The sequence below is a fragment of the Suncus etruscus genome, chromosome X, assembly GCF_024139225.1.
Source record: "Suncus etruscus isolate mSunEtr1 chromosome X, mSunEtr1.pri.cur, whole genome shotgun sequence".
Classification (NCBI taxonomy): Eukaryota; Metazoa; Chordata; class Mammalia; order Eulipotyphla; family Soricidae; genus Suncus; species Suncus etruscus.
In genome coordinates, this window is record NC_064868.1 from 91,043,978 (window position 1) to 91,328,940 (window position 284,963).

The 284,963-nt window shown below is 44.8% G+C and overlaps 3 protein-coding genes and 1 pseudogene across 6 annotated transcripts; 3 read left to right on the plus strand and 1 right to left on the minus strand.

Annotated features, from left to right (window-relative positions):
* Positions 1-13,619: 13,619 nt before the first annotated feature.
* MTMR1 (myotubularin related protein 1) lies at positions 13,620-76,213 on the plus strand. 4 transcript variants are annotated; one of them, XM_049767490.1, is made up of 16 exons: positions 13,620-13,774; positions 18,656-18,761; positions 29,625-29,648; positions 36,564-36,639; positions 38,203-38,297; positions 38,953-39,060; positions 42,264-42,365; positions 42,841-42,924; positions 43,703-43,852; positions 44,890-45,078; positions 50,280-50,465; positions 51,229-51,435; positions 58,037-58,129; positions 62,613-62,726; positions 73,404-73,580; positions 74,834-76,213. In XM_049767490.1, the coding sequence occupies exons 1-16, from the start codon at positions 13,620-13,622 to the stop codon at positions 74,990-74,992; spliced, it is 2,025 nt and encodes a 674-aa protein (XP_049623447.1). In that variant the 3' UTR covers positions 74,993-76,213. The 4 variants fall into 4 exon arrangements, with proteins under 4 accessions (XP_049623447.1, XP_049623446.1, XP_049623448.1 ...); XM_049767489.1 differs by lacking the exon at positions 29,625-29,648 and adding an exon at positions 31,828-31,878; XM_049767491.1 differs by lacking the exon at positions 29,625-29,648.
* A 65-nt stretch (positions 76,214-76,278) lies between these two features.
* On the minus strand, positions 76,279-177,339 carry CD99L2 (CD99 molecule like 2). The gene is made up of 9 exons (XM_049767531.1): positions 177,190-177,339; positions 108,665-108,730; positions 98,089-98,157; positions 96,760-96,840; positions 90,030-90,086; positions 79,926-79,964; positions 79,498-79,617; positions 77,367-77,432; positions 76,279-77,055 (listed from the first exon to the last, which is right to left on the minus strand). Exons 1-9 carry the CDS (start codon positions 177,254-177,256, stop codon positions 77,006-77,008), a joined length of 615 nt encoding a protein of 204 aa, XP_049623488.1. The 5' UTR covers positions 177,257-177,339; the 3' UTR covers positions 76,279-77,005.
* Positions 99,950-101,529, plus strand: LOC125999452 (heterogeneous nuclear ribonucleoprotein A3-like; annotated as a pseudogene).
* Positions 177,340-244,076: 66,737 nt separating the features above from the next.
* Positions 244,077-248,687, plus strand: HMGB3 (high mobility group box 3). Its single transcript, XM_049767532.1, has 5 exons — positions 244,077-244,151; positions 245,932-246,086; positions 246,539-246,678; positions 247,287-247,461; positions 247,729-248,687. Exons 2-5 carry the CDS (start codon positions 245,937-245,939, stop codon positions 247,870-247,872), a joined length of 609 nt encoding a protein of 202 aa, XP_049623489.1. The 5' UTR covers positions 244,077-244,151; positions 245,932-245,936; the 3' UTR covers positions 247,873-248,687.
* Positions 248,688-284,963: the final 36,276 nt, after the last annotated feature.

Below are 284,963 nucleotides of genomic sequence, written 5' to 3' on the forward strand. Positions count from 1 at the left end.
TTTAAACCTGACAGGACCCAGGTAATCTGACCCTCGGTGGCACACTCCTGGTCTACCCAGGACGAGAAGGTGGGGAACCTCCCCAAGACTGAGGTCTGACTAGGAGGAGAGGGCATCTTACCCAGGTAGGGGCAGAGCAAAGACTTGACAGGAGTGAAGATCAAGGAGCCATTTCCCACCAGACTTATCTCATCACAGGCATGCACAGGCTGTGTGGAACCTTCTCACATGTCTCTCTGTCTTAGGGAGGAACACGTGGGTCTGAGAGGACATCAGACATCAGGGGAGTTTCCTCTGTTCAGCCTCAGTCCTGTCATCATTGCAGGTAAGCACCCCAAGGAGGATTGAGTGTACCCCACGCCCTAGGCCAAGGAGGGAATTCCACCAAAATGTGACCTGTCACTGCTGTTAGCCTGGAAACCATTAGTCTGGGCCCCTGCTGGCTTCCAGATGACACTCTCAGAAGGAGAGTGTCTTGGTCTGAGTATTGGACCCAGATAAATTTAAGGGAATCTTAGGGGCTGACCAAGCTCGAGGGGAGGAGCCAACAATCACCCAGTCCTGGATCCTGGAGAGCCTGAGCAGGTGAGACCACATGTGGACTCTGAATTACATGCGATGGAGGTGGGACTTGCTCTGAAAATTTTACCTCAGGCCAGCATAGGGGAGAGATAAGTTTCCAGAGCGAAGATAGAGACCCACCACAGAACAGGATGTCAACACATCCTCACTGCACCCCTGTCACATCAGCAACCTCAGGCCGAGAAGCCATCTCACTTCCTACTTTGGGTTCTGGAAGATATCTCCCCAGGCAACTGAGCATGTGGGGCTGGGAGCACCCCTTTCGAGGTCACTTGGGTCAAAGCTACCAAGGGTTCTGCTCTTGGCTGAGGCCTATTACTCCCTCTTTCCCCCAGGTCGTGCCTCTCATCAGCCAGCTGCTTAGGTGACCTGTGTAGTCATGTCTTCCCATGAAGAGAATTGGGCCCACAGGCTGGAAGAACAGCAGGAATCTGAGGAGAACCAGGATCTAGGAAGTGGGCAGCCATCTATAGTGGTGGCAGAGGACAACGATGAGGAGGAGACTGTTTCTTTGTACTTCTCATGCTCTTCCTCTTCTTCCTCTTCTACCTATGTCTCAGCTGTCTCTGTTCAAGATTGGGTGGAAGAGGAAGCTGAAGCCATGGCTCTTTTTGATATCCAGCCTCCCTATCCATGGCCACGGCGCCCACAGGACAATCACTCCAGCAACCAAGGAGCTGGTGGCCAAGATGGGGATGAGCTAGCCCACTGCTGCCACAAGCTTGGTAGCAAGAGCTCTGTTGACCAGGAGCACAGGAGGATGGCAATGTGGCAGGTGCTGGGAGAGAGCTCCTGCAAAACAGGCTCCAGGCTGGAGCAAGTGGAGAGGTCCTACAACCAGGGAGGGGAAGGGGAAGAGCAGGAAGAAGAGGCAGAAGGAGAGGAAGGGGAAGGAGAAGAAAGAGAGCAAGATGAAGGAGAAGAGGAAGAGGAAGGAATAGATGAAGGAGAAGAGTCAGAGGTAGAAGGAGATAGAGAGGAAGAGTAAAGAGAAGAAGAGTAAGAAGGCCAAGGAGAGGGAAAAGAGGGAGATGGGGCAGGGTCAGAGGACTCCAGCCTTCCCTCTAAGAAGCCCCAGGAAAAGATGGTCAACTAGGTGGGGTTTCTCCTCTGGAAGTACCAATTGAAGAAGGCCTTGGAATGATAGATGGAGGCTGTTAGTGGTGAATAAAAGGAACCCCAGTTCTTTCCTCTCTTCTAAGTCAGGGGCAGATGAGCGGGCCTGAATTTTTTTTCTTCCTGTAACTTACCCAGTTTAAGAATAAGAGTTTTGCTCTCTTGTTAAAGAAACTGACCCTTCCACCTGAGTTTGTAACCCCAAATCCCAGAATACAGCTTTAGCATGGACTTTGCTTGGAAATATGAAGCAAATTCATGTAGAACGAATGAAGTTAGAAATAGGGTACCCAAAGTTAAAGAATTCATTCTTGATTTCCCATTACTTCTTATTTAGTTCTAAATAATAAATGATTTTTCTTGCATCTTATTTTTTTCTTGCATCTTATTGTATTATTTCAGAAAGAGGAATTTTATCTCAATGAACAAACTCCCAGTTCACGGGCATATTTCTTAATTACTGAGTCTTTGCTCTCTGAAGGCTTGTTATAAGTGAGCACTTGAGCAGGGCACACATGACCATAGGATAAAGGGGCGACTTTCTTGGAAAGATGGTGAAATATTTCCTAAGAGCCACCAAAATAGTGAAGTAGGAGATAGTCAAGACTGGAGAGATAGAACTGGGGTTATGGAATACGACTGACACCACTTCATTCTCTGGAACCACCTATGGTCCTTGGAAAACTCAAGTGATCCTTAACCACAGAGCTTTGAGTGAAAAAACACTGGGCATGACCAGGGTTAACCACTTTCTCACAAACGTGTTCCTTTCCCACATAAAAGGGGCCTGTGCAGTGGAGCTCCAGACTTCCCAAATCAGGTTGGTTCAGGGCCGTGGAATTTGCAGGATTTTCAGTGGGAGGTCACAGTCACTAATCTCTGTGGCAGTCTGGGGACAGTCATGCTTAGATGTTTCTGAGGGGAAAGGAATATCTGGAATAGGCACTTGTTCTGAGCATTCTGGGATCATGGGGGACACTGAAGAGAAAGTGCCTGGGGAATCTATGAGGGCTCACCCTTGCAGTGTAACACAATGAAACACCACAGAGACTGGTACACATCACTAAGTCCAAGAACAACCAGTGCTTGTGCAGATGAGAGACTCATTCACTGCTGGTGGGAGTGTCAACTGGTCCAGCGTTTTGGGAAAACAATATTTATATTCCTCAAAAAACTAGAAATTGAGCTTCCATGTGATCCAGCAATACCACTAGGGATATGCCTTAGGAACCCAAAATCACTATGCATAAAAACTCTGAATTCCTATGTTCATCACTATCTTATGTTCAGCACTATCTGGAAACAACCTAGGTACCTGACAACAGATGGGTGGCTAAAGAAACTATGGTACATTTACACAATGGAATACTATGCAGCCATCAGTAAAATGAAGTCATGAAATTTGCTTATCCATGATGGACATGGAGAGTATTATGCTGTGTTAAGTGAGTCAGAGATAGACATAGATTAATCTCACTCTTGTGGAACATAAGAAAAATAAAAGACAATATGGTAATAATATTCAGAGACAATAGAAATGTGGGTCAGGAGGACCAGTCCATGGTAGGAAACTTGTCACAAAGAGTAGTGAGTGCAGTTAGAGTAGAGAAAGATCTACTATGACAATAATAGATGGAATTGATCACTCTGGACAAGAACTGGGTGCTGAAAGGGGATAAAGTGGCATGCATGGTACCCTTTCACTAAAAGTGTAAACTACAGTGTCAAAAAGCAGAGGGAATGAGGGAGAGAGAGAGAAAGAGAAAGAAGCAAAATGCCTGCTCCAGAGACAAGTGGAAGGGGGATTGGATCAAAGGGAAACCAGGGACATTGGTGGCGGGAAAAGTCCATTAGTGAAGGGTGGTGTACATTCTATGAAGCTCAAGTATGAATAATTTTGCAACCACAGTGCTTAAAGAAGTTATTTACTTATTAGTGGCATTTGTGGCGCCCCCTGCTGGCACTCATGAGTACTGCATCTTGGCATTTGTGGCGCCCCCTGCTGGCGCCCCCTGCTGGCACTCATGAGTGCTGCATCCTGGCACTTGTGGCGCCCCCTGCTGGCACTCATGAGTACTGCATCCTGGCACTTATGGCGCCCCTGCTGGCACGCATGAGTACTGCATCCCGCCCCCTGCTGGCGCCCCCTGCTGGCACTCATGAGTACTGCATCCTGGCATTTGTGGCGCCCCCTGCTGGCACTCATGAGAACTGCATCTTGGCATTTGTGGCGCCCCCTGCTGGCACTCATGAGAACTGCATCTTGGCATTTGTGGCGCCCCCTGCTGGCACTCATGAGTACTGCATCTTGGCATTTGTGGCGCCCCCTGCTGGCGCCCCCTGCTGGAACTCATGAGAACTGCATCTTGGCACTTGTGGCGCCCCCTGCTGGAACTCATGAGTACTGCATTCTGGCACTTGTGGCGCCCCCTGCTGGCACTCATGAGCACTGCACCTTGGCACTTGAGGCGCCCCCTCTGGCACTCATGAGTACTGCATCTTGGCATTTCTGGCGCCACCTGCTGGAACTCATGAGTACTGCATCTTGGCATTTCTGGCGCCCCCTGCTGGAACTCATGAGTACTGCATCCTGGCACTTGTGGCGCCCCCTGCTGGCACGCATGAGTACTGCATCCCACCCCCCTGCTGGCGCCCCCTGCTGGAACTCATGAGTACTGCACCCTGGCACTTGTGGCGCCCCCTGCTGGCACTCATGAGAACTGCATCTTGGCATTTGTGGCACCCCCTGCTGGCACTCATGAGAACTGCATTTGTGGCCCCCCTGCTGGCGCCCCCTGCTGGAACTCATGAGAACTGCATCTTGGCACTTGTGGCGCCGCCTGCTGGAACTCATGAGTACTGCATCCTGGCACTTGTGGCGCCCCCTGCTGGCACTCATGAGCACTGCACCTTGGCACTTGAGGCGCCCCCTCTGGCACTCATGAGTACTGCATCTTGGCATTTCTGGCGCCACCTGCTGGCACTTGTGGCGCCCCCTGCTGGAAAACAAAACCCATGAGCCATGAGTAGGCTTGTTTTCCCTAATCCAGGAGAGCCAGAAGAACTCCAGAGAGATGACAAATTGGGTGACCTAGACTGTTCCTTAGCCAACTGTAGCCACAGGATCATTTCCCTCGGGTCTAAAATGATGAAATGGTGTCCGGGCGGTGGCGCTAGAGGTAAGGTGCCTGCCTTGCCTGTGCTAGCCTTGGACGGACCGCGGTTTGATCCTCCGGCATCCCATATGGTCCCCCAAGCCAGGAGCAACTTCTGAGCGCATAGCCAGGAGTAACCCCTGAGCGTCACCAGGTGTGGCCCAAAAACCAAAAAATAAATAAATAAATAAATAAAATAAAATAATAAAATAAAATGATGAAATGGTTAACCTGCAAGGGGAGCTGCTAAGAAGAGGATCTGGGCTCTGAACGGAGGAACACTACCATCTCACTGAAAGAGAATATTGAGAGGTTTTTTGTGTGCTGCCCCAACTGTCCCTTCCCTCAGAAACCACAGTAAAGGCCCTTGCTCATAGGCCCCTGTCTCCCTGTCACATGACCCATCTTGGAGCTGCTTCATCCAGTATGCTGTGGCATGGCCCTTGCTTTTGGGATCATCCAACAAACTTTAGTGGCAGTTGTGTTGGCCTTCCCCCTCCCTAAATGCTAATTGCATCTGTGCCAGTCCTGCAAGATGAAGTATCCAGAGGCACCGGTTCATTCCCAAAAGGCACTCGGTTCCTCCAGCATAGTGTGGAGTGCAGTGTCCAGGCCTCCTGAGCACTGTCCCAGGTTCCAGTGTGGTTGCTGTAAACATGGCTGCTCCCTAGAACACATTTCATGCATTCATTGTTTTTATAGTTGAATTTGGAAGAGATTGTATTGAAAGGGAAAAGGGGCAAGACGGCTCCTGCAGTATGGGAAGGGTCCTCTAAGTAGGATTTCCTCTTTTAAATTTATTAGTTACAGAGAGTAGGTTGTGGGTACTTCTAAGTAATGTCAAGGAACCCAGAGACCATTCCAGTGGCATTTGGCTGAGTGGGTGGAGGGAGGGTTTGATGCAAGAGCCCAAAGGTGTGACACTTCTAGAGCTCCATGGTCCCAGGGACCATCATGATGGTGCTTAAATGTAAATTAAAAATTCAAAATGGGACCGGAGAGATAGCACAGCGGTAAGGCGTTTGCCTTGCATGGATGGTGGTTCGAATCTCTGCATCCCATATGGTTCCCCGAGCCTGCCAGGCTCGTGGAGCGTGGAGCCAGGAGTAACTCCTGAGCGCTGCCAGGTGTGACCCAAAAACCAAAAAAAAATTCACAAGTTGTGAGATCACCCCAGGCACCATATTTTTAAACCCCATGCAGCCGGATCTAAAGAAGGAGGGTAGCAGTGAAGAAATCATACCAAGCAGTCAGAAAAGGATGAACATGAAAGGTCTGTGGCCTTTTGTTTCATGTTCTCTTCCTAAGTCAAAAAGACAGAACTGCCCTATATTAAAATCAATTCCCAATTTCCTGGTGTGGGCAGATCAAGAGAGATGCAAAAGTACTATCCTGTGGACTTTAATATATCAAAGGAAGAGGTTTTAGGAAGGAGGAAATTGGGGGAACACCTTTGTTTGGGGTTAATAGGTTGAGATCATCTTACTTAAAGGTCTACAGGGTACTGGGGGGGTGGAGGATCATGTGGTGCCAGTGTTCCAACTAAGGTCTCAGCACATGCTGAACATTAGATGGCTTCAGATACACATTAGCATCTAAATTGAGGTTGAGAATATTAAAATTGTAATTGTTGGCAGCCACAAGTGAGGCCACATGGTCCAGGAGTTCCAAGCACTATTGCTGATACTGTGGCACTTGTGGGGCATGTTCTCAGCTACAAGAGCTTCTGGAAGTATGAGAAGGCAGGAGGACGGAGCCCTCACTCATTCCAAAAGGTCATGGTGGTGTCAGACCAAATACCAGCATACTTGGAGTTTTGGTCCAAGTATGAATTGAATACCTGGTATTGAATACCTGAATTGAATTCCAAATAAGATTGAATACCTGGTATCTTAATTCATAGTGAATGTGGCTATCATTAACACAAAAAATTCCCCAAACTCAAAATATTGTTAAAAGTCCTTCACTAAATGCTCTTCAAGAAATCATCCCATCCCCACACCAAGTTTGTTTGTTCTGGCACCTCATGATATGGGTGACAAAGAAATCACATGGTTTTCTCTCCACCCCATGGCATTTCATGGAATAGTGTTCATAATGAAGATTTTCCCCAAACAATTTTGCAAGCTGACAAGTTGGTGGAAGGCTACAGCATTTGCTCAGGAAGATGGAAGCTGACACACCAGTTAACAAATGAATTGAGCTTGACTCTGTCTCTGTTCTCTAAGTTGTAAATTTGCTTAACTAAATACAAAGCCTCATAGTATCCTTGTGAGTTCTTCTTTGGCTGATTTTTTTCTTGAGGATATGCTACTTCAGATATATTTTATATGGCACCAGTTTCTTACTGCCAAATCTCAGGACAAGATTACAAAGATTTCTTTGCAGTCTTAAAGAGCCCAGCACCATGAACACTTAAAGTTAAGAACACAACTGAGCAAACTTAGATTTATGACCAAAAGAAAATGTAGGAAAATGATGGATGTGCAGGGTTCAATCTGCAAAATTTGCAATAATATTTTGCTTTTCAGGGCCAGAGCAATAGTATAGCAGATAGGACATTTGCCTGGCATTCAGTCAACCTGGGTTTGATCCTCAGCATCCCATATGGTCCTCTGAGCATTACCAGGAGTAATTTCTGAGTGCAGAGCCAGGAGTAACTCCTGAGCATCACTGGCATGGAACAAGAAAACAAACAAAAAAAAACACCAAAAGTATATCGCCATTTCCTCACAGCAGCAACAAAACATTATTAATCCTGTGCCCAATGTGCCCAATGTGATATCAGTACATAGCTATTTATGGTGTGAGAAAAGTTTTTACTTTTTATTTTTGGGTTTTTTTGGTCACACTTGGTGGTTCTCAGGGATTACTCCTGGCTCTATGCCAGGGGTCTTCAAACTTTTTCAAGTGGGGGCCGGATTATGGTCCCTTAGAGAGCTGGAGGGCTGGACTATATGAGCTACTAATTCCTACTCACATTGCACATACCTTATAAATAAACAGATCACGCACCAGTATTTCAATGGGAACTGTGGGCCTGCTTTTGGCTAATGAGATGGTCAATGTCCGGTTCCATATTTGTCACTGCCAGCTGTAACAAGTGATGTAAGTGGGCATCAGTTAATCTTGATCTGGCTGGAGATTTCAGATGTTTCATTCTTGAAAAAGTCTGTTCACAGGCATAAGTGCTACCAAAGATGGTTACCATTTTGAGTGCGTGGTTCCTGATATTTGAATATGTCTCAGAGGGGAGAGATGCATAGAAATTCAAAAGGTTACTTGACTTAAATGCGTCTTTCAGAGAGTCACAATTCTGAAGTTCAGCCAATTCCATTTGGTAAATTGCAAGAACATTTTCAATCTCAACAGAAAATGGGTTACGAAAAAGCTGTATGTCCTGTTCGTGGAGATGAAGCTCTTTGAATCTAAATTGAAACTCCTTTTGCAACAATTCTAGTGAAGCCAGACATGTTTCTTTTGGGAATGCAACCAATGGTTTGTCCGCTGACAGGTTTTGAGTTGTTGGGAGATGACTGAAGTTTTCCTCCTGTACTTGTTTGATGAGAAGGCCTAATTTTACTTCAAATGCTTTCACATGCGATGCCATATCACAGATGAGCTCCCCCTTGCCTTGAAGTTGCAGATTGAAACTGTTGAGTAGCTCTGTTATATCTGTCAGAAAGGCAAGGTGCCATTTCAATTCTGCATCATTGAGCTCTGGTTCTTCTTGGTTTTTTGAAAGTAGAAAAGCTGTAATCTGTGGAAGTAAGTCATAGAAACGTTTCAAAACTCTCCCTTTACTCAGCCAACGGACTTCTGTGTGGTACAGAACATCTTCATGGGCAACATTTACTTCAGATAGAAATTCGTTAAATTGTCTGTGGTTTAGTGCATGATTTCTAATGTAATTAACACAAGATACCACAATTTTCATAACAGATTCCCACTTCAGTGACTTACAACACAGCGCTTGTTGGTGGATGAGGCAGTGTATGGCAATTGGGTGAGGATGGTTATGTTTGTCCATCTCATGTGTAATGTGTGCAATTACTCCTCTCTTAGACCCCACCATGCTAGGAGCACCATCAGTTGTTACACTGACTAGTTTAACCCAGTCCAGCTCCAAACCATTCACAGTTTGGCAAACCTTTTCAAATATATCCACTCCTGTGGTTGTACCTTTGATACTTTGCAGTGCAGCAAGCTCTTCTGTGACTTCAAAATACTCATTTGTCCCACGCATATAAATGAGAAGTTGGGCAGAACCACGAACATCATTGCTTTCGTCGAGTGCCAAGGAAAAATAGCAAAGTTTCTTTGCAGAGTTTTGCAAATGGTGCAGCAAATTTTTTCCCATTGCTTCAATCCTTCGTGTCATTGTAACTCCTGAAAGGCTCACTGTACTAAATAAATCAGACACATCTGGACACATCTCTTTGGCAACAGAAATAAGGCATTCTTTAACAAATTCTCCCTCAACAAATGGTTTGCCATTGTGCGCTATTAGCTTGGCAACTTGAAAACTTGCCCGCAGTGAGGAAGTATTTAACTGCTCTGCTTCACAAAAGTATTTTGCTGAGTTGTCAGTGTATGTTTCAGTTGTAATATTTTATCTTTTCTCACTTCTCCAACCAAACAATCATATTTATCTTTATGTTGAGTTTGATAGTGGTGCCGCAAATTGTATTCTTTGAACACAGCAACTATATTCTGGCATATCAGACACACAGCTTTTTCTTTGTACCGCATAAAAAAGTAATCGTAAGTCCACAGTTCTTTGAATATCCTACACTCGCTGTCAATTTTTCTTTTTCTTGACATCATTGTTTCCTAGGGATTCCAAACTGATATTAGTGAAATACAAATATGTGTGTATATATACACACAGTGTATGAACCCCCATTAGTCCCTGATGTGAACACTTACCCCTTGCAGGCTTTTCTAAGCAGACCAGCTCAGTCCCTGCTAGTTCAGTTATATCTCCCTATATAATGCCCAAATTGATATATTCGGAATCAGCATGTGAACACTGAAAAGGAATTGAAAAATGCAAAATGCAAAATGCTTCAGCATCGAACCCATAATTTTCCACATGGGCAATTCAGCACCAAACCCCTAACCTCCCAACCACCACCCACCCCCTAACTTTGATTTCAGCACTGAACGCCTCACCACCCCCAAAGGGGAATTTTCATATGAGTCACCCACAGCCGAATTGGGCAGAACCTCCCATCTGGCAAAAATTTATTTCTATGGCACTTTTGACTGACCTTTGGCAGTGGAGGGAGTGGAGGAAAACCTCACTGACAGGCAGGCACAGCACACAGACACCACGTTGCCTGGGGTGGAGCAGGTGCCTTTTTACACCATATAGTTACCCACATGTGGTATTCCTCACCATGCGGCATCTGGCACCCTCCAGTGATGTCATCAGCAACGCACGTGCCAAGCGCCAGGTGCAAGGGCGCATCAGTGTCCCTCTCAACACCGCCCTCATGCCCACCCTCCCAGCACACAACATGTCGTGAGCGGAGGTGGTTGACATCATCCCTGAGAAACTGTGACACTGAGTGTATATGCTGGCAGGTATCTTGGCAACCAAACAGCGCTCACTGCTGGCGGGCCAGATCAGACTCCTCTGCGGGCCACATGTGGCCCACGGACCATAGTTTGAAGACCCCTGCTCTATGCTCAGGGGTCTTTCCTATGGGGCTCAGGGAAATCAAATCTAAGTCTGGCACATGAAAAATAAGTGCCTTATCTGATGTACGATTGATGAGGGAAAGAGACCCCTGTCATATTTCAAACATGCTCACTTCTATCAGGCTAAAAACAGAGGGCAAGTGCTGCCAAGGTGCAGTTGAATCTGGGAGCCATAATTGACCCATGGAGTGCATTTGGGGTGTCCTTGAGATATTCAGCCTTGCTTTGTAACTTTGGTAACCTGGAAGGTATTGCCAAATTGTATGGAAGTTGGACTTGGACATCCCTCTTGGGTATTCCCACTGTAAAATAACTGTTGAACTTGGACATCCCAGACACACCCTTTGGACATGCCCCTTGTCATGCGTGTATAAAAGGAAAAAACTTGGACCTTTTGGGGTGATGCTAGGATAGTGATCAGAGCAGGCCTGCTTATCTACAGGCAAGGTGTGGGTGGGGTGGGGGTGGGAGATGGGGAGATAAAGCATCGGAGAGATGCTAGCTGGTTTGAATCTACTCCCTTTTCTTTTTCTTTGAACTCAGGCCGTTCCTGGTCACCTCTGGCTGGTGAATGTCCATCTAAATCTTTCTCCCTCTAGCTGAAACTCCCAGGTAGTTGTGGCAGGCAGGTCTCAAACATCAGGAGAAATGAAAATATACTTAGTTTCTTGTCTTCTTACTCTCTCTCAGGATGAGAGGTCACTACATGTTAATGTTGCTGAGTGGGCATGAAGCCCTACCTGGCAGCTGAGCCCCACAGGGCCCTGTGAGTCTTTTAGCACCAGGCCCTGGCAGCGTTGGGGATCTGCAGTCTGCAGACATGCAGCTCTGGCAGCATTGGGCTGCTGCACCAAATGTTCTCATGTCCTTGAGGTGGTCTAGATCCTGCTTTACAAAATAGTATGCTTTGGAATTTCTGTTTCTGTAGTTTTCTACCAGCTGCCTGCAAGTGCCTCAATCACCATGAGATAAAACATGAGATAAAACAGAGCTCTTGACTTTGTTCTGAACCCATTTGTTTTGGAGAACAACTCTACTGGGTCACCAGCATAATGTATTAGTGTTTGGGACTGAAGCAATATTACAGCAGGTAGGGCATTTGCCTTGCATGCAGCTGACCCAGGTTTGATCCCTGGCATCCCATAAGGTCCTCTAAGCCCACCAGGAGTGATTCCTGAGTACAGAATCAGGAGTAACCTCTGAGCATTGTCGGATATGGCCCCCAAACCAATATATACAGGTTATATATAATATATATTTAAATATATATTATATATTTATATATAAACTAGGTATATTGCTTGATTTTTCATTGGCTTTTTTTCTTTGCTTTTGGGTCACACCTAGCAGAGCTCAGGGGTTATTCCTGGCTCTATGCTCAGAAATAACTTCTGGCAGGCACAGGGGACCATATGGGATGCCGGGATTCGAACCAACCACCTTAGGTCCTGGATTGGGTGCTTGCAAGGCAAAACACCCCTGTACTATCTCTCCGGCCCCCCAGATCATCTCCAGGCTTCATCTATCAATGCCATCAAAAATTACAGTTTCCAAGGGCCGGAGAAATATCATGGAGGTAGGGCATTTGCCTTGCATGCAGAAGGACCAGTCGAATCCCGGCATTCCATATGGTCCCCCGAGCCTACTAGTCTGAGCTAGAGCCAGGTGTTACCCCTGAGCGCTGCCGGGTGTGGCCCAAAAAAACAAAACAAAACAAAACAAAAAACAAAAATGTTACAGCTTCCACATATGCATGCTAGAAGAGAGGATATAAACATTCAGCCTATAATAGCAGGTTAATTTTCGAATTATTTTGCAAAAACAGGAGCTTAAAGAATTCGGGTGCCCAAGTGTTTGAAGCTCTTTTCTACTTCTCACAGCCCTGAACTTCCAGTGACCATTTTAATCCTCAACTCACCCACTCTTAGGAGGGTGTTAAGAGGGCTGCTGGGGCCAAGGCATCCATGTTTGACATTTAGCTAGTTGGGTCTGCAATGGGAACCAAAGACTCCCAGTGCAAAAATCTTCCTGTCATCAATCAGTAAGAGACTGCATTTATCATCTACTGACCAAACTTGGATTCTAGATGTGCTGTCTATACCCTGGGCCATCACAAAGGACCTGAGTAGTGATTCATAGCCCCATCCCAACAAAATCCATGGGGAGTGGAGAAGCGATGTGCTCTTCGCTATTCAAATCCCAGCAGATTGAGTAGGGATATCTGTTAGGCTCAGGAAACAGATCGCCTCAACCCCTCAGTTAGGAGCCTTGATTTTCATAGTGGCGATTTAACAAGCAGAAGTTGAGTGTTCCACCGAGTAATAAACCTCGGGAGGAAGTTCCGAGAATAGCCTTAGATCATTCACTTGCCGTCCCGAAGTCCAGATGGCAGGGAGGTGAGGTTTGCGGGGACGTCGACAGTGGGCGGGGAGAAAAAGGGAAGGAGAGAAATTGCTGAGATATCTGGAATTGCTTCAGCCAGTCAGCGCAGGGAAGTTTCGCGGGACGTGTTGTCAGTCTTACCTCACTTCTCAGCTTTTCTACGGCAAAGTAATCGCAGTAAACCCTCCCGTTTCTGCCCAGGGAAGTTTGATGGCAGGAGAAGGTTCTGTAACGTCAAGGTGTGCACCAAAGCAAAGCCTCCCAGACGGTAGACCACAGGAAGCACCTCCCCCTGGTCCTCCCCAGCTCCCGGCCCCTGCGTGTGTCCTCTGGGGACACCGATGGCTTGCTTTGCTTGATTTGGACTCGCGCCCTGCAGCCACCATCCGCCTGTCAACCGTGGTCAGTTGCCAAGTCGATTTCAGTCCGCGGCTGCAGGGCGGGGTCGGGGGGGGGCAGAGTGAGGAGGCGGGGCGGCGGGACCAGGTGGGTGGTGATAGGCCCCGCCCCGCCCCGCCCCCCGCGCTGCCTTCTGGGTAAGGCCTGGCCGCCAGGTGACAGCGAATGGCGGCGGCCTGAGGCGGCTGGTCGGGCGGCGGGGGCACCGCGGGGCCTTCCGGGGCGCCGCTCGGGCCGCGACTGCGGCTTCCAGCCCTGCGGGCAGCGGGCGAGGGCGCCATGGAGCTGCCGGCGGTGGCGGCAGCGACGGCGGCGGCGGGCAGCGAGGGCGGCGGGGCGTCGGGCTCGGGGCCATCGGGCGGCAGGAGGCCCCCACGGGTGTCGGGGGGCCCGGCCGGCGGCTCGCGGCAGCCCAGCGTGGAGGCCCTGGACAGGTAAGTGGGATCCCTGTCACCCTTCTCGCACGTTGAGATGGTTGACGTGGGGCTGCGCCCACTCCAGGCCCCTCAGCGCCCCTCGGGGCCCCCGCACCCCTTCAGCCACAGCCCCGCACCCACCGCACTTCCGCCCCACCCCCGCGCTTCGCTGCTGTCAAACCATTTCCCCGGCGGCCGCCGCCTGCTGCACCCGGGCACTCTAGCCCGATCTCCCTAAAAGGAGAGAAGCCCCCCTAGGCGCTCCTCTTGGCGCGGAGCTTCTGTTGGAGTGGGGCGAAGTGCGTGATTGGAGGCCTTCTGGGGATGCCCCCCTTGAGGCTTTGGGCTGGTGCAGATGGGAACACAGGAGGAGGGCGCGCAGTGGCCGGCTGGGCTCCTTGGAGAGAATTAGAACACCCTACCATCTCTCCCTGGGCAAGTTTTAGAACTGAGCTAGATCAGAAAGGTGCTGGGTGGGGGTACCTCGAGTTTCCTGGACCCGGAAAATGTATCCGCAGCCCGGATCATCCAGTTTTCCCACATCTGGGCCCTTTTGCTGACTCCACCTCTGCCAGGGTGCAGTTAGGCAAGCGAGGTTGGCTTGGGCGCAGGGACCCAGCAGCTGTTCATTCCTGCCTGCCTTAGTCATAGCACTTCCCTGGACTGTGTGGAGTTTCCAAAGACAGGGAAGCAGGCCCCTCTTTCCTGTCCAACTGGAGGCCACGGTGAGGTTTTGGAGTACATCAGAGGCTTGCAGCTCAGATAGTGCTCCCACTGGCCCCAGCCAATGTATGGACTGCTTTGGCTGAGAACGAGTAGCTCCTGTGCTGGGGTTTTCCTTCTAGTGGGACCAATACACCCACCCTTACAGTTCCAGCCCAATGTGTGGGGTGTGAATGCACTTCTGGGCAGGAATGGGGATCCCCTGAGAACCCTTTGAAGAATTCTAGACTCCCCAGGCCCCAGCCCTAAGTTTCTGGTTTAGGAGGCTCAGAGTGAGGGTGGGAGACCTCCAGGAGTTCCTGATCCCTGTTCTCACAGCTCTGGCCTGTAGCATTCTTTTTTGGGGGGCTACCAGTTGATTTCTATTTCAGTGGATTGGTGGTTGGGGACAAGGGAACCCACAGAGGCCTGTGGGGGAAAGAGTAGTTAGCCAGGGGAAGGTGGGGTGGACCTCTGGTCCCAGGCTGGACTGTGCAGTCAGGCCGGTGACACAGGATGTGAGGGGAAATGACAGGAAATGAGGAGGTATAGGGATGGGCAGGTGACATGCAGAAGGAAGTTGTAGTCCCATTACTTGACTCAAGTGCTTGTTCCCCAGCTCCACCCGCCCCTGGGGTGTACTTGGGTTCTGCATCTCTGCCAAACAGGCTGTCTCAGTGTGCTCTTGTTCAGGAAGGTGCTGGCTTACAGGTTGGACCACTGTAGTAATTAATCCCATTCTCCTTCAACTATCTGTACTGTCTTGGTTTTCATGGAAAAAGCTACAGAGATTCCCCAAAGAATGCCCGTCCAGTGATGCAGGGTTGGATTAACCATAAAAAAACCAGAGGACAGTGCTAGTGGAGCTGCCTTGGTGGAGGGCTTGTTTAGTAGGATTGGCAAGTGCTGCCATTGATCGTGTCCATAAGAAAGCCTGCCCCTCCTGGCACTATGTTGGGCTGGAGGGCATCATAGGGAACAATCTTGGAGCACCTGTGTGGTAGAACAGTGGTTGCAAAGCAAGTCCAGAGAGTTCTGGTAGAGTCTAGTAGGTGGTAAACACATTGGGAAAGTGGTAGAAGTGCCAGGGTGGTCCAGGAAATTGGCTGAGGAAGGTGGCATTTGAGTAACACCCCAAGGGGTGAGGGATCCCGTGAGATGGGTTTCTGGGGAGGTGGCATTTTAGGCTGCGCTTTTACACCCAGGGGTGGAAGTGGGAGCAAAGTGGGAAAGAATTTAGCAATGTCTGTCATTCATGAGAGTAGACTTGCTGAGGGCAGAGGGAGTGGACAGGACATGAGTAACCACAAGATCAGGGGTAGAGATTCATAGGGAGCCACTGGGGTTCTGGAGCTGAAACTCAATAGGGAGCGATGAGATTTCTAGAACTTAAGGGACAACAGGACAGGAGTTGAAAGTGGAGACTGGGGAGGAAGTGCTATGGCTCAGGGCTGAGTGACAAGGTGGCTAGGCAGGGTGGACTGGTAGGTGATTAGGAGAAACCAACCAGAGGACCACCAGGTTCAGGCGAAATGGTGCTGCCAAGGTGGGAAAGCCTCATGGGCAGCTCAGCTCTCAGCTCTGAACTTTGTAGTTCATGAGAGCACACCAGGGACCTAACTGTGGAAGTCCTTGACCTGTAGAGGGGCTCAAGTCACCATCAAAACAGAAAGATGCTGCAAAGTGATGGGAGACTGCAGAAGAATTGTATTTGGCCTAGGGTGGGAAAGACTGTCTAGAAAGGTAGCAGAGGAGAGTGACAGGACCCAGTGGAGTGTTCACAGTGGCAGTGACTGGGTCCCAGGTGAACTTGGCTCTGGAGCTGAGGCACCTGGCTTGGGGATTTTCCAGTGAGCTGTGAGTCTGGGTTAAGGCGCTGGGCTCTGAGTGCAGCACAGTGAAGGCCCAGGCTCTCTAATGACCCACCAGTAAAGCTGCCTGGCAGCATCGGGACCCCAAGCCTCAGCTGCAAATAATCATCAGTATCCGGAATGTGGGGGACATGTGGGGACAGCAGTGGGCAGACAGCCAGGAAATGTGGGCTCCCTTCTCAGGCACTGGGCAGAACTGCGACCACAGGTGGTTCAGGAGCATGCGGCAGACCTGCCATATCCAGGCTGCCCATGGGGACCTTGGCCAGGGCATTGTAGCTCACAGGGGATACAAAGCACCCTATTGCCTAGTCTAGCTTCGGCCTAGCTCTGTGACCTCACTGCTGTGGGAGGCTAGAGGTGTCAGGGGCTCTGGCTGATCTGCTTTGACCTAGTTTTCCTCTGTGGGTGGCCCAGGGTGGGGGTAGGGAGTACCATCAGCAAGGTCCCCCTCTAAGCAGGGCAGGAAGATCAGGGTGTCCTCCACTTCCCAAGAAGATCTTAGGGAGCCTGGAGTCCGGCTCCCCACAGAAGAGTGAGAATGCAGGGCTACTGGGCAGCTGATGGCCCAGTGCCCTCCAAAGGTTAGATGCATGGTGGGTGGCAGGCACTGCTGAGAACAGCAGTGGAGGAGGAGGAAGCCTGAGAGAGCCAAACCTGGAGGAGGCCCTGGCCTCTTAGAATGAAACTGAAACCTCTCTCCCCTCTTCCTCTTAGTTAAAACTGTGGTGGTTCCTGAGGTGATGGACCTTTTACTACCATGCAGAGAGTGTCTGTATTTGCATTTTCAGGCCCCACGTCCCTGCTGTCTGTCATCAGTGAACACAGAGTAGAGTACAAGAAGCAAAGGCATGTCCTATTTTGCTCTTTAGTAAAGTTATTTTATAGACTGCCTAATGTGTCAAGTGTTTCTGCTCTTAGACTACTAGAGTGTGGATGGAATTGATGGGGGGATTTTTAAAGGTCTGGAGCATTGTTTACAGTGAAAGCCAGCTGCCAGGTCAACTTTCACAAGCATCTTCTGTCATCTTGAATCATTCTTCAGCATTTTGACAAGTTGTGAGCTCAGTGGGACCCCGGGGGGGTGGTTGGGGTGCAGTTTGACTTCTTCACTGCCTCCTTTGCTTCTGTGGTCCTAAAGTCCAGCCCAGCCACTCTCCTGGAGTCACATGACTTTGGTCAACCACTGGTGCCTCAGCTTGGGATCTGTGCTGGGTCACCAAGTTTCAGGCAAGGTTGGGTGTGGGATGTGTTGAGACCTTTGCAGCAACTTGTAGCCCTGAGCTGTGGCTCCTGCTGCATAGGTGCTATTTGTCTGGCCTGTGTTGTGTATCTGTGTTCCTCCTCCAGGTGAGTTCCTCTCCAGCACGGTGAGTTGGGCACTGTTGGTCATGCCATGTCCAGGAAGGACGGCGTCAAGGAAGCTGGAGGCAGATCTCTACTTTCTGGGCATATCACCTCTGAGCCCACACTTCTTCATCTCAGAAATTAGCCAGCTAGTCCCTGTTCTTAGCACATCAATGCTTCTGAAAGTTTCAGAGACCAGAAGACCGCTTAGCTGTCAGAGCACCGAGTAGAATGTGGGTAGTGTTGATGAGATACCAGTTTTCGAGTCTCTGCTTTTTCAAACTTGTAGTTCACATTGGTCGGTTAAGGGCACAGGGGTCTCTGTGGAAGAGCACATCCTTTGCAGGTATGAGGCCCTGAGTTTGATTCCCTAGCATGGGATTAACCCCCCCATGGTGCCAGGCCTAACTCTGGTGACCCCCAACCACCAGCAGATGTGGCCCGTAATTTAAACAACCTTTTGTTTATGTGAGCCTGGAGTTTCATTATTAATAAAACTGAATCTTCCCTTAAAAATAAAACCTCTGCTCTACTGAGTTCCTCTCTTTCCCTTGAAATTACTTCCTCAATTTCCAACTATCAACATCAAATTGAATATTTGAAAAGCTTATGCTATAAAAGCGATATTTCACTTTATAGTTAGTCTTCATGCATTAATTTTTAGGAATAGTCATTCTATATAATTGCAGTAAAATGAAATTCCATTTCAGTAAGTGATAGAGAATAAATAACATGCTTAAATGGGTCTGAATCTTAACCTTCAAAATGAATTGTGGAGTCATTTACAATCCCTATGGAACTGAATCCTACTCGCTAGTGGTTAGTCTGTATTTCAATTCTTGTATTAAGTGAAAAGGTAACCAGATCATGAATCATTCATGTTCCATTGAGGGAAATTTACATAGACCCCCAAGCCAGTGCTCAATATCTCCCCTAGAGCCAATCTCTTCCACTTTTTTAATCACACTATTTCTTTTAGTCCTACAGGCTCACATGTTGAATGGTGTAAACAGCTTATAGCTGCTACAATTTCTAGTCAGATTTCAGGTTCAGTGACATCAGAAAATGTTTCCAGAGATTACAAGGTAAGCACTCCCGAGTCCTTAATTCAGTCCTTAATTAATTTGTAATAAACAAAGTAGGCAAGAAGCTTTGTAGTATTAAACAAGTGAATTCGGCCTCCTGTTGGGCAAAGCCATTTGCTTGGGAATAAGGGTGAGAGGCTGTGGTACCTGAGACCTGTAATTTTTGGGGGGGTTTTCAGGCTACACCCAGCAGCGCTCAGGGGTTGCTCCTGGCTCTGTACTCAGAAATCACTGCTGGCAGGCTTGGGGGACTCTATGGCATGATGGGGATCAAACCCAAATCCACCCCGGGTCTGCTGTGTGCAAGGCAAAAACCCTACCACTGTGCTATCACTTCAGTCCCTAGACCTGCAATTTAGAAGAGGGACTCACCAGCCTATATTGTATGTGGCTACAGTTTTGTGTTGCGAGGACAAGCTGAGTTTTGATTATGGTTATTCTTTTAAAAATTCAGTTCCATTTTTCACAACAAATGCATGTGTTTTCTTTCTTAGTTTTCTGAGTTTTAGAAAATCTCCAGTGTTTAGTATTTCCCTACCTCCTAATTTGTTCCTGTACTTAGGTATTGAGATATGTGAGTATTCACCATTAACAGGTAATACTAGAATGCAAAAAACTGACAAATTTCCAAGGAGTACTGTATAGACACTCCCATTTTCAGTCTTTATGGAAGTAGGAGTTTGTGTGTGTGTGTGTGTGTGTGTGTATCTGTGCATGTGGGGCATATGCTTTACATTCTGGGCCTCGTGTTTGTCTTTAAAGTGGGATTCTTGTAATAATATGCTCCTTGTCAGCAGGGACTGGGTTCTTTTATTCCCCACAGGTTCCATAGCAAAGGCCCAGTGCAGACTGGTTGACTCAGGTTGAATGAAATCACTTGCCACCCCATCTCTGTTCTGCTACTAAGGAACTTCATTCTAATAGCAGTAATCTTGTAACACATGCATGAACTGAAATCAGAGTTACGTTGTAGTAGAAGAGTTTACTTGGATTGAGGTCACAGTTTCTTATGGTCATGTTTACCCACTGGGAGCAATAGCTAAATGGTTTTCATAAGTAAGTGCAAGTCATCTTTATTATGCCCAATGCCCCTGTCAACAGTTTCTCCAAATTCCAGTCCCTGCCTGACATTGAATCTTACAGATTTTCCAAGAACTACCATCTGGAGTCTCATTCATTCTTTGTTACCACCCTTGTTTAAGTGCTCTTGCCTCCGTTCTTCTGTAGGGTGGAATTGAACAGGTGCAGAAGCTGGCTCCAATATAGGAATAAGACTTAGCTCTCTCTACTTTCTGCGGCCCACAGGCAGGGTGGTGGATTAGTCTCCACCAGATTAGTCTAGTAAGAAGAGTGACAGTGGAGTTCTTACCCAGTTTCTTTCTCTACTACTTAGTTCTCATGTTTGTCCAATTAAGAGCTTAGGCTCCCATCTCACGAATCCTAGCTTGGAAAGAATTTGCTATACCATCTATACCTGGTGGCTCATTACCAAGCAGCTGCAAACCCTGACATCCCAGGTTGCCTGCTCCTTAGCTGGAATCCACCCTTTGCAGAGCAGAGTTAGTATGGTCCAGGAATCATAGTACCAGAGAACAACTCTTAGATGGCAGAGCAATTTCCCTAGTCCACAGTTAGAAGTTAATGTAATGATTCCTTCATGGTCTGATAGCATCATGTGGGTTCTGTAAAGAACTGAAAGTTAACTATACATGTAGCTTTCTAACCTACCAACTGTTTGATTTTGGGTTATATTTACCTCAAAGAAACAATTTTAGTAAGAAGTTGGAAGAATCATTCAGCAAAGAAGAATATTTACTAAAGAAATGTATTTATTAGACCAAAAAGCCCAATGGGAAGTCTTGATTGAGGGAGCTGAATGGGATATTTGGGGAGTAGACAGTAAGGCAAGTGAAATCGATGAAACTGATGTACTAATCAGTCACAAGTTAGTTGATTAGGATATATTAAAGACTAAGGTAGATTAATCTCTGATTCCTGAAAAGAAAAATGATATGTTTTTTAAAAATCTTCGTTGAGGTACTGTAATTTATAGTACTATTAATGATGGTTTCATGCATACATCATTCCAGCACCACAGCAACCATCAGAATATCCACTTCCTTCCTCCCAGGTCCCTAAGGCTTGTCCTATTCAATACCTCACCCTCCAGCAAACTCAATTCTGTTAATCAACTCTCCAGTTCTACTGACTTGGCCATTTGTTGCTCCACCACTGGGCATCTTTAAAACCCTGTGGAAGAGATCTTTTTTTTTTATTTTTTTATTTTTTTTGGTTTTTGGGCCACACCTGGCGATGCTCATGGGTTACTCCTGGCTGTCTGCTCAGAAATAGCTCCTGGCAGGCACGGGGGACCATATGGGACACCGGGATTCGAACCAACCACCTTTGGTCCTGGATTGGCTGCTTGCAAGGCAAACACCGCTGTGCTATCTCTCCGGGCCCTTTTTTAAATTTTTTTAATAATTCTTTTTTTTTAATTTAAACACCTTGATTACATACATGATTGTGTTTGGGTTTCAGTCATATAAAGAACACCACCCATCACCAGTGCAACATTCCCATCACCAATGTCCCAAGTCTCCCTCCTCCCCACCCGACCCCCGCCTGTACTCTAAACAGGTTCTCAATTTCCCTCATACATTCTCATTATTAGGACAGTTCAAAATGTAGTTATTTATCTAACTAAACTCATCACTCTTTGTGGTGAGCTTCCTGAGGTGAGCTGGAACTTCCAGCTCTTTGGAAGAGATCATTTTGTATCTTTCCTTCCAATTAACTTCAGTCAGCATGATATCCCCTAGTTTCATCCATGTCATGGCACAAATTGCATGACCTTCTTTTATTAGAGCTGTAAAGTATTCCACAGTGTATACCACAACTTCTTGATCCACTTATGCATAGTTAGGTTTTTGGGTTGTTTCCATACCTTAGATATTGTATTAAATGTTGCAGTGAACATAGGTGTACATATATCCTTTCAAATGAATGTCTTTATGTTTCCTTGATATGTTTTTACATATGAAGGAATGGTATTACTAGGTTGTATGGGAGTTCTGTTCCTCTTTTTTAAAGCTATTTCCTTATTGTTTTCCATAGAGATTACACCAGACAGCATTCCCACCAGTAGTGAATGAAGGTTCCTTTCTCACCACAACTCCACTGATACTGGCTGTTTTCAGATTGTTGAATAGGTGACATTACAGGGGCCAGAGAGATAGCATAGTGGTAAGGCATTTGCCTCAGTCACCCAGGATGGACCCAATTTTATTACTGGCATCCCATATGGTTCTCCAAGCTTGCCAGGAGCGATTTCTGAGCACAGAGCCAGGAGTAACCCAAGCATCACTGTGTGTGGCCCGAAAAACAAACAAAAAAAGAAAGGTGTCATTACCACTGGTACAGATGATAGCTGATTGTTGATTTGATAAATGGTAATATTTGATAAATATTTGATAAATGATAAATGACAAATGATCATGAGCACTAGTTCATATGCCCACTGGCCAAAAGTATCTAATTGTGGAAATATCTGTTAATTTCCTCTCCCCATTTTGGATGAAATTTTAGTTTTTTTTGTTTTTTTTTTTTTTTTTAGCTTTGTATATCTTGGACATTTTCTCCCATCTAGTAGAGCATCTTTTTATTTTATTTTTTTATCTTTTTTATTTTAGCTTGAGTTTCTATTGCTATTCAGAAGCTTTTTAATTTGATGTTGCCCATTTATTTATTTTTGTGTTTTAGTTGTCATTGCCTTTGTGGTTGTCTTGTTGAAGAAACCTCTGAGGTCCATTTCCTGAAGAGTTCTGCCAGTATTTTCCTCTATGTATTTTATGAATCCTCTCCTAATCTTGAGGTCTTTAACCCACATTGAATTTACTTTTTGTATGATATGAAATAAAGTTACAATTTAATTTTTTCACATGTGGATACCCAGTTTTCATAGCACCATTTATTGAAGAGAAATTCAAAGGAACAAAATGTAAATAATAAGAGCATATGCTTCTACGTATCAATGATAATTTTGTATACTGGTTATAAAGTCATTCTTAAAATCAAGGTAACCCAATCTTTAGAGATGCTAATATCCATGGAACTACTTGTATGGAACCACTTGTCATGGAACCACTTGTATGGGGTTCTGACACAAGTTCTTGAAGATTTAATTTGTAGTCATTGGTACCTATATTTGAAACTGTCTATAGTGCTAATATTTTATTTGAAGGAACACTCAGTTCTGTAGCTAAATTAGTATTGATTAAACCCAGTGTCAGCAATTACCTGTTGGGAACAGATGTTTGTGTGTTTCATGGAAATACCTTTGCTTCTGTGTTTCTATGGATAGCCTACATCTTGATTGGAAATACTAACAGTCTCTTCAGAATTGGGGGTTGCTGAGAGTGATTCTACATCATCTTCTTCATGCACCCTCAAACATTTCATGTCTGATTTTGTAACACTCTTTTTTTGAGGGCCAGGGCACCCTTGGCTGTGCTTGCTTACTCCTGAATATATAATCAGGGATCACCCCTGGTGGGGCTGGGCTTGGGAGACCATATGCAGTACCAGGGATGGCACTCAAGTCAGCTATGTGCAAGCCCTATCTGCGATGTACTCCAGCCCCTGGTTTTGGATGACTCTTTGATATATCATTCGTTTATAAGCCTTACAAACAAGCTATGAAGTAGCTTTGATTATTTTCATCTCACAGATGAGAAAACCAATGTCCTCTGAGGTTTTGACTTGCTTAGTATCACACAGAGTAGGAACTTGAACCCAAGTCATCCTATTGAACACTTGCGTGAATTTTCAAAATTGATTTGGGGAGGGTGGGTCATACCCAACGTTGCTCAGGTCTTACTCTTGGCTCTGCACTCAGAGATCACTGATAGTGGGACTTGGGGAACATATGGGGTTCCAGGGATTGAACCTGGGTCAGCCACATGCTGTTGTTTTGTTTTTTAGGGAGACCACACCTGGTGGTGCTCAGGAGTTACTCCTAACTCTGTGCTCAGGAATTACTCCTGGTGGGCTCGGGGGATCATATGGGATGCCGGGGATCAAACCCAGTTGGCTGCATGCAAGGCAAACCCCTCCCCACTGAGCTGTCACTCTGACTCCTTGAATGAATGTTTAAATGTATCCTGTTGCAGAGGGGCATGGAAGGGGAGAATTGGGAGCTAGGGTGCGTTCAGGATTATTCTCTACCCCTAATTTATGGCTTGATGACTGTGGATACTGCTTTCTACAAAGGGCTGAAAACTACCCTCATTTACTCAGACCTCTCACATACAATCTAGGAAGCTGCTAAAGCCCTAAACATACACCAGGTCCATCTTTGTGTGCTTACAGCCTATTGTGGTGAGTCTGTGGATGCCAAGCTAGTGGAAGCTCTTTTAGCTCTTGCTAACTCAGGTCAACCTGATGAGGTCTGATGGCAACTAGAAATGAAGGGACCAGGTCTGTCTCTGAAAAATTCACAGAGAAAGGAAACCCCAGTTAGTAGTTGTGTTGTGGCTGTAGTTGTGGGTAAGGACTATGGCAAAGAATCACAGGCCAATGATGTCAAGGAATGCTTCAAATGCATGAAGTGAATAAATGGGGAGTTTGGCTTTTGAAAAATGTTGTATTCCTACCACCACAACTTCAAAATGTGACCCTCTGTGTCTTCCCACATCATTTTTGCTATCGATACCCTAGACTTGTTACCCTAGCCAGTGGCCCAGAAATGCTACTGTGTGTGGACAAGAAATAACTATTCTTTAGCTAGGGAACCCAGAGGAGATAGCTTTAGACAAATCAAACATTTTCGATACTAAGCAGCCAAACACATAGGGAAAATGGTGAGTGCTCACTTGGAGAAAGTTCATCCTGGCCAGTCCTGGTTCCTGCAGTGACCCTACAAGGTGCCTGTCTGAAGACAGGCAGTACTTTACCTTGCTGGATGGTAAGGTGACTGTAATGAAAGTGGAGGTTTTCAGGGGAAGGTACCCCTGAATGGAGGCCACTGAGGTATCAAAAGCTTAGCTGGGGACTGGAATTCCCAACCCCAATCTTCAATGACAAGAGCTCTCCGTTCTAATGCTGAGGGGTAACTTGGACTTCTGCCCTAACCTAGCTGTAATGAAACAGTCACCCTCTTCTCTCAGCATCAGAGAAAGCAATAAAAACACAAAATTGAAATCACAGCCACAGCCTCAAAACAGAGCATTTGAAAGGTCCAGATTTCCATGGAAATCGCTTACCATCCCAAGAAACTGATCTGAAACTGCAAAAGCAAGAATGTGAAAAGAATCAATAGATGCCGAAACCAAGATACAGAGATGTCTTTTTACATGTAGCTTAGAAGTATTCAACAAGACAGAAAATGCAGTTTTGCTTGCTGCTCTTTTTCAAGAGGTACCAGTTCTGGCAATTATTTGGAGGACGCAGTGATGCTAGGGATCTAACGCTAGAGTCACACATTTGGGCCTGCACTCTGCCACTTTAGCCACAGCCCTGGCCCAATTTGTCTAAATTTTGACTTTTAAGAAATGAAACTTAAGGGACCAGAGAGGTAGTATAGCAGTTAGGGCTCTCCACTGAGTCCAAATTTCTACTCCCAGGCGGCAGAGAAATGGGACAGTTGTTAAGACACTTGTTTTTCATTCAACCATCTCTGGTACAAGTCGCCTTTGCCCATAGCTGAGCTGGGTGTGCCCCCCACCAAAACAAACATAAAACCACTTATAAAAGGTCATATTGTAGAGTTCCATTTAGAGCAGGGCCTCTAAGTGACAAAAGTGCAGACAGAACAGAAAGTAGTTGCCAGAGGCTAATAAAGAGGATGAGGAAGGAAGTGGGCATGGTTGTAATAAAAGCACGTTAGGGGTCTTTGTGGTGGGTGACAAAAGACTTCTGCATCTTTACTGGATCAGGGTCAACTTCTTGTTCCGGTACCCTGGGAGCATTTTGTAACATGCCACACAGCTTCTAAGGACTTGCTTGCTGTGACCTCAGGAAAACACCTCTTTATACTGATTATTCTAGCAGAAAGGCTATTCTAACAGGTATAGGAAAAGCCAGGTCAGGATGCACAGTGGATGAGTATTAGGTGGGTGCCCCAACTGATTCACACAGGATTGGGTGTGCTATCTTCTTCGCATGGAGTATGTTCAACTTGTATTTTGGGGATTTATGAATGACCCAACCACATAGTCGAGTTCAAATTTTTTTCTCAGCTACCATCTTTCAGGCCTCAAGTTCAGTTTTTTTCTTTTTGATTTAGTTTTTGTGCCATACCCAGTGGTGCTCAGGAGTTACTCCCAGCTCTGCACTCTGAAATTACTCCTGGCACACTCAGGGGACCATATGGGGTGCCAGGGATCAAATCTGAGTTAGCTGTGTGCAAGGCACACTGTGGCGCTATTGCTCCCCCGCCTCTCACTCAGCTCATTTCTACCCCTCTTCAAAGGATAGGGACTGAGAAAGTTGTAGGCTTCTAATTGGGCTGTGCTGGGAAGCAACCCCATTGAGCTGCCTGCAAACAGTGACTTCTTTTTTTTTTTAAACAGTGACTTCTTATGAACAGATGTTCTGACTATTTGGGACATTCTTTTTTTTGTTTGTTTGTTTTTGGGCCACACCCAGCGTTGCTCAGGGGTTACTCCTGGCTATCTGCTCAGAAATAGCTCCTGGCAGGCATGGGGGACCATATGGGACACCGGGATTCAAACCAACCACCTATGGTCCTGGATCGGCTGCTTGCAAGGCAAACGCCGCTGTGCTATCTCTCCGGGCCCTATTTGGGACATTCTAAGGTAAATTTTAGGGGCGCTATGTCAGGAGTCACCAATTAGGACAGGTTCTCACAGCATTCCAATTTACAAGATGCTTAGGTGCTGTCATTCCCGTTAGGAATAGGCAGTGATTTTGTGAAAGCCATTGAGGTGCAGTTACTTTTGGTCACTGGCTTGCTTCAATGAGTGAAGGTCGGTGTTAATTCATCTTGCACCTTCCAGTAGGCTCTTGGCATGTGTCGAGTCGAGGGTGGCAGGTGCAGAGAGTCGCAGTGCACCCCAGGGAGTCTGAGACCTAGCCACTGTGAAAGGTTACTGGGGTACTGACACCATCTACTCCCATATCTCAAGGTCTCCCCACCCCACTACAATGATGTCTGCTAATATAGCCATCCTGGCAACTATGGACTGAGAGGGCTGTGGACTCCATTACCAGTTCCAGAGGTGCCTCCTCAGTCTCAGGTGGCAAATAGGGGGCGCTCCTGTCTGACTGCAGCACATGCTTTCTGAGGGCAGTGTTTTCAGAAGTCTCCTTGGGTTTCCAACTTGCTCAGGGTCCTGCACTCCCTCCTGCAGCTGAGGTCAGTTACAGACATGACGAGGCCCCACTGGCCCCTGTTCTGGCCCCTTCAGAGTCAGGTTGAAGACGACTGTGAACACTGCTATGTCTGCAATGCTTCATTTCAGCAGAGAGATAGCAGCAGACAATTGGCTACCTCTGTTGACCACCTTGGGCTTCCAGCAAGAGTTTCAAACTGACCATGACAGCAGAGCATTAGCAAAATCCCCAGTTAGTGTCTCCTTGCAGTAGCACAAGCTTGCTTGTGTAGTAGCTGCAAGCAGGCCTATATTAGCCCTTAGTTGCACAGTGGATAGTTGCAGTGGTGACCTAGCATATCCCAATCTAGAGCAGAGATCTGGAGAGGGGATGGCGTGAAATCTCTCAAGGATCCCAGAAGTGCCAGAGACAGCATGCTCTGAAGTGGCAAGTAGGACTTGAATCATTGCCAAAGCAAGTGACAGCATGAAGCAGTATTGCTGGCTGTCTGGGCTCCCAGAACTGTGCCACATTCCTCCATTGGGGCTTGGTTTTCTCATCAAAAAATGGGACCTGAGTGGCTGGAGTGATAGCACAGCAGGTAGAGCATTTGTCTTGCACAATTGGGTTTGATCCACGGCATCCCATATGATCCCCTGAGCCTACAAGGAGTGATTTCTGAGCACAGAACCAGGAGTAAATGCTGAGCACTGTCAGGTGTGGTCCAACCCTCCCCCACCAAATGCTAACACCCCTTCCCCAGGACTTGAGAGACAGCAGGTAAGTACCTTGTCTGGCATGTGGCCTACCCAGATTCCATCTCTGGCATCCCATATCACCCTGATTACTGCCAGAAAGAGATTCCTACCTGCAGAGCCATAAGTAAATAAGCCCTGAGCATTGCTGGGCATGCCTGCCCTCCAAAATGGAACTTGATTGTTGCTATCCTATGAAGAGATTCTGAGAATACAATAACAGTCTATACAAGTGATTAGAAGCATGTCTCTCTTCTCCAAATGATGGTTGCTGAAGGGAGACCAATGGAAAGGTTCTATCTCAACCGATGTGTGGGGGAATAGAGGGTGAGAATGGATTTCCTCATCTTTGACAATGGGGGCCAAAAAGTACTGTTGGAAGTTACTGAAGGGAGAAGAGCTGTACCAGTGTGGAGGGAAGTGAGAGGGAAGTGCCAGTGCAAGGGAAGATGGACCTTCAGTTCATCTGTGGAAGACACATGGCTATCCCTGAGGACTTAAACTGGGGGAGGGGAGGTGTTTTTCCCCAACTTAGTACCGCCTAGGCTCTCATTTGAAATTTTCCACATAAGCGTGAATGGTGTTGATTCTATTTCCTTGAGGTGTAGTTGCTGAATGTTAGACATCACAGAGTAAAACCATACAGTGTGATAGCTTTGGATAGAGGTACAAGATTGATTATCTCCTACCACACCTAAGAAGCTCAACATATCTGTTAACTTTCCCCCGAAAAACAAATGAGTTTTCTGCTTCTTAGTTTTTTCAGAACAGAGGGACTGCAGACTTCTTCCTTTATAGCATCGCTTACTTCACTGTTCTTTTATTTTTAAATGTCAAGAGTTCTTTCATGATGATCCACTGATGTTTTTGAAGCCTGTAGTTTCACTTCCATGTGTTCCTCTGTCCTGAGTCAACCCCATGCAGCTGCTGGGAACCTGGCATGATCTGGGCCTAGGGTGCAGGCTTTCTACATGGAGTGGAGGACACACAAGCACTGCGGAGTGCTTTTCAGCTGCTGTCTTGCCAATGCCCTTTCCCTATCAATGCCAAATGCCTGTGTGCCCACTGCATGGTCAGTCAGGGCTTCCAGTGTCTGGGAGTAGGAATAGGGCCCTTGAATTCTGACATGGGACAACAGTAAGAGCATTCTATGTACAGTACCAACCAGCTATGTCTTCCTGCTGGAGGCAGCCACACCAATGACTTCAAATCTCAAGTGCCAGTTGGAAATGAAGTTGCAAGAGAATTTGCATTAAGATTTGTCTTTTACTAGGTTTTATTGTCCCATGAACACTCTGCTGAGCTATGCTCTGGGTGAAATGTGGAGGCTTTAATGGTTTTGGGGATATACTTTTATTTCTGGGAGCAGGGATGGGAGCAACATTGCCCTTTTCTATTATTGTTTTCATGGGGAAAATACCTCAGTATTCCAAACAGACATGCACTTGCGCTTTTCCAACCTCGCCTGTTCACAGTGCCCAGTAATAGCTCTTGACAGGGAGACTTGTGTTTAAAATAATGTTGTTTGTCTTAGCCTAAAGGTGGTAAGTTTCCGCAAATTGTAGGCCTGACTGCAAATCATAGGATGAATATGTTAGGATTGATTTGACATCAAATCAAACTTAGAGGGCAAATGCATTAGAATTGATCTGGTTGATTTTGCTTAAAGGAAGATGGTATTTCTCAGGGAATGGTCTGGTGAGCTTAACAACGTCTTTCACAGGGTCAATATTCCCTTGCCCATGATGATGATGTTCTGTATTTTAACTAACAGGTTTTCAGAAGGCCTGATATAAGGGTAAGGATATTTGGCTTTTGGCAGATGGGCCTCCTACTTGTGTTTGTCTCTGTGCTTTATTGAACACTTAGTTCTTTTTAGTGTTCTTTACCTTCTCCCTGGTTTTATGAATCACTTGAATCAATTTGCTGTGCTGTGCCATAGCTTTAAGTGTTCACTAGAAATGCTTTATTTGTTAGCATTTTTATGTGCAATAAAAGCCAATGTGTGTGAGGTCAGGATGCTAAGATTGCTACCTGAATTGCCATATATCATTTATTTTGACCATGAAATATCCATGCAGTGCCTAGAGTTTTCTTGTAACCCCTTTAACCATGTCATTCCTGCTAAAGAATTTAGTAATAACAACTCCCAAAGTGGCCAGTTATTTTTCATTCATTTAAGGTTTCAAGTCACTTTTGTGTTTGCATGCTGAAGCCTAAAGGCAGATGTGTTCATTTGAAAGTTCCATTGAGTAGTTCTTAAAAGCCCCCTGTAGCTGTTACAATCAACGGATCACATCATCTATTTTCCTCATGACTTTGCTTCCCTTTATTTCAGAATACGCATAAAGCAAGACAAAGATTGGTAACATGCATGCATTTAATCCTGAGTATTGGGTGCTGACAATTAACTGATTGCCATGAAATAAAAACAATGTGGATTTTGACAGAACAACTTAATGACTTCAATTTTAAGTTTTTATTCTTATTGGAGCCAATGAAGTAGTACCAAAAATAAGTAGGCTTAGTCCAATTCTTGTTCTAGTAGGTTTCATTTTGTTTAATCATCTTTTCACCATATTTTATTTTGCTCCCGGGAATCACTTTTACTGATTCACATTGTTAAATATAGTGTTTTTTCCCTGATGCATGGAATTTGAAATGCTGTGGTTTTTTTTTGTTGTTGTTGTTTACTTGTTCATTCTTCTGTTTCGAAACATTTTGGTTAGAGAAGGATTCCATATTTTTGTATTGAAAATAATGGGAGTTTAAAAATACTGTGTTTTAAAAGTTCCAATATTTAAAGGATAGCAGTACCCTTTAGCATTTGAAATTTAATCTGATGAAGTAAAAACATGTATATACCTACCTACACTACAGAAAGAAAGGTGGAAATATGAACTTCTTTCAGAGCCTTCTTGCTACTTCACTGGTATGTTTTAAAGAAATATTGGAGCCAGAATATTACAAAGGAACAAAGTATATTTTGCCAGGGATATTTGACATAATTTTAAATTTTATTTGACATAGCTTAAAATCTTATCATCATCATTATTTATCTTTATTATTTATCTCTTCATCAGCTTTAGATTAGTAGCTGAACTAAAAGTTCAATTTTCAAGTTTTCCAAAATGAATTGATTTCTTGAAGAAATTAAAATGAATATGCCTTCAAAGGAATTAGAAAAACTTGAAAGCTCTGGGAGCTTGTTGCTCTTTTGAGCCCATTGTTAACTGTAGTTAGGGTTTTTCAATATAGTGTTGGTTTAGCAGTCACAGTATTTACTTAGTAATAATGTAATTCTCTTTTTTTGTATTTGTATTATACATGAGTATTTATTACCAGCATGTGATAGGTGCACGTGCATGTGTGTGGGCATTTTGTTAATGCCATTGGGCTGACAACAGGGCTTTAGAGCAGTGGTTTTCAACCTCCAACCCGTGGGCCAGTGTCAGTCTGCAGGTGTAACAAGGTTGAGAACTTCTGCTTTCTTGTATAGGAGCACTTGCTGTGTTGAAATCCATGTCTGGGAATGGCCTCCAGATTTTGGCTCGACTTTGCCCTTTACCTGGTATACTCTTTCTGTGGTTTAATTTTTTTCTATGGGTGTCTTATGTGGCTACAATTTTTTGGTCTTTTGTTATCTGCTGTAGTGTTGCTTGATTTTGAAGAGACGTTGCTGCCTTCCCAGCAGCTCATGATGTTTGTTTGCTTTTCATTTTTTCGTGCTAACACATGTGCAGCAGACCCTCTAGGTACTGCATTTTAGGCCGAGGAAGCTATAGATGACCAACACGTTATTTCCTTTACTCTAAGGGGGAAAATGTTGTGATTTGCAAAGCCATGAAAGGTGTGTCGACTTTTACATGCTTATTGTCTCTTTTAAAAAAAAACTTCTGTCCTTTCACCTGTCTGTTTGCACGTGTTTCTCTTTCTCCTCTTTGTCTTTTCTGGCTCTCACCCCTGGTGCTGTGCAGGAGATTCAGGAAGAACACAATGGCTACCCTTCTGATGCTGAAGCTGATCAGGTGGCAAGTTGTACATGTTCATCTGTTTGTAGCTCCAGACCGTGTATTTGAAGCCATTCCATCCTCCTTTAGATGAAAAGCAGAGCTTGCCAATGCTTTTCTGACTATCATAGTTCCCTCTTGTCCGACTCTGGGGGATTCATTCAGACATTATTTGCAAGAATTGGTTTATCCAACAGACTGTCAACCTGCAACCTGTTTACCTCAGCTCTTCAGCTTTCCTAGATGGGGTTAACAGTTCTTGAGAGGGTTAACTTGGCTTAGTGTCCAAGGATTCTGAAGTGCTTACAAAGCCCTGCAGAACAGATGGGGATATTTAGGGTACACAGTAGCTTGATCAAATTTTGTGGTCTATGCCCAGTGTGGTGCCTGGCCCTTGGCAGCTCTTTGTGGATGAATCCATGTATTTCTGAAGTATTCCTCAGAAGGAAAAAGAATCCGTGTATTCTTGAGTGTTTACTCCTTGCTCAGCAGTCTGGGCGCTTTGGAGTCTTGGAAAGTAGTAGCACTTTCCCTGAGGCTGAGGTAGAAAGTCCAGGAGTGTAGTACTAGGGAAGCCCTTTTCCCTAGATGACCCTCGTGCTCTGTCGAAGCACCCAATTTGAACGACCCTGGTTGGATGTACGGCTAATGGAAAAATCACCAGCTAGCTGTCTATATTAGGGGCCAGGAGAGGAAATAGAGAGAATAGGGCCAGGGAGGGAGGTACGTGGGGAGAGGGCTAGCAGACAAATTCATAGAGTGGGTGAGCCTTAGCTAGCCTTTCAGGTGTTCTTGCACAGAGTTTAGATGAAATCAATACAGGAAATTCCTCCACTGGGCAACTCTTGGAGCAAGGGCACCTAGAGGAATGAGCATGTTGAAGAGATCAAATTTCATTCCATTCTTGGATTATGCTGGACATGGGTTGGATAAATCAAGGGTCAAATCATGTCCTGTGCAACTTGGTAGTTGCAGTCAAAGCTTATTATAGCACAAGTCTAAGTCCTATCTCCTAGGCCAGCTTCCTAAGGGAAATCTACTGTACTCACGAGACAATGAGCCTTTACAAACTGTTATCTTCAGTTCTTATGATGAAGCAACATGTGTTTCTATACAAAACAAACTTTTTTTGTGGGGAAATATGATGTAGTGGGAATCATCCCTTTTTCTTTTTCATCACTTAAATAGTAAGTTCCAGGTTTAGAGAGTTGTCTCATCCATCTATTCAAGACTTAGTCATCCAAATGCAGAACTACTTCAGGTCAAGTTTAGCACCACTAGAGGCTAGAGCAAAAGTGCAGTGTTTTCCTTGCATATAGCCAACCCGGGTTCAATCCCCAGTACTATATATGGTTCTCCATGCACCACCAGGAATAATCCCTGAGTTCAGAGCCAGGAGTAAGCCCTAAGCACATGCCAGGTGTGATCCCAAACCCAAAATAGACCAATTCAAGATGACTATTAGAAAAGAGAAGCATCTGTTCTTCCACCTCTATCCTGAAAGCCTTGAACATTCTGCAAAATACTCCCATTCCACTCTCCCATCACCATAATGTTTTCTAGTTTAAGGATTTGGAAGTGTTTTTGTTTAGAGTAAAAGAGATTTTTACCTGTTATGAAACAAAAATTTATATCAAATTCATTGAAAATCATATGCCTCCAAAATCTACCTCATGAAACATAACCAAAACTCTTAAATTCTAGAAAGTAAAACAATGTTTGCAGTATTTGGTGTAGCTTGCAAGAAAGCCTCAAGAGAACATTTCTTGGGGCCAGAACAATAGTACAGCAGGTAAGGCTCTTGCCTTGCATGATGTCCACCTGGATTTTACATCCATATGGAGCAATAATTCCTGACTGCAGACCCAGGCGTTACCCAAACAAGCAAACAGAGTGAATCACATTTCTGCCTGCCCTACCACATTCATATGATTTAGTAAATAGATTTTAAAGCTACCAATTCTCATTAATTTTTGTTTATTTTGGGACCACACCCAAAGTGGTGTGGCTACTTCTGGCTTTGTGCTTAGGGACCACGCCTGGTGAGCTCATGGGACTAGTATTTTACTTTGTTTCTGGAGAAAGTATATATATATATATATATATATATATATATATATATATATTATAATACTGAGACATTAAAATTTGCTTTAACATACAATATTGGAAATAATTTTAAACTTGGATAAAAATTAGTCATGGGTTTAGACAATAAGCTATTCATTCAATGATTTTTTGTGGGGGACATACCTTGAGATGCTCAGGGATTACTCCTGGCTGTTTACACAGGAATCACCCTTGTTGATGCTTATGGGTTCATATGGGATGCTGGGGGTTGAATCTGAGTTGACCATATGCAAGGCAAGCATCCTATTTACTCACTGTACTATCTCTCTAGCCATTTATTAATGAATTTTAATGTTTATAAAATTGAATATTTAAAATAAATAGTAGCTTATGGTTTATTGTGTAAATATACATATTTTTACATAGGTGTAAGAATAAAAATAAATCCAGAAATACTTTTTTACATCCAGGATGGATGAGTTTTACACCTACTTTTCATGATGGGGTCCCAAGCTTAATTCAAGGCATGCCATGCTCACCTAGCACCACTGGGAGTGATCCCAGAACATGGTTCCAGAATAGTCCTTGAGGTATACTCCAAAACCCTAAAGAAAAACTGTTCTATCACCTCCATACAATTTTTGGATTAACATATATTTAAAACCAATCTTGAATAAAAATTCTCAGAGTGTCAGTAAACCCTAATCCAGTATTTTTACTGTTTCTGGAGAAAGTGGTTGGAATGTGACATTTTGTGTTCTCCCTATAGAACTACAGACCCGTGGCCCATGTTTAGCATTGAATTCACTCTGTCTTTTGAGCTCTAGTCTGCTATTTTATCCAATTGATTTAAACTACTGAAAATGGTGTTTTTAAATGAACCATTAAGTACTTTAATAATGTGGATGAAATATTTTTATGAGTGACTATAAAAACCATTTTGAATGCTCACAAATGGACACACATGATTAATATTAGCATCACCCAGTCTGTTTTACTAAGACAACTAAGAGAACTCCCCAAATTAAGAAGGCTTTTATTTTGGGGGGGGTTACACCCAGCAGGGCTCAGGGGTTATTCCTGGCTCTACCCTCAGAAATCGTTCCTGGCAGCCCCCAGGGGGGACTATACAGGATGCCGGGATTTGAATCACTGTCCTTTTTTATGCAAGGCAAATGCTTTACCTCCATGCCATTTCTCCAAGAGAGCTTTTATTTTGTTTTATTTGGGGACCACACCCTGTGGTGCTCAAGTTACTCCTGGCTTTGCACTCAGGAATTAGTCCTGGCAGTGCTCAGGAGACCATATTGGATGCAGGGGCTCAAATTCAGGCCAGCCTTGTACAGGGAAAGCATCCCGTTCTCTATATATTGCTCCAGCCCTAAGGAGGGTTTTTATTTTGTTTTATTTAGTTTTGAGAAAGCAGCCAGCCCCCAATGAAATCAGTGTGGGAAATCTCGGGGTACTCTAGCGCCCTCTTGCTGATTCTTATGCCTTAACATGCTAGAAACACTTCACTGAAATTCAACAGTTAATTTCGGTTCTTCCTTTAACCCAGCACTCTACAAACCTTTCCAAACAAAATGACTATTTGCATCTCTTGGGAAGTGTCTATGAAACACAGCTTGGGAACGGCCAGGGTTTTGAATACCTTATTCTTATTCATGGCACATTATAATCAGAGATGCCAAGGAGAAAGGCACCAGTTTCCTTGGTAGCATCTCATAGGGTGGCAGCCCCTTGGAAGTAGGCCCTGAGCTTAGACTGTTCCCCAACTCTATGGTTGGAGCACACCATTTTCTTCGTCAGGGTTGTTGGTCCTGGCTCACCCAGCTCATTGGAGACTGGTTCTTTGGGCTTCATTGCCACCCTGGACATTTAGAAACATGGGCACCCATCTATCTTTCCAGTTTTCCAAGACATCATCTTCGTAGGGTTACTGTAGCCCGGAAAGCTAATAACTCATCCGTGATTGGCCCACTGAGCAAGTTGATTTGCAAGAAGCCTGAACTCGTTGCTCACCACAGTGCTTGAAATGCTGCTGGCTGCCAGAGGAGGGTGCACTCTTGTGGCCTGATCTAAATGCCAGTTTCTAGCTCCTCTGCTTTGTGTGCAGGCGCAGTCAAGCGAGGTAGCTGGGCAATCAGACTGCAGCTTTGGGTTTTCCCTGGCTATGGTGCTGCCCTGACAGCCTCCTTAGGTATTTTAATTAGCCTTCCGGTTTCCTACCCTCTCTCCCAGGGACGGCCATTTCTACAGCTGCCTAAGTACCACCATCTACTGTTGATTTTATTTGTCTTAGTTTCATGCTCAGAAGGTAACTTTTTTCTGCCCTTGCTTTCAAGTTCTGGAGGCACCTTATAATAGTTGTCTGTGTAGTGATTACAGTATCCGTCATGTTAAGCCATTCTATATTAATGCTTTCTAGCTGTGAACTTGACCTATGTGCAACAATTTGCTAGACTGCAGCATGATGTCCTGTGTGCTGAGCTTTGAGATTGTGTCATGAGGGGTGGTGTGGGGTGTTCGTTTTGCATGCTTCAGTTGCCTTGTTGCAAGAGTGCAGAACACCACTATCCTCCTCTGCTATAGGAATACAAATAGAAATTCACTCCTGTTTGGTTTTTTGCCAGGCTCTACGGGATGGAAATAAGCTGGCACAAATGGAAGAAGTACCACTATTTCCAGGAGAATCAATTAAAGCCATTGGTAAGTTCCCTTTTCTTATAGAGATCTGTGAAATGAAATGGCATGGGCTTGCAATCACAGATTATGTATGCACTGGAGATCAGCCTGGCCAAATTAATTAGAAAGCAAAATGATGAGTCTGTTTACTGTTATTTTCCCTAGCTTTATTTAAATATGGTGGTTTGCAGAGTTGTTCATAATATAGTTGTGTGAGGCATTCAGTGTTCCAGCAGCAATTCCACCACCATTGTGACCTTCTGGCCACCATTGTCCCCAGTTTCCCACTAGCCCCCCAAGCCTGCTCCCTTAGCAGGTACAACAAATGTATTCTATAGATTGTTATGATAGTCTAACTAATGGAATTATCAAAAATACTTGAGTAAAAGAAAATTTGTGAAAGTTGTTATATCTATTATAACCATATATATTATTAAAGTCATTGTCTGAGGACTTACTGAGCTATTTGTTGCTAATTGAGCTTTCTGTGTTATTGTTTTTACTTATTAAGCTTAGTGGGCTTCTATGCTACTTTCACATCTAATTTGCTCTACTCTTACTTAGTTATTAGTGTTGTGAAATTTCAAGGTGTCAGGCAGCTACATATGTCCACGATCTCCAGGATCTGTAGAACTGGGACAATTCTCTACCCACCCCCTCCCATTGGAGATCCTAGAGTTCTGTCTGTTTGGTATATCTTCTGGGATTAGTCTTTTTATTCATTCTTATTAATGTCATAGTGATCATAGATATGGAAACCCCAGGAAGATCATGTTAAGTTCTGACTGAGTGCTAGGTGGCATCACCAACACAAGTAGGCATAACTTTTTATATTCCTAATGAATAGAGGCTGATGAGACACTTCCTATAATATCAGCTCACTTTGTTAAAATTATTCACTACAAAGAAAATATATCCATGGAAAGACATTTTAATAATATTTTACAGAATTTGGAAAAGAAATTTAATCAACTTGCAAGCTTCATGTAAGTTTGGTTTTAGTGTAAGAAGAGGATATATGTTGCTACTCTGGATTATATAAGGGTGAGGCTGAGATCCCAGCTCCCTGTGTACTGCTTGCCAGGCTTTCCTGCTTTGGTACACTATGTGTGGGAAACAGGGACAATGGATTGGACAGTGCAATTGGCTAGGGTGATTGTTACTTTCCTCTTTCATGGCTTCTTCTCAAAGGCTTATTTTTGATCTCAGAGCTCCAGGTACAGTTATCTGGTCAAGAATGTGTAGCTGGGTCCAATGACCAAGGCTTATTTTAGAAAATTTCCTTCAGGGGTTTATCAGGGGTCTTGGCTTAGCTTTAATTTGTTTTTAAAATTTTTAGCTACCTGGATTAAAAGACCAACCAAAAGACCCCTACCTGAAAATCTCATTAAGTAGTAAATGAGAGTGTCTGTTTTAAAGTGAAATTTTATTATATCCTTATTTTATACATATACTTGTTTTAAGTAATAACCAATTAAATGTTCATAGAAAACCAGAATTATACATAGAAATCTTTTCAATCTCATGTTAAGGTAGAGTGAAGTGCAAGTTTATAGCAGTAATTGCTACTTGAGACTTTTCTTTCAGTGAAAGATGTCATGTATATCTGCCCATTTATGGGAGCAGTGAGTGGAACCCTGACAGTGACCGACTTCAAGATGTACTTCAAAAATGTCGAGAGGGTGAGTGCCCAAGTCTGCCCTACTTTAAAAAAACATATTTTTTTAAATTTGGGTCTTCCAATCAGTACTCAGGAGGCTCAATAATGCCTCTCAGTAATTCTTTGGAATCATATGGGATGCTGGGTAATGAACCTGGATCAGCCGTGTACAAGGCAAACGCCTTACCTACTACGTTATTGCTCCGGCCCCTAAAAAACTCTTCTGAAGAAAATAAAGAGGTACCTGGCCAACCCCTTGCTCTGAGATCATGAGAGGCTAGATTTTACACATTTGCAGCTCTTGGGGTTGGAGAGATGGTACAGTGGGTAGCACATTTGTATGTGTCCAACCCTTGTTATATACCTGACAGTCTATATGATCCACGAACCCTGTCAGACATGAATCCTGACTACAGAACCAGGAGTAAACCCTGAGCACCGTTAGGTGTAGCCTCAGAACAGAATCAAACCCACACTTGTTCTCTTGTAAAGAAGGCAGGTAAAGTAGCACTGAAACCCAGAGGGGAGTTTTGGTGGTGGTGATCTTGACATATATTCTGTAAACTTTGTTAGTACCCTGGGCCTCGGTTCCTTAGTTAGGACAGATGTGCTAACACCCAGCCATCTCAAAGGGCACAGTGGTCACCATGATTCTTCTTTCCTCATCCACATCCCAGGATCCACATTTCATCCAGGATGTTCCCCTGGGAGTAATAAGCAGAGTTGAGAAGATTGGGGCCCAGAGCCATGGAGACAACTCTTGTGGCATTGAGATTGTGTGCAAGGTAAGGTGCCAGGTCAAGGGCAAGCACCAGGATGTGCCCAAATGTTCCTAACACAGTCAGCCTGGCCTCTGGTGATACAGCATGTATCTCTACTTGGAGCTCTGCTTTTAGGATAGAGCCTTCTTCAAGCTATGTGCCAACTATCCTAGAAGGAGTTCTTCAGTTGAAGTGCTTCTCAGGAATGTGGGCACAGTCACCCCATGCTAAGGTTATTTCTTACACATCCATGAAATCAAAAGGGAAGTTGAAATCAGTATTTTCCCTATTTGTTGCTTTAAGACGCTCATTAGAATAATGCATGGCCAAAAACTTTATCCAGGGATCACCATATTCAAATGCTTCTGTGGTTAAAAATGCTATTAAAGTTCTTAGTCAGATTGGATGTTTTCATATGAGCTGTGGTTTGTTTGTTGTTTCATATGAACTGTGGTTTTGTTTGTTTGTTTTTGCTTGCTTTTATTTTGCCTTTTTTCTGTTTTTGTGTCACACCTGGTGATGCTTAGAAATCACTCCTGGTGGTGTTCATGAGATCATCTTGGGAGCAAATATGGAACTTGGATCAGCCATATGTGTGACAAGCACCTTGTGACCTGTATCTCTCAACTCATGCTATCTTAATTTGGGCTTTGCACTTGTCCTGCTGTGGGTTAGAAGGAAATCAATCTTTGCAGCTGAGAGGCCTTCATCCAGGGACTTGACCTCCAGGACTACAGGTTAACCTCAGCTCCACCTATGGTTCTACCAAAGTTCTGCCTGCAGAACCATCAGGGACCCTTCCAATCCGACCCTTACATGTCCCCTCAGCTCTTGGCTTGGACTGGTCTCTGAGGATAGCTCCTCACCCCTTGGTGTGGCCCTACATGGCAGGGGAACCTATTTTCTGGACCCATTTCCTTGTGCAGATCAGGAAGTACTTCCTTGGTAAACTGAGGGTCCTGGGGGCAAGCCCTATCTCCAGCTAGCAGGTGAAGCCATTTCCAATCTAAAAGCAGAGGGGTGGCCCTGCTGAGTTCTAGATGCCAATCCTGGGGGTCACAGGCTGAGCTGGTACCTTCCTCCCGGAAGCTTCTTTCCCAGGACTGCTCTGGAGTTACGCTGTCTTCATGTGTCCCATGTGTCTTCGTGATTTCAGGCGGTCAGTTCCACCAGCCACCAAAGGGGACACTGTGTAGTCCGTGTTGCATGAAGGCAGACACAGGTGAGGACATGCCACTCATCTCACTGTTAAGTGGCTGTTTTCTCAAGAGCTTTTGCCAATAGGCTCTTGCAAACATTTTCTACCCCATAATGAACAGGCTGGGTTTCAGGCAACATCCTCAGAGTTGGTAAGGTGTGGGGTGGGCTTTCCAAGGTGGGTAACCCTACCCCATCTTCAGAGGTAATAAGGGAGTATGTGTGGAAAAGAAAGTTGGCCCAGCCTAGTTCCCTGCTCAGTTGCCCCAGAATCCCTGTACATACATGCACGGATATAAAACTTTGCAAACATAGGGAATGTTTACACTGCCTGGCCTTCTCCTTCCAATATCGCCCCTCTGGGGACCCTCCACCACACATCTGCCCATACCGAATTGCTGTGTCTTTGTAGCTGTTGAGTTCTGTAAGTGCAAGGCTGTGTATTTAGCCACCCCTGTCAACAGCTGTTTCCTTCATAATCTCCTTTCTATCTCTGTAATAGATCCTCACAATCATTTCCTGATGTCCAGGTTGCTCTTGTTTTAATTTGTTTGTGCTTCTTTGTATTGGATTGCTGGGGAAGGGCACATCTTTTTTTTTTTTGGTTTTTGGGGCCACACCCGTTTGATGCTCAGGGGTTACTCCTGGCTAAGCGCTCAAAAATTGCCCCTGTTAATGTGGCTTGGGGGGGACCATATGGGACGCGGGGGGATCGAACCGCGGTCCTTCCTTGGCTAGCGCTTGCAAGGCAGACACCTTACCTCTAGTGCCACCTCACTGGCCCCAGGAAGGGCACATCTTTTATTGCTTGGAGGCCTCACATTGCCAGGGACAGAGCCCAGGGCATCACACACAGGCCAGGCATTTGCTCTCTGCTACCTGACCACATCTCTGGGCCCAATAATGAGATTGGGGTGGGGGTGACTTCCAGTCAGTACTTATGGAGTCTGGGGACCCTGTATTTCTCATGGGTCCTCACAGAATTTCTCCTTGAACTGGCCTGGAATTGTCAGGTTTGGGCTGGAGGATGCAAGACTGTGAGGATACTATTGTTCTGGGAATCTTCTGGGCTACCTTAATGGTGTTTGATCCAGGGCTCGACCTGTAATGTTCAACGGCCTCCAGAGCTACACCAATTAATGCTCAGGGCACAATGTGCTATAGGGATCGAACTGGGATTTGCTTTGTGCAAGGTATGAGCCTTAACTCCTGATATGAAGATGATGATGATGATGATGATGATGATGATGATGATGGTGAGATGATGGGATTCACATGTGTGGCTAATGCCATAGATTTAAATAGGACTCCAGTTGTGGGGGCTGCAGCTCAGTGGTGAAGTGCCTGCCTCACAGCGTGAGACCTGTGAATATAAATGACAGAGAGTATGGACGATCACTGAAGTGGCAATGTACAGCTCCCTCACAGGCCTGGAGTTTGAGCCCCTTACTGCATACCTCCTTGTGTGCCCCGATTGTCCCTGAGTACACCCAGTCACAAGCACCACCAATGGTCTGAGCCCCGCTGGAGATGGCCACAGAAAGGTTTGGGGAGACCGATTCAGAAGTGCACCTCAGAGCTGACCTCACCATCATAAGTGCCTTTCACTTGTCCCTGTGGGAAGCAGGGTGGTGGCACGATAAGAAACTGATCCTGAGACACAGCAGTGTGGTTTGCATGGGACATTCCTTAGGGCCATGGTCCTTGCCAGGTCTTCTGTTGTAGGGATACTGCACGTGTTCTCTTGTATTCAGAATGCTCTTGACACTGTCAGTGCCTACGCCTCCATGACCCAACTTTTATGTACTAACCTCGATTTCAGTTAATGTGGCTTTCCCTTGAACAGACCCACTTTGTTCCAATGTATTCAAATGAAATCTGGTTGGAGTTTTTTTTTTAAATTGCCTTTGGTTAGTTGGCAAGATAGCAGGAGAAATGAATCAGAATAGTCTATCTCAGTATAGTATAGTTTCTAGCTTGCAAAGACTCAATACACATTGATCAGATGCATTTTGCTACTTATTTAATAGGATATGAGGAATTTGCGACTTGCATATAAACAGGAAGAGCAGAGTAAATTGGGGATATTTGAAACTCTCAACAAACATGCCTTTCCTCTTTCCACTGGGCAGGTAAGTATCCTACCCCAAATCATCCTTTTTGAATGCCTTGGCGGGAACTAAAAATTTTCATGGTCTTTTTGTTAGTTTCTGGGTCATACCCACTAGTGTTCAAGGGCTACTCCCAATTCATTGTGTGGGGTTGGCTTCTAGCAGTGCTTGGAGGACCACTTAGTTCTGGGGATCTAATCCAGTCCTCTCCCATTACAAAGCATTTGAGCTATCCTTTCCACACTCCTATTTAATTGTTCCTTCTTTAGAGGCATCCTTCTTTTTTTCTCATTCTGTTGTTAACTAATAGTAGAGTGTTTAACCATGTCAATCTGTGTATAATGACTGATTAGGCAAAACTGTCGAATTTGTTGATTCAGAATTTACAGATTGAAATAGAAATCTTAATCCGTTCAGCTTCTCACTGAATAATGTGGTCTAGTATTAGCACATCATATAGGAAATAAATAGTAACAGGAGTATTTTTTTTATTCAGACACTATTTGCATTCAACTATAAAGAAAAATTTCCAACCAATGGATGGAAAGTTTATGATCCTATATCTGAATACAAGAGACAGGTAAAGTATGTTGTTTATCCAGCTGAACTTACTAGATTTGGCATCTTTTTCTTTCTGAAAAGGCGAGAAATGCAGTAAAGAAGAAATTTTTCAAAAGCAGTTTCACAGAGGCCGAAGTTAGCCAACCTGAACATTCTTTATCTACAGAAGGCCCCTGTACTATTCCTCATCATCTTTACAGATGTCAAGTGGAATACAAGGAACAGGGCTAAACAGTAAATCAGCCAGATGGTTCTTATTAAAGGTCTGGTAATGAGTTGATGAGTGAGGATCTAAACCCTAGGCTTACCTGGGATTTTAGCTGGACCGCATGGCCATCCATCTTATGCACTGCGCCTCTGCCTACCAGCTCTTTGATGTGCTGTTACACAATATTTCGATTAAATCGAATTCTCATGATATTTCATCTTTGTCCCTACCCTATGTTTCTGTGGGAGAAGTTAATACTTGTTTAAACATTTGTCAGAGAGTTCTTCCTCCAAAGGACTTCCATGCATGTTTTCATGAAGACCACTATGCTTATTCTTTATTTTATATTTAATTTACATTGTTTACTATCTTTGGGAAGTCTTGTTTGTACCTTGGTTTCATTAAATGGGTAAGAATTGGGTTCTATTAGATAAATAAGTATATATTTCATTTTTAAGTAGCAATGAGCCTTACATGATAAACTGAGTTTATTGGAAAATAAGCAGTGTATGTGTTTCTTGTGTTTGGTAGATACTTTTGAAAGTGTCAAAGCATGCTTCTTCCTCACCCTTTTTTTCCTCATCTGCAGGGCTTGCCAAATGAGAGCTGGAGAATATCCAAAGTGAACAGTAATTATGAGCTGTGTGATACCTACCCAGCCATCATTGTTGTTCCCACCAGTGTAAAAGATGATGACCTTTCCAAAGTAGCAGCCTTTCGAGCAAAAGGCAGAGTCCCTGTAAGCATTAAGCACTGTTTTTAATTAGGCACATACTCTGATCAGCATTTAAAGGGAAAGAAGCAAGACAGAAAACACTCTTGAGAACTAAATGCAGAATAGAAAAGTGAGCCTAAAACCCTGCAAAGCGCTTTGATTCTCAAGAGCTACTGAGTTATGTAAACATTCTGTGTGTCCAGATTCCCCTGTACCACTCACCTTAATCTTTGTACCATCTCGCCAGCCTAGGAGTGAAGCTTTTGACAGCTTTATTTAGGTATAATTGATAGGAAAAAACCTTGTGTATGTTTAATGTACATCGTGTGAGTTTGGGAAATGTATATACCTGTAGTAGTATGACCACAATCACAGAGGAATGAACATTTTTGAGCCATTAATTCAGAGTCTAGTTTAATTATACATTTTTTGGCCAAAATAGAAACATTGAAGATGAGGCTGGAGCAATAGCACAATAGTAGGGTGTTTGCCTTGCATGCAGCTGACCCAGAACGGACCTAGGTTCGGTCCCTGGCATCCCATATGGTCTCCTAAAGCCAGGAGCGATTTCTGAGTGCATAGCCAGGAGTAACTCCTGAGCATCACTGGGTGTGGCCCAAAAACAAAAAATAAAGAAACATTGAAGATATGCAAGCCTAGACTCTGATTCAAGACTGCATGTTCACTTGAGTCTCATAATGCTCTTCTGCCATTTTTGAGACACATAGATATTTTAAATCAGAAGACAATTAAAACTAATCAATCAGATAGGAATGGGATGCAGTATTCATAACAGTCGGATTTTGGTTCTCTATTTCTTGGAATCCTTAGTGTACTATGGAGGTAGAGGGGTTGAAAGCTCATCTAGTTAGTCTTGTGTAGACTAAAAGCGAACATTGCTTCGCCTAGCCATTCTCACACTGTGATTGACTGGACCCTCTTAATTTGGAAGGAAACATGCAGAAAATGAGTGTGTGGGAGAGAACTTGTTTTCACTACCTAGTCATTAGAGTCAACTTATTTGGAGCCCTAAGCTCATGTGTGTTGCTTCTGGACACTAGGTGCTGTCATGGATTCATCCAGAAACTCAGGCAACGATTACACGATGCAGCCAGCCACTTGTGGGTCCCAATGATAAGCGCTGCAAAGAAGATGAAAAATACTTGCAAACAATAATGGATGCCAATGCACAGTCCCACAAACTCATCATCTTTGATGCCCGGCAGAACAGTGTTGCTGACACCAACAAGGTACATTGTCACCTTGCTGCAGCTGCAGCGGTCTGTTCTTCTGTACTGTGTGTAAATTATGTAGTCACATGGCCTGGAAATCCTCCCTCTGGAGTCACCCAACTCTCTCTCCCTGGTGTTTGGTCTGTGGGCTCTTGCAGTCTTTCATGGCATCTGGAGTTCCTTTCCTCTTGTTGCTGCATCATAGCCTATTCTACTGACTTTATCAAGCAAAGGACAGGGACCAGGGACTCATCACCTAAACAATGAAGTATCGAATGGAGTCTTTGGGAGGTCTTGGAAGAGCCTGGAGCCTGGGAATGATGATGGTGACCCGATTAATTCCTGCTTGGCCCAAAATTGTGTTAGCATGGAGCCCCCCTCATGACGTTAGGCCAGTGCACCAAGTTCCAGTCAATCACATGAGAGGCAGTATTAACATTCAGCTCCTGTTTGAGCATAAAAGGAGCACCAGATGAGGGAAGCCTTTGCACCACCATCACTGGAAGGGCTCTGAACTGAGGTGTCTCAGTTCCCTACAAATGCCTTTCTGAGGGGGCATCCCTACCGACAGGCCCTTGTGGGGTGCCACTGCAGTTTGCCTAGTTCATCTCACCACCTTTGAGGGGCTATGGCCTTTATACATGGATGCTTCCCTCCCAGCTTCTGATCACTTGTCTCACTGGTGTCTGTCATTGTCTGTTCCACACAACCAGTTACTCTTCTGTGTCTCCTCCTGGTGGCTGTCTATGCCACACACACTCTGTGCTGCAGTGCTCAATAAACCAGAGGCATGACTGGGCTCGGAAGCTTATCCCCACCTGGTGGATCCCTGAGCCAGTGTCTTCGGCTCCATGTGTCTTGTAAGCTGCAGGTGCCTTATGAGGCAGCAGTACTGTTGTGTTTGGTTTTTTTTTGTTGTTGTTATTGTTTGTTTTTGGGCTACATCCAGCAGCGCTTAGGTTACTCCTGGCTCTGCACTCAGAAATATCTCCTGGCAGGCTTGGGGGACCATATGTAATGCTGGAATCAAACCTGGGTATGTCCTTGGTCGGCTGTGTGTAAGACAAATGCCCTACCACTGTGCTATGACTCCAGCTTCCAGTGCTGGTGTCTTTGGAGGAGCCTCACTTTTTCCCTTGATTAGCTAAGGGAGCTGAGACTCAGGTCAAGGATTCCATTTATATTTGCCTGTACAGTGCCCCTTGGAAGGCTTAAGGGTGAGAAAGCTGAGGGGTGGGTCCCATTACAACCTGGCTACAGATCTGACATCATAAGCCAGCTTTCCTGTCCCCCTAATATCTATACCTTCCTCCTACTTCTACTTCCAGCTCTCTGGGCAGTGTCTTCAGTGAGGGCCTTGGGGAGAAGTTGATATGGAGCTATGCTGTACCATCAGTGTTCAGAAGGGTCCTGTGGGGGGCTGAAGTATGTCCTGGATTTCTGGGAGGTACCAAGTAGAGGCCACCCCACTGCCAAGGGCAGCGTGTGTGGCTTTCCTTGCAGTGTAGGTGAGTGTTGGCCACCCTGCTGGGGGGTGCATACTTAGCAGCCTGGCCTCCCCACAGTTCCCCTCTTGTGTGCTGCCTGCTCTGGCTCTGGTCTCTCTGTTCCCCCCCCCCCAAAACACACACCTGTGACTTGGGCTCTGCAGGCCAGAATCCTCAGCCATACATCGGCACCTCATCTCTTCCTTTCCAGGCTCCATTCCTGTGCCCACCTGATGGGTTGCTGGAGGTTCACAAAGAGCCCCAGTCTCCCCAGGGTCCTGCACAGCTCCTTTTAGATGATGGTTTCCTGCCAACAGGCAGCCTTGATTACTTCTGCAGAAAACATTCCCGCTTGCTACATTGTCCCTGCGTTCTCTGGCTGCGTGGCTTACTTTTGGTCTCCTTCCCCACAAAAGTGGGTATCCCTACCCTCCTGAGTCACATCTGTGTTCTCCCAGCAGATGTTTTGTCAGCCCTATGGGGCTACCTCTGCAATGTGCAGCCCTGTGATCTGGATCCCATTCCTGACTTAGAAATCCAGGACACTCTGCCCTCATCCCCACAGAAGCTGGTAGCGAGCCCCCATTTTACCCAAAAACTTTTTCCAGGCCTGAAAGTCTGGAGAGCAGGCATTGCAAGCTGGAGCCCTCTGTTCAGTTCCCATGAGCTACCAGTTGGCACCCCTCTCCCAGTCAAATATGCTTCCCTTCTTTCCCTAGACTTTGCCTCTCCAATCCATATTTTCCTTTCTTGTTGCAGGGCCAGGCTCTTGCCCTGGCTGCCTGCTTATATGAGCTGTAATGGGCCTGAGGTCAGTGGCTCTGTGATGGTGCTGGGAGTCAAACTTGAAGTCCACGTCTACAGGCAGACACTATCAAGGACACTATCTAAGGAGCACCTGGAGGCCGGATATCCCCATAGTAAAGAATCCTGAACAACCCCCTCAAGCACCACTCAGGGCAAATTCTCTCTACAGGTGCATGTGCTTGAATCCCTCCTGGTCCTTGTGCCCACATCCCCCAGACTGAGGTTCAGTGACATCTTTGGGTCATTTACCCAGGATCATGGGTGCCACTGATACTATCTTCTTGGGCTCTGCTGCATCCACCCCATGTCTGCATCCACCCCATGTCTATCCTTAGCCATGTTGCTCAACTGCCTCGTGCTTCCTTCATCCAGGTTCTGCTTGGCAATGAACTGCTCCTGGAGAAGGTCTCACTCACTGCCTTATGCTCTGTGCATCCAGCCTGGGCTCTGTGTGCAGGATGGTAGGACACCTCTCCACACCTCTGTGTCATGGCCTCAGCCCTCACTATTGCCCCTGTGTGCACTGGCCCTGCTAACCTGCATCTTGACATCCTTGCCAGTCTCAGGATATCTACACACATTGGCCTCTTTCTTCCACAGCAAACCTTTCCTAGGGCCCCTGGACTAGATGTGCACCAATAGCTGATCTCCACTTATTCCTCAGTGTCAGCCCAGGATTTGGCTGTGGGCTGAGCAATAATAACCACTTGAGGTACCAAAAGCTTTCTTGAAGACTTCACAGAAGGTTTCTTTTTAGTGAGGTAATGGTCACACATTAAACTCACCATTTAATTTCCCTAAACTGTTCTGTTAAGTGGCTTCTGGACAGTGGTCACCACTGTGTCACTCCAGAAGGCTTTGTGGTTGTGGCCTCATTGACAGTCTGCTCTTCCCTCTCCCAATACCCTTCTCTCTCTCTCTCTCTCTCTCTCTCTCTCTCTCTCTCTCTCCTTCCCTCCCTCCCTCCCCCTTTTTCTCATTTTGGGCCACACCTGGTGGTGCTCATGGGGTTACTCCTGGCTCTGACCTCAAGATTTACTCCTAGTGGTACTGGGGAACCATATGGGATTCCAGGGTTCGAATGCAGGGCAAATGCTCTACGTGCTGTGCTATCTCTTTGGCCCCTCTCTTTTCTTGGACAGATGTGCCTGCTCAGGACATACTGGGCATACCCTTTAACTGTCATCTGGTTTGTCCAGTCCCTTTCTGCATGTGTTTGTAAGACTCATCATATGGTAGCATGGACCAGTACCTCAGTTTTACAGATGTTTATTTTTCATTTGATTGCGGTGGGGATCCTTCTTGGCCAACTAGGTAGGTGGTTCTGGGCTAGAGGAGACCCCAGTGCTTCACCCAGCAGTGTTCAGGGAATTAAGCCACAGACTGCTACCTCCAAGGCCTGCTCCTTATCCTCTGTGCTGTCTCTGAAGCCAGCAGCCCCTCATTCTTCCTACGGCTGAAGATGACTCCAATGGATGACCACATTTATTATCAACATCTGTCCTGCAGCTGTTTGACACCTTGTGGCCATATGAATAATGACGTGTGCATCCTTTGCTTGCGAGTGTGTGTTTGAATATTCTTTGCAGTTCTGTGGGAGTGGCTTTGAGATTGGTCTGGTAATACTTTGTCTTTGTAAGGGACCACCAACCTTTTCTCCACAAAGACTACACAGTCTAAATTCCTGCCAACAATATGTTAGCTTGACCTCTACAAATGGAAAGCTAATTACTTCCTAGATTGTATTACCCAGGGGTGATTTATATCCTTCAAACATTTGCTTCTTTTTATTTTTTTATTTTTGACTTGATAGCCACGCTCGGTAATTCTTGGGCCTGATTCCTGGCTCTTTGCTCAGGGGTTATGTCTGGCGGGGCTCAGGGACCATTTTCTGGACTGGCCATAAGAGCCGGTGTCATTTGAGTGGCAGGCAAATGTCTTAACCATATGCTACCTCACTATTATCCTTTTTGGATTTTGTTTGCTTATTTTTCTCTTCTTTTGCCTTTAAGGCCACATCTGGTGGTACTCAGGGGCTATTTTCTAGTGAGTGGTTGGGGGGGTCACTCCTGGTTGTATACAGATAATCACAGATGCCATGTAGTAAACCTGGACCTCCTGCATACAAAGCATGTGCAGTAGCCCTTGAGTGAACTTTCTGGTACCTGTCTTTGCTTTTCATTTCCTTAGATTGCTTAAATAAATCTTATTGCCTAGGGCTGACAGTTTCCCTAATGAAGAACTTTTACGTAGATACAGCTTTTTCCATCCAGATAGATGGGATTACCAGAACTTTAGGGCCTTCTTTAACTTGAATAAGATGCAGCTGCTAATGGTGTGAAAACTGACACTGGAAAATTGACATTGGTCCTCATACAGTGCCAGGAGGAAGCCCTGAGCACAGCCAGGTGTGGTCTAAAAACCAGACAGAAAAGAATTTAGCTTCCAGTGGCCAGCTTGGATGGACCCAATTGTGAGTCCATGGAAAAAGATCAAAGTCCTAAATCATCTTGGTATCTGCCAATGTGGTCTTGTATAAAATGGCCTGTTTGCAAACATGGTCAAGTTAGGTCATGTTGAGTAGGGTGAGCTGAGAAGGGACACACAAGCCTCATGACAGCAAGAGCCAGGAGAGTGTGTAGAAGGCAGGAACACCTGGGATCATCAAGCTGGGAGAGACAGAGTAGCCTGCTCCTGAGGAAGCTTCTGAGGAAACGTGGCCCTGCCACCTCTCTCACTTCCTGCTCTGCCTTGGGAACTTTTGAGAAGACAGTCTGATTTGAAGCCTCTGTGTGTGTGAGAGAGAGATAGAGAGAGAGAGATATGAGAGAGAGATATGCTTTGTTCTGTAGCCACAGGAGACCAATAGGGCGGTTTATGTCTGGGGTCATGCCACTGAAGTGATGCCCACCTTGTCTCCCACAGGCCAAGGGTGGGGGCTATGAAAGCGAAAGTGCCTACCCCAATGCTGAGCTGGTGTTCCTAGAGATTCACAACATCCATGTGATGCGGGAGTCACTGCGCAAGCTAAAGGAGCTCGTGTACCCGGCCATCGATGAGACTCGGTGGCTGTCCAGTGTCGATGGTACACACTGGCTGGAGTACATACGGGTAAGGAGGGTGCTCAGGTCTCGGCCTTTCCTAAGCATCTGGACACTAGCCGTGTAACCCATCAACATCCAGATTGGTGGTGGGGGTGTGTGTCTTAAGGGGGGATGTGTCTTAGAGCTAATAAAAATGGGCCAGGCTGCCTCATGTCAGACTTGAAAGTAATGTGTAGCCTTTTACTAAGGGACCCTATTGACGACTGGGCTTTCTCTTTGAAGTGTTTTGTTGGTGCCTTGGAATTTTTTATAACAGTATAAAATTTTATTCTGTAAGATTAAATTTGACAATTATATTTCTTTTTTCACAAATTTTCTCTTATTGATATATTTTTCTTTTTATCTTTACTTAAACACAGTGATTACAAACATTACTGTAGTTGGGTTTTAGTCACATAAAGAACACCCCCCTTTCACCAGTGCAACATTCCCACCATCAGTGCACCCCATATCCCTCCACCCACACCCTCTGCCTGTATTTGAGACAGGCATTCTACTTCTCATTCATTAACATTGTCATGGTACTTGTTAGGGTTCTAACTGCACTCACCCATCCTTGAGGTGAGCTTCATATCTTGAGCCAGTCCTTGCCTTGGAATTTTTTAAGTTCAGTTTTTCTCTCTTTTTTTCCTTCAGAATGCTAATGTTTTTCTTGGTTGATTGTATTTTGGTTTGGTTCATCAATGTGAACTCCCACATCCTCCCCAGACCTTTTTTTCCTGTAGTGGAAATGCATTGTAGCCTGGTCTAATGCGTGCTCTTTTCTGCAGATGCTTCTGGCTGGAGCAGTACGGATTGCAGACAAAATAGAATCTGGGAAAACATCGGTGGTAGTGCACTGCAGTGACGGTTGGGACCGCACGGCCCAGCTGACATCACTGGCTATGTTGATGCTGGACAGTTACTACCGCACCATTAAAGGCTTTGAGACTCTCATAGAAAAGGAGTGGATAAGCTTTGGACACAGCTTTGCACTGGTAAGTGAAGGTTCTGGGGGGTAACCTGATGGTTTGATCACATGCATGCACATGGCACACACACATAGGGCCAAGCCTCTTCCTACTGTCTATCAGCATCAAGTCATCATAATCATATATCACAGGGCCCTGCACTGCCAACCACTGTTTATAGATATGCCTTTATAAATAATGGACTGAGCAATATAGAGCCTGGTGTGACTGCAGGTATGTGCCACGCAGTGTAGAAGTCCATTAGCAATGTTATGAAGTCTTCCTTCATATTTCAATGTTTCACCACCCTGAGCAGAAACCCTCACACTTACTCCCTAGCCCCCTCCTCATCTCCTGACCCACCACACATGTGCTTTCCATCTATCTATCTATCTATCTATCTATCTATCTATCTATCTATCTATCTATCTATCTATCTATCTATCTATCTATCTATCTATCTATCATCTATCTATCTCTATCTATCTACTCTCTATCTATCATCTATCTATCTATCTCTATTACTCTCTCTCTCTACCTACCTACCTACCTACCTACCTACCTACCTACCTACCTACTTACCTACCTACCTACCTACCTACCTACCTACCTACCTACCTACCTACCTACCTACCTACCTACCACTTACCTACCTACCTATCTATCTGCCTGCCTTCCTGCCTGCCTGCGTGTCTGTCTGCCTTCCTGCCTTCCTGCCTGCCTGTTTGGTAAGCTTCAGGCTAGTAGGATGCAGAACATTATCTTCCTTGGACCCTGCACACTTAACTCTCTCACAGTTTGCCCATGCTGGGGCATCACTGACCACTTCAGCACTTTTCATGCCAAATAGAATTCTCTTGAATGTCAGTCTGTGCCAGGTTTTGCCAGCCTTTTGTCAGCAGGCAAACAGGCTGTTTGTGTGTATGTCTTGTGAGCTGCTCTGAACACTCACTGCTGTGTGCATTGTTCTGAGCAAAGTGCCAGCCACTGGTGAGCAGGGCAGTGCTTGGCTGATGGCAGCTTGTCCATGGGCTCCAGAGACCAGACACCTGCCATCAGCAACAGCTTATTATGGTTCACACACACTATCCTCACTGGGTATATCCCAGTGTCCTCTATGCAGTGGAGGCAGGCCCTGATCATATAATCATCCTTTGAGGTACGCTATGTTCAGATACAGCCACATTTGGAGATGCATACTGGGCTTCAACATGGATTTGGGGGGACACAATTCAACCCACTAAAGCTTGCTTTGGCATCCGAGTATATATCTGGGAGTGACATTGCTGGTTATTGGTAAGGCAGTCTTGGGTGCTGTTTGCATCTCACTCTGATTCAGGATGTATCTGGATTGTTGAGCCACCGGACATGCATGGAAACCATACATTGAGATACCCCCAGAGTCCCTGTGGGCAAATTTTGAGAAAGCACAAGTGTGCTTTCAGCAGTTGACACCTGGAGCACTGTGGTGCCCAGCTGTCCCCACACTCTTGGAAGGAGAGGACAAGGCCATTCTCAGCCTCCACCCCACATGCCCCAGGTGGGCAGGCCCCAGATTCCTGGCATCCAGGGAGGGTAAACTTTTGTATATGCTCTTGATCTTGTGTATTACTGCTTTAATCTTGACCAGGTTCTTCCGTGGCTTTCCTCTCCATGAAGAGCAAAGTGGAGCATGTACCCCAAATCATCCAAAGACAGTGTCTCCCACCTTTTCTTCCCCTAGTACCCCGGGGTCTGTGGCACGTACTAACCACTGAGATACCAGAATGGCAGCACATAGGTTGTATTGGGACAGGGCTCCTCTTCTGGCTAACAGTGGTGCTTATCAAGGCAGCCAGCAACTCATGGGTCCCACTGTGAGTACCTCACTACTAAACGTACCACCTCAGTTTACCTGCCAGGAGCCTGGGAGGCAAGTGCAGTCACACACACATGGGAAAACTGAGGTTTCAAAAGTCTAAGCCCAAGGTCATTTACTTAGTTAGGATTCAGTTTTTTTTGTGACGAGTTGGAGGCATCACACAGTGCTCTAAGATCACTCATCATTCTGTGCAGGATTCACTCCTGATGATACTCAAAGACCCATACTGTCACAGCCTGTTTGGTCGAGACACTAAGGGAATTCTCCGGGTCCCTTTTCTGGAAGGTGTGAGCTTGGAGTCTGGGATGGAAAACAGATTCAGACACTCAGAAATGAGGTTCAAATTCTGTTCCATTCCTTTTCAGTTAAAACGGGATATTCTAAATTTCTTGGGAAGTCATCATAATTGCAGACATAACTGTTAGTTCTCACACTGTACCAGACAAAATGTGCAGGGCAAGCTGCATGTTTATTTTTAGAGACCCAGGGCAACCTTCAACTTCTATGCTGCTCTACTAGAAAGGTTTTCAGTTTTCAGAGACTGGCATTTTTTAGTTTTTGGCCTTGTTCCAGTTCATGCACTCTGAGCATGAACTAAAAATATTAACCCTTATATGACTGCACTTAGGTTCATAGCAAAGCTAGGTTTGAGGGTGGTTAATAATTTTGTAAGGCTAATAAAGAATTGCTTGAGCATACACAGCTGTTCGTGAGAGGGTGATATCTTTAAGATATCTTTAAGGTCTTTAAGAGAGACTCAAAGAAAGGTCCTTAGGATGCTAGTGAAAGTATGTCTAAACAATATGTATGTCACATACCTTATCAGTTTCCCCATTTTCCTGAGTCCCTTGTGGGTACAGGCAGCTAAGGCCTCTCAAGCCTGGTGCCCACCTTTAGCCGTGGTCTCAGAGTCAGAGTTCCTTACACAGAGGTGGCCGTGGCACATACACAGTGCTAAGGATCAAATGAGGGTTGGCCACAGGCAAGGCAGGCACATTAACCCTGCATCATTGCTATTCCTATATATTAGGTGCCATTCTACGTAATAGGTGCATATTCCTATTCTTGCCCACTTGCTCCTCCAGCTCCTTCACGGACCCTTTCTTTTTTTCGGTATTTTGAGCTACACCCGTTTGATGCTCAGGGGTTATTCCTGGCTAAGCGCTCAGAAATCGCCCCTGGCTTGGGGGGACCATATGGGATGCCAGGGAATGGAACCACGGTCCTTCCTTGGCTAGCGCTTGCGAGGCAGACACCTTACCTCTAGCGCCACTTCACCATCCCCACGGACCCTTTCTAACTGTACCTGCCTCACTGTTTCCTCTGAGCTCATGCCCCCCTGGTTAGAAACGTGCTGCTGTCTGTCTGACCCTAAAGCCTGTATCTCTCCCCTGTCAGCCCTACATCTCTGCTCCCAGGTACAAGAAAGTGTTCTACTGTCTTTGGAACTCATAGATGCTGTTTCTCTCCTCAGCTGACTCAAACCCATTGGCGCTCTTCCCCAGAAAATGCTGGTTAGTTGCCAGTGATTGCTGGCTTGCTCAGTTCTCTCATTTGGCCTGAGCATTTAAAGCTGTCGAGTGTTCTAGAAACATTTCCTGAACTTGGCTTCTAGGTCTCTTCAGACTTTAGAATTTCCTTCTGCTTTCTTCAGCCCTTCCCTCTGTAGCCAGCCTTTTAGCGTGGGATGCCCAGAGCTCATTACTTGGGTCTTTTTATTTGTTTTGTTTTGGGGGGCCCACAATGCTTGTCCCCAGCAATGCTCAGGGTTTACTACGCTTTGCAGTCAGGGATTACTCCTACTGGGAATCAAATGCCTTGCCTTGCCTTGCCACCCACTCTATCACTCTGACCTGGGCCTAGGATCTTTTATCCAAGAGCAGAGCCTCCCTCACAGTGACCTCAGTCAATCCCCACACACGTCAAATTTGCCATTTCACTATTGCCTCTGGTGGTCCTGCATTCAGGCCCAGTTGTCTCCTTGAAACCTGTTCCAGAAGCCTCCCCACAGCCCCCTCCCACCAGTGTGGGACTGGACAATCTTTCCAGTGAACCCTGGGCTCATGGCACACCCACAGTGCAGTTTTTGAGGCGAGTGAGATGTGGCCCCTCTTTCCCCTACTGATCCCCCGAAGTTTGGCTGTGCCCAGATGCTTATGGCACCCCTAAAATCCCCCACAGTCTCTCTGACCCTGATATATTCCGAAGCAGGCATGTATCTGAGCCCCCAGTTCATGTCAAAGGGGTCTTCTTCCATTACCCTGTCCTGAGAACCCCTGATTCCCTCCTGTGGCCCATCCTAGGTGGCCCACCAGTTCCCTGTGGCCCCATCACAGGTGTCTCAGTTGTGAAAGCCTTAGGAGCACATTATTATCCTCATTATTTGTGTGTTTTTCTTTTTCAACGGGAGCACCAATGACTTATTCCTGGGTGTGAGCACTGTCTCTCATTGTGTTGATATACCAGGGACCTGGTCTCAGTTACAGAACTTAAAGATGCCTGAAATACTGAGATGTAGGTAGGCAGATGTCTTACAGGCCCAGCAGAAGGAGTTTGAGAATAAATCCCGAGTTGCTAATTGTGCACACAGAATAGTTCCCAAGGTGTCTTAAGTACCGAAGAGAAGATTCTCCATATTTTATAAAGGCAGGGGCATGGGCAGAAACAAACCCTCATTGCAGCTGTGGAGGAACATAGTAGGGCAGTGCATCAGAAATTCAAAGTAGAAAAGAATGGATGACTGTGTTCCAGCAGCCCCATGCCTCCTTGTACTCAGATATCTAAGAGCAGACTCAGATGTTCTGATCACCACAGGGTTAGTTGGGCTCCATGGAGGTAGGAGTGAGTCACGTGTCCTACCACAGATGACCAATGTGGCCTGGCCCTAGGAGTGAATAGTATTCAGCTTTGACAAAGAAGGAAATTGACACAGGCTTGAATGGACTTGAAGACATTCTGCTAAGGCAGAGAAATTGGGAATAAAAAGCCACATAGCTCGCCACAAGTCATCATGCAGTGGGATCTTGAAGAGTGTGATTCAGAGCAGAGAGGTGGGTATGGGGTGATGAAGGAGGTGGTGATGAGAATGACGAATTGTTTAATGACAGAGGAGGCTCATAAAAAACGTGAGTATCTAATGCCATTGAATTTCACACTTACCATGGTTTAGAAGGGGTCCTCAAACTTTTTAAACAGGGGGCCAGTTCACTGTCCTTCAGACTGTTGGAGGGCCAGATTATAGTAAAAACAAAAATTATGAACAAATTTCTATGCACACTGTATATATCTTATTTAGAAGTGAAGAAACAAAATGGGAATAAATACAATATGTGGCCCGCGGGCCGTAGTTTGAAGACCCCTGGTAGATGCTCAGTTTGTTATCCATACTTCAGCATACTTAAGACTCTCCAAAGGAAAGGAGTCAACACACTGTGCTCTGAGGTGTGAGGTTGACCTGGTCATCTAATTTCAAGCTCTTCATGCCAAGTGGACCTTAGGTCACGCATCTCTCACTTGTCATGTGCTAATTTTGCTTTGTGCACAGTTGGAGAGTTGACGTCTCTCCTAACGGTCATCTTGAGTTGCTCCTTATGTTGATATTTTCAGTCTTGTCAGTTCTCTGTATACATCTGAGATGACCTTTTTACTGCTTTGTATTATTCGAGTACTATCTGTTGTTTATGAAAATATTTACATAAGATTACTCTTTGCCTGTTGTTCCACCTTGATCTTCCAGGTGGAGGCACTGTTGAGAGCCGAATAAATAGATTGGGAGCGATGTTTTCAGGGTCTTTTACCAGAGTTGGCTGGCTGGCTCAAGGTGTATTTTGGAGCTAGCAGCAGGCTGACAAAGGACTCTCTTCGCCCAATCTTTTACCCCTTAACCCTCCTGTCTGTGTGGATTATTTGCTGTGGATAAATATTACCAAGATCTCCCCCGAAAAGGGGACAAGGGAATGGGAACCAATTTCTCATTCTGGGAGCTCTTTGCAGATACACAAACAATCAACAAAGGAGTAAACGGGACCCAACAAATGGGGCAACACTATCTTCCAAACTATTGGAAGGTACCAAATGCAATCCAAGCTGTTGATTCGAACAGTGAAAGCTAGAATAGATAGGAGAGTGGATCAAGGTTTTCCTTTACCATTACAGGGGCTTTTCCGTGTGTCGCAGAACTGGTTACAGTTTCTTTTTAGTGAAGTAAAATAAATGTATTGAGAGAAAAGGAGAGAGCGCTCATGTATTTAAAAGTGAACACGGGCTTCTTCAGAGGGGAGAGCCCAAGTCACACATCTCAGGTTGAGATATGGGGCTGGCCTTCAAGAAGGAGCATTTCACCAAACATGAAGACTTCTTTGACATTTCTAAACAGGGACCAACTTCGTTCTGTGGTGAAGGTGACCTTCCAAATGTGCTTTGAACCACTAATTAGCAGTCTTGTGTTCCCACTCTGCTTTGCCCAGTGATGGGACCTGACCCCATCATTTGGGTGGAGAACTTGACCTGTTGTTTAGATCATTGTGATCTCAACTGTACCAAAGAGAAATTGTGAAGCAATCAATGCATAGAAACAGCTCACCAAACTTTTCTAAGAGTAATGGGAATAAATTCACTTCAGGGAATATGTTGAGATGCCCGTCATGTACCAGAACTTCTGCTAGGCCTTAGCACACAGATGAGACATGGCTCTTGCCACCAAGCACTCGAAAGTGACTGCCCAGGAGACTGATAAATACCCATCATTTAACCTCTTCTTTGTTTCAGCGTGTGGGCCACGGCAATGACAACCATGCAGATGCTGACCGCTCGCCGATATTTCTACAGTTTATTGACTGTGTTTGGCAAATGACAAGACAGGTGAGAAATTTGCAATGTATTTTGGACTCTTAAGAATTAGAGAAACTGAATCCTTGTTCCTGGATGGATTTTGTGGTGCCAGGGATCAAATACAGGTCTTGTGCAAGCAATGTGTGTAATTTACATGAATGCCTGGAGAAAATGCAGGTTCTGGCAGACAGTTCTGTATTTCTAACTAGCATTCAGGTGGGATTTCTAGGCACAGCTGGCATCTGAAGTGGCACAGACTTATCTTCAGAGAGAGGAGAAAGAGGGTGTTGTGAGCAGCCAAAAGGAAGTCTCCCCAGTCATGTTCCCTGACTTCCTGCCGGGATGCACTGCCTGAGCAACCTCCACAAGTGTTTTGGACCTTTCCATTTTCCTAGTGCCAGGCCATCGTCACTGGGGTGATCTTAGGGGCAGGCACCTGCTGGTAAGAGTCATAGGTAACAGCACAGGCACTCAACACAGAGGCAGGCCAGAAAACATGTGCTGCTATGGTGCCATGTGCTTCAGTGTGTTCAGATACTCAGTAGTAGTGGAATTGATGACAAATTGCATTCAGGTTATGGATCATATTTTAGAATATTTAGGAAAATTAAAAGATTGAGGATGAACAGTGATTCTGGGCCAGGATTGTGGCTCAGTGGTAGAGCTTGTACTTTGCCTATGTGAGACCCTGGGTTTGGGTTTACACACAAATAATAATTCAGATGTTTTGGAATGGCTCAGCCTGCTCATTTTGGTAGATGGGCAGAGTTTATTTGTCTCCAATGCCTTGCACATGTATTTTAATGTTTCAAATGGACTTTCATTATACCTCTGAAGGCTTATTTTTATGCCAATTCTATATTGAGTTTTTGTGCTATTTATTTGATTTTAAGAAAGAGAATAAGGGTTCAGAACTAGAGTATAGCAAAACATTAGAACCAGAGACATGAATGATTAGCTGATGAATTAATTCACAAATGACTGAGATGTAGCTTATTAGAGAAGATTCATTAATGCAACAAAATGAACTTAATTGGCGGTGCCTAAGAAATCTGTGTCAGGGTCTCCAAAATCTCAGAACCAGATGAACTAGTGTGCGCATACAAATTGCTCTGAAATGAAAGAAGAGGAAAGCAATTGAGGGTCTATTAGAGGAGTGTCTAGAAGACATCCTATGGTAATCAAGGTGGAACAGCTCCTTCCTGCTTTGGGGAGCATTATTAGTGGTCTATACTTTTGTTCCTTCAGAGGTACAAAATTTGGTGATGGATTTTTGTGGGGTGTCGGATTCCACTACTTTTTAAGGTAAATAGCCAAAACACACTTTGAATTTCAGAAAAATTAAAGGCTCAAACACACTTTGAGTCACAGAGCCAGACCTATTTGTGCCAGTGCAGCTGTTATTACTTCCCTTGTGAAATATTTCCAGGAGTTCAGTACTGCACCTTCCTTGGGATTGGGACAACAGTCCTAATGCACCTGACTGGGTGCTGCTTTCATGGACATTGAGAAGCTTGGGCCAAGACACACTTAACCCTTACCTCCCTTGCATGGTGCCTGCTGGCCAGAATAAGGTTCTAGAACACACTCGACCAAGCTCCCACCGCCAGAGTACGGCCTTAGGATTACAACCTAGACCTAGACCTTTTCAACTTCAAAAATCTCTTGAGTAGAAGCTTTGTTATCCTGTTAGTAAGGGTATATTTGAAAATGCTTGAACATAAGCAACAGAGCTTCCATTTATGTTCTTGATGTAATAGGGCTTTAGTATATATAAATATCAGTTATACATTGCCTTAAAATTCATAAGATCTATGGTGCCAGTAATTTAAAAAACCCAATAAAGCTGTATGGGAAGATATGAGGGTACTGTCTGGGTTGCAAAGCTGCAGATCATAGGCTCTGAGGAGGATTCACCTGCAGCTTCCTTGAGCACTTTAGCCAGGTCACATTGGTTTAAAAATCTAGGGTGCTGGCAAGAACAGCCACAGTGAGCTTCCAGAGCTTTCTGAAGAAATGCTATTCACACAGGCTTCCTTAGAAGTGAGCAGTATGTGAGAGCAGTCCCAGAAAGCTGGAGAGGGGGCACATTTTTTAAACTTTTAATTATAGTGGCTTACATATCGTTCACAGTAATATTCCAGGTACATATTTACATTGAATCAGGAGCGTTCCCACCACCGAATTGTCCTCCCACAACTGCTCTCATCCTGCCTCCCATATCCTCCACTCTCCCCCCCCAGGGGTTGCTAGAATGTGTGGTCCCTTCTGTGTCTAGTTTATTACTTAGTGGTCTTATAACTGTTTGGTCTTGGTGCCTCCATTACTACCCCCTCTAATTGGTAGGCGGGACTAGAAAGTTCAAGTTATGTGGTTTTGTTTAAGGAAGAGAAAGGTAATATAATGGGGTACAAATCGACTACGCCAACTATGAGCAGTCATTCTAGAGGTTCTCATCCTTGGTTTGAGGGACGAAGGGGAAAAGAAGAAGGTGAAACACCACAACAATTCAAAAAGAGGAATCAAATAAGATATCCAGTGGCACTGCAGCAATAAAAATATGCATCACATAGTTGCCATGGTCTTGAGATAGGAAATATGACAAGGCGCAAAGAGGAAGAAGAGAAAAGAAGAAAGAAAAAGTAAATATATAATTTAAAAAATGGACAACTACTTCAATATCTACCAAGGGGGCACATTTTAATCCAAGGTAGTGTAGCAGAATTCTTGAGGTGGGCAAATAATAACCTAGTGAGGAAAACAATTTCAGATCGAGTTTCGATTATCTTGGATTGAAAATTGCTTCTGCTTGAGCAGCTTGTCTTTGATTGAGGCAAATATCAGACTAAACTAACACAAGTTAAGTTGTCTGCCACTGGATCAAATGTGGCTATGGACAAGCATCATCTGGGCACAGGCTTGGAAATGAGTATTAGCTTCGTTTGCTGCAACTTGAATGCATTTTGAGGGTGTCCTGCCAAGTGAAGTGAGTCAGAGAGTAAAATTCAAACAGCAGATGATCTCGTATGTGGAGTATAAAGAAAACAAAGGGGATTAGACTATCCCCGATGGAAACAACCCTGAAATCCTGTCAAGAGAACTGTGATCTAAGGATGCTGGAGGGATGAGAGGAAACGACCAAAGGGACAAAAGTGGAAGGACTCTGGCAACCTGGTATAGCTGCATGACAAACATTGGAAAAAGAGGGATCCAGTACTGGAGGGTCTTGGGCACATGAAAAGGTGTCTGTCACCTTGCCAACTTTGTAGTCCAAATCATACATGTTAGCATGACTGCAGCCATGCACCAAAAGTGCAGTTCAACTCCACAGTAGCTAGAGAACCAGAAAACAATGCAACTGAAATCCAAGGATGCTGAGTAGGCCTGTTGGGGCATGGCTTCATTTTCAAATATTTCTCTGTAAGACCTGTGCATGTGGCAGGCCCTAGTCAGAGGCTCACCATCATCTCCAACTCACCTCCTTGTGGCTGCCGGCTGTCAGCTTCTAGATGGGAACTCTTGGCACTGCCATAGCCTACTCTGACTTCACGTTCCATTATGCAGCTCCTGAAAGAGCAGTTGAGCTTCTTACTCTGTGAAGGTGGTAAATTATGGTGACTGATCTTGGGGGGTTCCAAAGGTATTCCAAGGGTCAGTATTCTGTTCCTGAAATAAGCTCCACTAGATCATATATCATGGTAGCTGTTTCTAGGATTGAGGGGGTTCTTAGTAGTATTTAGGGATCCGTATATTTACAGAGTTGTCTCTGGGACTTTTTTTTAATTCCGTGTTGTTTCTTGAATATGCAGACTTTCTATTTGTATCATGTTTTTGTTTGTGGGGAGGATTCTGACATTATTAAGAGGTTATTCCTGGTTCCAGGAATCACTTCTGTGATTCCAGGGATCACTTCTGGTGGGCTCAGGGGACCAAATGGGGTGCTGTAGATTGAGCCTATGTCTGTTACATGCAAGGCAAACACTGTACCTACTGTACTTGCACTTCAAATTTTGTGTCACTTTTGATAAACGTGGTGAGCCCCAGTTTTTCTCCAGAATGTAAACATGCTTTAAGGTAGAAATTTGGAGCAATTGAAGAGGCAGCCGGAGCGATAGGAGGACACTTTCCTTGCACATGGCCAACTTGAGTACCATCCTTAGCATCTTTTATAGTCCCTGTACACCAGCAGGAGTATTTCCTGCGTGCAGAGCCAGGGGTCAGCCGTTAGCATTGCTGGGTGTGGTCCAAAAACCAAAGCCACAGCAAACAAGAGCCAAAAAAGAGCTGTGTGTTGGATCCTGTCCCCGTTTTTGCCTCTCCCTCCAGAAGCATGAGTTGGACTTCATGGGGCCCCGCTCTGGGCTGCTTCCCAGGCTCCTCTCACTCCTTCTTGGTGACTGTGTGGCCAGGTTCAGAGCCTCTGGCATGGCTGCCTGTCCTCCCCTGAAACAGTATGACATTCTTTCAGAAGGTGAGCTTCAGAAGCTAATGCTGATTTCTATCTTTCTGTAAGTTCCCCTCAGCCTTTGAGTTCAACGAGTTGTTGTTGGTCACCATCCTGGACCACCTCTATAGCTGTCTCTTTGGGACCTTCCTGTGCAACTGTGAAAAGCAGCGGTTCAAAGAGGTAAGTGCTTCCCCACTGAGGGCTGCTGGAGAAGGGGCGGTGTATGGAGAGGAGCTCACTGCCTCTACTCGGCGATCCCATGCTGGAGCAGGGCTTCCCAAACTACTAAATCTACTTCCTAAACAGTATATTTGGCCTACTGTTCCCTTTTCAGAATAAACACATGCATTGTCCCCTGGAAATCTATCTTCTTTCAGCAAACAACGTGCCCTGCTCATGTCACCCAAGCTATGGCCACCTTGGATCATTGCAGTGCTCACTCCCTGTGCTGTTGTTTTCTAATGTAGAAGATGGTAGGTGTACTGCCCATGGGCTGCTGACAGCCAGTTGAGTGCCGTATTCAGGTCCTCCCTGGCTGCATCCATTCCATCAGCAGGTGTTGCTATTTTTGTCCACCAAATGAATTTGGGGCAGCCCTGCCAATGGGTTAATTTTTGTTAGGGATCACACTTGGTGGTGTTCAGGGCATACCTGGTTCTGTGCTCAGGGGTCACTCCTGGTGACGCTCAGGGAACCTTATGGGGTGCCAGAGACTGAGCCCAGGTCGGACACCTTTAAGGCAAGCACTCTACCTGCTGTACCATCATTCTGGCCCCCAGGTAGATTTTTTTTATTATATCCTTATTTAAACACCGTGATTATAAACATGACTGTAGTTGGGTTTCAGTAACAAAAAGAACAACCTCTTCACGAGTGCAACATTCCCACCATCAATGCCCCCCATCTCATTCCTTACCCACCGCCTGCCTGGATTCGAAACAAGCATTCTACTTCTCTCACTAACATTGTCATAGTAGTTGTTAACATATCATTTCTCTAACTGCACTCACCCTTCTTTGAGGTGAGCTTCATATAATGAGGCAGTCCTTCTGGCCCTCATCTCTGGGCATTATTACAATAATGTCTTTTATTTTTTTAAATCCATAGATAAGTGAAACTATTCTCTGTGTGTCTCTCTCCCTCTGACTTATTTCACTCAGCATAATAGTTTCCATGTCCATCCATGTATAGGAAAATTTCATGACTTCTCTCCTGATGGCTGCATGTGTATATGTACCACAGTTTCTTTAGCCATTCATCTGTTGAAAGGCATCTTGGTTGTTTCCAGAGTCTTGCTATACGACCAGCAGAGAATGAGAGTACATTTCTCCCCCCATCCCCACCAGCACTGACTTCTTGTTATTTTGTGATGTGAGACAATCTCTGTGGCATGAAATGGTACCTCATTGTTGTTTTGATTTGCATCACTCTGAAAATTAGTGATGTGGAACATTTTTTCATGTGCCTTTTGGCCATTTGTATTTCATTTCTTCTCTCCATTTTTTGATGGGGTTAGATGTTTTTTTTTAAGTTCTGTCAGTAACTTGTATATCTTAGATATTAGTCCCTTGTCTGATGGGTGAGTAGTTTCTCCCATTCTGTGGGTGGTTTTTATATCCTAGGCACATTTCCTTTGAGGTGCAGAAGCTTCTCAGCTTAATATAGTCCCATCTGTTTATCTCTGTTTCCACTTGTATGGAAAGTGCTGTTTATGCCTTAAAGATAACTTTAGTCTTAATGTCATGGAATGTTTTACCTACGTATTATCCAATACATCTTATGGTTTCAGGCCTGATATCAAGGTCTTTAATCCATTTGGATTTGACCTTTGTGCATGGTGTTAGATGGAGGTCTGAATTCACTTTTTTGCAAGTGACAGACCAATTGCTCCAACACCACTTGTTGAAGTGGCTTTCCTTGCTCCATTTGTTATTTCTTGCCCTTTTATCAAAGATTAATTGATTGTATGTCTGGGGAACATTTTCTGAATACTCAAGTCTATTCCACTGATCTGAGGATCTATCTTTATTCCAATACCATGCTGTTTAATGACTATAGCTTTGTAATACAATTTAAAGTAGGGAAAAGTGAAGCCTCCCATACTCCTTTTACCAAGGGTTGCTCTAGCTATTCGTGGGTGTTTATTGTTTTAAATGAATATCAGGAGTGTTTGATCCACTTCTTTGAAGAATGTTATGGGTATCCTTAGAGGGATTACATTAAATCTGTACAATGCTTGGGGGAGTATTGATTTTAATGATGTTAATCCCCCCAATCCATAAGCAGGGTATTTTTCTCAATTTCCTTGTGTTATCTTTTATTTTTTGAAGCAGTGTTTTGTAGTTTTCTTTCTATAGGTCCTTCATGTCTTTAGCTAAGTTAACTTTAAGATATTTGAATTTATGTGACTCTAATGTGAATGGAGTTGTTTTGTTTTGTTTTGGTTTTGGTTTTTGGGCCACACCCGGCGGTGCTCAGGGGTTACTCCTGGCTGTCTGCTCAGGAATCACCCCTGGCAGGCACAGGGGACCATATGGGACACCGGGATTCGAACCAACCACCTTTGGTCCTGGATTGGCTGCTTGCAAGGCAAACACCGCTGTGCTATCTCTCCGGACCCGAAGTTGATTTTTTAATGTCCATGTCTTCCCAATCATTATTGGTGTATAAGAAGGCCATTGATTTTTGCTTGTTAATTTTGTAGCATGCCATTTTGCTACATGAATCTATTGTTTCTAGGAGCTTTTTGGTAGAGTCTTTAGGGTTTTCTAAATATATTATAATGTCATCTGCAAACAGTGAGATCTTGACTTCTTCCTTTCATATCTGGATGCCTTTGAAATCTTTTTCTTGCCTAATCATGTTGAATTGAAGTGGTGAGAGAGGGCAGCTGTGCCTTGTACCAGATTTTAGAGGAAAGACTTTTAGTTTATCATCATTAAGAATAATAGTTGTGGGACTGGAGAGATAGCATGGAGGTAAGGCGTTTGCCTTTCATTCAGAAGGTTCATGGTTCAAATCCTGGGGTCCCATATGGTCCACCGTGCCTGCCAAGAGCGATTTCTGAGCATAGAGCCAGGAGTAACCCCTGAGCACTGCCGGGGGTGACCCCCCCCCAAAAAAAGAATAATATTTGTCATTGGCTTGTGGTAGATGGGCTTGACTATAATGAGAAAAGTTCCTTCCATTCCCATCTTTTTTTTTTTTTTTTGGCTTTTGGGTCACACCTGGCAGTGCTCAGGGGTTATTCCTGGCTCCAGGCTCAGAAATTGTTCCTGGCAGGCACAGAGGACCATATGGGGCGCCGGGATTCGAACCGATGACCTCCTGCATGAAAGGCAAACGCCTTACCTCCATGCTATCTCTCCGGCCCCTCCATTCCCATCTTGATGAGAGTTTTTATCAAGAATGGGTGTTGGACCTTATTGAATGCTTTCTCTGCATCTATTGATACAACAACCATACCGTTTTTATTTTTCTTTTTGTTGATATAGTGTATTATGTTGATTCATTTACATATGTTAAACCATTCTTGCATTCCTGGAATGAATCCTACTTGGTCGTGGTGTGTGGCCTTGTTGATGACGCATTAGATCCTATTTGTCAGAATTTTGTTGAGGATCTTTGCATCTGTGTTCATCAGGGATATTGGTCTCTAGTTTTCTTTTCTTGCAATATCTCTGGTTTTGGTATAAGGGTGATGTTAGCGTCAGAAAAAACTATTTGGGAGTGTTCCTGATTTCTCAAGTTCATGAAAGAGCCTGAAAACGATTAGTAGTACTTCCTTCTGAAAGATATGAAAGAATTCATTAGTGAATCCATCTGGACCTGGGCTTTTGTTTTGGGGAAGACTTTTGATTACTCTTTTAATTTCCTCAGTAGTGATGGGTCTATTTAGATATATGATAGATCATCCTGGTTTAACCAATGAAGATTGTAGGAGTCCAAGAATTTATCCATTTTTTCCATGTTCTCATGTTTTGTGACATAGAGTTTTTCAAAGTAGTCTCTGATTACCTTTTGAATCACTGAAGTATCTGTTATGATCTCACCCTTTTCATTTCTAAATCGGTTTATTAAGTTTCTCTCTGTGTGTTTCTTTGTGAGTTTTGCTAGTGGTTTATCAATCTTGTTTATTTTTTCAAAGAACCAACTTTTGCCTTTGATGATCTTTTGAGTTTCTTTTTAATTTCCATTTTATTGATTTCTGCTTTAAGCTTTAGTATTTCTTTCTGCCTATTTTGGGTTTCTTTTGTTGATCATTTTCTAATTTTAAAAGCTCTGTCATTAATCTATTTATGTAGGCCTCTTCTTCCTTTCTCATGTGTGCTTGCAAAGCTGTAAATTTTCCTCTTAGTACCACTTTTGCTGTGTCCCATAAATTCTGATAATTTGTGTCTTCATTGTCATTTGTTTCCAGAAATGTTTTGATTTCCTCTTTGATTTCATCTCTGACCCACTGGTTGTTCAGTAGTGTGCTGTTTAATTTCCAGGTGTTAAAGTTTTTCTTCTATGACCCTTTATAGTTCACTTCTAATTTTAGTGCTTTGTAATCTGAGAAGATAGTCTTTACAATTTCTATCCTCTTGATTTTATGGAGATAGGTTTTATGGGCCAGCATGTGGTTTATCCTGGAAAATGACCCATGTGCCTTGGAGAAGAATGTGTATCCAGTTTTGGGGGGATGGAGTGACATATATATATATATATATATACACTTGTCCACTTTCTTCCATTTCTCTTTTCAGAGCTAGTATATTCTTGTTTGGTTTCAGCCCGGTTGACCTATCAAGGAATGATAGGGCAGTGTTGAGGTCTCCCACTATTATTGTGTTGCTATTGATGTATTTTTTTCAGGTTTATCAACAATTTTATTCAATATTTTGCTGATCCCTCATTAGGTGCATATATGTTTAGGAGATTGATTTCTTCCTGCTGTACATATCCTTTGATTAGTACGAAATGGCCATCTTTGTCCCTTATAACTTTTCTGAGTCTAAAGTTTGTGTCATCTGATATTAATATGGCCACTCCAGCTTTAAGTAAGGGATTTGTTTGCTTGGATGATTTTCCTCCAGCCTTATATTTTGAGTCTATGTTTGTTCTGTCTATTTAGTTGTGTTTCTTGTAGGCAACAGAATGTTGGCTTCAGCTTTTTAATCCATTTTACCGCTCTGTGTCTCTTAACTGGTGCATTTAGTCCATTGACTTTGAGAGAGATAACTGTCATGGGATTTAGTGACATCTTTGTGTAGAAGTTTGTTGTGTCTGTTGGTCTGTCTTGTCTTAAAGTAGACCTTTCAGTTTTCTTTTAAGGCTGGTCTTGAGTCAGTAAAGTTTCTGAGCTGCTGTTTATACATGAATCTATGTATACTTCCTTCAAACTTGAAAGTGAGTCTGGCTGGGTGCAGTATTCTAGGCGAAGCATTTATTTTGTTGAGTTTTGTCACTATACCCCACCACTGCCTTCGGGGCTTGAGGGTTTCTTGTGACAAGTCTGCTGTAAATCTTAAGGATGCTCCTTTGAATGCATTTTACCTTTTTGATCTTGCTGTTTTCAGTATTCTGTCTCTATCTATGGGATTTGTCATTGTGACTTGGATGAGTCTTAGGGTGCTTTTATTTGGTTCTCTTTTAGCTGGTACTCTTCAGGCATGCAGGATTTGTTTGCATGCTTTCTTTAGCTCTGGGAGTTTCTCTCTAATGATGCCCTTGACTATTGATTCTTAGTGGGTCTCCGGGACTCCAATGATTCTTATGTTGTTTCTGTTGAACTTGTCAAGGACTTCTATTTTCATCTGTTCACATTCTTTGATAATTTCCATTGTCTGATCATTTGCTTTAAGGTTCTTTTCCGGTCTCTTCTGCTGTATGGAGTTGCTTTGCATCTCATCTTCCAGCTCACTGATTCTGTCCTCAGCTGCTGTTTCTTTGTTGGAGAGGCTTTCCATTGAGTTTTTAATTTCAGCTGCTGAGTTTTTCCATCCTGTTTTTTCAGTTTGGAGTTTTCTGATTTCTGTCTTTGTGTTCCATTTATCTTGATCTATGCTGTCTTTGAGTTCTATGAGCATCCTCCATATTTCTACTCTAAACTCGTTATCTGAGAGGCTAACTGTGTGGTTGGTACTTTCTGGGTCATCAGAGCTGCCATCTTCATTCTCTATACATGCTGTTTTTCTGCATTGTTTCCCCATTGACACACTTGTAGTGTGGCTTTTACTTCGTGTTGTGGTGGGGTTCATGGTCTTGGAGATGCCCAGGGCCCCGAAGCGAAGGCCCTTCTCCCTGCTTGGCCATTTCCGGCTTACCTCCACTTACACAGCTTCGGCAGGGACTTCTGGGTGAGGGTTGGTCTCAGCACCCACAGCGATGTTCAGCTGCAGGCCCTTGGAGTGGTGATCAGTGGTGGCAGGCAGGCCTCTCCCTGCTTGGCCATTTATGACTTACCTCTGCTTACACAGCTTCCTTCACCAAGGGCTTCTGGGTGGGGTTGGTCTCAGCACCCACAGAGTCGGAAGCAGGCAGACCCCTCCCTGATTGGCCATTTCTGCCCTAGGTAGATTTTTTTGTTCTTTTCTTTTTTAATAATCTCTCTCTTTTTTTTGGCCACACCCAGCGGCGCTCAGGGGTTACTCCTGGCTATTTGCTCAGAAATAGCTCCTGGCAGGCATAGGGCACCATATGGGATGCTGGGATTTGAACCAACCGCCTTAGGTCCTGGATCAGCTGTTTGCAAGGCAAACACCACTGTGCTATCTCTCTGGCCCCATAATCTCTTTTTTTTTTATAAAATATTTAAGCAGCATGATTACAAGCATGATTGTAGTTGGGTTTCAGTCATATACAGAATTTGTCCACTTCCCCCTGCTTCAGAGCAACAAGCCAAGTTCACACCCCAATTGTCTGATGATAGGGCTGTGTGTAGCACTCCAGAAACAGACTTGAACACCTTCCTCCACTCTAAACCAGCCCTCCACTCTAAACACAAACCCAGATTTTGTCCCATCACAAACCTCTCTCCTGAAGGCACAGTACTGATCTGACCACCTATAAGTGAAAGAAAAATTCCCAGTACATTACATCAACCAGGACTCAATAAAGCCTTTTCTGTCTTCAGTTGGCAGCAAAACAATGAAGTTTGTCTGTAGAAATTCAGACCCTTACGATTTTTTTATTTAGGTCAAAATGTACTCTGAAAAGTTATCTCTCTACATGTATTTTACTTTGCATCCAGTTCACCTTTGCAAAGTTTATGGTTTGGTGGAGTTTGTATTCAGTGTGTGACAGCCAAGGCATAGACTTTTGTGGACTTATCCTCCCCTACAGCAGCCAGACCTCTCAATAGCCTTCCCCCACCCCACTCCAGTCCCTGGCAAGCATTAATCTGGCTTCTGTCTCTATAGAATTGCCTAGTTTAGAAACTTCATTTGAACCAAATCTTATTATATTTGTCCTCTTAGGTTGATGTTATTAAGCATATTTTTGAAGTCCAGTCAAGTTGTCAGGGATATCAATACTTAATTCCCTTTTCATGACTGAATAATATTCCATGTGACTGCTCCATTAAGTGCTCCTCAATATACTTGAAGCTCTTCTAGCTAAAGCTGCTGCAGCTATTCCATGTACAAGTCTTTGTGTGAGTTTAACTTTAAATTGTCTTGGCTATGTACACAGGAGTGGAATTCTTAACTCATGAAGATTATTCTTACCCTTCTGCGGAATCGCCAGAGAGACTTACATGTAATTGCTGCATGTTGTGTTCCTGGCTGCAGTGTTTTGGGGTCACCTTTCTCCTTGTATCTTAGCAGATATGTTGAGTATCTTTTTTGGTTTGTGCCATCCCAGGTTATGGCCTATCACATCACCATTTCGATGTGTACCCCCAGATTAATGATGTTGACCAAACTGTAATGAGCAGTAGAGAGCACAGTATAGATTCTGATCTTCTATTTTTATTTAATTAATGCATTTGTTTTGGGCTTGCTGGCCATATCCAGTGGTGCTTGGGGACTACTACTGGCCCTATGCCCAGGGAACCTTGTGGTGCTGGACCAAAAACCTGGGCCTCCTGCAAGCAAAGCAGAGCAAAGAAAGCAAAGCTGTCTCTCCTGTGTGTTTTGCCAATTTTTCATCTTTTTATCCTTGAGTTTTAAGAGTTACTTAAGTTTAAGTTTGTTTTGGGTTGGTTTGTTTTGTTTTGGGGCCATCATATCCAGCGATGCTCAGGGGTTGCTTATTCTGGCTCTGCAGTCAGGAATCACTCCGAGTGGTGGGTGCTTGGGTGAAGATGGGTGTCTATGTGCAAGGCAAGAAACTTCACCTTCTGTACTATTGCTCTGGCCCTGCCATAGGTAGTTGTATGCTTTGAAACACATTTTCCCATTATTAGTAGTTGTTTTGTTTTTACTTTTAAGGTGTTATTTTGAATCACATGCATTTATATTTGAGTAAGTTCTGTTTAGCTTTTTCACTTTTGTTGCAAGTGTTTTGACCATTGCTTGGCCTAAGGCTATGGAAATGTAATCCTTTCTTTCCAAGAGTTTTGTATTTTAGCTCTTACATTTTGGACTAGGGTTCCTGAGTTTTGAATTTTATAGCTGTGATGGGCATGGTGTGCTTATAAGGGTTCAGCTTTGTTCTTTCATACACAAATTTTCTGTACTTTTTCTGTAAACCAGTTGACTAAATGTGAGGTTTTATTTCTGTATTTTTCAGTCCTATTGATTTGTCTATCCACCCGTGTCAGTCTAACCTATATCAATGATTGTAACTTGTCTAAGTTTACAATCTGTGATGTGGGAGATCTCCACATTTTTTAAAGACTGTTTTGTTTTTTTTTTTGTTTTGTTTTTAAAGACTGTTTTGTTTTTTTTTAAAGACTGTTTTGCCTTTTTTATTTTTTTAGTAAATAGAAACTCTAAAATATGAAAAGGGTCTTAGTTAAATTTTCTTTCTTTTTCTTTTTTTTCTTTTTTTATTTAAGCACCATGATTACAAACATGATTATAGTTGGGTTACAGTCACAAACAGAACATCCCCCTTCACCAGTGTAATATTCCCCCCTACCAATGTCCCCCTCAACCCTTCCCATCCCCTGCCTGTATTCAAGACAGGCATTCTACTACAGTTATTTGTTTTTAAGTCCAGTAAACTATTTTTTTCATTAAAGGATAAGTGTTAAAAAAAATAGTAAAGGTGTAACACTAGCAACACCGTTGTTTTCATAGGCCCAGAAAAAATGGGGAAAATGGGGAAAAAAATCCTTGGCCTGATTACAAGAAGGCCTCACCCCAGAAGTTTATTAGTTAAATTTTCTGAGTCTAGGTAACTTGTAAGAAATTTTTCTGGGGCCAGAGCGATGGTAGCACAGTGGTAGGACATTTGCCTTGCACACGACGGATCCAGGATGATCCCCATCATCCCATATGGTCCCCTGACCCTGTCAGGAGCAATTTCTGAGCACAGAGCCAGGAGTAACCCCTGAGTGCCACTAGATGTAGTTTAAAAAGCAAAAAAAAAAAAAAAAAGAAGAAGAAGAAGAAGAGAGAGAGAAAGTTTTCTGGCTTGGAACCAAATAACAAAACACTCATGGTATTCCTGTTCTTCGTTTTGGTGCCACACTCAGTGCTGCTCAGGAGTTACTCCTGGCTCTGCACTAAAGAATTAGTTCTGATGGACTCAGGGAACTGTATGGGATGCTGGGAATGAAACCTGGCTTGGCTGTATGCAAGGCAAATGCCCTACCTGCTATATTCTCTCCAGTCTCATGGTGCACCTGCTTTTTTTAATTTTTAATTTTTAATTATGAGAACAATGATGCAAAGAGGGCAAGGTAAAGTTACAAGGACAATCGCCCATAAACAGAGTTCTCAGAAGAAATCCCCTTGATGATGCCTAAATATTGAACTTACCGTCAAAGAACATTAAGAAAAATAAGGCAGAACCCCTGTACAATTACTTTGTCCACAAGTCCCCAGATTGTAGTACATTATAACATTTCTTAGCAGTACACAAAGCAATCTAAAGCCATGAAATTTATGTGACTCCTTAAACATTGAAGGCATAGTATTTTTTTATATTTTCATGCACATGCATATTGGTTTAAGTTAACATCAAAAGTTTAAGAGGTTTTTTTTTTGGAGTGAGAGTCAAAGGAGCACAGTAAAAACGGTGTTAGAGTGGCAAATATTGTTTGCATAGGCCCACCAAAATATGGGGGACATGGAAAGGAAAAGTCTTGGTCTAAATACAAGGAGACCCTACCCCTGAAGTTTCCTGGCATAAGACCAACTCTAGGCTCCAGGCAAACTAGTTTGCTCAGTCCAAGTCATTGTCTGTAGGGTGCACCTGCTTTTAATTATAACTTTGTCTTTCTCTTCCAGGCCATAGTCATTTGGGGATTTTAATTAGGTGAGCAATTCAATCAGCCCTGGCATTTTCACATACAGTGACTGGAACTGAGGAGCTAGAATTTGGCAACATATTTGCCTACATAGGCTTCTTCAGCCTTTCACTGCTTTCACAGGAAAGATTCAGATCTCTCAATTCTTCATGCAGTCTCCCGTATTGAGTGATAAAAGCAAACCAGCATAAAGAATGTGTTTATTATGGATGGGCCCCACCATCCTGGTCTGTAGGAAGTTGCCTTGTTGCTGCCAGCTGCCACATGACTGGCAGTCACCAATGTGTTTTCATGTCATCCCAGCTGGAGGCCAAGTGTGGCCAGGCAAATGGTCCTAGATTTTTCCAGCATCTCAATTCCATCACTTAAGCCCTTTCTTCAACATCCCTGCCACTGTTCGAGACTATGAAGATGAGGTAAATTTCTTTCAGTGTACCCCATTCTCTCTCTTCCAGGATATACATACAAAGACTGTGTCTTTATGGTCTTACATCAATAGCCAGCTAGATGAATTTTCTAACCCCTTCTTTGTGAATTATGAGCACCACGTCTTATATCCGGTTGCTAGTGTGAGTCACTTGGAATTGTGGGTAAACTATTATGTGCGATGGAACCCACGGATGAGGCCTCAGGTACTTTTTTTGCTTTTCTTCCATTTCAAAGATGATTTCTTGTCTCACCAGGAAAGGGGGTGCACAGAAATGTCTGTACTCAGTGCTAAGCTTCTCCTGCACAGACCTGCCCTCCAGTGTAGTGGCCCTTGGGAACCTACAGCATGGTACTGAGCACTAGACCTGAGTAAATGAGGCCAGTTCTGCTTTCAATCTGCTTTTGGCATCCTGGCCTGGCCCCACAGCCAAAACTGTCTGTCTTCCCTATCTGTGCCCTGCATGCCCATACCCCACCTGCCTGGTCTCCATGTCCCAGGCTGCAGTGATTGAGTTCACAACATCTGCCATTGGACCATCTGTCACAGGAGGGGATAGTTCCCACAAAGGAGGCCCCTTAGAAGCCTGTGTCATGACTGGACCCTTGGGCTCCTTCTGACCATCCTTCCTGACCCAAAGCAGTGCCACCCCATAAGCACCCTTAGTATCTGGGCCAGCACTGCCTTCTGCAGCCCGCCTGTCCTAGGCCCCATGCCCGGCTTTCTCAGTACTTCTGAGCTGCTGTGCTAACAAGACAGATGGGGGCTGTGTGAACTGAGACAGAACGGGAGCCACAAGCAAGGGTGGTCTGTGGGTCCCCACTGTTACCCAACATATGCTAGATCCCTCCTCGAGGGTTGTGTGGGCAGGGCCTGGGTCTCTTCTAGGGCTACACAGGTGGGCGTGGGATGGCTGGAGGACTCACTCTATCCAACAGTCTGTAGGGCCAGTTATAAGTTTCTGAATCACATTGCCCAGTAGAAGAGGCACAAGTGGGGCCAGCAGGGGGCAGGCAGAAGCACCCAGGATGGGGACACTGGAAAGGGCTTCATGGCTTCTACCCTCCTGGCATTGCCAGGTGCTGGGGGCCAATACCCATTGGCTTGTGTGTTCAATGTGTTGCTCTCTATGGGTGCTGGGCTCAAGATGCATTTGCAGGACAAGTGTAACTTGGTTCCTGTCCATACAGTGCTCAGGGTAGGTCTAGTCCCATGCTTGCCTGGAGCATATAGCTGGGTACCCAGGCCTCAGTTCAGAGCTGCAAGAGAGGTGGCCTGCACATGCTCTGCCAACAGGCCAGCCCCAGGGTGGGTATCTGCTGGCCGTCATCGAAGCTTGACTTGGTTTGCAGTGCTGACTTTGTGCCTCGCCCTGCTTTCCGCTGCACAAGGTTCTGGGCAGTGGGGGTCTATGGGGCAGTGGGATGGCAGGAGCCTGATGCCCTTGTACCTGGGCAGGTGCCAATCCACCAGAACCTGCGGGAGCTGCTAGCCGTGCGTGCTGAGCTGCAGAAGCGCGTGGAGGAACTGCAGCGGGAGGCAGCTACACGCGCCTCATCCTCACCTGAGCGCTCATCACCTTCACAGCCCGTCACCCCAGTGCACACTTCAGTGTGATACCCTGGGACCCTGCAGGAGCACTGGGCCCTGTGCCCCCTACACCTGGCACTGCCCGCCCAGATGACAGCTCCCCGTGTTGTCACGTGCTTCTTGTGTTGTGAACGCACCTCACCTGGCCTGGTGCTTGGGGACCTGGAATTCCAGGGTGCTGGCGGCAGGGGATCCCCGATATAGGGTGGCAGGAATGATGTCTGCACGTGCTCTTCCGCAACTGTGCCCGGAGAAGTGTCGGGTGCAACCTGCTGGGGTTTCCTAGTCTTCCACACACTAAGGATGGCCTGGACCTTTTCCCCAGCTCCCTCACTTCAGGTGGTACGTTTGCCTCTGGGCCTTGAAGGGGCTACACTGATGCCCCCCAAAACTGGTACAGTGCCCGAGGTGGCCGGGCACTTCATGGCAAGTGCGGGTGAACCCAGAGTCTGACGACATGGGCCAGGCCCATGTGAAGAGGAGGCTCAGGCCTTCCTGTGTTTGTGCATGTTCGGAACAGCACAGCATGCTCGGGCCCTGGTTTCCCCATCCCATCTCTTCCCCCATTGTGTGCTGCTGCAGCTCCCCAAGAGCCAAGCTCTTGGCTGCGTGGCCTGGGGAAGTGGTGCCTCCACCCTAGTTTTCAAATGGATTTTTCAGAGTTTTTTTTAAACAAAGATGTTTTTTCAACTTGGAATCTTCTGGTTCTTATAGCAATTTTTCTGGTCTAAATACTTATTTACTCAAGCTCATTTGATACCCTACAATGCTTCATTTTTATCATCTGAGGGCTTGGTTTCTAAATCCTAGTTTGAGGTCACCTTGGCTTATTTTGAACTTCTCACTGATATGGATTTCCACAGCAATAGTGGTTCTTTCCCGTCCCCCTGCCTCCTCCCCCCAAACTGCGCCCAGTTGCATTAGGAAGATGATCCTGGTGTGGCTGGGACAAGGCTCTTGAGAGGACCAGGAGAAAGTGGCCTTAGGCTGGCCGAGGTAGGTACCCCTGGGGTGCCCTCACACCTCGCAGCATCCTGCTGGTCCCTTTCTGGCCTGCGGACGCACAGGCAGACCTTCAACCCCCAACTCGAGTTCTGGAACCTGAGCACTTCTTGTTTTCCATTTTCCTGAAGTGTACGACAGTATGCACCTGTTCCATTCCGAGTTTTCCGAGCTGCCATGATACTGTATTTGCCTCAGCCGATGCACTGTATCTCCCTGTAATTAAAGGACCGTGTTTTCCCTGTGGGCATGAGTCTATGGCTCTCTTATCGGCGCAGGGATGGGCACTGACAACTCAGATGACCACTTAGTGAACACACGTCATTCCTTTAATGGGACATGCGACTTGTCCAAAGTCGTGTTTGGGTGGGAGAGCTGCAATGGGGCTTCGGAGCCTTATTGGCTCAGACTCCACCTGTCTGTATGGGACTCAGATTCTGCTGCCATAGTGAGCAGGGCCTGTGTCTGAAGGCCACGTTCCAGGATGCTGCTGTGTTCCAGCTGGGCAGGGGAGCGGAGTCTTCAGGACAGGCAAGCAGACCAAGCCAGGTGTGTTTGATCAACTGAGCAGAAACATTCATCGGCTGCAAAAGTGCTCAAACCCAACCACGTCACCTAGGCCTACGAGACAGCTTCCTGTGCCCCCCAAGTTTTGGTGATGACATAGATCATGCCACTAGTGACCAGTGTGCCACCTGGGGCTGAAGGGAAGGAAGAGAAGTCACCTTCCCTGGCCCCATGTGCTGAGCTGAGGCCATATGCTGGGCTCCTTGCATCAACTCCAAGCAAACTCCCTGCCCCACATTCTGTCTTTGTAGTCACTGCTGGGGCCACTTAAGGGGACCCGAGTGGGGGGTGACACAGTAGCCTGGATTCACATTCGTGCTTGCTAAGGGCCAGGTGCAAGTGGTAGAGGGGCTGCAGAGTCAGTGCCCCAGTCTGGCACGGGCTACACAGGCCAATTGCAGACACTTGGGACAGGAGAAGTCGGAGATGTCACAGGAGCAGGATGGTAGCTGGGGGACCATGGGGAGGAATTCAGATCCGGGGCTCAGGAGGTGGTGCACTCTGCACCTCGCTGAATGTCACTGGGGAGAGAACACACGTGAGAAGGGCTTCCGGGAAAGGCCCCCACACCCCTGGCACTCCCAGGGGCCACTGGTGCAACCTCCTCCTAGCACACTAAAAAAGTGTGGTGTCTGTATGGACACCTCAGGCCGAAATAGGGGTGAGTCAAGGCTGAATCCCAGCGCTGCAGGAACGGGCTGTGGGGAGCAGAGCGCTGCTGGGATGACACCTCCCTGCATCCAGAATACAGGCTCTGCAGAGACCCCTTGCAGGTCCTCTCTGCAGCCCTGATACCCTAGGGGTGCACCAGGGACGCTGACCAAGTTCTCACCTTGGGGCTCCTCACACACAACGGCTTGCAGGTTCTCCCCCTTCGCGTAGTTCGCATTGACACCCTCTGCAAAAGGCAAAGGGCAGAATCAGGGTCAGAGGGTCTGGGATGCCCCCAGCACTGCTTAGCGCCTGGGACCCTGAGCAGGGCTGGGCTCTGGGCCGCGTCAGCCAGGTAAGCCCCCCACCCCCATTTCATGTGGTTGCTAGACCCAAGAAGGCTGCAGAAGCAGAGGCAAAGGATGAGCAAGCAGGTGTTCCTCTCTCCTGAGTGCAGTGGGGTTCCCTGTCCCCAAGGACCAGGAGAAGGAAGGTATGGCCAGGACACTGGGAGGGGTGAAGAGAGGCGATGGAGGGTGCAGGGGGAGCGGACAGTGACCCGGCACAGAATGGAGGGCACAGGCAGGCATTTACCTGAACCTTCTGCTGCTTCTGGAGGTAAGACACAGAGCTTAGGACCCTGTTGGTGGAACCTGGTGCTCGCCCCCAACTCCCCACGAGGGACCCCTAGCAGCCATTGGCAGGCAGAGCTGCTCTGGGGGCTCAGTGGGCCCGCAACACCCACCCCGCCCCAGCCCCGCGCTCCAGTCCAGGGGCGCCTGCGCAGGCTCACACGCCCGTGCATACCAAGCCCCACCAAGCCAGCGGGCTGCCCAACGCGCCAGCAGAGGGCGCTGTGGCTGCACGCAGAGGCCAGAGGGACACCTCAAAGGAGTGAGGCCTGGCCTTAAAGAGAACTAGAGGCTGCAGGGAAGTGGCTGGGGCGGGGCGGGGGTGAACTCAGGACCTATAGGTAAGTTCTAGACCAAACCTTCCAGGTCCCAGGAGCCCCTAGCAGTGATGGGGGAAGAAGTGAGGCCTCTGGGAGATGTGGAAAGGGGCAGCAGTCCAGAGACAAGAGCTTAGAGCTTCCAGAACACAGAGGCAAGGCAGTCTGTTCAAATTGGAGGGGGGTCGCCTGTTTGGTCCTCTGGGAACATGGAGAATGAGCAACGATGGGGCTTCATCAGCACATGGAGGCAGGGAGAGGACCATCACAGGAGTGATGGTACCAGGGGGACTAGGGAAAAGACCCTTCTTTCCACACTTAGGGACCCCCAGGCACAGACACCGCTGGAAGAGCAGAGACATCAGCCTTCTTCCATCCCTTCCTGCCACATCCAAGCGTCCTATGACTTGTGGAAAGGGACTTCTTAGTACAGCAGTGCTGTGCAACTGGACTGGGACTGGGTGTAGCACTTCATTCCCAGGCCACTCAATAGGCTATCTACATAATATTAATAATATAGTATATTATATTAATTATTTATATTATATTATAATTATTAATTATAATACTATGATATTATAATATTAAACTGGGTGAATCACTTAACTACCCCCCCAACAAGTTCCACTTGTTTTCCATTTTGGTTTTGGGCTCACACACTGGTGCTCAGGAGTTTTTACTGGTTCTGCATTCAGGATTTACTTCTGGAGGGTACTCAATGGACAGCAGAAAGATGCTAGAAGTCAAACCCAGTCAGGCTTCATGCAAAGCAAACACCATAACATCTGCGGTGACCCCAAAGCACCCATTCTTATCTCTGGAATCCTTGAGACTTTACTGGGAAAAAGGACCTTTGCATATGCAATTAAGGATCCTGGGACCTGCGGGATAGTGCAGGGTGTAAGGTGCTTGCCTTGCAAACAGTGAACTGTAGTTAAGTGCCTGGAACTGCATTTGGTCCTCCAAGCCCTGCCAGAAATGATCCTTGAGTACAGAACCAGTAATAATCTCTGAGTACTGCTGGGTGTGGCCCCAAGATAAACAAAAAACATTTAGGGATCTCAAGATGAAATCATTCTGGATTTGGGGGGGAGGACCCAAATCCAATGACATGTATCCCTTTAAGAAGAGATATGCGACACACAGAAGAAGCCATCTAAAGACAGGCAGGGAGAAGAGTGATGTAGCCACAAGCCCAGAGATACCAGTGCCCATCAGATGCTGGAAAATGCAGCAGGATTCCATCCTGAGGCCTCCAGTGGAAACTGGCCCTGATGATGCTTCTGCCCTCCAGAAGCTGAAGAAAATACATTCCAGTTCTTCCTGGGGGAGGGGAATGCTGTGGAGCAGGGCCCACACTTACGCTGGATGCTGAAGCAAAACTTCTTCTGCTGGTAGGAGATGTAGCTGGAGATGGCACCCACCAGGGCCATAGCTAGGGCACTGGCCACCCCCGCGATGGTGCCTGTCTCAGCTGGCATTCCTGAACAAAACATGGTGCAGGAGAGATGTTGAGGATCGAGCAAGAGGGACCTCAGCTACTTCCAAAAAGCCCTGAGCTGGGGCTCTTCCGGCCATTTCCAAAGGATTTGGGGACCTCTAGGGTCAGCCCTGTGCGTCACACTTCCGGTGAGGATTTGCGTTCCTGAAGCGCAGCTTTTCACATTGCTCCCTGGGACTCTGAATTCCTTCACCACCATCCCCAGTCCTGAGTCCCCATGGGAACCTGCAGACAGGGTGGGGAGGCACCTGGGAACATGCATTATGCTACAAACCCAGCCTCAAACGCACCAGATTCGGGGCTGTCATCACTGCTGGATCGGCCGTCGCCTGGAAAAAAGACAAATGTACTAAGCATAGCCTGTGAGGATGCTGCATGAGAAGGCTGGCCCTTTGCCCTCCAGTGCTCTGACATTTAGAGAGAGGCAGCAGGGGCACAGGGAGGTAGCCAGGGTGTGGACATACTTACTGGAAGCGACACTTGTGATACAATTTGCAGGAGGCACGAACACACACGAGCACTGACATGTCCCCTGCCAACCGCTCAGTGACAGCCAACTGGTGCCATTTCAGGCCACTAATTAGTTCTATGCTGGGCCTTCCTGCCACTCGATGCTCATTAGCACAGCACATACTGTCCTCAGCTGGGCTTCTTTGGGACTACTGCCTTGGGGTGTGAGAACGAAGGAGTGGTGACATTTCCCTCAGCAATCAGAGTGAGGGAAAGGTGGGTTCATAGAGCAGAAGTGGGGGTGTGGCCGCTGGCTTCTGGGGACAGGCAAGGACTCTGAACCCCCAGTTCCATTTTGCTGAGAACCTAAACCTGCATGGAAACTCCAAGTCCTCATGATCCACACATCTGTTGCCATGTCTTAGCCATTGTACTGAGCACAGCAACAAATCATGGTGAGCACCTCTTCTGAAGGTTTCTAAACTCTGGGAGCAGATACCTCAGAGTGAAACTACTGGGGTACATGGCAGCTGAATTTGAAGTTTACTGTGGACCGTCCGTTCTGTTTTCCACTGAGGTTGAACCAGACAGCACAAGCTGAGAGGCCGGTGAGAGGAAGCCTGGGAACATTGGTGGAGGGAAGTTGGCACTGGTGCTAGAACATGGTACACTGAACACTCAACTATTGATAACTTCATAAATCTTAGTTCCTTAATAAAAATGTAAAACATTTTATTCTTTAGAAAATAATACCTCAAACTCCTCATCTTCATTTCTATAAACAAATCTGGGAGGAAGTGGGCAAGGGTACAGAGTATGAGAAACTTGCCTCACGGCTGACCTAGGGCCCATCTCAGTAAGTCTGAAGGGCTCCCTGAGCACTATCAAGAGGGCAATCTGAGCACTGCCAAGTGTTTCCAAAACCATAAAAAATAAAAGAGCCTGGTGTTAGGTTGAGAGCTCACGGTTCACCACATGCTTTCCATGCACCCAAATTCAATCCCAAAACTGCTGGGCCCCCTGAATATAGCCTGAGATGTGTTCCCTAAATAATGAGTCTTAGAAACACATATTGCTGAGAATGACTCCTGGGTCCCCTGAGCTGCTTGGAAGGCACCCCTAAGCAAATTCTCAAAAGAATATTGGGTTTGCTTTGCATGTAGCCAACCCGGGTTCGATTCCTACAGTCATTATGGTCTCTGAACCCCCACCCACTAGGAGAGACCTTTGAGCACAACGCCAGGAGGAAGCCCTAATCACTGCTGGGTGCAACTCCAAACCAGAAAAATAAGAATTATTTTAGAGGGCCAGGGAAACTACAGTACAGGGTTAGGACACAGCCATGCATATACCCAAACAAATTCAATCTTTGGCTCCCATGACCACCCAAACATCTCTGGGCACATCCCTCGATCACTTGCCATAATTGCCAAGGTAGCCCCCATCAGCCATGCACTGAAAAACTAGCCCAATTGGCAGAGCATCCAGGGAGTGATGCCAGGTCTCTGAGTACATTTTAGGAGCCTCCTCTTCAAAAAGTCTGGAGGGGAGAAAGTATGTGCATTTGCTTGCAATTCCAGGTTGGCTGGACATAGCCCAGGAACAAGGGGGAAGTGAGGCAGTTCCCAAATCATCTGTGCACAGGGTAACAGAAAATATGCCTGACATGTTGGCCACACACCTCATCATTGAGGCCGTCACACACCAAACATTCTGCCACTACCAAATCAGAGCTCGGGGATCTCAGTGGGAAAAGGGCCCCCAAATCAACAAGAGCAAATCTCAGCAGCAAAGTGGGGTCAGGCCATGCACAAGCAATTCATGAACCCTTTTTCCTTGCCAAGGAGCTTCACCATTCAGCCTCTAAGAAACCTCAATTTTGGCAGGGCAACCCTGGCACTGATCAGATCTGCAAATGGGTCACAAACTGACCTCCACAGGGAGAGCTTGTGGACGGGCATCTCAGTTCCCTCCAGCAGGGGCCACCAAAGCTGTGGCAGCACAAAGGGACACCCACTGGCAGTTCACACAACAAGGGGACATGGGAAAATAACTCTGAAGGATGCTGAAGACTTGGAGGACTGGCTGTCAAGGGGTGCTGCTATCAGCATTTTGGAGCAGGCTCTGAAGGAAAAAGGTCTGTAGGGATTCCTGAAAACAGTCTTAGAAAAAAGAAACAGCAGAAATATTTGTACATCTGTGCAAAAACTTAGACAAACACCTCGCAGGCAGATACCTTCTGGGGCTTCTTCCTACAGACATTTCTTTCTTTTGGGGGTGGTAGGTTACATCCAGTGGTGTTCAGGGTTTACTCCTGGCTCTGCTTAGGGGTCATTCCTGGTAGTGCTCAGGAAAGCTTTTGTGGTACTGGGGATAGAATCACGAGGCAAGTGTCCTACTTGTGTTACTATCTCTCCCCTATGTGTTTAATCAGTAAAAAAAAAAGTATGTTCCATGTAGTGATCTTCTTGTTGAAACCATGCAAACTTGATACCCCTTAGCTTTCCCCCAATAAGGAAAACAAACCCTAGAGGTGATGTCTGGCACTGGCAGGATCTAGGTGGGAAGAACCCAGAGGTTCCCACCTGTGTGTTGAACTCACAATTAGATGCCAGAGGGACCAATGGTGCCTGATGGTGCTATAAATGCCCTGCACAGCACAGCCATATTGCAGTTTGCTGAGTACAGAAAACAGCACAAAATAGCTAGATATGGGCCACCAGGGACCAGGGTAATCTTGTAGTGACAAGATTTAGAAGCTGTGACTGAAGCTGCACTGAATGTGACAGGTATGAGAACTGACAAAACTATAACAACTGCCAGAGCCAGAACAACTGCTATTGCTATAGAGGTTGCCAGAGTTATGGGGACCCAAAACTAGAGATCCCCAGAGCTATAGGGACCCTAAACTAGAGAAGCCTATTACAGGGATTCTGAAACTAGAGAGGCCCTAACTATAGGAACCCTGAAACTAGAGACCCCCATAGCTACAAGGACCCTGAAACTAGAGCCACCATAGGTATAGGAACCCAAAACTAGAGGTCCTCAGTACTATAGGGACCATGAAACTGGAAAATTCCCTAACTATAGGAACCCAAAACTAGAGAGAGAGCCCATAACTATAGAGACCCCATAGCTATAAGGACCCTGAAATTAGAGAGACCCATAGCTATAGGGATCATTAAACTATAGCAGCAGGCATAGGTCCAGTGAGTGCAAGAGTACTAGTAACCACAGTAGAGAGGCTGCAAGAGCCATGCGGGCTCCTGTAGCTATGGAGACCAAATAGGTGGCATAGACATGCTGTGCCTTGTGCCTTGAGAAAGAAAGGCTATAGACAGCATGCACTGCAATTTGGAGGCCAGCAGCAGAGGAGGCGTGATGGCTATGAGGAAGGCCTGAAGTCACAGGAGTGTCACATGCTCAGCATCTTCCAATGCCATACAGCTCCTCCTTCATATCCCACCCTGTCTCACGGTGGCTGATGTATCACCTTAGGGTACGGAGTCAGGAAACATCAGACTTGGCAGTGCAATGGTTACCGAGCCTGGCACCATCCTGCTCACTGTCCATCCAGCCCAGGAGCTGACAGTGAGGCGGCCTATGGCCACGTGAGACTCCTGGATGTGCATATGCACACACATGTGGAAGCTCTGAGGGATAAGGTAGGGCTCTCCATGCTCCCCAATCATTCTATTTCCTCAGGCTATGGAAGCTGATAAAAGCAGAAATGAGTCCCCCAATGAAGATAGCTCTGGAGACTAGAGCTCTAGAAAGTGCAATTCTGAGAAACCTAGGGTTATTTGGGGCTTACTGGGTATATAGCTGGGGGACCCCGGCCATACCCCAGCCGTGCCTGCTGACTCCCGGGTAACAATTTCAGGAAATGCCTCCACTTCCTCTCATCAGCCATGAGCCTTTTCCCATTGGGCTGGCTCCTGGCCTTGTCACTGAATGCTTGGAAAGGACCGTGAAGACACCTGGAGACTTGGAGACAGCAACAGCCATTAACTGGGGAGCCCAAAGAACAAAACAGCAGTGGTTTCCTCACTACAAGCTACATAGGAGGCAATAAGGCAGGTGCCAGGAGATCTGGGACATTCCTCAGAGCCTCAGACACAGGCAATGCAATACTTTGTCAGCGGCAGCAAACATGGCTTAGGAAAAATTCTGGAAATGGATGGTGGCAATGCCTGCAAAATGCTAACATGAAAAATAAGTGCATGTTAGTTCAATGACGCCTAAGTATACACTGGAACTGGTGATATCACTCCACGTTCTGCCATGTCGACCTTACTACCACACAAAAGCTTCTAAAAGAAGCCACTCTAGAAGTCTGGAAGATTCCAGAAGACTTGAGGCTCCTGGTGAAAAGTGAGAACAGAGACCCAAGTAAGGAACTTGGGCCTATAGAGATATGGTGATACTGGAGGAGCCAAGGCCAAATGCTGAGTACTAGCAGTGGTTAAGTGAATTTGGGGAGCTGGGGATGCTACCCATGATGTGGGTAGGAAGGAAATGAAAGATAAAGGGAACTTCAGGATCTCTCTACACCTAAAAGAAGCTCAGAACTACCTGCTTGGGAACAGCTCGCTCCACTCCATGGCCCATAGGTGACCCAAAGGTGACACTGAGGGACATCTATAGACAGACACTTCTAGAAGAGAATGTGCGAGGACCTAAATTCAATCCCCAGCATGTCATAACCCACATGCACCACCAGGTGGCGTGCCTGAGCCCCTAATGGGGGACTTGGAGGTCTTTATTTTTCATTTTTCATTTTGGGCCACACAGGGCTGTGCTCAGGATTTACTCCTGGCTCTGAGTGCAAGAATCACTCCTGGTGCAGGGGAGCCAAGCAGAGTCTGGGGATAAGTGGGTAACACTGAGAGTGAACATCTGCAGAGACAAAGTAGCAGGAGGGACAGTGGAGCTGGCAGAAGCCTCAACTGACCACCCAGGTGCATATTCAGAGACCAATTGGCTACCCCCAGCGCAGAAAGGTGAAGGACACTAAGGAGCTTTCCTGTGGGCAAAGGGCTTTAACTTGTTCTCTGGGCAACAACTTCAGTTCCCAATGTCCGGTTATGCTAACAATTATTCTCCAAATTTAATTAAGCCATTTTAAACATGTCTCAAATAGTAGCAGTAATGGCTTCAGATTGAACATCTGGATTTTGCATTAACATATTGTCACACTTGCTTTCTCATATGTTCATCTCCCCCTGAAGGCTTTCTTTTGCTCTTGACTTTCCAAGAATGGTGCCAACATCAGAACCCTTGACCCCAGAACACTGCCGAGAATTCCACATTTCTTCAGATTGATACTATCTCATACCAGCAAGAATAGCCTATGCCAAGAAGACTGGAGATGGGGAGGTGGCAATAACAGGAATTGCCAGTGAGAACGTTCTCTGGTTCAGCCTCAATAGAAAATAGTCTGGTGACTTCAAAAAGCTAAGAACAGAGTTTCCCTCAGATACTGTCATTCCACTCCTTGGCATCTACCCATCAAACACAAAACCTTTCCTTCACAAAGACCTGCAGATACCTGTGTGCTCATTTTAACACTTAGTAAAATAGCCAGGAGGGGGGAACAACAGATAAATGGATCAAGAAATTGTTGCATACCCCAACTGTGAGAACAATACTCAAAGACAACAGAAATGATGGCAGGGAGTGCAATTAGAATAGAGAAGGGACCACTATGATAATGATAGTTGGCAGTGATCACTCTGGATAAGAATCACTGGGAATTGAAAGGAAGTTAAGTGATATGCATGAAACTCCTTCAGTAATGATATTGCAAACCACAGTGTCTAAAAGAGGTAAAAAAAAAAAGGAAGAGAGAAAGTGTCTGCCATAGAGGCAGGCTAAGGATGAGGTCAAAGGGGGCAGGGTAATTGGGGAAACTGGTGGTGGGAAAAGAATACTGGTGAAAAGATGGGTGCTGGAACACTGTATACCTGAAACTCAATTATCAACAACTTTTTAGGTCTGTATATTTCATGGTGATTTAATAAAAAAATTAAATAGATTGTTGAATATATTCACAATAGATGTTATGCAGCTACAAAGAATAATGAAATTGTGTAGTCCACTGAAATGTGGATGGAAATGGAAGGAATCAGTGAAATAAGTCAGGACAAGTTATTGCATGATCTCACTCATCTGTGGAAGGAACATGGAGAGACAAGACAAAGGAACAGATTATAGTGAGCAATACAAACCTTTGGCCTTGGATTAGAAAATGGATTAAAGGGGCCGGGCGGTGGCGCTGGAGGTAAGGTGCCTGCCTTGCCTGCGCTAGCCTAGGACGGACCGCGGTTCGATCCCCCGGCGTCCCATATGGTCCCCCAAGAAGCCAGGAGCAACTTCTGAGCGCATAGCCAGGAGTAACCCCTGAGCGTCACCGGGTGTGGCCCAAAAACCAAAAAAAAAAAAAAAGAAAGAAAATGGATTAAAAAAGAGGTAGGTCAGCAGAGGAATAAAGATCAGACCAGAGGTGTCAAAGATACCACTGATGAAAGGTCTTACAAACTTTAGTGGTGGTGGCATGCAGTCACTCTGGACATCTATCCCATAGTCATTTTCATGAACTTTATGTGAATACATGCATGTGCGTATGAACATGTTTCCTGATGCCAGCTTCTGCCTTCAAAACATCTCTAGGCTAGGGTCATTCCACACCCCATCTCAGTTTTGAACACTGCTTCCTCTGGAAAAGGGAATTATACCTTGAATCCCACACCCAAGAAATCAGACTCAGTACCAGCGTAGGGAAAAAAAGCAGTAAGACTAGGGATGGGCTGGACCATATCAGGTAGTATCAGGGCTTACTGCGCTAAGAAATCACTCCTGGCAGTGCTTATGGCAAAAACCTTACCCCCTGTGCTACCTATCTCTTCAGCCTATGGCCTAATATCTAATTGATCATTTCAGAACTCTTTGAAGGCTTCTTGATGTTGAGATGAATGTAAAGGCAGGTGGCCACTTGCAAATGTTGCTTCAGGCTTTGCCCCCACTGGCTGTCCTATGGCTCCTAGATGTCAATGGAAAGCAAAAATATACCTTCATTTTAGCAGTCTCAGGAGGAAATTGCAGTCATTCAGAGCCACAGTGAACTCTGTGGAGTTGAGTGTGAAGAGGGAATCCCAGAAGATATGAATTCTCAGCTTAAATACTGCAGTGCTCCTGATCATGTGACTTCCCTCTCTGAGAGCCTTTCCTTAATTAGAAGGGTTGGATTTAAGGGTTTTGTTTTTTGTTTGCTTGGTTTTTGTTTGTTTGAGGGGCCACAACCAGTGATACTCAGGGATTACTCCTACTCCTGGCTCTGTGCTCAGAAATCCCTCCTGGCTGGTTCAGGGGACTATATGTGATGCCGGGAACCAAACCTAGGTTGGCCAAATGCAAGGCAAATGCCCTACCCACTGTGATGTTACTCCAGTCCAAGGATCTAGGGGATTTCGACCATGTTCTGAAGTTACAAGGCTAGTTACAAGGTCAGCACCTATGTACTGTTCACATCCTGAAAAGGTTTATGGTATGTGGGTTAGGGGGAAAATTGGGCCATACCAAAGTATTCTTAGGACTTATGCCTGGTCACTCCTGGTCATTCCTCATTTCTCCTGATCACTCCTGGTGGAGTTCAGAGGACCATATGTGGTGCCAGAAATTAAACAAGGGTCAGCTACATGCAAGGCAAGTAAGTCTCTTCCCACTTTACTGTCTTTCCAGCCTGCACTGGGTGAGACTGTGGCCAAAGGGAGACTGTGTGGAAGGGTCTGGGAGGCTGAGAAGGAGCAGATGCAAAAAGGAAGCACTAGGGGAGACATGGGAGTGGGAGGAAACAGCTTCTTGTCCTGCGATGTAGCCAATAAGGAGCTAGTTGACACTTACTGGCCTCAAGTGTCAGAGGATGGAGGAGGCATGGCCAGTAGAAAAGTTTTCTGGAGAAGAAATAAGTATATAACACAGGTGTTAGAGTTCCAATGAGTCCCTGTGCCTAAGATCCAGGCTGGAAAATGCTTGGATTTGGATTATTTCTGTGCCAAGGACCATCACGTGTGTGCTGTGTTCCTTTCGTGAGTGACATTAGCATGATGGAAGTGCAGAAGCCTCTGAAGATTCCATTACATGTCCCTCACCAACCAGCTTCTGCCCACACTTGAACTGGTTCTGTTGGACTCGCTTTCTCTTCCTTCACTGGCACCTTTCATGATGGTGGATATAACCCAAGTGAACAATTGATTATTCTTTACAAGAGAAGTTCAAATATGAGCCTAATTAAAGGATTTTCTAACACTTCCTCCTTGCTGAAAACATGTACTTTTAATAAGGACCCTCCCCAGACCCGGACATGTCATTCAGACTTGCATTTGCTTACGGTGCTGACGCTTCTGCCTGGTCGCACCATCTGGAAATACCATTTGTCACCCAGGAGTAATTGGCTCATTTGCTGGGTTTGCCCTTTAAATGTTCCATGTTCTCCTGACACCTGTGAGTTTCATTTAGAGGCTTTTCGAGTTTTTTGCTCAGGATGATACTCTCTGGAAAGGTGCTCTGAAGGACAGATGGGACCGCGGAATCCTTTAATCAGAAGAGAACATTGTTCCTGCTCAGTTCTGGCAAGAAAGGTGCAAATGCCACCGCTGGGACTGCAGCAAATTGTCGGGCTTACAACAGGAAGCACGCAGAACTCGCAGCCTGTCATGTGCCATTGTAATAGATGGCCATGTGGCCATATGACAACCCCCAGCAATGATCATAGACCAGACAGCAAACTACAAGTTCCATCAAGCCTGGCCAATGCTTCCTCCACACAAGCATAACTTCCAGACATTGTCACAAAAGGTTTGTCCCTGGAAGTCTGGGGGAACAATTAATATGCCATGGGGCCAGAGTAATAGCACAGCAGTGAGAGAATTTGCCTTGTACGAGACCAACCTGGGTTTGATCCCCAGCATCCCACATGTTCCCAGAGCCTGCCAGGAGTCATTCCTAGTGTAGAGCCAGTAGTAATCCCTGAGTGCTGCTGCTTGTGGCCCCTCCCTGAAAATTTACCTGGTCTTGGAGGTAATTGGGTGAGTCGATGAAAGGTGACACCAGTCTGGCCCATGTGCCCTGATTAGAGTCATAGTTGCTCAGATCTGCCTGGGCTCAAATTCCAAGATGCAGACAGGCAGACACCATGGTCATGGACACATACATACACAGGATAAAAGAAACTCAGCCAGATGGACTTTGGTGGCTGCATGATGCACGCCGGGTAATGCCCACTCATCCTGGGATACTGGCAACAGGGTACATAGGGATTTTTTTTTTGGTTTTGGGCCACACCCGGTAACGCTCAGGGGTTACTCTTGGCTATGTGCTCAGAAGTTGCTCCTGGCTTGGGGGACCATATGGGACGCCGGGGGATCGAACCGCGGTCCGTCCTAGGCTAGCGCAGGCAAGGCAGGCACCTTACCTCCAGCGCCACCGCCCGGCCCCATACATAGGGATTTTTATGAACAATTTTTACAACTTCTTTGAGGTCAAGTACTGCTAACACTACCCAGGAAATACCAGTTCTAATGGCTCCAAGTCTCTTACAAAGCCTTGCTACTGTAGACTTTACTCTTCTCATCCCTAGGGTGACAGGTTCCCTAGATCCTGAGGAAGGGGGTATTTACCAGTTATGTTCCACATGGCAGTTACTGTTGCAGCTTCTGCTAGGGTGGGCCTGGTATAAACCCCATGAAGGGCGGGGCACATTAGGGAAAATGCACATCTTTCAAAATGGGCTTCTAAATCCTGCCTTGAGTAACACAATTGCCTTCATTACATGAACCCCAACACACTCACACAGGGAGATTTGGGAAGATGCAAGTCTGGTGTTCCAGCAGCAGCTCATGGGACTAAGGGGTTGTCTGCACATGGCAGTGAGCTTCAACCATTACCTTTGTCAGGCTTGTAGTTATCATCTAGAATGTCCTTGAGATCCTGGTCTGAAAATCCTGCAAGAAATAAAATGTGCCTGTCAGTGCCCAAAACATTTATTTTTTAATTTTTGGGTCTTGGGACCCCACCCAGTGATGCTCATGGGCTACTCCTTGCATTTATGACACTCATAAATGCTTAGGAGACCATATAGGATACCGAAGACACCAAGAATTGAACCTAGGTCAGCCGCGTCCAAGGCAAATGCTTTCCCCACTGTGTGGTTATCGTTCTGACCCCAAACCATTTAGAAAAACAGAACCTGCTAGAAATATTTCCCAACTCCAACCCAGAAAAAGCTCCCTGTCAGAATATCCTGGCCTGATGGGAAGGAACCAAACAGACCCTCAACAAGCCCTCCCCTGCCCTGTGCCACAACCATCACTCAGCATGAGGGGCACCATGCCGAGGAGACATTGCAATGGTGTGAAAGGTTAATGCACTGACCTTTGCATTAGCTGAAAAAGCTGGTCTGGTGGGCCTAGTTGGATGAGTTGAGGGGCCTACCCTGTGCTAAGACACTGGAAGTCAAATAGTCCTTTCCACCCTCATTCATGTACCCTGTCCTTGAAGTTCTGCTGATCTTGCAGGGACATGCCTACTCCAATTGGGAGAGAAAACCTGCTGCTCAAGATAAGCACATGACCTGGTGGATACCTTGAATACACTTAACTCAAAGTATCAGACCACACAATTGAAATAAAGGAAAGCAAAGCTTTATTCCATCAACCAATAAGCTACAAACTGACTGAACAGGGCCACCTCCTACAGGAGGTAACCCCACCTGGTAGGGGGTCACAAGCCTGGTTATATAAGTCTAGAAGCAGCAAGTCTTGACCTTTAAGTATATTGGCTGTTGTCTAGGGTGTTTCTAAGGTATTTCGTCATGTTATTTTATGGCTAGATGTCTAGGGTGGTGTGTTGTGGTAGAAACTTAGCCCATAACTGGAAACAGCATTGTTAGCTTTGCATAGGAAGCTATACAAGACTACGTAGGAAGGAAGCTATGAAAGAAGCTATGCAAAGGCAGCTCATTGCGTAGAACTGTTGTTATGAACTGTTGTTAGAACTATTGTTCTGCATCAACTGAAAATACAGGGCAGGAAGTGGAGCAAATGCTCTGTGAGAACTATTACAGCCAAGTCCTCAGTTGGGTGTGCTGATAGGGTCAGAGGCTGGTTGCCTCTCTGAGGCCTAGAGTTGAGTCCCAAAAGCCTGGGTATTATTTCTGCTCTGTGTTAGAAAGACTACCAGCATCAAGAGAAAGGACACTGGCAACAGCTTGAATATTTGGCAGGTGTTTCCTTCAAGATCAAGAAGGCCCTGGAATGAGGCTTCAGTAGTAGAGAAAAGGTCTTCCAAGTGCAAGACCTTAGATTTGAGCCCAAACACACCACATGTCCCCTCTGCAACCCAGGGGCACCCACCACCACTAGGTAACTGTAACACCAAACTGAAAACTGAATGCAACTAGATGACCACTTCATAGTATACCACTGGTTGTCAATTTTAACAATGATAAGCTGTGAAGCTAAATTTAGAATTTTAAAAACATTTGCCTACCACCAGTGCAACCTTCCTGCCACCAGTGCCTCCCATTGGTAAAGGGGGATGTACTTTATGACTGAAAACCAACTACAAACATGTTTGTAACCATGGTGATTAAGTAAAGGTATTAAAATAACCAAAAAATTAGCGTTAAATAAAATTAAAAAAAAAGTTTGCCTAGAACAGTAAAGAAAGACTCCATACTAGGCTCCATCTTTTGATTTGTGCAAATACCAAAATCTCTAGCTACAGAGGCAAGATTTTATCATCCATGATGGAGTGGAAAGTTTCCAGACACCACCAAGGGCAGAGTAAAAGGATATGTATGGAGCCTGTAGTTATTCCCATGACAGTATGCTTCAAGGGCAGAGAAACCCTGTATCTCTTGGGCCAAGGGTATTCCGTTTCTAATTTCCCCAATATTTACTGTGCCTATGCAAGAAAAAAAAAGAGAAACACAAATTAACTTTTTTTAAAATTTTTTTTGGTTTTATTATTGTTGTTGTTTGTTGCTTGTTTTTTCCTATGGTTTTCTTTTTTGTGCTTTGTTTTGTTTTTATTTCAGGACTGTGGTTATTGTGTGGTTGGTGTCTTTATTGCTGTGGTGCTTTTTGAATTTTTTGATTTTTTTAAAAAATGTTTTAGTATTGTTATGTTTTTCTTCCTTTTCACCTTTCTTCTCTTAAATTGATATTTATAGCCTCTAGAAGGACTCCTCCCATTTTTTGCTTATTTGATTTTTGCCCCATTTTATTTTTTTTTCTTTCCTTCAAACAGAACCACATAATTTGAACCATCTTGCTCTGCCTCACAAACTGAAATAATGAAGGGTACCAAGACCATACAGTCATATGAACATTAAAAAGAAATTAAAATATGATCAGACTTAATCACCAAATCCAAAGCCAATGACAACAGAATCAACATCCAATCTACAACATGCTAGACACAGAGGGAACCACTTATACTAGCAACCCAGGGTGGGTAAAGGAGGGAGATATGGGATGCATACTGGGAACAGGGGTGGAGGGAGGACAACATTGGTAATGGGAATGGTCTTGATTCAATGTCACTATATACCTAAAAAATTACTGTGAAAGATTTGTAATCCACTTTGGTCAAAATAAAAATTAAAAAAATGTACTTAAAAAAGTTTGACCACCATTTTGAGCTTGATAGCTTTCCAGTACTGAACTCATTCTCTAATGGAGTGGGGGATAAGGACACCACATTGGAATTCTCCCAAACAGGTTTAAATAGAAAGTGACTCCTTTCTACCAGCATTGTTTTTGGCACCAGAACACCCCAACCAATAACAGGTCTTCATTCTTCAACTAACTCCAATTTGCCAGAAAACCAAAACCATTATGATTTTTATTTCTAGATCTAAAGACCAGAAATTTGACCATAGTTCAGTCATTCCATTCGTATTATTATTGGGTATCACAGTTAGGTACCACAGTTTACAATATTACTAAAGTTTTTTTCTCTTTGTAGAATTACTAAATCAGTCTCTTCACCACTATCCCCTGATACCACCCAATTGTAGCCCCTGAGATCCCTTGTTTTTTCTAAAGCTCACAGCCCCCATAAGGAAAGTCTAACTCATTCACCTGATATGTACTGATCTCAATATCTCCAATCACCTCTCTCCAAATCAATCTTTTCTCCCACATTTGCCTCAGTCCCTAACTTTCTTACAAAGAAACTAATTCCAGACCCAAGTCACAGCACCATGTGAATGCTTTCCCTCTTGTTTTCCATCTACTTTAAAGCTTCTTTCATCTAAATATGGGGCCACATGCAAGGACAGTGGAATAGAGCTCTGATTAGAGTGGCAATTACAAGTGTGCATTAGGGTACTGTGTTATGAAACAGCATTATTTGGAAAAACGACAAAACCTCAGGGATCCACAATTTTCTTGGAGACAAACATGTAATGTTATCAAACCTCAAATGGGTAAGAAGTGACTTCTTAAAGGGCTAGATAATCCAAAGAGGATTCAAAAGAACTGAGTATAGAGAGTTCACTGATAGGGTTTTTTTTTTTTTTTTTTTTTTTTTTAGTGGGTTTTTATTTTTTATTTTTTATCTTTATTTAAACACCGTGATTACAAACATGATTATAGTTGTATGATTACAGTCATGTAAAGAGCACCCCCCCTTCACCGGTGTAACATTCCCACCACCAATTTCCCAGATCTCCCTCCTCCCCACCCCCCTACACCTGTACTCGAGACAGGCTTTCTACTTCCCTCATTCATTCACATTTTATGATAGTTTTCAGTGTAGTCATCTCTGCAACTGCACTCATCACTCTATGTGATGAGCTGCATGTCCTGAGCTGCACCTACCAGCCCTCATCTCTCTTGTCTCTGAGATATTGTTAAAAATGTCCTTCATTTTTCTTAAAGCCCATAGATGAGTGAAACCATTCTGCGTCTTTCTCTCTCCCTCTGACTTACTTCACTCAGCATAATAGATTCCATGTACATCCATGTATTGGAAAATTTCATGACTTCATCTCTCCTGATGGCTGCATAGTATTCCATTGTGTATATGTACCACAGTTTCTTCAGCCACTCATCTGTTGAAGGGCATCTTGGTTGTTTCCAGAGTCTGGCTATTGTAAATAGCGCTGCAATGAATATAGGAGTAAGGAAGGGTTTTTTGTATTGTATTTTTGTGTTTCTTGGGTATATTCCTAGGAGTGGTATAGCTGGATCGTATGGAAGCTCAATTTCCAGTTTGTGAAGGAATCTCCATATCGCTTTCCATAAAGGTTGTACTAGACGGCATTCCCACCAGCAGTGAAAAAGAGTTCCTTTCTCTCCACATCCCCGCCAGCACTGCTTGTTTTCCTTTCTTGTGATGTGTGCCAATCTCAGTGGCGTGAGGTGGTACCTCATAGTAGTTTTGATTTGCATCTCCCTGACGATTAGTGATGTTGAACATCTTTTCATGTGCCTTTTGGCCATTTGCCTTTCTTCTTTTTCAAAGTGTCTGTTCATTTCTTCTCCCCATTTTTTGATGGGGTTAGTTGTTTTTTTCTTGTATAGTTCTGTCAGTACCTTGTAAATTTTGGATATTAGCCCTTTATCTGATGTGTATTGGGTGAATAATTTCTCCCACTCAGTGGGTGGCCTTTGTATTCTGGGCGCTATTTCCTTTGAGATGCAGAAGCTTTTCAGCTTAATATAGTCCCATCTGTTTATCTCTGCTTCCACTTGCTTGGAAAGTGCTGTCTCCTCCTTAAAGATGCCTTTAGTCTCAATGTCCTGGAGTGTTTCACCTACATGTTGTTCTATATACCTTATAGTTTCAGTTCTGATATCAAGGTCTTTAATCCATTTGGATTTTACCTTTGTATATGGTGTTAGCTGGGGGTCTGAGTTCGCTTTTTTGCAAGTGGTTAACCAGTTGTGCCAACACCACTTGTTGAATAGGCTTTCCCTGCTCCATTTAGGATTTTTTGCTCCTTTATCAAAAACAAGGTGGTTATATGTCTGAGGAACCTTCTCTGAGTACTCAAGCCTATTCCACTGATCTGAGGGTCTGTTTTTATTCCAATACCATGCTGTTTTTATAACTGTTGCTTTGTAATACAACTTAAAATTGGGGAAAGTAATGCCTCCCATATTCCTTTTCCCAAGGAGTGCTTTAGCTATTCGAGGTTGTTTGTTGTTCCAGATGAATTTCAGAAGTATTTGATCCACTTCTTTGAAAAATGTCATGGGTATCTTTAGAGGAATCGCGTTAAATCTGTACAATGCTTTTGGAAGTATTGCCATTTTAATGATGTTGATCCTGCCAATCCATGAGCATGGTATGTGTTTCCATTTCCGCGTGTCCTCTCTTATTTCTTGGAGCAGTGTTTTGTAGTTTTCTTTGTATAGATCCTTCACATCTTTAGTCAGGTTGACTCCAAGATATTTGAGTTTGTGTGGAACTAATGTGAATGGGATTTTTTTATTCCCCCTGGCACTTAAGCTGTAAGAAACAGCAGGCAGTCACTGCTTTGGTGGATTATCAAAGGAAGTTCTCAAAAATTAATTCAATATTCCCCCCTCTTCCAACTGCATGTGTGCATAAGGCTAGATTTCTTTCAACTGAGGTCAAGGAAAGAATTTCAGTAAATGTGAGTCAGGCCTTTTTTTTTACACAGAGTAATTTTTTTCTTTTTTTAAATTACTTTATTTAAACTACCATGGCTATAAGATTGTTCAAGATTCAGGCCTTTCAACCCAGGACAGACACTACAGAAATTAGAAAAAAGTGCACTGCAAAAATCTCACATAATATTGATTTCATCTCAACAAATATTTTTTCTCATAAGGCTACTCTATGTTCACATATATTAGTTTATTACTGCCCATTTATTGATTTATTCACTTATTTATATTTTATATATCACCATGAAATTACAAAATTATTCATGATTTGGTTTCAGACATACACTATTTCAACACCAACCCTTTCCCCAGTGTCCACTTCCTTCCACCAATGCCCCCACCTCTACAAAAGGTGCATTTTGTATAAGTTTTTGCACTGTGATTTCCAGTCCTGTTGCTGATGGAGTTTTTTACCTCACACTTTGCCACCTTTCATCACTACCTCCTGCTCCTGGTTGAATGCTTCCCTCTCACACAGACATTTCCCACCCATCTTGTCCTAGCCCTCTAGAAGGGACTTGTTTCTGTCTAAAGACCAGTTCTCATGTTCTTTGTTTCTATTGTCTTTGACTATTCATTATTCTACTATATGGTACTTTATGCCCTGCATATGAGAAACCAAAGCTTTGAGGTACTCAATTTAGCGATATTTTTTTGGTTTGGGGGCTACATCTAGCAGTTTTCTGGGTTTACTCTTGGCTCTGTACTCAGGGGTCATTTTTGGTGATGCTTGGGGGACCATATGGGATATTACGAATAAAACCAGGATGACCTTATGCAAAGCAAATACCCTTCCTGCTGGGCTATCACTCCAGTCCCAAGTTAGGGAGTTTTGAGACCCAAAAGTTTGAGAATCACTGCTACAAGTTTCTCCTGTGTCTTGCCAAGGCAGGCGTGAATCTGTGGATATTGTAATTACCAAGACACAATGATGAGAGAATTCTAATGCTTTCAAGCAGCCAGGACTTACCTCCTCCTCCTGTCCCCAGGTCTGGCTTCTTCGGTTTATCATCAACATCATCCAACGCATCATACAAACTGAAATCTGAAGCTGCAATGAATCCAAAACATAAAGAAAACAATCAACTAGTTCAAAACAGAGTAAAAATTCCCCCAAAGCAAACACTCATGGACTCAGTCAATCTCATCTTTTAAGATAAAGATTTAAAATAAAGATTTAAAGATAAAAATAAATAAAGATTTAAAGATAAAGATTAAGATAAAGATTGGGTCCCAAGTCCTTGACCAGATACTGGTAATGAAACCAGCAAAATTGAGCAACTTGCTGCCTTCTGTCTATATAGTTTATTTACCGATTTTTCACCATGTTTCAATCCCTAGGTCTACTTGGCTTTTGCCAGAAGTCAGAACATTTCAATAGTATGTCGATGAATCCAGATATTACCCCAAGATTTAAACCTAGCTGCACAAGGAACACACAGTACAGGAAGGGGGTGCTACCACTCCAACTCTGGGTATTTCTTTAAATCACTGAAGATGTGTGAATAATGAGTGGTGCATCTGGAGGAAGGGCAAATAAATTTCTGGGAGGGGTTGCAAAGAAGCAACAAGTTCCAAAATTCTTGAAAGTTGCCACTCTGAGAGAAATGCTATTTCCAAACCCCATGTGACCAAAGGAAAGGTTTGCTGAGTTCCACTAAACATAGACATTTACATGTATCTGAATTTAGTATGTGAAAGTATTAAATTGGGGAGGAACTCTAAACACACTATTTTTTTTCTATTTTCCTAAACAGAACTTAAAAAAAAGAGAAGTCATAAGATCTCAGAGTATGACACTCAAGGAGAGTACATGGTTTGGATACACAAGACCTGGCTTCAATAACTGGCACTGCATGGTCCCATAAGCATGTGCCCCCCATCTATAGCCAAAAATCCACATAGAAGACTGGGCTAGGGAGATAGCTAGGACAGGTAATAGGGGCACGAGTCCAACCCAGATTCAAGTGACAGCACTTTATGGTTCCCCCAAAATGGTAGGGTGTATTCCTGGAGGTTTTGAGTGCCAATGGCTGTGGCCCTGGTGGTCCCTATAACTACAGGGACTGAGCCATTGAGTCATCTGGTACAGTTGACAATCCCCAAGTGACTCCTGGAAGCACTGCTTGGAGTTCCCTCAAACCTCAGAAGGCAGAGTGAAATCCATGAAGTCAAGCCAGTGCTTGGGTGAAGGCAGTGGCTGGCAACACATATGCAGAATTTAGAATCCTGGGGGGGATCTCTCAAGGAGACTGTGCCAGAAGGAGTCTGGGAATATCTTCACAAAGCAGCATGTTACCGTCAGGCTTTGATGGGGCTCTGGTGGCGACTGGCCTCCGAGTTGTGGTGCCAAAAAGGTCTCGTCTCTCTGGAAGGGGAAGGCAAAGAGTAAGGGAAACATGTTCAGTCACAAAACATAGCAAGGTTTGAGAGCAGTGCTTGGTCTTAGTCAGGGGGTCCCATTAAGGCTTCCAAAGATCACTTGTAGCTGACAAAAATATTTAGAGAAGGCTTTAATGAAGTGGGTCTTACTCTGTTATCTGTAGAGGACAGTGATAATGAGAAGGATGTAGTTCTGCAGGGACTCAGAGATGTGAAGGAGCACAGCTTGTGCTGAGACCAGCAGAAGATGATCACATGGTGCAGGAAGTTTGACTTACACAAAGTGTGGGTTTCCACTACCATGTACCTTTACCTGAACCAGAAATAGCAGAGTCCAGAGAAAATGAACTGACATGATGCAACTAGTAGTGGCTCGGATGTCTAATAAATTGAAAGTGATTGTAACATAAGTACATGCTATTTTATGGCTTCAATTTTTTTGGGGGGGTCACACCCAGCAGCGCTCAGGGGTTACTCCTGGCTCTATGCTCAGAACTCACTCCTGGCAGGCTCAGGGGACCATATGGGATGCTGGGATTCGAACCACCATCCTTCTGCATGCAAGGAAAATGCCCTACCTCCATGTTATCTCTCAGGCCCCATTATGGCTACAATTTTATATTCAAAGTCTTTTGGTTCAATCAGACGCCTCTAAAAAGATGCATACTTTGGGACCAGAGAGATAGTATAGCAGATAAGGCACTTACCTTGCAGACAGTTGATCTGGATTCAATCCCCAGAATCCAATATGGTCTCCTGAGCACTGCCAGGACCTATCCCTAAGCATAAAGCCTGAAGTAAACCTGGAGCAACTCTGGGTGTGGCACAAAAACAAAACCAAAAAATAAAAATAAAATGATGCTGGAGCAGTGGCACAAGCGGTAGGGCATTTGCCTTGCACATGCTAACCTAGGATGGACTGCAGTTTGATCCCCTGGCTTTCCATATGGTCCCCCAAGCCAGGAGTGATTTCTAGCCAGGAGTAACCCCTGAGCATCGCCAGGTGTGGCCCCAAAAAGCAAAACAAAATTAAATTAAATTAAAAAATAAAAAACAGAAGTATGCATATATTTCATATCCATGCGAATGATGTGCATATACTTTCTAATAGCTCCTTTCCTTTCAAATGCAAAGACTCTTCTATAGCTGTACTACTACAGGTAGTAGAAGGAAAGAAAGTGGACATCATAGAAAGACAGAGAAAAAAACAGATTTAGCTGTAGATGCAGCAACCACTTAATAATTACCAAAAAATCAGAAAACAAATGGCAAAAATATGCATCCAAAATCAAAGAATGGATAATGGTATATTATGCAAAGAGCAACCATAGATAGTTGGAACATTTATCAGATTAAAATAGAAAAAGGCAAAAGTTGGAACAAGCGTGAAAGAGTGGCCAGAGGACATAGTTGTAAACATATATGCTTTAAATAAGAAAGGACCCAAATATATACAAAACCTGACAAAACTAAAGGAAATAACATGTAATTATGCAATGGTTTGCAATTTAATACCATTTTCAGTCCCATATTCGTCATAGACCTCATTCTATGAGAAAGCTGGTATTCTCTAATACCAAAGTTAGACAAATCAACAAGATAACAGACCTTTTACTTCTTATTAATTGACACTAAAAATCCTCAACAAGATCCAGCTGCATGTTAGGATTATAAACCACAAACCAGCAAGATTTAATGTCGGAATGCAAGAGTGTATCAATATAAGAAAAACCGACTGACACTGAACTCGAGTTGGAAGAGGCGAGTCTGGTCTCAAAATGAAGGGTCATGATCCTTAGGAACTAGAGCAGTTGAGAAAACTGTTTATCAAAGGTTTGAGTCTTGAAACTACAGATATAGTTTAAGAGAACATTCTGAGAAATGGGGCACACTTACAGATTGTGTGGTGATGAGAGACCCCCAGACAAAACGTTCCAGAGGCTTTGGTTTTGAGACTTACTCGTGTGTTGAAGAGGTGGATGCAGCAATGTGTGCTGGGCCACATAAGGGTGAGTAGTGGAACCCCCTAGGCTAAATGCTATCTCACCTGGAGAGGGAGACCCTTCCACATCTGGACGGGTCTATGGAAGGTAAGAAAAGGGTTGCCTGAGAGGTGTAAAGGGGATTGAGAGGTTCAGTAGGAGATTCAGCAATAAGCCATGAGAAGAAGCAGCATGGAGGCATAAAAGGCAGGTTTAGATGCAGGCAGCAGCAGAAAGGCTGCTTAAAAGGTTAGCTTAGAAGCCATGTAAGATATACATATGGTGGATAGGGCCTTATTGATAATAAAGCTGATATCTCCTGAAATCTGACTGCTATGGGTTATTTTCTCACCATTATTCTTAACCTGCAGACCTGCCAATTGGAATGGGTTGTAGGTGCTTGGCACCAGGCTGGATAAGAAAGGCCTCTCCACTCCGTCCATCCATCCACCATCATCCAGCACCATCCAGGACTATTATTAATTTAATTATTACTACAGTTTTGAGGCTTACTCATGTGTTGAAGAGGTGGATGCAGCAATGTGTGCTCGACCACAGAAGGTCGATGGGAGAGTAGTGGAACCAAAGACAGCTGTTTCTAGAGAGGATTCTATACAGCCTGGTGCCCATCTAACAGTGAAGAAAATTTTTGTTGGTGGTATTAAAGAAGATACAGAGAAATACAGTTTGACACACTACTTTGAAAAGTATGGCAAAATTAAAACCATAGATGTTATGGAAGACTGGCAGAGTGGAAAAAATAGAGGATTTGCTTTTTAACTTTTGATGATCATGATAGTTGATAAAATTGTTGTTCAGAAATACCACACTATTAATGGGCATAATTGTGAAGTGAAAAGGCCCTTCCTAAACAAGAAATGCAGTCTGCTTGATCGCAATGAGGTCATAGTGGTGGATCTGGCAATTTTATGGGTTGTGGAGGCAATTTTGGAGGTGATGTAAGAAACACTGGCCATAGTGGAAACTTTGGTGGAAGAAGAGGCTATGGTGGTGGAAGTGGTGGCAGCCAAGGTAGTTATGGAGGAAGTGATGGTGGATATAATGGATTTGGTGGTGATGGTGGCAACTACAACAGAGGTCCTGGTTGTGGAGGACCAGGATAAGGAAACCAAGGCAGTGAATACGGTGGAGGTGATGGAGGATATAATGGTTACAATGAAGGAGAAAATTTTGGTGGTGATATCTATGGTGGTGGTATCAAGTATAATGATTTTGGCAATTATAGTGGACAACAGCAATCAAATTATGGACCCATGAAAGGGGGCAGTTTTGGTGGCAGTATCTTGGGCAGTCCATATGGTGGTGGTTATGGATCTGGTGGTAGAAGTGGTGGCTATGGTAGCAGGAGGTTCTAAAACCTCAACAGCAAAGGGCTATAGTTCTTAACAGGAGAGAGAGCAAAGAGTTGTCAGGAAAGCTACAGGTTACTTTGAGACACTCATCCCAAATCCATTAGAGGAACTGTAAAAATCTGCCATAGAAGGAGCCATGATCCATAGTCAGAAAAATTATTGCAGCTTAAACAGAAAACCATTCTTGTTTAGGACTGTCATAGCCACAGGTTGCAAAAGTGCTATTGATTAATGCAATGTAGTGTCAATTAGCTGTACATTCCTGAAGTCTTTTATCTGTTGTAGCTTTTTCTTTTTCTTTTCATTACATTAGGTATATTACCCTGTAAATAAATAAAAATTAATTAAATAAATAAAAATTAAGGAATTTTTAACTTTGAAAAAAGGAAAAACTAAAAAAAAGGAAAAACTGATGACATCCCACTTAAAAGAATAAAGGGAACTAATAGGACGAAGGAAAAATAAACATGATCATCGCAATAGATGTAGACAAAGCATGTGATAAAACCCAACACTATTTCTGATTCAAAAACCATTAAAGACTGGAAAGGTAGAACAGGCTAAGACTCTTACCTGGCATCCCACTGACCCCAGTCTGATACCTGGCACCACACATGATCCTCTGAGCACTGCCACAGTTCCCTCCTTAGCACAGAGGCAGGTTTTGGTTTTGGCCCAAACAAAACCAAAGTAAAGAAACACTCAATAAAGTAGAAAGGAAGGGAATTTCTTTAACCTAATAAAGAGTATCTATGAAGAGTTCACAGGTAATATCATATTTAAAGCTTTACTCGTGCATTTTTACATTTATTTATGCAAAACATACTGAGAGCTTTTCTCCTAAGGTCAGCAACAAGACACGGATGTACATTTTCATCCTATTTATTATTTGAGTCAATCTAGCCAGAGTAGTCTAATAAGAAAAAGAGTATATATAGTTTGGAACAAAGGGAATAAATCTCTATTTATTAAGATGAATGACAGGCCTGGAACATGGATCAGTGGCTGAAAGCACTTGCCTGGCAAGTTCAAACCCTATACTGAGGTGATCCTTACAGCTCTGCTATTAGGGACCCAAAAATGGATCCTAGAAGAGGGATCTTCTAGGGCAAGTGTGAGGCAATCTTGGCCACCCTGTTGTCCAGGGCCCCAGAAAGGAGAATATAATAACATGATCTTATATAGAGAAAAACATAAAAATTCAGACTTTCCATACCAAAAAGCAAGTGATAAAAATCAAAACACATGAGCAGCAAAGATTTAGGATGGCAGATCAACATACAAAAATCAGTTGTATGCCTTACCTACATTTGCCATTCAAAAATAATCCACTGTATTTCTCTATAGTAACAATAATATAATTAAGATAGATGAAATATGAAAATAAGAAATTACTATAATGAATTACTCAAGGAAATGTAAAGATTGTATAATAAAAGCTACAAACCATTGCTAAAAGAAATGAAAAGAGAGCCAAATCACCAAAACAACATCCCAACATTTTTAAAAATTATTTGGGCCCACCCAATAGTATTCATAAATTACTTCTGGCTCTGTGCTCAGGGATCATTCCTGAGAGGACTTGGGGGACTATATGGGGTAACAGGGATTAAACCTGGGTCAGCTATCTGTCTGCAAGGCAAGTGCCTTACCTTCTCTACTATTGCTCAAACCCAGATACAATATTTTTTATGATGGCAACAAACCCCAATTTAAATAGGGGAATCAATACAATACCTACCAAAATTCCAACTTCCTTTTTTATTTCTAGACATAGATAAACCGATGATAATAAAAATCCATGCTTACTCCTGGTTCTAAGCTTTGGAATCACTCCTGGCAGTGCTCAGGGGACATAACTGGTGCCTGGGACCATATGCAAGGCAGGTACCTTAACCCTTGTACTCTCTCAGCCCCTTGAATCACTTTTCAAGATTGAATTGTATGGGGGTGGGAACTATATCTCAAAGGTTACTTTTCCTTTAAAAACATACTAAAATAGTTTTTCTTAACACAAAGTAATAGTGGTCAGCATGCCTTATAAAACCAACATGATTCTGCTCCTGTTATCTTCTGTCTTTTCTCCAAAATTCTCCTCACTCTATCCTCAAAGGTCATCTCCAGTTATCACAGGAAGAAAGCCCAGCTCTTTTCTGGCTCTGAAACCCTGAACCCTTGGTCTCGTGGACTTTTCTGCTACTTCTTTTTTTATTGTGCTCAGGGGTTACCTAGCTTTGTGCATAAGGGTAACTCTCGGTAGCTCTAAGGAAGAATGTGCTGCTAAGGCTGCAACCTGGGCCCCCTGCCTGCAGAACATGCACACAGCACATTGAACTGTCTCCAAGCCCTGCTATGGTTTCTTGGCCTGTTTAGTATTAGCCATACTACCTCCTCAGGTCTCCCTTTCCTAACACTCTGGTAGTTTCTCCAGAGTGTCCAGTGATATCTGATGATTTTACTTATCTGTGTCTATCCAAAGAACTAAACTTCATAAAACAATGAATGAGCTAGTCCACATGGCATACCCATCACATAAAAAAGTGCTGAAAGGTCATTTTCAACTTGTGGGTCCTTATACGAAGTTCAGGAATTCCTTAAACAAGACTTGTATGATGTGTAGTTATTTTCCACAAATATCTAACTGCATCAGGAAAGGTAAGCAGGCCTATTTTATTTGAAATCTCAGGTGTTAAGGGGAAAAATTAGGGTGGCAGAGAGATTGTGGTGTGGAGGGACATAGTTTAAGCAAAGGCATCATAACCAGTGTCCCTATGGACACAAAGTTTGATAGGTGCTCAGGAAGATCAGAAGGGCTGGGACATAATTGAGAATACGTGCAATGTCAGTAAGTCCGCCCAGGAAGTACAAAGTTCATTAATCTAGGGGATCTGTTTGTAATTGTCATGTGTTTTGTTTGGGGTCTTATTTACTTTCTGAGATGTACAATTTTATTAAGACCATCATGACTGATGCATAAAAGATAGCACAGGGGTCAGAGTCACCACCAGTACTAAGTGCTTCCCACTCTGGCACCTGCAAGTTACTTGCAAAGTACAGTCCTGGAGGCACCTGAACAATGTCAGGTACAGTCCTGTTAGTGCTTGGCATGCTCAGCATGAGCAGCATCATATCCTACTACTCATGCTGTGTATTCCAAGTATGAATTGGAATGGCCCTGTGGCCCCTAAGCACTGCTTATGAGTCTCTTCAAAAATCATGACTGAAAAATGTATTAATTTTCCTGAAAATCTACCTGTATAGGAATATGTACATATTAATAAAAATAATCTAAGCTGTCACCTTTCACCTTACATAACACACAAGAATTCTATGAGATTCAAAATTTCAGGATCTAAGTTAATTTGACTTAATTTTTGTATATGCTGTGAGGTAGAGATCCAACTTCTTTCTTTTGCATGTGGATAGCTAGTTGTCTCAGCAACATTTGCAAAATAAACTATTCTTCCCTCTACACTGAATCATCTTTTCATAAGTCAACTAACCATAGATGTTAAGAGTTTTTTTTGTTTGTTTTTTGTTTTTTGGGTCACACCAGTGATGCTCAGGGGTTATTCCTGGCTATACACTCAGAAAACATTCCTGGCTTGTGGGGCTATATGGGACGCCAGGGGATAGAATTGTGGTCCATCCTAGGTTATCACATACAAGGCAAATGCCCTACCACTTGTATCCCTGCAAGTTTATTTCTTAACTCTCAATTCTAGTTTATTGAGTTCTATGTCTATCATTATTCTAATAACATCCTAATAACCCATTTGTAGTTAAGTTCTGAAATTATAAACTATGAATCTTAGCTATTTTGGATATATTGAATCTTTGTACAATTTTTAGGATCACTTTGTTCATTTCTTTAAGAATTCTAGGTAGGGGCCCGGAGAGATAGCACAGCGGTGTTTGCCTTGCAAGCACCTGCAAGATCCAGGACCTAAGGTGGTTGGTTCGAATCCTGGTGTTCCATATGGTCTCCCATGCCTGCCAGGAGCTATCTCTGAGCAGAGAGCCAGAAGTAACCCCTGAGCAACGCCGGGTGTGGCCCAAAAACCAAAATAAAAAGAATTCTACGTAGGATTTTAATAGGAATTACATTACATCTGTTCACCAATTGAAGTAGGTATACATTTCAAGCATGTGGTTGACTGCTATACCAGAAGCCAGCTACAATCAATCCTTTCATTCAAGGCAGTCAAAGAACAAGAAAAATGACTGATATTTTCTGACTCACCTTGAACCAAGTACTGAAGTACAAGGAAGCCAAGCAAGTCTCTCAAGATGACATTTAATAAGTGACATAGGCAGGGTCCAGATGAAGGGAATTTGACTCTAGTGCCCCTGCCTTCCTCAACCCAGAATATATAAATAGATCTTAGGAACCCATAAAAAAAGACAACCGACCCAGCTGAAAACTGGAAAAGATAAAAATGATTTACTGAAGAGCAAAATGCAAATGACCAACAAATACAGATGGTTCCTGACTTATGGTGCACTGACTTATGATTTTGACTTTACGATGGTGTAAAAGCCATTACATATTCAGGAGGAACCACACTTCCAATTTGGAATGGTGAGCTTTTCCCAGGCTAGCGATATGAGAGGAGATACTCTCTTGTAATGCTAGGCAGCCACAGCAAAACACAACTCCCAGACGGCCTTGCGGCGACAAAGGGAAACAATCAATACTCTCCAGGAGTCACTGAATCACACCAGAGACTCACCACTTGCTTACAAATTAGGCTTTGTCTTAAAAGGACTGTGTTGAACTGTGGTCTAATAAGTACTAGAAGTGCATTTAAAGTAGGATACTGAGCACTATGATGTTCCACGTATGACATACATTTGAGGGGGGGTTCATGCAACACGGAGTGGTGCTCAGGACTTACTTTTGTCTTTGCACTCAGGGCTCTCTCCTGGAGGGCTTATGGGTTGCCAGGGATTGAATCTGCATCGACCATGTACCAGGCAAGCATTCTGTCACACTGTACTACTACTATAGCCCTTAAGTATAGTTTTTGCCTTATGATATTATTCATTTATGATGAGCTTATTTAAATGTAATTGCATTATAAGTTAAGAAAGGTCTAGATATAAAATGATAATCAGGTAAATGCATCATAAGCAATGCTATACATTTGTCATCATGTATTTGGTAAAATCTGGTGCTGGTATGAGGCTGGGAAAAATGCATTCTTCTAACAGTCTTGGTAAGCATATAATAATCTAATTATTTTGGGAACAATTTGGCAGAATGTGCTTAAACAAACATAAAGTATACCTTTTGGCCTGGCAGCTCCATTGTGCTATTGCACAAAAGTCACATACAATAATGTTCACCAAGTGTCCAAGACAGAGTGCAGCAGGGTAAGATGATCTCCAGCATGGCCTATGGTTATCTGAGCCCCAAGAGGAATGCAATCCCTGAGCACTGAGCCACGAGTAAGTCTAAAGCAAAGCATGGTGTGGCCACGAACAACACAAAGACTAGGCAGGCAGAGGGCAGGAGGGAAACTGAGGACATTGGTGGCAGGAAATGTGTCCTGGGGAAAGGATGGATGTTGAACATTACATGACTGAAACTTGTATCTGTGGGGAAAAACTAAAGTGGAATAATAACTAACCGTATTATGAAAAACCTTGTAACCATGATGTTTAAATAAAATAATTTCAAAAAAAAAATGAAAGCAGTCTGGTTGAGCTAAGTGAGACATAGAGCCAATCAAAATGCCCTCAACAGTAACAGAAAAGAAACCACACAGACCAGCTGAAGTAAGAAACAGATGTTGCAGGGATGCAACTGTAGGCCCTAGGAATCAACACTCTCCCCGGGAGCCTCCAGGGAAGAGCCTCAGCCTGCTGACACCTTTATCTGGGAAATGGAAGAGAATCAACTGCTTGCTGGGGTTTGAAGCCAACCAGTTGGCAGTGCCTTTGTTCTGGCAGCCTGAGAACTCATTCAGAGCAACTTGTTGCCTCAGGTCACCAAAACAGATTCAATGACAAATTCAAGCCAAGAAAGAATATGTGTAGAATTCAATTCAAATGTCATATATGTTATGGAAAACAGAACATCGCCAACCCATGTGCAGAGATGTGTGGTAGGCAATGGCACTCAATTAGGCCCAGCAAATCCCAAATGACCTGGTTGTGACCTCCTGGCAAAGAAGTGAGTATTAGTAGGATAGGGAGGATCAAGGCAGAGGTTGGTTATATTTTATAAGCATTCATGCATCTACCAAAAATAAATGCTTGCCTTCTATTAATAAAACCTTAGAAGAGGGGTGGTAGTGAAAACAGTGGGTAGGGTGTTTGCTTTACACATGGCTGACTCAGGTTTGATACCCAGCATTACATATAGTACCCCGATTCTGCTAGGAGTAATTTCCGAGCACAGAGCCGGAAGTAATCCCTGAGCACTGCTGGGTGTGGCCCAATAACCAAAAAAAAAATTAGAAGATAAATTGATGCTAAATCTTACTAATGGTGAGATTCCATGCATATACTATTTTAAGTAAAGATAAAGAAACAACAGGGCTGGAGAGGCCAGGAGGTCAGCTGCTTGTACTGCATACAACCAATCCTAGAATTAGGTCTCCAGCAGTACATGGTCCCCTGAGAGCTGCAGAGTGCAGTCCGGAAGACCCTGAATAACCCTTGATCTGCCCTGGTGTCCTGAGTAATCACCACAAAACTTGAGCAGTTCTGTATCCTGGCACCTTTACATCAAACTACTAGTCCAGTGGACTGAAAATCACTAGGAAGGGACCAAAAGCCTCCTACTCACTGTTTGGAAACCTCCCAAACAAAACCCCAAACAAAAAAGACCAGACAATATAGGAAAATCTTTAAAGGAAGAACAGAGCTGAGGGTCAGGGAACAAGCAGTCTTTATAGGCTACTGGAGCTGAAGAAAATGCTGTGTTGATTATTATATTACATTGGGTATTCTCCACAAAGGAAGCAAAGATTATAGATACTCAGATTCCCCTTGAAATAATGCAATTTACAAAAACCATGTTTTGGCTGCCAAGCTCCATGTAGGCCATTTGCCCTGGGTGTGTATTTTGAGTGGGTAGAACATGGTCCCGCTGTCTGCTTTAAATAGCTGTATTTCATTTACTACTCACGCCTCAGTGAGGAAGAGCCTTTCAATTCATTCTTCAGCTTGAAGTCATCACCAAAATCAGCAGATGCTAAAATTCAAAAAGAAAACAGTTATTTAAAGAAGTTATTGATTTGTCTTTGGTTTAAAATATGATCTGAATTTGGGGGGTATGTAACTTCATACCTCGCTATTTGTATAAGTCCCATCACTCTCACCACCAAAGTTTCATCAGCCTTCCTACTATTAGACTTTTAATGAAATCAAGTGATTTCTAAACTTAAGTATCTACAGGAAAGAACTATTCTGTTATTCCTAATTTTTATTATAACATTGTGATTTAAGTTACTTATAATAATTGCTTAAGGCACTAAATTTTCAAACACCAATTCCACCACCAGTGTTTCCTTCCTTCACCAATGTCCCCAATCTCCCACCTACCACCATAGCCTGCCTCCTTGAAGGTACAAACAAATTTACTTCATATTGCTTTTTACAACACAAAGGCAAATGGAATTATCAAAACATAGATAAACAAGGGTCAATTCTAATGATTGTTATCTCTCCCTGATGTTACTAAAATCGGTATTTATTGGGCTGTGGTCGGAGCTAGTTGAGTCATCTGAGTTACTGTTTCAGCTCCCTGAGCTTGGTAGATTTCTATGAAATTATCCCATTTCCTGTGATATAACTGGCTAACACTACTATAAAATGTTCAGATGTTGGGGCCAGAGAGATAGCATGGAGGTAGGGCATTTGCTTTCCATGCAGAAGGATGGTGGTTCGAATCCCGGTATCCCATATGGTCCCCCGAGCCTGCCAGGAACGATTTCTGAGCATAGAGCCAGGAGTAATCCCTGAGTGCTGCCGTGTGTGACCCAACCCCCCTACAAATGTAGAGGTGTTGTGCAGTCACATGTGGCCACATAGTCCAGGATATATAGATATAAAACAAATTTGAAGGCTAGGAACTTTGATAAGGTTAAATTAAGGAGCTGGGCCGTTTTTGTTGGACAGTGTAGGATGTGACATTGCACTGTTGTTCATGCAAGAAAGGAAAATCTGCCTGCTCCCTCAATTTCTGTGTATGCCACAGAGTAATCAGCCTGAACCAGATTACCTGGGACATAGTAGGGGTCATTATTAGGGGTATTCTTACAATGGCCATTTAAGGTCATGAAGAAAATGCCACACAAGTAAAGTCAATCAGTTGAAGTCATCCACATATATATTGAGTCGATATCCTTCCATAAACAACTTAGTCACAACACAAACCAAAATCTAAATAGCCTCCAGTTTAGAAGGTTTAAGGATCAGCCATACAGGGCATAAAGACATTTTCTTTTTTTTTCTTCAGTTTTTGTTCTTTTAATGTGTAACACACAAGGCCCGGGGTGATGGGCTCTAACATGGTTATAAAGGTAATTGGGCTCAGTCATTAAGGGCTCCTGAGTGGACAGCATCTTCGTAAGCTCCGTGCTTATCCTCTTTGCTCTCTGGTTGTAATTTAATCAGATCATCAATTCGAAGAATGGTAATGGCAGCTTCAGTTGCAAACTTCAAACTCTTTATCTTAACTATGGTAGGTGCAAACACACCTGCTTATTTGTTGTCACGAGGCTTACCATTGACCAAATCAAGACCAATCCATTTCAGATTTTTGCACTCTAGGTTGACCTGGGCCTCATTATGGAAAGCTCTCAGCTTTGCAACTAGGTCTGTGGAATCTTGAGCTGCATTGACCACTAAAGTGTTTGGAATAACCAGAAGAGATCTGGCAAATTCTGCAATAGCTAGTTGTTCCCGAGAGCCCATGCTTGTGGCATAGTTCTCCAGGTAGATGGAAAGGGCTGCCTCCACTGCACCCCCACCAGGAACCACAGATTTGGACTCCAGCACTCTCCTCACCACACATAGGGCATCATGTGAAGAACACTCCATCTCATCACACATGAAATCATTTGCCCCACATAAGATAATGGACGCAGATGAGCGAGCTTTAGTGCTGCAGAAAAGGGCAAGTTCTGCAGTCAGTCCCTGCACCAAACTAAACCACCACAGAAACCCCCACTTCTTTTGGACAGGCCGAGATGTGGAGCCCATGCAGAGGGGATGAAAACAGTTACTTCACCCCCATTTACAAAGGCCCTAAATGTCACTGTATCCCACGCGTATTGAAGACATTTTCTTATCCCAAAAATGTCTTCAGTGTGATGTCTACAAGAGGGAACATCAGTGTCTAAAGCATCACCAATTCAAAGATAAGTTCTGTCAGCCATGCAGGCTGCTCTGCATTTTGTTAATCAAGGATATTTTCCTTTGACCTATGCTCCACCCAATACCTGCATGTAAATGAGTTGCTCTGACTAATCGCACATAACTGAAAAGGCTTATGGGAAAGGTTTTCACATAAGAAGCTACTCTCAGAAGGAAACCTATGTGTCCAACTCTGCTTGCCATTGACCTTGACAGTTCCTATCCCTCTAGAAAGCGTGTCATTTCCCAAGGGGATGTACACATTATTAATTCTCAAACAAATCACTAGGTGCATAGATTGAAATTTAATAAATAAGTAAATGGATGGTTGATTACAGAAGTCAAATTTCTAGCTTCTGTGGAAGAGACACTACAAATAAGAAGGGAAGATGGGATGAAGCATATTATTAAATGAGTAGAGTTGAAGATCTCTGTATGAATCATAGATGCATATGGCTATGAAAAATATACTTAGACATAAAGAAACATACTTAGTATATACAGAGTTTACTATACAGATATATATCCACACATGTATATCCACACATGTTCTTTTCCTCTGTTATCTCAGAGGGCCCAGAAGAAATAATACCCCAGAAGTAATGTGCATACCTAATACCTTGTTCATTATAAATATCGTTTTCCAACAAAAGGAAGATACATGGAGGAAAAACTAATTCCACTATGTGCAAGAAATATGTGAAATGAGCTTGTAGCATCTTACAGGGCAACGAAGCACTTTCAAATATACCCCACACATTGATGGGTATCCGTGAAAGGCAGCACAGAGCCAATTGATAAAACCCACAACAGCCAGTGCTGGAACAATTTAAAAATCAATAAGTAGTACTTTATTCTAACTCCAAGTATTAAATATCCACAAGTTCATGTTATTTAAAAATTTAAAAACATGAATGCTAGAGAAAAGACAAATCTCCTGTACAGAATTTCAATTAACTTAGGGAGTTATTTCTTTCTCTAGGAGGTAAAATGTATCTATCTTCCCACTCCGTCTGTGTTGACTATACATACTGACTTCTTTCCAAAGGTAACAGTATGCCATCTGACAAGAGACTACTATCTAAGGTATATGAAGAACTCATAGAACTCAACAACAAAAACTAACCTCACAAAAAAGTGAGCAAGAGAAATTAACCAACGCTTATCCAAAGAAGACAGATGGCACTTGGAAAAAATTGCTCAGTCTGATTATCAGGGAAATGCAAATCAAAATGACAATGAGCTATCACCTCACACCAGTGAGAATAACATTTATCACAAAGGCCAGATGCAACAGTGTTGGCAAGGGTTTGTGGAAAAGAGATTCTTCAGACTTGTTGGTAGAGGTGAAAACTTGTTCAGCTTCTTTGGAAACTATCTTGAGGTTTCTCAAATTACTAACAATCAGAATTACATGTAATTGTCCAGTTATGTATTCTCAAGTTATCCACCCAAACAACATTAAAAACGAATTCAGGGGGCCGGAGAGAGAGCATGGAGGTAAGGCCTTGCATTCAAAAGGACGGTGGTTCGAATCCCGGCATCCCATATGGTCCCCTGAGCCTGCCAGGAGTGATTTCTGAGTGTCAAGCCAGGAGTGATCCCTGAGCACTGCTGGATGTGACCCAAAAACAAAACAAAACAAAAACTAATTCAGGAGAATAGGGGTACTCTTATGTTCACAGTAGCACCATTTACAATAGTGAAGAACTAGAAACAACCCAAGTGTTCAGTAACAGATGAGTATAAAAAGAATATAAGGAATTTATACACAAAGGAATCTCTCTAAATCTTATCAGGTAAGGCTAAGTTGTTTTTGCTTTAAGATAGATGGATCAAGAGGGGGTGGGGGAAGTCAAGACAGGTGAAAAATGTCAGATTCTCACATAACTCAGACTGATGGAGAGGGAAGGATTAGGGGACACAAGAGAGAAGGGTTTCCAGTAAATACTGAGACATATTAGCACCTTGATAGTGAACATCATGTGATATCCTTAAATGTTAAAGTACTTAACACTTTTCATTACTTTTAGCAAGTTTTAATTGAATCACATTGAGACACACACTTATAAATTTTTTCACAATTGAATTTCAGTCCTACAATGTTTCTTCACCAGTACACATTTCCTACCACCAATGTCCCCAGATTTTATTCTGACCTGCCCAGTCTGCCTTTATAGCAGACATTTTTCTTCTCTTTCTCTTTTCCTTTTTTCCATTTAGACACTGTGGTTTTCAATACTATTACTGAAGGAGTATTATGCATATCACTTTACTTCCTTTCAGCATCCAGTTATTCTTGTCCAGTGATCATTTCCAACTCTCATTTTCATAGTGCTCCCTTCTTTGTCCTAACTGTACTCTCTACTTCTTTGTGGCAAGCTTCCTACCATGGATCAGTCCTCCTGGCCCTCATCTCTACTGGCTTGGGATATTATTACCATACTATTTTTTATATTCCACAAATGCGTGTAATCATTCTATATCTATTCCTCTCTCTTACTCACTTCACTCAGCATAATACTCTCCATACCAATCCACATATAAGAAAATTTAATGGGGGCCGGCGAGGTGGCGCTAGAGGTAAGGTTGCCTTGCAAGTGCTAGCCAAGGAAAGATCACGACCGTGGTTCGATCCCCCGGCGTCCCATATGGTCCCCCCAAGCCAAGGGCAATTTTTGAGCGCTTATCCAGGAGTAACCCCTGAGCATCAAACGGGTGTGGCCCAAAAAACAAAAAACAAAAAAGAAAATTTAATGATTTAATTTTTCTTTTTTTCACCACAATTCTATAATTATTTTTGTAACTATAATTTTTATTTTAATCATAGTGGCTTACATATAATAATATTTTACATATAATATTTACATATAATATTTTAGGTACATATTAACATAAAATCAAGGGAATTCCCATCACTGAATTATCCTCCCTCCATCTCCGTTCCCGTCCTACCTCCCATATCCTCCTCCCTCACCCCCGGAGCTGCCAGAATAAGTGGTCCCCTCTGTGCCTAGCTTACTACTTAGTGGTCCTACACTTGTTTGGTCTTTGTAACTGCCTTATTTCCCGCACTGATTGGGAGGGGGGACTAGATAGTTCAAGTTAAGTGATTTTGTTTGAAGAAGAGAAAAGTAAAATAACCGGGGGAAAAAATCAAATATGCCAAAAATAGGCAGTCCTTCTGGAGGCTCTCACCCTAGGTTTGAGAGATGAAGGGGAAAAAGAAGGTGAAACACCACAACAGTAGGCAAAGAGGTGTCAAATAAAATATCCAGTGAGCACTCCAACAATAAAGATAAGCACCACATAAAAGCCATGGTCTTGAGATAAAAAGCATGGCAGAGCACATAAGGGAAGAAAAGAAAAGAAGAAAAATAAATAAATATGAATGGAGACAAAAACTTCAATATCTATACCAAAACAAAGAAATCGACAAAGACTAGATAAATAAATTAAAAAATTGTTTTGTGCTTTTTTGCCTTTTTCCCCCTTTTTTCTTCCCTCCTGCACAGGTACAGTAAATATTGGGGTCATTCGAAAAGGAATTCCCTTGGCCTAAGAGATACAGGGTTTCTCCACCCTTGAAGCATTTTGTCATGGGATTAACTATAGACTCCTTTCAGGTTCATTTACTCTTCTGTTGGTGCTTTTGTGGTGTATGGAAGACTTCTGCTCCGTCCTGGGTGATAAAATCAGACCTCTGTATCTAGAGATCATGGTATCTGCACAGGTCAGGGAGTGGAACTTATGCTGAAGTTTTTCTTTGTGGTTCTAGAAGTTCTGTTCTCTCAGTGTCATTTTAATTTGTCTTCTGTGGTTGGTGGTCTTGGTCTTTGTGCTGATCCTAGGATGGGGCCTGGAATAGCATCTTTTGTTATGTTTCCAGAAGACCCATTCCTTTGCAATTGTCTCAGACAGACCTCTGGAACCAGAGATCATGGTTGTTGTGCAGGTTGTAGCTCAAACCCTAGACTAGTGCTTTTTTTATTGGTCCCAAGAAAAATACAGTCCAGTCATGGTTCTATCAGCCAGTCATCTGTAAATTGCGATCTTGGCATTTGGAGAGACCAAAGGGTGACAAGTCTTCTGATTTTGTCTTATTGTTAGCTGGTGAGGTAGGATAACCTGCTCTTTGGTCAAGTTGTTCCCAGTTTCCTTGTTGTCAGTATATCATATTAGAGATGGCACTTGTTGGCGTCCAGGCAGTATTAAGGATGTCCCAGATGGGATTTGTTTCCTGTGGCTGTTGTGAAGAACTGTGTCATTTCTATGCCTGGGATCCAGGGTTCAAGGCTTGACAAATGATGTCTAATCACCTGGGGTCTAAGTTGGGTCCACATGACATGTTTTTACGAATTTCTTTTAATTCTGTTTGAATGGAGTCTTTCATGTTTTGTAGCAATTCTTGTTTAAGTTGGTTCATTTGCTCATCTATTGATTTCTTGTAATATCTGGCCAGTGTGTCTTTCATTTCTTCTAGCATGGCTTGGAATTCTATTCTCATGGCTGCTTTTAGGTCTTCCTCTCTTGGGTCTGTGCGTTTTGGTGGACTTGGAAACTTGTTCTGATTTCTCTCCATATCCCCTGTTGTTAATGTTTTCCTTTGTTTATCCATCCTTCTTTGCATTTATTGGCTTGGCTTGGAGTGCAGTCCCTTCAGGTTTCAGCCTACTTTTGTCACCTGTGGCATGTGGCTGGGTCCCTTCTTGGGGTATGGCTCTACATGAGTATGTTGGGTGATGTCGCTGAGTTTTGGTCCTTCCCTCATCCTTCAGACAAGCCTAGTCAATTGCCACCCCCTTCCTGCCAGACAGTGTAGGTTCACTCCTGGCCAAAATGGTAGATGGCGCTGTTGAGCATAGATCACTAGCCCTCCCCACCTGGGAGGCAGCCTGTGCTTCCTTCTTGCCCCTCTAGTCACTGGTTCCCCTGACTCTCAGTCTCCCTGGGCTGTGTATGATAGATTGCTGAGTTGGTGATCCCCACACGTGCTCCCACTGGCCTTTCTCCCTGGCCTCGTGGACCTAGGGTCCCCTGGGCTGCCCATACTATCTCGAAGAGTGGGCTCCTTTGGGTAGGCGCTCATCATATGCTCGGGTCGGCGATCTCCTCTCACTCCCTCTGGCCTGTCCCGGGTGCTCGTTGTTCCCGTGAATGGGCACCTTACCCTGGCTCCAGTCGGCGATCTCTCCACACTCCCTCTGGCCTGGATTTAATTTTTCTTAACAATTGTGTACTATTCCATGGTATAGATGCATTATACATAGTTTCTTAGTCCACTCATCTGTTCTTGGACACTTGGGTTATACCAGATTCTGACTATTGTAAATAGTGCTGCAATAAAAATAGAAAAGCAGATGCCTTTTTTGCATTGTGTTACAATTATTGTTATTGATACATTATAGTTTATATAATATTTTTATAGTTGCAGAGCATGGCACCAATTCTGCCACCTGTGATTCTGGGTCCCTTCTCCATTATCCCATGATACCTTTTTCTTCCCTCTTCTTTGAAAAAATACTTTGGAGAGGGAGTGTAAAAGCATACCCTGAAATATATACAATATGTAAACCAACATTATCTCAGAAAAACATGAAAATATGAGAAACAGAGCAAAGAAATAACTTTATTTCATCAGCAAATAATCAAGGTTCATCTGTAGTACAGATTCATGTTGGTAGCATGGATATGATGGATGGGAATAGTATTTTATCTGTGGGCTTCTTCTCAAAATAATCCCAGTAGATTAATGAAAAATGGACAAATCAAAAAACATACTATGAAATTCCAGACCAGTACTCCTCACAACTTTAAAAACCATCAAAAACAAAGGAAGCTTGAAGTTAGCATAACCAAGAAAATCCTTAGAGGATATAATATGGTATACTGGCATGGATGCTGGAACAGACAAAGGAGTTTAGATAAAAACTGATAAACTCTATGCAAGCTCGTTACAGTAGGAACAACATTCTACAAATGCATCAATACTGGTTAATTATAAAATGCTAATAGGGGAAATTCAGATGTGCAGAATATGGACATTAGATTCATTTAATTGGATAACTGATATCTAAGACTCTTAATAAAGTTCTTCACATATATTTCCTATACTAAAATTCAAAGCAACCACGAATATAATCCATATGGCATATATAGACTCCTAATAATTCATGAAGAAAAACATCAACAAGCAAATCTCAATCCAACAAAGATCACCAAATACACAAAGAAACAACTTAAGCAGAAAACATTAATTTTAGCATAGGATCAGGTTTATTATATATGTTAAAAATGACTGGAAGGGTGTCAAAGAGATATATCAATGGGCTGAGTACATGCAATGATGCAGGATGGTGACTGAATTTTCACCACCAGTTGGTCCCCATACACTGACAGGAGCTACCCTTGAGTAGAACGCTCTCCACCACAGAGCCTCTGAGCACAAGAGATTGTGGTCTCAAAACAAAATAAAGAAATGATGATAGAGGATAAAGATGTGGATCAACAGAAGAGTACTTGCATTCATGTATGATGCCGAATTTGATATCTAGCATCACCAACATTTCAGTAAAAATAGGCTTACTATCCTATTAAAAACCATGATAAACAGGCATCTAAACAATGTACTGTACTGTTGACAAAATGTAAAGCTAAGAAAATGGCAAAGGAAAAGGTATACTACAACAGAGAAATATCTACAAGACAAATGCTAACAGAAAAGAAACAACTTAATATAATACAAGATAAGATTTAAGATCCCAAACTCCAAGTAGGAAAAAGTAGAATATTTTGTATTAATAAAACATATAATCCACCAAGAAAATACAAAGTCATATTCCTTGTGGACCAGAGAGATAGTATAGCTGGAAAGGCATTTGCCTTGTACATGTCTGACCTGAGTTTGATCTCTATCACTGCATAGGGTTCCCCAATCCTTGACAAAAGTGATCCCTGAGCATAAAACTGAATACCACCAGGTGTAGCCCCCTAACCCACCCTCATATTTAAAAAACCAAGGTCAGAGCAAGAGTGTGGAAAGGAGGAAATCTGGGGACATTGGTGGCAGGAAATGTGCACTGGTGGAAGGGTATTGTGTGACTTAAACTTAATCATGAACAGCTTTGTAACTTAGGGTGATTTGTATCTTTGTTGTTAGGGTGATTCAATTAAATAATTTATTTTTTAAAGTCATAGCATTTAGTTAAACTAGGTTCTAAAATGCTGAAGCTGACTTTTGCTTCTTGCTATGATTAAATAACAAGTATCAGTCATAAAATGAAGCACTGCTTTCAACATGGAACAAGAAGCAAGGAGAGACTGGCTGCATTTCCTGAAGTCACACATTATGGCAGCTAACGTAACAGGTGAGTGGGACTGACTTCTGAATCTATAAGCACCATAATGGGAACAATCAGGGAATCTGGAGGAGTGGAGTTGTGGACCAGATGTTCAAGCTGGATCACATTGATTCCACTGCGGTCATGGAGAAAGGGGCCCTTGTTTTTAGGACACACATACTGGTCCAAAGCCATATTGCCCGAATGTGCCCAATCCTGCCTGATCTTCCAAATGCATACTGAAAGGTTAAGAGGGAATAAGCATCATGCTTGTAATGAATTATAAAATTTGGGGGGGGGGGAAATTATTTGGAGACATACATACAGCAGAGTCAATGTTGTAAAACAAAGAAATCTAGAGCAAAATAGAGATATTGGCTGTTATAGGGGAAACTAGTAAAACTTGAATGGGATCTAAGGGGTAAGTAGTGGCATTATATCAAAGATAATTTCCTGAATTGCAGGTATGGAAATGGATGTCCTTATGTATAGAGAATTCATATCGTGCAAAGGAGAAAGTGACATTAAGCAAAGCAATGTACTCTCAAGAGCTGGAAAGGGATAAAGTCCTATGCTTCCTAGATTCTGTCAGTATCTACATGTTTTGGCACTGAAAAATTAAAATAATTTAGGGTCCAAGCGATAGTATAGGTGATAGGGGTTAAAGAATTTGCCTTGGATCCTAATAAACCTGATTGGAATCCCAAGCATCACATCTGGTCTACAAGTTTCATCAGGGGCACAGAGTCAGGAAGTGTTTCCTGATTACCACTGGGTGTGGCCCTCAACCCCTCAAAAAAAAAACAAATTTTAAGGGGCCGGAGAGATAGCATGGAGGTAAAACGTTTGCCTTTCATGAAGAAGGTCATCAGTTCGAATCCCGGCGTCCCATATGGTCCCCCGTGCCTGCCAGGAGCAATTTCTGAGCATGGAGCCAGGAGTAACCCCTGAGCACTGCCGGGTGTGACCCAAAAACCACAAAAAAAAAAAAAAATTTTAAAATAAAGTTAAAATAATTAGACACATTTTAAATCCATTTATAGGTACTTGTTACATAAAAATAACATGTTCGTTGGGGAAAAGCAATAGCACAGTGGGTAGGGTGTTTGCCTTATATGCAAACAATCCAGGTTTAGTTCTTGGCATCCCATACAGTCTGCCGAGCAGCACTAGGAATGACCCCTGTGGCCAGAGCCAGCAGTAATCCCTGTGCACTGCCAGCGCGTCCCCCAATAACATGTTTAAAGAGATCTGAATAAGATTTCCACAGTATCATTGCTTACAGAGGCAAAAAATAAATAAAAACCAACTAAGTGTTCATTAAAGATGAATAATTAAATAGAATATAACTCTTAAATACAAGAAAACGTTCTGTAGCTATTTTTAAGGTTGGATAATCTCACAATGTTGATAAAATATATGGGGAAATATCCTCAATTTGATAGACTATCATCTACCAGAAATATGGATAACATCATACTCAGTGTTGAGATATTCAAATTCTCTCTAAAATTAGGAACTCAGCAAAGGTATTCCTTCTCACCAATGCTTTTCAATGTCATAAAGAAATTCCATGCAAAATAAGTAAGGAAAATAGGGAGAAAAGATACTTGATGGGAAGGAAGAAGTAAAATTGTCTTTGTTCAGGACATGACTTCTGTTATAGATAATCCAAAAGAATTCATAAAAACATATTTAAAAACCTTCTGGGAATAAGTGACTATGGTAAGGCTTCAGGTTACAAAACTAATATATAGAAATACACAGTTTCTGTGTTAGCAGCAATGAACAAGAGGAACTAAAATGTAATACACAGAACCATTTACATCAACACCACCAAAAGGATGCATCTGATATAAGGTAACAAAATATGTACAAAATCTACATGGAACGAATAAAATATGTAAGAAATAAAATTGTTAAACAAATAAATTCACACAGAGAGGAAGACTCAAGTACTGTTGCTACTAAGTTCTTCTAGTTTCATCTTCAACCCCAATTAAAATGTTAGCAAGTTATTTGGTGAATATTAACAATCTTACTATAAAGTTTCTGACAAGACTCAAAAGACCCAAAATAACCAACACAATATTGATAAAACCTTGACTTGATAGTATCCAACTTCCAGACTTAGTGTCAAGTAACAGTTATCAAGAAAGCACAGTATGGACAAAAAAGAAACCAAAAGATCCAATGGGATATAATGGAAAGCCTAGAAATAAATAGACCCACATAAATATAATCAATTGCTCTTTGGACTAGAGCAAAGGCAATAGACAAAAGAGCCTTTTCAACAAGGTGGTGCTGAAAAACCTTCATCAACTATTTTTTTGCATCCCTGTGAGGGAAGAAAAGAATCTTGACATAGACCTTAGACCCATTACAATCATTAACCCAGAATGGATGACAGACTTCATTGCAAAACACAGAATGATAAAACTTCTAGAAAGTAACAGGAGAAATGAGAAGTGACACAGGTTTGGTGATGCCTTGCTAGCTATAATACCAACATCAACAGTCCAAGAAAAAAGAACTGCTAAGGGGGACTTGATTAGCATTAAAGTCAGTGGGGGAGCAGTGGTTCAGTGGCTGTGTAGAGTGACTCCAGCAGAGCCATAAGTTGGATTCTTACAACCTCTCTTCATGTATGAGTGTGATCTCAGAGGCTCTACTTGAGATCCCAGGAACCACAAGAAAGAGTGTGACCTCTGGTGCATTGTTCAGGCAAGCACTGCAACCAGGTTCTTGAGCATCACAGCTAAGTCTGTGAATGCCACAATTGAAGAAACAATGCAACAAAGGGAAGAACTTTTTTAATGCAAATGTTCTGCTCTCTCAAAGATATTTTCACAAAAATGAATAGATAAGACATGGACAATGAGACAGAATTTTCAACTGAGAGCTCTGATGATAAAAGACTATTATTCGGCCAGGAGAGAGCACAGCGGCGTTTGCCTTGCAAGCAGCCAATCCAGGACCAAAGGTGGTTGGTTCGAATCCCAGTGTCCCATATGGTCCCCCGTGCCTGCCAGGAGCTATTTCTGAGCAGAGAGCCAGGAGTGACCCCTGAACACTGCCAGGTGTGGCCCAAAAACCAAAAAAAAAACCTATTATTCCCTGAAATAAGAATGAACCCTCAACACTGAACAATAAAGAAGCAACCAGGTTTTAAAAAGTGGGTCATAGGGGGACCAGAACAATAATACAAGGGGTATGGCATTTGCTTTACACATGGACAACACAGGATCAATCCTTGGCATCCTGTATGGAACCCTGACCCCTGACAGGAGTGATCCCTGACTACTACTGAGTGTGCCCTCCAAATATTATTACCAGAAGGTCATGATGCACTAACCCAGTGCTTGATAATTTCTATTGCTCTAAGATCCAGGCCCACCCATATGATGCAAATCCCAAGACCATTCCTGACTTCAGAATCAAGCAAGGCTTGCCCCAGAAAAGTTCTGGGTCCAATTCAGGCATGTGGACCCAGGCACCAGGCCTAAACACTGACCAGATACTAGGCCCTCCAATAGCATGTGACCTATCCAGGTTCTCAGGGCAAGTTGACTAAGGAGGTGCTTTCCCTGCCAAAAACCCTATGCAGGCTTCAGGGCCCTACTTCCTCACATGTTTGTACATTGACAAGGGCCAGTAGAACTAGGAATAATTAAGAAAATGTAATACCAAGAAACAGAAGTAATAAATCTCCAATAACCATCCCGAAGCAGAGAACTGACAAAGAATTCAGAATAATCCTCTTCAAGAAACTGAGACTACAAAAAATTTAGATTGCTAAGTAAAGTTAGGGAAACAATGCATAAATAAAATGAGAAGTTCAAAGAAGAAATAATATTAGCCCCTTATGTATGTGTAAATATAGCCCCTTATATATGTGTATACATATATAAAGTTTACTCTCAGGGCTTACTCCTGGCTCTGTACTCAGGAATCACTCTGGCAGGGCTCAGGACATCACCTTATTTTTGAAAATACACACAGAAAACCTCAAGTTCAGAATTCTACAGAGAGCTTCAGTAATAGACTCATTTGATTGCCAAAGTATCAGTAAACTCTGGCTGAACTAAAGCAAAAAAAAAAAAAAGAGAATAAATTAGAAATACTGATATAGATAAGGGGCTAATATCTAAGATATGTAAGGTATATACAGAACTTCTTAAGAAAAAAACATCTGGGGTCAGAGAGATAGCATGGAGGTAAGGTGTTTGCCTTGCATGCAGAAGGTCAGTGGTTCGAATCCCGGCATACCATATTGTCCCATATGGTCCCCAGTGCCTGCCAGGAGCTATTTCTGAGCAGACAGCCAGGAGTAACCCCTGAGCAACGCCGGGTGTGACCCAAAAAAAAAAAAAAGAAAAAAAAAGAAAAAAAAGAAAAGAAATGCAAATGGTCAAAAGGCACATGAAAAGATGGTCCACATTACTAATCATCAGGGAGATGCAAATCAAAACAACTATGAGGTACCATCTCACGCCACTGAGATTGGCGCACATCACAAAGAATGTGAACAATCAGTGCTGGCAGGGATGTGGAGAGAAAGGAACTCTTATTCACTGCTGGTGGGAATGCCATCTAGTCTGACCTTTATGGAAAGCGATATGGAGATTCCTCCAAAAATGGGAATTTGAGCTCCCATACACTCCAGCTATACCATTCCTAGGGTTATACCCTAGGAATACAAAAATACAATACAAAAATCCCTTCCTTACACCTATATTCATTGCAGTACTATTTACCATAGCAAGACTCTGGAAACAACCAAGATGCCCTTCAACAGATAAATGGCTAAAGAAACTGTGGCACACATACACAATGGAATATTATGCAGCCATCAGGAGAGATGAAGTCATGAAATATTCCTATACATGGATGTACATGGAATCTATTATGCTGAGTGAAATAGACTCCCTCTGAGTCAGAGTGAGAGAGGTAGACACAGAATAGTCTCCCTCGTATATGAGTTTTAAGAAAAATAAAAGACATTTTTGCAGTAATCCTCAGAGACAAAGAGAGAAGGGCTGGAAGGTCCAGCTCACGACATGAAGCTCACCACAAAGAGTGGTGCAGTTAGAGAAATAAATACACTGAGAACTATTACAACAATGTGAATGAATGAGGGAAGTGGAAAGCCTGTCTAGCATACAAGTGGGGGTGGAGTGGAGTGGAGTGGAGGGAGATTTGGTACATTGGTGGTGGGAATGTTGCACTAGTAAAGGGGGTTGTGCTTTACATGACTGAAACCCAACTACAATCAGATTTGTAATCAAGGTGTTTAAATAAAGATTTTATTATAAAAATGTCCAAGATATATAAAACAATGATGAAAATCAAGAAAAAAATCTGCAAACAATATAAAAACAAAGAGAAAAGGGGCCAGAGAGATAGCATAGTGGTATGGTGTTTGCCTTGCAAGTGGTCAACCCAGGATCAACAGTGGTTCGAATCCAGGCATCCATATGGCCCCCCATGCCTGCCAGGAGTGACTTTGGAACAGTGAGCCAAGAGTAACCCCAGAGAGTCACTAGGTTTGGCCCCAAAATAAAAAAAGCAGAAAAAATCTTAGAAGATAAATGAATGGCCAATAGACTCATGAAAAACTGTTCATCATTTATTATCAGGGAAATTCAAATCAATACAATTAATCTCATGCCGATTATTCAATACAGTAATAAAGAATGATACAAATAAAAAAACCAAGTAGACTCTATATACTTGATAGAGTGTATGACCACACTCTATTTCTATTCTCAATCTTTTTTTTTTTTGAGGGGCACACACACTCAGGGGTTAATCCTGACTCTTCACTTGCTAATTGGGTTAGTCCTGGCTCTGCACTTGCTAATTACTCCCAGCAGTGCTTGGGGGACCATATGGGATTCTGGGGATCACATTTAGTCACATGCAAAGCAAACACCATTGTAATAGTGCTCTAGTCTCACTCCTATCATTTTAAAAATATTTTTAATCAACATGAGATACAAAGTTATAAAGTTGAGGTTCAGGCATGCACTATTTTCCATAGTGGTAGCTCCAATATATCTTCTTACCCAAAGTGCATGAAGACTCCTTTTACCCTATATACTCTTGCCAACATCTGTTTCTTGTCTTCTTTTTTTGGGGGGGGGGGTTGGGCCACACCCGGCGGTGCTCAGGGGTTACTCCTGGCTGTCTGCTCAGAAATAGCTCCTGGCAGGCACAGGGGACCATATGGGACACCGGGATTCGAACCAACCACCTTTGGTCCTGGATCGGCTGCTTGCAAGGCAAACGCCACTGTGCTATCTCTCCGGACCCTGTTTCTTGTCTTCTTTACAATAGCTATGTTCCCTTGATTTGAGATAATCTCATTATAGTTCTGATTTGGATTTACCTAATGATGACTGATGATGAACACCTTTTCATATGCATGCCATTTGAAGAAAATGGAAGACACCAAGAAACAGAAAGGTAGCTCATGCTTGTGAATTGGAAGGAATACCATGGGATCCAATGAAATCTCTATCACAATCATAACAGTAGGCTGTTTTTTCTGACACTTAAAAAATTAATTTCATGATTTACAATCTTTCTAACAACAGGGTTTTGTGCATGCAAATCTCCAATACTACATGTTCTACAGAGGTGGCCCCCTTCAACCTCCCACCTCTTGTCCTCCACCCTGGTTAGCACAGTTCTATAGACTAGTTCTCAGATTCTGTTGCCTTTATTTACTATGTTTCTTTATATACAACATATGAGAGACATCCTCTATCTGCCCCCTCTCCTTTTGACTGATGTCATCAGCATGATACTTTCCAGATCCATGTAGCAGCCAAGTCCAGCCATGATTTTTGATTTTTCTTATAGCCTAATAGTATTCCATGGTACATATCTACCAATTTCTTTATCCAAGCACCTTTAAGAATTCATCACAGGAATAAAAGAAAAAAACACAAATGTATATGGAAACAAAAAAGAATCTAAAGAGTCAACACAATTCCAAGGAAAAAGAAAATCAAGGCATCATGTTCCCTGACTTCAAAGGATACTACCAAGCTACAGGATAAAAAAAAAACAGTATTGTGATCAAATCAGACACAAAAGTCAATAGCACAGGGGCTAGAGCAGGGGTCTCAAACTCGCTGTCCGTGGGCCGTTTGCGGCCCTCCGTACAACATTTTGTGGCCCATGGCCAGCCTTCAAATATCGCGATATTCACGATTATTTGCTTACCGAATAATTGCAATAAAAACCACATTAGTAAGAAAAAAATCACATTAAACATTCGAATACCCCGAGCAGTTCCGTTGGGGTATGCAAATGTTTAATGCGATTTTTTGTGATTTTTTTCTTACTAATGCGATTTTTTATTGTGAATATTCAGTAAGTGAATAATCATGAATACTTTGCGCCTAGCACAGACGTCATTTCCACTGCTCCTGCCCGCTGTCCCTTGCATTATCGGAGGCCTAAGGGAGAGAAAGGAAAGAAGTTTATTACAGAATTAGATTTTGTCATACCTTCATTATGACTTCATCAAAGCCTGCAGTGAAGAGAAAGATTGATGATGAGCACAGACAATTTCAGGAAAAGTAGGAGATGAAGTATTTCTTTATTGAGTACAGGGGCATCCCCACATGTCTTATTTGCTCAGAGAAAGTTGCAGTGCACAAGGAATACAACTTGAAACGCCATTATTCAACTAAACATGCTGAGGAATGTCCAAAATATCAAGGAAATGAGAGAGCCAAGCGGGTTGCCAGTCTTAAAGCATGTCTAATAAGGCAACAAGATTTCTTCAAGAAAGCAACCAAAGAGAATGTTGCATCAGTCGAAGTTAGTTACATGTTAGTGAGATGATTGCTAAGGCAGGGAAACAATTCACAGGAGAGTTTGTTTAAAAAAATGCATGTTACAGGCTGTAACAATACAGTATTATCTGTCCGGAAAAGAAAGGTCAGTTTAGCAAAATCAGCCTTTCTGCCAACACTGTGGCAGAGCGCATTTCTGACATGTCAAGTGACATCATCAACTGTGTGAGAAAGCCAAATGTTTTGATGCATACTCAGTTGCTCTTGACAAGGGCACAGATATAACAGATACTGTGCAGCTCACAATTTATGTCCATGGTGTTGATTGCAATTTTGAATTGACAGAGGGGCTGCTCATAATAATTCCAATGCATGGCCAGACCACCGCTAATGAGATATTTCGGCATCTGTGTGATGCCATTGAGAATGCAGGTTTGCCATGGAAGAGATTTTTTGGAATAATAACCGATGGAGCGCCATCGATGACAGGGAGGACAAATGGACTGGTGGCACTTGTTCAAAAAAAACTTGAAGAGGAGGGTGTAGAGAAGGCCATTGCTCTTCACTGCATTATCCATCAGCAGGCCCTTTGCAGTAAATGCCTGCCTTGTGACAATGTGATGTCTGTGTTGTGAAATGCATCAACCAAATCAGATCTAGGGGCTTAAAGCACAGGAGGTTCCGAGCTTTTTTTTAGAGGAAATGGATTCAGAATATGGAGATGTGCTCTATTTCACCGAGGTACATTGGCTCAGCAGGGGAAATGTCCTGAAAAGATTTTTTGAGTTGAGAGAAGAAGTGAAAGCCTTCATGGAGAAGGATGGGAATGCTGTTTCTGAGTTGAGTGATCACAAATGGCTCATGGACTTAGCTTTTCTTGTTGACATCACACATAAGCTGAATGTACTAAACAAGATGTTACAAGGCCCAGGGCAGTTTATCAGTGCTGCCTATGACAATGTGAGAGCATTCTCCACAAAACTTGTGTTATGGAAATCCCAGCTCTCTCAGACAAACCTTTGCCATTTCCCAGCATGCAAGGAACTTGTGGATGCAGGCATACCATTCAGTGGTGAGAAATATGTTGATGCTATTTTTAAACTAGAGAAGGAATTTGATCACAGATTTGCAGACTTCAAAAAGTACAGAGCCACTTTCCAAATTTTTGTGGACCCCTTTTCCTTTGATGTGCAAGATGCCCCTCCTGTGCTTCAAATGGAGCTCATTGACCTGCAATGCAACTCTGATCTCAAAGCCAAGTTCAGGGAGATTAGTGGAAAAGCAGACATGCATGGGCAATTTTTGAGAGAATTGCCCCCCCTCCAGCTTCCTTGAGCTTTCCCGAATGTTCAAGCGCACCATGTGCCTTTTTGGGAGCACATATTTGTGTGAAAAGTTATTCTCCACATTGAACTTCAATAAGTCAAAGTACAGGTCTGTACTTAATGATGATCATCTTCAAGCCATACTGAGGGTCTCAACTGCTTCCTCTCTAAAGCCAAATGTGGTTCAGATTTATGAGAAGAAGCTCTGTCAAGTCTCTGGCACAAAGGAATAGGCAAAAGATGCCATGTTCAGAAGAACTGTTCATGATCTTCACTCAATGGTCTGTTCATGTTCAGAAGAAATAATTAAAACTGTTAATAATGACGTTTGAGGACTTTTTTTGTGAAATCGCTTATGTGGCCCTGACTCACCCCGACTTTGCCTCCTGTGGCCCCAGGTAAATTGAGTTTGAGACCCCAGGGCTAGAGCAATAGTACAGCAGGTAGGGCATTGCCTTGCATGCAGTTGATCTGGGTTTGATCTTCAGCATCCCATATGGTCCCCTGAACCTGCGAGGAGCGCTTCCTGAGTATAGAGCCAGGAGTAACCCCTGAGCCCTACCTGCACATTAAAAACTCACCAGCACAGAGTCACAACTGCTAAAATCAGAAGCCTTCAGTATTTATAAATGCCCTCTTTAGCCTGAGATTCATGCAGTCAACTTAAACCAATGATGAACAAAACTATTCCATGTCAGCTATATTCTGAGCTATTAACACTTTCCAGCCTACAAACAGCCTAACTGCTAAAATAAGATGGGAGCAGAGGGTCCCATGAAAGATACCACATCTCCAATGGTCCCAAAACAAGGTCACATTTGACCACTTGTCTAGGCAATTAATTTCTCCAAAATTCTATCTAGATACTGGCAGACAGGAACCCTCCATGGTAATGACACTGACTCACCGTCTGGCACCAGAAAAACATTCAAAAGCAGAAACCTCACTGCATGTTCAATTCAAGTGCCCCCAAGCACTATCTGGGGACAGGGTCTCCAAATGTTCAAGTATTTGGCAGTGGAGTTGCCTCAATCCACTAAAGAGGGTCACAGAGAAATCCTTTTATGGGAATAAAAGCATGTCAGCTGGTAATAACTACTGAAAATGTCCCTTCCAAAGAGCAGAAGTTAGAAATGCTCCCCATAGGCTTGTGTGTACATTGAACATGATTCCTGTAATAAGAAAAATGTTGCTTCTGCCCAGAGACATCAGAGAACTGTGTTTGTCTGAGGGTACATTCTGTCCCTTTGGGATGAAACACAAACTGGACTTCATATTGCATGACCTAAGTGATTGGAGGACTGGTCTCAGACCAAAGGTATTACAGCAAAGGTATGGTAGATTCTGCTTTGAGGATTTCATCATGGATTGACTGCACCCCAGTATCTGACACAGTCTTGACTGAAATGTCTGATCCTGTTTGATATATGTCTCAATTAGGCCATCAATTTTTTTTTTGGTTTTTGAGCCACACCAGGTGGTGCACAGGGGATACTCCTGGCTATGCACTCAGAAATCACTCCTAGCTTGGGGGACCATATGGGACACCAGGGGATTGAACCGAGGTCCTACGCTAGGGCGCACAAGGCAGATGCCCCATGGCTTGCACCACTGATCTGGCCCCCTAGCCCTTCATTTGAATTTGATTAATTAATCATCTCCTCCCCACTAATTCCCCCTACCCTTTCAACTCAGTTCCTCCCATAGGCGTATTCATAGGTATTTGTCGTCACTTTTACCTTAGACTTGCCATGGTCTATAACAGACAAATATGGGCATTTGACTTAACATCCGGGGAGCAGAAGAGAGAATTTTATGGGTAAGGTACTTGTTTTGCATGTAGCTGACCCCAATTCAATCACAAGGTTGTTAGCTGTATGAGCCCCAACAAGGGTGACTCCTGGGCACAGAATCAGGAATAATCCCAGGGCAACATCCACATCTGGTCCAAAAAGCAAAATAGAAAATATAAACATTCCAGGTGACTGGAGCTATAGCATAATGGGTAGGGTGTTTGTCCCTGAACCTGCAAGGAGTGATTTCAGAGCTCAGAGCAAGGCAGGAGTAACCCCTGAACACTGCCATATGTGGCTCCAACCCCCTCAAAATTATATAAACATTCAGCACAATTTTTGAATCTAGTTTCTTACTCATGTTGCCCACATTCTGAGAGCTCACCTGCCATAAGGGGCTGGTAACAAGTGTGTTGCAGCAAGCAGATTCCCAGTACTATGGGAAGTTGTACTGCACAGGGACAGCCTTGGTCATCTCCATGTCCTTGTCCTGACAGCAAGAAGAAACTTTCTAAAGGTTCATTCACCATACTCAGCAAAATCTAAGTCTCTGTGCCTTTAGAGCAATTCTGCTCAGGTTCCATAAAATTACCCAAAGAAAGTCAGATAGTGCTTAGTGACAAAGCCATTTGGGTTTCATACCAAGAGAAGTACATCTCTGCAGCAATATAAGATAGCTCTTACTGTTGGGGATAAGAACTACAGAATGATAACAGACTCCTTCCATTAGGATTTTAGAGGCAAAGTTATAACTCAAATCCAGGAGCTCTGCACCTGTCCAGGAACCAGCCACATCACACTCACTCCCTAGCCCACCTCTAGGCCTGAACATGTTTAATATAAGTAGCATCTGAGTGTGAGAGGTCATACAAAGCACTGCCTTGGGATCTGTTATCTGTCTCTTTGGGGGATGAGGTGGGTAATGCCCAGTGGCATTCAGTGCTCACTCCTGGCTTTGCATGCATGGATTATTCCTGGCATATTAAGAGGATAATATGGCGTGCTGGGGATCAAACCCAGGTTGACTACTAGGAAGGCAAGTGTCCTACTGCTGTTCTATCGCTCTGGCATCCATCTGTCCTGATGGAGGATCCATAAATACCCACAACACTATACAGTTGCTACTTGAACAATATAGGAGTTGAGGGGGTGAACCTCTGTGCAGTTGAAAATCTCCAATGTTAGCCATCATGGCATTAAAGGAGGAGCTATAGGCCTCAAACCCCTACTCCAAATACCCAAATTCCCCTGTAGCTGAGCTGCATTTAAAAACACGACAGTGACTTACAGACTGACAAATACATTGTCTATGTGGACAGAAGCATTTGAAACTGATGTTGGTCAGGAGCCAAGTGCATTGAGTCCAGAAAGCCAGAGCCCATCTGCCAGATGTTTGGCATCTGGCTAGACCTGCATATCCTTATCCTTCCAAAACAATAGTGCCACAGAGAGACTACCTCCCATTCAGATCAAGAGTTCAATAGTGGTCCAGCAAATCTGACCAGGGCCCAGCCCTTGCCACTTTAGGTTTGGACAATAACACTAAACCAAGGGCCAAGAGATAACACACATTAAGGTCTTACATGCCCCTGAACTGAGTCCTATCACCACAAGATCCTCCAATCACTGCCAGGTGAATGCCTTGAAAGCCCCCACAAATCACCCTCAGTACAGCAGATCCCACACTGTGATACATCCCAGGCCCGAGCACTGAACTACTTACTGACTGGACTGCCTGAGAATTACCAGATGGAGTCCCAAGGCCTCCTGACCACTGCTTGGAAAACTGCATGATTAATTCGGCTCCAAGAGATGAAACCTAGTGCTGAGGGCAGGGGAGGGGGCTGGCTTACTATCACCTGAAATTATTCTGATATGAGACATGAATAAGAAGGCGCCACCTCAGTCCCATCCTATCCCAGCTGCTGCTGCTTCTGAACTTGGGTGAATCCCCAATCCTCTGGCAGGTGTCACTGGGGCTGAAACAGGATAAGATCCACCTCACCACTCCCACCCTGCCTTGGGAACACCTCCAAAAACTGCAATTGGCAACGTGAGCAGTCATCTCAATGGCCTGCCTCATCTGTGTGACACATGGCTGGTGACAAGAGTTTCTTTCACCCTAGCAAATCAGTGTCTTTTCTCTTGTGCTGGGGAGGGTGGAAGCAGCCACACATGCATGCATACGCACGCATGTTTTAGTAGCCCCTGATTTCCTCGAATTTTGGTATCGTTTTCACTCTCTTTGCTCACTCAATCTCAATTCGATCACATTTGTCTTGATAAATTTCTGCTTTTACACCTCCAAGCCTGCTGAGTAATTACTATCTGCTGGGTGAGCTGAGCACTGCAGCACTGCCAGGGAGCATGGAAATGGCTTTTCCTCTTCTTCTGATTACTAAATGGATTTAGCTATTGCCACCTGAGCTCCAACTAGTTCCATGAATAAATTTCAAGCACTCCCAGAGAGGATAGTAATGGCATGAAGGCAGAGATCAGCACCTCAGCCGCCACCACTTACATATGTGTGGGAGTCACAGAGTCCAACACAGGCAGGAGACTCATATCTTCCCAGAGAACCCCTTGACTGGCATATTTAGTAAATAAGGGAGGGCTTTATATGCAGGTGCCCAGGCCCAAATCTTTCTTTTTTTATTAAACACTTTATTTAAACACTATAGTTACAAAGTTGTTCATGGTTGAATTTCAGTCATACAATGTCCAACACCCTTCACCAGCGCACATTTCCCACCATCAGTGTCCCCAGTTTCCCTCCCATCTTCCTCCCACCTGCCTCTGGGGCAGACATTTTGTTTCTCTCTCTTCTCTCTCTCCCTCTCTCTCCCTCTCCCTCTTTTTTCCCTTTAGACATTGTGATTTTCACTGTTGTTAATGAAGGGGTACCGTACATATCACTGTATCTCCTCTCAGCACTCGGTTCTTATCCGGAGTGATCATTTCCAGTTCTTATTGTCCTAGTGGTCCCTTCTCTGCCCTCACTGAACTCCACTGCTCTTTGTGGCAAGACTCCTACATGGAATCTGATAGGAATTCCTGGTCCTCATCCTTGTCTCTGGATATTATTTCCATGCTATCTTATTTTTCCTTATGTCCCACAAATGAGTGAGACAAAAATCTTCCTTATTTACATTCAAGATGCCTCTGAATATCATTTGTAGCTATCAAGGATCTGGATTTGGAAGGTGAGGAGGTTTGTTTAGTTTTGACAAACTGAATATAAGCCTTTTTTGATAGTTGGAAGAACAGTTTGCGAATGGTCCAGGGATGTGGCCCAAGAAGCAGAACACAGGCCTTGCTTTTATGAATCTCTGGGTTTAGTTCCTAGTACCTCATGCTCTCCATCAAGGAAAGTTGCATGCTTGTTGTTCACATGGGGCCATATGTATTTATGATGACTATCTCAGAGGAAATCACAAGAGGCTTCCTTGCCTAAGTTAAAGTTCAGAGTCAGGAAACTCCTTAGCCAATTACCATGTGTTGGGGCCATGGGGTAGTGAGAGGAAACCACTGTGATGGCAATGTGGCTTGTGTGTGTTTGTATTTTGGGGGTCACACCTGGAAGTGTTCAGGGCTTAGTCCTGGTTTTGCACTCAGGAATCACTCCTTGAAAGTTTGAGGGACCATAAGGTATGACAATTGAACTCGTCAGCTGTATGCAAGGCAAGAACCTTACCCACTATACTACCACTTCATCCCCAATTCTGGGTTGTCTTTGGAAGTTATGGAAAGATACTAGAGTGTGATACAAGTGGCTAAATCCAGTGAGTATTCCAAGGCTTTAAAATGGTGATTTTTAGTAGTGTGAATTATATTTCAATAATAAGGTCACAGAAGCTGTGGAGACAGCTAGTACCTGGCATTCAGCTCTGAGGGGGTTCCCCTGGAACTTCAGGATGAGATTCGAATCAGCTGGGAACCTAATGACCTCAGAATGACAAACAGTTCTTAGAGCTAGAGGAGGCTATTTTGTCCTCTCTTTGTTCTATCACTCACTGACTGGGTGTTCCAGAACATTCTCTTGACTTACTGGATTGACCTGTCTTCTACCAAAACATGAAAGACTCATTCCTGCTCCCTCACATATATACACTTCTAGAATGGGATGGATAACATGAAGGGAAAAGGGACAGAGTTCTATATGGCAGGCAGCAGACTTGGGGACTCATGACAGCTGGAGACAAAGGTCACACTGCTATCAGGATCACAGTAACTCAGAAGCAAGTATCCTGCCAAATGGAACATTACTGGTATGTCCTAAAAAACTCTTGCTTGGGTTGAAATATACAGTAGGTAGGGCCAAAGAGCTGAACTGGACCCAATCTCTGGCACTACAAATAGTTACCAAAGCACTGTCAGAAGTAATCCATGAGCACAGGGCCAGGAGTCTCCCATGAGTGCTGAAAGGTTTGGCCCATAAATCCCAAATAAAGAATGGGTCCCAAGGCTTCCCAGTGAAAACCCAAAGCTGTTCCAAAACACTCTGAGAAGTAGCAGCTTTGAAGCCAAAGTCTAGTGCAGGTCCCAGCTCTGCCACTCACCAGCAGAGACACTGTGGACAAGAGATGAGACATAGCTCTATGTCTTAGTTTCCTCACCTGTAATATGGAGATGAACAACAGACTCTCCCATACTGAATTGGTGTGAGGATTTAACTTGTCGCCATGTAAAAACTGTTGAACACTGTCTAACACAAAGGAAACTCTCCTTTTAGCCATTTTTCTTACTATATTCAGTAATACATAAAGTAGAACCTACTAGTATATCTACTAGTTAGTGTAACACCTTTAACATATGCTTAAGCAAATGGCATATGGAAAGTCTTATTAAAATGTCCAGAAGGTGACCAGATACTGAGAATAGTCACACTCCAATCTAAACACACCCAGAGTCCCACCTTAAGACGCTAATGATGTGACATAAACCAGGGAAACCAAGACGCGAGAATGTCACAGGGCCATGCTCCCAACACTTTCCAAACCACAGGCTCTTATTAACAAGACACATGACATTTCCTTCCCATGCAGCCAATATTAGATAGCATTGTCCTTTCCTAAGAGGGCTGGGAGGTCAGTCTCTCTCTCTGTCTCTGTCCCCCTTTCTGTCTCTGCCCCCTCTCTATCTCTGTCTCTCTCTCTGTCTCTGTCTTTCTGTGTCTCTCTGTCTGTCTGTCTCTGTCTCTGTCTCTCTGTCTATGCCTCTGTCTCTGTCTCTCTCTCTCTGCTTTTTAAAGCACACTGGGAAATTTCCAGATCAGACCCAGGCAGAGATGAACCAAGATCAACCAACCCATGCACCACAGAGAGTCCATTAAAAAGCTCCAACTAGTTCCATTAAAAGGTTGAGTTTGGGGGTAGGGAGGTCCGACTCAAGATTGTTTGAAACCAAAGCTGCTCATTAAATTAATTATATAGTTCAGATGTGTCTGGATGAAGCCTAGGTTGCATCATGGGACCATCAACAACTGACTTGGACAAAGACCTAATCTAGGCCAGTCAGCTTCAAAGGAAAAGCAAAGCACTCATGTGACCAGGTCCAGCCAGGGCCCTCCCAACTATGGTCATGTGCAGACTCAGAGATGGGATACAGGAGCCAGAGTGATAGCACAGTAATAGGGTATTTGTATTGCATACTGCTGACCCAGGACAGACCTGGTTTCAATCCCTGGCAACCCATATGGTTCCCCAAGCCTGCCAGGGACGATTTCAGAGTTCTGAGCAGGAGTAAACCCTGAAGACTGCTGAGTGTGGCCCAATAATAAAAAATAAAAAGAGAGAAATGGGATATGATTTTCCACCTTGACAGGCCCATCAAGACTTCCACTTTAGGGCCAGAGAGGACAGTAGGGACAGCAGGGAGGGCACTTGTCTTGCACCCGGCCATGCCAAATTTGATCTTCCGCATCCCTAATGGTCCTCCAAGCTCTCTAGGAGTAATTCCTGAGCATAGAGCCAGGAGTAAGGCCTGAAGCATCACCATATGTGGTCCCAAAACAAACAAGCAACAAGAATTTAGCTTCATCACCTCACCAGGTTGGCACAAAGAGCAAATAGTGTTTCCAAACCAAGGTGATACCACAATGTCCCCCAAACCCACCCAGACCTTTTTCCTAAAATTGAATCCAGTGAGTCCAGGGAAGATTTTCAAAAATCTTCTGAGAAATGTCCCAAGTTGGTTTCTGGTTACCTCCTTGCATGCAGCAGGGTTCAAGCAAATATTTCTGTGTCTCCACTGGAACCTCCAACTAGTATAAGATCTTCATTTCTTAATCTTTCCATTTTCATCAGACTACCCAAATATTTTTCTTTTATAAAATATATTTAATTTAAAAATCATGGTTTAGAAAGTTATTGATAGTTGCATTTTAGGCATATTTCAACAGCAATCCAACCACTAGTGTCAACTCCTATCATCAATACTTCCAGACTTGACCCACCCCACAACCAACTTTCCCCATCTCCTGCCTGTCACCTCAGCAAGCATGTTAAAGTTCTGTGGTTTTTTCCAATGCTGTTGACTTTGTGCTTTGGATATAGAGCTATTCCACTCTCCCTCATCCCCAATATAACAGCTAACCAAATCCAACAACATAGCAAAGAATATCATACTCCAGTTATGTGGGATTCATCCTAGGGATTCAAGGATGGTTAAACATACACAAATCAATCAACATAATATAACATATTAATAAAAGAAACAGACAAGAATTATATGATCATATCAATTGACGCAGAGAAAGCTTTTTTACAAGATCCAACACCCTACTTTATGTCCACCCAATCACCTCCATCTCTGCAGCTACTCCGTTTATCACTCTTCACAGTGATCAGAACAGCACTCAAATAGCCCCCCATTAGTATATTTCTTTCATTGCTAGAAAAAAGTGAAACATGAAAGATCTGGATGGGTTGCTTTTGTTACTCAAAAACTACCAACTTCTGCCCACTGCTGGAGTCAAATCTAAAACTTCTTGAACAACATTAAAACCATTCATCAGGGGGCCAGAGAGATAGCACGGAGGTAGGGCATTTGCCTTGCATGCAGAAGGACGGTGGTTTGAATCCCAGTATCCCACATGGTCCCCAGAATGTGCCAGGAGTGATTTCTGAGCATGGAGACAGGAGTAACCCCTGAGCGCTGCCTGGTGTGACACACATACACACACACACACACACACACACACACACACACACACACACACACACACACACACAAAACATTCATCAGGGCCAGAGCAATAACACAGTGGCAGGGCATTTGCCTTGTAAGCGGCTGACCCTAGACAGACCAGGGTTATATCTTTGTTAGTTTGCCAGTGGTCTATCAATCTTGTTTATTTTTTCAAAGAACCAACTTCTGCTTTCGTTGATCTTTCGTATTGTTTTTTGGGTTTCCACTTTATTGATTTCTGCTCTCAGCTTTGTTATTTCCTTCTGTCTCCCTATTTTTGGTTCCTTTTGTTGAGCAGTTTCTAATTCTATGAGTTGCATCATTAAGCTATTCAGGTATGCCCCTTCTTCTTTCTTGATGTGTGCTTGCAAAGCTATAAATTTTCTTCTCAGTACCACTTTTGCTGTGTTCCATAAGTTCTGATAGTTTGTGTCTCTATTGTCATTTGTTTCCAGGAAGATTTTGATTTCCTCTTTGGTTTTATCTTGGACCCGCTGGTTATTCAGTATTAGGCTGTTTAACTTCCAGGTATTAAAGTTTTTCTTCTGTGTCCCTTTGTAGTTCACATATACTTTCAGGGCCTTGTGGTCAGCGATGGTAGCCTGCAAAATTTCTGTCCTCTTGATATTATGGAGGTATGTTTTATTTGCTAGAATGTAGTCTATCCTGGAGAATGTCCCATGTACATTAGAGAAGAATGTGTATCCAGGTTTCTGGGGGTGGAGTGTCCTATATATATCCACTAGGCCTCTTTCTTCCATTTCTCTTTTCAGGTCTAGTACATTCTTGTTGGGTTTCAGTCTGGTTGACCTATCAAGTGTTGACAATGCCATGTTGAGGTCTCCCTCAATTATTGTGTTGTTATTGATACTATTTTTCAAATTTGTCAACAATTGAATTAAATATTTTGCTGGCCCATCATTTGGTGCATATATGTTTAGGAGATTGATTTCTTCCTGCTGTACAAATCCCTTGATTAATACAAAATGTCCATTTTTGTCCCTTATAACTTTCCTGAGTATAAAGTTTGCATCATCTAATATTAGTATGGCCACTCCAGCTTTTTTATGGGTGTTGTTTGCTTGGATGATTTTCCTCCAGCCTTTTATTTTGAGTCTGTGCTTGTTCTGACTATTCAGGTGCGTTTCTTGTAGGCAGCAGAAGGTTGGGTTGAGATTTTTGATCCATTTAGCCACTCTGTGTCTCTTAATTGGTGCATTTAGTCCATTGACATTGAGAGAAAGCATTGTCCTGGGATTTAATGCCATTTTTCTATCGAAGTTTGGTGTCTCTGTTGGTCAGTCTTATCTTAAAATTACATTCAAGGGAACATCCTTGAGATTTACTGCAGACCTGTCACAAGAAACACTCAAGGCCAGAAGGCAGTGGTGGGACATAGTGACAAAACTCAATGAAATAAATGCTTCGCCTAGAATACTGCACCCAGCAAAACTCACTTTCAGGTTTGAAGGAAGAATACATGGTTTCATAAACAAACAACAGCTCAGAAACTTTACAGACTCAAAACCAGTCTTAAAAGAAAAACTGAAAGACCTACTTTAAGATCACTTGTGTTTTTGATATGATATCTAATAAGGGTCTGCCTGGGCAAAAGTGATAGTAGAGGGGGTAGGGTGCTTACCTGACACACATTCAACCCAGGTTATATTCCCTGTACCCCATATCATGGCCTGAGGCCTACCAAAAGTGAATCTTGAACACAGAACCAGGAGTTATTCCTGGGCACCATTGAATATGGCCCCCAAATATAAATAAATAAATAAGTATCTGCCTAACCAAGGTCAAAAAATCTTATGTCATGAAGCTGAAGAGATCAGACAGCCAGGGGAGGGAGGTAACACATGCCTTGCACATAACCAACCCAGGTTTGATCCCCCATCACCTCATATGTTCTCATGAGCACCACCAGAAATAAATTCTGAGCGCAGAGTAGAAATAAACCCTGAGCATCATTGTGTATAGCACAAAATTAAAAAAAAAGGAAACAAATAGAACTTGTTTGTATATTTTCTTTTTGGTTTGCTTTTGGGCCACACCTGGCTGTACTCAGGTCATACTTCTGGCTCTGGGCTCAGAGATCACTCCTGGCAGACTCAGTTGATCCTCAGTCAGCTACATGCAAGGCTTGTCTGCTGTACTATCTCTCTAGCCCCATACTGCTATATATTTTTTGTGGAGGGGGGCCACACCTGGTGATGCTCAGTGGTTACTCCTGGCTATGTGCTCAGAAATCACTCTTGGTTCAAGGGACCATATGGGATGCCGGGAATCGAACCCAGGTCTGTATTGGGTCAGCTGCATGCAAGGCATATGCCCTGCCTTACCGCTGTGCTATTGCTCCAGCCCTGATTTTCTTTGAAGAATTACGTAGATTTGGTTCTTTTTTTTTGTTTTTTTGGGTCACACCTGGCAGTGCTCAGGGGTTACTCCTGGCTCTATGCTCAGAAATCGCTCCTGCCAGGCTCAGGGGACCATATGGGATGCTGGGATTTGAACCACCAACCTTCTGCATGCAAGGCAAATGCTTTTACCTCCATGCTATCTCTCCGGCCCCCTCCCCCCTTTTTTGGTAGATTTAGTTCTTAAAGTTGGATCTACAATGCATTTTGATTTGTGTGTGTTATGTGAGCTAGAAATTCTACTTCATTTTCCCTTCATGCATGTATAATCCCAGCTGTCCCTGAATTATTTCTTGAAAAAGATTATTATTTTTCCCATTGTATTTTCAAAATTTGTCAAAATATGATTTTTCAGACTTCAATCTATGGAATAACTTGGGGGCTAGAATCTGGCAATGTATATAATGATGTTCACTATCTCCCATTTTAAACCAGAAAGCTCTCTTTTAACTGCATATCTCTAGTAAGTGCCTTTATTCTCCTTGTCACAGCCAAATATCAAATGAGCATTTATCCCCCATGCCTCCACACCTCCCTCTGCCAACATCTTTAGAGTCTTCTATATGTTTCTGCAGGTCCAAAGCAAAATGCCTGTTATTGCTCACCCAACCTAGAGTCTTTTGTAGGTTCCCAATAGGCTTCACAGAATGACACAGCCATCAATCCTACTGTCCAAGCCAGCAATCTAGACATCATGTCGAGTTTCTATCACATGCTCCATAAGTGGCACCACTTAAGATGTCAGTTCCACTTCTACAGCACAACTGAATCTCCACTACACTGTAACTCAAGCATACATGGTCATCATGTCTTACCTGGACAATACAAAGAGTATAAAATCACCCTGCACAACATATCTCCAAGCCCAGATTAATCAGCCTAAATCGGGGTCACACCAGAAATAATCCAGACCAGGCTGAGGGTGAACACGTGTAGTCTGGCAGTCTTCTACCTAGTATGGAGCTCACTGCCTGCTAGAACTACCATTGCTATTGCATACAGAGATCACCCCTGGGTGGGGTAGTAAACCCACCCAGGTTTACAGGTAAGACAATCTTTGTTTTGGGTGAAACCAAGTTGTAAATAAACAGATACAAAGAAACCAAGGATAAACTTTATTTTAGGTAAAATAAAGTATAACCTAACAAAAGAGCCTTTTGCCCAGTTCATCCAACTCTATGGCCCATCCTGACCAATCCCACACACTGCAAACAGGAAGCCCACTTTCTTCTTTTGAAGCGAACACCACAACTCAAGCCTCAAAACTCTCGAAAAATATCAACAGTCTGAAAATAAATTCCACATTCCAAACTATGGGCTACAAAGCCAAGCCTGGTCTCATCCCTGACCACCTTTCTCTTCCTAACTTGGCTTATATTTTATATTATTCTTGTTACCTGTTTTTAGATAATATATGCACTGTGGAAATATTAGACAATGTGGAAAAGAAAAGAAATATTAGCAAGTGACCAGAATATAGATGAATCTTGATGCCATTCTTCTATGTGAAATAATAACAACAGGAGCTAGGAATATAGCTTTATGGCAGAGCAGCAGCCTTGCATGAATAAGGCCCTGGGTTCTATGCTTGGCCCCCCCAAAATCATCAGAGAACAAAGACTATATGACTCAATTTAAACAAGGTCAAGTTACAGAGACAGAAAGAATGTTGGGTGCCAGGGGGAGGCAAAGATGGTGTCTACTGGAAACAGCTTCTATTTTACAAGGTGAAAGTGTACTTATTAACACTGAATATACTTATTAACAGCATCGATGTGTACATTTGGGTGTTTAAAATGGTCAAAGCTTTAGCTTAGGTGGCTTTTAACCACAGTTCAAATTGCAAAAGTAACGAAGGGCTGTTTTCTTAAAAATAAACTGCATTGGGTATGGAGCAATAGTACAGAAAAGAGGGTGTTTGTCTTGCAGGCGGCAGACCTGGGTTTGATCTCTGGCATCCCATGATTCCTGGAGCACTGCCAGGAATACCCCTGAAAACAGTGCCAGAAGTAACCCCAGAGCAATGCCAGGTGTGGCCCAAAAACAAAACAAACAAAAAACCCTGCACAAATGCAACCACTTTAGGGCAGCACAACTTTGGACAGAACTTGGATGGCATCAGCCAAGCCTTACAAACCAGCAGGCTCATGGCCACCAATGCAGAGCCAGAAGTTCAGCCAGGAATCATAGGCTCACCACACCAAGAAACCTCTTCCTCCTTAGTCACTTGGGATAGGGAGCACCTAGGTGCTTCTGGAAGGTTTTGAGAAGCCATTTCAGGATGGACCTCAAAAGTCGCTGATCCTTTGGCACTCCAAGGAATTGGTCAGACTCCTGTTCTCTACCTCAGTCCAACATCCTTAAATCATGGCTGAAGGACTATCTGAGCTGCAGGGTCACCAGCCACCAACTCTAGAAACTCTTCTCTACCTGCCACCCCCTCACTTCTCAGTCTCTTTCTTCCTTTGATGTGTGGTGTTTCTCCAAGATCCTGTTCAGGCCTGTGTTCCAGAAACAGCTCGCTCAATTTCCCTTTATCATGACATGTAATCATCACACTCAAATGCAAAACCTGTGCACATGAAGAGGGAGTACACATCCCTACATGCCCTAAGCACTTAAGTGGCACTAGAGGAATACAAAGCTATTTGGGGAGCAGGTGAAAATCAGAGAAGGCCAGTGTGTGAGCACCCATTTACCATTCCCCTGAGCAGCCACCAAGGCACCATTCTGTCCAGCTTGTCCTACTGCACAAATCCAAAATAAGAATGAGAACTGCTTAGGTAGAAAAGGGAAAAGTGGTGGTAACTTAGGCTAACTAGAAAGTTCATAGAGAATATCCAGACCAACATTTGCTTGATTTGGCCTCATCAGCCAGTTCTTGGGGGGAATATAAATCAAAGGAGCTATTTAATTCTATGCATCATAGCTCTTCAGTTGACCTTTTCCCTTTTGTGCCACTACAATGTTCTTGTGTTTCTGTGCACAAATATGGGGGGGGGCAGGGAGAGGGCGTTTCAGGACAAAAAGGTTTGAAAGAGGCAAACTGTAAATCCTCCAGAAATGACAAGCATCCTACTAATCTCCATCGTTAAGCTTTCTAGTTTAGTTTGGAGAGGAGAGGAGGACCATGAAGAAAGCTTTTTCTGTGTGTCCTGGATCATAGTACAGCCTAGCTTCTTTCTGAGTATCTTTACAACTAAAGCTGTCTCTTAAACAGGCGCCAAACCCTTGCTCAGCAGCAGATGAGCTTACCATAAAGAAAATCTCATTTCATTTCTCCTTCAATGATACCTGAAAACACACCCTGCCGTGAGAAACATTTTAAACCTTCACCTGTTGTCAACAGGAAGACATTGTATGTACAAGCAAATATTGCTGCAAAACCCCACTCTTGAATTGCCTGCCCAGTTAAACTGAGACTCATATCCAGCCCTTACTGACAGCTAACTCCCACTCCTGGCTCTCTCCTCCGCTTAAGAAGGGAGGTCTGGAAGGTCTAAGGTCAGGTTTCTGACTCATCTCCATGGCAACAGAAGGCCACCAGGCATAGTACAGGTGCATTGTATACTGAGCATATTTTTCTTTACTTTTTATTTCATTGGCTATACCCAGAAATGCTCAGGAATTACTCATGGAAGGTTGAAGGGCCCATATAGGGTGCTAGGGATCAAACCCTGGTTGACTGCAATGAGAACATATTTCAAAAGAAGATACCTAGCCCAGTATTTTTAGGGTGTTGTGGACCACACTCAGTGGTACTCAAGGCTCAGGGATTACTCATGGCTCCAGACCCAGGGATCACAATCCTGGCAGAATTCAGGGGATTGTATGCAACGCCAGGGACCAAACTGGAGTCATCTATGTGCAAGGCAATAGTCTTAACTACTAAACTATCCCTCTGGTGCAGTATTTTTGTAACCCTACAACCTTCCAAAAGGATATGTTCCTCATTTCAGGGAGGAAAGAGAATAAACAATGAAATCGTGGGGCAATTATACTGAGTGACAGGAGCCAGACCAAAAAAAATCAAGAGTACATGCTATTTGATTCCATTTCTAGAAAGTGCTAGAAAGCATAAACTAATCATTAGTAATGGAAAGCTGATCAGTGATTTCTTGAGGACAAAGAGGAGGGGGAGAAACATTAGCAGTGACACAAGGAAACTTCAGATGCTGCAGATAATATTCGTCTTGCCTAGTGATGGCTTTGGAGGTATATATCAATGACAAAACTGACCACATGGTACACTTACAACTGTACAGCATCTTCCAAGAGTAGTTTCCCTCAATTAATAATCTTACTATGGAACTGAGGTCACTAAGTGGGGAGAAAAGGGCAGGCCAGAAGTGACATCAGGACAGTGGTGAATGATCTCAGGCATTGGGTAGTGGCAAAGGTGCAGTAACTTTATGCAACAAATATATTAATATGTATCAGGGGTCCTCAAACTTTTTAAACATGGGCCAGTTCACCATCCCTCAGACCATTGGAGTGTCTGACTATAGTAAAAACAAAACTTATGAACGAATTCTTATGCACACTGCATATATCTTATTTTGCAATGAAGAAACAAAACAGATACAAATACAATATGTGGCCCGCGGGCCATAGTTTGAGGACCACTGAATTGTAGACGATGTAATCATGTTATCTCAACTATAATCAAAATCAATAACATGACAATAAATATACCTCTGGGGTAGAGAGGAAGTTGAAGAGGGAAAATTAAGAGTTTAAATCCAGTCACCTCCATAGGCTATGAGATCCCTTCAGACTCTCTCTGGATTCTTTCCTTTCTGGTTTTCATAAAACCCATGATGAAATATACAAATGGCAACTGTCCACAGGCAATATCAACTTTTGGGGACTCTATTTGTATATGAAAAACCCCACCTTTATTGAAATAGAGTGATATATAGCCAGAGGGGAGGGATAGTGCAGAGGTAAAAACACTTGTGTTGCATGTCAAGGGCCCTAGTTCATCTCCCAGCACCAAACATGATCTCCTGAGTACTGGCAGAAGTGAAAGTTGGACACAGACCCTGAGCATGATGGGTATGGTCTCAATACCACCCCCCCAAAAGCAGTGTGATGCTAAATTTATCCTATCACACTCAGTACTCACACCTAATGGAAAAAATCCCTCACAGTAGTCTAAGTCCCAGTTCCCAGAATCTGGATAATGTCACCTCATGTGGCAAAAGATACTTCACTGATGTATTTAGGATCTGAAGGTGTGCAGTGATGCCCTTGAAGCCTCAGTAAAGATATATCCTGAGGTGTTGGTTTTAGCTCTGAGACCCTTTGTGATCTTCCCATTTCCAGAATGTGCTGAGTCACTTTAAATCCGTGTCTCTGGGGGGCGGAGAGATAGCATGGAGGTAAGGTGTTTGCCTTGCATGCAGAAGGTCAATGGTTCTAATCCTGGCACCTCATATGGCCCCCTGAGCCTGCCAGGAGTGATTTCTGAGCATAGAGCCAGGAGTAACCCCTGAGCACTGCTGGGTGTGACCCAAAAACCAATAAATAAATAAATAAATAAATAAATCTCTGTCTCTTTTGCATGCATATTGTTGTTCATTGCAGCACATAGTCAGGATGTGAAGACAACCTATTTCCAACAACAAATGAGTGAATAATGAAGGTAGTATACACACAGTGCAAAACTACGCAGCCACAAGAAAGGATGAAGCCATGTAATCCACTGCAACTTGGATGAAACTAGAGAAGATCGTGTTAAATTAAGTGAGTCAGAAAAACAAATACTAGATGATCACACATACCTGTGGCATGCAGAATAACTGGACTAGAGATTGCAATTATCAAAGATTGACAAACCATTGGGTTAGACTACAGAAATGAAAAGGCCAGGGTAGGAGAGAACTACGAGTAAGAAGAGGCACCTGGGGTTTCCAGGGGCAGGTGTGAGAGGCCTTGGACACACAAATATGAGGTCTATGTTTGTGTATAGTGAAACCACAGAGCCAGTGAATCTGAAGCCGAGTTCCCAAACCACAAGCATCAAACTTCAAAATGTGCCTGTGAAGGAGGCAGGACAGGGGTGACGAAGTAATTGGGGAGCATTGGTAGAGGCAAGTTTGACACTGGTGAAGAGTAGTGTTGAAATATATTTCACCTGAGGGGCCGGGCGGTGGCGCTGGAGGTAAGGTGTCTGCCTTGCCTGCGCTAGCCTAGGACGGACCGCGGTTCGATCCCCCGGCGTCCCATATGGTCCCCCAAGAAGCCAGGAGCAACTTCTGAGTGCATAGCCAGGAGTAACCCCTGAGCGTCACAGGGTGTGGCCCAAAAACCAAAAAAAAAAAAGAAATATATTTCACCTGAAACTCTAGCTTGGGTACAGTGTCAATCATGGCATGGAAAAAGAGTCTGTATCACTTTGAGCCTGGAAGTTGGTGGGTCTTTGTTTCAGTCACCATAAATGAAGCTTCTCTGCCTTTCTCCTCTGCTCTAATTCATCTGTGCAGTCAACAAACTTCTACTGGGTGTTTGTACAGACAATCATCAGGATCTGTATTCCCAGTGTTCTATGCAGTGGCCAAGGCAGCTGGCATGTTTAGGAGTGGCCCAGTGCCCAGCTCTGCCGGGAAAAGGGTTGCAGTTTTCACTTGGTGATCTCTCCAGACCCGATTCTGCTAACCCCAGAATGTCACACTTTCAGCATGCAATTATACTTAAAAAAAATCTGACTTACAATTAGGTATATTCTAATTGGGTAAAATGACTGACAAAGGCCTTAATTATGGTCCATAATGCACGCCTAGTATATTATTAGAGCCTTGCTCTAACTGGCATTTGGGAGCATTACACCACTGTTCTGTCATTGGCGCAGCTTCCAATTATTGTACTTGCAGGGCATTAATGTAGGCCGAGGTGACAAATGCTGGTGGGCCAACCAGACTCTTTTATTTACCCTCCCCCCAAAAAAAACCTTCTTAGTCACTCTCATTCCCACATACATGATGAGGGGCTTCAGTAGGGACCAACCTGAGACCCCAGGAACACAATTGCTAATCTGGCAACTTCTCACTTGTCACCTAAAGTCAGGATGGCTCCACCATTTGTTTTTGTGTTGCAGCCTCAAGTGCAAAAGCATTGCCTTGAGGTTCAAAACCCCCTGTCTATAGGATCAAGAATCTAGATACTACAGGTTGCTCAGTGGGACAAGACGTTCATTCCTTTGGCAGTGTTTTTTGGGGGACACACTTGTGTTTGCTGTGTAAAATCTGCCACTAGTGCTATACTTGGCTCAAGCATGTGCTTCCAAAGTTCATGTTCATTCAGAATCTGTATGTGTAACAAGCTGGGAATGAGGTTCCTGCCACTGCAAACCTAAGAAGCTGTTGTGCTGGGTTAAGCAGGCCCTAAACCATGCCAGGGTTCTCCAAAGAGAGGGTACAGCCCAGGCCTCTAGTGCAGAATACATCAAGAGAGGGTGGTAGAGGTCGGACTGCTGCAGGCTAAGGATGCCAAGGATGATGACCACCATCAACAACTAGAAAGATCCATCTAGGGTCCAAGCAGAATTAAGGTGGCCCAACCAAGTCCACACCTTGTCTAGACTCCAAAACTGATAGAAAACAATCCATGTTTGTCCTCAAAGTTCTCCAATTTGTGGGATGTTGGTAACAGCAGCCCTAAGAAAAGCCATACCAGGATCTAGTACCTATGTGTAGAGTGAAGGAATGGGCAGAGTTAAACTAGTAAGGCTTCTGGAGGCTATCAGCTTAAGAGAAGTTTCTGGAATTCAAAAGACCACCAGTTGAAAAGGGGAGGCCAGGCATGATCAGAAGACATCTAGGTACAGAAACTACAGGGAAGACAATTTACAAAGGTGGACAAAGCCAGGCTTTGGAGGAGTGATCTGACTTAATCTCAAGGGATCCACCCACTTCCTTAGGCAGAAAAATGGGCCAAAGCGAAGCCAAAAATAGTCAAAAAGAGAAAAGTGAAGTGACTGAAGCAAGCTGAGGAAGAAGCCATCACAGAAATCGAAAGATAAATGGCTCTCAAAAGAAATAGCAAACACAAGGGCAGATTGAGGTCCTGAATGGAAACAGGTGACCAAACAGCTTCTGAATGTTGAGATGTGAAGCTGGAAATCCTTGTGAACTTACTCAGATGTGCTCTTTATTTTCCAAAAGTGCCTCAAAGCAAAGGCAGGCTTCAGAAACGCTGTGGCTCTGCTGATGATGGGAGCAAGAAGTGGCCTGGTCAGGGCCTAAAGGACTGGGAAGGAGCACATCCTTGCAAACAGCATTACTGAGTCTCCTTGAATCACAGATAGGACTAAACAGGACTCAGATGCGCCTACACTGACATTGGGGAGTAGCATTTTTTCAAATGCCATTCAGGCAGCTGTCACCCATGCACATGCTAGAGGACCCCAAAGCATGGGAATTTAGAATTCTTGGCTAGAGCCCACAGTATTGGTGGACTATTACTGTTCCCTCTTCTCTTTGTTTGAATAATTCTGGGATCTCAGCTGCGCACTGGGAATTGTGTGAGCGCACTTGGCTGCATTGCTCAAATATCTGTTGGTGGTTCTGGTGGGAAGCCACGTCAGTCACAATGCTCACCAGGGGTTGCACCCTGAAATGGGGGTGCACACACACCTGGCTGTAGTGTGCCTGGACATAACTTGCTGGGGAAATCACAGATGGCAGAGCTTTTGGAATGGTGGTTGGCACACAGCAGCAGCACTAGGAATCAAACTCATGGTCTCACACTTATAGAGTAGGTTCTTTAGCTACTACTGAGTTATCTCCTGACCTCTTGAATTAAGAATGTTTGACCATGAAGATCTGGAATGCTCAGGTGCAAAATGCACAGAAACTACAGAAAGGGAAATAAAGTATAGACTCTGGTTACTAATAATGGGGCAAACACTGAGACATGAACTGTGACAAATGGGCTGTACCAATAGAGTATGTTCTAATGGAGGAAACAGGATGAGACACGTGGGAATGCTCCACAGTTAACTCTGAAATTCTTCACTCAACCTAAAACTGGCCTGAATGTCAAGTATCTTTGAAGGAAAATACACACAGGTCCCTGAACTGAATTCTCTGCCTGGGTGTCAAGTGTAGAGGCTGTTGGAAACAGGTTGCTTCCCATGGAGACTTTCTTCCTTTGCCTGGAGCCTACAGAAGTATAATTCGAAAGGTCTCCTGGCAGAAAAGAATTAAAACTGAGAGACACACAGGAAAATCAATAAACAAGTGAATCTCTAGACTTTCATCTCACTTGCCAAATTGAAGCTCTCCTATCAGCTCTCTGCCATCACCTCAATGAAATAAGATTTTTGTGGGTGATGAGCTGAAGATTGACCAAGTGAGTGGGAAACATCTTGCGATGGTTTCTGTCAAGGTTTCTCAAACTGAGTCTGGTTCTCTCAAGGAAACAAAGTAACAACAATTCTGGGGTACCAGAATCAGGTTCTGTGTTGTGTATGTAAACATTTCAATGGGATTATTATGTTACTGACCCTACCCTGATTGGTGATTGTGCCCTACTCTAGGGTGGTACCTGATTCTGCTCCCACCATTGGGTGATAACTGATCTCACCATTGAGTGATACCTGATCCCACCATTGGGTGGTACCTGATTCTGGAGGATAAAAGCAAGGGTCTGTGGAAGGCGGGGGGCTTTTTGGCTGGGACTGATGCTGAGGCTTTTGGCTTCAGTCTTGTCCACCGAATAAAGCTAATATTTTCACAAGCCTGTCTGCTAGCCTTTTACCCGCTGCTTCACCTCAGAACCGCTGGCTGAACAGGGTGGCAGATGCATGCTCTGAGCTGGAGAGGAAAGACCTCATCCTCCATCCCTCCACCAGTCAACCCTATCAAGGACTGAATTGCAACAGTTCTGTTCACAGCCCAAGAAATGCAAAGAATCCACTTGCAAAGGTCTTTCTCTCATCTCAAGCAGACTTATGTCTCTTGTGGACATTGAGAGTCTGCTCCCACACATAGATTGAGACTTGGGTCCATAGCCTTGATTCCAGCTTTTTAGGGACCATAGCTTTGGTTTCACTCTGAGTTGGATGCCCTGCGCAGCCCAGCCTTCCCTATCTTACCCTCCTGCCCTGCAAGAGAAACAACAAAGAGAAAGTTCTCATCCAGAACAGTTCTCAACACCATCACCTCCAAGGGAGAGAAGGGAAAACAGACAGTATAGGGGTTCAGAGGTGCACTTCCGTGAGCTGACCTCATGACTCCAGAGGTAGCAGGCTAACTTCCTCACCATACCACAAACCTGACCTCTCTAACTAGTCCTTCTCTGCTTCCATATTGTCAGCTCCTTTTTACTTGAAGCTACCTGACCCTAACTCACCTTCCCCGACCCATTGCCTGGGTTGTGTGACCTAGTTCTCCGGACTTGATTTTCAAATCATGTTAAAACCTCCCAACATGTTGTCATCCCAACAGGTTGCCATCCCCTGTCCTGTGAGACAAGACACTCCAGAGACTTAATCTCACTGTGGCCAAAATGGAACTGATAAGTGTCACATTGTCCAGAGTTACTATATTGGTCCTTATCTGACACACAGTACTATTAATCTGACAACCCCAAAGTGCATACATACACACACAGATTTTATATATATATATATATACATATATATATATTATGCTGTGCAACTCTATGATGCTCCTTGAACTCTTCATCTTTCTGTGTCTCCATCTTGCAAGTCAAAAGGGTCACCATGTAAAAAAAAAAAGGGTCACCATGTTATGCAATGCCCTCACAGTACATCGCTTGGTATAAAATTCAGAATATATTGGGGTCAGAGGAATAGTGCAACAGGAAGGGTGTTTGCCTTGCAAACAGCCGACCCAGGTTTGCTCCCCAGCATCCCAGATGGTCCCCAACAAACCGGGAGTGATTCCTGAGTCCAGAGCTAGAAATAACCCCTAAGCATTGCTGGGTATGGCACACAATCAATAAATCCAACTCAGAACACAAGTGGGAGTTCTTAAAGCAAAAACCATGCTGGAAATTTCTGAAATAGAAAGGAGCCCTTTCCCAATGCTTTTCATCAATAATGGCAGCTCCCAATCACTTTGCTCCTAGTCACTTTGCTAATGGGCGGGCAAAACAACCTTTCATTTGGGCTTTCTTACAGTAACAGGAAGGCTCTGGAAGAGACTGACTTTCCACCCTAGTTTTTGCCTTTGCCAGGTACTGTGTGACCTCATTCCTCCAGTCCAAAATGCACTTGTGGCTACCTCTGCTACCTCACCCCAGTCCTTAATGGGGAGTATCTGGGCTAAAAGAGGTATGCTCACAGCAGGCATAAACCTGGTCTTAAAAAGCACATTTGCTGCTTTGCTGAGCCACCAAATTCACTTCCTCAATTTCCCCCCAATCATGGCCTTTTGAGTAGGTAGAACCTGCAGTCACAGCTGGCACTAACTAGAAATGCAGGCATTCCATTTATCTCAACTCTTGCTGTCACAATGCAAATACAATCCACCGGTGAGGCAAAAGCAGTAAACTTAGCAACCTAACCTGAGGCCAGCTTTGGCCTCTGTGCCCACAGACACCATCCTGGTCCTTTGCATCAGCTCTTCATATGTACCAGGCTCCCAACTTCATTTGCTCCTTATCTTCACCTGTGATCTGTTTGGAATTCCAAGGTCTTCATCCTGTGCTTGTGCCAGGCTGCTTCTGGATGTGCCCCCAGGTGTTCTAGTGATCCACCAGAAGGCACCCCTTAGAGCACCCAGCATCTTAGCCAATCAGGAGGTGGCCTGTGCTCTTGTCAGTGTCACTGGGTGAGTGTTCTCTGCTTTCCTCACAAAAGAGCAGTGGAAAGAAAGAATTATGCAATAACCTTTGCACTAAAGGTAGAGGAAAACAGCTTTTCTTCTTTGGAAATTTTTTCGTACAAATGCATTTGCCTATATAGTGGATTTCAGGCAGAAACCCCTTCCAAGAGTGCCTGCATGTGTGGCCTTTGAGGAAGGGAAGGGAGGGCCGGGCTGCTAGACTGAGAAGGTTGTCCTCCTCCCCACCACTGGCAAAGGCGTTTGATTTCATAAGTATTAATCAAAATCACTCTTGATTATAGCAAAAACAACCTTTGCTATAATTTTAATGCAATTAACTGGAATATATGGTAATTCTGAGCAATCTTGCACTTGAGATTAAAGAACAGCCTGCCAGGAAACATACGAATAAAGCTTTAAGATCAAAATTTGCATAATTAGGTTTCTTTCCTACTCTCCCCACCCCCAGCTCAGCTTCTGGGCGCTGAGGAGTCCTGAAAGGAAGGACTGGGCCCTGGGCTCCCCTGCTGGGATGGAAGCTTCTCTCTCTTCCTCCTCTCACAGCTCAGCCCCCCTCCTACCAGGAGAGCACAGTGGCCAAGATGGGTTGTGAAGAAGCTCCTGGACCTTGTGATCTATGCTGCCTGCTCCCAAAACTGACTCCATGCCCAAGATGAGAGCTCAAGGCCACAGCAAAGGCCCAAGGCCAACTCTAAGTCATGAGCCATGTGTGACTGTCTGGTCATAACTGGTGTCCAGACCCCAAAGGGACCACCAGGAAGGTCCTGATGCTAGAGACTCTCAGAAGTTGTGCCAGCCAGGGCACCAACACAACACACTGCACCTCATTCATTGGTCCACCCAACTCCAGAGTCCCAAATCGTGAGGCCCTGAGGAGGCAGTAAACATACCACAGCTCTCCCAACAGGAAGGGATGGCACCCCCACCCCCGTGTACTGGCACACAGCCTGGAAACGCACAGAGCAGGGAGGACTCCCAGCCCTTGTGAAATGGTTCCCTCGCCTGCCACCCCCCACCCTCAGGCTCGAGTTTTTCTATCTGATCCCACCCAAGAAAAGGTCTTTAACATTTAAAATTGTGTAAAATGTCACCAGTCCCATTTCCTCTTAAATAAGTTATTCTTGGACGTGTGGTAGAGTGTGGGCTGAAAGGTTAATTTTCCTTTGTTCGAAGGCTCCAGCGGAAACAGAAATCATCGTTCTTCTTTGCCAGTTTGGGAAAGGATTGTAGAAGGCAGGCAGGAGGGAAGCTCACCCTGTTCTCCAGAGACCCATGTTTGACACAAATCAAGAAAGGCTGGGAGAGACACACAGTGGCCTGCCGGGCCCCAGGGTGGCCCAGACACATTGACGGCTATGCCTTGAGACGTTCCCCAGTGACTGCACCAGGGGAAATTTAGGGGCGGGAGAAGGGCAAGCTAAAGGTTCTGATAACTTCCAGAAGGATGGTAGAGGAGACCAGAAACATTCAATGGAAGTGCAGAGCACCACCTACTCCTGACCTCCTGGGGCACAACTCTGGAAACTGTCCATGGGTGGCAAGAGAAGGGTGGCCACTTTGGGAAGATTTTAGCTATTTTGTTTTTGTTTTTCGGCCACACACGGTGACGCTCAGGGATTACTCCTGGCTATGCACTCAGAAATCGCTCCTGGCTTGGAGGATCATATGGACTGCTGGGGGATTGAACCATGGTCTGTCCTAGGCTGGTGCGTGCAAGAAAGACGCCTTACCTCTTGCGCTACCACTCTGGCCCCTCTAGCTATTCTTAAAAAAACTTTATTTATTGATTGATTGATTGACTGACTGATTTGTTTTTGGGCCACACCAGTGGTGCTCAGGGGCTACTCCTGGCTCTGTACTCAGAAATCACCGCTGGCAGGCTGGGAGACCATATGGGATGACAGGAATCAAATCATGTCCCTCCCAGGTTGGCCACAAGTAAGGCAAACACCCTACTACTGCTCTACCTCTCCAGCCCTGATTCTAGCTATTCTTAAAAAAAAAAACCAATGCACTGTTGTGATTTTGTCAGTTTAAAATGTATTTCTTGAACTTTATTTTCAAGATTAGTAAAGGTAAGATTTAAAAAAAAAGTCGATTTAAGTTTTATTTGTATCGGGTGCTCAAGAGTCATTCCCAGTGCTGCTTGGGGAAACATTTGATGCCGGGTTCAAAGCAGGATTAGCAGCACACAAGGCAAATGCCTTGCCCCTGTCCTAAACAGACCCATAGCCTGTGAGCCAGGCATTTTGCTCACAGGTCTGTATCTGAGAGGAACAGAAGCAAATGTTCACCTACAGTCCAAGGTACAACTATTCTGGGCAGCCTTTTTTGGAGGTCACACCCAGTAGCAGTCAGGGGTTACTCCTGGCTCTGCAGTCCAAAATTACTCCTGACAGGCTCAGGAGACCACATGGGATGCCGGGGATCAAACCTGGATCAGCCACATGCAAGGCAAACACTCTCCCCACTGTACTATCCCTCCAGCCCCACCTAACAGCCTTCTTATAAGACAGCAAACCTGGGGGTCCAGGAACAGAATAGACTAATGAACAAGGGCTTGGCAGTAAGAGCTACTGGGAATTGTCCAATGTGACAGCTTTTGAGGACCTTATGCTTCAGGGGAAAGCCCAGAGTAGACAGACAGCCAAAGGTTTGGGATTGCTCTATGACATTGTCGGCTGGACTGCACGAACCTCAAGACTGGAAAGGAGACTAGCTAGTGTTGGGAAGGTGGGGGGAGGCTGGAAGTGACAGAAGGGAAAATTCCGGATGGCTACAAATGTTCTGTCTTGCTATTCATCAGAACAGATTGAATTTAAGAACCTGAAGCTCTTTGCATTTTACAGTATGTAAATTATACTTCAGTGAACAAATGTTTCAGAATCTCACCAGAAGTGTCGGGAACAGTACTGTAGATTTGGGAAAAGGAGTGCTTTTTTTTACATGCAGGTTGTACGTTAATGAGAACAGACACTTCAGAATTCTACTAGAAGGAGAAAAGTTCCCAGGTACCGCACAACCGAAGAGCAGGAAAGCTTGAGCTGATGAGAAGCCTTTCAGGAGAAGAAACAATATAAAGATAGAGATCACAAGATAAGGGCCGGAAAAAAAAGATAGGGGCCAGAGTGGTGGCGCAAGCATTTAGGCATCTGCCTTGCACGTGCTAGCCGAGGATGGACTGTGATTTCATCCCCTGGTGTCCCATATGGTCCCCCAAGCCAGGAGTGATTTCTGAGTGCATAGCCAAGAGTAACCCCTGAGCATCACCGGGTGTGGCAACAACAACAAAAAAAATCACAAGATAAAGATGGAGATCTTGATATAAGGATATAGATCATGATGTAAAGCTAGCAATCACAATATAAAGCTAGAACTCAAGATATAAATCTAGAGAGCATGATGTGAAAATGGATTTTCTTGGGCCTGTTCATTTCTAAAATTTCTAAATTCATTTCTACCTGTAAAGACAATACCAAGGGAAAAAATAGCACATGCTTGGGGCAGGAGCAAAAGCACTGTGGGGAAGGCATTTGCTCTGCATGCAGCAAACCCAAGTTTGATTCTCAGCATCCCATAAGGGCCCTGGAGACTGCCAGGAGTGATTTCTGAGTGCTGAGCCAATAGTAACTCCTGCGTGCCACTGAGTGTGGCCCCAAAATCAATTCTTTTAAAATAAGATGCTCAGGAGTACATCCTTTGTTTAAAATGAGGTGTGAGGGGCTGGAGCGATAACGCAGTGATAGGGCATTTGCCTGGAACACGGCTGACCCAGGACAGACCCTGGTATCCCATATGGTCCCTCAAGCCAGGAGAGATTTCTGAGCGCACAGCCAGGAGTAACCACTGAGCATCACCAGGTGTGGCCCCCCAAAAAAATGAGGTGTGAATGCTGGTGGGACCTTTCACCCTCTCAAGGAATATGGAAGAAGAGACTATGGATGGACGAAGGGTATGGCTATCCCCCCTCTGTAGAACCTGCAAGATGGCAGCTGGACAGGTTCAGAACCTTGAGGAGAACCTTGCCATCATTCGGCTCACATCCCTGTATCACTCTAGCTTTTGGAAGACCAAATGTATTCCAGTAACCCCATCTCTCCCCCCAGCAATGGCAACTAGGACCAGCTCTGCCATCAGTCCTAAGGAATACCTATTAACAAAAGGGTACCCTGACAGAGCAGACTTCTGTGGGGGGGGGCAGTGGTCAATACATGCACTGGCATGGCACTCAGACTTGGAATCATGGGCTGCTCCACACTGGGACCAGGTAAGCCCTAGGCAAAGTCATGTGCTAAGTGAAGGGAGATGGGTTGGCTTCCTAAGTGGGAAGGGAATGTCCTGGAAGGTGGTGATGTGAACATTTTGACACTATAGACAAGATACTGGCACAATAGTGCAAAAGTGCTACAAGCCAACAAAGTATCTTCTTTCAGGATCCGTGGTTTATGTGCAGCTCCTTGACACCCTGAATTAAAGGGGCAGTGAGTCTTGAGAGAACATATTCTTAGGTAACCTGTATCTGGAAGAAAACAGGCCACACTGGCAAGGGAAGGAGAACAAGCCACAACCACTGCCAGGGGCTGCAGAGTTGGCAGCAGACAGATGTCATATCCCTATAAATACACCTGGCCTCCAACCAGTCTCAGCCTAAAAGCTCAACAGGGAACCAGGCATCCTTTTAGGGGCCACTGTGCTAAGCTACAAAACTCAGGGGTGTCCCAACCCCCTTGTGAGTGATTCCACTTTCCCTAAAGCCCACTTGATTTCCCATGGCCTGAGGAGCATGAGTTGTAGGAGTTGTCTTGGGGACAAATTTTCATGGGAAGGGGGAAGCAGAAAGTGAGCACAGGACTGTTTCTTTACAGACACAGAAGGAAGAGTTCTCTCTCACATGCCAGCTGCCCAGAAAAGAGAGAGAGAAAGAAAAGCAGACAGACAGACAGACAGACAGACAGAGATAGAGAGACAGAGACAGAGATGAGTCTGGAGCCCAGCCTCAGGGCCAAGACATTTAAAGGACTGAGATTCCAGGAGGCATCTCCAGTTCTTAAAGCACAAAGATCACCAAAGACATTCTGAGAACACAGAAGGGTGACAAAGTGAGGCCAGAGAAGAGGAGGGAAGCCAAACTGGAGAAGGGCAAGAGGGCTGGTAGTGGTGTCAGGGCTGAGGGTGACCTTCATATCTCCCTTGGCAGATATAGGCTAGAATCCCGATGCCACCCCCAGAGGGAGCAGGCACCCAGGAAGAAATGAATGCTGAGACCAACATGGTACAGAGCAGCCATAGGACTCAGTGCCCTGATCCCCACTGGATGGAACATGGCTGAGCCCCATTCCTATATGCACTTGAACCTAGGTCTCCATGTCTTCCTCCTCAACCCATTCTCTCTTTGCACTTCTGCCTCTCAGCCCAGCTCTTCAATTCTGGGCTTCCCCTAATAATATATTCCAGGGCACCATGCCTGTCCTGATGATTTCTCTCCCTACCCATTTCCCCCAGCACTGAAAGTACCAGTCTCACCCAGGCTTCCTGCCAGCCACTATTCTCTACCTGGTTGATGAACCACATTCTGTCGAAATGGTTGGACTCAACTGCCAATTCTGGCTTCCCCACTTGAGTCATCACACTCAATCACTCTGGACCATTTTATATTACTAAAAGATCTGTCTAAAGGGGTGATCCCAGAAAGCTTGTGGTTCTTAAAGCACAACCAGGATAGTGACATTGTGACAATCCCATTTCACTCCAATCTCTCCAGTATTATAGTAAGTGAAACAGGACTGCTTCACATGTACACATTCATGTGACCATCACACTAGTTAAGAGTTCTGTTGGCAGAAGAATCCCTTGAGGTACCTATTATAGCCATATCTGCTACCCTCCCACCTTCCCGTTTCCCCCAATTGCTCCTGACCCTACAACACTCTTCAATAAGGTCATGTCAAGAACAATATAGAAGTGGTATCAACTAGAGTTTCCTATTATATAGCTGCACTTGGACAGTGAGAATCCCCTGAAAATCAAAACTTTTCTTATAAACTGGTATTCCAAACTCGCAGTATTGATATATACATTTCAATGTAGCAAATGTGCTATTTCTGCTGGTTTTACTTAGCATTTTCTCTCCAGATGAGAGAGATAGCACAGCGGTAAGGCGTTTGTACATAGCTGACCCAGGACAGACCTGGGTTCGATTCCTGGCATCCCATATGGTCTCCCAACCCCGCCAGGAACAATTTCTAAGTGCAGAGCCAGGAGTAACCCAAGTGCCTCTGGGTATGGCCCCAAAACAAACAAACATAAAGACTACAGCTGGTAATACATAGAAAATCTAAAATATGTGTGGATTAACTTTTTATCAGTAAGGATTTTGGCCAATAGCAGTGTGTTTGCCAAGAGTTCTACTCAGCTCTTCAACTGAATGGGAGTTTGGGGGGCCCTCATCTTTGCGTTGTTCAAGGGTCAACTGGATAATGGGTTCTTTCACACAGTATGAGACATCTGAGACTTATCCAGGTTATTGTATGAACCAAGGGGGTATCCAGGAATCCACTCTTGAGGGGGACCAAGAACAGTTAAACTGCCAGTTCAATACAATTCAATCCAGTTCAATGTCACTCACATGTGCCAAGCACAGTCCCAACAACTCTACTGTTTGGTAGTTGTCCCCACAAGAGTATCTGATCTGTGGTGCACTATTGGGTAATCAGGTTCCACCCTATTCAGGATATGCTTGTTACTCATTGGTCGGAAGCACCTTTGGATGAAGCATCCTTTGTATTGGTGCCTTAGACTACCTTGTTCTCCACCCCAGGGTGGTCTTACACTTCCTAATAAAGACCAGGGGTAACAGGGAGAAACCACTTTTGATTTCGTTTTTTCCACGACTGAGATATCTGCCTCTTAGGAGCAAAACGCTTGAGTGTGGACGTTCCTGAACCTATATTATCCCCTTAACCATGTGTGGATTATTTCTTGAGTCAGCATTTGCTTCCAGACCCATGTTCCTCCAATGTAATCAATCATGTGCAATCCCCACAACCAAGAGTATGACAGTGAGCAAGCACTATTACTGAGTATATGCATTATTCCTCCAGTCATCACAACGGCACAGGGAAGGGGGGAGTGGTCCCCATCCACATTGCCAGGATAGTCTGGTTTCGAAGCAGCTAGGTTTGTTAATACATTTTCCTGGCTAGGGCTTGTGGGTTGATGCCAGTATTCAGTCATTTTAGGCTGAGGGATGAGACTGGGTGGTCAACCGCATGACTTCCAAGCATGAGACTCTGGTTCAAGCATCAACACTGCAAAACAAACATGCAACAACAACAACAAAAAGCTAAATAAGGCTGTCATCAACATTCCTGTAAGGGAACACTTCCGTGCAACACAATGCCTCGGAACTGCCTTTCTAGCAATATGACAAGTTGGATCACACACTTTTCCCCCTGAAAGCTCTGTCGAGGTGTCACCCAGTCCATCTGCCAGCAGCAATTCTTGCCTCTCCTAAAATACAGTGCGTCTTCAACCTCGGTGTTGTGAAAAAAAAATGTATCCCCAAGAGGCCAATCACTCCCTGACCTCAATGAGGAAGCAAAAGAGAAAAGAACTTTGAGGAGTAAGAGAGAATAGGAAGGGGCTCATTGAGGGGCTCCATGCCTCTCCTGTGTGAGGGCCTGGGCTCCATATCTACAACACCCAGTGCAAATGAGACAGGAGGAGTGAAAACTAACATAAAGGAAAATGATGAGGCAAAAATTCAACAACCAGGACTGAAGCAATAGCACAGCAGTAGGGCATTTGCCTTGCACACAACTGACCCAGGAGGAACCTGAGTTCGATTCCTGAGGTCCCATATGATTCCCCCAAGCAAGGAGCTATTTCTGAGCACATAGCTAGGAGTAACCCCTGAGCATCACTGGGTGTTCCCCGCCCCAAAAAAAAAAAAAAAAAAAAAACGAAAAGAAACAAACCGAAAAAAAAAACCCTAAACTACAACTGTTCATGGATTGCTCCCTCAATCCCTCCCTTTCCTCCCTCCTCCCTGGAAAGTTAAGGAACTCAGCAGTGAATCAGGTATGTGAAACATATTCCTTCTTTTATAAATCACTAGCTCAAGTGGATACAGTGCTATATCTGTTATTTTGGGGTAGTTGCTTTGGAAAAGAGGTTTGGGTCATATCTGGCTGTGCAAGGGATCACTCCAGGTGTGGCTTAGGGGCCCTATGTGGTTAAACCCAAGTTGGCCAAGTGCAAGGCAAGCATCTAATTCACTGTGGTTGGGAGACCATGGGATGAAGGGGGTCAATACAGGGTTCCTGCATGCAAATCATATACTCTTTTTGAGCCTCATTAAAGATCCCTAACTATGCTTTTAAAAAAATTTTTCATCCCAGCCTTCTCTCTCCTTCCTCCCAGTCCCCAAGGTTATCCCTGGTCGCCAGCTCAGGGTCCCAGCAAGTGGGTTACGGCAAGGAGGAGTTTAAAGGAGACTCCAGGCTTCCCCGTTCCTGCAGGGGCAAGGAGGAGACTGGTGAACTTCCGGCTTCCAGCAATTAGGAAGCAAACGCCTCTCGGGGAGCCAGAAGCTTCAGCAGGCAACATGGGAATAACATGGCTACATGCGCTCTTCACTTGGCCAAATCACAAACCACAAGGGATGCCAGGAATCAAACTGGGTCTCTCCCAGGTCAGCTGCATGCAAAGCATACGCCCCACTACTGTGCTATCTCTCCGGCTCCATGTTGTTGCCTTTGGCTTGGATATTTAGTTCTGTCCTTTTAAAACACAATCAATGCACCTGAAACCACTTGGCCCCTGGCCTTTTATATTTGTGTTTCTTCTCTTCCACTCAGATTCTTTCCTTCTCCTCACTATACTCTGGGGCCAAGGGTCCTAGATCCTAAGCTTTCTGCAATTAAAACATCAAAGCAATAACTAATTTTATGTTTTAAGTGCAAAACTTAACTTTCTCAGTGACTTCATTGTGTTTACACACAATGATGACTCATGTCCATTCAAAGGACTCTGGGCCCAGTGATTGAATGGCTAGGCATTTTCCACTCCAATTCTAAGTCCTCTGCCTGATCCTAAACTCATTCAGAAGGTTATCTGTATGCATCTTCCCAATCACTCTACTGTAAAGGGGAAAGGGGGAAGAGACACCCCTTCTTCCCACACAATAGAGAGGCAACTGGCATTAACAATGTGGATTACTACTTCAGTAATCGACTTACAAAATGCAGTTACCCTGGTAGCCCAAATGAAACCTTTCAGCACACCAATGGATCAAATGTCAGTTTGGTTGAGAAACAAAAGGGAGATGAAGAGAAAGAATTGGAACAGAGATCTGGAGGAAGAGGAAGAGGAGGAGAATGTCTTAGCTTAAGAGGAAGCAGGCATCAATGGCCCAACCTCACTGATGTACCACTGATCTCAGCAGAGACGACTAACCGATCAAATCCCAAGTATGCCAGTATTTGGGCTGAGAAGTTGAGGGTCTTCTCAAGTGCATGTGGGCAGCCAAACCCTGCCCTTATATACTTCCATATCCCTATGGAATACTTACTTCTATGCCCCTAGCAGCCACAGACACATGCCACAGCTGCCACCATGTCAGCTCATCAGGCAGCTCCATTGACTCATTTTACTCTCAAAAGAGATGTAAACTAATTTGCAAAACATCTTATGTTGCTCTCACAGATGAAAACTGGGGCATTCTGGAGGGGAGGGAAGGGTCAAATTCCCACCCTTCCAAAGCCTCTGGAGCTACACCCACGATCCATAATCGTTGCCATACTGCTAATGGCCCAACTTTACCATTGATCTCTCCAGAGACAAACTAATAGACCAAAATTCCAGGTATGCTGATATTTGGGTTGAGAACTCTAAGGTTTTCTTTGAGTGAATATAGGGAGCCTGCCCCCCAGCCCTTCCATACCTTCTGAAGCCCTAGCAACCACAAAAATCCCATGGCCACTGCCATGTCAGTCACAGAACTTAGAATTTCTGGAGCATGCGGCCACAGACAGGGCTGTGCAATACCTTCAAAATTTTCAATGCTGAACCCCAATAAGAACACATCAACACAACATTTAATGTCTAAGTAGTATAGAAGCCACTAAGTTCAACAAACAAAACAAATAACACAGAATACTCAACTAGCAACAGCTTAGTAAGCCTTCAGACAATAACTTAATAACCAATTGTAAGATATAACAATTCACAAATTATCTTTGAGGAGGTTTAATTTTTCTAATTCCATTACCATTTAATTATTTGTAACAAGCAATATAAAGTAAATTATTTCATGCTTGCCAAAAGGACAAGTTTGGAGTAGGTGGGAAACTGGGGACAATGATGGAGGGATGATCACACCAGTGGTGGGATTGGGACTGGAACACAGAATGCCAGAAACAACTGTATTATGAAAAACATTGCAAACCACTGTGTTTAAATAAAGGAATAAAAATTTAAAAAGAAAGTAGCAATATATATATAATATATTTATATATATAAATATATTATATATATATACACATACACACATAAAGGGAAACCCATACAATTCACAATAGGTCTATCACATGAGCGTCTACAAGCAAGAAGAGAATAAAGGTCTACTGTGCTAAAACTCAACAAAATAAACACCTCACCAAGAATAAATACTTTTCCATATAGAGTATTGTTCAAATTTGAAGGTTTTATACAGAATATAAGGAACAAAGAATAGCTGAGGTATTTCATAGTTTTGAAGCCTGTTTTGAAAGAAGCATTAAAGGAGCACCTACAGGAGACAAGACAAACTTCTGATTTAGCATTGAGTATGGCTCTCACTCACAGTGTTTATGGTTACTTGTTCCTAGATTAAGAAAGGTATGCTTACTCCTAGCCTGTTAAGATATAATATACATATTCAACAATGAATAAAAATTTCATTTATATTTAGATTTTTATTACAGTCCTTGTATGCAACTAAACCAGGTTCAACCCCCAGCTCCACATATGGTCCCCAAACCTACTTACCAAGTGTGACCCCTGAGAGCCAGGAGTAAGCCCTGAGCATAGCTGGGTGTGGTCTAAAGAGTGTATAAGGGGTTACTAAAATATTTTTAAATAGAAAATACCGGGGCCGGGAGAGATAGCACAGCGGCCTTTGCCTTGCAAGCAGCCGATCCAGGACCAAAGGTGGTTGGTTCGAATCCCGGTGTCCCATATGGTCCCCCGTGCCTGCCAGGAGCTATTTCTGAGCAGACAGGCAGGAGTAACCCCTGAGCACCGCCGGGTGTGGCCCAAAAACCAAAAAAAATAATTTAAAAAAATAGAAAATACCTAATACACTGCCAGTTATGACTCAAAAACAAAAATAAAGAAAATTGTAATAATTAAATGAGTAATTCAGGAGTAGATCACAAATCTATGAAGAAACACTGGCCTCTCTGCTTTAAGTGAGTAAATTTGCAATGGGAGGGCTTTCACATGTACTAAAGCAAGAGAATTGAAACTGCTACACAAAGGCTTCTGACATTCTGCAGCTGTGGACTCTGGGACCTACCCCATCTTGGCCATGCTAAGCCCTCTGTTTAAGTCTTTGCCTCCTTTTCATAAAGAATGGTACTCCTAGTACTTGCTTTGCTTAGCCAGTCATCTAATGACAGGCACTTCATTTGCTTCTATAATTGAACCATCAATAAATGACATTGGCACAAACACTGAGGCACTAACATTTTGTGTTGTTGTTTCCACAGTTTTACATAGAAATCCAACAGTGGCTCTACAGCTTCTTTAAGGATGCTTCATAGCATAATTCAAAATGGCTGTACTAATTTATATTCCCACTAACAGTGCACAATCATTTGCTTCCCTCCAATCCTCTCCAAAGCTTATTGTTATTGTTGTGATTGATCTAAGTGATCTCACAGGTGTGACATGGAACATTGTTGTCCTAAGTTCCATTTCCCTCCTGATCAGTAAGAATGAGCAAGTTTTTTGGGCTCCTGCCTAGGAGTCATGCACTCATACCATGAGGGGCTTCCTATCCTTTTCCTTTTCTTTTCCCTTTATTTTCCATTCCCTTAGACAGTGAAGGCTAACCTTTTTGAGCCCGAGTGCCCAAACTGCTGCACAATGCCCGGTCCTCCCAATGGCCAGTCCCGCCCTGTTGCCAGGTGGGCTGCAAAACAGACATCAGCACACTCACCTCCTGCCGCGCTGCATATCTTAATTGCGGACCCTCCCGCGTGCCAGCTGCAAGGCCTTCGCATGCCACAGCTGGCACGCGTGCCATAAGTTTGCCATCGAGGCCTTAGGATAATTTATTTAAATAAAAAAGTCATAAAAATGAGGAATTTTCTTATTACTGTCATATCTTTTCTGATTCAAGAGAATTCTATTTCTATTTTCTTCTTTCTGGTTTTTGTGGCAACACTCAGTGGTAGTAGGGCTTACTCCTGACCCAGTGCCCAGGAACTACTCTTCCTGGCAGTGGTTGTGGACAATATATTGTGCAAGAGATCAAACCCAGATTGACCATAACTCCTGCACTATCTCTTTGGTCCCTATTTATATTTACTTTTCCTGTACAAAACTTTTATAATTTAATGCAGCCCTAGTCATTATTGATATTTATTTTTATTTCCCCTGTACTTGAGGATTTGTCCCCCCAGTACATACTGAACTGGTTTTTGGATCACACCCAGCAGCGCTCAGGGTTTACTCCTGGCTGTTCACTCAGAAATTGCTCCTGACAGGCTTGGGGGACCATATGGGATTATGGGATACCAGGATTCGAACCACCGTCCTTCTGCATGCAAGGAAAATGCCCTACCTCCATGCTATCTCTCCGGCCCTCAACACTAATATTGTGGAAAGTTTTGTCGATGCTATAATATGTATGGTTTGGAGTTTTATATCAAAGTCTTTAATCCACTTTGCTCTTAAGATATAGGAATCAAACCCAGAGTCTCTCTCTGTCTCTGTCTGTCTGTCTGTCTGTCTCTCTCTCTCTCACACACACACAGCATTCATTCTGCTGCTGAGTTTCATCCCTGGCCTTTAAGCTATTTCACAGAGTTTGCACTTGGGTTTAGAGAGTGATCCAACTTCATTCATTTGCATGTGACTGTCCAGTTTGCTGAATGCCATTTGTTAAAGCGACTCAGGTGGCTTTGTTCTGGCAGCTAAGCCAAGGATTATGAAGCAGGAAGCTGTAGTAGGTGCCAAGTGTGTCACCAGTTCCCTGAGGCAGCTGGAGAGAGAAAATCCATTGGCCTCTACTTCCCCGGACGAGGAAGACCATCCTCATGAAGGTTGGAGACAGCTAGCTGTATGTGAACCTGGACAGCAGATGGAGATCCACTTCTTGCTCATGAGTTCAAGCAGAACCTTGGCTCAAGCCCAGAGGTTCACAGTCTTTCCTGTAGTCTCTGGCTCACCAACACTCCTGTCTGGACACTAAGCAGAGACTTTTAGGTAGGAGGCTATGGCTATTCAGAGAGCTGTGCCTGCTGGGTGGGTGACACTGAGAGCTGGTGGCAAGCATTTCACTGTGGTTGTAACCTTACAGGCCACTAAAGGGCAGAGTGAAACTGAGCAATGATAGTACAGAAGTTTGGATAGGGCCCAGAGGGTTGAGGTGAACATGCCACAGCAGAGGACCAGGTAAAAGACCAGGCCCTTATGCTGCAAATAAATCAGTCATTTCAGCTGGTGTCTCAGAAAGTGTGTCATCCAGATGGAGGCTTCAATCAAGTGGCACACATGAGCGGCCATGAGGCATGTGCCTATGAAAGAGTTCTCTCTTCCTGGTCTTCTGAGGTTGCCATCAAGATCATAACCAGGGGCTGAAATGAGGTTCAGCAGCAGGCGCTTACTTTTCTTTCCTGGGCAGGCCCTGGTTTAATCCCTGGCATCACAACACAAGTGCTCACAGTGTAGATCAGGCCAGAGAGTCATTGGCTTGGGCTCTGCCCTTCCAAGCTCACCTGGTCATTGATGGAATTCAGTTCTTGGCAGCATTGGCAACACTATCAGCAGGAAATAGTGGGTGCTGGGGTAGATGGGGCCCAGAAGCCCTGCCAGTCAAGGGGGAAACAGTGGGCTACATTGAGTCAAGCCCTTGGATGGGTGAGTTTAAAAACATTTCCCTTGGGAACCAAAGAAATGGCTCTGTGTCTAAAAACACCAGCACTTCAAACATGAGGTAGTAAGTTAAATCTCCAGGGCTGTTCATATGTACAGAATGTAGTCTTAATGACCCTACTGCTCAGAATCCCCAGAGTGTGAAATCTCTGGCTCACAACTAGGTGTATGCAACTTCAAACAATCACCACAATGAAAAAAAGTGCAGAGAATAATAAAGAACTTAAGGCATGTTCCTGGCATAAGGCCAAATGGGAGCCAATCCCTGGTACCACATGGTTCTCTGAGCACCACAAGTGCAGCTCTGAATGTCTCCGAGCACCACCACATCTGATCCTGGAAGCCCCTAAGCACTGCCAAGGTAGCCTGGGATATTTCTGGTATCAATGGGAGCTGAACAGCACCACACCCTTAGCCTTGCACATCATTTGGAAGGCCTTCTTCCCAAAACATGGTGTGCAAGCCCTGCAGGCAGGAGGGAGACCCCAGCACCCTTGGCAACCATGAACCATGAGTAGGAGAACCCCAGCAACCCGGGAGACCAGAATCAGAATACACACCAGAAACACAACTGAGTGAAGCCCTGATGAGCTCAAGTGCAGGCACCACAATGATAATGTGTAGTCCCTAGTGAGCAATGTGGTCAAGTGTGCCAGCTCCACAACCCTGAGAATGACTAAAACAGCAACTACAAAGGGAAAGGAGCCAATAAAACTTACTCTTGAAGACACTGAAGGGCCAACAAGACAGTAGCAGGAGCCAGGACAAATAAATACCAGGCAGTTTCCCACCAGGGACAATGCTGCCGAGGAAGATCACAGCTGATTAGTGCCAGGCAGGAAAAGAAGACTGGAATATATGCTCACGGCCACCTAAATTTAGGAACCTAAATGTTGGGCTCATCCTATACTAACTAGCCCCCCCAATTGTTTCACTGTTGGCAGGTAATGGTGACACACAAAGTTGAAGCTTCACTGAAACTTCCAGAAGCTATAAGAAAAACTGATGGTGCTGGGTAAAGTAAGGGATCAAGGTTGGGACCTGGGGCTAGAAAAGATACTACAGCAGGCAGAGTGCTTTCCATGATACAGCTAACCCCAGTGCTATTCCTGGCACTCTATATGGTCCCCTGAACCTGCTAGGAGTCATCCCTAAGCACGTAGTCCTAGAACCCTCATGACTTTCTTAAAACACAAAATTAGGAGTCATTGGTAGAGGTAGGAGTCAGATTGGTGGGATTGGAGGTGGGAACAACTGCATAAATAAATCACACTATCTAAAGAAAATAAAAATTGAAAAAAAGACAAAAACACAGTCTATTCACCTATGTAGCAATGACATATGATATGTCACATTGCCCCTGCATAACTCCATTGTGCCCTCATGCGAAAAGACAAGATTTTAGTGTTATGAAAAGAGATGAACCTTGTGGGGAAACTCTTGTGGCACTTCCAAGGGTCCTCAGATCACAGTTTTTGCACATCATGTAAAGTTAGTCAGAAAGTCGAAGATGAATATTGGATGATCTTGTTTATATGTGAAGTATAAAGAAACTAAGGATGGGAAAAATTCCCAATGTACACAAACCATGAGACATAACTGACAGAACTTGGAATGGAAGTCAGGAAGGGCTGGAGAATCAGGAGAAAGGACACCACCCCCCCCAAAGGAGAGGACCGCAGTGCTGCTAGAAATGGTCAATAGAAATGGTCAAATACTGAAAACTACCCAAATGCACATCAACACAAGAGCACATTTTTCAAAAGCTTGTGGGATATTAGTACAAATGAATGAAAATGAAATCCAAACATCATTAGCAGAGCTGGAATAGGCAAATCACAAAAGACCATAACGTGGGAGCCATCCATTTCCACAGGTTTTAAGGCAATGTTATTTGGGGCACATACATAATTAACAGAAATTCAGACCAGAAGGGCAGGAGAGATAATGTAAAGAAAACAGCACAAAACCCAGGCTGGGGTAGGCAGGACCTTAAGCACAAAGGGCAGGGAGATTTTCTTGCCACACTGCTGACCTGGGTTCAATCCCTAGCACCCCAGATTGTCTCCCAAGCCCCAGTCAGGTGTAACTCCAAAACAAAAACAAAAAATATCTCAGGTGAAGGATGAGCTGGGGAAGGGAGGGACACAATATAGAGAGGCACCTATGGAGATTACCCTCAATGGAGGCTGTGAACCTTCTATTTCTCTACCTAATGACAATAGTAGATTTGTATGTTCTATCTTTTCCTTCAAAGCCTCAGAGATTTTCCTGCACTGATGTCTTATTTCACGAGAAAAGGGAAAAGTTGGTTCTATCACTTGATGCCAATAATGTGAAGTATATTTCTACAGACAAAAACATTAGAATATTGTAATCTTTTTTTCCTTTGGCTGCAGCTAATCTTGAATTACAGTGTTGCCCTTTTCTGCTTCTATTTTCTAAATTTTCGCTAAAGAACACATGTGGTAAACACCTGGTAGCACCCAACTCTATTATACATTCTGGCCTACTGGAAGGAATCTAATTTTCTCTTATTATACTCAAATCTGCATCTCCAGTTGCTAATGAGACTGGACAACAAACATTAAAAAAGATGTTCAATTTTGTTTCTTCTTTGACATACAGCTTTGGCTAGCCAACACGCTTCCTCATTGTTCTGTGTAAATTATTTTTCACTGATGCTCAAGAAATCAGTAAAATGTACTGGAGGAAAAAACCCATAAGATCACCATCTAAAGATGAAGTTTATAATGACCTTAACCAAACAGCTAAGATGAGCCATCTGGACACCTATGCAGAAGACATGCCTGGCTGGAGCTAGGAGGGGCACAAAGCTCAGCTGGGGAAAGAACATCTTTCTAAGGGGTTTTGAATAGAAGTGACTCTACTGGGGCTGGAGAGATGGCACAGTGGTGAGGCGTTTGCCTTGCATGTGGAAGGACGGTGGTTCGAACCCCAGCATCCCATATGGTCCCCCGAGCCTGCCAGGGGCGATTTCTGAGCATTGAGCCAGGAGTAACCCCTGAGAGCTGCCAGGTGTGACTCAAAAAACAAAAAAAAAAAAAAAGAAGTGACTCTACTATGCCTGCCCTGTGGCAATGTGACAATGACTAGAAATTTTAATAACTCAAGGTTATCTCTATAGCAGTGGGTCTCAGTCATTGTCTGGTGGGTACCAGGACACATTGGGGAATGCCTAGAAACATTTGGGGTTGACATGACTGGGGAGGAGTGGGCAGTGGCTAGAGAAGCAAAGACACCTGCTCAGCACCTACAATGTACCAAGTAGGCAGCCTATGCAAATAATGTCCACTCCCTCCAAAGACTGCAGTGCTGGAAGGAACTTAGGACAGACAAGTCTGCAGCTCACTGTAGGGACAATCCTGTTGTGGACAGCAGTGACATCCTGGGAAGGGTTAGGAACGGAGCAGAGCCATTAACCAGTCTAACATTCATGCATAGGGTCCATGCATCATAGAGGACCTGAAAACACAGAGGAACATTGGAAGAAGATAATACATGCAGGAGAACAAAGCGGCTGCACCTTTTTGGGACCCTGCACTTGCAGCTGAATTGGGCGGCGGTTTCAAAGTACGTCTGCAAACGCTGGTTGCTCTGCCTCCAAGAGATGCATTAGGAGCTCGCCTTGAATCTAGACAATCCATACTGGTTCACAGGCTGATAGAGGGATGCTAAACAGCTTCAGAATGTAAAACAAAACCCTGGATACAGGGGCTGGAGCAGTGGCACAGCAGTAAGGCGTTTGCCTTGCACGTGTCTGACCTATGACGAACCGTGGTTCAATCCTTTGACGTCTCATATGGTCCCTCCAGCCAGGAGCAATTTCTGAACGCATACCCAAAAGTAACCCCTGAGCATCACCAGGTGTGGCCCAAAAATAATAATAAATCCTGAATACAAACACTGAAAGCAGCAAACAACACACAAGGGGCAGAAAGTCCAAACTATCCATCCATCCAATAAAGGACAAACATGATGCAAATTTCCGTCTACCAAACGACAGACATGTCCCAATTTTTTTTATCCACCAAAGACAGACAAGCCCCACATGTCCATCCATACACTAAAGGACAGACAAACTCCAACTGTCCGTCCATCCACCAATGGACAGACATGCCCCAACTATGCATCCATCCCGCAAAGAACAGAGAAGCTCAAGCTGTCCATCCATGCACCAAAGATAGACAAGTTCCAACTATCCATCAATGAACCAAAGGACAGACAGCCCCAACTGTCCATCTATCCACCAAAGGGCAGACAAGCCCCAACTGTCCATCCACCAAAGACATACAAGACAAGCATGGTCTCTGCATACAATCACATACTCACTTTACAGACCAATGAAACAGTGATCGACATGATAACCAGAGGAGCCCTTCTAAACAAGCTGTGTGCAGAGAAAAGCAGATCAGTGGGGCTCAAAAAGGATGGCAAAGGAAATGAGTGCCCCTTGGGGAAGGGTTTCTATTTAGATGATAGACAGTTTGGGGACATCAGAGCTTCCATGTGCCTGATGGGACACTCAAGCAGAGTCCTAAGGGCCGTACAGAAGGGAAATGCAAGGCTAAGCTGGTCTAGCTCCCCAACCACGAAGGCTCGTGATTTGGGTTCCTGAACTTCTGAGGAGCACAGAAGAGCACTTTGAGTGTTCATGAGCTCTCTGCACACATTTGTTTTGCTATCTTAGGCACACAGTCACCTACCTCTTCCCTTGTGAGATGTGGACCTTCCTACTCACCTACTTTCACACTGGGATGTATACTGGGGTACTCTCGCCTTTGGAGAGGCCGGTAATCTCTCTTGAACACATTTCTCTCTGTCTCTGTCTCTGTCTCCCCTGCCCCCATTCCTGCCTCTGGTTCTTCAGAAAAATCTAAACTAAAACCTGAAAATCTGATTTCACTTCAGCAAAAGACCACTCTCTTTCTGCTTCTCAGTCTGTACAATCCCTGGGCACCAGGAAAGGCTCTAGGGCAGCTGGTTTCTTTTCTATGGGTACGATTGGTTCCCAAGCAGTGCCCAGGGGATCCAGAGCACTCCTCTGGGATTTGTGGCTAACTAGGCCAGGGGTTCAATAAGAGAGGCAGAAGTTGTGGTGCTGCTTAGGCCTTGCAGTGCCAGGGATCAAGCAGGGCCACTTGTTCTTACTGGGGGCATCCAGACCCACACCCAGCAATGTTAGGGAGGGATGTGGTGTTGGGACTGAACCAGGGTCAGTTTCATGCAAGGCAAGAAACTTCAGCCATGAATGTCATTAACGGCACAGGGGCACACAAGAGAGCAGATTCTGCCATGGGACAAAGAAAAAGACAGCTTGAAGAGCAGGACTGGACAGTAGCCCCCTACAAGCTGCAGCCTGCCCTCTGTCCTTTCTCCCATATAGCCCTACACTCAGGCAACTGCCCCTGCCCTCTGACTTCCTGATGGATTCTGCTCATGAGTCCCCCTAAAATCCCCTAGTACCTCTCAACCAGAAGAAATGCCTGTCCATCTTGTTCCTGATGCAGGCTTGGCCATTCGGCAGCAGCAGTGGGTACATGATCCTGTGGCAGCCCCCCCCCCCCAATTTTCCTCAAAGGTTACAAACACTCACTGTCCTTGCTCAGTGCCATGGCCCTGTGAATAGAACGAAACCCCAGCTTACCCATCATGAAGCACAAGTAAAGTCTTGAAAGGTTGGTACTCACCTACCCTCTTCCCCAGCCCAGCGACCCTGGACTCCTTGGCACTATCCAACGGCAGGGAGCCACCCACCCCCTAATAGACTTCCTCCCAGCTGTCCCTGCTTTGTAAACAGACCTGTGATTACATGTTCACTGGCTCTGTTGACCCTCCCTGCTTGTCTAGACTTGCCAAGTCCCCGCCTCCTGTTGCCCAAGGCTGGTGGTAGAAACAATAAAGCAAAGTAGCAGGAGACCAGGCTGATCAAGGGACCACCTGCAGCTGCCGGAGGAAAAACTAAGGAGGAACTAAGGATGCAAAGGAACCAGGATGCAAGACGGGGGTGGGGGGTGGGGGGGGTGGTGGTGGTGGTGGTGGTGGTGGTGTGGGACGGACTGTGCAGAGAAGCTGAAGAGGAACCCGTGGGCAGAAAGAACTTCCCTGAAAGCCCAGAAGCTGGTAAAGAGCCCTGGGCAGCAGTGCAGGTGGAGAAAGTCTGGCAAGAAAATAAGCCTGTGGTAGTCACAGAATAAGGGGTTCAGGGAAGGGGGGAAAGGGCAGCAGTGTTAGATGACTGTCAGGTTGAGCAATGTTGCCAAAGCCAAAGCCAGCAGTGACCTGGGCCAGAGGCTGAAAGTTTTGGCTGGGAAAGGTAAGGCATAGGTGGAAAGGCAGGGAGTGGGGTGTCCAAAGATGCAAAGAAGGTTTGGGTTCTCTTGTCTGGGGAATCACCTGGTCTGAGCTGGACGGTTCACAGCTCAAGAAGAGCAAAGGCCTGTGAATCCATGATGGCAGGGCTAGGGACTAGGACTGCACTTGCCTAGCTCCTGCCCACATCCTACCTACCAGCTGTCTGCTCCAGCCATTCTGATGAAGTCCACGAAGCAGGAGCTGAAGTAACCTCAAGACCAAATGAGCCTCCTGGGCCATGGCAGATCAAGCCAGAAGAAGCTCTTTGAATGTGAAAAATCATCCCTAACCTTGTTACGCCAATCAGAACAGCTCCGCCTGGAATTCTTGTCTTATTTCTAATTTGGGAGTTAACATTTGGTGGTGTTTGGGCAACCATGCAGTATTAAGGGCTCAAATTCTGGATACCCCTGCAAAGTATACACCCAGTCGACAGAGCCACTTCCTGAAAGAGAAGAGCATAGTGCAGGGGACTTATTCTATAGGTTCCTGGTGCGGCAGCCCCAAATGCAGTGAAAGCCACAGATCTCTACGTCTCTTCATTGTGTGCTGACCACACACAACTTGCTCAGAGATTACTCTTGTCTCTGCACTTGGTTTTCACTCCTGGAGGGATTGGGGAACCATCTGGAGTGCTAGGGATTGAACCCAGGTTGGGCACATGTGTGCATGGTCAGCGCCCTACCCCTATACTGACTGTCCAGATTTATTTTGTTTTGTTTTGTTTTGGTTTGGTTTGGGGAGGGAGTTATTTTGGTGGACACACTCCACCGACTTCAGAGATTACTCTTAGCAATGCTCAGGGATCACTCCTGGTGGTATTTTGGGGGCCCCTATGAGGTATCAAGGATCAAACCCATCCTTGTGTCAGGCAATCTCCCTACAATATCCCAGGCAAATTAAAAAAATTAAAACTATAGTTCATCGGTGTCCACAATGATGCAGGGGTAGGAGCTGGAAGTGTGGCCTCCCATGGGTGACAGGCATCTAAAGCACAGGGGGTGCTGGAAGTCTGTCACTCCAGTTCACCCTTCTGGCTGCCTCTGCCCCAGAACTTTCTTTTTTTTTTTTTTTTTTTTGGTTTTTGGGCCACACCCGGTAACGCTCAGGGGTTACTCCTGGCTATGTGCTCAGAAGTTGCTCCTGGCTTGGGGGACCATATGGGACACCGAGGGATCGAACCACGGTCCGTCCAAGGCTAGCGCAAGCAAGGCAGGCGCACCTTACCTTTAGCGCCACCGCCCGGCCCCCCAGAACTTTCTTGAGGCCAAGTAGGTGAGCTGTAGCAGCTTGACCCTATGGAGCCCTCTACAACTGTGATGGATCAGCTCAGAAATCTTCCACGCAAGCATGTTGCAGCCCTCCTCAGCTGTTTTCCTTTGAACACACCCTATAGGTCTGGATTTGGGTTTGTGCAGCATGTGCTGTGCATGCAAAGCTGTGCCTTACCACTGAACAACAGGTCTGAAAATGGCACACTGTCTAAAGAGCAATTATAAGTGCTGGAGAGAGAGTGCTGTCGGTACTACACTTGTCTTGAATGCGACTATTCCAGGTTCTACCCCAGGTACCCAATATGGTTTCCTGAGCTAGCCAGGAGTGATCTCTGAGCACAGAATCAAGAGTAAGCACTAAGCACAGTCAAGTGTGGCCCCAAAACCATTTTTAAAGGCACATCTGTCCAAGATTGGCACACATCACAAAGAACAAGAATAACCAACCAATGCTGGGGAGAAACCAATGGATATGGGGAGAAAGGGATTCTCATTCACTGCTGGGGAGAATACCATCTAGTCCAGCGTTTCTGGAAAACAATATGGCGATTGCTCAAAAAACTGGAAATATGAGTCAGCAATACCACTCTTAGGGATATACCCTAGAAACACAAAAATACAATACAAAAATGCCCTCTGCACTCATATCTTCATTCTATAGCACAATAGCCAGAATTTGGAAACAATGCAAGTGCCTGACAATAGATGAGTAGCTAAAGAAGCTGTGGTACAGCTACACAATAGAATACTATGTAGCCATTAGGAAAAATGAAGCATAAAGTTAGCTTATAGATGGACATGGAGATTATTATGCTGAATGAAATGTGTTAGATGGAGAGAGATAGGCATAAAATAATCTCATTCATTTGTTGGATATAAGAAAAATAATAAGCAATCTGATAATAATATCCAGAGATAACAGTGATGAGGGCCAGGAGGACTAGTCCATAGTAAGAAGCTTGCCACAAAGAGCAGTGAGTGCAATTAAAGAAAAGTCCATTATGACAATGATAGTTGGAAGTGATCGCTCTGGACAAGAACTGGGTGCTGAAAGGGGAGAAAGTGGCATGCATGGTATCCTTTAATTAACAATAGTGCAAACTACAGTATCAAAATGCAAAGACAGAGGAGAGAGAGAGGAGAGAAAGGTGGGGATGCGAAGGGCACCAGGGATACTGGTGGCAGGAAAAGTGCACTGTTGAAGGGTGGTATACATTCTATGACTGAAACTCAAGTATGAGCAATTTTGTAACCATGGTGCTTAAATAAAGAATTTATTTAAAAAAGAATTTTTAACAGGGGTCAGAGTGATAGCTCAGCAAGTAGAGTATTTGCCTGGCATCCAATATGATCCCCACGACACTGCAGGAGTGATTTCTGAGTGCAGAGCCAGAAGTAACACCTGAGTGCTTCTGATTGTGGCCCCAAAACAAAATAACACAAAATAAAAAGAATTTATTAGCAGGGGCCAGAGAGATAGTATGGAGGTAAGGTGTTTATCTTGCAATCAGAAGGTCTATGGTTCGAATCCCAGCATCCCATATGGTCCCTTGAGTCTGCCAGGAGCGATTTCTGAGCATAGAACCAGGAGTAACCCCTGAGTGCTGCTGGGTGTGACCCAAAAACCAAAAAAATATATACAAAGTGCATCTGTCCTTTGGAATAAATGTTGGTGAGTCTTGTGGGTAGATAATAAGTGATATAATAAGAGATAATAAGTGATGTGGAAGAATGGTAGAGCTCTATACCTAAGGCACAGATTCACCACCACTTAAGAGAGTAGATCTAAGCTATAACCACTAAACTTTGAAATATGTAGGGTGGGGAGCCAGAATAGTGTGGGGACCCCAGGTGGAGGTCTGACACTCATGGTAGGATTGGAATATTATATACCTAAGACTCAAACTTCAATAACTTTGCATATCATTTCTTTTCTTTCAAATGTTTCATTGAGTTAAATAACTGTGTTTGACAAATGTCCTGATAGTTGAGTTTTAGGCATATAGTCCAACCCACTACCAGTGTCAACTTCCATCACCTGTGCTTTCAGACTCTCTAGTCTCTCACCCCAGACCCCCTGGTTCTTTAATTCAAAACTTTTTTTTGTTTTGGGGGCCACAACTGGCAGAACTCAGGGGTTATGCCTGGCCCTGTACTCAGAAATCACTCCTGGCAGGCTCGGGGGGATCATATGGGATGCCAGGGATGGAACCCAGATCAGTCCAGGTCAGTCGCATGTAAGGCAAATGCCCTACCACTGTGCTATCGCCCGGCCCATAATTTAAAATAATTTTTTTGGGGGGAGCCACATCTGGCAGTGCTCAGGGGTTACTCCTGGCTCCAATTTAAAACAATTTTAACCTCATTCGTGCTCTACAACTCACTGTGCAATTCAGGAGTGCAATTCAGCAGTTGAGGACAGCCACCAAGTTGTTCTATTATGTTCTTGAACATTTTTATCACCCCCAAAACAAAGCTTGTTGCCATCAGCTGCCACTCACCCCACTCCCTGGAAACCACTAGCTGCTTGCTCTCTCTGGATTTGCCACTCGGGATGTTTCTGATCAGAATTACACAAAAAGTAGCCATTGGCATGTGGTCAAGGTCTGCCTGTGTTGTTGATCTGTAGGTGTCACCTCTGGCTAGGCTTCGGGCACCAGGGCAAATCCTCACTTACATTCAGTGTGGCTGTACTCAGGTGCTGAGTTTTGCTGGGGATCCAACTTGGGGCTTCAAGCACCTAGCTTGGGCTTCAGGCCTTTGTGCTGTTCCTGGTTCTTCACAGATTTGCCTTTTCCTAATGTGACTTTTCCATCTCAGTCCTAGTGAATGAGCTTTCCAGGCTCATTTTTCCAGAACCCCGGGTCATATGTGCCTTCATGCATACTCATCTAACCCTCAGATGTACCCCTAAGGGTTCATGGCGAGGGGGGGGAATCCCTGTCCAAATGAGGAAACCGGTGTGCTCACATGGAGTGCAGAAGCAGCAATTGCCACCTGCCCACCATGCTCCTCATTCCTGGTAGCTTCCAGCCCTGACAGTCATTGCCCAACCTCGCCAGCTTTGGTAACTGAGATAAGCCTCGATGTACAACCCATGGAACTTCTTATCAGAGGAATATATCAGTGCCTGTTAGTTTGTGAAGCCATTCGAGATATCAGGGCACAGTGGCAAGAATGGGCGCCATTTGGAGGGAGCCGGGAGACCCAGCAGGAGGCTGGCATTTGAGGAACAGAGCCCCATGAGGGTAGCTCATCTTTTGGGGGCCACTCACAGGCAACAGGTCCTGGAGAATTTGTCAGAGTAGTGACACTTGGCCTTGGGGCCCTCTGAGATGCGCATACTAACACTGCAATCACACTTGTATAAAGCACACAATGCCCAATCTATGATGCTTAGAGGGCTCACATGGCTTGGCCACAGATGACATTTGCCAGTTGGAGTGCTTCTACCCTGCGCTCCCTCCCTAGCCCCCAAGTCTTTCACTGTTCTAAGTGTGTGTGCTTCCTGTTCCAAATGTCCCCCCTCATTAGACACCAGTCAAGCAAATACCTCTCCTGATTCTCCACAAAGGCCTAATCTAAATTGGTCCCAGTGCAAAGGCAACCACGAAAAATAAAACCCTGCAGTTGTGACTCGATCTTTTTGCTCACAGCACATATATAACACAGGCTGCAATGTTTGGGCTCTCTCACTACCACGCTGGGGTGCCCGCCAGCTCCACTAGGGCAGAGTCCTAATTTTGTTACTGCTACATCATCATTGTCTTGAACTGCTCTGGGACCCTTGCAGAATGTGGGACGCATTTAGCACCTCTATCAGCGCCAAGAGGAGGGTCACCTATAGGGGCCCGCTTTTCTGCATTATTTTTCCAAATGGCACCGGGGGCCGCTGCTCCCCATTGCGCCTGAGATCTAACATAAATCGCATTAGAATTCGGCACCAAGACAGTTTTGCTGAGCACATGTGTTTTTCATGGGCTGAATGGGCCTGCCTTGTCAGGAAGCTCCCCGCGCAATTCTGAGTATAATTAGTGTTTTCTTCTCAGCCTTTATGGTTGTGGATATAAATAAGTGTAAGAAGATTCCGCCTGTACACTCCAAAGACCCTATTTTTAACTGCAAGCTGCATATGCTCTAAAAGATGCTTCTCATATAAGAAAATACAGAGATTACAGAGATGGGGCAGGGGTCCCAGAACGAATGCAGAATCGGATTTAGTAGGTCAAGGGGTGGGGGCCCGAGGGGCGGCATTCTTCACACGCCCCACTGGGCTCTGCAGCAGGCCGCGAGTGATGAGGGGCTTGGAAAGCAGCTTCCCTGATTTGCTTCGATCTTTCACCCCATCCTTGGCATATCACTAAAAGCTGGAAAAGTGGAGGGCGCACAAGAAGCAACCAAAGTGCTAGCTTGCCCTAAGGCAAAGCCAGCCCACCTCCTGGCTCCAGCCCGATTCTGACAAAGAGGGTTACAAATACACCGGCTCCGGGGCTCTGCAGGCGTTACTGTCAAGGTTTTCCCAAAGGCAATGCTGTGGGCACAGCTGTTGTCCTTGGCAGGCCCAGGTTTGGTCGCAGGGCCATCCCGATCGCACCCCCTGCAGCCCCTGGAAGACCCAGGGCAGCCCACACCGGCTGGAGGGGTCTTGCGCCCACTCCGACGCCCCGCACAGCCCCGCCCGCCCACAGCCGCCACCGAAGGCCCCGGGAGGCGGGGGACCGGCCGCTCATGCGCACCACGGAGCCGGCCAGACGCCCAGCCCCCGCCCCGTGGGCCCACAGGGCGGGGTCCCCACGCGCCCCTTTCTTACCTCTGTGCACCAGCCCGGCTGAGGAGAAAGCCAGGCAGAGGAGCAACGCCAAGCGCCAGGCCGGCATGGTGGCTATGGGGCTTGGGGCCGAGAGGCCACAGTGAGCTCAAGAGCACTGAAAGGGGCGCCCGGGACCGGGAGCGGGCGGGGGCGGAGCGGGGCGGGACCGGAGCCGCCGGAGCCACGCCCACAGAGGGCACGCGCCCGCGGGAGGGGCGGGGCGGGTGGGAGCGCGCCCGCTGACCAAGTGACTTAGCAGTATGTCAGAAGACGGTGTATGTATGTGCGTGTGTGTGCGCGTGTGGTGTGCTCCGTATGTGGCCCCGGCTCTGGTCCAGGACATGCCTTAATCGTGTTACACAGCCCATCTCTGCATCAGGCAGGGTTTGTAGTCCAGGGGGCGGGGCCCAGAAGCAGTCTCGGGGGTCGGGCCCGTTCGGGGGCGTGTCAGGAGGCGGGGTCTGTTCCTGCTTGGCCAACCAGTTTCTGGCTTGCTTAGGGGCGTGGCTGACGTCTAGGATTTGACTCGTTGGGGGCGTGGTCTTCAGGGGGTGGGTGCTGGCCTGGCTGCTGCAGCCATCTGGGGCTGCGCCAGCGCGCTGCCCGCGTGTCTCTCTTGCCACCCGTGTTGCTAAGTCTACGGTGTCCGAGGTGGGCGCGCCCGAACAGAGGGCAAGGTCACGGGAGGCATTGGCTCTGGCGGTGTCCGCTGATGTCCGCCTTGTGTCCACAGTCCACTCCGCGGGCTGGATGATCTTGCACGGTGCTCAGTCTGCTTCTGCTTTGCGTGTCCTTCTGTTTTCGAGCGGGTAGCCCGCCGCTCCTCGGCGCCGACTGGCCGCGCTTTGCCGCATGGTCCCATATGGGAGCCACTGTGCAGCCCTGTCCAACGGTTGCAGAATCAAAGGCATCCCTGAGAGTACTGGGTCCGAGGAGGAGGAACGGGTTGGCTCCCCCAAGGCTCTGATCAAAGGCCCGAATTCATTAGTTCAGTAGAGCCCAGCTGGCTCTATCTGCTGATGGACACAGGAGCTGCAGCCCCTTCCTGTGAGCCCCCCTCCCTAAGACACACGCTCCACCGCCCAAATAGGGCTGGGGGTTCAGCCCGCGGGTTCCAGAGGCCTGAACGCTTGCTGCTGCTTTCAATGCCAACGTCCTCACTGGTGTTCCAGCTGCACCCTGCTTTGAGGACAGAGAAAGTGCTCTCAGTTATTTATTGGAGCCACATGCTCCAGGGGGTCCCTACGGCCTCGACCTCGATGTCCTTTTTTTTTTTTTTGGTTTTTGGGCCACACCCAACATTGCTCAGGGGTTACTCCTGGTTGTCTGCTCAGAAATAACTCCTGGCAGGCACGGGGGACCATATGGGACACCGGGATTCGAACCAACCACCATTGGTCCTGGATCGGCTGCTTGCAAGGCAAACGCTGCTGTGCTATCTCTCCGGGCCCAACCTCGATGTCCTTTATGCAGTTTTCCTGAGACACACTTCCCAAGTGAGCCTGTCTGCACCCAGAGATCCCTGGATTTGTACTACTTCCCTGACCTGGAGGTCATAAGTCAGCCTTTGTGTACCCTCAGTCCTGAATTTAAAGACTCCACAAAAGCTCTCACTGCCCCTTGAGCTGAAGTGGGGCCGGCAGGGACGTCCCTGGCAGAAGGTTTCTGCCTGGCCCATGTGACTTCTATCTTCCTGACAGGATTTACTGATCTTCTGCCGACCAGCCCAGCATCTGTTAACCAGTTACAACATAGTGGCAAGGGGGGAGTCACTAAGAACCCCAACAGGTGATCAGTTGAGAACATTCACTTTGGAGCCACATATGCCAAGGGGACCCATTGAGGTGTTACTGAGAACTAAGTGACATGCTTTTCAATGATCTTCCAGGTACATAATGTGTGGCAAGGTCTATATACTTGGGGCAGCTCAAGAAATTCTGGCTAGGGGCCGGGCGGTGGCGCTAAAGGTAAGGTGCCTGCCTTGCTTGCGCTAGCCTTGGACGGACCACGGTTCGATCCCCCTGTGTCCCATATGGTCCCCCAAGCCAGTAGCAACTTCTGAGCACATAGCCAGGAGTAACCCCTGAGCGTTACCGGGTGTGGCCCAAAAACCAAAAAAAAAAAAAAAAAAGAAATTCTGGCTAACGAAGAAGGGGGAAATGCACTTAATGCAGAAAAGGGGCCACTGTGATAGTCATAGTGGAAATTATCGCTCTGGACAAGAAATGCTGCTGAAGGGGCCGGGCGGTGGCGCTGGAGGTAAGGTTCCTGCCTTGCCTGCGCTAGCCTAGGACAGACCGCGGTTCGATCCCCCGGCGTCCCATATGGTCCCCCAAGAAGCCAGGAGCAACTTCTGAGCGCATAGCCAGGAGTAACCCCTGAGCGTCACAGGGTGTGGCCCAAAAACCAAAAAAAAAAAAAAGGGGCCGGAGAGATAGCATGGAGGTAGGGCGTTTGCCTTTCATGCAGAAGGTCATCGGTTCGAATCCCAGCGTCCCATATGGTCCCCCGTGCCTGCCAGGAGCAATTTCTGAGCATGGAGCCAGGAGTAACCCCTGAGCACTGCCGGGTGTGACCCAAAAACCACAAAAAAAAAAAAAAAAAAGAAATGCTGCTGAAAGGGCATAAAGTGATACGCATGATATCCCTTCAGTAACAATACTGCTGCAAACCAATGTCTAAAAGGGAAAAAGGAAGAGAAGGGGGAACAGAAAGAGAGAGAGATGGAGAGAGTGTGAGAGAAGAAAAAAATGTCTGCTACAGAGGCAGCAGGGGGGGAAGGTTGGAGGGAAACTGGGAGTATTGGTGGTGGGAAATGCACACTGATGAAAGGATGGGTGTTAGAACATTATATGACTGAAACTCAACTATCAAGTTTTTGGGGTCCTGAATATGTGCTCAGTAATCACTCCTGGCTTGGGGGACCATATGGAGCAGTGGGGGATCGAACCGTGGTCCATTCTAGGTTAGTGAATGCAAGGCAAACGCCATATCACTTGTGCCAAGCTTCTCGCCATGATTTAATAAAAATAATTCCTAAAGAAAAAGTGAAGAAAATCCCCCTAAGGGGCAACCCTTAGCCACAGATCAAATCAATCCTACATTTCCACTATCAGGTGGCATCCTCCCACAGGTGACTTCACCCCACTGGTACTGAAGAGACCCATGCCCAGGGCTGCCAGAATGGAAAGAAAGTTCCTGGGAAGGGGAGGCAGACTGACCTCAGGCCAGCCCAGGTCACCTTGTACCCTGGAACCTGAAACAAATAAACTTCTGCTCAAGTGCAGCAGTCCCTTCTCCCACAGCCCCTCCCCAAAAACTCCTCTGCGTTCCCAGATCAGTGGGGGCGAGGGAAGGGCCCCCACTTCCTTCTCATCTCACTTCCCTGCAGTTCAGTGGGCATGACAGAGGCCCCATGGAAGGGCGACAAGCCCAAAGACAGACTTCAGAAGCAAGAACCAGTCCTGACTGAAGGAGAAAAATGGGGCTGTTGTGAGGAGTCCTCTTCACCCCCAGAAAGCTGACCTTTATTCTCAAGTCCTGGGCTTTTTGGTCTACAGAAGTCCTTTATTTCATGAAAAGGTCTCAGTGTTTTGTTTATTTTGCTTACTTTGCAAAATAAAAAGTTGGCAACCCTATGAATACTTTAAGAGAAAAAAAAAGGAAAGAAAGAAAGAAAGAAAGAAAGAAAGAAAGAAAGAAAGAAAGAAAGAAAGAAAGAAAGAAAGAAAGAAAGAAAGAAAGAAAGGAAAGAAGGAAGGAAGGAAGGAAGGAAGGAAGGAAGGAAAGAAAGAAAGAAAGAAAGAAAGAAAGAAAGAAAGAAAGAAAGAAAGAAAGAAAGAAAGAAAGAGAGAGAGAAAGAGAGAAAGAGAAAGAAAGAAAGAAAGAAAGAAAGAAAGAAAGAAAGAAAGAAAGAAAGAAAGAAAGAAAGAAAGAAAGAAAGAAAGAAAGAAAGAAAGAAAGAAAGAAAGAAAGAAAGAAAGAAAGAAAGAAAGAAAGAAAAATACTTGTCAGTAGAATTCAAGTCTGGGAACCACAGCAAACTTTAGCACTCTCCAAGCCTAACAGAGGAATCTGGGGAAACACTCTAGGGATAAACAGAGGAGCTGAAAGTGGACTCTGATCAAGGATCCTGGCCCAGAGGAAACAATGCAAGATCGTAGAGCACCTGCCCTGCAATGGCAGGTCCTTGTATAAACCTGAGTTCAAATTCCTGATTTTCCAAATGTCTAAGCATCCTGTCTCATCTTGTGTTTGTTTGCTTTCTTTTGTTTTGTTGGTGTTTTTGCTTGTTTGGGGCTATCCCCAGTGGTGCTCAGATGCTACTCCTAGCTCTGCACTCAGGAATCACTCCTGGTAAGCCAGGGGGATCATCTGGGGTGCTGGGGATGGAACCTGAATGGGCCACATGCAAGGCAAGTACTTTATTCACTGTACTATCTTTAGGCCCTCATCTTGTTTTATTCTGCATCCATACTCCACACAGTACTTGGACTATTCCTGGCTCTGTGTTCAGGAGTGATGCCTGCAGTGCTCAGGAGACCATATGTGACCATATGTGGTGGCACAGATCAAATTGGGGACACTTCTGTGCAAAGCAAGCACTTTAACTACAGTCCTATCTCCCCAGCCCAACTTTTTTTTTTTTTGTTTTTGGGCCACACCCGGCGGTGCTCAGGGGTTACTCCTGGCTATCTGCTCAGAAATAGCTCCTGGCAGGCACGGGGGACCATATGGGACACCGGGATTCGAACCAACCACCTTAGGTCCTGGATTGGCTGCTTGCAAGGCAAACACCGCTGTGCTATCTCTCCAGGCCCTCCCCAGCCCAACTTTGCTGTGGGAACCTGGCAACTCTACTGCTTGTGATCCCCAGCACTGCACACACTTTCTGTCATCAACATGGACAGTTTCAAATCCTAGCATCGCAGAGCCAGGAATGATTTCTGAGCACAAAGGCTGGACACTGCCCGGCTTACTGTGTGAGCACCACATAAAGGATCACAACCCCCAGAAGCACCCTAACTACTAAAAGTGCAAATGCCACAGCTCAAAGTGCGCCTTCTGGTGGCCACATTGCAGAGGAACACCCCCACCCCTGCAGCAATTATCAGAATGTGCACACCACCCACCTCCCTACTCATTACCACAACAATGACAGTGAAGGGCAGGAGAAGAAAAGCAAGCAGTGTTCCCTGTCTTACACTCTGAGATATAGAAGCAAATTATGCTCCAGTCTCTTCTGAGTCTCCACCCTCTGTGTTCTCCTACTTCCCACTCTGTCTTCTACTAAACTAGGGCCCACAGACACACCCAAATACTCAAGGGTTTCCATGTATATTTTGCATGAATTTGATCCCTGGCACCACTTGCTCCCTAAAAGTCTCTGATGCATTCCTGGAGGTCTCCAATCCACGCTAGAGTAATTCAAGTCAACACACACAACAAGGTCCCCAGGAACACCATATTCTCAGGCTCCATGAGCACTGCTCAGGACCCCACTACACTGCCTTCCCCGAAATAGAAAAAATACTTGATTCTGAAAACAAAGAAGCCATGGGAGGCATGAAGCTGCAGAAAGGAGAGAAATGAACCTCAGGTCCCCAAGAGAATTGTCAGACAGATTTGCATTCAGAATGAACATTTGGGGAGTCCATAGTGACAAATTAGCTGAAAAAAAGCAGCTTGGCTTTTCAGGGGGGCTTGGGCTTGGTTGTCTGAGCCCCACATCTGCCCTGAAGTTCTGCAAGTCTTGGCAGTATGATACACTGGGGAGATGGTGCAAAGACTCGAGTAGGCTTTGAGGTAGGAGGGGCTTCAGTTTAACTGAATCAGAGCATTGAGTCTGGAGGTGGCCAGAGACCCCCTGGCTGGCATGTTAGGACTCCATACAGTGGGGTGCAGGGTATTGGGCATTTCTACAGAGCACAATGCTGAGAGAATTGTTCATCCACAAGGCATCCTTGGCCAGACCTCTCAGTAGCAGAAGGGCACAAAACCACTGGCTATGACAAGCCGTTACATTCTTTCTGCCTCCTGCTCAAATTCCCATCTGGGCTTTGAAGTGTCTTCCCAGCACCCCAAGGAATCATACAACAGTGATGATGATGATGATGACAGCAATGGACACACTGACAAAGGTGGGAGGTGCCTGGCTCAGGTGGATCACTACATAGCCCTTGGGCTCATTTTCATGAGCAGGAGCCCACCTTGCTGGCAGTGTGAACATACAACACTCAGCTGCCTGCTGGAAGCCGTGTGCCAAGTCAAGCAGGGCAAAACCTCCCCCCCCCCCCCACACACACACAAGTTCTCCTCATGCGGCGCTGCTCTGTATAAAGCTTTTCAGTGCTCGGGAGAGGAAGATGGATTTGCATAAGCTCTTGGCAAGAAATAGCTGACATCTCCGTCCTGTTGCGAGGCAGCTCTGAGAATTGACAGGAACAGGACCTCACCTTCACTCCTCAATGTGCAGGAGATGGGGTGCCTTACTTTGCTCCAGTAAAGACTCCCTGGAGCTCTTTGGATACTCCAATTGCAGAAATCAGCGTTTGGCCTCAAGATACCATCTCAGGTCACCAGAGAAGCCCGTGGAATGTTCTAGGAAGAGCCATGTGGAAAATGGAATCTGTTCATAGGAATCCACTGAGAGCCCCAATAACTCATGTTGGTTTTCAACAGGAAGTAGCACCCCTTTCAGGTACCACTCTCACATATCTTCCTACACATGTGGACACAAATGTGGGGATCACAGGAGCCCAATCCCAACCAATTTAGCCTGACCATTTGGCCATCTCTATAGATGTCCAGGTGACCAAACAGACCGTTGTATGACCACAGACTTGTACCACCTGTCCTGGGTAAACTGAGACAGAGAAAATGGGAATGTCAAGGATCTGGCTCTGGGGCTGGAGAGATAGCATGGAGGTAAGGCATTTGCCTTTCATGCAGAAGGTCATTAGTTGGTATCCTGGCCTCCCAAGCCTGCCAGGAGTGATTTCTGAGCTTGGAGCCAGGAGTAACCCCTGAGCACTGCCGGGTGTGACCCCCCCCCAAAAAAGGATCTGGCTCTAAGTGGTTATGTGAATTTAAAAAGAAATTGACTGACATGGATCCACCAAGCATTACTACCTCCTCAAACTCACGTTAAAGGGTTCAACCAGCTCCCAAAGGATCTCATTTCCGGTCTGGGGCCCACTGCAAACCATGTCATCCTGTCTAGCCCAGCTACACTGCGCTATCTTGGCAGTTGGCTTGCTCATTCCTGGGGTCCTTGGTGACCTCTTTTCCTTCCACATCTTGCTGACTGCTGGATACCTTTCCTTCCTTTCTAGACTCTACTCCCCTCTCATGCCCATCCTTTCCTCTGGAGGACTAGGCTAGGTTTGCCCTTGCAATACTGTGGCTGCTGAGACCTTTTCTGTATCTCTCTACATTCCCCTGTTCAGGATAGAAGTAGTAGAAAAGAAATATCTTAGTTTTAACTCAAATTGTATTGATGTATCAATACAGGCTAACAACACCTGTCATTTCAGGAAGTCAATAGATTTTTTAAAATGGAATTCCCCCTTTGGTGAATCATCATGAGATACAGAATTAAAAATATTGTTGATAAGGGGCTGGAGAGTTAGCATAGCAGTAGGGTGTTTGCCTTGCACACGGCAGACCCTGGTTGGACCCATGTTCAATTTCCAGCATATCATATGGTCCCCAAGTCTGCCAAGAGTGATTTCTGAGATCAGAGCTAGAAGTAACCCCTGAGTGCTGCCGGATGTGTAAAAAAATAAAAAAATATTGTTGATGGTTGAGTTTCATGCAATGTTCCAATATCCATCCCTTCACCAGTGTGCATTTCCCACCACCAATGTCTCCGATTTCTTTCTCATCCCATTACCCACCCTGACTCTATGGCAGACATCTCTCTCTCCCCCTTTCTCTCTTTCTCCTCTCTTCCTTTTTTCCTTTTAGACACTGTGGTTTACAATATTATTTTTGAAGGGGTATCATGCCTATCACTTTATCTCCTATTAACACCCTGTTCTTGTCCAGTCTGATCATTTCCCACTATCATTGTCATAGGGGCCCCTTCTCTGTCCTAATTTACCCCCCTTTATCTTAAGCTTCCTACCTTACACCAGACAAAGCTCCTCCTGGTTAGTGCCATTTTGCACAGGCACCCTTCTGGATATTACCTGAGGTTTGACTCTGTTAAATTCTAGAACATTATCTTCCACCCCAAAGGAAACCCCACACCTGTAAGAAGTGCCTGTTCCCATCCCAGGCCCTGGTAGCCACCTTTCCTATAGAGAACTCGTGCTGTTCGGCTTTTGAAATCCTTTTTTGTGTATGTGGGGGATGTTATCTCTTTGAACATGGACACAGGAAGTCCTATGTGTCTGGATCTCAGTATGTGTCTCTGGCCCTTAGTATGTGAACTAACTTTTCTAGTTTAAACCTGTTCTGAAGAAAGTTGCCACAAAGAAGCACTTGAAAGCTTTTTCTATGGATGCCCACTTTCATTTCTTTCAGGGCTGTCCCTGAAATGCTGGGAATATACAGGGGATGATTTTTTGGAACTTTTTGGTTTAGAGCCAGGGATCGAATCCAGGGCCTCACACATTCGAGGCTTATGCCCAACAACTGAGCCATATTCCTGACTGTTGGTAGAACATTTTGAACTGACTTTTGAGATTATTTGGTATACTTGATTGGGAGTGATGCACTGACTGGAAATCTCAAAATGCTTCAAAGCATGAAAAAGGGAGAAGAAATTATATAGTGCATAGAATGAACTGACTTTCCCATTTCAGTATCCATAAGCCAAGTCTCACTGGTCTACAGTCACTCTATTCATGCATTACCCCAGTGGCCACTTTTGTGTTACCAGGGAGTAGAGGTCCCCCAAAGCTATATGTTTTACTTTTTTCTTTACTGTAAATCAGAGATGATATTTTTAGATTTTTATTGACCTCCTTGCCAAATTATTTATTCATATGTAAATTACTGACCTTTTAGTTCTGTTTTTAAAGAAATAACTGAATTGAAGGAACTTTCACTGCATTATGTAGGTTTTGGGTGCACAACATGAGTCCTTATCCAGTCTTTACCCTACACTTCCCCCACCCCATTTACCCACCCCGGCCCCCCTTCCCTTCCTGTGACTTTCTGTATCTAAATGTTTGCCCATTTAAAGCTGAACACATTTACAGTTTCCAAGATTGCTATTTATGCATTGCACTTAGAAACCAAGTCTATAGCTTGAAGGTATGTCAAATGGGCTATACCATCATGAGAAATTATTGGTCAGTAATTCCCATGGAGATAGTGTTAGGAAGTGACAAATGCCAGAGATAGATATAATTATGGATGTAGCTATAGATACCTAGGCCCAACTTCATAGGTACTAGACAGAGAATATAGGAGGTAGAGTACTTGCTTTACATGTGGGCAACCCTTTTGAATCCATTGCATCACAGAAAGACCAGGGATCACTCCTGTGCATAGAGCCAGGAATAGCCCCTGAGCACTGCTGGTTGTGGTCCCCAGGACAAGTGTCAAGGTGATCTCTGAGCACCACCAAGTATAGCCTCAAAGTAAATATTAATGAATTAATGAAGTCACAGACTACAGAAAAGGCCTGCTGCCCCCCATACCCATTTAAGGGCTCTAGTTCCCTGACTGTCTTGCTGTTCACTGCCTACTGCCTGACTCTTCCCCTCTAACCAACTTTCTTCCCTGGCACTGGAGCTTGGAAAGCTCATTCAGGGCAGGTGTGTGGTGCCTGACTTTGGTGTGCACAGGCAGCTATGATCCATGAGGTCTTGGATGTAACAGGAGTAGGTGTTGGGAGATTGTGTCCAGACTTTAGTCAGGACAGTCACCTTGGGATCTTATTTTTTCTTTCTATAAAATGAGTGTGTAGGGCAAGACTAAGTTCCCTGGCAACTCAGAACTGCCTGGCCATCAGAATGCTGAACACAAACAGTTCCTGCCAAATTGCCACCACGTTTTCAGCAGAAAAATGGCCCGGCTCCTCCACCAAGCTCCATAAGAAAGTAATGGCCACCAATACTTCCCAGGGATTTAGTCCTGGCTGATCCCTCTGTGGCATTCTCAGAAAGAGGGAGGGGCAGTTTCCCTTTCGTTCAGGAACTACAACAGCCCAACACCATCCCTACACCATCTGACAGGAATGAACCAGCTCCAGAACTTAAACTTATCAAACTTCCAAGCCACAAAATTTGTTCTAGCTCTAAAACTCCTGGGCCATGTGGCTACATGTAGCTTGTGCACCTCAGTATTATATAGTAGTATTGTTAAGTCCGTTTCTGGCAGCCCCGTGATAAGACAAAGAGCCCACACGACAATGTAAATAAAACAAGTGGGGTTTATTATGCCAGCATGTTGGGGTCCAACCACTCCTGACTCAGCAGGATGTAGGTTAGGCCCAGAACTTGGGGTCTGTAGAGTTTTATAGTCACTGACACCATGCACATTGTTCAGTTAGCCTCAGGAAACAGATAGCAAAAGATACACATTTCGCATATCACAAGTAATATAATTCAAATAGATCAAGGCCGCCCTAGACAAGGCATGTCCATCAGGCCCAGATGTGAGAGAGCGGACATAGATAAGTGTTTATGGGGGCACCATAGGCATCTATCAGTATCAGTTTCTGTGCCTCCGGTGCCTCTTCTGGGAAGGTTGGTAGGCTCTACTTCCTCACATCAGCCTGATCTCCAGCAATGTATATGAGCAGTAAGGCATAGTTAAAGCATAGCCTAGGGCCTAACCGGCTAGGCATATAGAGGTATATCATTCTGTGTCTGTGAATATGAGGTTGGCATGAGCCCACCTGTCTTTATAGTGTCAACAAAAAGTATCACAGGAGATGTGATGGGAAAGTTCCATAGTAATCTACCAAGTTCAGTGAACCTAAACAGTAACAGCGAAGGCTCAACTAGCAACAATTGCAGCCCTGTCAAGTCCTCAGACACTGACTTGTGTAATACCATGGAGATAACCATCATCTCAATTTGACCAGTGTTGATCTAAGTTTTGATAAATCCATTTGCTTTTGTGTTGTAACAAACAAAACAAAGTGAATTTGTGCCTGCAAAGAGTTAGGCTACTGTGGTGGTGAGAGATTGGGGACACTGGTGGTGAAATTGATGTATGAATTTTTAATGCCTGAAATGATAGTATTATGAGAAACTTGGTAAATCATGGTGTTATAATAAAACTTAGGGGGGAAATTTTGTTTTTTTTTGGTTTTTGGGCCACACCCGGCGTTGCTCAGGGGTTACTCCTGGCTATCTGCTCAGAAATAGCTCCTGGCAGGCACGGGGGACCATATGGGACACCGGGATTCAAACCAACCACCTTTGGTCCTAGATCGGCTGCTTACAAGGCAAATGCTGCTGTGCTATCTCTCCAGGCCCCTTAGGGGGGAAATGTAAAAAAAAAAGAAAAGAAAAAGGAATGTCTGGGGCCAGAGAGATAGCATGGAGGTAAAGCGTTTGCCTTGCATGCAGAAGGTTGGTGGTTCAAATCCTGGCATCCCATATGGTCCCCCGAGCCTGCCAGGAGCGATTTCTGAGCCTAGAGCCAGAAGTAACCCCTGAGCGCTGCTGGGTGTGACCCAAACCCCCCCAAAAAAGAATGTCATCAAATATGACATCCAATGAGGTGTCTGTTAGTGTCACACACTTTTAGGCAACACAACAAGCCTTCAGAGAGGTAGAAATGACTTTTGCTGCATTGCTCAGAAAGTGAGTGGTTTCTCAGGCTTCATGGGCTCTTCTGTCAACCTCATCACTTCTAGGAAGATACATAGGCCAAGTACTTGCTGGTTAAGCTGCGACCTCAGGGTAGCTGACGACAACAGCTGGTGGCAGCTGGCTCTGGTTTCTATGGTACATGTGTACAGCTGTGAGGGGCCCTGCAATGAGAACTTCTTGAGAGGCCTCAGGCAATATGCCAAGCACTGTCATATGCCCTTGAGTCAGGTCGTATGTAATCATTTTCGTATTCAGCAGAGGTTTCTTGCAGCTGCCTTAGCAAATGACCGTGAATCTTACTGACTGAGAACAACGTACACAAATTCTCTTTACCATGTTTCATGCCAGGTTCCAGGTGTGCGCACAGAAGAAGCTCTAGGGGCTGAGAATCCTGGGAGCCTGAATGGGATTGGACCTCATCATGGGGCTCTAAGGAAGATATGTTCTTTGTTTCTTCCAGCTTATGATGTCTGGTGACCCTTGGGATGGCTCTTCCTTATTGCTCATTCCCTCCATGAACAGGAGCATCTACCACCCTGGGCTGTGGTGTTCACTATATAGGGATCAGGCTAACAGATGGTCTGGCTGTCCCCAGAAGCTAATGCTTCCTGCCATTCTCGCTTGCATTCTGGGGTGTCTGTCGTGCATTGTGCCTTCCCTCCACCTCTGGCTTGACTTCCAAATTCCAGTGTCCCTTGAGCCCCAGTTCTGCATGTCTGTATCTCTTCCTTTCAAACCTGGGAGATCCAATGGGATTCATCTTTTTGGTACCAAGTCGCATGCTAATGCCTTGGGGGCATTTCCATGGCTTATGAGTTTTCAAATATACCCTGATGTTGAGTTTATCTGGAAGGAAAGTGTCAGGAAGCACAGACACATCTTGTTTGGTATTTCTTTAAAGGATGAAATGCTATGGCTGGATAAACAGAGTGGAGCATATCAAGCTTGGTGCTTGTGGCACCCAAGTCCCTCCCTCCTCCATTCACTTACATCTTTGGGAGAGAAGAGTGGAAGACAGCACAGAATAGAACAGGACAAAACAGGACAGAACCTCCCTCTGTGGGAATTTTTCTTTGGGATCTCTGACCTTTGGATTTTCTCATACTATTTTTTCTAGGGCAACTGCTGGCGAGGCTCCTGGGTTTGGAGACACTCACTGTCTAAGCAAAGTGGCTTTGCCACCATTGCCTCAGGCCTGCTGTCAGCTGTCACCACCTTGCTCAGCATCATAGGGCCAGCCATTCTCTAGTTCTGCTGTCTCTAGTCTCACTCCTATAATCCACGCTCCTCCTGGCACTAAGCTTGCCCTAAAACACTTCTTTCTTCTATCCCCCAACTCACACTTACAGCCTGTTTTTGAGATTAAAATTCCTGAGGTTGGAGAGATAAAAGGCACTTGCCTGGCATGTGGCCAACCCTGGTTGGAATCCCTGAAACCACTTAAGACATAAGGTGCCCTGAACACCACCAGAGGTCACCCTTGAGCAAAAAGTCAGGAATAGTCCCCGAAGCATCTGCAGTTGTGGCTCAAACCCCTGTCCCCTCTCACACCCATCCCCTGAATAAAAAAGATGGAGAATCCTGAGAGCTAGAGGATTCCAGTTGACCTGGCAGTTTGGTTACTGCCTATGATGCAGAGGAAGCACTTATGGCAGAAATGGTTTCTTGCCAAGATCAAACAGATTCAGTTCAGGCAGTTCCCCATCATGAATCCTCTGAATAGCTGCCACAGATCCTCAGTAACTCAACTCTCTGATAAGCCTTGTTCCCTCAGTTTCCTCCCACCTTGGGGCCTTGCTTGTTGGAAGCTAGTAAATCCTTTCTAGAAAGTAATGTGATAGCCTATCAAACTCACTAGGAAGCTTTTATCCATAAAGCACATAACAATGAGTGTTGGCAAAGATGTGGAGAAACTAAGCCCTTACTCATCCAGTGTTGGCACTATCCTGATCTCAGTAGCTCCAGGCTACAATGGCCAAATCACACACCCATAGACCGGCTGGTTTAGTAGCAACAGATTTTTTTAAATCTCAGATCTGTATGCTGAGAAGTCCAAGACAAGGGCACCAGCCAAGAAGGTCTGCTGAAGACCTTCTTTCTGGTTCATCAGTGACCACCTACTCACTGTCCTTGCATGGCAGAAGGAGCAAGGGACTATTATCAATCCCTTTTGCAAGGACATGAATCATGTTGGTGATGTCGCTGTCCAAGCACACATCAAACATCACATTAGAAGGTAAGATTTCAACAGGAATGGGAGGAGATATGAACATTCACTCTGTAGTCTTGTCACCCCATGACAAATCCTTTGGGAGCTCCTCATCAAGTTAAAAACAGTGTCTATGTCACAACTCTGGAACTTGTGGAAAGTATAGCAGGTGATCACACAGTGCTCCAGAGTACTGCCCTTATTACAGCCCTTTGAGTTAACAGCTCAAGTTGGTAAATTTTTGTTGGCTGGAATGATAGCAGAAAGAGGAACATCTGCATTCTTGACAGCACCTCTTTTCTATCTTCAATAGCACCCTTCCTCCTTTTTATTCCTCCACACAGACCCCCAACTTCTGACACCTATTATTAATTGACCTCACGTATATTTATGTTTTCCCTCCTCTTGCTTTTTTCTGTCATCTAATTGGTTTTCCACCAATCTGGTTATGTCTATCCAATCAGATTACATATACATATGAGGAAGTAACTGAAATTCACAGCTGCTATAACTGTCATTCCTCCCCTATAGTGATCTGACAACTCTACCCCTGATTAGTTTATGGAACCATCCAATTAGATCACATCTTTCTCATTTTATTTTTTATGTCTTGGTTTCCTCCTGACCTCCTTATTTCCTCTGCAACATATAGATCCAAGAAAAATGAAAAAATGATGTTTGTGTCCAGCTTTTACCTGAATGTTTACAGCAGCCTTATTCAAAATAATTGAACTTGCCTTGTATGCAACAGCAACAGTTCAATCCCTAGCACAGCCAGGAGTGATCCCTGAGCACAGAGCTAAGAGTAGGCTCTGAACACTCCCAGATATGGCCAATCCTTTTCCCTACCAAAAATATGTTATTTGAAAACATAGAAATAGTACAGGATTCTCATCCTCAGCACTGCATATGGTCTACTGAACAATACTAGGTATGATTCCTGAGCAAAACAAACAAAAACAAGAAAAAAATGCTCTGTAATATGATAGTGGCAATGTTTACACCACTTGTGAATATAGTAAACCCCATGTTGAAAAAGTGAATTTTATAGGGGTAGTGTATGTGGTGTCAGTGTGTGTGTGAGGCTCTGAGTTCAATACTGACTTGGCCTCCCAGCACCATCAGATAGCACCCAAGTGTAACAAAAACAAAAATAAATGTGACTTTGGAGTACTCACTCTGCAGTACTCAGAAATGATTCCTGCCTCATTGCTCAGAAATGACCCCTGGTGGTGCTAAGAGAACCATCAGTGGTGCCAGAAATTCAAACTGGGCTTGGCTGTATGTAAGACAAATGCTTTAGCCCTATAGCATCTCTTCAGAGCTAAATAAGTGAATGATAAAGGGCCTTAATTTCATCTTAAGGACATTGGAAGAAAGAAAGAAAGAAAGAAAGAAAGAAAGGAAGGAAGGAAGGAAGGAAGGAAGGAAGGAAGGAAGGAAGGAAGGAAGGAAGGAAGGAAGGAAGGAAGGAAGGAAGGAAGGAAGGAAATGGACATATATATTGAGTAATTACGCTATACCCATATCTGAGGAAGTATTCTTCCAGTGTTGGGATAGGAGAGAGAATTAAGCAGACAGATTTCATGCTTTGCATGAAGGAGCCCCGGGTTTGATCGCTGGCACCCTGTAATCCCCTGAGTACCACTGGAAGCAAACCCCAAGCACTGAGCCAAGAGTAGCCCCTCAGTACCTCTGAGTGTGGCCTAAAAGCAAAGATGAAAGTAGTGTTTACCAGCATTAAGTTCCTAGCTTTCCCCCAAACCCCATAATGTTCATGTCCCTGAAGCATTCATGTTGACAATCTAACACTGAGTAAGGTCTTGAGGAGACCTATAATGGCTCTAAGATGAGATTCCTGCTCTTTTTGGTCCATTGATGTTTGCCTTACTGCTATGCCTGGGCATTGTACACACTTGGTGCTATTGGGTTCACTTGCCTCATTTTGATGCTCATATACCTAGTACCAGAAGCCACATCCTGTGTGGTGACATTGGTGAACCTCAACAGCAGTTCTGTGCCACCATGGTGGTACTTGGCATGTGAGGTGGTAATGGGGATCAAACTTGAGGCCTTCCCAACTTTTGACCCTGAGCTAGTATTAGTAACTCTGTAAAAAGAGGTATATTTGGGTCCATTCTACAACTGAAGAAACTGAGGCCTGGTGTCATTTATTCTGTAAGCAGTCTGGAGCAGCTTGTGAGCTGGCCCTTGACCTCAACCTCTGTACTTGACTGCAGGTCTCTTGGGAAGAAAGATGCTTATCACAGATCAGAAAAGACAGAATTGGGTCCTCATTAGGTTTCCAGAAGAGGCCCTCTAGGGGACTCCAACACATAGTGGTTGTTTATTTTAGGATGTCCTAAAGCCTAATCCCTCCTGATCCTGTTTACAAAGGCCAAGTCAGCCAGAAGCAGGGCCTCTAGCCCAGAGGCAGTCTCGAAGGATCAGCCTTGAATTGGAGCTTAGATTTAGCCCAGCCTGAAGAAATGCTTATTTCCTACCACCCTCACTTCAGGAGAGAAGCAAAATGGGTATCCCCTCAGATTTCCTAACTCCAGGGCCAGGCCGTCCCCCCATATGTGTGAACCCCCCTTCATTACAAATCTGGATCCTAGGGAAAGGGGCTCCCTAAATCCAACATTAGGCCCTAACATTGGCTATTGCTGGTGTCGCCATGAAAGGTGGCCACACTGAAAGCAAGGGAGGGGGTTGGTTCTCTGGAGCCAGCTACTAGTAGGCTGTGTGGCCTTGTCTCATAGTCACCTTGTCACCCAGGCTTCAGGCTCAGTCAGATTTGAGAAAATGATGGAGAAGATGCCATCTGAATCACAACAGAAACAGAAAACTAGTTCTAATGTGATGGTGTCTGCCTGACAGGCCTCCTGCTTCCTCTATCCATAGTGCCTGGATACCAGCCTGGAGTGGGCTTTAGCAACCTCCCTCAGAGTCAGTAACAGCAATGAGCCAGAGTGCAGCCTGCTCCAGAGGTTCAGCGTCCAGATGTTCTGTAAGAGGAATTGACTTGATTGGTGTTCCAGAAACAACCATTTCAAGAAACAGCCTTGCTGCTATGTGCCAGTATCACTGTGTCAGTGGGTCAAAGGAGAAATTCTGGAGGAGGCACAGAGGTTGGATCTCTTCTCTATGGCTCCATTTGTTGAAAATATTGGCTGAGAGGAAAAGCTCTAAGATGATGGATTCTGGACCCTATACCTAACAAGGAGAAAAGCTCAAAATGAAAAAGTTAACTGAATGCTGCATAATGCTTAGGCCTGGATCTCCAGATTTTCTCTGAGGGCCAATCTCAAGCCCCAGCCTTCTGACATACTTGCCTTCCTCACTAGATTTGGCCCAGGACAGCAGTTTTCCAGGTTTGCCAGGTCAAGTGTAAGGTGAAACTGCACACACATAGCTTGCCCTTTATCAAGCTGAACACACCCAACTTTTCCAGTTACATTTGCACTCTGCTCTGTGACCCAGGCTGTGAAAGCAGGAGCTTTTAGTTGACCTCTTGCACCTGGAAGTGCTCAGGGCTTACTCCTGGCTCTGTGCTCAGAAATTGCTCCTGGCAGGCTCAGGGGACCATATAGGTCAGCTACATGCAAGACAACCCCTTTAGATCTCTTATTCTTCAAATCCAGGTGACTGGGTGACAGAAAGCAATTATCTGGGCAAACTAACACTTTCACTTGTTTTGTTTGGGGGCCAACACTTGGGGTTGCTCAGGGATTATTCCGGGCTCTGTTCACAGGCAGCGTTAAGCACCTTATACCCTGTACATTCTCTTCCGTCCCATGAATATGTTGAACTTTATTCCAATTGCAACTACTTGGTGTCCCTTTGCAGGAGAAATGCAACATGAGAAATTTGTTATCTAGTTTGGAGTTTAGTAGAGTCCCATTGCACATTCAAAAACTTTTTCCTGTGGTCAGGATTTTCATCACCACCACACTTAGTTATCTAACTCCATATTGGGGTCCTGACCACAGAGGTTAAGGTTGGGAACTACTTGGCTGTTTCTAGATGAAAAAGTGGAGGCTCAGAGAGGTGAGGTGATCAATTCAAGATCATGGGGTGGGCAGACATGGACTTTTCAACCCAGTTGGAGAGATAGATGGAGCAATGGAGCGACAGATAGCACCTTGCATGTTGTAGACCTGCATTGGATTTCTGGCTTTCCATAAGATCCCCCAGCTCCTCCACGAGTGATCCCTGAGTTCAGAGTCAGGAGTAAGTCCTGAACACCACTAGGTATGGCCCCCAAAAAACAAAACCAAAATATTTAAAAAAAACACCAAGCCATGGATCAAATCCTCCCTTTTGTTGTTGCTGCTAATGTTGCAGTGTTTGGGGGTCACACACGCTGGGATTTGGGGCTCATACCAGAAGTTGTGGTGCTCATAGGGGCTCACTCAACAGGTTGCAATGCTCACACACTCAGCTGTGGTGCTCACTGTGGGGGGAACCCCTATTATGTGGTGTTTGCATATATGCTTGCTGCAGGTCGCATGTCAGCTGTGGTGGTATTCACATGCCTTTTAGTTCTGGTGTTTCCTGGCCATCAAACCTCTTTGTTGTACTTACACACACTCTAAACCAAGCTTTTGGCCTTGATGGGCAATTGAATATGGTGAGGTCCTCTGTGTTTGAGCTGCCTAGTGACTTTCTGTGGCCCATACTCTCCTCCCAATTCTAATGGCTTTTCATTGGTACTGTTTTTTTTCTCTCCAAGTTCCTATCAAGCAAAATGGTTTGTAGCCAGCATCAAGGGCCTTTCTTGTCATTGTACATAAATGACAGGAAAGACAAAAGCAACAGAGAAATCACTAGATTTTGTCCAGTGGAAGCACAGGAAAAGGTATTGATTTCTGAATTAAAATTTGGGATGACAACTGGTAATAATTTACAAAGTGAAGTATGCTTTGCTTACGGCCTTTTCTGTGGGTTGTTTAGAAGTGTAGATGTCACACATATTTTTTTTGCTTTTTGGGCCACACCCTGTGATGCTCAGGGGTTACTCCTGGCTATGCACTCAGAAATTGCTCCTGGCAATGATGGGGGGACCATATGGGAGGCAGAGGCTTGAACCAAGATCTGTTGGCCTGTGCAAGGAAAACGCCCTATAGCTGTGTTATTGCTCTGGTCCCCTAGATGTGACACTCTTTTCTGATCAGAGGATTAAGTTTTGTTTAGCCTTTGGCTTTCTGAGAGAGAGGGGAGGGGAGAGAGGGAGAGAGATTTGGAAGCATATACTAAATCTAACTTCATTGTACTCCATGACCTCCATGGCATGCAAGAATCAAGTACTATTCTTGGTCACTGAACAAAGTGAAGCAACCCAAGGCATATTGATATTCTCTAAATCCTTAGTCCCCAGAAACTTACACATTTGAGATTTGTTTTCTTGGAAATTACTGTTAAAATAAAGAAATGATCACAGCTGGTATTTGAAAAGAGTTGCAACTGCTGTTGAGTCACTCTGAAACATAGGCCAGATATTTCAAAGGGATTCTTGGCCATGATTGAGGTTGTGAGAGGGCCTCTAGCACATGAGCTAGAGCTATTTGTGTGAGACATGTGGACAAATTCTCACCCAAAAGGGATTCTGTGGGGGCAGGATCTCCAGAGGTGTTTTGAGTTTGACTCAACAGATTCCAGGCAATGTCTTTCTAGCCTAAAAGGGTGACTGATGCCATCACAGCCAACTCAACTGTGGATCAGCAAATCCCACACACAGACACTGGAACTCTGTTTGGAGGTCATTGGTGCAATTTATACTTGTTACATTTCCTGGCAGAAGAGAGCCTTGAGAGCAATCAGAGAGGGCAGAGGAAAACAAATACACACTTCAAAAATGATCATTTCTGGCCAGATCTAGAGTACATTGGGGAGGTGCCTCACATGTGGGGCACCTGGGTTGGAATCCCAGAATCCTATAGAGTCTCCAAGGCTGGCAGGAGTGATCCCTGAGAATAGAGCTAAGACTCAGCCCTAAGCAAAGCTTGGTGTGCCCCCCCAAACAAGTGCATACACAAACATGATGATTTCAGAGTCTGGAGCGATAGCACAACAGGTAGGGTATTTGTGTTGTACGTGGCCAACTCGAGTTCTGGGTTAGATCCCTGGCATCCCATAGGGTCACTGGAAACTGCAAGTAATGACTTCTGAGGGCTGACCTGAGCACCACCAGGTGTGGCCCCAACACAAAAGCAAAACAAAACAAAACATGATTTCTATTGCTCCTGGCTTTCAGGTCTCCAACAATCTTTTCTAAATAACTAGGCTTGCAGTGGATTCTACAGCACATTTTATCTTGACAAATTTTTAGGTGGAACTGTGAGTTAGCAGTGATGTGGCTAGGCATCTACCCAAGAGGAATGAAAAGGGTGTACACAAACGGTAGCCATGTGCACAGATGTCCAGAGTGACATTACTTAGAGTGTCCATGCGGAAACAATGCCCGTGCCTATCAGCCACAGAGACACTAAGAATTCAGGGCCTTTAGAAAGAGGGCAGTCTGCACAGGGACTAGAAAAACTGAGCTGTGTTACAATACGACTGAACTTGTTAAGCCACAGAAGTCAGGCACAAATGGTCACATATCAGGTGATTTTGTTTCTATGAAACGCCAGAATGGGTACTGTAGAGACAGAAAGTAGATTAGTGGTTGTCAGGAGCTGGGCGGGAGAGGTCAGGAGGAATAGCTACTTAATGAACATGGGGGTTCTTTTTGGAGCAGGGAATGCTTTATAGATGATGATGACAGTAATTTCACCACTCGATAAATGTACTGGAAGCCACTGGAAAGTATACTCTGCAGAGGCTCAAATGGTCAGTGTTGTGGGCTTTTAAAAAAATGTTTATTGTGGTGAATCGCCATAACATACAATTTCCCTTTTAGCCTGCTTTCCCCTCTCCTCTTCTCTTTGTCATTTTTGACATCACCAGGAGTCACACACATGGATGTGGGTGGCACACTTCCTTTGGGCATAGGATTCCAATGGCTGTATGCTTAGAGAGCAGACAGTGTGTGTGGGTAAGGCTGGGGACTGAATTCAGCTTCCTGTCTGCCACGGAGCCCTGCTCAGGAGCCTCGGAACCATTTTTAATGCAAGCAGTGCCTGGAGCACATTTACAGCCTCGTGTAATCAATCGCTCTATCCTTTTCCAGAGCTTTGTCATATCACTCTGAAAGGAAGTTCCAGACCTGTAAATTAGTAACTCCCTGTTACCTCAAAAAAATCTGTATTCAACTTACTGTCCCCATGACATTCACTGTTTTAGGATCCTCTGGTAGATAAAAGAAAGTGGATAATATGTGTCTCTATCTGTCTGGCTTCTTTCACTGAGCATCATGAAGGTTCATTTGAGCATCTGCTAAAATGATTCAATTTTTGTGTGAATTTAATCTCAATAAAAACTATTGAGGGGCCAACTAGGGTTTGATTCCCCACATCCCGTATGGTCCCCCAAGACTTCCAGGAGTAATTTCTGAGTAGGCAGTCAGGAGTAAGCCCTGAGTGTTGCCAAATGTAGCCCAAACAAGCCTCACCCCACAAAAAAACTATTATCAGACCCCTCGACAAAGGACCCATAGGAATAAAGACAGATAGTGCAGAGGTTAAGGGTGCCTTGCTTGGGGCAGACCCTGGTTGAATCTCAAGTACTTCACAATCCGTCAAGCACCTCTGGGATGAGTCCTGACTTCAGAATTGGGAGTACCCCCAAGCACTGCTGAGCATGGCCCACCCCTGCAAATATTGACCCCTCTGAAGTTAAGTTTCACTATGGCAAAGGAAGCATGTGTGCTAAGACGACTTAGTCCAACTGAACTGCTTAAGTACTGGAGACAGTTCTGTGGACTGAAAGTTTAAGCTCATTGAAGTGAGATGAGCACTGGAACCTGCCTTGTGGCTCATGGCTGGCATCCTTTTGCTGTGACCTTTCATGGTGCAAAGGCATGTGTGCCTTTGGTCTTTTATGGGTCTCCTTGAAGAGAACACTCATGAGTGCTCCATCTTCACAGCCTAGACATCTTCTGACAGGCCCTATTTTCTCTTTTACTTTCTTTGGGGGGCATCCCCAGTGATACTAAGGGCTTTCTCCTGACTCTGCTCAGCTATCACTCCTAGCAGTTCCCAAGAAACACATTCTAGTGTTGCCAGAGATGGCACCATGGTTGGCCGCCATTCTGGCCAAGAGCCTTACTCCTGAGCTACCTCTCCAGATCTGACTTTTTTGTTGTGGTTTTTCTCAGTTTTTGTTTGGGGGCCATCATCAGTAGTGCTCATGGCTTTTTCTTGGCTCTGCACTCAAGCATCACTCCCAGGGCAGGTATTGGGAATTGAACCCAGTCAGCTGTGTGCAAGGCAAGCACCCTGCTTTATATACCCTCTCCTTGGCCTCAGGGCTTGGGGATGCCCCAAGAGTGGCAAACTCAGGAAACCATCTTCTAATAGAATTTTATCATATTTCTGGGCATCAGGTTTCCACATATGAATTTGGGGGTGTGGAATAAACACTGTGATCAGCAGCAGCTCTTAAATAACTGTAGTGTCAGGGCATGGGGCCAGCCAATGAATGTAGCCCTGCATGTGTTCCCTTCATGCCTGACTTGGAAAGCCATCTGCAGTTGCTAGGGATACAACTTACTTCCGTCATGAAGAGCTTCTAGTTACCCTGAGCCACAGGCCTTTGGAATAAATAACAGAGACCAGACAGATAGTATAGGACTCACCTTGATGGAGCTGCTTCAACCAAGCATCATGTGATCCATGACACTGGATAAGGTCTCTTGAGTACCACCAGGGATCACACATGAGCAGAGAGTCAGGAATAGCGCCTGATCACACATTCTCAAGTAAGCAAATAAATAACATTTCAAAAAAGAGAGATAAATAAACTAAAGCGAGCAAAAAACCCCAGATACATGGAGAATGGGACTGGAGAAATAGTATAGAGGGAAAGACACATGCCTTGCACCATTGTTGACCATCCCTTGCACTGCATAGGGTTACCCAAACTCCACCAGGATTGATCCCTAACCACAGAACCAGGAATGAGCCCTGAACACTGCTGTATGTGGCCCAAAACAAACAGATGCCAAGCACAATTTCTAGAAACTAGGATATGAACATCTTTGGGGGGCCCTACTCAGCCCTCATTTGCTCTATCACCTACGAACTAAGTGACCTTGAACACTTCATTCTCCCATCATCGGAGCTGTTGTTGGAGTATCAGCAGGAAAAGGGGCCTTGTGTTCTCTACCTTACAAAGTTTCTGTGATAACCAATGACACGCTCTGCCTACTACTGGTTCTCACACCAAAAGGCCCTGAGAAAAGAGTGCATGTGTAACAACAGGATACTCATGCAGGAATTCCAGGCAGAGGGAGTGGAATGGAATGGGATGGAATGGAGGGAATGGAGTGACTGAAGACTCAGAGGTGGCTGGAGCCTGGGTTATTTTTTTGAAGTGGGAAACAGCATAGAGTTGCAGCTGAGGTGACTGCTGGTAGACAGGGAGGCATGGGTAGAGACAGGGACACTCTCTTGCATGGCTTGACTATGAAAAACCAGGAAGCTGGTGAAGCCTGTCCAAGTCAATCTTACTTTCAGCACTGAGGAATCACAGAAGGATTTTTTAGGCATGTTGGAGGAGGCTTTGGCACAAGAAGTTCAGACTGGTGCAGTCAGCCAGGGGACAAGAGGACCATTCACTGGCAGGCTGACATGCCCTGCGGCCCCTGAAAGAATTTCAGGTGTTGAGAGCAGGATGTTTCTGGAGGAAAATGTTCCTTATGCTGCCATGTCTGGAGTGGACTCTATTGAGTGAGCAGATGAAGGCAGAAACAAACCATGATCAGGGACTGTTAGATTATACCTTGTTTCACCCAAAACAAAGATCATTCCTGGTTCTCTGGTTTCTTTGTATCTATTTGTTTACAACTTGATTTCACCCAAAACAAAGATTATCTTATATGTAAACCTGGGTGGGACATTCTCAGGATAGCCTGAACTATCTGCTCTTGCACTGTTCTTACTCCCCAACCTGGAGGTGGTCTCTGTACTCTATAAAAACAGTTCCGGGGAAAAAACAGTCCTGGCAGGCAGCTTGTGGTCTATACAAGTTAAAAACTTGCCAGACTATATGTGTTTCATCTTCAGCCTGGTCTAGATTATGTGCAATGACTCTGCTTTAGACTAATTTACCTGGAGTTGGAGATATGGTTATTGGGATGAGTTTACCACAGACAAGTTGGAACAGATAAGAAACAGGCAAGGGGCCCAAGTGATAATACAACAATACTTGCCTGGCACTTGACTGACCTGGAGTGATAGCACAATAGGTAGGGCGTTTGCCTTGCATGCAGTCGTCCTAGGCTTGATCCCTAGCATTCTATGTGTTCTTTCGAGTCTGCCAGGAATAACTTCTTGGTGCAGAAACAGGAGTAACCTCTAGCACCACTGGTTGTGACAAAAAAGAGAGAGAAATAAATAGCCCCTGAATATCTCTGCATGTGGCTAATCACCCCCCCCCCCCCCCGCCTGCCAAAGGAGGGTATATTTTTCTTCTTAACATACCTACACTGCAGGGTTTATTCCTAGAAAAAACTGGAACTAACCTGGCTATAGTTCCCCAGCTATTCCTCAGCAGCTTTTTTCAACAATCCTGTCACTTTCTATTTTATGTCCTCAATGCTCATTAGCTTCAAATCCAAGCTATATCTGCTTATTCATTCTTTAAACAAAGACTCAAGGTCATGATACTTCTGAAGACTTGAAAAGAATCTGCGGCAAGCCTGTCTCCTCATTTCTCATAGATTCCAGAAGGCTTTGGTGTCCCTTGGTTTATAGTCGTTTCACTCTAATATCTGGCTTTTACTTCACATGACCTCTTTCTTGTCTGTTTCTGTATTAATCAGTGTCATAAATAAGGACATCAATCACTGGTATTGGGGAATGCCTAAACTTAGTATGAACCCAACTTGATCACATCTGCAATGACCCAACTTCCAAATTATAGGATTTTTTTAATATGCACATCATATGTGACAAGTATTAGGGTGACTTCAATGTAGCTTTAGGAGAAACACAATTCAATTCACAATGCCTTTCAAGAAGTCTTGGCAATGTCTTTCTGGCATGGGCCAAGATGGAGGTTCTTCTTACTCAACACACATTGTGTTGTCCTTCTTTCTGCTTACTGGAACTGAAGCTAAGAAGCAACTTCAGGGTTTTGATGTTCAAGAATGGCCAAAATCCGGGGGCCGGAGAGATAGCATGGAGGTAAGGCATTTGCCTTTCATGCAGGAGGTCATCGGTTCGAATCCCGGCGCCCCATATGGTCCCCCCTGCCTGCCAGGAGCAATTTCTGAGCCTGGAGCCAGGATTAACCCCTGAGCACTGCCGGGTGTGACCCAAAAACCACAAAAAAAAAAGAATGGCCAAAATCCAAGTAGGTTTAATTGCCCAGGCTTGTTGACAATAGATAAAGAAATGGGACAGCTCCAGACACCATAAAACAGTGAATCTTCTAGCTAGTATCCATCAAGTAGACCTAGCTAGTAAGAAGGCTTGTATAAAAATATTTAGAACAGCACTGAATGCTATTCAAAAGGTTGAAACAAACAAATCCCAATAAGATAAATAGATAAAATGGTTTATTCATGCAACAAAATATTCTTGGTCATTCAAAGGCTGAAGTATTGAGCCACATGAGTATAATCTTAAAAACACATTCTAAAGGCCAAGATTTGGAAGCTCAATGGAAGCTCAAAGGACTAGAGTGCATATTTTACATGATAAAGGCATGGATTTAATCCCCAGAACCTCCTAGTTCCTGAAATATCACTAGAAGAGATCTTCCCCAAGCAAAGAGCAAAGAAAGGAAGGAAGGAAGGAAGGAAGAAGAAATAGAGAAAGAGAAAGAAAGAAGAAAGAGAGAAAGAAAAAAGAAAGAAAAGAAAGGAAGAAAGAGATGAGGAAGAGAAGGAAGGAGGGAAAGTGGGAAGGAAGGAAGTTGCAGGTTATATGAAAGAAGTTTATAAAAGTCCATATAATGGTAGATTCTATTTATCTGAAAGTCCAGGGCAGGAAAATCTATAACAAAAGAAAGGAGGAAAATAGTTAATTAAGGATGGATGGGCTGGATTTGGTACTTGAATAAAGATAGGCTTTCAGACCAATGGAATTGAATTGAGAGCTCATAGACAAACTCAGATTTATGAACAGCTAATCTATAATGAAGAGGATGGAGCAAGGAAATTCTCTGCACAAAATAGTGTTGGGAAAACTGGAAAGTCAAAAAATAAAACTGAATTCATATCTCATACCATACACAAAATTCAATTTAAAGAGGATTAAAGGCCTTGAGATCAGACCGTAACATACAGTGAGGAAAACATAAGTAAACTCTCCAGGATATGAACTTCAGAGGTTTCTTCAATGACTGAACTGTAGAATCAAAGATAACAGAAAAAATACAAATGGGGGTCTATTAAATTGAAAAGGTTTCAGGACCCAAAAAAATAGTAGAGAAGTACAGAAGGCTCTTGCCTTGCATGTGACTAACCCAATCCTATTCTTAGCACTACATAAAGCCCCTTAAGTACTACCAGGATTAGCCCCTGAACACAGAGCCAAAACACTGCCTGGTGTGCCCCCTACCCTGGAAATAAAGTTTTATATAACCAAAGAAACTTAGGCTAAAATAAAAAGACACCATACCAAATGGTATAAAACATTTTACATACAACATCAGATAAAGGGCTAATATCCAAAATATTTAAATGACAAAACTTTTTATTCCAATACCATGCTATTTTGATAACTATTGCTTTGTAATACAGTTTAAAGTTGGGGAAAGTAATGCCTCCCATATTCCTTTTCCCAAGTATTGCTTTAGCTATTTGAGGGTGTTTATTGTTCCAAATGAATTTCAAAAGTGTTTGATCCACTCTTTTGAAGAATGCCAGGGGTATCTTTAAAGGGTTGTCATGGCATGCAGCATAGATGTCTCCACTTAAGGGAAGCAAGTCCACCAGATGTGTCTATTGACTTTCCTGGTGCAGTGAGCTGATATTTCCCCCAAGAAATATTTAGTCAGCAGGCCCATTGATGGATGTTAATTATACCCCCTACGTGTATTACTGGCAATATTTCTGATATTCATAACATGATAGTGACAGTACAATTTCTTATTATTTGGCACATTCTCTCCCATGTAAAATTTACTGGCCAAAATAGGGCCTCTATCAAATTCCTTTTCCCACAGAAATTTCCACACCAAATAAGATAGGCTTGGTCTCTTTCTATTTACTTCTAAAGGCCAAGTCAAAACATAGTATCTTCAAGACAATGTCTTCTCTCCTTGTCTTTGAACACCACAGCAGGATGACTTTGCCTCGGGGACTTTCCCTGTCACTTTGATTACCTGCTAACAAACAGGTTTGGCCAGTGTACAATTAGGCTATTGAATTTACTAGGTATAATTTTGTATGCCTTTCATATAAGTTTTATCTCTTTCTATAACATGACCATAGGAAGTTGGTCTTAGTTCCTAGCTAGAAAACTATTCCCCCAGGTTAAGGATATTTGTTATTAGGAAGAAAACCAGGATTCCTGCTATCCCTTAATTTATATCAGTAATGACACCTAGGGCCAGGAACTACTTTGATATGTAAGAAATTAGCCTTCCTTTTATCCTCTGGCTCCTAACTCAACTCTATTCTATTCAAAGATTACAAACCACCTAAAGACATGTGTATTTGTTTTAAAATCAAACAATGTACATTGATAGTTCCTGTACTTTGAAAGAAACAAATGTGGGCATTCCTTTCATGATATGAATGTCCCTTTACCCTTTAAATACTCCCAGCCTGGAGAGTAAAATGGTTTCATGTCTATTGAAGATACAGGTCCCCATACAATTTATTTTGTGTGGTGCTCGGTGAAATATGGCTTCCCACTAGAGATGCTAAGGCACAAGACTCCTGAAGCAAGGTATCGCATTAAATCTGTATAATGCTTTGGACATTATTGCTATTTTAATGATGTTAATCCTGCCAATCCATGAGCAGGGTATATTTTTCTATTTCTGTGTGTCCTCTCTTATTTTTTGCAGCAGAGTTTTATAGTTTTCTTTGTATAGGTCCTTCACATCTTTGGTCAAGTTGACTCCAAGATGTTTGAGTTTGTGTGTCACTAATGTGAATGGGGTTGTTTTCTTAATGTCCATTTCTTCCCTATCATTATTGGTGTATAAGAAGGACATTGATTTCTGTGTGTTAATTTGTAGCCTGCCACATTGCTATATAAATCTATTGTTTCTAGAAGCTTTTTGGTAGAGTCTTTAGGGTTTTCCAAGTAGAGTATCATGTCATCTTCAAACAGTGAGAGCTTGACTTCTTCCTTTCCTATCTGGATGCCCTTGATATCTTTTTCTTGCCTAATCACTATAGCAAGTACTTCCAGTACTATGTTGAAGAGGAGTGGAGAGAGCGGACAGCCTTGTCTTGTATTGGAATTTAGAGGGAAGGCTTTCAGTTTTTCTCCATTGAGGATAATATTTGCCATTGGCTTGTGATAGATGGCTTTGACTATATTGAGAAAGGTTTCTTTCATTCTCATCTTGCTGAGAGTTATTTTTTTTATCAAGAATGGGAGTTGGAGCGTATCAAATGCTTTCTCTGCATCTATTGATATGATTATGTGATTTTTATTTTTTTGTTTTTTATGTTATGTATTATGTTGATAAATTTATGAATGTTAAACAATCCTTGCATTCCTGGGATGAAACCTACTTGATCGTAGTGAATGATCTTCTTGTTGAGGCATTGGATCCTATTTGCCAGGATTTTGTTGAGGATCTTTGCATCTGTGTTCATCATGGATATTGGTCTATACTTTTCTTTTTTAGCAGCATCTCTGTTGACTTCATAAAAGCTGTTTGGAAGTGTTCCCGTTTTTTAGATTTCATGAATGAGTCTGGCTAGGATTGGTAGTAGCTCCTCTTGAAAGGTTTGAAAGAATTCATTAATAAATCCATCTGGGCCTGGGTTTTTCTTTTTGGGCAGATATTTGATTACCGTTTTCATTTCCTCAATAGTGATGGGGGTGTTTTGATATGATACATCCTCCTTACTCAACCTTGGAAGGTTATAAGAATCTAAGAATTTATCCATTTCTTCCAGGTTCTCATGTTCAGTGGCATAGAGTTTCTCAAAGTAGTCTCTGATTACCCTTTGAATCTCTGCAATATCTGTAGTGATCTCCCCCTATTCATTTCTTTTTTTATTGGTACTTTTTTATTCATAACTAAGTTTTAGACATACGATTTTTCAACCCCATCCCACCACCAGTGTCATCTTGTGCATTTTTAAAATTTTTAAGTTTTTAACTGAAACTCAACTACAAATATGTCACATTCACAGTGTTTAAATAAAGACACTATTATGAGAAAAGAAATTAAAAATAAATCTTCAATCCAGGGCCCAGAGAGATAGCACAGCGGTGTTTGCCTTGCAAGTAGCCGATCCAGGACCAAACGTGGTTGGTTTGAATCCCGGTGTCCCATATGGTCCCCCATGCCTGCCAGGAGCTATTTCTGAGCACAAAGCCAGGAGTAACCCCTGAGCATTGCCGGGTGTGGCCCAAAAACTTCAATCCATTTTCTTCTTTTTCCCCCCTCTTTTTTCTTCTTCCTCTTTCTGCGATCAGACGAGATCAGGCACATTCGGGGTGGTATGGCTGTAGACTCTTCCTCCTCTTTCTCTTCTTCTTCCTCCTCCTCTTCTATTCTTTCTCCTGTTCTTCTTCCTCTTCTTTTTCTTTATCCTCCTCTTCTTCGTTTTTTTCTTGCTCTGGTTCCCTTCTTTCTCTTTTCTTGTCTTTTTCTTCTCTTATTTTCCTTCTTCCCCTTTCTCCTTTTCTTTCTCTTCTTTTTCTTCTTCCTCCTTTTATTCTTCTTCCTCTTCTTCTTTTTCTTCTTTTCTTACTATTCTTTGCTCTCTTCTTAATCTCCTTCCTCCTCTTCTTTTTCAAAAGAAAAGGATGAATCCTTTTCATCTTACCTCTCTTCTTCTTACTATTTTTCACCATAATCTTCTTACTCCTCTTCGCCTTATTCTTGCTCTATTTTGCCTTATTTTTCTTACTCTTCTTTTTTGCCTTCTTCTTCTTAAAATTCTTAAAATTCCTTCTCTTCCTGTTCTCACTCTTCCTCCAACTCATTTCTGGGACTTCATTGATTCCTATGTTGTTTCTGCTGAGTTTCTCAAAGACTTCTATTTTCTTTTTTTTCTTTTTTTTTCTTTTTTTTTCTTTTTTTTTTTTTTTTGGTTTTTGGGCCACACCCGGCAATGCTCAGGGGTTACTCCTGGCTGTCTGCTCAGAAATAGCTCCTGGCAGGCACGGGGGACCATATGGGACACCGGGATTCGAACCAACCACCTTTGGTCCTGGATCGGCTGCTTGCAAGGCAAATACCGCTGTGCTATCTCGCCGGGCCCAAGACTTCTATTTTCAATGGTTCACATTCTTTGAGTAGTTTAGAAATTGTCTGATCATTTGCTTTAAAGTTCTCTTCCAATATCTTCTGTTGTACGGAGTTTTCTGCATTTCATCTGCTCACTGAACCCGTTGGCAGCTGCCATTACTCCAGTGGAGAGGTTTTCCATTGAGGTATTAAATTCATAAGCTGAGTTTTTCAATCCTGTTATTTCAGTGTGAAAATTTCTAATTTCAATCGTCAAATCCTCTTGATGCTTATTTGTGCTTCATTCAAGTCTATCGAAGCTTTTTTTGAGCTCCCTGAACATATTCCATAATTCTACTCTAAACATCTTATTTGAGAGGATACCTAACTGTTTGGAAATTTTTGGATTATCAGAGTAGCCATCTTCACTCTTTAAACATGGGGCTGTACTGCAAAATTTCTCCATTGTTTAGGTTGTAGATTGCTTTTTACAATGTGGAGAAGTGGGGTTCAGGGGTTAAAAGATATGCATGGCTGTGGAATGGGTCCTGGAGAGATGATGATCCGTGGTGTCTCTGGGCTGGCTCCCTCAGAAAGAAGGCAGAGAGCAGGGCAGCAGTCCTTTATAAAGTCTCTGGATGCCCAATCACATGGCAGGAATCTGCCCCACACTAGTTGGGTGGGGACATCTTACATCTCACACTAGTTGGGTGGGGACATCTTACCGGGTGTGGGTTCTGGAGAGATGATCCTTGGTGTCTCTGGGTTGGCTCCCACAGAAAGAAGGCAAAAAGCAGGACAGCAGTCCTTTATAAAGTCTCTGGGTGCCCAATCACATGGCAGTAATCAGCCCTACACTAGTTGGGTGGGGATATCTTACTGGGTGTGAGTCCTGGAGAGATAATGATCCTTGGTGTCTTTGGGCTGGTTCCCGCAGAAAGAAGTTCCCCTTTTCATTTCTAATACGAGTTATCAAATTTCTGTCTCTTTCTTTGTGAGTTTTGCCAATGGTCTATCAATCTTTTTTATTTTTCAAAAAAAAACTTCTATTTTTGTTGATCTTTCATATTGTTTTTTGGGTTTCCACTTTATTGATTTCTGCTCTCAACTTTGTTATTTCCTTCTGTCTCCCTATTTTTGGTTCCTTTTGTTGATCATTTTTTAATTTTATAAGCTGTGTTATTAAGCCATTCAGGTATGCCCTTTCTTCCTTCCTGATGTATGCTTACAAGGTTATAAATTTTTCTCTTAGGACCGCTTTTGCTGTGTCCCATAGATTCTGATAGTTTGTGCCTTCATTGTCATTTGTTTCCAGGGAAAGTTTTAATTTCCTCCTTGATTTCATCTCAGACCTACTGATCGTTCAGTAGCAGGCTGTTTAATTTTCAGTTGTTAAATTATTTCTTTTGTGTCCCTTTGTAGTTCACATCTAATTTCAGAGCCTTGTGGTCAGCAAAGGTAGCCTGCAAAATTTCTATCCTCTTGATTTCATGGAGGTATGTTTTATAAGCCAGCATGTGGTCTATCCTGGAGAATGACCCATGTACATTGGAGAAGAATGAATATCCAGATTTCTGGGGATGGAGTGTCCTATATATATCTACTAGTCCTCTTTCTTCCATTTCTCTTTTCAGGGCTAGTATATTTTTGTTGGGTTAAGTCTGGTTGACCTATCAAGTGTTGAGAGGGCCGTGTTGAGGTCTCCCAGAATTATTGTGTTATTATTGATGTCTTCTTTCAAATTTTCAATACTTGTATTACATAATTTGCTGGTCTCTCATTAGGTGCGTATATGTTTAGTAGTGTGATTGCTTCCTGTTGCACATATCCTTTGATTAGTACGAAGTGTCTATCTTTCTGGCCCTTGCAACTTTTCTGAGTCTAAAGTTGGTGTCATCAGATATATTTTTTTTTTTTTTTGGTTTTTGGGCCACACCCGGCGGTGCTCAGGGGTTACTCCTGGCTGTCTGCTCAGAAATAGCTCCTGGCAGGCACGGGGGACCACATGGGACACCGGGATTCGAACCAACCATCTTTGGTCCTGGATCGGCTGCTTGCAAGGCAAACACCGCTGTGCTATCTCTCCGGGCCCGTCATCAGATATTAATATGGCCACCCAAGCTTTTCTAAGGGTGTTGTTTGCTTGAATGATTTTCCAATTTTGAGTGTATGTTTGTTCTGACTATTCAGGAGTGTTTCTTGTAGGCAGCAGAAGGTTGGGTTCATCTTTTTGATCCATTTCACCACTCTGTGTCTCTTTATTGGTGCATTTAATCCATTGACATTGAGGGAGATGATTGTCTTAGAATTTAATGTCATCTTTGTGTATAAGTTTGGTGTGTTTGCTGGTCTGCTTTGTCTTAAAGTAGACCTTTCAGTTTTTCCTTTAAAGCTGGTTTTGCATCTGTAAAGTTTCTGAGCTGTTGCTTGTCCACGAAGATATGTATCCTTCCTTCAAACCTGAACATGAGTCGAGCTGGGTGCAGTGTTCTAGGTGAAGCCTCTATTTCATTAAGTTTTGTCACAATGTCCCACCACTGTCTTCTAGCCTTGAGAGTTTCTTGTGACATGTCTGCTGTAAATCTTATGGATGCTCCTTTGAATGTAATCCCCCCCCCCTTTTTTGGTTTTTGGGTCACACCCGACAGTGCTCAGGGGATACTTCTGGCTCTATGCTCAGAAATCGCCCCCAGCAGGCTCGAGGGGACCATATGGGATGCGGGATTTGAACCACTGTCCTTCCACATGAAAGGCAAACGCCTTACCACTGTGCTATTTCTCCGGCCCCTAATTTCCCTTTTTGATCTTGCTGCTTTCAGTATTCTATCTCTATCTGTAGGATTTGTCATTGTGACTAGGATGTGTCTTGGGGTTCTTTTCCTGGGGTCTCTTTTAGCTGGTACTCTTCAGGCATGCAGGATTTGATTGCATGCTTTCTTCAGCTCTGGGAGTTTCTCTGTGATGATGTCTTTGACTGTTGATTATTCCTGTGGTCCCCTTCCTGGGCCTCTGGGACTCAATGATTCTTACATTGTTTCTGTTGAGTTTATCAAAGACTTCTATTTTTATCTGTTCACATTCTTTGAGTACTTTTTCCATTGTCTAATTGTTTGCCTTAAGGTTCTTTTCCAGTCTCTTCTGCTGTGTGGAGTTGTTCTGCATTTGATCTTCCAGTTCATTGATTCTGTCCTCAGCTGTTGTTACCGTGCTGAAGAGGCTGTCCATTGAGTTTTTCAGTTCAGCTACTGTGTTTTTCAGATCTGTTATTTCAGTTTGAAGTTTTCTAATTTCTGTCTTTGTGTTCTGTTCAACTAGAGCTATATTTTCTTTGATTTCCATGAGGATCCTCCATATTTCTATTCTAAACTCCTTATCTGAGAGGTTAATCAGATGGTTGGTATTTTTTTGTGTCATCAGAGCTATCATCTTCATTCTCTGTGCATGGTGTTTGCCTGTGATGTTTCCCCATTGTCACACTTGTAGTGTGATTTCTTCTGCATGTTATGGTTGGGTTCATTCGTTAGAAAGAGCGCACAGCCGCAAATTGAAGCCCTCTTCTGGAGGCTCTAGGAAAACAATTTTGCTGGGCCCTTCTCGGCCCACTCAGGAGAGTTTCAGGACACAGGACAGTAGAGAATCACACACAGGCGACACACACAGTCTCTCCCAATTGGTAATCACACAGTAGGGGCTGATTCCTCTGGCCTGACGTCACAGACAGAGAACCTGCCTTTCTGCAATTTACCGCTGATAGCTGGTTTTCACTCTAGGACACAGTCTTCCTTGACTTTCTGGCCTGGGCAACTCTAGAAAGCGAGTTTGCTGGGCCCTTCTCGGCCCACTCAGGAGAGGTTCAGGACACAGGACAGTAGAGAAACACACACAGGCGACACGCACAGTTTCTCCCAATTGGTAATCCCCATTCACTTTCTTTTTAAGTAGAGGGCTATAATGGCCTCCTAGTGGCTAATTGTGAGGGTTATTCTGTGTTTTTAGTACACTCCACCCTTTAGCAGTGTTATAGTAGATATGCTTTCCTGTGTGCAGCTTTTGTCCATGGTGCTGGAAGACAGGGGGGGGTATTCAATCCAGGGGCCACCTATCTGGTTCAGATTCCAGTTATTCAAGGCTTACTAGGTCTCTGTCCCAAGAGAAATATAACGGCTATCACTGAGGAAATGCCATAGTCAAAATGCCACTCCTTGAAGTTGCTTTGGAAGGTTATTTTCATTCTCTCCCTTTGTGATGGAAGTTTGTTGTATTTGCTCTGATATGATGCTCAGGGCAAGTACACAGTAGTTTCAGAACATAACATCCAGACACTGGCCAAAGCAACATTCATTTCCTTGGGCCTTTGGAGTCAGCAGACTCATTTCAATTCTTTGACCCTTTCTCTGCTGGACTTTCTCTCCTAGGCATAGCCAACGCTGCAGCCAACTGCACTTTTTTTTTTAAAAAAAGACACAAAAACTTCTCTTATGTTGGCAAACATTTACTGAAGGATTTGCTGCGCTTTCACCTTCAATTTATCTGGCCCCACCAACCAGGATCCAAGGCTGATTTCATGTGGGATTCAGTTAGAAAGTAGGACCTGGAGTTCAATTGCATCAATTCTTAGTTGTGTCAACTCTGGTGATCTCTTACCCTATAGAGCCTCTTTCTCTTTATTTGAAAGGGGGACTGGAACTGCCAGGAGGGGACGACGGAGGTTAGGTTAAATGTCTCTGTGTACCAATTGAATACAGTTCAATTCCCAACACTGCATATGGTACATGATTCCACTGATAGCCACTAGGCGTCACTCCTGAGCTCTGACCCAACCCCTCCGCTCTCAAAAACCCCAGTGCTCTGCCTCCCCCTCCAAAAAAGTGAAGTCAGCAAATGAGATTGCTCAGGCCCTGAGGCTGAAACTTTGTTTTTGTCTGCAAAACTCTTGGTCAAATTATAACAGAATGAGCACAGAGTCATTTCTACATTTCTCAAAGAAACAATCACCAGGTGAGGCTTTGAGCCTGTGACAAGGTCAAAGCAGCCCTTCTTGCCAGTCACTCCCAAGGCACCAAGGATTTCAAAAGACAATGTGCAACTATAGGCTACTGGAATTTGGGGTAATAAAACAGAGAAGAAAGGGGTTAGAGAGATGGTAAAGACACTTGTAGTCTGCCAGCCCGGGTTCACTTCTGGGCACCCCACATGGTCTCCTGTATCCACCAGGAGTGATTCCTGAGTATAGAGACAGGACTCAACTGTGAGTACTGCTAGGTATAAACTTCAAACAAACAACAACCAAAAACCAACCTATCGGGGAATTGTTATGGCCTTTAGAATATTTACTGGCTGTGATAACAAAAGAGTTAAGTTACCAAGGAAAAAACAAGTGGACTTTATTGAAGTTGAAAACATAGCTTGGGGACTGTTTTTCTTATTCTTCATGACATGTAGCATTGTCTAACTCTAAGCTATACATAGTTTATTTTGAAGGCTACAGCTGGAAACCTCCCCTACTTAGGGACAGCTTCTTCCCTGGAAAGTTTCTTGGCACTTTAAGAATTTCAGAAACCCTGGGGCTGGAGAGATAGATAGCATGGAGAAAGTCGGTGGTTTGAATCCCGGCATCCCAAATCCTCTCCTGAGCCTACCAGGAGTGATTTCTGAGCAGAGAGCCAGGAGTAACCCATGAGTGCTGCCCGATGTGACTCAAAACCAAAAAAAAAAAAATAAAAAATAAAATAAAATAAAATAAAAAAGAATTTTAGAAACCCTGAAAAACAACACATTTGCCTCCCAAGGTTCCCTCCCACAGACCAAAGCAACCACAGCTGTGAGGCCAGAAAGTAGCTAACTCACTTCTGGGGCTACTGTTTGTCTATGATTAAGCCACAATGGGAAGAAGGGTTGCAATGGTGTCCCCCAGTGGTGTTGAGAAAACTGGAATTAAAAAAATTTTTTTAACTTTATTTAGTGATTTATTGGTTTTTGGGCCACACCCAGCTATGTTCAGGGGCTACTCCCAACTCTGCACTTAGAAATCACCTCTGACAGGAGAACCACCTGGGTTCGAGGAATCCAACCAGGTCCCTCTGGGGTCGGCCGCATGCAAGGCAAACACCCCACCACTGTGCCATCTCTCAGGCCCCAGAAAACTGAAATTTTCTATGCAAAAGAGTGGCGGTAGACCTCTACTAGGACCCCTTTTCAGTAGTATCTTAGGCCATCATGGGATGGAGCAAATAAAGGGTTAGACTCTAACCGTTAGAGCATAGAAGAGCTAACATTGTTCAGTTGTGAGTCGAAAACTGTTGCTGGTCTGTGAACAGGGACTGGGCTGTGGCTTCTTAGCTAATAGCACCCAATGCACCAGTGACCCCAGACAAAGCATACACATTGGACTTCCTCGGACATGAACATATTTGTGTTTCCAAGCAAGTTAAGACCGGAAGTCTCCCATCTTGTTGGTGGAAAATCAGTTAGTAGTTAGCAATAGGTCCCAAAAGAAACCCAAACTTACCATTGTACCCAGCCATTGTCTTTGAAGGTATCTGCTCACCAGAATTGAGAACTGTGTTCAGATGCTTTTTATTCAAATATTTATCGAGACTCTTGTCCCAAAAGCCCATTGGTGGAGGCTGAGATCTGGGTGCTGTGGCTCCTGAGGTCTAGAAACCACCTGGCCATTGAGAATGCCTAAGGGATTCCACAGACCCTGTAGATGTGGACCCTATTTAACTGATGAAAGGACAAACATAAAGAGGTTTCTCCACACCAACAATTCTAGTTGGGTCTGAAAGAGAATGGGATTATCATGCATGTGGGTGAACTTCCTGTCTCACTACAGAAGTTAGGGAAGCTAGCTGGTTCTTATAAGGCAGCATAACTGGGGGGGTGCCAGTGGTTAGGGAGGGGTGACGGGAGATTGATGCATGCACATGAGAGTTTTCAGGAGTGGAGAAAATGCTTTGGAAGTAGAAAGTGGTAAGGGCTGCAGGGCATTTATGAACATCACTGTAAAAGAGTCTAGCCTCCTCTCTACTTAGCCCTGCACCCTTGGGACGCTGACTATACATCTCCATGACTCTGTTTCCTCATTGATAAAAAGGGTCTGAGTTGATCCAAGGCTTGAAGGGAATGACTTAGAACCTATATGTCAGGGAGGGGTGTCTTTCCCAAAAGGACATTACTGGGGAAGGGTTGGGTTTCTCTATGGGTCTTCTTATCGCTTCAGAGTGACCAAACAGGGATGTTGGATCTTTCCCTGGAGCTTGGATCATCAGAATCAGAACCCAGGTTTCACCGACAGACTGGGAGCTGGAAGAGGAGTCGTAACTGGAGCCATAACTGGAGGGAGGTGAGTTGAAGGGGTAGGCGAGGCCTTGGCACAATCGGGTTCTGGGACAGACAGTGTGGGAATAGAAGCTGAACCTGAGGTTCAGGAATCTCACCTCCATGTGCTGGAGAAAGGCCAAGGAGGGCCACAGGATGTGAAGGAAAAGTGGCTTGTGTGTGCACAAATGGGAGGCTGCATGCATTGCTTTGCCAGTGAGTGTGCCCCATGAACACATGTGTGCTTCTTGCAAATGCATGTATCTGTGTGCCTCTCCTTATTTGGGAAATAAACCAAGTAGTCCCCCTTCCTCTCCTTTTGGGAGGACCTGCCCCACTAACTGGTCTGGGGGTGGCTAGAAGGACAAGATGAACTAGTTCTTTCAGGGCGTGGGGTGGGAGTAGGGCTAGTTCACATTTACTGAAGGGCTGATACTAAAACACTCTTTTTGGGGTGAGGGAAAAAATAAAACACCCTTTTTGTCTTAAAACTAGGGAGCCCAGTACTGCTTTCCAGCCTGGTTCTGGTCTCCTGGTTCCTTTCATCTATAGAAAAGCGAGTACATTCTGGATCACCAGGGACTGGGGGCTCTGTGCAAGCCCAGGCACGAATGGTGTGTGTGTGTGTGTGTGTGTGTGCGTGCGTGCGTGTGTGTGTGTGTGTGTGTGTGTGTGTGTGCGTGCGTGCGTGCGTGCGTGCGTGTGTGTGTGTGTGTGTGTATTTGTGTGTATGTGTGTGTTGGTGAGGTAGCTAAAGAGAACTGGGTTTCTTTTGGGATTGTGCAAATGTTCTCAGGAGGCCTCTGGGGGTCCCTGCTCAGATTCTCCCATCAAACGAAAGCATGGGGAGCCTTATATGTGTGGCTGATCTGTTTGCTTTAAGATTGCCATTGCCTCTCTCCCAAAAGGAGCTATAGAGATAGTCCAAGAGAAAGGCACTTGTCTTGCTCACACTGACCCAGGTTCAATCCTGGGCATTGCCTGTGTTCCTTGAACCCTGCCAGGAGTAACTACTAAGCCCAGAGCTAGGAGTAAGACCCAAGACCCTCCATATGTAGCTGGCCCCAAAGAAATATATAAAAGACACCATTTGAATGGGAGGCAGCCCTTTCCTTCTTTCCATATCCAGGGTGCCGCCCCCTCCAGACCAGGGCTGAGATTTGGCCACCCCCACCTCCATCAATATCCCTTCTAGTGTCTGCCAGCTAGTCGGGCACCTCATTGTCATTGCAGATGGCTGGTCGTGTATGCAGCAAGGAGAACTATCTGGAAGGCATTTAATATAGTGACTCACAGGGTCATGCTTGGAAAATTAATTCAAATTGGCTTGGCATCAAGCCAAGGAAAACTGTCTGAAGAGGCTGTAAACAGAAGGTAATGGATTGAGTTGAAGGAGGGACGGTGGGGAGACAGCGGGCGGAGCGGGCCGTGCGCAGCCCCCCAAGGCCACTAGCAGGAGGGGCTCAGGAGCTGACTGGCTCGCCCTGGCCTGCTCAGCCGCCTCTACTGCCTGTTCTGACGTCCCTGCTACCTGCTGACTGATCCCTGCTTCTCAAAGATGCTATTTCTGTTTGCACAGAGCTGGGGGAGGATAGACAAATCAGTGTTTTCTGTCCCAGTGGGCCCTGCTGAGCTGCCTGGGGAGGGGCCCCACCTTTGCAAACCCACCCCATCTCTGGACCAAAAGCTTCCTGTCAGCCTTTCCTGTATTTTGAGCTAGGGGAAAATATGGAGATTTCTAGATGAGTTTCCCAGGAGATTTTCCAAGGCCTGCTGTGCTCAGAGCCCAACTAAAGGGCAGCCCATAAATTGTCTAGGCTGAATTGGGCTCATTTTGGGCATGTGATGGAGTAAGTGGACCCAAGAATCACTGTTTGGACCATTGCCATCTCAGATACACCTTTCCCCTATGCTCCCCTCCTTACTGCCATCCCCAGATATGCCTCCCCTCCAAGGGCTCCCCTCCACTGGTTGGCTGTTGTTCCTGCCCTGGGTGTGGGCATCAGAAACCCACATGTTGGGACCAGGGGTCATACTGTAGAGCCAAGTGTACGCAGTGATGTGGGGGTGGAACAGGAGAGCAAGTGGGGACCTCACAAAAGGCAAGAGAGTTACCATGGAGCCATCCATAGGCAGCTGCTTCTAGTCCTTCCTTTCTTTTTTCTTTCCTTCCATCCTTCCCCTCCTTGTTTTCTTTCCTTCCTTTCCCCTCCCTCCCTTCCTTTTCTCCCTCTTTCATTTCTTCCCTACTTCCTTCCTTCCCTCCTTCCCTCTCCCCTTTCATTCCTTCCTCCTTCATTCTTTCCCTTCTTTCTGTCCTCCCTTCCTCCCTCCCCCTTCCTCCCTCCCCCTTCCTTCTTTCCTTCCTTTCCTCCCTCCCTCCCTCCCTCCCTCTTTTCTTTTTTTTTTGTTTTTTGTTTTTGTTTTTGGGCCACACCCGACATCGCTCAGGGGTTACTCCCAGCTGTCGCTCAGAAATAGCTCCTGGCAGGCACTGGGGACCACAGGGGACACCGGGATTCGAACAAACCACCTTTTGTCCTGGATTGGCTGCTTGCAAGGCAAACACTGCTGTGCTATCTCTCCCGGCCCCACTCCCTCCCTCTTTTCCTCCTTTCTTCCTTCTTCCTTTCCACCTTCCTTTCTACCTTTCTTCCTCCCTCCCTTTCTCCCTCCCTTTCTCCCTCCCTTTCTCCCTCCCTTCCATCAGTGCTGGGGATGGAACCTGGGGCGTCATACCACATGTGAAGCTTGCATTCTTCTGCTGAGCCCTATCCTGGGCCCTAAACACATCCACAGTCTGATATCCCCCAAGGTGTAGTGTCCCCGTATGTCTTTCCCCTCCTGCTTTCCATACAACTCACTGCCCAGTCCCTAGGCACACTTTCATTTTCAGAGTTGCCATCATACTCAGGGCAAAGGAAGGGATCTCCGCCCCGCCCCCTCCCCCCCCCCCCCCCCGCCCGAGGCTGCCCCGGAGGTCTTGCACATTTACCAGACTCCTTGTGTGCGAACTGTCTCCTCTGAGTGAACTGAAACATTGTGCAGTTGCCTGCTAAGGGTCAGAGCTCAGGCAAGGGAGCCCTTGCAGGGCAGGGCATGTAGATATGTGTAAGTCAGGGACCCACTGTAGAGGGTTCCTTCTCCACACTGGAGGTGATGAGGCCTGCTTGTTTCTTTGTCACTGGAACCCACTACTGTCCTGGCTTAACACAATACATATTTCTTAAGAGAGGACACGCGGAAATGGAAACACATACCCTGCTCATGGATTGGTAGGATTAACATCATCAAAATGGCAATACTCCCCAAAGCATTATACAGATTTAATGCGATCCCTCTAAAGATACCCATGATATTCTTCAAAGAAGTGGATCAGGCACTTTTGAAATACGTTTGGAATAAAAAAAACACCCTAGAATAGCTAAAGCAATCATTGGGAAAAAGAATATGGGAGGAATTACTTTCCCCAACTTTAAACTTTACTACAAAGCAATAGTTATCAAAACAGCATGGTATTGGAGTAAGGACAGGCCCTCAGATCAGTGGAAATAGGCTTGAATACTCAGAGAATGTTCCCCAGACATAAAATCACCTAATTTTTAATAAAGGAGCAGGAAATCCTAAATGGAGCAAAGAAAGCCTCTTCAACAAGTGGTGTTGGCACAACTGGATAGCCACTTGCAAAAAATTGAACTTAGACCCCCCCCAGCTAACATTATGTACGAAAGTAAAATCCAAATGGATTAAGACCTCGATAGCAGACCCAAAACCATAAGATATATAGAACAAAACATAGGCAAAACACTCCAGGACATTGAGACTACAGGCATCTTCAAGGAGGAAACTGCACTCTCCAAGCAAGTGAAAGCAGAGATTAACAGATGGGAATATATTAAGCTGAGAAGCTTCTGCACCTCAAAGGAAATAGTGCCCAGGATACAAGAGCCACCCACTGAGTGGGAGAAACTATTCACCCAATACCCATCAGATAAAGGACTAATCTCCAAAATATACAAGGCACTGACAGAAATTTACAAGAAAAAACATCTAATCCCATCCAAAAATGGGGAGAAGAAATGGACAGACACTTTGACAAAGAAGAAATACAAATGGCCAAAAGACACATGAAAAAGTGCTCCACATCACTAATCATCAGGGAGATGCAAATAAAAACAACTATGAGGTACCACCTCACACCACAGAGAATAGCACACATCACAAAGAATGAGAATAAACAGTGTTGGCGGGAATGTGGAGGGAAAGGAACTCTTATCCACTGCTGGTGTGAATGCCTTCTAGTTCAACCTTTATGGAAAGCGATATGGAGATTCCTCCAAAAACTGGAAATCGAGCTCCCATACGATCCAGCTATACAACTTCTAGGAATATACCCTAGGAACACAAAAATACAATACAAAAACCCTTTCCTTACACCTATATTCATTGCAGCACTATTTACCATTTACAATAGCAAGACTCTGGAAACAACCAAGATGCCCTTCAACAGACAAATGGCTAAAGAAACTGTGGTACATATACACAATGGAATATTATGCAGTTGTCAGGAGAGATGAAGTCATGAAATTTTCCTATACATGGATGTACACGGAATCTATTATGCTGAGTGAAATAAGTCAGAGAAAAAGAGAGAGAGAAACACAGAATGGTCTCACTCATCTATGGGTTTTAAGAAAAATGAAAGACACTCTTGCAATAATAATTTTCAGACACAAAAGAGAAAAGAGCTGGAAGTTCCAGCTCACCTCAGGAAGCTCACCACAATGAGTGATGAGTTTAGTTAGAGAAATAACTACATTTTGAACTGTCCTAATAATGAGAATGTATGAGGGAAATGGAAAGCCTGTCTAGAGTACAGGAGGGGGTCGGGTGGGGAGGAGGGAGATTTGGGACATTGGTGTTGGGAATGTTGTACTGGTGATGGGTGGTGTTCTTTACATGACTGAAACCCAAACACAATCATGTATGTAATCAAGGTGTTTAAATAAAATATAATAACAAAACACAATACATGTTTCTTCCCACACATCTGAACCTGATCTCATTGGGCTGAAGTCAAGGTGTCATAAGAACTAGTTTCTTTCACAGGCTCCTTACCTTTATCAACTTCTAGAGATTTCTCACTTTCACAGTCAGTGGATGCCTCTCTCTGACCTTTCATCCTCTCTTTCCCCCTGACTCTGAGTATCCTGTCTTCCTGTCACAGTGATAGCCCCAGGACCCTTGCTCCAGCTCAACAGCTCAGCAAGTGGAGACATCGGTGATTCCTGGAATAAGTACATGGAGCCATTGTTCTGCTTGTTCCCAACTCCAGAGAGGTCTTGGGGTGCCGCCCAAGTAGGCCAGTGGGAAGGCTCCAGCCCCAGAGACAGGTAACAATCTCCGCCAAAGCGCACTGAGTGTGAGTTTCATTTCTAGAAAGTCGAACGTTGAGGAATAAATAAGGACAAGGATCAAAGATAAAATGCCAGTTGGGGGCTTGTTTGTTGGGAATCCAATGTGGTCTTAAGAAAAATTCTCTTAGCAGGAAAGCAGCCATTTGAACCACAGCAAGTCTGAGTGAAGCACACATGTCTGCTTCTTGCTGAAGATCTGGGTCCTTTCATTTTTCCAAATAAACCTTTTCATCTTGAAATTTTTTTAGACTGACACACTCCCAAAGACAATTTTTACAGACAAGTTGCAAAAGTAACACAAAGAACTCTCCAACACCATTCCCTCAGATTTCTCCATCAACATTTCCCAATCTTTGTCTCTTGGGTCTGTGTGCCTTCCCTCTCTTTCTCTGCATGTGCACACACACACACACAACATTGGTATTTTGTCCAAAATATGTGCAGGTTTCTTGCTGCCATGATATCATTTACCCCCAAATCTTCAGTGAGCATTTCAAAACTCCTCCATAACCAAGGCACACAATGTAATCTGGCCATTTATATTTTGTGTTTTGTGGCCACTCTCAGTAGTGTTCAGGGCTTACTTCTGTCTCTGTACTCAGCAAAGTCTGTATGGTGCTGGTCGTTAAACTGGGTCTGCTATATGCAAGGCAGGTGCCTTATCCTTGTGCTATGTCTCCAGCCCTAGGCCATCCACATTAAACCCATGGACTCCATTTTATTCTTCAAAATGTCTAACTCATTAATGTCCTTTGTTGCAAAAGCAAACAACCCCTTCTTTGCCACCATCAGCAACAGACCCCCACAGCTTACTTTCTGTACTAGTCCCAGAGGGTCTTAGGCCTGTTAGATTCACTTTTCATGTGTCTTAATTTATTTCAGCCTGAAAGAGATCTTGGCCTACCTTGCCTTTGCCTGTTCTGACCCTGCCGCTTGGGACTAGCTGCAAGGCCAGTTAGTTGGTAACATAGCCCGTGGGGGATTGAGTTGATTATTTTATTCAAGGGTGGTTTGCCCAGTTTTTCCACTCCCAGATAAATTGGCAAGCTTTTATATTTGTGAGTTTATAAGTAATCAGTGTTTTTAAATGATAGAATTGTCTTTGTTTTGTGGTATTGGTGAATGAACTCAGGATCTCCCCTGCAAGGTATGTACCCTGTCACTGAGATGTCACTGAGCTCATGGTGGTCCCCACCCACTGGTGTTGGCCTCCCGTCACCTTACCTGCCACATTCTTCTATTCCAGGTCTGGCTGTCAAATGCAGAATTTCTAACAAACACCATCATCCTTCTGCCTATATTGGCAGCCAGTCCAGCCCTTTCCACCTATGTTTGATACAGCATCAGGGACTCCCCATCCTGATTTTATTCCCTGGGGATCCTGTCAGATATTGCTCTCATTTTATGCTTTGAGATCCTATTGCTCCAGACTTAAGCAGCACACACTCTTTTGCTGTGGCTTCAGGGTCCCTGAACCCACACATAATTCTGCACTTAGCTGTTCTCTCCATTTCTATTCATGCTGTTGCTTGGTTGATAGGGTTCATGCACACACTTGGCTGTAGAGCCTCGGCACATAGTACATTTGCTTGTGGTGAATGCAGGGGGGTTGGTGTCATACTCTTGGCTATGGTATTTTACAGCTTCTTCCTAGTTTTTTTTGGTTTGGGGGCCACACCTGGCAGTACTCAGGGCTGAATCTTAGCTTTGCACCTAGGGATCATTCCTGACAATGCTCAAGAGACCACATGGGATGCCAGGGATAGAACCCAGGTTGGCTGCAAGCAAGGCAATCACCCTTACCACTCTAGTATGGCCCCAGATCTTGTGACTCTTTTCTGCTGCGTAGTTGCTTTTAGGGTTCCTCTGACATGTTGGCTTGAAGCCTTGGCCATCTTGTCCACTACTGGCAGACTCTTCAGCAGGAATTTAAAAGCACTTTCTAATACTAGGGTGAGATCCTCGGGAGCTGGCATTGGTCCTTTGGTTTCAGGTAAGAGGAAAGGGCTGACCCCCAGGGCCATAGCTTCACAGTACAGAATTTGCTTTGCTTGTGTAAAATCTTGGCTCCATCCCTGGAACTGAAAATTTTATTGAAAAGCTTCAGAGAGTCTAGACATAAGACTGGGACCTCTGAGGAACCTTAGGTGACTGGAGAAGCTTTATTCTCACCTTCCCCAGTTAGCCCAAGCTGGTGACATTACGTTCAGAGGGCAGCTGGTTCTGTCACTCTCTGTTGAATTGTGTAGCCTTTGAGCATGTTCCTGGCTTCACTATGTCTTGGGTTCCACCTCTGTAAAATGGGACTGATAATAATCTCACAGAAGAGATAATACCTGCAACCTGAAAGTACATGTTGAGCACATGGTGACAAATGAGGAACTTTCTGTTGTTCTGCTAAAGGGCCCATCAGAGTTGCTGAGGTGTACAGGGTCTCTGACATGTCACAGAAGCTGCTGACAACTATAGTTTGGGACCTAGCATTACCTAAAGGAAGGGATCCCTAGAGAGGAGAGATTTTGGAATACCCAGTTATCCATCCACTGGTTTCTAGCAGGAGGAAATCTGGGCTCCAGTGTCCATGTGACTGCCCACTCTTATTGACTTGTTGGATCTTATGCCTTCACAACTGTGGTGAAGCAGCTACAAATAAAAACACAGAAGCATTAAAGCTCCTGGGATGGTAGAAGAAAGTATAAATCATAATAGGATGGGTACTATCATTGAAGTTCATATTCAGCCCCCAGTTTTCTGATCAGTAACGTGAAAGAGGGAGCAAATGTGGAATAATGCCTCTCTCTGGTCTCATTGCCTCCATATCACTTTCATGGGGCAGCTGAGAATCCATTGACCAGTTCACACAATCTCCCACAATGTCACATGTGGAAACTTGATGAGTGAATTACTGGCAAGGTGGTGAAGTAAGGAGAACATCAAAGAGATTCAGTTCAGAGAATGACTAGACAAGACAGGGAGGGGTAAGGGTCAGGGGGCACAGAAAAGTGAATCCCTGCTTCATTACCCTTGATTCATATATTTGCACTCAGCTTGGCGGAGAATGAGAGATGATTTCAGGGGCCTAAATTTATATCCTCTAGATTGATTATTTTTCTGAGGTGAAGGGCACACCTGATGGTGCTAAGTAAGACCTTATACTCGGGGGGCCGGGCGGTGGCGCTGGAGGTAAGGTGCCTGCCTTGCCTGCGCTAGCCTAGGATGGACCGCGGTTCAATCCCCCGGCGTCCCATATGGTCCCCCAAGAAGCCAGGAGCAACTTCTGAGCGCATAGCCAGGAGTAACCCCTGAGCGTCACAGGGTGTGGCCCAAAAACCAAAAAAAAAAAAAAAAGACCTTATACTCGGGGACAGGCGGTGGTGCTAGAGGTAAGGTGCCTGCCTTGCCTGCGCTAGCCTTGGATGGACCGAGGTTTGATCCCCTGGTGTCCCATATGGTCCCCCAAGTCAGGAGCGACTTCTGAGCGCATAGCCAGGAGTAACCCCTGAGCATCACCGGGTGTGGCCCAAAAACCAAAAAAAAAAAAAAAAAAAGACCTTATACTCTTGAATCTGCACTCAGAGAGACTCACTGGTTCTCCCTGCGGCCATTGTGGGACCCTGATATTTCTGCTTTCCCAATGAAAGTTTGTTTTTTGCTAAACTGCTTAAAATTGCTTAGTAGCTTCTGTATAATCCATTTGTTAATTTGTAGGCCTATAGGAATGTGACCTTCAGGTAAGAGTTGGAGACCAGGGAGACCATAGGTCGGGACCAGATGGCCAGGACGTCCCATGTGGGTATAGGATGGGAGATACAGATAAAAGGGAACACTTACGTCAATGTCCGTTACCCTGGAATCAGGCTGTCTGAATTTTAACATTAAGTGGGACTCAATGAAATAGAAGATATATTCTTTAAAATGTAGCAGGTGCCAATAGGAAAGTAACTGGGTGGGGTCTAGATTGATGCTGAACATCTATATAACCTGAGTGGAATAGTGATTCGGGAGAGGAACAGTAACTCGGGCCCTTGACTGGAAGACTGTTCTCAGGTGCAAGTCTTCGACCCTTAGCTAGATAAGCAAATAAACCACCTCTGCATTTTGCATTCTTGTGTCTTTATCTGAGCTTGCCAACAATTCTCTCTCTGTGTCTCTGTCTCTGTCAGTCTGTCTCTCTCTGTCTCTGTCTCTGTCTGTCTGTCTGTCTGTCTGTCTGTCTGTCTGTCTGTCTGTCTCTCTCTCTCTCTCTCTTTCTGTCTGCACAGAGTAGCTAATAAGTTCTGGCCACTGGAATCTGAGAAAAAAGAGCAAGGGATCAACCAACAGTTGAATGTGATTTTTGAGTCATGAGTAAGAAAAAGTTCAAGAGACAAGGTAAGGTGAATGTAGATTCTTTAAAACACTCACAGTATGGACTAAATCAATAACAGGTAGGGTGTTGTATATGAAAATATTTCCAGAAGATTATTCTTTGCCTGTCGTCCCACCTTGACCTTCCAGGTGGGGGCGCTGTTGAGAGCCAAATAAATAGTTTGGGAGCGATGCTTTCGGGGTCTTTTACCAGAATTGGCTGGCTGGCTCTAGGTGTGTTTTGGAACTAGCAGCAGGCTGACAAAGGACTCCCTTCTCCCAACCTTTTATCCCATAACCCTCCTGTCTGTGTGGATTATTCGCTGCGGATAAATATTACCAAGATCTCCCCCCAAAAGGGGACAAGGGGATGGGAATCAATTTCTCATTCTGGGAGCTCTTTGCTGATACTCAAACAATCAACAAAGGAGTAAATGGGACCCAACAGTAGGGTACTTGCCTTGAATGTGGCCAACCCAGATTGGATCCCAGCATCTCATATGGTCACCTGAGTATACCAGAAGTGATCCTTGAGAGCAAAGTGAGGAGTAAGCCTTAAGTACTGCTGGATGTGACCAAAAAAAATTACTTGTAGTTTCTATGTCACCATGTTGGTATATAGAATACAGCTACATGTAATAGATGAGAAAAGTTGGACAAGTAGCATCTTGAGCAGCTACACTCCATAAATGAGAAAAATTGGACTAGTAGAAACTTGACCAAAATGCAGAACCTGCTTCTCATGCCAGATGGACAGGCTGTTCCCAGCAACTGTCACTGCCCACTGCCTCGGAGACCCAGCTGTGCTCATTGTCACCTAGGATTGGCCTATTTGGACACTTCTTTTTTAGTTGTTTGATTTTGTTTTGGGCTATACTCAGCAATGCTCAGTTTATATCTGGCTCTGGGGATGCTGGGGACCAAACCCTAGTTGGCTGCATGCAAGGCAAACAACCTCCTCACTGTATAATTCTCCGATCCCCTACTTGCACACTTCTGAGATGCAAGCCAGACAATGTGCAGTGTTTGGGGGTGCAAACCTCCTTTCACTTGGGGCTTCCAGCTTCCCTCACTTGCTGGTATATGTTCATACTCCATGACTTCACATGAGGGTAAAGAAGCACCACATCTTATTTTCATTTTTAACACTGTTCAATCTTTTTAAGTCCCTTTCCAAAGATGCTAGGGACCACAGGAGCTATTGTCAGGGCATGGGAGATCAAAGTTAGGGCGTCAGCCAGTATGGTCTTCTGGGCTGTCATTGGAGCTTTCTCTCCAATGGGCCACATTGTGCTTGATTATTTATGTTTTGATTAACATTTGGGGTGTTTCTATTGTGAGGTTGAGATGAACAACACTTCAGTGTAGTCAGTGGGCAATTATTTGAAGGAACACTCCCTGAGTCCCATTTGAGGGTTTTGGGATTGAGACCCTGGTGTGGAATGGCTGATCCTCCAGACCTTGCTTAGGACATGCCACAGTGACCAGCTGCAGTGAAGAGGACCATATCCATAGGTGACTTGGGGCTGACCTGGAAGATCCATGGGAAGGGGAGTGGGGAGGAACTGAAGAGGGTTGTTAAGTGCTGGTTACTAGTGAGAACAGGGTCATCATCAAGGACTGCTCAAAACTTAGGGGCTGGGGCTGGAGAGATAGCATGGAGGTAGAGAGTTTGCCTTGCATGCAGAAGGACAGTGGTTCGAATCCCAGCATCCCATGTGGTCCCCTGAGCCAGCCAGGGGCTATTTCTGAGCATAGAGCCAGAGCCAGGCATAACCCATGAGCGCTACTGGGTGTGACCCAAAAACCAAAAAAAAAAAAAAAAAAGACTTAGGGGCTCTCCGTGCTGCCAATAATGCCTCTCCCACTTATTGATGGGAGCCTGGAGCACATGCCCAGGTCCAGAAGCCCACTGACAGGTTAGTGGAAGGGAGACTGCCAGAGTTCTGGGGGAATTGGAGGGGGAGAAAGAGAAGGGTGGACAGTGCTAGAAGTAACCTTGCCATTGAAATGTTAGGTCCTTGTCTTCAAGTGAGACTAAAGATTCCTTTAGGCAGTGACTTGAGAGCCCCCGATGCATGTGGATATAAGATATTGATGCAGGGATGGAAGAAGGAAGGGAAAGGGGCAGAGGCAGGGAGGTAACAGGTAAAAAGAGAAATAAAAGGAAGTAGGGAGGACAAACAGAAGCAAGGAAGAGAGGAAGGATAGAATAGAGGGAGGAAGAAAAAAGGGGGTAGGAGGGAAGGAAAGGAAAAAAAGAAGGAAGTGAAAGGAAGAAATGAGTGTAAGGGGAAAGGGATGGATTAATAGGGAAGGAAGGAAGGAAATAAATAAGGGGAAAAGGAGTAAGGAAGGAAGGGATGAAGGAAGGGAAATGAAAGGAAAGAAAGAAGGAAGAAAGAAAGGAAAGAAAAATAAGGAAGGAAGCAAAAGAGGAATGGAAACAAAAGAAGGAAGGCCTGGGGGAAGGGAGAGAAAAGGGAAGAAAAAAGGAAGAGTAAAAGGAAAAGAGAGAAAGATGGATATAAAGGAAGGGAAAGAAAAGCCAAAGAGATAACACATCATGTAGGGCTTGTGTTGCATGTGACAGACCCAGGTTTGATTCCTGCAATCACACCTGGTCTCCTGAGCCTGCCAGTAATGTCCCCTGAGTGCAGTCAGGATTAATTCTAGAGCAGTGTTGAGTATGTCTCAGAAGTAAAATAAGCCACAAAAGAAGGAAGGGAAAGGAAGAAGGAAGAGAAGGATGGAAGGGAGGAGGAAGGGAAAGGTAAGGGTATGAAAAAGAAAGAGGGGGGCCGGAGAGATAGCATGGAGGTAAGGCGTTTGCCTTTCATGCAGGAGGTCATCGGTTCGAATCCCGGCACCCCATATGGTCCCCCGTGCCTGCCAGGAGCAATTTCTGAGCCTTGAGCCAGGAGTAACCCCTGAGCACTGCTGGGTGTGACCCAAAAACCAAAAAAAAAAAGAAAAAGAAAAAGAAAAAGAAAGAGGGAAGGAAGAAAGAAAGGAAGGAAGGAAGGAAGGAAGGAAGGAAGGAAGGAAGGAAGGAAGGGGAAAGAAAAAGGAGAAAGGAGCAGGAGGAGGACGTGTAGCAGGAGGAGCAGCAACAGCAGCAGGGGTGGGGGGGGAGTAGCAGGAGAGGCAGGGAAACTAAGTGGTTTCTTCCAGGCCCTGGGAACTTACTCACCTGAGTGCCTGGGAGCTCCCTTTGGTGAGCAGCAGCACTCAGGGACTGGTGGTGGCAGCTGGTGAGACCATGGGCAGCCAGGGGAGCAGGAAACAACAAGCCAGCCAAGTGGCCTAAGGGTCACCTGGGGCCATGTCCTCTGGCCCCTTTCCTTGGTGCATTCCCTAAAGGCAGGGAGAAGAGACTCTCCCAGGCCAGTGCCCTCAGTCCCAAAGTTGTTGGTCTGCCTCTCCGAGAGCCCAGTGGGCTCCAGAACTTCAGCCTGGCACAGTGAGGGCATCCCAGAGTGTTGAATCCCTGGATACGTTGCCAACCTCCTTGGCCTGGAACCTGGAGAGGCTGGACTTTCAGCACTGGAAGTAAGACCATGAGTGCCAAGTAGGATGGGGGCATGGTAGGGGGGAGCAGAACTGTGGCAGGGGCACCAGATGACCAGACTGCTGCTTTTCTAGAATCTCCTGTTTGGATTGCGACTCCAGGGCCACCAATCCTGTCTCTTGTCACTAAGGACATCAGCAATCTTGAGGCCTTCCTGTTTCCGGTCCTTTGCTTCCTTCCTTCAGCCCTTTTCTCTCTCCTCCCACATTGGCTGTCCCTCTCTCCTCCCCTTCTACCTCCTACCTCAACTCCCTTATCTCCTCCCCCTCACTCTCATGTCCCCTCCTCCCTCACTTTCAACTTCATGCCCTCTTCCCTGTCCACAGTGCTGCTTGGTTTTTCTTCCCTTTGCTGCCCTAGGTGGAGGGGAAGAGTGGAGTGGTGACATTAGAGGGGGTCAGGATTGCCCTTCTTGGTGAGACCCTGTCTACACTGGGAGCTGCATGCTCTCGGGGGCTATATGAGGAAGGATAGGATGGAGTGAGGGTCTTTGGGAATTGGGGATGATGTGAAGGGCTGCAGGCAACCTGAATGCCATTTTGGTTCCTTTCTGCTGAAGTATGGAGTGAGGCTCAGGGCCAGACTGCCAAGCAAGTCCCCCAGATGCTCCAAAATAAATCTCCACTCTGGAAAGAGGGTATATGTGTTCCAGGGGAGTGTTTTGGGGGTGCATGTGAGGAAGTGAAGAGCCCTGGGCAGTCTGGGCTGGGCCAGCACTGTGAGACTTAGGTCTAGTCACTTGCCTGCTTGGTGTATCATATTTTACTCTTCTGTGACATTGTGTGGTTCTTTGTGCTTTGCATCACTGACACTCCATGACTGTAAACTGGGGACCCATCCTCTCCAGACTTCCTGCTTTTTAAAAAAAGTTTATTCTTTTTATTGATAAAACACTATGATTTGCAAAGTTATCCATAGTTGAGTTTTAGACCTACAGTGTTCCAGCACTGACTGTATCATCAGAGTCAACCTCCCTCCACCAGTGTGCCATTTTCCTCCCATACCCCCAGCTTGCAACCTTGACAGGCACCTTTAAAGTTTGGTCTCATGATTTCAGTGTCATTGAATCTGGTTGGGACATTTAGCTCTGTCCTTCTTTAACCCCACAGATATACCTGAATCTCTTTGACCTCTGTCATTGCTTTTCATCTGTCTCCAGCCCTCAGCCCCCATCCACTGCTCTGCAAAGTTACTACATTTTTTGTTTGTTTTTGGGCAGCGCTCAGGGGTTACTCCTGGCTCTAGGCTCAGAAATTGCTCCTGGCAGGTTCGGGAGACCATATGGGATGCTGGGATTCGAACCACCATCCTTCTGCATGCAAGGCAAATGCCCTTTCTCCAGGCTATCTCTCCAGCCCCCGAACTTACTACTTTTGAAGGCTCAAGACCAAGGTGGGCTTGGAGTCATAGAAAAGTGAAGGAAGGCACTAACCTTGCATGTGGTTAACTCAGGTTTAATCCTTGGCACCTCACAGGGTCTCCTAAATCCCTCCAAGAGTAATCCTTGAACACAGAGCCAGGAGCAAGCCCTGAGAACAGTCTGATAACTGTGGTAACCAACAGTTTGGTAACCAACAACCCCCTCTAGAAAAAGTTCAACAAGGAGTTCCAGTCTGTGTGCACCCCTTGCTGGCCATCTCTGCATACTCATGTGCTCGTTTGGTGGCAACAGAAACATGGAGGTGCTAGAAGCTCAATCTGCCTTCCTCTGAGACTGCAGAGTGAGGTCCGTTGGGCATGTAGAGCAGCATGTTCCCATGTATGGGACAGGCATTGATCCTGGGCCTTGACATAGTCAGAGGTGCCTGCTTTTACATATACATGCACATACACACATGTGAATTCACACACACTACTTTCTACAACAGGTTCCTCCCTGTCCAGTACTCTGCTGGTAGCCTTGTTTTACTGAACGGGCTTCCCCCAAATTAAGGGTTCCTTTCCACGAAGGACACCACAGATAGCTGGCAGATAGGCGACAGATGGGAACAAGATATTTGCTGTTTGAAACCAATCAGGGATTAATAGAGAAAATATAAAGAAAATCCTACAAACCAACAAGAAACAAACCCAACAGGAAAATGAGCAAAGCATGTGAATAGGCAATTCCCAGAAGGAGAAACCCAAAAGGCTAGCAAGTGAGTCTGCTGAGAAAGGCTCAGATTCGTTAGTAATCAGAGAAATGCAAATTAAACAATGAGAGAAGGTACACACATGTCAGATTGGCAAAATCAGCTCTCTGATGCCAAAAGCTGGCTTCCATATAGAGAAGGGGAAAACCAGTGCATGCTGATGGGGTACGGCCAGCTACAGTTGCCTTGTGACCAGCATGAGTCCATATACATAGTGACTTGGCTTGCCTTCCATTGGTCTTCACCTAGTACAGACTGTCATTTTAGAGAAATGAATGTTTCCTACTGCTGAGTGGACATAAAGATTATAGGAATGGAAAACTAAATGACTGCTGGACATTTATCTTCAACTTTATTTATGAGCCACAATATCTTCTAAAGTCCGAAATGAATGAATATGGAAGGAAGGAAGGAAGGAAGGAAGGAAGGAAGGAAGGAAGGAAGGAAGGAAGGAAGGAAGGAAGGAAGGAAAGAAGGAAGGAAGGAAGGAAGGAAGTGGAAACAAAAAATGATCAGACCTAAATACCCAACCCAAAGTCAACTACAATTGAATCAAGAGACCCAAACTGGGGCTGGAGAGATAACATGGAGATAAGGCATTTGCCTTGCATGCAGAGGGATGGTGGTTCAAATCCTGGCATTCCATATGGTTCCCCGAGCCTGCCAGGAGCGATTTCTGAGCATAGAGCCAGGAGTGACCCCTAAGCGCTTCCGGGTGTGACCCAAAAACCAATAAAAGATACCCAAACTACAATAAGTTATACACAAAAGAGTCCTGTTATGCTGGCAGTCCAGGGGACTAAAGGTGGAGGTAAGGGAGTAGGAGGTGCTGGGAATAGGGACAGAGGGATGTCAACACTAGTGGTGGGAAATGCCCTAATTCACTATCACTATGTACCTTAAATATAATGTGTAGACTTGTAATTTACATTGGTCTTAATTTAAAAATGTAGAATAAATAAAAATGGAAAAAAGCAGAGAAAAAATAAAAATAAAAAATGTACTTTCGGTTTTGGAGATAGAGAAATACAAACAGTAACAAGAGTTGAACAGTCAGCACAGCCCATCTCTCCCCTCCTGTGTCTCCTCCAGCTTCAGTATCTGTAGGCATTCCTTGGCTTGTGGACACATTCCCCCCATCTTCAAGGCCAGCATCTTTATATTGTTCTTTGCTTTATTCTTCCTACTCTCCCTCTTTGTGTCTCAAATGTGCCTGAGTGTCCATCTTCTCAGTATTTGTGTGCACTAATTGAATAGTGTCCCTCCTCCCAGTTTTCTGTTCCTCTAAAGTCTGAAAGCCTGAATTAGGAAATTGTCATTAGCAGAAGAAATTAATTAAAAATGAGGGAATATTGCACTCCCAGGACACTACACATGTTCTTACACTTCATGAGTATCCAAGAGCAGCACCCCTTCTTTGAATCATTACTGTAATCACCCCCTCAAAGTCCCCTTTGCCATGTTGTCACAGTCATAAGTTCCAGGGAGTAAGGCATTCTATCTTTCTGGGGGGAGGCACTTGGGTTGGCTACAGGGACACACCAGAGGAATTCACTGTGTATTGTTTGTACTAACAGAGGGTCAGCAGTAACACGTGTCCACATATGCCGAATCAGGGAAGTTACTGATGGCCACAAGTACATAGGACTGTGAGGAAGAAACTGAACAAGTGCTAAAACACATAAATATAGTTATTCTCCAGCTCTCTGTTTCTGTCTGATAGATGGATGGTTAAGTGGGTGGGTGCATCTGGCCAGGCCAGAGATGAATCTCAACACATCAATGAATAGGACCAGGAATTACTGGGAAGCCAAACTAAAACAATGGAAAAGAAAACATGGGCGTTGGATGGTTTCCGGAGCTGCCCCTTCAAAAAGGTTTGAGCTATTTTGCATGAAGACACACTGTCCCCATTAGTTGCAGCAGCCACTGAAACCCATCCTCCGCTTCCTTTAGGGAAGGGAGGAACCATGTGGTCTCCTTAGCACAGGGCCAGACTGTCCAGAGCAGGATCAAGGAACAAAGAGAGCCACACGCCTGCCATTTGCTGGAGCCTGACGGTTGTTTCCATCTGCTGGAATCAGTGGCCCTTCCTGCCGTCCTGAGCTGGAGCAGGCAGCTGACTCATTGGCAAGCCCTTCACTCTTAGGTCAGACTTCCCCGCACTTTGTTCTTTCTTGGAACACTCCTGGTCCCTGGCCTCCCTTTTTCTAATATTTCAAAATGCGAAGATCGTGCTCACTGACCCTCTGTCCAGACACAGGAGTATGAACAGAATGAGGACAGAGACGCTGCAAAATCACCACGACTGTCATTTTGGGGACTGGAAAGACCTATGTCCTCTAGACAAAAAGGGTGGGAGTCCCTTTGCTGATTTCTTTTGGGGGCTCACCATAGTTCTAGGCAAAGGTCCCGCTGAGAGAAGTGCCATCATCCTTCTTGGCTATGTTTGGGGAGGGAAAAAAAAACCCTAAGTCTTGTTTGTTTGGTCTGTTTCACAAAAGCCAGAGAGAAAAGGAGACTAGACGGTTTTAATGGAATTGTTTCTTACCCCCCCCAAAGAACTTTAAGCACGAGTGACCTTCACTATTTTTAAATCTGACAACAAGAAAATTCTTAAATATCATTGGATTTAACTGTGCTCTTGTCAGGGGTATGTTTGATCAAGGATTCCTATTTGGAGGTACATTACCAGCTATGTCAATGCACCATACATTACTGCACACAGCCTGACCCCCGACTGTTCCTGGCATCCCTGAGAGACTGAATTTCTACAAAGAGGCGAGGACTCAAGCCCTAGGTTTCCACTATCGTGATAGGCTTTAACAACCTGCTCAAGGTCTGTGCTCTTCAGGAATAAATACTTCATTTGCGCCTTGCCACGTCTTACACAGTTGGTGGTCCTTGTGTGAAACAGAAACTGGTGCTGGAAAGAAAATTCATCTATAGACTGCATTGGCTCACGGTGCATTTGCCTGGGATGCTGTCAGTATAGTTGGTATGGAAAATCGAGGACAGAGCTGGTCTGGTTTCTTACTCTTCTGTATAGCAGGCCAACAGAGAGAGGCTCAGTCAAGCTCTCAGCCTCCCAGAGTTCAGATTTACTTATCTGCCCCAAGAGGTATAATGTTCTGGTGGTGAAGGTGATGACAGGGGCTCTGGAAACCACTGAGGAGATTATAGGAGGTTTTGACCCAGAAGGTCAGGATTCTGTTCCCCTCACTTTCAATCATTACCTCTCTAGATTTTTTCTTTATTTAAGTACTATGATTACATACATGATTGTAGTTGGCTTTCAATCATAAAAAAGAACAGCCACTTCACCAGTGCAACATTCCCACCACCAGTGCCCCCCCCCCCCCAAATCTCCCTCCTTCCCCACCACCTGCCTGTATTCCAGACAGGCATTCTACTTCTCGCACTCATTAACATTGTCATGATAGTTAGTGTAGTTATCTCTCTAACTACACTTACCACTCTTTGTAGTGAGATTCACATTGAGAGCCGGTCCTTCCAGCCTTCATCTCTGTTGTCTGGCCATTATTACAATATCTTTTATTTTTCTTTTTTAAATTAATATCTTTATTTAAACACCTTAATTACAAATCTGATTGTAGTTGGGTTTCAGTCATGTAAAGAACACCCCCTTCACCAGAAACATTCCCACCACCAATGTCCCAAATCTCTCTCCTCCCACCCCACCCCCTCCTGTACTCTAGACAGACTTTCTACTTCCCTTATTCATTCACATTGTTAGGATAATTCTCAATATAGTTATTTCTCTATCTGCACTCATCACTCTTTGTGCTGAGCTTCATGTATGGAGCTGGACCTTCCAGCCCTCTCTTTTGTCTCTGAAAACTATTGCAAGAATGTCTTATTTTTCTTAAAATCCATAAATGAGTGAGGCTATTCTGTGTCTATCTCTCTCCTTCTGACATATTTCACTCAGCATAATGGTTTCCATGTTCATCCATGTATAGGAAAATTTCATGACTTCATCTCTCTTGATGGCTGCATAATATTCCATTGTGTATATGTGCCACAGTTTCTTTAGCCATTCATCTGTTGAAGGGCATCTTGGTTGTTTCCAGACTCTGGGTATTGTAAATAGAGCTACAATGAATATAGGTGTGAGGAAGGGATTTTTGTATTGTATTTTTGTGTTCCTAGGGTATATCCCTAGGAGTGGTATAGCTGGATCGTATGGGAGCTCACTTTCCAGTTTTTTGAGGAACCTCCATATTGTTTTCCATAAAGTCTGGACTAGATGGCATTCCCACCAGCAGTGAATGAATGTTTCTTTCTATCCACATCCCTGACAGCACCGACTGTTCTTGTTCTTTGCTATGTGTGCCAGTCTCTGTGATCTGATATGGTACCTCATTGTTGTTTTGATTTGTATCTCCCTAATGATTAGTGATGTGGAACATTTTTATGTGCCTTTTGGCCATTTTTATTTCTTCTTTGAGAAACTGTTAATTTCTTCTCCCCATTTTTAATGGGGTTAGATAATTTTTTCTTGTTAAGTTCTGTCAGTACCTTGTATATCTTTGATATTAGCCCCTTATCTGATGGATATTGGTTGAATAGTTTCTCCCATTCTGTGGGTGGATTTTGAATCCTTGGCAGGATTTCTTTTGAGGTGCAGTTGCTTTTCAGCTCAATATAGTCCCATCTGTTTATCTCTGCTTCCACTTGTTTGGAGAGTGCTGTTTCCTCCTCAAAGATGCCTTTAGTTTCAATGTCATGGAGTATTTTACTTACGTGTTGTTCTATATATCTTAGAGTTTTGGGTCTGATATCAAGGTCTTTAATACATTTGGATTTGACCTTTTTGCATAGTGTTAGATGGGGGTCTGAGTTTTTTTTTTTTTGCAAGTGACTGACCAGTTGTCCCAACACCACTTGTTGAAGAGGCTTTCCTTGCTTCATTTTGCATTTCTTGCTCCTTTATCAAATATTAGTTGATTGTATGCCTGGGGAACATTATCTGAATATTCAAGTCTATTCCATTGATTTGAGGATCTGTCTTTATTACAATACCATGCTGTTTTAATAATGATTGCTTTGTAATACAATTTAAATTTGGGGAAAGAGATGCCTCCTATATTTCTTTTCCCAAGGGTTCCTCTAGCAATTTGTGGGTGTTTATTGTTCCAAATCAATTTCAGGGTGTTGGATCCACTTCTTTGAAAAATGTCATGGATATCCTTAGAGGGATTGCATTAAATATGCCTTGAACATTTTAATTATGTTAATCCTGCCAATCCATAGCAGATATGTGTCTCCGTTTCCTTATATCCTCTTTTATTTCTTTTTTTTTTTTTTTTTTGTTTTTGGGCCACACCCGTTTGACACTCAGGGGTTACTCCTGGCTATGCGCTCAGAAATCGCCCCTGGCTTGGGGGGACCATATGGGACGCCGGGGGATCGAACCGCTGTCCGGTCGGTCCTACGCTAGCGCTTGCAAGGCAGACACCTTACCTCTAGCGCCACCTTCCAGGCCCCCTCTTTTATTTCTTGAAGCAGGGTTTTGTAGTTTTCTTTGTATAGGTCGTTCACATCTTTAGTTATGTTGACTCCAACGTATTTGAGTTTGTGTGACACTGGTGTGAATAGGATTGTTTTTTAAATGTCTATTTCTTCTCTATCATTATTTATGTATAAGAAAGCCATTGATTTTTGCGTGTTAATTTTGTAGACTGCCACTTTGCTATATGAATCTTTTTTTCTAGAAGCTTTTTGGTAGTCTTTAGGGTTTTATATATAGTATCATGCTATAGTATCATGTGAAAACAGTGAGAGCTTGACTTCTTCCTTTTCTATATGGATGCCATACCTTTCTAGTTTTCTCTGCTCTATTGCTAGCCAGCAGATGATTTCATGACAAAAATCATGAAATTGGCACACAGGCTGGAGAGCTAGTAGGGATTGAGCACAGAGCCAGGAGGAGTCTCTGAGGGCCCTGGAACCCAAACAAACCAAAAATGTGTGGGAACCCCAAACTAGATCTATAAGTCCTGTACTAATTTTAGAGATGGTTTATAGCAAATTGTCATAAATTTTGTGATTTAATACAACAGAAAACATACTGTATTTTGGATTTGAAGGTCAGAAATCTCATTATCATTATCTAAGGGGGTAAAATCAAAGCACTCTTGTGGAGAATTCCTGCCTTGGTTCTTCCCATTCCGATAACTGCTGGCATTCTTTGGCTTATGGCTAACTCACTTTCATCTTCAAGTTCTGCTCATGAGACTAGAGGAATAGCACACAGGTTAAAGTGCTTGCTTTGCGTTTAGCCAATCCCCTAAGTTTGTTGCTTTATTATGATAAAGGGCAGAATTGAAGCCCAGCTGACTTGTGGTATATTCTTTCTAGAACAGCCATGAGTGGTTTAGTTTACCTCGTCTTACTTGGGAAGATGAAGTGTGCTGGGCCTTAGTAAAGAGCAATAACTGGGTGCTGGCCCAGGGGATCCAGGTAGGCTGGGTCTACACTCACAACCAGGGGATATTTGGCCTTATGGAGTGGCTCTGCAGTCAGAATACTGCTCATGCCTCTTCTTCTACTGACATCAAAATGATTCTTGCTTAGTGTCTGCAAATATCAAGGAAGCAGAGAAAAGATCATCCCAGTAGTTTCTCTCCAAAATGGTTGAGTGATTTCCCTTGAGATATTTCAGACCTTGTCCCCGCCAATCCTCACAACTGCCCTGTGATGTCTGAATAATAAGACCCATTTGACAGATGAGGAAATTGAGGTTCCACAATTAGCCCTAGGTGGCCTGGTTAGGGAGAGACTGTGCTAGAAGTATACTTTGAGGCCAGAGAGAAGAGGGTACTGGCCTTGCCAGTACCAACCTGGGCTAACCCAGGTTGGATCCCTGGCATCCATCAGGAGTGATGCCTGGGTGCAGAATCAGGAGTAATCCCCAGACAACCTCCCAAAAGAAATGACACTGCACAGAGGTGACTCCTTATCTTTTTTCCTGCTCCCTCAATAATATGGTGCATTGCTTTTAGGGCCTTCTGTCTTTCTGGGGGGATGTTCAGTGAGTGGGTGAGGTGGACATCTTCCTAAATGCTGATCCAAAGACTTTGGACATTAGGACTTCATTAAGAGGTGACTCTCTCCCTGTTTCCATCCTTTGGTATCTCTGTCAGAATAGTGGGCAGCTTTTCTGGGGTGGGAGACAGGTGCAGCCAGTCACCTGCTCTTGCATCTCCTTGCAGTGAACTCTCTCAGTACTTCCATCATTCCCCAACAAGGGATGTGCTGCCTTGCCTTGCAGCCCAGGGCACACATCAATCTCATCCAGTTTCAGAGCCTGGAAAGCTCCCTGATGCCCACATTGTTGGAAAAGGCAGGAAGACAGACTGGTGCTGTGGGCTCACCCTTCGCAGTAAGGCAGTGCCCATTTTTGTGACCCACCTCCCCTCTGACCTTGCACTAGCTTCTGGTTTTGTTGGGACTCAACTTCTCCATCTAGAAAAGTTCACACTAGATGTCTTTTTCATGGAAAGTTTTGTGATTGGGGGGTTGGGTCACATTGGTCAGTGCTCAGAGGTATTCCTAGCTGTGAGCTCAAGTATGACTCCTGGTGGGCTCAGGGGACCATATGAGAGAGATGCTGAGGATTGAACCTGGGTCAACCATGTGCAAGGCAAATGCACTACCTGCTGTGTTATCGTTCCAGCTCCCCAGTTTTGTGACTTTTTTTAAATTTTGGGCTACACCCAGTGGTGCTTAGGTGTTACTACTGGCTCTGTGTCAAGACATTACTCCTGGCAGACTTGGGGGACGTATGGGATAATGGGGATCCAACTTGGGTCGGACTGAGTGCAAGGGAAACAACGTGCTGTACTATCTCTCTGGCCTTAAGTTAAGTGATTTGTTTTTGCCATGACATGCATTAGCCTGTTGAGAGGTGATCTGAGAACCCACCAGGAAGATTTGTATTAGTGGCGGCCTCTGCTGAGCTCATCACATAAGTACCAGCAAGATCACTGCACAAAAACTGGGAGGCAGAGTTGAGCCAGAATTTGGCCCTGTCCTCTCTAATCTGCCAACTAAAGCTTCCAGCAGCTGCGATCATCACTCAGCTTTTAGGATTAAAGGTGGGGAACTGGCTGGGTGCATTTCCCCAAGGCCACTGCACTGCCTCTCATCTCACCCAGGCCTTTCCTCAAAACTTTGAGATATTTGTACTTCTCACCAAAACAATGGTGCCCAACATCTCCCAATTCAGTCCCTTCAGATGTATATTTCATGTTTCCTTCTTGGTCCTAGCAGCACCAAGTCTTTTGTAAGGAGGGCAGTGGGTGCTATGAAAAGGCACAGGCAGGCAGGTACCCAGAGCTTCCTGGTTTTAAGAGTGCAACTGTTGTATTAAAGAGTCCTTGATGGTGTTGGATGGATGATGAGGCCATTCTCAGTATTGCATGATGCCTGAAGCCCCTACTGCGGGTCTGTAGGTATCTGGGTGATGACAAAGAAATGACCCACAGCCAGTCAGTAGAAGTCAGGAGACACGCAGCTTTATTATAAGGTCCTAACCACCATGTGCATATTTCACATGGCTTCTAGGCTAAACAGCCTCCTTGCACCCAACCTGTCTCCTATCTCTCCATCCAGCGCCCTCTTGCTGAGCCTTTTCTCCTCCCCTGAGGCAACCCCTTTGTTACCAACCATAGACCCCCCCAGATGTGGGTTGGTCTGACCATCAGGTAAGATAGACAGGAAGTCAGGGAGGGGTAATATGCAGTCAGAGTTGCTTGAACCTGCGAGCCTTTGTGTGACAAGAGGCTGTAATGTGGGGGCAAGAACCTCAAAGATCATCTGTACAGAGAATAAAATGAAGACCTGTAAGGTACAGAATTTTTTTCAGGGATTTCCTAAGACTATGGAAGGTGACCTAGAGTTGCAATTACGTCCCCATCAACAGAGGGTAAAATGGTCCCACCTGGCAATTTTCACCAGGGTGCTTTTCCTGGTGCCAGCTCTTTCCTGGACAGAAGCATGAAACGAAAAGGGCTTGTCCTTTCTGGGCTGTGACAGTACCAAATGCTCCACTGCAGATGCAGACACGGGCCGGAGGCTCCTCTAACTCAGGTCAGATGATGGGGTGAGGACGCCAGTGCCAGCAGCCAGGCCCATCTTGCCCCCACATGCCCACCCACCTGCTCTTATACTTTATACCCTCTGGGGCTATTCTTGGCACCCTCAGGCCTAACTGCCATGCACTGCTCACCAGCTTGGAGAAAATGGTTCCTACCCTCCCTGTAGCTCACCAAGGCCTCTCACAGCCAAGAGGTAGTGTCACGGCTTCTCTGGGAGAGGGGTTCAGAGGATCAGCCCCTGCTTTCTGCTATTTTTCTTTGTCCGTTGGTATTCTTTAAGCCAGGTTATTTTTCTTGTTTGGGTCAACAAAGCCCTATTGAGAGGGAAAGAGGGAACAGGTCTTCTACTATTCCAGACATTCAGTACTATCCCAGTACCACCCACCTGACTGGGTGCTTCCTTCTTCCGGGGTTCTGGAGGTTTTGTGGACCCTAGACCCAGTTGAGACACACATTCAGCAGGCAGCACCCCAAAGCAGCCCAATGCAGTTGAATAGCCACAAAGGAGGTGAGAAGGAGAAAGGCCAGTGGGGTGCTGGCAGGAGCAGGAGAGCAGGGAGAGGTGGGGTGGCCTGGTGTCCCTCTCTGCCACTGGACTCACAGACACACCCCAATCTCCAATTCATCTTTTCATTTCTGTTTTGGTTTGGTTTTTCATGGGGTGATGATACCTGACTGTACATACTCCTGGTGGTGCTAGGAGACCAATTGGAGTTCTGAGGAGGGTCACACATGGGTCTGTTTGTGCAAAGTTCGTGCCCTCTATCCTCACTCTTCCTTTTTAATGAGGGAAATTAGAACAGAAAGAGGGTGTGTGGAACATTTCTAGTAGTAAGTACAATGTCATTTTGAGGGTAATATTCTGCCCCCCCCAGTGCACAATATACTCTGGTCAGAAGCAAGAGAAGGCATTTGTACCTTGGAGCCTTCCAAGTGAGAATGTTGGCCTATTCAGTGCTCATTGACTCAGAGTGGGAGCCTGGGCCTTTACAAAGCTCTGAAGGTGTCAAGGGCAGGTGACCTGTCTGTCAGTGAAGAGCTGATATGTACCTTGACATGGGCTGGGGTCCCAGGGGAGAGAGAAAATCATACAGGGGGCTACATTTCTTTTGCTTCTGGAGGAGGCTGGCTTGGTGGGGCCTCAAGAATGCAACAGAGGAAGCTCTGAGGTATGTGATGATTAAAAGGCCCGAGGGTATATCCTCCAGAGTACAGAGTCAGGGGTAACCCCTGAGTACTGCCAGGTATAATATCACCCCCAAAAAGAAAAGCTGGGGTTTCATCTTTATTGAAGAATGAAGAGCCCCATTGAAATTTGGAGGGGTACCTAGCTGATAGAGATTAAAAATCCCCTTTTTCTTTCTTCCAGAGTTTTCCTCACTATGGTCTCTGGCTACCAAATAGCTCAGGTGATTTTGTGCACGAACTTGCCCTGGTTTGAGACCAGCCATAGGTGACTGTAGCCTTTCAAAGGGTTCTCAGAGCCTCCAGTGCTTCCTTTACTGCCTGGACCAGAATTACCTCAGAGCCCTTGACACAAGCATTTGAAGCAAACCTATGAAGCAAACTAACTGTCCTGGGGCCTGAGTCCAGGCCTTATTCGGGCCCTCCTTCCTGACTCTTTTTGTCTCTCTGTCTCTATCTAACTCTTTCTCTGGATTTGGGGTTCACATATGGTAATATATAGGAACTACTTCTGTCTCTGTGCTCAGGATCACTCCTGGTAGTGCTGGGGATCCTACCTGGGGTAAGCAAAGCATGCCCTTGGCAGGTTGAGCTCTCTTTCCTGTGCCTGGCTTGCATTCCAGACAGGACTTGAGCTTGCCTCTGGCTTCCCTGGGCCCACCAAACTCATCCTCATGATCACCACAGGTGCAGATAGGTCTTGAGTGAGGTAGGGTGGGTGAGAAGCACCTCAGGGGAGGATAGGTGGGTCCAGACTGGAAGTTGGGAGTGGAGCCCCAAACCCTGACCTCCTCCCTCCCTTCCAGCCCCACCTACCCTTCCCCTCATCTCCCTTCAGGGAGTCAGTAATCCCAGACAAAGTGAATTCAATTAGGGATTCACTTTGAAGGAGAAGTGTGCTAGGCCTATGCCACATCCAGGTTTCAGGGTCTGAGGGAGCTAAGTAGGCAGTGAGGAACGTCTCCAGCAGGGGCTCCTGATACAGGGTAGGAGGCCCTAGTGAACTCAGGAAACACAGATTTTTGGTGTGAAACATATGTTTGTGACAGGAGGAATGAGAAGCCATGGCAACTGTCTGTAGAACTCTGACATGCTTAGAGACGTCAGTGTCCAGTGCTGAGGAGTTCTGAGGCCGAGGGCTGTGACCGCAGGCTTCACATTCACATCAGTCGTGAACGTCATCGAAGGAGTAGCCCTGTGGGGAGCTGAGCCATGCCTCGTACACCCTTCATCCTGCGAGGTATGTACAGTCCTGAGTGCCTGGGGCAGGGGCAGAGCAACAGGGTGGGGCACGGGTGGACAGAGGGTTGAGGTGCTGACTCCCTCTTCATAGGCGGTGTCTTCTGACTGGGGACTGTTGGCATTTCTCAGATTGGCCTTCAAGCTGGTCCCTGGGGCGGGGGAAGGTTCGGGATGTGCTGTGTGTGTTGAGCATGGCCCATCCTGGTAAGGTGGACTGATGCTGAGCTAGGCCCTCTTCCATCTCCCATGTAGAAAGATCTGACAGCATTGAGAAACCAGGGGGCTCAGACCCTAATCCAATCAAGGGGTACCAACTTATGCTGGCCCAGGGGCAGAGGGAGTACTTGTGATAGGTAAGAACGAATTTGAGAAGATGCCTTCAGCCTGGAAAGGTGACTAGGTATGAGATGCAATGAAGTCTGTGCAGAATGAGGTGCTGGTTATATGTAGGGTGGTATCCCCCAAGGATCAGGATGCTGAAGAGGGAGGAATATGGGCACATCCCATGAGCTGAGGTCTTCAAGCACTCAGCTGGCTCTATTGGCTGGGCTCGAGAGTGGGCTAAAGGGGCTAAGGGGGCATGGATATCTGCATTCCTGATTATGATGTCCTTTGAGGATCCAGGACGGTGGCTGGAGAAATGTGGCCCGTCTCAGTTGAGCCTCTAATGCTGGAGGCCTGATGCTACTGTCCTTCGCGGGGGTCTGGCTTGCTCTGGCAATAGTGGAGTGGGGATGAGCAGCTTCATTCTGTTCCAGGTGGTGGTACTTAAAACAGGGAAGGGCTGAAATCTTGGGGTTTGGGGGGAAAGTACACACCCAGCTGTGCTCAGGGCTGAATCTGGCTCTGTGGTCTCTTTAGGGATCAGAGATGCCTCCAGGTAGGCTAGGAGACCCAAGGTAGGGCTGGGCATTGCACCTGGGTCAGTTGCATACCAGGCCAGTGACTTAGCAGCTGTACTGTTCTCTCCAGCTCAAGGCTGACATCTTGCAAGGCGCTGATGCGAACACAGCAGCATTTGGAATGGGACGCGGCTTCCCTCCGTGTGACTGGCATGTACAATGCAGGGTAGTTAGCAGACCTACTCAACCCTGCTTCTTACTCATTTCCAAGCAGGACTCCCAGTCGCGAGGCACCCCAAGTTCTCAAGCACTCCCCCCCCCGAAAATCATCCCTAGATCCCTCAGCACACCTTCCCATCGCTAAGCCAGATGTTCCAGGCCTTAGTGGCCAGAAAAGACAGAGGCAATTAGCATTTAATCACCTCAAGAACTCTCCTTCACCATAGGGTTTGTGTAAGGAGAGAGGGTCTGGGCTGAGGCAGTGAACAGGGGGGCTCCTGGAACCAACTAGAATTTCTCACGCTTTCAAGACTGGTGCTAAACTCGGCTTTCCGCATCTAATCCGCTGTTTCCGCACTTGCCGACGCAAATAGACTGTGGGCAACTGTTGGAAAGAGCTAGTTGCGGGATCACATTCCTTTTGCGCGGGGTCCGGAGCGAACCCCCAAAAGATTTTCCAGCGCCTGAACAGCTCAAAACCATTAGCTAAGTGCGCTGGCTTTGGCCCCTGAGGCGCGAGGGGTCTGGGTCAAAGAGGCCGAGGATCGGCCTTCCAAGGTCAGTCTGGGGAGGGTTCCCATGGCTGGGGAGCTGCTTAGGGGGATCAGAGGTCGGGACAGGCTGGGGTGTGTGTGTGTGTGTGTGTGCGTGCGGTGCCCTAGCCGCAAGTCAGAGGGGGCCCAGGGCAACTCAGCCCGCCTCGACCTCCATTTCTTCCCAAGCCAGAGCCCTGGCTGCAAGGAAAAGCAGGGCTCCCGCACCACTAAGTGAGTCCCTGGGCGAGCCCCCTGACCCAGCTAGGATCGCGGAGAAAATAGCAACCAGGCCGAAGCTCCGAGTCGGCGAGGTCCAGACGCGGGCCGGCGGGTTGTTGTTGGGTTTTGAATGAATGAGCCCAGCGGCCGCACCCAATGGGCGGCCGCGGCTGCTTAATATGCATGAGGGCCGCAGCCAATGGGCAGGCGAGGAGGCTGTTTTAAACGGCCGAGCCCGCTGGCCAATCAGGCGGCTCTCGTGGAGGCAGCTAGCGCGAGGCTGGGGAGCTGCGAGCGGCGCGTCGTGCCCTGCGCTGCCCAGACGAGCGAACAATACAGGTACGTGGGCTCGGCCCGGCTGGGCGCCGCGGCGGCTGCTCAACTTTCCGGGGCGCGCGCCCCGCCGCGGCCGCCTTGCCCGCCCCCGTCCCCGCGGGCTTGCCGCGCCGCTCCGTGCCCTTCGCCCGGTCGCCCCGCCGCGCGCCGGGGAGCCGTGGGGCAGGTGCGGCAACTTTTCCCCAGCGGGGGCGGCCGAGGCGGGCGCCCCCGCAGCCATCGCGGTTCCCCGGAGCCCCCCGCGGGCGGCGGCGGCGGCCCGGGACGGACGCGCGGGCGAGCGTGGTTGCGGCGCGGGCAAACTTCGCCGCAGTCAGTCCCCAGGCCGGCGCGGGGGCGTCCCGGCGGGCCCGGGGATTTGGGGAGTGGGTCGCCGCTGCGCCCCGGACCCCCTCCTTGCCGCCACCGCCACCGCGGCTAACATGGCCGGCGCGGGCCGGGCTCGGCGGGCACCGGGCGGCGGGGCCGCTGGGGCCTGGGCTCCTCCGGGCGCGTCATGGCTGCGCGGGCGCCTTTGTTAGCCCGACGAAGGCGGCCCGCGCCGCCGCTGGGGGGTCCGGCCCGGGGGGCCCCCGCGGCCGCCGCAGTCCCGCGCCCCCCGGCTGGGGCGGGGCGGCGGCGACGGCGGCGGCGGCGGGGCCCGGACCGCTTTGTTCGCCGCGGCGCGCGGATCAGCCATTTTAGCGAGCGGGGCTAGCAGGCTCGGGGGCGACGCGGGCGCCCCCCGCGGCCTCTTTTCGGGGCCACTTTGTTGGGATCGGGGCGCAGGCACGGCCGCGCGCAGGACCGGGCGCCCGGGGGAAGCCCTCCGCGGGGGCCGGGCTCGGCTGGGGCCGCCCTGAGCTCGGGGTGCCTCGCGGCCGCTCCCCCACCCCCGCCCCGCGCCTGCCGAGCCCCTCCGCCCGCAGCCCCCCGCGCCGCCCGTCCTCGGGGGGAGTCGATCAGCTTCGGCGATGACCTTGGGTGGGAGAAAAGGAAAAGATGGCGGGAAGCTGGGGGGGGGGGTGCGACGGGGCCCGCGACCTGTCGCAGCCGCGGCTTTTTCGTGGGAAACTTTGCAGAAAAGTCTTTTGCGGGCTGGACACGCACCTTCCTGCTTGCCGCCCCAGCCGGGCTCGCCTCGCCCTTTGGGTGTCCCCGCGCCGGTCCAGTAACGACCGATTTGCCAGCCACAGTAGCCCTGCTGGCAGCTCACTTGGCAAATCACCCTCTCTGGCTCTCGCTCCCTTGTTTTTAAAGCCATTTCTCCAAGCCCACACGCGTCAACAATAGCGCGATTGCCCTGGTCCTCGATTTTCCGCGGCGCTTTGCTGCTTAGCAGCGGCCAGGCATTATTTTGTGCACGGAAGGAATATGGGTTCAACGGGATAGTGAGCCCTAAAGTGGTTCCCCTGCCTCTCCCACAGACGTGTCCTACTCACGCCCTTCCCTACCTCGTGGTGCTTCTTAGCTCCCCCTGCCCCTAAATGCTAATTCTAAGTCGAATTGGGGCGCCCAGCCACCCCACTTAGATCAGTTCCATTTGCAGAACTTGAGCAGTAACTGGCGCTTCATGCTGGTCAAAAGTTAAATGACACGCGACAGTGTTGTCGATCTGTCCCGCCCACATTCGGGCTTTGGCAGCCAGTGGCATCAGACCTTTGGGGAAAAAGGGGATGTGCTTGTTGGTGTGGGAGGGGCCCTGTGTGTTTCATTTAACTCTGCCCCCACTCAGGCTTGGAACTTCACTCCTGGCTCTCTACACAGTCTCTCCGTCTCTCTCTAACACCCTCTCTCCTTACAGTCAAGATGGGTAAAGGTGACCCGAAGAAGCCAAAGGGGAAGATGTCTGCATATGCCTTCTTTGTGCAGACCTGCCGAGAAGAGCATAAGAAGAAAAACCCTGAAGTTCCTGTCAATTTTGCCGAGTTCTCCAAAAGGTGCTCCGAGAGATGGAAGGTGAGTAAATGTTGTGGGAGCTCCTTCAAGCAGTTCCAAGGTTCCCTGGGTAGGGGCTGAAGTCTGGTTTGGTCTCCATTTCTCACACAACTTTTTTTTTTGTTTTTTTTTTTTTTTTGTTTTTCTTTTTTTGGTTTTTGGGTCACACCCGGCGGTGCTCAGGGGTTACTCCTGGCTGTCTGCTCAGAAATAGCTCCTGGCAGGCACGGGGGACCATATGGGACACCGGGATTCGAACCAACCACCTTTGGTCCTGGATCGGCTGCTTGCAAGGCAAACGCCGCTGTGCTATCTCTCCGGGCCCTCACACAGCTTATTTTCAAGCCTGTGGTCCTTTGGTCTGTGAGCTGGTAGCATCTTCCGCCCTGGTCTGCCTGCCCGCCCGCCCGCCCGCCCCCTGCTTGCTTAGGTCCAACTGGTGGGGTGGGACTGAACGGGCCCTGTTTTTGCAGAGCATGTCTGGGAAGGAGAAGTCCAAGTTTGACGAGATGGCCAAGGCCGACAAAGTTCGCTACGACCGTGAGATGAAGGATTATGGGCCTGCCAAGGGTGGCAAGAAAAAGAAGGACCCAAATGCTCCCAAAAGACCACCGTGAGTGCTGGGGGAGGGGCAAGAAGAGCCCCTGGGGTGTGGAATATGCAGAACCATTGGTGCCTTGGGAATTTCTGGAAGGAGCCTGTGGGGGAGGGGGCCTCCAGGGCTTTGTGCTCTCTGATAGGTTGTTCAAGGGTTTGTGCTTTTTGAATTTGGGCTGGGGGTAGCCTTGTTTACCTCACTAAGGCGGGGGAGGGAGCCTCCATAGGTTGTTCAAGGGTTTGTGCTTTTCGAATTTGGGCTGGGGGTAGCCTTGTTTACCTCACTAATGCGGGGGAGGGAGCCTCCATAGGTTGTTCAAGGGTTTGTGCTTTTTGAATTTGGGCTGGGGGTAGCCTTGTTTACCTCACTAAGGCGGGGGAGGGACAGTTCCCCAAGGGTCTCTTAGATGTTCTGCAGGTGCTTCTCAAGCCTTCAGGGCAGTTCTACTGCTGCAATCCCCAGTGAGTTGGCAACATTGTGTTTGTTTTTAATGAGTTGTACTCAGTGCTGGAGGAAAAAGGGGCGGGCACCCAGTTTTTGTGTCTTTGGAGGAGCCAGGGCTGCTCCATCTGTGGGAGGTTGGGGGTGGGGGTGCGCAGTGTTGCTTGCTTTCTTTCTCCCAGGTCTGGATTCTTCCTGTTCTGTTCTGAGTTTCGCCCCAAAATCAAGTCCACAAACCCTGGCATCTCCATTGGGGATGTGGCCAAGAAGCTGGGGGAGATGTGGAACAACCTGAGTGACAGCGAAAAGCAGCCCTACAACAACAAGGCGGCCAAGCTGAAGGAGAAGTACGAGAAGGTGAGTAGGGCTCGGCTGGGGTCCCTCTACTGCCACATCCGCCCCTAGACCTAGACAAGATTGTCTTGGGGGAAGGGGGGGTCAGGCTGTGAATATTGGGGGAGTGCCAGGACCAGGATTGAGATTTTGCTTTAGGCTACTTGTTCACTTATTCCTGAGTTTCCATGACTTTCTGCTTCTTAAGAAATGGGGTGTCTCAGCCTTGTCATTCACTGCCCTCCCGAGAATGTCCCCTGCTTACTGCTGTGTTCCCCACTTTTCTTTCAGGATGTCGCCGACTATAAGTCAAAAGGGAAGTTTGATGGTGCCAAGGGCCCTGCAAAAGTTCCCAGGAAAAAGGTGGAAGAAGAAGAGGAGGAGGAGGAGGAAGAGGAAGACGAGGAGGAGGAGGAGGAGGAAGATGACGAATAAACCATCACCCCGTCTCCTTGTGAATACCTTAGTGTAGGGACCACCGTAGCCAACTGTTGCTCTCCTTAGATTTCATCACTCCGTCATGATCACATTGTAGTCTCAGAAGTGCTCTAGGAATTGTCAGTGGTTTACATGATGTGGCCAGGGGAGTCCAGAGCACCCTGAAACTGTATCAAAGCTGTACATAGTTCCCAACATTTTTCAAAAGAAAAGGCTCGTGTTCTCACTGTGCACTTTGCTGTTGGTATGACAAGGCATTTAAAGGTGTTCTCTGTTCTTTGGCATTTTCTTTATTACGGTGGTGTTAACTGTATGGTTCTTGGGTAGAAATCTTGAGTTCTCATCTGTACATATCTATAGTTTGTAAAAAAAAAAGTAAAAAAGCAAAAAGCGGAGACCAACTTGCTGCTTTGCGGTGTGGGGGCAGTGGGACAATGCCTTGTCAGGGAGGTAGCTCAGGGTGAAACTGCAGGCTGGACCCCTGGGCCCTTGGAGGGCATCCTTGGAGCAGCCCGCTGTCTGGTTGTGTATATAGTGACCTAGCGTTCTGCTGCCATTCTTAGCTGTGGAAAAAAAAGGGGGGTCAGCTGGCATGAGAAGTGTTGGGAGTTTTCTTTGTTCTGTGGGGTAGTTATCAACCTTATTCTACAACCATCTGTGGAACTCCTTATTGTCAGCAGAGCTGAGACTACTGCACCAATGAGAGTTCAGAACCTTCTGTACTAAACAATTTACAACATTCTGTTATTTTTTGTGTGTTTAGAATGCGGAGATGTTTTTGAAGTTAAATAAACAGTATTACGTTTTTCAAACCGTTCTCTGTAAATTGAGTCCTTTTCTGATCTTCAACAGTCTCGGGAATATCAAGCCACCCCCCACCCCAAAATCTTTTAGGTGCATAGTAACTGCTCGCCCCAGTGGAGCCACTACAGGAAGTGCTGTCCGGGTGGCTTGTGCTGAAGATGGCTGAAAAGTAGCTGTGATGATGAAGTTGAGGGACTGGTGGAGCAGGTTTCAGTGGTATTGGGGGGGGGGTGTATCCACATCTAGGCTGACTTAACTGTTGAGGCTTTAGGGGTGTTGGCAGAAGGTTTGTGCTTTTTGAATTTGGGCTGGGGATAGCCTGTTAACCTCACCAAGGGGGGAGGGGCAACTCCCCAAGGTTCTCAGATATTCTACAGAGTTGGGGAGCGGTTCCAATCCAGGATGACTATCAGGAGGTTCTTTGCCTCAGTTCCCTCAGTCACCTAAAACCCAACTCCCATCAAGCTACTTCTAGTCGAGCAGTACCAGGCATCTTTTGTTCCTCTAGGCCCAGGGGTCCTCAAATTTTTTAAACAGGGGGCCAGTTCACTGTCCCTCAGACCATTGGAGGGTCTGACTATAGTAAAAACAAAACTTAGGAAGAATTGTTATGCACACTGCATATATCTTATTTTGCAATGAAGAAACAAAAGAGATACAAATACAATATGTGGCCCCGCAGGCCATAGTTTGAGGACCACTGCATCATGTAGCAGACTATCACTTTGTTTCCCAATTAACTTTTGGTTGCTGTTCCCCCTCTTGAGGGCCCCCCTTCCGTAGCACACATCAGGGAGCAGCTGTTCTCTTTCAACTTCAAGGAACCAGACAAAGTGCTGGGCTCCTGTTGTCGGCTCCACTTTTTAGTGCCCACAGGGCAGGCCTGTAGGACATTTGCTAATGCCTGATGGCATTGATGGAGAGTAGAATGTTCTAGAAGCTCATTCAGCACAGCAAGGATACTTTCAGGGGTCCTTCGCATTGGTAGTGCAGGATTTTGTCTAGATTGAGGCCAGAGGTGGTGACCACAGTAATAAGTGGTGACAACCACTTGGAAGGTTGGGGTGTTTTATATATTACCTGCTTGGCGATAGACCTGGGGGGCTGTTGGCTGAAGTGATAGCACTTGAGCATTATGACAAGCCACAACATCAGAGAAAGCAGCTCTGGGAAGATTCTGGAATGCTGCTTTTGGGGGCAGCCTTGGCACTTTTGAATCACTGAACCCATTTTCTTTTTTTGTTTGGACTTTTTTTTTTTTTTTTTGGTTTTTGGGCCACACCCGGCGGTGCTCAGGGGTTACTCCTGGCTCAGAAATAGCTCCTGGCAGGCACGGGGGACCATATGGGACACCGGGATTTGAACCAACCACCTTTGGTCCTGGATCGGCTGCTTGCAAGGCAAACACCGCTGTGCTATCTCTCTGGGCCCTTGTTTGGACTTTTGAGCCACACCTGCTTTTGCTCTTTGCTCGGGGATCACTCCTAGCAGGACTCGGAACCTTATATGATACCAGGATTGGACCCAGGTCAGGCCTGTGTACTGTCCTCCCTACAGCCCTGATTTCATCTAGAAACATGAGACTCGTTTCCTTCTCCCACCATAGCTGTTGCTCCAAAAAGTTTCTTTTTATTTTATTTTGGTTTTGAGCCATTCCTGAACCTTTCAGGGGATTACTCTGACCTCTGCTTGGGTATAGCTCTAGATGGCGCTTAAGGAAAACCTATGTGGGGCCAAGGATCAAACTCAGGTCAGCATGCAAGGCCCAGCACTGCATCTGCTATTCTAGCATTCTGCCCCTCCACGTGTGTATCCAGTTCTTGAAAGCGACCTTCCTTAAAACTAACCATACCCCCACACTTGGTCCTGAAATTGAGCCAGGATCACTTGTGGGTCAGCCAGGCCTTGGGACCCGGGGAAGCTGCAGCCACCCAGCACTGTTGCCAACCTTGTCGGCATAGAGAAGCTCAGCACCTGGTCACAAAGGAGAGATTCTGTGCTTAGCTATGCCTGTTTATTGGGGCAATGACGTGCCATCCCACATGGCAGGCAAGGATAAGCAGGCAGCTCTCCTTCCACAAGAGCTGCACAAGTGGCCAGGCTGCTTAGCTTAAGTGATTTTGGATTAAGTGTTTGGTCTCAAAGAGACTCCAGTGGGGGCCATTTGGCCTGTTAGCTGCCTGCAGCAAGACCACTAATGTTTGCCCCCTGTCTCCAGGCTTCCCCTTTATACTGCAGTGGTGCCCTTGCTTCTCATATGCTTCGAGTTGTCACCACAAAAGGCTTGCGTCTGCTTCGTTGCTAGGCCTGCAGTATGTGCTTGTAATGCTGAACTGTTTTGCAATGGAAAGTCCAGTACCTGCTTTTTGCAGCAACCTCTTCCACCCCCTGGCCCATTATTAAGTGTTTCTTCTCCTTTGAAAAGAACAAGGCTGTGATGTACCAATTATTGTCTGTGTCTCCCGTGTGTCTGCTCTTGTCACAAATGTATTTGGGCACGTTAGATGCATTCATTTTCTGTAATAAAGTTTCTTAATCAGTCTTCCCAAAAAGTAATCAGTGGGGCCGCCTGCAATCTGTTTGAGATACAGAAACTCTGTATTTCTGGCTGATTATAATCAAGGTTTGAGAAGTACAAGGTTTCCTCTAGCCACAGATGAGAACTCGTGGAAAGATACCATCAGAAAAAGGCAGCGGTGAGCCTGGAGCAATAGTACAGCAGGTTGCCTTGTAGGGGCCCAGCCCAGGCTCAATGTGGCATCCCACAGGGTCCCCAAGCCCCCCCAGGAGTAATTCCAGAGTGCAGGAGTAACCCCCTAAACATTGTGCGTAGCCTCCCAAAACAAAACAAAAAAGGGCAGTGTTAAGCTCTTGTGTTCTGCTTATAGAAGTGAGGGTGCTAATGGGTGTTGGGGGGAGCTGGGAAAGGGACCAAGGGACTGTGGTGGAGGAACAGAGACAAGTGGTAGGTGTAATACAGTAACATATATACCTAAGACCTGAGTATTGGTACTGTTAGGGCCCACATTCAGTCAAAAGAAGGTCAGTGTGAAGGCCCCCTGAGCCCAGGGGCTTTCAGACAAAGGGTGCAGGGCGAGGTGGTTCTGTAGCAGGATAGGCAGTTTGGACATTGCTAAGGATCTGTTTTTGAGAATGTCCTGCCATCCGAACACCCTGAGGCCTGGAGTTAAGATAGCAGGCAGAGTGCCAGGCCCAATGAAAAGTTTTGCATGACATTCCTGGAGGGGCACTGACTAATATTGGCCCCTGTTTAATTTCCAGCTGAGGACATTTTCCCTGCCAGCGAGCCAGGTTGGCGCTCCCTCCCCCACTTCAACCAGAATAGATCCCGCTCCCCTTTCATAATGAACATTTTAGATTTATTTTTAAAGCTTTTTATCTGATAAGTGACTGGGTCACAATATTGACTAAATAAAACGGGATAAAAAGCCCCTACCTCAAGAGGTCTATCCAAGTGTTTGTTAAAATTAAAACACCCTTTCACAATAAAAGAAATCACTCAGAAAATTGGAACCAGGAGGAGTCTTCCTCAGGAAGCCGGCAGCTAATAAACTCAAACCCCGCCTTCAGTTCAGGGAGAAAACCCCATGTGTGGCGTATCTATTCATTATTGTACTAAAAGTTCTAGCCAAGACAATTAAGTAAGAAAAAGCATCCAGACTGATAGCTATTTGCAGACGACACGATCTTTTTATAGATAATCTCAAAGTTCCAAATAAAACGCAGAATAAATGAGTTCAGCAAAAGTTGAGTGGTAACGAGCACTTGACTATACAAAAGTTGCTATATTTGTGTATTTCTGAACCATTTTTGACAAACAAGATGCCGTTTACAATAGCATCAGAAATACCAACTCCTTAGGGGGGGTCCTAGGTTATAACTCAGAGGCTCAGAGCGTCTGTCTTTCAGTGATGTTACATGTTCAGTTCCAAGATGCCGCTGCATGCTATAAGCACAAACTCGTCTCCAGCACCAACAACAATCTCCAGCGAACACTGCTACATCGGGGAGTGTGTGTGTCATGATAGGAAGTGTGACTCCTGGCCAGCATGTGTGCAATCACAGAAATACCAACTCCTTAGGGGGGGTCCTAGGTTATAACTCAGAGGCTCAGAGCGTCTGTCTTTCAGTGATGTTACATGTTCAGTTCCAAGATGCCGCTGCATGCTATAAGCACAAGCTCGTCTCCAGCACCAACAACAATCTCCAGCGAACACTGCTACATCGGGGAGTGTGTGTGTCATGATAGGAAGTGTGACTCCTGGCCAGCATGTGTGCAATCACCACAACTAAAAGACTATAACTCCTGGAGAGTACCATGGACAAGTGTATGTGCAAGTCCAGGTTATTGCAGTACCAATAGAGAATGAGGGAATAAAATCAGGCATAGGTGCCCCTAGGTTCATAACATCACTGCTCACAGCAGCTGCCACCTGGCAACGACTCAAATGTCCCAAGAACAGAAAATTCTAGAAAGAAATTGTGATCTGTAGATGCAATGGAATACTACTTGACTATAAGAAAAGACAATCTTGCAAACTTTCTGCTACGTGAATGGAACGTGAAAGAGATCAAGCTGAGTGGAGTGAGTGGGAAGGAAATTGTCCCAAGGAAAGGAACAGGGATTGATTTTTCTCATATGTGGGACAGACAGAAATACGGCTAGAGAACACCCAACGGACAAAGGCAGCACAACTGAAGATAGTCTGGTCTCCAGCATTGAATTTACCATGAAGGTGCTGACCAGATGGGAAGCATCTTTAGAGAGTGTTGGAAGGAAGTGGCCTCTCTGGCAATGGGTGTGGTGTTGGAATGATGCATTCATGAAATTATCATGCACAGTATTGTCCACATAGTATCTTAATGAAAATGAGGATAAACAAACAAACTCTGAATACAATACCTAGGAATAAACTTAACAGAAAAGCTACAAAGCGTATGCAGAAACAATGTGTTGGAATATGTCAAAGATGTAAAGAAATGGAAAGTCTGCTTTATTGCCATGGGTTATTTCTATCTTGACTACTGTCAAGATGACAGTTCCTCAAAGATAGATGCTGAGATTCAGCATAATCTGTATTGGAATCCTAGATGGCTTCTTTGTCAAAATTGACTAGATGATGTGGGGCTGGAGTAGTGGCGCTAGAGGTGAGGTGTCTGCTTTGCAAGCGCTAGCCTAGAACAGACCGAGGTTCTATTTCCCAGAGTCCCATATGGTCCCCACAGCCAGGAGTGATTTCTGAGCACATAGCCAGGAAACTCCTGAGCGTCAATGGGTGTGGCCCAAAAACAAAACCAAAATTTACTGCAGAGCCTGAGGGATAGTACTACAGGTAAGGAGCTTGCCTTGCATGCGGCCAGTCCAAATTTAATCCCTAGCATCCCATATTGTCCCCTTTGCACAACCAGGAGTGATTCCTAAGTGTAGAGACAAAAATAATCCATGAACACTGCTGGATGTGATCCCCAAACCAAAACCAAAACCAAACAAAACAAAAACGAATTTACTGCAAAATTATAGCAAGTAACCAAGACAGTGTAATGCCAGCATAAATGCAGTTGTGTAGACCAGTCGAATAAAACAAAAGCCTAAAAATGAGCCTGTATAGCTATCAATAAGAGTACCAATATATTTTGTGGGGAAAGAATAGTTTTTTTCAACCAGTATGTCTCAGCCTTCTTTGGATAGGATCCCCCTTCCAACCTTGTTTCCTTCCTGTGAACCCCATGCCCTGCAGATTGGTCCCTTAGTCTTGGGCTGTCTGGCCTCCTCAGAAGATTTTTGAGGCTCAGATGCAGCCATTTGGCCCCAGGTTGAGAAATACTGTTTTAAACAAGTTATGTTGTGACAACAGGCTATTACTAGCTATGGACTGAAATTTGACTTTTATCTCATAACAAACACAATCAACAATTCAAAATGAGGGCCGGAGAGATAGCATGGAGGTAGGGCGTTTGCCTTTCATGCAGAAGGACGGTGGTTCGAATACCAGCATCCCATATGGTCCCCTGAGCCTGCCAGGAGTGATTTCTGAGCGTAGGGCCAGGAGTAGCCCCGTGTGTGACCCCCCAAACAAAACAAACAAACAAACAAACAAAAACAATTCAAAATGGGTCCAAGGGCTGAAGAGATAGGGTGCTTGCCTTTCCTAGGCAGACCCAGGTTCAATCCTTAGCACCCTATTATTGTCAGTCCCCAGAGCATCGCTGGGAATAATTCCTGAGTTCAGAGCCAAGTGTAATCCCTGAGTACTGCCTGGTGTGTCCCCAAAACAAAGCAAAACAAAACAAAATGGGTCAAATGTAAGAGCCAAGATCATAAAAACTTTATTAGGAAATAGAAGTGTAAAATTTTCTGACCTCAGGGCTGGAGCAACAACCCATTGTGTAAGGGTGTTTTCCTTTCATACAGCTGATTGGGATTACATCCAGGCACCTGGCATAAACCCCACTGAGGCTTGTCCGAAGAGATCCATGAGTGTAAATCCAAGAGTAAACCCTGAGCTTCACCAGGTATGCCCCTCCCACACCCAAATAAAAGTTTTTGTGCTCTTGAATATAGCATACACAAAATAGAATGTTAGGATATCAAAACCTCAGAACAACTGAAAAAGAAAACCAAACAAACTGGGGCCAGAGAGATAAGATAGCATGGAGGTAAGGCGTTTGCCTTTCAATGAAGAAGGTCAGTGGTTTGAATCTCGGCATCCCATATGGTCCCCCCAGCCTGCCAGGAGCGATTTCTGAGCCAAGAGCCAGGAGTAACCCATAAGGGCTGCTGGGTGTGACCCCCCCCCCCAAAAAAAAAAAAAGAAAACCAAACAAAATGATAGCCATATTGGACCCCATGAGAATGAAGAAGAAAAGCAATTGTGCTTTAAGGCTGGAGAAATACTACAGAGGGTAAGGCACTTACCTTGTGTATGTTCACCCAACCAAGCATTGCTAGGAATGAGCACAAAACTAATGGCAAATCCTGAGTATATCCAGGTGTGGGTCCAAAACCAGTCAAACCAAAACCAAACCAAAATCTTAGCAAAGTCAAAGTACAAACATATGCACATACTCAGCACACACATGTGCACATGTACACAAAACCTATGTTTGAGATAATATCAGGCAACTGAGAAAACATCCCATACTATGGAGGTAGTATTTGCAAATCAAATATTTCCCCCCATCCCATCCTCGCAAATCAAATATTTTAATAAGATGCTAGTACCCAGGGCTGGAGAGATAGCACAGTGGTGTTTGCCTTGCAAGCAGCCAACCCGGGACCTAAGGTGGTTGGTTTGAATCCCGGCATTGCATATGGTCCCCCGTGCCTGCCAGGAGCTATTTCTGAGCAGATAGACAGGAGTAACCCCTGAGCACTGCTGGTTGTGGCCCAAAAACCAAAAAAAAAGGAAAAGAAAAAGAAAAGAAAAGAAGCTAGTATCCAAGATATGTCAATTGAATAACGCAATAGTTGTTAACTGATCAATAATTTCACAAAAGTTCATTTGCCATCAGGTAACTACAATAAGGAAATTGATAATATCAGAAAGCAGGTTAGTGGTTTCCTAGAGCTCGGAGTTGGAGTGAAACCGAGGGTGTTCTAAAATGACATAGTGCTGATGACTATACTTCTATGTGCATAGAAGAGTCAGAATTGTAGACTATCAGGGCATTTCATGCACCACAAATGATTCATCTGTAAGTCTGTTGAAAATAAATGATGGGAAAAGCATGGGGTAAAGGGACATGTTGCAAGCCAGAAGGGAGACTCAGCAAGCCATGGGCCTAGTGCTCTTGGGCAGAGACAGGGCAAACACCCAGAGAGAACACCAAGGAGTTGATCTTTGACAATCAAAATGGAAGACACTCCAATTGTTGGCAGAAAGGCTGGGGTGCCCAAAAGGCAATTTTCTGTTCTTAGCAAGTGAATAGTGTCAGGGACAGAGGAAGAAGGGAAGTGGAGGTTTAGAAAATGAGGCCCCCAGTACAGGTAATGCTGCTGGTGACCCAAAAGATGTGGTGATGGGTGCTTTTTGGCACATGGTGGCATAGGGAGACCCTTAATCCCTATGTGCTGGTTCTAAGAAGTGATGGTGTAGCTGTCTGATGATTCACTGAGTGGTTGGAAGCACAGTCATAGTAGGGGATGGGATCTGAAGACATGGAACCTTGTGCTCCTAAATTGTACGCTAGATGCTTTTGACTCTGGCCTGGACTCCATACCTGGGGGATCCAGTGGTCTCTGCCCATCCCCTTGGTTGAAACACAGTCACCTTGAACTTCACAGGGCTAAGCCCAAGCTTCTCATCTCCCCCTTGCACATCCTTAGATGAATCTTCACCCAAGAACAGTCTAGAACTCCAACCAAGTTCCCTTTCTTACTCCCCTTGTTTCCTCTAAATTAACTTTGTGCCTGCAGCCCTGCAAATAAATAGCCTTTCCTAAAAGGTCTCATTTTTAGGAATAAGAAAGGACATTCTGTTTCCACCCATCATTTGCGTAGGTGACAATCTTGTTTGAAAGTTTGCCATTCCTTCCTGGGTGAGACCAGAACTTGCATTTCATACCTTGACTCATCAATTGACCTTCAGGGTGATGGTCCTTATTGAATCTGTCGAAGATGGTACCAGATGCTCTTCCTTACTCCCATCAGAATAACTGAATAAAGAAGAGCATGCAGGAATGAAAGTACAGACACAGGAGGAAAACGTGTCAGTATGCAACAATCATGAACTTTTGGAGGGTCATGGGGCACACTGACTCATTTTCTTCTTGTTGTTGTTAGGGAGTGGGGAGTGGAGGAGCATGCTGATATGATCACACATGTGATATAGCAGCTGAATGATTGAAACATCTGTAAAAAGAATAAATAGAAGATGTGGGAGAGGCAAGAAGGATGGCAGGGAGAGGTCAAGTGGTCTTCAGAGAGCAACCCCGGACTGGAAGGAAGCCACGAAGAGCCCAGTGGATGTTTGTTTGCAGAAATTTGCCTCCAGGAACCTGGCTAGTTAGGAATTGTGGGATCACCTTCTTCCATCTGCCCTGGCTGACTCCTGGGGTTGCTCTGGTCCAGTCTGTGGTCCCTAAAAGAAGTGTCAGGAAGTTGGGGGATGTGGACATACAGTGTGGGCCAGGAGAAAATTAAGTGAATTTGGTGGCATATGTCTGAATATGGACTGTCGGGGGCATGTACAAGGAGGGAGGTGATAGGAATAGAGAGGTCTTGTGAGGGATTGGGTTTTGCTGGGACTGGGTAGGTGCTGGGCACAAGTGAGCAAGGAAGGAATTGAGAATGAGTTTGTTTGGACATTGGGTCTGTGGAGGGAGGGGTTTGAGAGACTCGGAAGGCCCACTATGTTCAGAGGGAGAAGGTTTAAAAGCATTTTCCTCATCAGGGCAAGTTCACATACACACACACACACACACACACACACACACACACACACACACACACACCAATCATGTTCATATTCTGAGCTTAAGGTTTCCCTCTTCAGACTAGTCTCAATTTGACTTGGGGAGGCCCTTTTTGTCTCCCCTCCACTGAAATTTCCCTCAAGGGAAATCTGCCGCAGGAAGATCGATTTCCCCAGAGTCTCTCAGCTAGAACATTCCCTGGAGGGAAACGAAATCCCTTGGGCTAGAAGGGATTTCCCCCTTTTCTCTTGCAGATTTTGAATCTGTTTCTAAACTGGGAGCATTTGAGAAAAAGCTCACAGCCTCATCCTGTTGCTTGGCCTTGGGCCACAGTTGGCTTTGTCAATCCGCGAAGGAATCAGGAGAGGCGTGTTTTTTAAAATTTTTTTCCAGGCTGTGTATTTTGTTCCAGGCCTGTGATGGGGTTTTGTTTGAAACGTCTTTTGGAAGCGTGTCAGCAGTGATACTGAGGCTGTGTTGATTACAGCATTTGACAGTTCCCTTGCAAGATGTGTAGAACATAAGAGGCTTCTGTCCTTGGTCCAAAGCCTCACTCATGTACATGAAGTAGGGCTGGCATTTCAGTGCTGAAACATTAGCAGAAGGCTAAAATATGCCACTTCCAAATATTGGGCTAGCTGTGTGGTTTTCTTGAATCCTGTCATGCTGGAGCTGCGCTTAACTTCTGTGTCAAGAAACTCGGCCACGTATCTTTTATTAAGCAATAGAAGCATCTCACTGAGTGACATAATATCATCCCCCTCATCCTTTAGATGCTAAGATCACAGAGGCCTCCTGGGATTGTGGTGGTAGCATCGGGTACCTAGGACCAGGCCTGGTATGCAAAATGATTCCAGTATTGCTTTTGCTTGCTGGTGCCAATATAGGCCTTTTGCCCTTCTCCAGGAACCTCCACTTCCAGCTGATGTCTGCTAATATCCCCTCATCCCCCATTGTGCTCCTGTGATCCACTAAGGGAAACATAAATGTGCTGAGTATCCTCTAGAAAGTGAGGGCACTCCCATCTTGGTGACGAATCATAACCGTGGTCCTGGAGATGTTTTATAATTTTATTAAAATATTACTCTTACTATTTTTATTATTATGATTTGGGTTTTTGGGCTACACCCAGTGATGCTCAGGGGTTACTTCTGGCTTTGTTACTCCTGGCTGTGCTTGGGGGAACCATATGGGATGCCAGAGATGACCCTGACTTGGCCATGTACAAGGCAAATGCCTTACCTGGCCCCTGTTATTATTTTATTTTCTATTTTGGAGATCCAATTCAGGGCCTTACACATGCAAGGCAAGTGCTCTAACTGAAGAACTGCCTTCCTGGCCCTATTTATTTCTCATTTTCTCCTGCTTTCCCCCTCCACTGTTCAGATGTTGGAGCTTGCACACACTTCTGACTGGGTGCTCCCATGCTCAATCTCAGTGCACTTAGGAACTGCTGGCTCAGGTGCTGACTTCAGACCACTCTGTTGCTGGTGACTTATATGGAGTGGGGTGAAGATAGGTGGAGGCCTTGAGAGGGAACTGGCTGAAGTCACCCTGGAGGTGTCTGGGAAAGTAGATCTGATGAAAGTTTACTCTGAGCCCTTGGACAATACCAATCTCACGTCTCACCAGTCCCATGAGCCAATCTTCCAAGATACCTCTGATTCCACTTGATCTGCAGGGCATAGGGAATAATCCTGGCACTTGAGTTCTTGAGGAGGAGGCTGAGGCATGGATCCCAGGCTGGAGTGAGGAATTAGTCTGTGCAAGAAAAGAAAATCAGTTCTATCTGGGCCTTGACGAAAGGTCCCCTTCTCTCACAGAAAAGAATATAAAAAGAAGATAAAGTATGAAAATCAACTGCTTTCTTTGCAGATTGTGAGGAAAAGAGAGGGAGATAGAGTATCAAGTTCAAGAGCAAATACAGTCTTCTTCAAAGGAGTTGAAAATTACTTCTCAGGTAGACATGTGAACCAGCCCCCCCCAATGAAAAAGTACCCCACTTGCTTTTGCAGAGTTTGTTCTATAGATTTTCTCCCAATCCATCCTCAAATGGGGGCTTTCTATAGAGAAGGGGATGTTGTTATGACATTGTCGATGGGAAGCACTTGGAAATTTGATGTCCACCTTCATGTCATTATCATAGCCCTTAGCTCCTGTAGGACCTTTTGTCCTGTGGGGGTCCAGCCTTCTCAGGAAAGGTACTGGAATCAGTTAGAATCTTACAAGACCTCAGTTCTTGTGTCTATAAAATTAATCTAGCCATAATGCTTTGTATTAGACAGATATTACAGCATGGAGGGCATTGACAATGCATGTGGCTGACCAAAATTCAATCCCTGGCACCTCAGGGGCACCCTGAACCCTGTCAGCAGTCATTCCTGAGTGCAGAGCCAGGAGTAAGCCCAGAGAACTGTCAGTTATGTCTCGAAACCCAAATAAAAATTATTTTGGCTACTTTAGGGCTAGTGACAGGACTATTTCAATTCCATCTTGGCTTTATGACTTCCTGAGTGCCAATGAGGGTGCCAGGGTGCCCCTTGCTACTGCTTGCTGCACCACTCCCCCAGAAGATTTGGTGCTCTCATAGAGCTGCTGTGCTGCTCACACACAAATTTGCTCATGTCCTGCACACCTATTTAGTTGAAATGCTTGTCAGTATCATGCCACCTTTTTTGGGTAGTGGTGGTGATATCCATACGCATCTGGTTGGGCACAGCTAGAACTTGCTTTTCCCAAGGATCACGACAAGACTCACAAAAGCAGAGCTATCTGCATCATGCTTGGTATTGTTGGGACATTGGGGATTTGAACTCATGTCTCATGGCCATGCATGTGAGACAGGCAGTAGATGCTGTTGCTGCAAGATCCCTTCAGGCCCTTGAGTTGCTCATAGCCTGTGAGGTTAGTAAAGCGGCTACTGAAATACAGCAATGCTTCCGAGCCATGCTGAGAAGTCAGCAGGTTCCTTAGAAGTTGTTGTTGGTGGGTTAGGATGGCAACAGGGTGATGTGCTTTGAGAGATGCCAGGGAATTTATTGGGGCCTGACCAGTGAACCCCCCCAAAAGCAGGGGCCTTTGGTCATCTCAAAGCTCACTGGATCAGGTGACCAAACCATCTTGCTGGATCTTCTAGTTTGAGGTATTGGCCAGATGTTCTGATATATCAAGGCTGGTCAGGGGGAACGTCGCTTCCCAGTCCACTCTCAGGGTTCTGACTTGGGGTGTTGAAACTCCTGTTGTGGGTTTGTTGGAAGCCAGTGCTCAATCTTGAGTCATACATGCTTCCTCCAGGAGAAGCTAACCACAGGGCAGCTGGATTCATCCAAGCAGAAAGCAAGTGAACAGGGGAGGGAGAGACAGAGATGGCACAGGAAGAAAGAGAGCTGTGAGGTACACAGAGAAACTGGAGGAAGAAAATCTTATTCCTGTACACTTCATTAGCAACAAATGACTAGGCTCAGCCCTCAGGAGATTAGGAGCGTGGATGAATACCTGCAAGAAGGGCCCTTGGAGTCACAGAAAAATTGCAGTTGTAATTAATTTTAGAGAAGTATTCTATATGCAGTCTTTCTACCGAAGAAGGTTCTAGCATATTGTGCTGTGTGGCTTTAGTCCATTCATTTGGACTGATGTTTCATTTTGTGTAAATAAATACCCTAGATTATTTTCACCCATTGATGAGCATTTGTGTTGCCTAGGGCTGTAAGGGGGGAGCTGGTTGAAGGGAAAATGGGGGAGTGAGTGCTAATGGCTTTTTTAGGGGGGAGGGGTAATTAAAATGTTTTAAAATGAGATAGAGGTGATGCTAAACTGGGTGTTTTAAATGAGTAAATTGTATAGCATACTCATTATCTCTCAATAAAGCTATTATCAAAACTTGAGGGCAATGAATTTGGAATTGGAGAAAATAAGGTGATTTCCTAGCAGAGAAAAATACCAACAGTGACCCAAGAAATTCGAGGAAATGTACGAAATAAGCATGCCAGGGAGGTGGCTCAGCAGTTCAGCCCTTGGCAACACAAATCAAAACAACAACAAAAGGATGAGAATAAGGATGGCCAGACTGAAAAAAAGAAATGAAAGGTCTCCCATGAAGAAATCAGGTTGGAGGGCCAGAGAGATTAGAGCGATAGTACAGCCTGTGACGTGCTTGCCTGGCGTGTGAGCAGGGCAGAATCCCCAGCCCCACCCTTGAGCCTCACCAGAAGAAATGATGGGCACATGACCTGAGAACAGAGCCAGAATGACCTGAACATTGCTGAGTGTGTCCCACCCAACTCCTTGCCCTTCTCAATCAGTGTGGAATGAGGGATGGAGTTTAGTGTGAAAGCAAGATGTTGCCAAAAAAAATTTCCAAGACCCCTCTTCCTAAATCAGGGTGGCCAATCAGCACATGGAAAGATGCCATTAGCCAATAGGGAAGAACTAGTTATCCAAGGAACATGCTGTGTGTGAGAATGACTTGTATGAAAATTAGATAGACAACCTCTTAAAAAGGTAGGGAGACCAGAGAACAGGGGCCTCTCAGATGCTGCTAAGATCATAAATGGCCAAATTCATTTTTTTTAATTTTCTTGTTTTCTTTTTTTGTTGTTCCCATTTTAAGCAGTTTATTTATTTATTTATTTATTTGTTTGTTTGTTTGTTTGTTTTTGGGCCACATCCAGAGATGCTCAGGGGTTATTCCTGGCTCTGTGCTCAGAAATCGCTCCTGGCAAGCTCGGGGGCCATATGGGATGCCAGGAATTGAACTGGGTCTGTCCCAGGTCTGCCGTTTGCAAGGCAAATGCCTTACTGCTGTGCTATCTTTCCAGTCCCCTATTGTCCCTATTATTATTATGCCAAGCATGTGCTCAAGCCCATGGAGCCACTCTTCAGCCTAACATTTGCTATATTTGAGGTGTGTGTGTATGTGTGTGTGTGTGTGTGTGTGTGTATCTGTGTGTGTGACAGCATTTGGTGCTCTGGGTACAATCCTGCCTCTTTGCTCAGATCTCTCTGGGTAGGCTCGGAATAACACGAGTGGCTAGTGCTCAAGCGAGCAGCCATGACCATGGCAAGGACCTTGAGCTCTGTATTATCTCTTAGGCCCTGTTCTACTTGAAAGTTGCTAAGAGAATATATCAAGGGTTCTTGAAGGACAGCATGCTTCCCCCTTTGTGTGTCTCTCTTAGATGATGGCAGTGAACAAAACTGATCATCCACCTCTCTTTCTGATTTCTCAGCATTATAGCCTTCAGTTCTATGTTTTGAGAAATTTTTTTTTATCATTTCTTAGAGTTTGGAAGTATTTCACTGAGTATAGAGAGTTCACTTGAGCCACTCATTTGTTACTGGCCACTGGGGATGTTTCCATATTTTGGCTGATTTAAATAATATTCCAAGAAATATAGAAGTACCTTCCTCCTTTTGAATGAATGTTTTAACAGTTTTCAGTCACTAAGGAGTGGACTTGGTAGATCACACCACAGGGGAAGTTAAGTTTTAGCATTTCTAGAAACCTCCATGCCGATTTTCAAAGGAGTTCTGGTGTCCTCTCTTCTTTCTGATCTCCCAACGTGGAGTTGGCCACTGTTACCAGCTTATTTCCCCTCTCGGCTTTTTAACCTCAAATCTTGATTCATTCAGTACTGTGAAAGTACAGTAAAATAGGACCCAATTATCTCCTTAAGATGTTAGGGCCATCTATTGTAGCTAAACACATTACACATGTACCCTGTTTAAACACACAGAGCACACATCCTGCTTCCTCTAATCCCCTGGACTCTGTTTTGCCTAATCCGCTAAACACAGAAGCACACAAACTGTTTTAATCCCCTCATATACCCTACCTTATTGGTTGACACAGAGTTCACACCCTATTTTTTCCCTAATATAAATTTCCCTTTTACACCTAAAATAAAGTGAATTATTCCCCCAAAGTGGCTCATGAATGCTTCTTTGTGAGTGCTCTACTCACCCGGGATCCGATCTCACCTGGGATCTGACCTCACCAGAGACTTCTACAATCCATCTTCAAAATACAGAATAAAATTCAATGTAAAATTTAGCTTTTTCAATATTTCACTACTGTGTACCTTTCCAGTCTGTTTTCCTCTAAGTGCTTATTATACATGCTCTTAAATTCAGTTTTGTTCAACTGTTTGCTAATTTTTTTGTTTTGTTTTGTTTTGTTTTTGGGTCACACCCGGCGGTGCTCAGGGGTTTCTGGCTGTCTGCTCAGAAATAGCTCCTGGCAGGCACGGGGGACCATATGGGACACCGGGATTCGAACCAACCACCTTTGGTCCTGGATAGGCTGCTTGCAAGGCAAACGCCGCTGTGCTATCTCTCCGGGCCCCTGTTTGCTAATTTTTTTTTTTTTTGGTTTTTGGGCCACACCCGGTGACGCTCAAGGGTTACTCCTGGCTATGCGCTCAGAGGTCACTCCTGGCTTGGGGGACCATATGGGACGCCGGGGGATCGAACGGCGGTCCGTCCTAGGCTAGCGCAGGCAAGGCAGGCACCTTACCTCCAGCGCCACCGCCCGGCCCCCTGTTTGCTAATTTTTAAAGCCTCATTTATTTCCTTTTTGAATTTTCCTTTCTTTACTCCCCCTCCCTTTCTCCAGTCTTGCTTTTCTCTCTCACTTCTTCACTTACCATTATGAAGTTCATTCCTTATCAGTAGAAAAAAAATTACCTTAGTCCAGTGCTTCTCAAATAGTGAGGCTCCATAAAGGGAAGCACCTTTGACCTCAGAAAACACTGTCATAACAAGCTAAGCCCCGTGTTTATGTCTCTGTATGTCTCTGGAGCTGAGAGTTGCTGTGTCCTGCTTCAAACCCCGCTTCAAAAAGCTATGCATTAATAATGCATTAATCCAGACCGCTTTTGATTAAAAAATCAGCTCAAATTATTTTATATATTTTTGTTTTTCAGGTTAAAGTTCTTTTTTTTTTTTTTTTTTTTTTTTTTTTTTTGTTTTTGGGCCACACCCTGTGACGCTCAGGGGTTACTCCTGGCTATGTGCTCAGAAGTCGCTCCTGGCTTGGGGGACCATATGGGATGCCGGGGGATCGAACCGCAGTCCGTCCAAGGCTAGCGCAGGTAAGGCAGGCACCTTACCTCTAGCGCCACCGCCCGGCCCCTCTTTTTTTTTTTTTTTAATAAAGATACTACTTACAGTCACATGGGCGGTGCGAAAAATGTTTTCTTCTTCCTAGGGGGACATAGCAGAAAATAATTGAGAAACATTGCCTTAGTCTTTTAGTGAAATCCCCATGCTTAGTATAAGAGCCAAGGTATGGAAGCAACCCAAATGCCCAAGTATGGACGAAGAGATCAAGTTGTGGTATGTACACACAATAAAATATGATGTATTTCTTTTTTTTTTTTTTTGGTTTTTGGGCCACACCCGGTGACGCTCAGGGGTTACTCCTGGCTATGCGCTCAGAAGTCGCTCCTGGCTTGGGGGACCACATGGGACGCCGGGGAATCGAACCGCGGTCCGTCCTAGGCTAGAGCAGGCAAGGCAGGCACCTTACCTCTAGCGTCACCGCCCGGCCCCTATGATGTATTTCTAAGAAAGTATAAAATGATGCAATTTGCAAAACATGGATGGAACTGTAGGAGATCATGCTGAGTGAAGTCAGTCAGAAGGAAAGGGGCAGATAAAGAGTGATCTTTCTTCTATGTTGGTCTTAACAGATGTCCAACAAGATAACAACAAAAGGCCAAAGGCAACATAATGGGAGAACTGATACACATAATTGACTTGGGGGGGTGACTGGATGAGATTGAGCTCTTTGGGGGGACTGGACATAAGTACACTCGTGAAAATGTGGTATTGGAATAATATGAATGAGTAACCAGTATTAAAGTATTGTAAATCACATTCTCTATCAATTAAAAAATTAAAATACTTCATAGTTTTTTATTTTACTAAATCAATCCACCTTTGCAGAGCTTTGAAATGTTTCCTATTTTGTTATTGTAGCAAAAGCTCTTTTGAATTTCCTTGTGTACAATTGTCTTTGAGTAGGTATTGCTGTAAGATACATTTATACAGGGAAATGGCAAGGACACAGGAAATGTAGTTTTGATAGTCCCATTTAAATATTATACCAATATATGAGTCAATGTATTTTGCCACTTCTTTACTATAATTAAACTTTATCAGTTATTTGATCTTTGTTCAAATGAAGACTGAAAATAGAATATCACTTTAGTTTTAATCTCTATCCCTTGGTTTTCTTAGCTATATGATATAATACTTGAGAGATATATCTCATATATATGTATATATAAATATATATATTTAATAGTCTTTTTATATATACATTGTAAAGTAAAATGCTTATGTAAAAACTTATGTGCCTACCATCTAGCTAAAGAAATCTTTAACAATAAAATAGTTCTCCATAAAGTGAAAGAAGATTTACCGTAACTGTTCCCATACTTAAGGAGTAATTCCATTCTCTAGGTGTAAATGTAAACATAAATGCTTCTATATCTGCAAGCAAGGAGCAGATGTTTGTAATGGCCCTGTTCATGAACTTATTCATGATACTGTATGTTCATTATCCCTTAATTAGAAAAATATTTTTCAGGAAAAGGTTGGGCATGTTCTGGATCTTTATAGGTGAGGAAGACCTTTAGCCAGAAAGAATATGTCTTGTCAAGATTAGATGGACACCATACGGTCCCTCAAGCACCTCAGCTAAGTGTAACCCTAGAATACCTGTGGATGTTTTTTGTCCCCAGAACAGAGTAGGTAGGGTACACCCCATGCCTTATTTCTCCCGGGTCTTGTGCACCTGAATGCAAGATCAATGACTCCAGGTAGAATACCCTTGTGAAACTCACAGCTACCATGACGAAGGACAAAAGACTACCTCTAGTATGAGTTTCTTCCAATAAAGTTCAAATCTTGTAAGAAACACGCATTGGAGCAATGGCCAACCCCAGCTGTGGGGAATTGCCAGGCTAAGGGAGGGAGATATTTTGAGCTTCTGGGAAAAGTTCGTATGTTCTTTGCATGCTGGATACCTGGGTGTAGATCCACAGAAAAAAAAGATAATTTGGTGAAAAGGTAAGCTTTAAATTTGTTTTAATTATGAAACACTAGATTATTTTTATTAATATGCCATTCTAAACATCCCAGAAATACAGCCCATATACTACAGTATCAAACATTCTAGTAAGAGGTTAAAGAGTAAGGTCAGGTTGTAACTCAGTGCATGCTTTTGTATGTGAAACCTTGGGTTAAATCTCCAGAGTCATGAAAAAAAAACATTCAAGATATAACATTGTGGTCTAGTTTAAGAAAATATTAATACTTTGGTTTTTACTATTATACCAGATGAAAAGAGTACTTTAAATAACAATTTTCATCTCCTGCTATGATTAACAAAACCAAATAGAAAAATCATAGTATTTTAGGGAAAAGATTGTTACTTCTTGTAAGACTTACTCCTGTTCTCTTCAGTACAGTCATACAAAAATTACTCTGTCAAATATTTAACATGAAAAGTGGTTCATCACCTAGAGTAGGAGTTCAGTAAATGTTGAATGACTTGATGATCTAGGAAAATGGATTAACTACTTCTATTTGTGCTTTCAGGGAGTGTATCTATGTTTTCAAGTAAAAACAATAGTAAACATGCTGAAGTTTTTGTTTGTGACAATTTTAAACTTACAGAGATTATATAAAATACTGGATCCTGACATTGGATGATCATTATTCCTAAATAATAAAATATTGGTTTTTTTTGTTGTTTGTTTTCGGGGACACACCTGGCAGTGCTCAGGGTTTATTCCTGATTCTGTGCTCAGGGATCACTCCTGACAGTGCTCAGGGGATTTAATGTGGTGCTGGGGATCAAATCAAGGTCAGCATTGTGCAAGGCAAGTGTTCTACCCACTGCACTATCTCTCTGGCCCAAAAGGTTGTTTTATTTTTCTTTTCTGTTTATTTGGGGGGGTGGTCACACCCAGCAGTGCTCAAGGTTTACTCCTGGCTTTTTCCTAGGGATCACTCCAGCTGGCTCTGCAGACCATGTGGGGTTCTGAGGATGGAACCTTGTACACAGGGTTGGCTGTGTACAAGGCAAGTGCTTTACACACTGTTCTATATCTTCTAAAAGATTGCTTTCTGAAGACAAAGCTTGTGTCTATGTGAGTGTGATCTTTATAGCTGTGTAAGCACTGTTAAAAGAGTTGTATTCGATTTGGGCAGAGGAAATAGCTCCAAAGGCCTTCATTGCACTCTCTGCACTCTGGAGCCTCTAGTTTGACCCCTGGTACTGCATGGTTCCTTGAGCACCACTGGAAATGATTCGAAGCACTGAGACAGGAGTAGTCCCAAAACTGGATATGGCATCAAAATAAGTAAAGCAAACAATATTAAATTGGAGCAGACAACCCCCACCTTCTTCCCTTCCCTTTGTTGCTCTCCTCCTGGGTCTGTGGCTCATTCTTTGACTTTGGTGCTCAGAATTTTTGATTGCAGTGCTCCCTAGGAGTGGCACACTTTCAGTTTGGCACTCAGCAGGGCTGTTGGGATCACACTGGCATGTGGGATAGTGCCTGGTAGTGACATCTCAGACTCATATTTGCAAGACAAGTGCTTTACTGCTGAGTTACACTGCTCAGTTTTTAAGGAAGTATTAACTTATTTGGAGGGGTTATGTAATGGTATTTGGGGTGAGGGGTAATCTTGTGGTGTCAGGGATCAAACATGGGACTCCAACATGCAAAGCATGTGCCCTTTGACTCACCATCCTGGTCCCAAGGTTTGTTTTCTAGTAGGAGAAACCTTTATCAGGTTTCATAGATTTCAAGTACACAGACTGAGCTACAAGTATCTGTCTACACACTACACTGTAATGACCAGCTTAAGCCTGGCTTCATCCACCTCTCCACAATGTACCTCTTTTTTTAAATTAATACCTTTATTTAAACACTTTGATTACAAACATGATTGTAGTTGGGTTTCAGTCATGTAAAGAATACCCCCTTCACCAGTGTAATATTCCCACCACCAATGTCCCAAATCTCCCTCTTCCCCACCCCACTCTCAGCTGTACTCTATACAGGCTTTCTACTTCCCTCATTCATTCACATTGTTATGATAGTTATTAATGTAGTTATTTCTCTAATTACATTCATCACTCTTTGGGGTGAGCTGTAACTTCCAGCCCTCTTCTCTTTTGTCTCTGAAAATTATTGCAAGAATGTCTTTCATTTTTCTTAAAACCCATAGGTGAGTGAGACTATTGTTCATCTATCTCTCTCCCTCTGACTTATTTCACTCAGCAGAATAGATTCCATGTACATCCATGTATAGGAAAATTTCATGACTTCATCTCTCCTGACGGCTGCATAGTATTCCATTGTGTATATGTACCAACCAGTTTCTTTAGTCATTCATCTGTTGAAGGGCATCTTGGTTGTTTCCAGAGTCCAGCTATGGTAAATAGTGCTGCAATGAATATAGGTGTAAAGAAGAGATTTTTTGTATTGTATTTTTGTGTTCCTAGCGTATACCCTAGGAGTGGTATATCTGGATAGTATGGGAGCTCAATTTCCAGTTTTTTGAGGAATCTCCATATCGCTTTTCATAAAGGTTGGACTAAACTCCCACCAGCAGTGGATGAGTTCCTTTCTCTCCACATCCCTTCCAGCACTGCTTTTTCTCATTCTTTGTGATGTGTGCCAATCTCTGTGACCTGAGATGGTATCTCATAGTTGTTTTGGTTTGCATTTTTTCATGTGCCTTTTGGCCATTTGTATTTTCTCTTTGTCAAAGTGTCTGTCCATTTCTTCTCATTTTTTGATGGGATTAGATGTTTTTTCTTGTAAAATTCTATCAGTGCCTTGTATATTTTGGATATTAGCCCCTTATCTGATGGGTATTGGGTGGGTATTTCTCCCACTCAGTGGGTGGCTCTTGTATCCTGGGCACTGTTTCCTATGAGGTGCAGATGCTTCTCAGCTTAATATATTCTCATCTGCTAATCTCTGCTTTCACTTGTTTGGAGAGTTCAGTTTCTTCCTTGAAGATGCCTTTAGTCTCAATGTCATGGAGTATTTTACCTACGTGTTGTTCTGTATACCTTATGGTATCAGGTCTGATATCAAGTTCTTTAATCCATTTGAATTTTACCTTCATACATGATATTAGCTGGGGGTCTAAGTTCAATTTTTTGCAAGTGGCTAGACAGTTGTGCCAACACCACTTGTTGAAGAAGTTTTCCTTGCTCCATTTAGGATTTCTTGCTCCTTTATCAAAAATAAGGTGGTGGTATATCTGGCGAACATTCTCTGAGTACTCAAGCCTATTCAACTGATCTGAGGGTCTGTCTTTATTCCAATACCATGCTGTTTTGATAACTATTGCTTTGTAAATAGTTTAAAGTTGGGGAAAGTAATGCCTCCCATATTCCTTTTCCCAAGGCTTGCTTTAGCTATTCGAGGGTGTTTATTGTTCCAAATAAATTTCAAAAGTGTTTGATCCACTTCTTTGAAGAATGTGCAATGGACCTCTTAACTTGATTTACCCATTTACTTTCCTTTTCCCTTCTGGGAACCATTACCTTGTTTCTGTAGCTTAAGAGTGTGCTTGTGCCATTCTTTTGCTCACTCATTTGTTTTATCATCAAAATATCGATCATTTTGTTTCTATATTTGTTTATGACAGGCATTAAAAAGAGTGAAAGAAGCTAGATGATTCCATTTATGCAATATTACATGGGGATGGAATTAGCACTTATGCGGATGAGATCTTTCTTTATTCAGTAATTAATTTTTTTTGGTTTTTGGATCACACCTAGCAGCTTTCAGAGGTTACTCCTGGCTCTACACTCAGAAATTGCTCCTGACAGGCACAGGGGACCATATGAGATGCTAGGATTCGAACTACCACCCTTCTGCATGCAAGGCAAATCCCTTACCTTCATGCTATCTCTTCGGCTTTATTCAGTAATTAATTTTGAATTCTTTCTTCTCTTCTTTTTCTTGTCGTTGTTGACTTTGTTGCTGTGATGATGGGGGGAGTAGCACACAGATCTGGTGTGGTGCTTACACACTTGTCTCAACAAGCTTTGTACTCTTTTTTTAAAATCAAAATTTCTTTTTTAGATACTGTGTTTTACAGAGTTTCTGGCACTCAATATTATACCAGGAATGTAAAATTACCTCCAAAATGGCCATCATTTCCTGACACCCCCCTAAAGCCTGACCTTTGGTAGGTAGGAATAATTTACTTAATATTTTGTGTATTGCTAGTATGAAGTCAGAATTAAAATTATGGGGTGTTGCATTGTTGCACAAGTGGCCACATGGTCCACAAATTTGAGGATCTGTAGTGCTGGCTGATGAGCTTATACGGCGACAGCAATGGTTCCAAGGGCCCCTCTGAAGGACCCCAGTGTGATCAGCTGGAGCCGGTTATGTTCATGAGTTTCTCCTTTTGAGATATCTACATGAGTCTATGCATTGGCAGCTTATGCAGACATGGAAGAAAGCTCTGGTTCATAGATGTGGCTGCCAGGGGTATCTCAAAGAAAAGAGGCACAGGGGGAGGTGGCCCGGCTTGGCTCTAAAGCTCACGGGAGATGTCAACTAAATACTGGCAGACCTGTAATGTTTGGAGGTGAGGAGTCTCATATATGAGTGGAGAGATGGTGATTTATGTATGTATACATATGCCTTTAATGTGGATGCAGTTGGAGGGCGACTTTGTACTCTTTTAAGATGTACTATTTACAACACATGCTCACCGGGGATGGAGACTTGTGATGCTTGCTAGGAATCACTGCTCTGTTCAGGGATGTCTTTGTCAGAAGTCATGTTTTCTGGCCATGAACTTGCATATTTTTTGAGTTTGTAGTGCTCATACACTATTGGCTGTGGACAGAAAATGACTTAGCATCAGGGGTCCTCGACAGCTTAGCTCTAGACTCAAATAGCAGAACTCCCAGGACTGTGATTAGCATACGTGCAACATCAGGGATTTGAACTCATGACCACAAGCTTGCAAGGCAGGCACTAGAAGCCAGTATAAGATTCCTCCAGGGCCCTAGATAATTTGAAAAATACATTTTGCTTTGTTTTCAGTGCCAGGGATGAAATCTAGGACCTTATACATGCAAGGAAGGAATTATACTACTGAGTTTTTTCCTGGTCTTCAAGATATATTTAGGGGGTGTTGGTTATACCACACTTGGCTATTCTCAAGATTTGTTGGTTTGTCCACACTTGGCTGTTCTCACGGTTCTATGTTCAGGAATCACTTCTGGCAGTGCTCGGGGAACCATAGGCAATGCTGCAGATTGAACCGGGGCTGACTTTGGGTAAGACAAGCAGCTTAAATTCTGTACTATAGGGGCCGATGAGGTGGCGCTAGAGGTAAGGTGTCTGCCTCGCAAGTGCTAGCCAAGGAAGGACCGTGGTTCGATCCCCTGGCATCCCATATGGTCCCCCCAAGCTAGGGGCAATTTCTGAGCACTTAGCCAGGAGTAACCCCTGAGCATCAAACAGGTGTGGGCCAAAAAATCCAAAAAAGAAATTAAAATCCTGTACTATATGTTTGGCCCTTCAAGATAGTTTTAAAAATCATGTTGGAAGCATCAATGAGATAACTAGATAGTGAAAAATATCTGGGTTTTAATCTGGAAGACAGGCTCAAAGTGATAGCTCAATGGGTTAAGTGTGTGCTTTATATACATGAAGCCCAGGTTCAGTTCCCAGTACCACATAATTCCCTGACAACCTGTAAGAATGACCCTTGAGCACTGAGTTAAGAGTAGCCCTTGAATGCCACTGGATTTAGACGAGGGAGACTGGGAGACAAGGGAATGCAGAGGGGTGAGCATGGCACATGAAGCTGCTTTTATCCTGGGAAGTTTGGGAGTTTACTGGCCTACAAGAAACAGCTGAGAGCTTAAGACAAAAGTCATATTCAGGAGTATAAATCTGGATACTTGATCTGTGACAACTGTTTCACTCTAATCGGACAAATGTGAAACAGTGCTAAGACAATGAGAAACTCATATACAAAGATGCTACGTCAGCCCTACCCAACATCACAAACAGCACCAAATTCTGAGTGAAGTGCAGTTAAAGGCAAGCAAGGTAAAACAAACCTTCTTTGAGAAGATGCTAGAGAAAAATTTCCTCCCAAGCTAGAACTGGAACTTAGGAATCAATCACTAACCATGGAGGCCTGATACATTGCTCCATATTTGATTCAAGACCTTCTGGGGCCAGAGCAATAGCACAGCAGGTAGGAGTAGGGCATTTGCCTTGCACACGGCTGACTCTGGTTTGCTCCCTGATATCCATTATGCTACCTCACAATGAGCCTGTCAAGAGTGATTCTTGAGTGTAGAGCCAGAAATAACTCCTGAGCATCACAGGTATGACCCCCAACCCCCCCCAAAAAAAAGAATCAAGAACTTATGTTTTTGACATAGGAACTGGGTCAAGGCAGCAGGACTATGACTTAAGTGGAGAGCACATGTGTTGCATGTGTGATTCCCTGGATTCTCCCAGACACTTCTCCTGAGAACTGCTGGGGGTAACTTTTCTCCTCCACAGAAAGACATGAATAGGAAAGCTGCAGAATGGTACAAGGGGCTTGCAACCAGAATATATAAAGAAAATAACTACACGTTAAGGAAAACAAAAATATCAGACAACCCTTTACAAAAAAGGACCCAACGTGAACAATTAGTTCATCAAAATGATTATGTAATGGCCAAAAACTTACAAAAGGAGCTCAGACATTTTATTTAGGACAACAATAAATGTTTTTGGTGGTGGAAGGATCTAACTCAGGACCTCAGTCATGAGCTGAGCTCCTAGCACTGAGCTCCACCCTCAGCTGGAAATGCAACTTTATATCATGATGCTGGTCAAGGTCAGCTAATATGGATCAGTGTCCATTTGAAGCTTGCTTATTTATTTATTTGTTTATTTATTTATTTATGTTTTGTTGTCACACCCAGCAGCGTTCAGGGGTTACTACTGGCTCTATGCTCAGAAATCGCTCCTGGCAGGTCTGGGGGGATCATATGGGATGCCGGGATTTGAACCAACGACCTTCTGCACGCAAGGCAAACACCTTACCTCCTTGCTATCTCTCGGGCTCCCCCGTTTGAAGCTTTGAAGATGCTTGGGGAATCATGATTTGTTTGTGGGAGTTGATGTTGGCATGACCAACCTTAGAGCACTCAGCATCACTAACAGATAAGGCAGACCGTTACAAGGGCAGACCAGGATTCAGATCCACTGTCTGTAATGGCCCAAAGTGGAATCAACTTGCATGCCCATTAGCATGGAAATGGACAGAAAACATGTGGTTGAGTCATACAATGGGATGGAAATGAATTTAAGCTGGCCAATGCAGCAAGCATAAATTTCACAGGCCCTGGTACAAGTGAACTAAGACAGATTCATGTAAGCCAAGTTCACAAACCCATCAAAGGCAACTCTGTTATTCAGAAACACAGAGAGAGATTACTCAACTGGAGAGAGAAGCAAAAAGTTTTTTTTTTTCAAACTTCCAATTGTGCTTCACCTTGTGGGGGATAAAGGAGGCTGTTCCCAGGGAGGTGCTAGGGGCTGAGCAGATTGGGATTGAGCCCTTAGGAAAGGGAAGAAGAGCCTGAGGTGAGGATGCAATAGGAACATGGTGTCAGCCCTCAACACTCACCTTAGACTGGCAGCTGCATGATGGCCTGGCTCATGGAGAAATACATGGGCTGGAATTTTCCAGAAATTCTGCTCCTCTTCTTAGAGAGTTGGTTGGTGTGCAAGCCTCAGGCTGTCATCCCAGCAGGTCCTTGTTCTTTCAAGAAAGTCAGTTCTACAAGATGCCTCAAACTTTAGAAAACATTGAATTAAAACCAACACTAACATTCCTACTTACTTAGAGTTTAAGTGAGCTAAGGTTCGAGTCCACATCTGGATGGACTTTGGGGGTGCTGTATGAACTACTAATACATTACCGTTGTGAATAGAAAAAGTTATTAGACAAAATGGGAGTTTACAAAACAAGGAATATAGGGGTGGGAGAGAAAACTTCATATGTGGGAGTCCCAGGGGCCATTCTTGTTATCACAGTGACCACCTTGGAAGCAAGTCAGGAGTAGCTCCTTACCACCACCAAATTTTGTCCCAAAGCTGAAGCAAAAGCAAAATAAAAACAAAAGACTGGTGCAATCTTAATCAAAATCCCTGTTACGTTTTTTAAGAACTTAGAACAGTCAATAATAGAATTTGTATGGTTGGATGGCATCATAGAAAACCCTGAAGAGCCAAATTGTGCTGAGGTAAAAGAAATTGGGGATCAAGTGGCATGTTTCTTGGCTTGAGACTGTACCGTACAGTGATGGTCATCACAGCAACCTGGTACTGGACTAAGAACAGACTGTTGGTCTTGCAGATTGGAACTGAGAGCCCAGAGATAAACACTAATTAATGAGAAAGATGCATGAAGTGGAGTAAAGATAACCTCTACAACTGGGAAAACTGTATATCGACATGCAAAAAAAAAGTAAACGGAATTCATATCTCACACCTTATAGGAATAATTAATTTAAAGTGGACCAAAGATCTTGAGATTGGGGCTGAAGACATAGGACATAAGGTAGATTTCTGACCCAGGTTTGATCCCTGGCACACCATATAGGCCACTGAACCATGCCAGGAGTGATCCTTGAGCACAAATATTGGAATAAGCCCTGAGCACCTCTGGATGTGGTCCCAAAACAATCAAACCATTGAGATTAGGCCCAAATCCAAAAAAATACATTAAGGAAAATATTAGTAGAACACTTCAGAATTTGGACTTCTAAGGCAGTTTTTGTGATATGATTCACTGGCAAAGCTAAGAGAAAAAAATAAATGGGACTGCATCAGATTAAAGTGTCTGCATGATAAAATAAACTTGTCCTAAAATGAAAAGATACTTTACTGAATGGGAGAAAATATGTGTGCAAAATATGTCAGATTAATATGTAAAATACATAAGGTAATAACAAAGCTCGGAAAAAATGTACCCAATATTATTGTAAATAAATGGGAAGAGGAGGTGAGTAGATGCTTCTCTAAAAAGGACAGAAGGGTGGCCAGTAGGCATCTGAAAAAGTGTTCATGGCCACTATTCCTCAGGAAAATATAAGGCAAGACAACAATGACATACCAGCTTATACCAGTGAGATGGCACTTCTCAAAAATATGGGGAAAATATATGTTGGCAGGGATATAGTGAAAAAGGAACTCTCATCTACTAATGGGGGTGTTGTCTGGTCCAACTCCTATGGAAAACAATACGGAGGGTTATCAAAAAGTAATAATAGAGTTGCCACATAACCCAGTGATTTGACTTCTTGACATTTATCCTACCACCAAACACAAAAGTATTCATTTTTAAGGTATATGAACACCTTAGATCATTGCAGAATTTAATACGATAGTCAGGATTGGTAAACAACCTATATGTTTGAGAAAAGATGAATGGATAAAGAAGTTGTGGTACATCTACACAATGGAATACTATGCAGCCATGAGGAAAGATAAAACCATACAGTTCCTATAAGCTGGATAAAACTGGAGGGTGTCACATTAAGTGAAGAAAGTCAGGAGTAGGACCCATCTGTGTATATACATTAACAAGACTAAGGAATTGTAGGTGCCAAAAGTGGATAATCTATTGGTCCTAGATGATAGAAGTGAGAAAGCCAAGGAAGGAAACAAATGGAGGAGGGATGGAAAAAGAGGTAAACTGGAGGTAACATAGGGTCCTTGGAAATACCAGTAACATAGCAGTGAGGTATCTGTATATGTCCAAGCCTTAAGAGTCAACATTTTTAGAAGCTAAGGACCCAAACTACAATAATTTAACATAAAATTGTGTCAGCTCAGGATGCAGAGGGGGATGAGATGTTCCTTGATGCATTAGGAGGTATGAGACTGATATGGGTGGTAGGTTTGGAGTTGGAAAATTGTATGCCTGCAATAATTCTTACCAGCTTCACATATCAGGTGTTTACATTACAAAAGTCAACACACAGGAATACACACAGTGAGGAATAAACATAGTCATCACGACACTGATACCTGGTCATCTGCCTTTCATGTTCTTTGAAGGACATTCCACTGTGAGGTTCCAGTAACCTGCACAGGGTAGTCAAGTGTTAAATACATGGAAGACTGCAACCAAACTAGAAGCAGAAACTAAGACAGTTTTGATTCTTGGTGTGGCAAAAGTTAGGAAGGATGCCACTAACTTGGTGTTGGCAAAGACAGAGGGTGCAGTGCAATGTGACAGGAGGGCAAGCTATCAGCTGCAAAAGCAGAGAGGATTATGTTGGCTACAGCAGGCATGTAAGCATGTTAGCACATACCATCATATTATTATTTTAAAAAATTGAAATAACTCAGATTGTGTTATCAGGAGCAAAGTGCCATGGTTCTTTTGCAAAGTTCCTGAGTGCTTTGAAACTTTGAAAAAATATTTTAGGCCCTGTAGTTTCCAATTCTCCGGACTATTGTTAATAAGCTGGGGGACCAGGGAGATAATATAAAGGGAAGGTTTTTCATATGGGGAACCTGAGCTCCATCCTCACAGCTACACCGTCCCCCAAGCACCATAAATGACCTCCAGAGTACAAGTTGGAAGCAATCTTTGAGCACTATTGTGTGTGGCCCCCAAACAAAACAATCTGTATTTATACCTATATCTATGATGTCTATATCTATATCTTCTATATCTATAGCTATATTTTTATCTATATATATATACCTATGACTATGACTATATCTGTATACCATCTAGATCTAGATCTTGTTTGCTCTGCTCTGGTATGTGCTTAATCCAGGGAACAGTTATGTGTGTATGTGTGTGTGGCTCAGTCGCAATGCAGCTGTCTGAAAGGAGTGAGCTTGATTTCCGTCATCACCCCACAGGTCCTAGCGTGATCTCTAGTATGCACCCCAATTAAACACCTAGCCCCTGGATATACCGATGACAACAATGACAACAGCAGCAAAGGGAAGGGAAGAAGGAATTTTGTAGTCGGCTCAAAATTTGTGAGTTTGAGATTTGGGGCCCACACCTAGCAGTACTTGAGGCTACTTCTGGCTATGTGACCAGGAATCATTACTAGGAATCATTACTCTGGGAACCACGAAGATTGACACAGGCTGGGTGCCAAGCAAGGCAAGTATCTTAATGCCTACCGGGATCCTCAAACTTTTTAAACAGGGGGCCAGTTCACTGCCCTTTAGACTGTTGGAGGGCCAGATTATAGTAAAAACAAAAATTATGAACAAATTTCTATGCACACTGCATATAGCTTATTTAGAAGTGAAGAAGAAACAAAATGGGAATAAATACAATATGTGGCCCACGGACCATTGGTACACTATCTCTTTGGTGCCTCCAAAACCTGTTTGTATTGGGTTTGGGGAGATAGTCCAAGTTACCACCAAGGGTGCCACTAACTTGGGGCCTGCCTTGGGCGAGGCACTGTGTGAGCACTGTGCACCACAGGGCATGGCTTATTGATTCTTGGTCTGTATTTGGGGTGGCCCTGAGTTCCATAGTACCTCTAGGGAGTAGGTGGCCCCTATTTTTTTATATTTTGCTTTTTGGTCCAGACCCATCAACACTCAGGAGTTACTCCTGGCTCTGCAGTCAGAAATCATTTTTGGTAGGCTCAGGGGACCATATGAGATACCAGAGATTGAACCCGAGTTGGCTGTGTGCAGGGCAAATGACCTACCTGCTGTGCTATCACTCTAGTCTCAGCTGGGTGGCCTCTATTTAAAAAGTGTTGCTACTAATGAAAAAAAAAACCAAGTTTCCTCTTTATTTAAAATTTCCCTTTTTTGTCCCTTCCTTTCCCCCCTCCCCCCTTCCCCTCCCCTTCCCTCCCCTCCCTTTCCCTTTCCTTCCCTTCCCTCTCCTTCCCTCCCCTTCCGCCCCCTCCCCTTCCCTTCCCCTCCCCTTTCCTTCCCTTCCCTTCTCCACCCTTTCCCTCCCCTTCCCTGCCCTTCCCTTCCCCTCCCCTCCCCTTCCCTCCCCTTCCCTTCCCCTTCCCTTCCCTTTCCTTCCCTTCCCTCCCCTTCCCTTCCCCTTCCCTTCCCTTTCCTTCCCTTCCCTCCCCTTCCCCTCCCCTCCCTCCCCTCCCTCTCCTTCCCCTCTCTCTCCTTCCCTTCCCTTCCCTCCCCTTCCCTTCCCCTTCCCTCCTTCCCCTCCCTTCCCTTCCCTTCCCTTCCCTTCCCTTCCCTTCCCTTCCCTTCCCTTCCCTTCCCTTCCCTTCCCTTCCCTTCCCTTCCCTTCCCTCCCCTTCCCTTCCCCTTCCCTCCTTCCCCTCCCTTCCCTCCCCTCCCCTTCCCTCCCCTCCCTTTCCTTCCCTTCCCTTTCCTTCCCTTTTCTTCCCTTCCCTCTCGTGCTGTCATGAACAATGCCTCCATTGGTGACAGTTGTACCAGAGCCTTCATTCTTTGATTGTGGTGCTTGCAAATATTTTTTAAATTAGAATCCTTATTTAAGCACCATGATTACAAATATGTCTCTAGTTGGGTTTCAGTTATAAAAAGACACCCACTTCACCAGTGTAATATTTCCACCACCAATGCCCCCCATTTCCCTCCTCCCCCACACCCTGCCTGTATTCTAGACAGGCAGTCATTTCTCTCACTCACTACCATTGTCATGATAGTTGTCAGTGTAGTTATTTCTCAAACTGTACTCACCACTCTTTGTGGTAAGCTTCATACCTAGGGCCAGACCTTCCAGCCCTCATCTCTATTGTCTCTGTGTATTATTACAATAATGTCTTTTGGTTTTCTTCAATCCCATAAATGAGTGTCTTTCTCTCTGTGTCTTTCTCTCTCCTTATGACTTATTTCACTCAGCATAATATTTTCCATATCCATCCATGTATAGGAAAACTTTATGACTTTACATGAAGAACACTGCTTTGTGGAGTCCTGTCACCTTGCTGCATGTATATCTAGAAGGGTATGGAGCAGACACTGGGCCTTTCTGCAGAGGATGTCAGTCCCAGCCCTCAGATGCATGATGCCTGGAAAGTCCATGTTCTGGCCATCCCATGTGGTGATTGTTGGTATTCAGGGACCCAACTCAGGGCCTCAAACATGCCAGGAATGCTGGTGGCCTTTTGTGCCCTCTGTCAAGTCCACAATTTATCCTGGTCTCAAAGAACTCAGAAGGATGAAGCAATAATACAGTGGGGAGGGCACTTGCCTTGCACTAGACTTTCCCAGGTTCAATTCCCGGGTACCACAAATGGTCCCCTGAGCACCATCAGGAATGCTCCTTGAGTGCAGAGTCAGATGAAAGTCCTAATCACTGCTGGGTGTGCCCCTCACAAAAAAATAATATAGACACTAAGGTTTGGGGGATTCAAGTAAGTAGCAGACATCATAAATGCCTAAAACCAGGGAAACAAGGACAGAAGTGATAGTGGATGTCTTTATTCATAGAGAAGCATAGAGGGCTTTAAAAAGGCTGCTTGGGACTCTGGATATAGCAGCATGTAACTTCCCTTCCAGATTTTCAGGAATGAAATGCCACTTGAAACAAGCATAGTGGGGTCCATTGTGAAATACTTGGATATATTAATGTATGTGCCCATTTCAAGCTAAATGTATAATGAGGATGCACCAACTACAATTGCTAATATTCAGTCCCTTTTGACTGACCCAAGCCATCATTTCCTACCTTCAATGAATTATTAGATTATTCATGGACTCAAGGTGGGCAGACCCAATGGCACAATGGCAAGTGGGGCTGTCTGGGTGGCAAGGAATGGGCCCTGTTTCCTTTTTGTTCGTCTCTGTTTTCGACATCTTGCACACTGAGTATGCCTTTCTGATTGTGATCTTATGGAAAATCAAAGGAATTTCTTTCTTTTTGTCTTATACCAAAGAAATGTGTGAGCAGTGAAGGATGGAGGCAAACCTGAAGGATGAAGGCAAACCTGGGAAATGAGAAGGTCTCAGCTGCAGCCTGAGGCCAGGCCTTCCATTTTCTGGGGGATCTGCTTTGTGCTTTGGGTGGACGGTTGCTGATCAAGTTCACACAAGCTGTGGGCAAGAAAAAAAAAGACGACTGATGCCAAGCTAGTTGGCTGGGCGCACGCTCTGCTTGACTCACCCAGAGCCAGTTAATCATTGCCTTTTGTTCCTCACTGCTACTGTGGGTTGGCCTCAGGCAGGAGATCAAGGTGTGCAGGCCACTCTACCCCTTAGATGGCTTGGGTGAACATGGGAGAAACAGCCCAGGTCTCCCATGGTATAACCTACAGCCTGAAGCTACCTGCCTCACCTTTTAACCTGGGATGCTTTTAGCTCTACAGAGCACCTTGGTGGCCCTATGACATTACTGTGGGTACAGAACTGTTCATGCAAGATCTTCCTCCACCACCATCCCTAGGTCATCATCTAGCTTTCTGGTGATGGGAACCCAAACTTTCAGAGGTGCTCACTCAACATACATAGAAACGGCCAACCAAAAATCTATCCTTACTGGGAACCCCAAATAGGCACAGTACCCCCCAGAGCCTCCCACTGAGTACCTCTCTCTTCTCTGAGACATGCCTGCTTCAGCCTCAGCTGTGCTGGTTTTCCCAAACTAGTCAATCTAGACCTTGCACATTGATGATTGTGATTTATTATCCAAACAAATGGAGAAACTGAGCCTGGCAAGAGAATATTCAAACTCATAGCCCTGTGATAAACAAGTGACAGAGTGAAGGTTTGATCCTGTTACTGAGGTTCCAAACACCATAGCGGTAGGGAAAGAGGATTTGTCTGGCAGGTCTCAGGCCCCTTGACTGGATACCGTCCACAGGGAAGCTGAGTGGGAATGAGGAGGCCTTATCTAATGTCACGGGGAAGATGAATACAGACAAATGCTGTGTCTTCATGAAACAGTCACGTCTGCATAGCGTGGAGCACACAGATATGAGGAAACTGATCCAATACTGTATAGAGGTAACTGGGACCAGTTCAGGGGCTCTGCCCCCAGGCTCACAGAAGAGGAGAACTCAGTACATGTGGGGATTCTGAAGTTCCAGAAAAGTGCAATCTCCTGGAAATTACAAGTCCCTTTGTCAGTTTTTTTTGGGTGTGGGAGAAGATGAGGGTCTTGAGAAGTCCTTGGGGGTTATCTCAGGTGAGGGCAAATCAGCCCTCTGAGCCTTTCATAAGAGGGTGCTACAAGATCCAGGCATTGTGGGGAAATGTCAAGATGTGCCAGCGTCCCCACTCCATGAGATCTGCTTCTGGTTCTTCTTTTGATTTCTCTTGTCTTAATTGATATATTTGATCATTTCTTTCTCTTCTCTTTTCTCTGAGGACATTTATAATATTCCCAGCAAATGACTTATCTATAAAAATAGTCAAAGCCAAGTCAATAGATTGTAGGTGGTAACAAATACTTTGAAGGGGGAAAGGGATCCAGGATCTTGGGACATGCAAGATCCAGGATCTTGGGGACTCTAAGGGGGCACTCTGATGCTTTTACCCTGTTTTACCAAATGATCCTTTCTTTTTTTTTTTTTTTTGGTTTTTGGGTCACACCCGGCGGTGCTCAGGGGTTACTCCTGGCTGTCTGCTCAGAAATAGCTCCTGGCAGGCACAGGGGACCATATGGGACACCGGGATTTGAACCAACCACCTTTGGTCCTGGATCTGCTGCTTGCAAGGCAAACACCACTGTGCTATCTCTCCGGGCCCAAATGATCCTTTCTTAACAGGCTTATTACTAAGGTGTTCTGGCATGAAGGATGTTAGGGTGGCTTTGAAGACCATGTAAGATGTAGTAAGAAGGGCCGGAGAGATGGCATGGAGGTAAGGCATTTGCCTTGTATGCAGAAGGATGGTGGTTCAAATCTCAGCATACCATATGGTCCCCCGAGCCTGCCAGGAGCGATTTCTGAGTGTTGAGCCAGGATTAACCCTTGAGCACTGCCGGGTATGACCCCAAAACCAAAAAAAATAAGAAAAGTAGGGAGGTGTGACTGGTAGTTCATAGAAATAAAAGTAAAAGCAAACCATGAGGTGAAAGATGAAAATAGCCACAGTCAAGTTTGGGGTGTAGAGGAAGTGGCAGGGATGAGATGGTCTCCTGTCAGGGTTGGGCCTTACCTGTGTTTGATCCCCTGCTCTTCAAACCAAACCAAAAGCTGACTCAATGGAAATGATTTGGTATTATGAGTACTTAATGTCAGATAAATCTGATAGGGTATCTTCAGCTCCTGGTGTCATTTCCTGTTTGAGCCTAGTAAATGTTAAGGGGATAGTTCCTTTCCTGAAGCTAGTCAAACTTTCTCTCCAGACAAAGGGGCTTGATTTTTCCCTTTTATCAAAAAATCTGGACATTTGGGGCTGGAGTGATAGCATAGCAGGTAGGGTGTTTGCTATGCATGCAGTTGACCCGGGTTCAATTCCTGGCATTCCATATGGTCTGGTCCCCTGAACCTGCCAGGAGTAATTTCTGAGTGCAGAGCCAGGATCAACACCTGAGCACCACAGAGTATGGCCCCAAAACAAAACAAAACAAAAACAAAAGCTGGACACTTGCCTCTATAGAATCTGGTGTTTTAGCATTTCAATTGCTGGGAGACCATTATTTTGTCACCATGAATTAAATGATCAGGTCTTGGTGCTGAGGAGATATGTGATAGGGCACATCACTGGCATAAAAAAGACACTGAAGGCAATCCCTGGATTATCATGGTTTTGTAATAAATCACAGAACTCCAGTCTGAGAGCAGGTAGGAAGCATGTGACTAGAGCAAAGTGTGTTGGGGAAATGAGTTCCACCATCAAGCTTCTCTAACCAATAGTGACCGTGACATTATTTCTCTGCCATTGGCAACATTATTATGTATTTATTTTTTAGTTTGCTTTTGGGCTACACCTGGCCATGCCCAGGCAAACATATATGGTGCTGGGAATTGAACTGGGATTGCTTGAATGTAAGATCACTGTTCTACCAGCCACACTATGGATCCAGCCCCTGCTGTTTGCCACTTTGAATATGTGACCAATTTGGGGGGGGGGCATACCTAAGGGAGAACTCCTAGAAATTGTTTTCTTGCTTCTTTCAGCTTCTCATGGGAAACAGGAGTAGCCAAGACCCTCCAACATGGTCCATTTAGTCTGCACCAACTGAAGGTCATAATACTTATTATGAGAACCCCTGAGAATATATTTTTACTAAACTCCTGTTTAATAATAAGCCAATTATGAAGTTGCCTCAGCCCTCCAAAGATTAGATTACCTGGGCAAGATGCCACTGTGAGTTCATAACCCTGTACTGACCCAATGGGCAAGTGTGATGCTGGCAGCTCTGCTTTCTGTGATCCCCAGATTGAGAATGACTTCCTGTCACATCACAGCCATAGGTGTGCAAGTAGTACAGTGAAGTGCTGCTCTTGGTGAACAGCACAATGAAAAGAATATACAGGAGTTTGACACTGCCCACACCAGAGCATATGCAAGCAGCCCAATGGAAGTGGCTGACCCCAGAAAACACCTCTGTCAAGAGCCCAGCACACCACAACCTGGTGTGTGACTGCTGGTGAGTGTATGGGTGTGTGACTTTCAAGTAAGCCAGGAGGATGATACAGGTCCAAGTTTTTGTGCCATTCCTGTGAATTTTTCTCTACTTTTTAGAAATAGACCAGGATGTGGTGCCATCTAATAAGGGCCAGGTTCCATTATTGGACCTTGATGTGCTTCTTGGGCATCTGGGATGGGAGTCCAGAGGTGGGATTTTCTTGTGCTATAGGGTCTTGAAACTGTGCACATTGTTTCTGA

Excerpts from the sequence above, each read along its gene's own strand:
- HMGB3 (XM_049767532.1), top strand. The coding sequence starts at position 245,937 with ATGGGTAAAGGTGACCCGAAGAAGCCAAAGGGGAAGATGTCTGCATAT. Across the intron at positions 246,679-247,286 it reads AATGCTCCCAAAAGACCACC|GTCTGGATTCTTCCTGTTCT; the intron begins GTGAGTGCTGGG and ends TCTTTCTCCCAG. Across the intron at positions 247,462-247,728 it reads TGAAGGAGAAGTACGAGAAG|GATGTCGCCGACTATAAGTC; the intron begins GTGAGTAGGGCT and ends CTTTTCTTTCAG.
- CD99L2 (XM_049767531.1), bottom strand. The coding sequence starts at position 177,256 with ATGCCGGCCTGGCGCTTGGCGTTGCTCCTCTGCCTGGCTTTCTCCTCA. Across the intron at positions 90,087-96,759 it reads CCTGGGGACAGGAGGAGGAG|GATTTTCAGACCAGGATCTC; the intron begins GTAAGTCCTGGC and ends TATTTCTTGCAG. Across the intron at positions 77,056-77,366 it reads TGTGTGTGAGGAGCCCCAAG|TGACATTCAGCGAGGTGCAG; the intron begins GTGAGAACTTGG and ends TTCTCTCCCCAG.
- MTMR1 (XM_049767489.1), top strand. The coding sequence starts at position 13,620 with ATGGAGCTGCCGGCGGTGGCGGCAGCGACGGCGGCGGCGGGCAGCGAG. Across the intron at positions 38,298-38,952 it reads ACTTCAAAAATGTCGAGAGG|GATCCACATTTCATCCAGGA; the intron begins GTGAGTGCCCAA and ends TCCACATCCCAG. Across the intron at positions 43,853-44,889 it reads GAGCAAAAGGCAGAGTCCCT|GTGCTGTCATGGATTCATCC; the intron begins GTAAGCATTAAG and ends TCTGGACACTAG.